The sequence below is a fragment of the Phocoena phocoena genome, chromosome 16 (genome assembly GCF_963924675.1).
Source record: "Phocoena phocoena chromosome 16, mPhoPho1.1, whole genome shotgun sequence".
Classification (NCBI taxonomy): Eukaryota; Metazoa; Chordata; class Mammalia; order Artiodactyla; family Phocoenidae; genus Phocoena; species Phocoena phocoena.
Genome location: NC_089234.1, coordinates 19,623,963 through 19,883,962, shown reverse-complemented (window position 1 = coordinate 19,883,962; position 260,000 = coordinate 19,623,963). Strand labels below are relative to the sequence as shown.

Here is a 260,000-nt window from a genome sequence, read left to right as displayed (position 1 = left end):
CCCTGCCTCTTTTACACCCCACGTCCAGTCTGTCAGAAAATCGTGTCGGCCGTGTCTTCAAAACAGATCCCTAATCCAACCGCTCCTCACTACCCACAGCTGTCCCCCGTCTAGGTCAGCGTCACTACCTTCTCACCCTTGGGATTGATTACTCAGGCTTCCCTAATGCCACGGGCACCTGCACAGTCTAGTCTAAACACAGCAGCCAGCTCAGTCCTTTGAAGTCTAAGGCCCTGCTCTGCTTAGCACTTTCTAATGGTTCCTCATTTCACTCAGGCTAAAATCTCTGCTTGATTTGCCCCTAACCATTTCCTGCTGTTCTCACACTGATCGCTCTGCTCCAGTGAATCTGACCTCCTTGCTTTCCTTGAAAAAGCCAGGCACACTCATGCCCCAGGGCCCTTGGACTTGCTCTTCCCCCCAAATCCAGGGTCCCTTCCTCACCTTTCCCTCCCCTTGCCTTCTAATCTTTGCTCAAGTATCACCTTCTCAACAGATCTACCCTGACCACCCTATTTAAAATTGTAAACCACCCCCAACATTCCTAATCCCCCTTAACCTGCTCAGTTTTTTTCTGTAACACTTATTATCATTTAACATGATTTAAAAAATGTATTTATATGTATTGTATTCTGCCCCCTACTTTACACACACACACACACACACACACACTTCACACACACACACACACACACACACACACACACACCATAGCCATCAGTGCAGGAATGGTATCTGTGTTGTTTAATGATGAACAATACCTGACATGCAGTAAGTTCTCATTACATATTTTCTGCATCAGTGAATGTCCCCAGAATGTGCAGTACTCAAGGGTAGGGATGGTCGCTCTCTTGTTCATTGTTATGACCTGGTGCTTAGAACAGCTCCCAGAACAGAGTCAGCACTTCAGAAATATTTGCTAAATGAAAGTGACCACATTCTTATTTATTTATTTTTTGCTGTATGCAGGCCTCTCACTGTTGTGGCCTCTCCCGTTGCGGAGCACAGGCTCCGGACGCGCAGGCTCAGCGGCCATGGCTCACGGGCCCAGCCGCTCCACGGCATGTGGGCTCTTCCCGGACTGGGGCACGAACCCGTGTCCCCTGCATCGGCAGGCAGACTCTCAACCACTACGCCACCAGGGAAGCCCCGAAAGTGACCACATTTTTAAAAGTGATCTGCACCTCTTGCTTTGACCTTGGTGAACCCCTGGTACACCTGTATCACAAGTAAGTTATGCTGCCTGCAAGAGCTTAGAGTTCTAGCTGTTATTCAGTCAGCATTTAGACAAGCTAAATTAGACCCTGTAGAAAAAGTATAAAAGAACTAAAAGATGTGGCGCCTTGTAAAGCAGCAGACCGTCTGCTTCATTTCCCCAAATTTATGGAGCCAAAAAAAAAAAAAAAGAATGTAAATATAATGACTGGTTCCAGCCCACATCTAAAAGATGGTGGGCAAGATCAAGTTGTACGAAAAAAAAAAGGAGATGTCTGAGAGACAGATAAGTGGGACCTAAAGGGAACAGGTATTTCGTAATCACATCGCCTAGGAGGAGGCTGCTCAAGATTTATCGCATCTGGCTTTAGGCGAGAAAGAGAAATACTTTGTGTTCTCTGAACTGGATTTGAATTTCTGTTTGCAGGATAACAAAGCATCCCTCCCCTTCTTGAATTTCTTTCAGGAGAACCTCAGGGAGAAATTATTGAGCCGAATTATCAGCAGAGGGTGAGAACACTGAGGTTATGTCAGGCTCTTCTCCTATCTCTGCAGTCCTCACATGTTTGAAGAGGTGGAACAGTTACACTAACATTTACTGAGTGCTGTTTGCCTAGCCCACAACAACCCAATGAGCAAACGACTGTAATCCTCATTTTACTGGTTGAGGAGACAGATTTACAGTGGTTGAGTCACTTGCCCAAAGTCCGCAAGCTAGTAAGTGGTTGGAGTGTTGTATACATTCAGGCAGCAGGATGGATTCCTAGCCCCCAAACACTTAATCATCACTAAGTTATATAGAAGGGACCCTAGAGGTCACCTCATCCAACCTCCTAGTTTACACAGTGGAAAGCGGGAGGCAACTGGATTCATCATTCAAACTCAGACTGGATGGGTTTTAAATGTAGCCAGAAACATTGTGTGGAAACATGTTATGGGTTGAACTGTGTCCTCCCAAAATTCATATGTTGAAGCCTCAACCCCCTATACCTCAAAATGTGACACTATTTGGAAATAGGGTTGTTGTAGATGTAATTAGTAAAGATAAGGTTGTACTGGGGCAGAGTGGACCCCTAATCCAAATTACTGATGTCCTTATAAAAAGAGGGAATTTGGACACAGAGAAAATGCCATGTGAAAATGAAAACAAAAATCAGGGCAATGCATCTACAAGCCAAAGAACTCCAAAGACTGCCAGCAAACCACCAGAAGCTAGGAGAGAGACATGAAACAGATTTTCCATCCTGGCCCTCAGAAGGAACCAACACTGAGGATACCCTGATCTTGGACTTCCAGCCTCCAGAGCTGTGAGACAATAAATTTCTGTTTGAGCCACCTAGTTTGTGGTAGTTTTTTACAAAAGCCCTAGGAAACAATACAAGATGACTTCGAAATGTCCAAGAGTATGCATTGCAGAACTGTTATGTTGGCCACACAACATTCATCCATTATTCTTCTGGTAAGCCTCCTCCTATTTCCCTCTAAGGACCCATCTTTTCTTCCATCCCTCCCTCTCTCATTCTCAGTCTGTGTTATTTGGTGAAACACTTGGATTCCAGGCACAAGCCACAGTGATAGGCTCAGAAATTGCTTTGGGACCAGTGCAACAAAATTTCCATGGTGAGTGCTGGAAGAGAGCCTTGTTCACCTTTGCCAGGCAAAAACCTGGATGTATCCACTCTGGAACTGCTGCCTCTATGTGCAGCGTGTGGATGGCACCAAAGCAGCAGAAGGCAGAGCAAAGAGAAAGAGAAGCGGAAACCTCATAACATCATTTGATCCCTGAATCCTGCCATGCCTTAAACCAGATCTCCCACTAGACTTTTCAGATGTCAGCCAAAAAATTTCCTTTTGTGTTTAAGTCAGTTTGATATGGATTTTCTGTCACTTGCAATCAAAAGACTCCTTGCTGAATCATTTAAGTAAATTATGTTTCATCTATACAACTGGATTTTATGCATGAAGTAGATATAATTGTATTAATATTGATAATCTTAAACTAAGAAATGGAACAAGTATTGATAGATTGTAAAACAATGTAATATCCCATTTTTATAATCTTATATAAATATGTCTACACTGATATAGATTTATTTTTTAGAATAAAAAGAAAACGATCCACAAAATATTAATAATGCTTATCTCAAGTTGGCAGAATTTGGGATGATCTTAATTTTGCTCTGCTTCTTTGTGTTTTTTGAGATTTATTTTTTAATTTAAAATAAATTCAAAGTACTAATCATTTCTCTGAGCCTTTCACCTTTGAAGAGAGAATGGGGAGCCTGTTCCATCCTTCAAATCTGAGCACCACAAGCAATAGTAGTCCTTCAATATTCAACTTGATAACTGGTTGATGCCCGGACCAAGGATTGCGGCGAAGGGCGACATCCTTTTTCGTAAACACCCAGGTGAGAGAACTGAGAAAAGAGAGATTCCTGTAAGCTCTCAAACAAAATTACAAACTTCAGAGGATGGTTTTAACCTTTTCAAACATTTCAATTTGTTCTAATAAAATTGATAGTTATAGGAACAGTGATGAGTGAGGCTCTCATAAATTGTTATAATATGGTCTTATTGTCTGTAAAGTTAACTGAAAGATAGGCTTGTGGTTACACCCTAGAAAGGAATCAGAGAAGAAAAGCCAACTTTCAGGATTGTAGAGTCTGCCAAAACAATGTACTGTAAATTAAGGGTGGGAGAATGCATTTGGCTCAGTTCAGAATCCACTCACCCTTTGTATTCAATGAAAACTGAACTCAGACCTTTGATATCTGAGTTCCATTTACTCTTGGCAAAGTTCAGTTCTCTGGTTCAAAAAAAAAAAAAACCTCAGGAGGCCCAGAGGTTTTCTTGGACATCAAAAGTTTCTTGCACAAACAACATATTGATGAGCTAAGTGTAAATGAATCAGAAACATACAGAGTAAGTGAATCTAAAACACACACACCCTCCCATGCTATACAAACAAACTTAGCACTCAAGGAAGCACTATGTTTGTCTCTTCCCTTAAAGAGGATTCCTTTTTACCATATTTTATCCCTTTCTCAAGAAGTCTTCGAGGGACCTTTGTAAAATGTAGCAAAAGAAAGAGAGTATATCCAGCTGTTCCTGATGTTGACTTCTCACAGTCCCTTCCTGGCTATGCCCTGAAACCTAGGCTTTGGATAGAGGTAGCATGGCCTAGAGGTCAAGGTCAAGAGACAAGTTCTGGCCCTGGCTCAGCCACTGAAAAGTCATGTGACTTTAGAACTAGCAGAGCACCCTCTTCTCTGGTTTCCTAAGAAGTTGGGCTGGACCAGCCCCTTCCAGACCTGCTATGCATTTGATCAAGCCTTAATAAGAGGACTTGAAGGTGGCAGCCTGGCAGATAAGTTTTGTGTGGCCCTCACTGTATCCTTTTCTCATAATAGCTTTATGGGTATATATTCACATACCATACAATTCACCTATTTAAAGTATGCAGTTCTTTAGTGTATTCAGACTTGTGTATCCATCACCACAATCAATTTTAGACCATTTTCATCACACCAAAAAGAAACCTACACCCTTTAGCATCACTCCCCAATTCCCTTCATCCTCTCCATTCTAGGCAAGCACTAATCCACTTTCTGTCTCTCTAGATTTGACTCTTCTGGACATGTCATATAAATGGAATCATAATATATGGTCTTTTGTGATTGGCCCCTTTCACTTAGCATATTGTTTTCAAGGTTTATCTATGGTGTAGTATGTATCAACTTGATTCCTTTTTATTGCCAAATGATATTCCCTATGATGTTTACCCATTCTTTAGTTGATGCACACATGGGTTGCTTCCACTTTGGGGACATTTTGAATAATGCTGCTATGAACATTCATGTATAAGTTTTTTTGTAGACATATGTTTTCATTTCTCATGATTATATACCTATGGAAATATTGAGTCATATGATCAGTCTATGTTCAACCTTTTGAGAAACTGCTGAACTGTTTTCCAATGGGGCTATGCATTTTACATTCCCAACAGCAGTGTATGAGGATTTCAGTTTCTCCAAATCCCCATGCGTTATTATTTTTCTTATTGATTCTGGCCATCTTAGTGGATATGAAATGGTTTTGATTTGCATTTCCCTGGTAGCTAATGATGTTGAGCTGCATTTCATGTGCTTTTTTGGCCATTTGTATATCTTTGATGGAGAAATATCTATTCAGATGCTTTCCCCATTTTTAAGTTGGATTATTATTATTGAGTTGTAAGCATTCTTTATATATTCTAGATGGAAGTCCCTCATCAGATATATGACTTGGAAATATTTTCTCCCATTCTGTGGGTCGTTGCTTTTTTTATTCTAATGAGACAGCAACATTTAAAAAGGAGATGTTCGCTATTTAAAAACCCACATCTTGGGAATTCCCTGGTGGTCCAGTGGTTAGGACTCCATGCTTTCACTGCCAAGGGCCGGGTTTGATCCCTGGTGGGGGAACTAAGATCCCACAAGCCATGTGGCGCAGCAGCCAAAAACAAAAGGTTGTAAATTCATTAAAAAATAAATAAAAATAAGAATCCACATCTTCAGCTTCTTCTGGAAGATCAGAAGTTTGGCTTTAGCAACACTGGTCCTTCCTTCTTGTTGCTGGTTGTTTCAGCAACACCAGCATGAATGGAGCAGGGGCTACTCCCTTGAGATGGGACAGGGAGCCCTCCATTTGACCACGTTGTCTTTTCTGTTTTACCTGCTAGGCCTCTGTACACATCCCAGTTTGTGACTCCTTCTCCTAGAGAATTTGACAAAGCACGGACTGAATTTCCACTCCGCTGAAATTGCCCTGGCAATTGAGTTGAATCAACTACTTCTTGATAGAATGTTTTCACCTTTGGCACTTAAACACAGACTCCCCCAAACTTAGCACAAACAAGCAAGTCCCCCACTCTTCCTGTTTTGTGATTTGGATTTTGTAAGGTGTGAGGCAACTCACTGGGGCTTGGCAAGGCCTCCAGGGTTTTGGCAGCCCTGTCGGTGCTGATGTTATGAGTGTCCCTTTTGCCATAATGCATCCTCATTACTAACTCAAACCAGTTAAACTCAAACAAATGGAGTTGAAAAATACAGTAACAGGCTGCCTGAGCTTCAAAACACTGCCTAAAAATACCAGAAAAACAATTTTGTGCTTAAGACCATAGCCAGGAGTGAAAATCACAATTTCTGACTGCTGACCATCCCTTTCCCTAATCATAATTTGCCTTCCAAAAGCAGCCCCTCTTAGAATAAAATGAGAATCTCTAAAGAGATATATTAGTAACTTAACCTAGTCATATAACATTCTTTTCCCCTGTTTCTCATCAACCTTTGTTTAACTATTTACTCATCCATTCCTTCACTTAAATATGTTTATCCTTACTATTCTTTTTTGAAACAGTTTTACTGAGATATAATTCACATACCATACAATTCACCCATTTAATGTGTACAAATAAGTGGTTTTTAGTATATTCACAGAGCTGTGCAGCCATCAACACTACCTAATTCCAGAACATTTTCATCACCCCAAAAATAAACCTCTTATCTTTTAGTGTCAGTCCTCATTTCTCCCATTTTCCCCAGCCCTGGGCGACCACTAATCTGCTTTCTGTCTTAGTAGAGTTGCCTCTGCTGAGCATTTCATGTAAATGAAATCACACAATATGACATCTTTTGTGTCTGGCTTCTTTCATTCAGCATAATGCTTTCAATGTTCGTCCACTTTGTAGCACTTATCAGTGCTTCATTCCTTTTTATTGCAGAATAATATTCCATTGTGTGGATATGCCACATTTTATTTATCCATTCAAAGGGACATTTGGGATATACAAGAAACTCATACAAACCAATAGCAGCAGCAGCAGGAACATCACCATCATCATCATCATCATCACCATAATCCAATTAAAAAATGGGCAAAGGACCTGAGTAGAGATTTTTCCAAAGAAGACGTACAAATAGCCAACAGATATATGAAAAGTTATTCAATATTACCAATCATCAGGAAAATACAAAACAAAACTACAATGAGATATCACCTCACACCTGTTATGATGGCTATGATTTTTAAAAAAATTAAAAAGATAACAAATATTGGCAAGGATGTAGAGAAAAGGGAACCTTTGTACCCTGTCGGTAGGAATGTAAATTGTTACAGCCGTCTTGGAAAATAGTGTGGAGGTTCCTCAAAAAGTTAAACATAGAACTACTGTGTGATCCAGCAATCTCCCTTCTGGATGTACAGCCAAAAGAAATAAAATCACAATCTCAAAGAAAAATCTGCACTCCCATGTTTATTATAGCATTGTTCATAATAGCCAAGATACGGAAACAACCTAAGCATCCATTGACGAATGAATGGATCAAGAAAATGTGGTATATACACACAATAGAATATTATTCAGTCTTCAAAAAAAAAGAAAGTGCTCCCGCTTGAGACATGGATGAATCTGAAAGACATTATGTTAAGTGAAATAAACCAGACACAGAAAAATAAATATCACATGATCTCACTAATACGGGGAATTTTTTTTGAAGTCAAGTTCGTAGTAACAGAGTAGAATAGTGGTTACCAGAGGCTGGTGGGTAGGGAAAAGAGGATATATTGATCAAAGGGTATCCTAGTTATAAGATAAATAAGTTCTAGAGGCCTAATATACAGCATGATGAATATAGCTAATAATAATGTATTATACAGCTGAAATTTGCTGAGAAGGTAGATCTCAAGTGTTATTACCACCAAGAAAGGTAACTATGGGTGGTGATAGATATGTTAGTTTGATTGTTGTAATCATTTCACAATGTATACATATATCAAAGCATCACATTGTACATCTTAAGTATATATAATTTTTATTTGTCAAAGATTAATTAATTAATTAAATTTTTAATCAATATGTGGGTTGTTTCCACTCTGGGGCTATTATGAATAATGCTGCTATGAACATTCATGTACAAGTTTTTTTTGGTAGATATAAGTTTTCCTTTCTCTTAGTTATATATATAGGAGTGGATTACTGGGTCCCACGGTTTAATATTTTGAGGAACAGCCAAACTGTTTTCTACAGTGGCTGTGCCATTTTATATGCCCACCTGTGATGAATAAGAGCTGCAATTCCTCTACATCCTTGTCTATTCTTACTATTCTTGATTGATATGTTTGTCCTCCTTCCTCCATCAACTCTCCCCAGATTTCAGTGAAATTCTAAATGACTTTTGCTACTGGGGAAGTGAAGTGGCACTTCATTTTAGAGAGAAGCCTTACTTAGCCTCTCTTTTCAGGGAAGCCATTGGAAAAAGTATACTTCAAAGGTCCCCATTACTCTAGTAAATCAGATTTATTTCTACAGTGTGCCATAAACCTGAGTCTCTAAGCACCTAGTCTACATATTTTAGATACAAACAAAAGAAAGTAATTCAATCACGTAAATTACAGCCATAGATTTATGGAATTTCGGAACTGGAAGGAACCTCCTACCGAAGATTTCGTTTTATACAAATGAGGATGCTCAAACCAGGAGGTTCATGTGAGCGATGCCACATAGTCGGTTTCTTGCAGAATAAGACTGGAACCCAGCTCTGAGGATTCTCTACTATTGGTCTTGTCAGTGCAACCCAGTCACTCAGCGATCTGAGCAAACCCAGCTCAGCAAACGCTGGGGCAGTTATAATTTCAAGAGCAAGGGCTGCATCCATACACACACCAAGCAAAGTGAAGAATTAGGTGATTCCCTGGATAATTCCTCGACAAAAGCCACTCAAGTCAAAACATAGATCAAAGATTGTGAATCGGGTACTTGAGGGCTGAGTCTAGCCCATTGGTATGTTTAGCTTAGACTACATGGTATTTTAAGATTTAAAAACAAAATAGTTGCCAACTCATAAAAATGAAGAGATTTCACCCCCACCCCCAGCCCCCGCAAAAGAGCTATTAACGTTGGGCCTGTGGTTCCTGCTTAATTTTTGCAACAAACAGGCTGGAGCTGAGCGGCACCACTAAGGGCCCACCTAGTGGGCCCCACTCATCAGGCCACATGCCATGTTCCTGAATGTATTTGAATTTAGGGCTCTTGATCCAGATGACTGAGACGTGGGTGAGGGGTTGGTACGTTTGCTCTCTGCAGGAGTATCCCCACTCTGTATGGCCCTGGTTAAAGAGAGAAGACAGACACCAGACACACGGCCGAGTACTGGTGGGCAACTGAGATCTCTGCAAGGCTTATCAGGGCAGCAGATGACCAAAACAGGAACACCAGAGTGCTGGGAGAAGCTGTCGGGCCTCTGCGGGGCCTCCTTTCGGCCACAGTTCACAAAATAAGCAGCAGATGCTGCAAGGCCACCACAGATTTCAAAGAGAAATCAAGACAGCATGTAGCCTCAGAGCACAAGGCCCCACAAGAGAAAGTCTGGGAACAGCATGCCGCCTTGTGAGCTGGGGCCCTTCACCTCTCCAGGTATGAGGCGCTGGGCTTTGCTTGTTTCCAGGAAGTGCCATCTAGTTTGCTCTGCCATGCAGCATGGCAGCTCTTCTAATCAATTGCTAATTGGTGACCCGGTGGGGGAAAAAGAACACCTGAGACCCTAAAGGCGATTCTGAAGACTAAACAAAAGAACACAAGACAAGCACTTTGCACTGTGTCTGGAGCCCAGAAAGAACACAAGAAATGTTAGTTCTATTATTACTGGTGAACTCCCACAGGGCATTTTAAAAATCTGATACCTATACAACTTCATAGAATCATGACTGTCAAAACCGCAGGAGTTGTGGAGACCATCTAGTTCACTGGACTTAGGAGAAAAGCAGTCTCCTCCTCCCTCAGATGAGGTGGTGGCCCTGACCAGTGTGTGGTCCCATCAGTCTTGGGTTTTGTCAGTGCCTCTATTGTGTAAAGCAAGGCACACCTGTAGACTCCAGGTCCCATTTGCCCATGGGGTAGGCCTCGCTGTTATGCTAAAGAGTCACCTTTCCTGGCAGTTTTGGCTCACTACTTAATAGTCAGGACTTAAGAGGCCCTTGGGTGAGGCTCAGAGACAAATGAGCTCGGAACACATGTGGGAGGGCATGATTTACGTCCTTTCCCTCTTTGCTGGAGTTGCCCGAGTGTGTGAGGAGTGGGATAGAGGGCTCTCAGGTTGGAGTTCAGCACAGCTGTAAAAACAGCCTGTCCCACTGGCCTCCCCCAGCTCTTTGGCACAAAGAAGCCATGGAGTGGCTTCAGGAAGTAGGAGCAAAGGAGGAACTGCTCTTCAATGGAGAGAGAGTAAAACAAAAAGTTTCTATTGTATGACCTCATCACCAACCAAGTCTTTCTTCCTTTCTTTGAAGTTAGGTGGAATTGGAATCATGTGGGTGTTAAGTAATAAAAAATAAATGTAATAGATTAAAGCTCTCTAAAGAAGATTTTGTTGTATGACATGATCGCCTGTCAACTGCAAATGGGCTTTAAAAGTCTAAAAACCTGGGCTTCCCTGGTGGCGCAGTGGTTGAGAGTCCGCCTGCCGATGCAGGGGACTCGGGTTCGTGCCCCGGTCTGGGAGGATCCCACGTGCCGCGGAGCGGCTGGGCCCGTGAGCCATGGCCGCTGAGCCTGCGCGTCCGGAGCCTGTGCTCCGCAAGCGGGAGAGGCCACAACAGTGAGAGGGCTGTGTACCGCAAAAAAAAAAAAAAAAAAAAAAAGTCTAAAAACCTTAAGCTGCTATGCTGGGCAAGGCTCTGTCCAACCCTCCACCTCACCAATGCCCCTCTCTCTGGGTTCCAACCTCACCATCCAGTTCCTCAGAGGGACATTCCCTTGTGTCTCAGGACCTTTGCACACTGTGAATGCCCTAAGAGGCTGCAGGTTCCCTGGAACAGCAACTGTGCTCCCAGGAGTGTGTGTGCGTTAAGGGGCAGGGGAGACTGGCATGGAGCTTAAAGAAAAGAGGATCCAGCTGATCTCTCAAGAGAAGCAACAGGATGAACTGGAAGGAGAAAGGGTCTTAGGAGACCTGCTTCTGCCAATTGCTGAAATGTGTGACCTCAGGGGTCATTGTTCCCATTGGGCCATAATCCCCTTATCTGTAATATGGAAGAATGGATGCCCTCCAAGCCCTGTCCCTGCTCTAGCATTTGGTGACTCTAATATCAAGTGAAGAATGACCAAGATATTCTTCTCCTATGTCTGCACAGTCAACAGACAGACAGACAGTCATAGGTTCACCAAAAGGCAAATACAATTGCTGCACTATTCATTGCAGCCCCAAATCAGAAACTACCCAAATGTCCATAAACAGTAGAATTGATAAATTGTGGTATATCCATACAACTGAATAGAATAAAGCCATGGGAAACTACTGCTCATGCACAACGTGAATGAATCTTACAAACAGGACCCAGACACCTAAGAGGTAGATGTTGTATGAATCCGCCTTTATAAAGTTCAATAACAGGAAAAACCTATTTGTAACATTCGAAGTCAGGTTAGTGGTTACCCTAGCAGGAGAGTAGTGACTAAGGGAGATGAAATGGGGCTTCCAGGGAACTGATGATGTTCTTTCTTGATCTAGGTTCTGGTTCATGGATATGCTGACTTTGTGAAAATTCATGGAGCTGCACTATTACAACTTACACACTTTCCTGTATTATTCTTCAATTAAAATTTTACTTAAAGACAATTTTAGAATAAAATACAGGAGACTATCTTTAAGATTTGGGGGTAGGGAAAATTTTTTAAATAAGACACAAAGAATACAAATCATTAAGGAAAAATTGATTAATCTACTACATAATTTTTTTTAATTAAGAGGGAAACAGAAACAACAGCAGTGAACCTGTAAATAGCTTCAGTCTAAGGAATAACATCATGAATAGGTAACATTTATTTTGCCATGAACTATGCCACACCCTTTGCAAACATTATCCATTGAACTCTCATGACTACCCTGTGAGGTCAACGCTATTATCACCCCTATTGTGTAGATGGGTAAACTGAGGCTTGGAGATAAATTGCTTGGCTACAGGCACTTGGCTAGTGAGCCAGTACTTGAATTCAGGTGGGCCTGACGTCTAAGCTTCCTCACTCCCTACTCAGCCAAAGAGGTTTAGAGGTCAGGTCATCAGATATCCAGGCTGTAGGGAGAGGGAGGTCACAGGTCACAGGTCCAGATTCCCATCCCAGTCCATTCCCAACTGTTTTTTCGAAAAGAGCAGATGAGTTATGATACCAAGATGCCTCTCTCCAGAGATCAGGAGCTGCAGTCCCATCAGAACCCTCTCCTCCTGAGGGAGTAGAGTGAGTGTGAAGGATGGGATATGGGGTTGAGAATTGAGAGGAGGAGGGCAGCCTCCTCCCTTTCATTCCCTGCGCTGTTTTCATCAGTGGTGATGGCTTCCATGGTTCCTCAAAAGGAAGTCTCTGCTCCAGCTAGGCCTCTTCCCCTGGGTGTTGCCCGAAACTGCCAGGTTCATTCCAATCTCTGAGCACAGTTTCATAGTTTCTCCCACCTGGAAGACCCTACCCCTCCTCTTCTACCTAATTCTGCTATTGTCCAGGCCCAGCCCGAGCCATACCTATTCTATGAAGTTAACCTCTATTACTCTAGGCCAGCACTGCCCAATAGAACATTCTGGAGAGGAATAATATTCATTTGCTCTGTCCAATAGGGTGGCCACTAGCCACATGTGGTTACAGAGCACCTACTATGGCTAGTATGACTTAGAAACTGAGTTTTTCATTTTATTTAATTTTACTTTACATTTAAATAGCTACAAGTGGTTAGTGGCTACCATATTGGATAGTACAGCTCTGACTCCCTGTAATGCCTTGATTTTATTCCTCAAAGAAGAGAATACAAAGTTGATTGGTTCTCTAAATATTTTATTTGCCTTTGGAGCTGAACCATTAGCATAAAGAGGGAGTTAAAGGTAGGAAAAATCTACTTTAATGGCCCTACTATGCTCGTGCTGAGCACAGAGCAGGTTGGTCTCTTGCTAAAAGCAATTGTCGCCCAGAACAGGCAGAGGTAGAATGCAAGGCCTGGAGTACTTGGAACCACAAGTAACCTGATGCTCCACTACAGAGGGGAGGTGCAGGGTGGTGGTGACTCCAGGGAAGAAGCAAATGTTCCCCTGTTACAGAAGCAGCGCCCAGTGTCCCGATGAGGGCAGCTTTAGTCCCAGCCAAGTATTTCAACCCCCTCTGAGGCCTCATGCATTTCCTGGAATTCTCTTCTTGCACCTCGGAAGTGGCTCACGCTTCCAGAAACTGCCCAGGTCTGAGGCCCAGTGCAGAGCTGATTGCAATGCAGCAGGACAGCGAGTGCAGGAGCGCCTCTGGGCGCTAACTAGAGGCGTTAATCTTAGCATTCCTGTGAAGCATTCCTCTGAACTCTCCCTTCCCTTCTCCAAGTCCCAGAAACACCCTGCTTAAGATTTTCTCTCTGAGGTGCTGACTGACCAGCAAGGGCCCTGTCCCCGTAGCTTGAACTCAGGCACCGCCCACTGGCCTAGGGTGATTTCCATGGGGACAGGCAGCGAAGAAGGGGGTCACAGGGGTACTACCAGCAACAGCTAGAAAGGAGAAGGGCCTGTGAGTCCCTTGAGACAGGAGGATGAAAGACGCGCAGGGGCTAAAGCCTATTAAAGATGTTCATCAGATGCTGCGTCCCAAGGCCCAGGTGCTCCCACAGCTCAAATAGGGATTTTTGAAACCAATGAAGGTTGAGCAGTGAGATGAAGATAGGCATGAAAGGGAGAGGATTGGGAAGGCACGGACATCGTGGGAAGTAGTCTACACACTAGACAATCTGAGAGGTCCTCGTATGGAGTTGGAGGAACCTCAGTACTTCCTTTAGGGGAAGGTGGGAGTGGAGAGGAGTGCAGACACCCGCTACCACCCAGGATGCCCAAGCTGCCACTCACTCAAAGATGCCCTGGGGCTGGTCTGAGTGGAGAGGAAGAGCAGGAATTCAGCTGGGTTCCTGGGCGCTTAACGGATGGTCACCCTGGGGCACCACCAGTCCTTACCTAGTCTAGGAAAAAGAAGGATTTAGGCTCTGCCGGCTGTAATCGACCCCAGCCTCCACCTCCTATGCCCACACTTGCCCTCCTTGTCCAGAGAGAGGAGCATCAAAAGGTTAAATGGCCCAATACAAAAAGCACTAACCCATTTAAGACCCTGTCAGGAAGAAGATCGTCTTCTCCCTCTTCTCTGAGTTCTGCCCTAGCTCGCCCTGACCTTCAGAGACAGGCTTACAGGATGAGGAAGCCCTGTCACTGCCTGCACCACCTCTCTTCCCCGTCTCTCCCCACTGACTCTCTTCCACCCGCCGCATCCCTCCGCAGACCTCCCAGCTGCCAAACTGAGCACACACCGCTGAGGGCTAATCTAACGTGGCCTCTGAGATGATGCCTCCCTCCTCCATGAACTGCTCTCCCCTAGGCCTTCCTGATACAGCGTTCTCCTCCAGCCCCCAGGGTCCCCCTTCCTTTTCCCACTTCTGTAGGTGTCAGGGTTCCTTCTCACTCACCCTGCAGTGCCCCTGGGCACGGGTCCTGCACTGCCCCTAGATGCTCAACCTGAACTTACTTGTCTCCACTGTCATGTCCTTAACCACCTTATCTAAATCTCCAGCCCAAACCTGACTTTCTGAGTAATGAATGGGTCCTTATTCCTAACTCCCTACTCAACAGTATTGCCCAAGTAATTCTGTGGGCACTTGAAACTCAATATGTCCAAAATTAAAATTACCTTCTCTTTTCTCCTTGAAATTTGATTCTTTTGTAGTAGTTACAAATATTCAATACCATTCTTTTCATTAATAAAAAGACAACCCCTAATGAGATGAATTTTTGCATGTATTCCCCTTCCTTCTGTTGACAGTATGTAGATTTACGTTCAGCCAAGACCCTTATCCACCCCCACCCCACAGCCCAGCCATCTTATCTTCCCCAGGGTCTGGGGAAGAGAGTGCCAGGCATGGTCCTTGTTTACCAGCATATTCCATCCTCCAGGCCACAAAGTTTGGTTTAGGAATAGGCAGTACATGTCCCAGTTTGAACAAGTGAGATGGGAGGAGATTCTCTGGGGAAAAAAAATGCCTCACCCTTATAAATTCCTTGGACAACTGCTTTTCTCCTGGTGGAAGTAAATAAGGAAGCATGTAGCTCTCAGAACATTCTGGCAGTCATCCTGTGTTCCTAAGACAGCCAGGCTTAGGGTGAAGCAGACAGCCCGGAAGTCTGAGAAGAAAGAAGAAACTGGGTCTTTGGTGAAGTTCTGGATCAAACCTCACCTGAAGGCCACCTTACCACTGGGCTTATCAATAAATTTTTATTATATTTTAAGACTGTTGGAAATGGATATTCTCTCCCTTGCAACCAAAATCACCCTAAGTGATACAACTAGTAATAAGTCCCCAATAACTATTTGTTGAATTGAACTGATCCCTGAAAAACATTAATTATACATTGGCCTCTAGGTGACGTAATGCCTTGATCCAGTTAAACTACACACGTCTCATTAAGAAAGCACTTCAGTGGCACAAACTGCTTGTTTTTGAGGTTTCCAGAAATAGCAGGCCTTGAGAAGTGCCTCAGTCATATTATGGAGGTAGTTAGCCATGCTGCCTACACATAAGCCTGGTTTTCTCTCTCTGTTTCAGTTTCCTTGTCTCTAAATCCAGGTGATAGAACTTGCACTTCCTTCTACTGTTCCTGCATATGAAAAAGTTGGGAAATCAGAGGCATTAAATTTTGGTAAGGTTTTCTTCACATAGCAAGAAGTACAGATTGCAATCTATATAAAGGAGGCCTTAGCAATCTTCTCACCTTTGGAAGGACAGTTTATTTCTTGGAAAACTTGCACGAAGAGCCTTTAGGTTGGCTCCGTATGTTGAGAAAACCTTTAATGAGGTGTCAAAATCACAAATAAAACTTCAACTCATTATGCCCAAAAACAAACTTACCAAGCTACAAGAATATCTGGAAAAAGAGAGGATCAAACTAGATCAGAGGTTTTCAGTCAGACTATTCTAACACCCTGGTAAATCGCAACCCATCTGTAACGTACGTTTTAAGTAATTTCTTAAAAATAATTGCCTAAGTATCATGTTTACTGTACAGAACATCGTTGGTTTTGCCCACCCAGCTTCCATTCTCCTAGTTTCTTATAACAGCCCCTCAATTTTCCTTTAGGGAATACCCCACACCCACTCAGTCTATGTGGTTCAGACAAGACTGAGCCCACCTCCATCCCCCATCCCCCCATGACGGAAAGAGTGGGAGACAATATAGTCCCAGCCAACCAGCACATCCCATTGGCTTGAACCCTGTGGCTGATTCAGGATGCGGGCAGTGCTTCCAGGTCAACCCAATGAGTCTTAATCCTAGGATTTATGCTAGAATTACAGTATTGAGAAAATAAAGCTCTCTTTTCACAGAGGGTGCTAAGCTTTGAGAATACAAACCTAAGGCTCAGCAGCCATTTGTCACTCATGAAGCGATTCTGCCTGAAAATGTCAACACAAACTAAAGTAGAACCTAAAGATGGATAAATAGTCTAAGTCCCGATAAAACCGTTTGTGCCTCTGGATCCAGCCATGACAGAAGCATCTGCCCCTGCATATTCTTATATGACACAGTCAGTGCATTTTATCTTTTGCTTAAGTCAGTTTGGGTTGGGGTTCTGTTACTTATAAGAATCCCGGGTTTGCATTTTTGGAAAATAAATTGAATGAAAATGAATTGAGTGAAATCAAGGTTACCCTTATAATAACATCTCACTTGCTTGCATTCTGATACACTTTCTTGAGTGAAAGGGAATGAGGTGGAGAAAGAGCCAACACAGGCAAAGGCATTTGACCTACAGTTTAGGCACCCCTCGAAGTGAGAGAGCAAACATCTGAACCGACAAAAGAAATGTGTTCTGTTCACGACCACCATTCATCTGTTGTCTTCACAAGAGAAAGCTTGAAAACCTCTTAACTGTTTTATTTCTTAAATTCTTACAAGAGTGTGTAAATGACTTTTATCATCACAGCACATTTCTGTCTGTAAGCCTACCTCAGAGATATTTCAAGTTCGGTTCTAGACCACGGCAATAAAGTGAATATCACAGTAAATCGAGTCACGAGTTTTTGGTTTCCCAGTGCATATAAAAGTGACCTTTAGGGGCTTCCCTGGTGGCGCAGTGGTTGAGAGTCCGCCTGCCGATGCAGGGGACACGGGTTCGTGCCCTGGTCCGGGAAGATCCCACATGCCGCGGAGCGGCTGGGCCCGTGAGCCATGGCCGCTGAGCCTGCGCGTCTGGAGCCTGTGCTCCGCAACGGGAGAGACCACAACACTGAGAGGCCCGCGTACCACAAAAAAAAAAGTTACCTTTACACTATGCTGTAGTCCATTAAGTGTGCAATACCATTATATCTAAAAAAATGCACACACCTTAATTAAAAAATATTCTATTACTAAAAAAATGCTAACCGTCATCTGAAAACGCAGGGTTGCCACAAATCTTCAATTTGTAAACAACACAGCCTCTGCGAAGTGCAATAACGTGAAGCACAATAAAATGAGGTACGCCTGCATAGCCTTTTGGATTTCCCAAAGCACTTCCGCGCTTTGGGATACACAGGCACGTTTGTACGTATCCAACCCTAAGCACCCAATAGCAATTCTGATACCACTTGACAGATGGAGAAACTAAACCTGAGAAGCGACTTGCAGAGACCCAGAGAAGGAGAAACTCAGGTTTGCTCATCACAAGCAGCTCCCTTTCCTCCTCCTGTGAGGGCAAAATGAGATCATAAGTAGGAAAGCACTTGGAAAGAAGGAAACTCTATCGATGCCAGATGTATCATTATAAAGCCAAACCTAAGTACAGAATGACCTTGTTATCACCCCTGCAGTGGGAATGCTTACAGATCAGGCCTGCTTAATATCCTGGTACCCTGGGGAGAGCATCTGGGGCCTCTTCTCCAGCAGGGTTAAGTCTTGCATGTTCCTGACATCACTTTCTCCAGAGGGGACCCATCAGGAAGAAAAGAGTGACATCCCCTTCATTCCTTAAAAACATCACCCCCAAATTATGCCCAAGTCAGGCCAATCCAAATGTCAGAGGATAATAACATCGATGTCAGGATTCAAAATTTATAGACACTGTGGACATGTGTGATGTTTTGTTTGGGGAAATGGATTCTTCATGTGCATGATATATGGCACCAGATAAAACATGCTGACAAGATTACACACTTGGGGAAGTGGGGGGATACACAAGCATATTATTTTGAAAGTACACTGTTATGACATTTAAAAAATTCCAGAGTGAAGGCTGAGCAGATCCAGAGGTTAATGCGATGCGGGAACATGCAGCTGTGCGGGACCGTGAAGAACCATTCATTTTGCATTTTTCATTTTTCATTTTTCATTTTTCATTTTCTTCTCTCTCAAATCATAGAGCTCAGTGTATTTTAAGCAAATTTGATTGGGGGTATATTTAAAAGTGCATAATGTGAAGGTAATCATAAAGACATTTTTTTTGAAATTTTGAAAATACTCTAAAATTCAAAATCTGTTCAAAATTGCAAAATTTTTCACCCGAGAGCCCCAGCGAATTGGAAATTCTGCTGATTCTCTTGCCAGCTGGCCAACATGATGGCTGCTATCCTTTGCCAGGAAGAGTCTTGCTTCATGAAATTTGTTTGTTTTTTACTTACCATGAGGTCTTACAGAGTGCAACCCTCATATAACATGTAACTTCCTTATACTCAGGTGCACTAAATGCTTTTAGAGGGCTCATTAAGTACAGGCTTTCACACATCTGCTATTTTAAACTTCACAACAGCCTAAGAGGTAAATAATACCACGCTCACCTTACGGAGGAGAAAATGGAGGCTTAGAGGATTCCAGTAACTTGTCCAAGGTTACATAGATAGGAGGATGCAGAGCCAGGACTCACAGTCAGGATGTCTAACTGCTCATACCACAGACACCGCAACCCAAAAGAGGTGGAGGACATTCATATGTGCATCCATTGACCTCTAGCTTGATCCAGGTGCTGGGCTAAGTGTTAGGTCAATGGGGACAGGATGATGCCAGGACCAAGATTTCCAAGGGTCAGGCAGAGGCACAAGATACAGGGTCCAAAGTTCCAGGCTGGTCCCAGCACGCTTCAGTATCTAGAGATTCCCCTGCCAGTAAGATCTGAGGGGTTGTGGGGTGAGGGTTGTTCCTCCTACCAACTGACTCTCTCACTTTCTCTTATTGAGTTCAAAGCTCTGAAAGAGAACATCTGGTTGGTTTACTTAATCACTATTAATCCTCTTGTGCAAAACTTTTGTGCCAGGCTACCTTATAGGCTGCTTTGGGGAGCTTGTAGACTAGCTGCCCTCATGACAAGTGTTCATCTGTGATCTAATCAGCTATGACTTTGGGGTAGGAGATGTTAGGGATATTGTCCAGTTCCAAGGATAACTCGGTTTACAAGATCTAGGCACCAGGCAGCACCCCAGCACAGAGAGTACAGCAAAAAGTTTAAGCAAAAGCCCAGTCGTTTCAGTTAGGCAAAGGTAGCAATAGGCTGCAGTTCAGGGAACAAGTGAGTCTCTGAGACACACCTACTGCCATTGGGATATGGGACCCTGATGAGCACAACCAACTTGAAACCCTACTTTTACAGGCTAGAGACTCTGACTTACCATCTGCCAAGATAACGGTGGGCTCAGGAACCAGAGAAAAGTGGACAAGAGAGGGCTGGGCTTCAAGACTCTGACTGCTGTCTTTTGTCCAACTTTCCCTTTCTGGGGATGCTGGCGAGTCTAACCAGCCTGGACTCCCCAGAGCTGGAGCTGGGCATGGAGCTGAGAGGAAGACAGTCTGAGACATGGGTGACTGGGAAGCAAGAACCAGATACAAAATAAAGGGTCAGCTCAGCAGATCAGGTGAGATGGCAGGAGCAGTGGGGGAGACAAGGTCCAGAGACACGCTCTGAGATAAATGTCCCAGGGCACCTGCATCAAACCTGTCGGTTGGCAAGTAAGATTGAGGATCACCATCTGGTTTGGATTTTGGTTTGGCGTTTTGAATTTTTTGCACCATAATCCACACTTTATATACTGATCCAGTATACAAATAACTAAAACATAATTTCACAAAACAATGTTTACCATTATTAGAGGTGGCTTCTCTGCTTCTAATCTTTTCAATTTCATTTTTATGTTTTTAAAAGTGTGACTCACTAAATTGATTTCACAGCTCATTAATGGATCATAGCTCACGGTTTAAAAACATTGGCTTGACAATATTTATATGCCTTTTGGCTATTCATTTTTCCTGTCACTTGCCCTTGGCAATGCCAATGCCAAATTCTTTCAGTAGGTGCCATGTTTTGAGACATCTATCCTTCCCATCTAATACCTTCTCTCCCGTATAACCTCAGTGCCCCCACATAGGCTCCCTAAAAGGACTGAAACTCTGGATCCATGTGTCTATAACATGATGTTTCTAACTTGGGCATATCTGATTGGACAGGAATGAACTGACACACAATGGATGACCATTTTGAAATTAGACCATTGAGATGACAGTTGGATGGTGGATGGTCCTTGAGATAGGTCTGTAACATATGGTTGTACAGGTTGTGGACTACACAACTCTAGGGATTACCAAGCACACAGATCATAGTGTAAAAGGTGCCCCCTAGAGTCACTTGGTGTACAACCTGTACAACTGTACATGACAACCCTTCTGGAGCTCGAAGTTAATTACATTCCAGGGCTAAAAGGGCCATATTCCATCATGTCCATGTAAAATAAAGTGAAAAACATATTTATGCTATTACCAGAAATCATTTTAGGGAAAAAAAATTATCTCTGTATGGGAAAGTACCTCGACAAGCTACTTAGGGAATCCTTCAATGACAAAGTTGGGGCCGAGACATCAGAAGAGGAAGAAAACCACACTGCTTGAGACAAAGGGAAATATTTCTTGGTTTTTCTCCTAAGATGGAGACAGTTGAGCAATGCTGTCTTAGGAGGTAGTTGGTAGGCCACAGCCTGGAATGCCAACCTATAAACAGCAGTGAAGCCACACTATAAAAATGCCACTGGAAATGTGAAGGAAATGGGAAGTTTGAGGTTCCCAAAACTTCTCTCAAATACAAAAGTGTAAGTTTGCAACAGATACTCTGATAAGCCACATAGGTTGGGATGAGCCACCAGGAACATGATTGTATGAAAACGGAGAATTGGTTTTAAAACAACTTTTTAGGATAGTGGGTCAAGCTAAACACAATACTTTTATTTTACTCAGTGAGCTGTGCATGTTTGGGGCCAGAGTGGAATTGCTCAGGAAGACAAAGTAGAGGCTGAGTGTGATGCTCCTCTTTTGTTCTCCCCCCGTGCACCCCATGCAAGGCATTGCCTCCCCTCCAAAGATGGATTTGAAAAGTCATCCAATTATCAGTCTTCCCAGGGTGACAAATTGTTAAACTGTCCACTGTATCCAAGAGCTTTTGTCTGGTTCTTGGTATAAGTAAAGGGGAAAGAGAAAGAGGAAGGGAGAAGAGTAAAAACTAAGGAGATAAGGTGAAGGGCTAGTGAAACTCACCAGGGGTGGGTGGTTTAAGAATGGTGACACCTATTCTTTCATTGAAGTTTTACAGTTCGTGGTTATAAGCTCTTCCTCCATTTCTTCCTCACCAATTTCTCTGTACAGCCTCTCATGCTCATAAGGAATTTGTGTGAATGAGAGGTGTGTGTGATGTGTATGTGTGTGTATAAGTCAGAAAAGGGTTGAGTTTCTTGTCTGGTCACTATGGAACAGAAGAGAACTGAGGAACTCAAGAGGGAAAGGAATCCGTAAGAACAGAAGCTCCACTGGGAATTCAGAGATATCTTAGAAAAGTCTTTGGATAACCACAGGACAAGGAATCGAGAGTTCATTCCAGTTTCACCTAGAACTCAAGGAGGAGGGAAGCTCCAGCTAACATCTGAGTTACACACAGAGGAGCAACGAAAGCCAGTCTTCAGAGAGAGAAAGGGTTAAGCAGACACAGAGACTATTTTGTTTCTTGTATTAATTAAGCAGGCTAAGCTGGGGTGACAGAATTTTATAAACGCTCACAAACAGTAGGAGTTTATTTTTCGCTTACTCAACAATCTGAAGACAGCTCTTTTCCATGTGCTGATTTAGAAACCCAGGCTCCTTCTAGCTTGTGGCTGCACCATTCTCCAGAGTCTAAGATCTCATCGTTATCTATATCCAGCCAACAGAAAGGGAATGAAGCAAGGATGTGACATATAACCTTCTTGGCCTGGAAATGGCTTACATCACTTTCACTCACATTCTTTTGGCTAGAACTCACTCATGTAGCTGTGTCCTACTGCATATGTAACCCAGGAAGTGTGGTCTAGCTATGCATTCAAGAAGAAGAAATAGATTTTTAGTAATCTAGTAATTACTAGTAATTTAGTAATCTAGTAATCTAGTAATTACTAGTAATTTAGTCTATCACAGTCCACCCTTCCAGACACTAACTGACCATCTGCACCCTTCTTCCCACATAAAGAGCCTGCACTCATGTCCTTCTCAAGGAAGACAACCTAAAGCTCCATTTAGTCACTACATGCACCTCAGAGTCTGGGATTCTTGAGGATGCAATGTTTTCTTAATCAGGTCTGTATGTGGTTCCTCACAGCCCAGTGATTTATTAACTAAAAGACCAGTTATCTGGCCTCTAACACACATCCACTCTAACATGATGGAATAGGACTTGATAACTGCAATAAGACTCCAGTTCAGAAAAAGGAAGAATGGGAAAAACAGAGTCCTTGGTTAATAGCATGATGGAGCCCTGCTAGGTGGACAGTATGAAGACACTCTGCCTGGTAAGAAAGGGTAAGTTCCCTGTTTAGTCCTTTAATCCCCTCTTTGGGAGGATTTCACTGTCTAGTTTTGTCTAGGCCCCTTTACTCCACCCTCCTGATATCCTTCCTTGCCCACTATTCTTTTTGGCCACTTCTGACATGCCCTCCTTGAAGGCTCCACAGCCTTCATAGTCTACTTTCTACTCATGCAAATTTAGGACCAAAGGGTAAGGCTTGACCAATTTAAGATTATTTCACCCAGGTTTGTGACTCCAGTAGTAATACAATCCCCTCAAAAAATTTGGTAAGCTTCTCATTTATTTGCTTCTAGTAAATTCCAAATGCCAATAACCACACCCAAAATTCTTTCCTGGATGTAGTTCTGAGTCTCTGTAGCTTTCTCACAACTTAATGGCAGCTACCTTGAGGCCATCTGAACAATAGACCCAAGTGGAAAGGCTACACCCTTAATCTGATCTTTGCTGCAGGGGTTGAACTGCTATATTTAACTGAGAATTCTTAATAGGCTTTTGTCCTTTCCAAGTCTGGGGTTTTAGTTTTTTTCTTCTGGTCTTATTTCTTACTGTTTGAGACCCAGAATCAGGTTTTTCAAATTCAGAGGCTTTCTTCAGTCCCTTTTATTTCTGTTTATAAACTGGCCAATTATTGCCAGGGCTCATATTTTTCTAGTAGTAACTTGTTATAAGTAGCAAGGAACTCAACTCTAACACACGCTAACGTTCTGTCTCTTTTTAATGGCTTCCCCTAGAGCTACAGGTTCATCTTGGTCTGCATTCCAAATGACTGCTGACAACAGCTGAACAAATATTCTGCCACTGCATGACCTGGGTCACCATTTTTGCAGCCCACTCTATTTTCTTGTCTCTCATTGCACAACTGCTAAAAGAGTGCCACATACCGTAGGTGTTTCTTACTTAGCAGTCCCTTTCTAACACCAATTTCTGTATTATTTAAGGTAGGTAAACTGCTGTTAAAAATAGACGTGAAGTGTATAATGATTTGAGCAACATAGAAATTTATTTCCCACTCGCCTCGTAGTCTAAGGCAGTTGTTCCTGGTCAGTTGAGTGACTTCCCTCCACACGGTGATTCAGGAATCAGATTCCTGTATCCTGTGGCTCTGCCACCCCTAGAACTTCCTCATCGTCTGTGTCCAGTCTCAGAGTGAGACAGGCTGGGACCTGGGACCCTCTACCGGAGTGCTTTGCACCTGAACAAGCCTCTCCCTGAGCAGTAGGATACAAAGAAACTATAAGAGACTAAAAATAACTGCATGTTTGCGCAGTTGGGGCAATTCTGAGCAATAAGATACAAAAAGGCCACAAACAAACTGCCCTTTCTGAGGTGCCGGGAGAAAAAGCAGGGTGCTTCGCGTGATCCCTGCACACAGCACCACCAGGAGGGTGGACAGACCGCCTGCCTAACCCATGGATTCACCCTTGTTGTTATCCCATTTGAGGACCCAAGCACCTCCTCTCGGGAAGCAGGCAAGGGTACCTGCTTCTTGCTTTCGCTCCCTTGTGCTGTAGCATGAGCCCCATTAAAGCCTTGCCTGAAATTCTCATTTGGTCTCATCAATTTCTGTTGATTAAAGAGTCCAAGGACAAGAATCAGTAACAAGAGGGTAAAGAGAGTGTGAAGGGGCATTGCGGCTTATTAAAAGATTTGACCCAGAAGTGGTCCACGTAACTTCCACGTGTGTTGTGTTGGCTAGAACTCAGTCATGTGGCCACACCCAATTATAAGGGAAGCTGGGAGATTAGCCCCTGGCTGGGCAGATATGTTTCCAATAGCAACTCTCTAGTTCCAGGGATCTGCCAACTGTAGCCCACAGACCAAATCCAGCCCACTGCATGTTTTTTAAATAAAGTTTTATTGGAACACAGCCATACTCATTCACTTACGTATTATCTATGGCTGCTTGTGCACTTTAAAAGAAGAGCTGGAAGCTGCAACAGAAACTGTGTGGCCCACAATGCCTAAAATATTCCCCATCTGTCACCTTTACAGAAACGTTTTGCTGACCCCGGATTTATACTATGGAGGCTAGAACTATCACAGCCACCTTCCTACCACAAGGGGGCGTCTGGAACTGCTGGGGCCCACCACATGACTGCTGAAAATGAAGCCAGTCAAACAGAAGGCGGAGCCTAGAGATGGATAGAAACCAAGTCCTGATGACCTCATTCGAGCCGTGAAGCCAGCCATCCCAGAAGCCAGCTTAGCCTTGGGCTTTCTAGTTACTCGATCTAATACATTTCCTGTTTCGTTTAAACCAGTTTGAATTGGGTCTCTATCTCAACAGAAAGGGCCCTATCTGATAACCTCTCCCACCTTAGGGTGGCAGACCACGGGGGAGAGAGTGATGCTTACCTTATAACTAAGAACAGTGACGAAAGTTCAGTCTGACTTAGCACACCAATGGGTCAGACCTGAACTGTGGACAAATGCTACTGAGGTGTAACCAACATGTGACACGTCCCCAATTTAAACACTGCAAGTTGTTGAGACACTGGTCGCTGGGAGCTTCCTTTGAATATTTCATGTCTCTCTCTGAGTCGATCAAATTTCTAAAAGCAGGTGAAGTGAAAGGCAAGGGTTCAGCGAGGCAGCTGCTTAATGATCCCTCAGCCCTAGGAGACCTTGCGTAAAACCTGGCCAAGAAACAAAGCAGAGATTTTTTTCCGTCTGGCTTGTCCTGGAAAGGCCCTGTGTCATCTACACAATGAAACATAATAAGCAGCCTCTCTTCCAGGCCGAGCCCTTGGAGTTCTCTGCAGGTGCACTGGCAGAGCACGGAGGGGTTGGCAAAGGGCAGGTGGCTTTGTTCCCCCTGCCGCCTCCTCCTCAGAAGTTACTCATTACAGAGTGAGACGGCGGTGTTATATAACACAAACTCGGCCTGATTCCACTGCAATACAAGGGAGAACAAAATGTATAATGTCTTCTAGACACAGCAGACTGAGAGGCCATATATAGGCCCCTTTAGATTCCAACAGGCAACGCATTGAAGTCAGAATATTCCCAAGTGTATGTATAGCTGATTCACTTTGTTATACAACAGAAACCAGCACACCATTGTAAAGCAATTATACTCCAATAAAGATGTTAAAAAAAAAAAAAGAATATGCCCTAGACTTACTGTGAGGTGCCCCTTATGAAGGCAAACTCTTGTTGTATGATAAGAGTCTTCTAGAGTAGAGTCAACAATAGCAAAGCCTGTGTTTCTAATAATTCTTGGCATTGGCCAAGCAACCTCCCTTTGTGGATCTCCAGGAGCTTTGCAAACACTTGCTGTCAAATAACTTTACACACAGGCATACAACTATACTTAAAAATCTCCCTTGCGAATAAGCGAAAACTAATTATACATACTCCCTTTGAATTAATAAATATGTTCTTCTATAACCACATATATCCTGTGACATGAACAAGAAATACAATACCCAGGAGATGGAAATGAGTCCAGCTGCTTTTTAACCCTTTGTAAAAGTATGGGGACATTGTGTAAAGACTGTGGTTTCTAAGCAGAAACACGTAGGGCAAGAACGCCATAAAGCTGCCGAAGCACAAAAAGGCAGGAGCCCTGGAGGTTGTGAGCATGTGGACAGCTGTGCGTGTACCTAGCTGCGTTCAGTCATACCTGTTCAGGTCTCTTGGGGTCACTCAGTAAGGTCTCAGAACTGGAGGCAGATCAGAGGAAGTTTTATTCAAGGAAATAAACAGTAGCTGGGCCAAAAGGAAAGTTTAAATCTTGGTCATCTAGGAGGAAAACACAAGGTTGGAACTAGAAATGTAGAGGTGAGAAGTGAAGCAAGTTCATGTGTAGAAAAATAAGCCAGATACTGAGAAGGTCACATAGGGAGGTCAAGTGCAAGGTGAGTCAGGGCAAATGGTCCAGTAGGAAATATATATATATATCTAGAGAAAGAGGAGAAAGATTTATTTTCAGAAATTGACTCATGCATTTGTAGAGGCTGGCAACTCTGAAATCCATAGGGAAGCCAGCTAGCTGGAAATCCAAGTAAAAGCTGGTGTTGCAGGCTTGAATACTAAATATGCGGGGCAGGCCAATAGGATTTCAATTCAGGCAAGATTTCTAGATTATAGTCGCGAGGCAGAATTCCTTCTTATATCACAAGAAATCTCAGTCTTTGCTCTTAAGATCTTCAGCTGATTAGATGAGGCCCACCCGCATTAGAAAGTGTAATCCGCTTTACTTAAAATCAACTGACTGTAAATGTTAACCATGAGTGCAAAGTGCCTTCACAGCAACATCTAGACTAGTGTTGACCAAACACCTGGACACAAAATTAACTGTCATGTGTTGTTTAAAGGTACCCAGCAGAAACAAGTTCCTTACATCATAAAGATTCGGGGCTAGGAGAGACTCTATAGATGAGGAATTTAAGAAGCAGAGAATGGTGAAGAGTGACCCTGGGGCCAAAAAGAGAGTCTAGGATTTATGTCTCCTAGCCCAGTCAATGCTTTTTCTCAAACTCTGGAGCTAGGCATCCTAAGCCCTAGTGCCAACTCCCACACCATTTCTTTTTTTGATCAAACTTGGTTGGGTATAAAAACAGACATGTGCCTTTAAATTAGTGCCAGCTAGATCACATTCTATTCATCCAAATATCTATTTCTTCAATAACTTGAGGAGGAAGTTAGGGATAGCAGAAGGCTAAGGACAACAACAAAATGCAAGAGTTTCCAAGAGTCTGGAAAACATATGTGGACTTGGAGCCTTGCCCTTACGGGTTTTAATTTTGAGTCAAATGCATCTAAGCAGTATTTACTTTGGGAATTCTCATTTGCACTCATGTTCATCTATTTGCAAAAGTGAGTTGCCTCAACATGGGCCTGCTTATCAAGATAGGGCTGTTCACGTTTCCATTTATTAGGGCTATAGTGGAAATATCAGCTTATTTCTGACTTTTGTCAATGAAATAACGGTGCTTGCTGTGTAGAACCATCTGGCCCACGCAGAGCATGGATCGTTTGCATCAAAACCTGCCTGGCATCCCTCTGAGTTCAGAACCCTCCTGTGACTGGGGTGCCTCCAGGAAGTGCTTAGAGCAACAAAAAATTGGCAAAAATAATCCACAAGAGCATCCGGAATACAAAAACTCTCCCCACAACAGAACAATTACCAGACAAGCCAAGTACTTTTCTGTGGGAACCAGGGTGTACTTGAAGAAATCACCCAGAGACTAAGGCAGAGAGAAACGATCTGTTACCATTCTTCTAATTTGGCCTGCTTTCATTTCTCTAAAATCACAATGTGCAATGTGTGGGTGTTACCATGCTGTTTTTTCCCCCTAGCAGAAATGACAATCATGAGAACCTCCACCCTGCATGGGAGCGAGTATCTGTCAATTAGAGTGTATATTGACAATTGAGTGTATCTGTCAATTGAGTGTATATTGAATATAATAATAGCAGCTTCAGTGCTTATTATGTGTCAAGGAATGGCCTGAGCATTTTAAGTGAACCAACTCACTGAATCCTCACAACCCTATGAGGTAGGTACCATTATTATTTTTATCTTTTAAGTGGGAAGGTGAAACAGAGAGAGGTTAAGTTAGAAAGATTAAATTTGCTAAACAAGTGCCATTGTTCATCAATTCTAAGACAAATTTTTGTCATATTTTAACATCACTGAAATTAGGATAGTTCCTGCAATCGACGGCATGTTAGCATTGTGTCATAATTTGGTTGGCAGCTCTTTTTCTTAGTGAGGCTTAAAATAATGATTGTTTTACAGTCAATGGCATCTTAAATGTGATGAGATACAGAAGGTGAGAGAGCCAGGGTACAGTCCAAACAGTTTGGTTCTGGAGTCTGTGTTCTCAGGCCATACAGTGAGAAGTTCCTGCTGCCCCAGGGAGGGGGTAGGGGAAAAATACACTTTGATTTCAACCAGGAGTTCAGAAAGTGCTGTGAATAGGATTTCCAGGAAGACCACACCACTTACCTAGTTCTTGAATTGGCCATTAAAAAGCAAAACTTTACTTACTTGGTTTTGAAATGGGAAAAAAAAAAAAAAGCCAAGACCGTCTAAGCCAGTTTCTCAGTCTTTTTTCAATCCTCAACACTTTTTGACAAATCTCATACCAGTTCCCTCCCTCTGACACCTCCCAGGAATTCTGATATGCTGACCCTGCCATCACCCCACTCAGAGTGAGAGTCTTCGGCCTGAAGATTACCCCAAAATGTTCTTGTTCTGTGTACAGCTATGCATGGGATTGGATCCCTTTCTCTTTCCCTATCTTCTCGAGCACAGTAATATTCACACAGCACTAAACTTAAATTTTTTTTAAAGAGTGAGGCTGAGCCACAGGGTGTGAGGAAGAGTTAAGTTTATGTGCGTGTGCGAGCGCACGCGTGTGCGTGTGTGTGTGTGCTGTGTGTGTTTATATGCTGTGTGTGTGGTTTGAATTTTTTGTTTGCTTTTTGTTTTGTTTTATATTTTGGGTTGTTGAGCAAGAAATCCCTATTTTAGAAAAAGAAGAAAATCTGTAATGTAAACCAATTTATTGTTCCCAGTTTTTCTATCAACAACACATTGATTTTGTTGCCCAGGAAACTAGAGGGAGTTTCTGGAGAATTAATTACCTCATTCCAAACCAAGGGGTCATGAAACACTCTCTTTTCAACTCTGTTTTCATAGGAAACAAAGGCCATTCCTTGTAGCTCACCTGAGTCTCTCTTGAGTCTGAAACCTGAGCCTCTACTCATAACTGGGATTTCGTACTTCCTGCTGCAAACCATATGTTAGGTTATAATGGGAAAATCCTATAGTTACAGTTCGGGGGAGGTGGAGTGGGGGAAAGAAAGGATGAGGTCACAAACCCCTGCAGGAGGCAATCACAGCTCTAACCCAAAGTTGCTAGAAAAACATGTTCCAATAAATTAGATAGATTGTTTTCATAGCCCTTCAACTTCAACATTTGGCTTTTTATGGTTGGAAGTGTCTTTCCCTCTACTCCTTGTCATAATTAGGCTCTTTCTAGACATCTGCAAAAGCAGCTAGCCTGCCCTTGGCCTGTAATCAGCCTGGATTTTGTTCCCTTCACCTGGAAAGTTACTTTAATTAGATGCATTTCTGTTCCTCTTCTTCCTTTGGTGGAGGCACCATATACAGAGGATCTGGGGGCAGGTGGGGTCTTCAGAGTCACTAAACCAGACGGAGGCCTCTTAGGGGGCTTCCGTTGTGCCGAGGACCCCCCAGGACTCTAGAAAAAGATGCCTGAGGGATCCAGATGAAAGCACTATGGAAGAATTTGCCCTCCCAAAGGCACAAGGATGGGAGTGAAGACTCACAGACGTGCCCCACTGTCAAAAAGGAAGTCTTGAGTACCCAGGAGTAATCCAGTTACCAATCTGAGCCAAAGACGACATTCACCAGGAGTGAGAACATAGTCATTGTCACATACGTGGAGACCGACAGACAACAGGAGTGTTTCCTTAAAGATGACTGGCAGAGAACTGACTCACATGCCGATGGTGGAGGAGAAAGGGAACAGGATTGGAAAGCTGGCAGACTTAAATCTGCAACCTGGCTCTGCCACTTGCTAGCTGAGTGATGTGCAGTGAAATATCTGAGCTCTCTGAACCTCTGTTTCTTCTTCTATAAAGTGAGGATTACAATAGAAAATAGGATTCTTATGAGAATTAAATTATGCCTTGTATTCCGCAGGCACTAAATAAATGCTCTGCCCTATGCAATGCATCATGGGATCTTTAAGCAGAAGGTCCTCACTCTCCACAGGAGAGGGTTAAGGCAGCACCTTTGCCTATGAGGGAGCATCTTTCCAAGACGGCAGTTATGCTATCCGTACCCCCTCACTCCCAGCAAAGGTCACACTGCTCCTACTCTTCAGCGCATCTGAACTCCTTTACTCTGGGGCCTAGTGAGCCTCAGAGGTTAGAGCTGTGCTTATTCCACTTCTCCTAACAAGAGACCAGGAATGTGGACACCTCTGGCCTTGCAAGAACCGTGTTGTTTGAATACATCTGGATCAATGTCATGGACAGCTTACCATCTTGTGCACTTTCAAAAACAACGTAAAGGGACATCTCCCTTTCTTTCAGCTCTGCTCTGTGAACTTATTTCCATAATAAGCACATTTTAGAAGGCACTTGGTCTATTGCTGTTTAATCCTTTCTTTGGCCTATAAGCCTTTAAAATGCCCATTCTGCCTGCTTTGGGAGCCCCACCTCCTCTGTGAGGCCCCCTCTGGTTGCCCAGCACCCAGTCTGCCCTCCCTTCTCAGGACTCCTGCAGCACTTCTAATAGGCATCGTATGGTTGAGCAGGGAACGTTCCTCCTTCCCTCCCCCCTCCTCCTCCTCCCCCTCCTCCCTAGTGCCGTGGTCACCTCTTTGACTGATGTTAAGTCCCTCGACTAAGGCTGCCAGATAGAATACAGGATGCCACTTAAATTTGAATTTCCAAGAAGCAACAAATACCTTCCCAGTATAAGTGTGCCCCATATATTGCATCCCATATTTTTATCTGCTACATCTGGCAACAATAAGGCCAGACTATGATGCTTCTGCCTCTACCACTGCACCCAGCACGGAAGTGAGACTATTCTGCGCCAGGCAAAAATAATTGCTGGTAACAGCAACAATAATAATAGCTAACATTTATAGAGCATCAACCACCTGTATTTGCCAGATGCTGCACTAATTAATTTTATATAGCCTATGTTAAGGAGAGGGCACGTGTACATACACATGTTGTTGATACACAGGGTAGGATACGATTTTTTTTAAGGCAATACAGCTTAAAGATGGAGGGGAGGTCCTCTAAGCCATGTGACCCAGCTCTGTCACTTACTGTCCCTGTGCCCTTGGCTGTTTACCTACTCTTTCCTTATTCCCCTCATCTGTAAAGTGATGTGTTTTTCTCCTGGAGCTGTGTAATGGAGAAAATACACTAAAGATAAGTGAGATAATACACTAAGGATGAAGAACAGTGCCCAGCACATAGTAAGTTCTCAGAAACTGTCAAAGACATCTGGTGATGGAGATGGTGTCACTCTTGTTGGAAGTGAGGAGGGAAGCTCTTTAGCCTGAGTAATCAATAGAACCCTCAAGGATAGGTAAGTTTGACAAGTCAGGGGTGATTCCCAAGACAGCAGGAAAGAGGGAAGCAATTTTAGAAAATGTCGAATAGACTTTTTGGCCAGAAATCAGCACCCCTGCTGCTTCGGTTTGCATGGGATTGATTAAAAATTTTCTTTACCATCTAAAGTGCTCTGTTAAACCTGAAGTCCTCAGAGCTAAAAAATTTGCTATCTTGACTAGAGCAGTTTATAGGTCTAAAGATGCAAGTTGAATATCCAGTTATATGGTGGATTTTTTTTTAAAGAGGAACCACCAGGTACACTTCTACACTTGATTCCTAAGCTTATCACAATGAGCTAATATTCACCAAGGCACTGAGATATTTAATGACTATAAATCTATCAACTGATAGTCTTTTGGTAATGAACCTTGGGAATCCTCTCCAAAATATCTTTTTGCCCCCATCTTTTCTACAGGAAAACTAGGGTACCAAAGCACGGACCCAGCACTCGGGACCTTTGCAAGATCTGGGCTTCCGCTGAGGTTTCTACTCAGATCTGGGGCTGTGGGAACGAAACCAGAGAGGGTGCCAGATGGCAGAGTGTGGGAAGTCTTGGGCTGGAAAGGGATGGCCAAGATAAACAAGCGACTGGAGGTCTGAAAAATGAATGGATAAACATCCAGACCAAAGTCAACAGTGCTGGAGAATCCAACCCGGTCTCCGTAGCCAGCGAGGTTTGGACACATGAATTCAGCTTCAAGTCCTTGAAAGAACTTTTGTGCATCTGATTCTTAAGCAGCCTTGCCTTGGGACGTTGCGGGTGAGGGCAATCACACAGTTCCAGTAGCAGCGCAGGAACTGTTAGATTTTCATTAGCATGACTTTCTGTAAGATTTCTGCTTAAAAATCAATAGATGACTGGATACTGGTTGATATTAAAGAGAGAACGTTAATTTTTATAGTATGATAATGGCATTGCATTTATGTTTTTAAAAGAATCTTTATCTCTTAGAACTACCTACTGAACATTTACAGATGAATGATATGATGTGGATTTGCTTCAAAATAAGCTAGGGGTGGAGGCTGGGCATCGGCCATAAACTTAGAGAGCGTTATATGAGTCTCTCTACCTTTATATATGATCCTTGAAATTTTCCATAATACAAAGGTTTAAATTAAAGTTATCACAGACATATTTATTTTGTATCATAGAAAAAGATACAAACAAGGATCTAATAGAATATATGTCTGTGTTTTTAAAAATTTATTCATCATAAGGGACATTGGTTTCAGGTATACATAGAACAAAATGAAATGGCACACTGGCAAAATTAAGCCATTTGGAGCTATGGATTAAACCTCTTGTATATCAGAATATTTCATGACAGAATGCCTATGCTTTCCTGTAAATTCCCTGATAAAGTGTTTATAGCACTGCTTGTATTCTCTTTCTGGGATAATTGGATTGTGTAGATTTAATTTTGGGGAACAGTAAATTCAGGCAGTAGGATTTATGGTGTGGACCTAAGAGATGCTTCAGACTAGCCGTTATTCCTTGGTTGGCTGCTGTCCTGTTTGCCATTCAGTGGGGTCTTGACACAGACTGGGGCAAAAAGAGGAAACAACTGCTTGAAAGTAAGAAGTCTAACACACTGACCAAAAAGTCCCTGCTGGAATTCTTCTCTGACTCAATTCATTTCCTCCCAGGCTTCTGGTACGATGGGGTTTTTTTTTGTTTATTTGGTTTGTCTTTTCAATCTCCGATAAATTTGAATTATAGTCACTCTATGATGTGTGTTATGGAAAAAAACAAAAAGGCAAACTCTTTAGAATCCTTGTTTAAACTGGAATAACGGATTCAACTTTGAAAGTAATACATGTTCATTTCCTGACCAGCAAAAGACCCCAAATCCTGTGTGACCAGAGTTAGTATTCATGCAACTACAATGCCTCGAGTTCGTTTGCTGTTGTTGGGGGCTGGGTAGAAATGCCCTGCTGTTTCTCTAAAGTACGGTTGGCACAGTCATTGACTATATAATCTTACTTAGGTTGCAAATGTTGTTAGAAAACCAGCACATGTCATATCACATTGTTTTTAATGCAGTAAAGAGTCAGAGGATCCTGCACAGCTTGCGCTGTGCGGGAAGGCCGTGTGCAGGACGGCCTGCTCTGCTCACTGAGTCCGAATCAATTATGCTCTAATCAGGACTGTTTCCGGAACTGCTCGGATGGAGGTTCAGAATGAAAAGGAAAAATTGCTGTTTCTCTCCAGACCCTGTTTGCATCAGTGGACTCCATCTGAGACACATCCTGTTTGACCTTTGGCATAGAGGGGGAGGGGAACTGTTCTCTTTGACTTTTGACTGTCACTGATCCCAGGGCCTCCACTTTCTATTGTGGTTTTCTTTTTTCTTTTTCTTCCTTTTTTTTTTTAGGAAAAGCTTGAATTAGTACTAAAACTCAGTCATCATCCTCAGTCCATGAGGATACACAGTCTGAGCTCTTCGTGCTCCTCAAATAGTGGTGCCTCAGAATCCCCAGGATGCTTGTTTAAAATTCAGACTTCCAGCCCTACCTTGAGACACAGTCTCTAAGAGGATGTTACTCTAACAAACTACCCAGTTGATTCTGAAGTGTGGTCAAGTTCAAGAATTTGCAGCAGGATGAGAACTGCTCAAATCCAGGTTCCTAATCTCAGACCACTGAACCCAGTGAGGCCTAACTCCCCTATTTACGTTCTAATGCTGGGAAAATTGTTTTGAATTTGGGGTGCCTAGAAGGGACAGTCAAAAGAGATGACTTCACTTGTGGGTCAGGCAGACTTAAGGACATCACATCTATACATTCCCGGGGAGTAATCAGTGAGAACTAGAGGGTCAGCTAGAAGGCTACTGTCAGACCTTAACCAAGTTTTCACCAAGCCATGTCAAAAAGAGAAAAATAAGGGTAAAGTTAAATTTATTCAAAGTATTTTCTGATTGTGTTAGCCATATATTTCTGGAAATGTTAAAATACCTGTCTTAGTCTGTTTGGGCTGCTGTAACAAAATACTACAGACTGCGTAGCTTATAAACAACAGAAATGTATTGTTCACAGTTCTGGAGGCTGGCAAGTCCAAGATCAAGGCGCCAGCATGGTTGGTTTCAGGTAAGAGCTCCCTTCCTGATTCATAGCCTGCACCTTCTCGCTATGTCCTCACATGGTAAAAGGAGCTAGGGATCTCAAGTGAATCTCTTTTATAAAGCCCTAGTCCCATTTATGACAGTTCTACTCTCATGACCTAAGCACCTCCCAAAGGCCCCACCTTGTAATCACCTTTGGGGGTTAGGATTTCAATAAACAAATTTTTGGGAGACACAAACATTCAGACCACAGCAATATCTTTTCTTTTAGAGATTTATTTTGCATTTACTTACTTATTTTTGGAGTAGCTAATACATGAGGCCCCTAGCACAAAATTCAAAATGTGAGAAAACCTCCAATATTGATGATGTAGGCCACCTCGCTCCTACCCCAGAGTTCTAGTTCCCAAACCCAGAAGCAGACACTGTTACTGATTTCTTATTCTTCAAGAAATGTTTTGGCTTCCCTGGTGGCGCAGTGGTTGAGAGTCCGCCTGCCGATGCAGGGGACACAGGTTCGTGCCCCGGTCTGGGAAGATCCCACATGCTGCGGAGCGGCTAGGCCCATGAGCCATGGCTGCTGAGCCTGCGCATCCGGAGCCTGTGCTCCGCAACGGGAGAGGCCACAGCAGTGAGAGGCCCGTGTACTGAAAAAAAAAAAAAAAAAAAAAAATGCTCTATGCATATACAAGCAGATGTGTTTATAGAAACTCATTTTTAATACAGCAGGCAGCATCCTGCATCTTGCTTTTTCACTTAATAATAGATTGTAAAGATATTTCCATATCAATACATTTGGGAAATCTGTTTTTAATTAAATGATAGTGATAATATATTGTAATTGAGTATTTTTTAAATGTTCTGATGACTATACACGCATACACACACACACACACTCACACACGGCAGTCTCACGTTAGAGACCCAAAAAAGTTGAAAATTTTTTTCTAGTCCAAGAAATCTGAAAGCTGAAGCCACTGGCATGATAATAATAAATATGTAATATATATAATACTAATAAATTAATTATAGTATTATAACATTTATAATAAAATATTTTATAGTAATCGTTTGCTAAACTATTAAATAATAATAGTAAACATTTCAGAATCAAATAGTTCTAGGCTTAAGCCTTACTTCTGTCATTTTCTAGCTCTAAGAACTTAGACAAGTTACTAATTTCTCTGAGCCAGTTTCCTTATTTAGCAAAACTAAATAAGGGTGAGGTGGGAAATAAAACCTCCTTCCTAAAGTTGTGAGGATTAATTAAGTAAATAATGAATAGAAAGCACCTGGAGCCTTGAACCTGAAGATTGTCAGTATGTGGGACAGCTATCGAGAGTTGGCAGCAGAGAAATGCAGAGAGGTGACATTAAGTAAAAGCTGAAAGTATGCATTGACTTCAGCGGTTAGAAGATCAGTTAGAAGATTCAGGCAGAGCTCAGCAGTGTTGCGGGCAAAAAAGCAGAGCTGGCAGGAGGGGAGGGGCGGCTGGTGGTGAGAGGAAGAGATTGGTGGTAAGTACATCCATTGTTGCTAAAGTTGGATGCTTTGTGGTCCAGGAGAGGTAGGGTCCTGGCCAAAGAAATACTGTCTGACAAATAAAAAGAAAATTCAGGAATTCCCTGGCTAGCCAGTGGTTAGGACTCCATGGTTCCACTGCACGGGTTCAATCTCTGGTCAGGGAACTAAGATCCCACGTCTCGCATGCCATGCCATGTGGCCAAAAAATTAAAAAAAAAAAAAAAAAATCAACCCTCTGGTCCTTTACCTGCATTTCCCGAACACCTAAAAGGGAAAAACAGTGTAGAGTAGTATTTCTTTCCCTTTTTTTCCCCACCCAAATCCTATCTGTAAATGGGAAGAAATGGAGAGTGGGTCTCTTCTGCAACTACACTGGGAAAAGATAAAAGTGGTATAAGTGTTATTGAATAAGTGCTGTTGAAATAAGTTTTAAGAAGTGACTTATACCATCTTGAAAATTGAGACATCGTAAGATTTTTTTTTTAAACAGTGATGGCAAAACTGATACATCATGTTCTCCTGTTTTTTCACTTTCTGTTTTGTTGAATTTTTTTAAAGAATTTCAAACATATACTAAAGTAGAAAGACAGCATAATGAACCTTATGATCATCTTCAACAATTATCAACTCATGGCCAATTTCCCAGTACACTCCCTTCACCTCTCCTCAGTATTATTTAAAGCAAGTACCAGTAACCATATCATTTCATCTCCAAGTATTTCAGGATGTATCTCTAAAAGATAAAGATTCTTTTTAAAACAAAACTGCAATACTACTACCATCCCTAAAAAATTAACAATAATCCCTCAACATCATTAAATGTCCAATAAGTGTTCCAATGCCGATGGTCTCATGAATGTCTACTTTCTTTTAACAGATGATTTGAATCAGGATACAGATAAGATCCACATTGCAATGGCCTTTTCAAAAAATCAGTAGGATCTCTTTTCATTTCTCTTCCCCTGTTCCCCCTTGCAACTTATTTATTGAAGTGTCTTTCTTTCCTTCAGTCTGGATTTTGCTAATTGCCTCCCTGTGACATAGTTAACATATTCCTCACACTCCTTCCTAACCCCTATATTTCCTAAAAATTGAAAACTACAGACTTTTCCTTTTTTTTTTTTTTTACAGTTCAGTGGATGTAAAATAGTATTTCAGGTTTTCCCTGGTGGCGTGATGGTTAAGAATCCGCCTGCCAAGGCAGGGGATGGGTTAGAGCCCTGGTTCGGGAAGATCCCACATGCTGCAGAGCAACTAACCCCGTGCGCCACAGCTACTGAGCCTGAACTCTAAAGCCCACGAGTCACAACTACTGAGCCCATATGCCACAACTACTGAAGCCTGTGCGCCTAGAGCCCATGCTCCACAACAAGAGAAGTCACTGCAATGAGAAGCCCGTGCACCTCAACGAAGAGTAGCCCCCACTCGCCGCAACTAGAGAAAGCCCACGCGCAGCAACGAAGACCCAACGTAGCCATAAATAAATTTTTAAAAATAGTATTTCATTATAGTCTTAGTTTGCTTTTTCCTGTTTATTGATAAAGTTGAACATCTTGTCATGAAAAAAAACTGAAAATTACATCTGAAGCCTTGATTAGATTCAGGTTTGATTTTTTTTTTAAAGACTATTTCATAGTGTTTATTTTCATCAGAAGGGACTTAATGTCTAAGTCTTTCCTTTCTGTGCTGTTAGCAGCCACTGATGTTTGATGCCAAGTCTCTTAATGTTTTTGGTTTTTCCATCTCTTTTGTTCACTGTCTTTTGGTAAGCTGTTGCTTCTGGGCAAGGTTGAGTCACAAGATAAGTTCTCCCAGCTTTGGACCACTAACAATTTTCAGAGACCCATTACCCCAAAGTTATGCTTTTCCGGAATGATTTTTTTTCAGTTATACTGAGATATAATTGACATAAAACATTGTATTCGTTTGAGGTACAACCCAGTTATTTGATACATGTAAATATTACAGAATGATCACCACAATAAGTTTAGTTAACATCCGTCACCTAGCATAGTTACAATTTTTTTCCTTGTGATGAGAATTTTTAAGATCTACTCTCTTAGCAATTTTCATATATATAATACAGTATTGTTAACTATAATCACCATGCTGTACACTGCATCCCCAGAGCTTATTTATCCTCTAATTGGAAATTTGTACCTTTTGACCACCTTCACTCATTTCCCCCACCACCTCTCCCTGCCTCTGGCAACCACCAATCTGTTCTGTTTCTTTTTTTTTTTTTAATAAATTTATTTATTTATTTATTTTTGGCTGCACTGGGTCTTCATTGCTGTGCGTGGGCTTCCTCTAGTTACAGTGAGCGGGGGCTACTCTTCACTGTGGTGCACAGGCTTCTCATTGTGGTGGCTTTTCTTGTTGCAGAGCATTGGCTCTAGGCACGCAGGCTTCAGTAGCTGTGGCTCACAGGCTCAGTAGTTGTGGCTAGCGGGCTCTAGAGCACAGGATCAGTAGTTGTGGTGCAGGGGCTTAGTTGCTCCACGGCATGTGGGATCTTCCCAGACCAGGGCTCAAAGCAGTGTTCCCTTAATTGGCAGGTGGATTCTTAACCACTGCACCACCAGGGCAGTCCCTGTTCTGTTTCTGAGTTCAGTTTTTTTTAGATTCCACATGTAAGTGAGATCATACTGTTTTTGTCTTTCTCTCTTTGACTTATCTCACTCAGCATAATGCCCTAAAGGTCCATCCATGTTGTCACAAAGGGCAGGATTTCCTTCCTTTTTTATGGCCAAATAATATATATAATTATCTATTATATACATAATAGATATATCCCACGTTTTCTTTATTCATTCATCTGTCGATGGACACTTAGGTTGTTTGTCTTGGCTATTGTAAATAATGCTGCAATCAACATAGGGGTGCAGATATCTTTTCTAGTGATTTCATTTCCTTCAGATATATACCCAGAAGTAGAATTGCTGAGTCATATGGTAGTTCTGTTTTTAATTTTTTGAGGAACCTCCATACTGTTTTCCATAGTGGCTACACCAATTTACATTCCTATCAACAGTGCACAAGGGTTCCCTTATCTCCAAGGGAACCCTTGGAGATAAGCTGGAGTTTGGCCTGCTTTAATCCAACATTCATTCATTTGTGAGGAGACAAGAATTATTACACAGCAGAGTGTAATGCCCTTTCCCCCCTCTTTACAGCCAAAAAGGATTGTGTAATTGTGAACGGTTCTGCCCTTGGAGAAGGATTCTGTCAAGAGATAACAAGCATTGGTGAGAAACATTTGTTATCTCTTGCTTTTTAGGACAGGTGTTCTGACAGGTGTGAAGTGATATCTCCTTGCAGTTTTGATTTGCATTTCCCTGATGATTAGTGATGTTGAGCATCTTTTCATGTACCTGTTGGTCATTTCTGTGGCATGCAGGATCTTTAGTTGCGGCATGCAGGATCTTTAGTTGCGGCATGCAGGATCTTTAGTTGCGGCATGCAGGATCCAGTTCCCTGACCAGGGATCGAACCCCGGCCCCCTGAATTGAAAGCACAGAGTCTTAACCACTGGAACACCAGGGAAGTCCCTGTGTGTCTTCTTTGGAAAAATGTCTAGTTCCTCTGCCCATTTTTTAATTAGTTTGTTTTTGCTATTGAGTTGTATGAGTACTTTATGTATTTTGTATATTAACCCCTTATCAGATATATGATTTGCAAATATTTTTCCTCCCATTCTATGAGTTGCCTTTTCGTTTTGTTGATGGTTTCCTTTATTGTGCAGAAACTTTTTAAAGTAGTCCCACTTGTTTATTTTTGCTTTTATTGCCTTTTCTTTTGGTGTCAAATCCAAAAAATCGTTGCCAAGATCAATGTCAAGGAGCTTACCACCTATGTTTTCTTCTAAGAGTGTTATGGTTTCAGGTCTTATATTCAAGTCTTTAATCCATTTAAGACTGGTCCTGGGTCTTCCCTGGTGGTGCAGTGGTTGGGAGTCTGCCTGCCAATGCAGGGGACACATGTTCGAGCCCTGGTCCGGGAAGATCCCACATGCCGTGGAGCAATTAAGCCCGTGCGCCACAACTGCTGAGCCTGCACTCTGGAGTCTGTGTGCCACAACTACTGAGCCCACGCACCACAACTACCGAGGCCTGCGTGCCTACAGCCTGTGCTCTGCAACAAGAGAAGCCACAGCAATGAGAAGCCCACGCACCGCAACAAAGAGTGGCCCCTGCTCGCTGCAGCTGGAGCAAGCCCGTGCACAGCAACAAAGACCCAATGCAGCCAAAAAGCAAAAAAAAAAAAAAAAAAAAAAAAAAAAGACTGGTCCTAAATCTGTATTATTCTGAACACCAAGAACGGAAAAATAGTACAGAGCGATATTTCTTTAAGCCCCAATTCTTTCTTATGGGCCTTAAAGACTGTTGTGTTTCATTCACTAAAACTGCCCCCACCCTGCAATCTTCTTCAAAAACTTTCTTGCTGGTTAATATGACTCTTCCTACTCTTCCCCTTCCTTTCTGATTCTGTATCTAGAAAGCCCAAAGAACAATTCAGCTGGCGGTGACAGGATTCTTCTCAAAGGGCAGAGCAATTCACAATTACACAATCATCTTTGGCTGTCAAGAGCAGGGAAAGGGTGGGAACTCTACTGTGTAATAATTTTTGTCCCTTCACAAATGAATGAATGATGGATTAAAGCGGGCTAAACTCCAGCTGGGACGCACAGACCCAAGGAATGTGTGAAGAGGTGTACCTAAGCAAAACCATGAGGGACTGTGAGAAGAATGTGTGCCGTGACAGACGGTGCACTGCATTTAACATGAATTAGTTGATCACAGGCACTTTGCTGGACCTGTGGGAGTGATATTTGGGAACAAAGACCATTCTAGGGCCTCTCCAGTAACTGTATTAAGGGAACCAGTTACTCTCTCTCTCTCTCTCTGCATATAGAGCTGCATTCTTGACCCTAGACCATGTATCATGCCATGGCATGCTACCTTTTTCCATTTCTGAGTAAACAATCCATGGCCAAAGTCTGACTAAAAAGTGCTCGGAGAATCCTGGGCATCAAGCCCAGCGTCCCAAGGTGAGCATATTATGGGCAAAAGAAGACAGAAGCCAAGGGGAAGGGGCCAGTTACTTAGCTCTGCAAGCATCCTAAGCTCCTTGGAATAGATGCATCTCTCAGCCTCTCCTCCCAGCCCCCTCCTCCAGAAAAATTAGAGCCCAATTTAACAAAGCAGAAAGGTGGACAACTTGACCGTGTGTGTTAAGTTTGGTTACTTTCAAAGTGATACTCTGGTTTACTTAAAGATACAGTGTAAATAATTGGGTTCATGTTTCACCAACTCAAATGAAAGATGGGTGTCAATGTGAATAAGTGATAATTCTCTTTTACCCAGAGAAACTCAAACTAAGAGAGACAAAACCGTGGAGTGGTGGAGCTGCTGAGAGCCCAGACTTTGGGATTAGACAGAGCTCGTTACATCCTGTCTCCATCAATTTGTATCTGTGTGTCTTTGGGTAAGTTTCTAGAAAATGAAGATAACTAACCACACCTACTTCATAACAGTTCGTGAGCACATGAGTAAGACATTTTGCAATATGCCAACCAGTGTATGGGTTCAATAAACAGTTTCTGTTGTTGCTACTAGGAGTTCTTGGAGAATCAAACTTCATGAATGTGCAAGATTCTTTTTAATAAACTTAAACTTTTTTGGATAATTTTATATTTATGGAAAAGTTGCAAAGATAGTCTAGAGAATTCCCACATATGCCTCACCCAGATTTTTTTTTACATTAACATCTTATATTACTACGGCACATTTGCCAGAACTAAGAAGCCAACCTTGGCATATTACCATTACTATTAACATATCTATTACTATTAAACTCGACACTTTATTCAGATTTGACAGTTTCCTATTCCAAGATATAATCTAGGATATCACATAGCATTTAGCAGAATGCTTTTAATTGGCACAACAATCGACATTATTAATGTATCAATTAGTGACTCCATGGTCAAAACCTAAATATGCCTTCCTAAAACACTTGAGAAGTTCAGTAAGTGGTGCTGGGAAAACTGAACAGCTACACGTAAATGGATGAAATTAGAACATTTTCTCACACCGTACACACAAAAAAACCTCAGAATGGATTAAAGACCTAAACGTAAGACCGGAAACCATGAAACTCCTAGAAGAAAACATAGGCAGAACACTCTTTGACATAAATCGTAGCAATATTTTTTTGGATTTGTCTCCTAAAGCAAAGGAAATAAAAGTAAAAATAAATAAATGGGACCTAATTAGACTTGAAAGCTTTTGCACAGCAGAGGAAACCGTTGACAAAACAAAAAGACAACCTACTGAATGGGAGAAAATATTTGCTAATGATACTATGGATAAGGGGTTAAAATCCAAAATATACAAACAGTTCAACATGAAAAAAGCAAACAACTCAATTAAGAAGTCTTGAAAATCATTTATTCTCTTAAGCAGTATTTTTGCCAACTTATTGACCTATTATTGGCAAAGTAAATCCTTTCACATTGTTAGTTAATCAAATGCAGGTTAGCATCTGCCTGAATTATTACAATAGTCAATTTATTCACATTTGAAATTAGTAAGATTTTACTGTGTACATAATCATGGCCTGCAAAGCACCTGGCACTTAGTAGGTGTTCAAAAAGTGTGTGTTGCTAAGCTACATGTAAAAGGGAACTCAGATCTCCTGAAAGCTTGATTCGCTTACAGGCACAGTTAGGGGTGTTTGGCCCTGAGCTGGGTCTTGTTTTGAATAATTTCTTAGAGCGTGACCTTACCTTTGCCCATAGAACTTGTTTGTACAAGACTGTACAGAAACTGAGCAAATAAGAATTACTGTTTGGCAAACCATTAACTTCTTTACCATCTTTCACTCAGCAAGGATTGTCCCTTGGGGGGATCAATTCTGATGTTGAAAATATATATTTTACTTTTATCTGTGAAGAAAAAAAATTCATGGTGTGTGAATTCAATTTCTTGGAGGTTGGTTGTGGTAGTTGCTATTTTTCATAAACAGTATTAACCAGGGGTGATGAGAATCACCAGGATAGCTCTGGCAATGAGAAGGACAAAGATAAGGATGTCCAGCCAGCCATGAGCTTCCTGGTGTGACCAGGTGGGTCTGCTGTAACCACACTGGGACCTCAGGGGTAAGTTATTCCATGACAGGTGTGGCAAGGGCATGGCTTCCTCCACCAGTGTTAACAAATGCAGCATTGCGTCTAAGTTGTTCATTTAATCATTCTTTTATCCAACTTAAAATACCTATCGAATGACAACTATAGACCATCTACTAGATTTCTACCGAAAGTAGATTGCTACTGAAAGTGTGGCCTGTGGAGCATCCATTTACTTGAGGGCTTGTTAGAGATGCAGAATTTCAAGGTCCACCCCAGTCCTCTGAAAAAGAATCTGCATTTTAAAATGATTTGTGGGTGATCCTCATGTGAGAAGCACTGGACCAGATGACAGGGTTAAGAGCCAAGATCCTGTCAGGAGATAAATGATGTATTTATTGGAGGGACTATTAATAAAATCTCAGTCAGAAGACTTAAATAGATATTTCTCCAAAGAAGACACACAGATGGCCGACAGACACACGAAAAGATGCTCACTATTGCTAATTATTAGAGAGATTCAAATCAAAACTACAATGAAGTATCATTTAAAAGTCTACGAATAACAAATGCTGGAGATGGTGTGGAGAAAAAGGAACCCTCCTACACTGTTGGTGGTAATGTAATAAACTGGTGCTGCCACTATGGGAAACAATATGGAGGCTCCTTAAAAATCTAAATACAGAGTTACCATCTGATCCTGCGATCCCACCCCTGGGCATACGTCTGAAGAAAACTAATTCGAAAAGATTCATGCACCCCAATGTTCATTTCAGCACCTATTTACAACAGCCAAGACATGGAAGCAACCTAAATATCCATCAATAGATGAATGGATAAAGAAGAAGTAGTATATATATATATATATATATATATATATATATATATATATATATGGAATATTACTCAGCCATAAAAAGAATGAAATAATGCCATTTGCAGCAACCCAGATAAACCTAGAGATTATCATATAAAGTGAAGTAAGTCAGACAAAGACAAATATCATATATCACTTATGTGTGGAATCTAAAAAAATGATACGAATGAACTTGTTTACAAAACAGAAATAGACTCACAGACAGAGAAAACAAACTTATGGTTACCAAAGGGGATAGTTGGGTGGGGAGGCATGGGGGTATAAATTAGGAGTTTGGGATTAACATATACACACTACTATACATAAAATAAGTAAACAACAAGGACCTACTGTATAGCACAAGGAACTATACTCAATATCTTGTAATGACCTATAATGGAAAAGAATCTGAAAAAGAATACATATATAGGGACTTCCCTGGTGGTCCAGTGGGTAAGACTCCACGCTCCCAATGCAGGGGGACCATGTTTGATCCCTAGTTGGGGAACTAGATCCCACATGCATGCCACAACAAGAGTCCGCATGCTGCAACTAAGAAGTCTGCATGCTGCAACTAAAACATCCCACGTGCCACAACGAAGATCCTGCATTCCGCAACTAAGACCCGGTGCAGCCAAAATAAATAAATAAATTTTTTTTTAAAAAAAAGAATATAATATACATATGTATACGTATAACTGAATCACTTTGCTATACACTTGAAACTAACACAGGATTGTAAATGAACTATACTTCAGTTTAAAAAACATGAAAAAAAACTCACTCCGTTACAGGACACCAATAAAGAATGGTGAAGCATCGTGGAACTAATACTAGCAGAAAGCTATTACATCCCAGCAAGAGCTATAGCATTGGGACAGAGCTGCTCAGTAGAACCAATGGTCTTCGTTAGAGGGAAGCAAATATTACCAAACTGTGCCTTGGCAAGGAGCATGCTATGGAATAAATACCCCAACCTTTCTCTCATTTTCTTTCAGCCCGGTGCAAAGCCAGAGGGCAACAGACCCCAGTTGCTATAGTCTATAAAAGTCCCATGTCCTGGGCAGAGAACACAGAGGGAAAAGGTAGAAAGTGTCTCTGGTGAGGCCAAAAAAAATATCCATCACACCATGAAACACGGGTTCTGTTCTCAGTTGAGTTTTGTCTCTAGAAGGCTATGGGTTGGAGGTGATGGTAGCCCCTATTGTTACAACTTAAACTTATTTTCAAAATGGCCTTGAATTTGGTACTCTAGGATTCTCCTAGATCAATCTTTACCAAGCTAACCATATTTCTGAATAACTATTATGTGAAAGGCACTCAACTAGAAACTAAGAAAGACATAGAAGTGTTAGATTTGGTCTCTGCTTTCAAGGAGTTTGTGATTTTAGATAATCGATGTTTCTTACATAAAACTCTGCAAAGAAGCTCAAACAGTCAACCAGAATCCAATGAAGCAGTATACAAAGTTCAGACTCTGGAACCACACTGCTGGGTTTGAACCTCAGTCCTGATACTTACTAGCCGTGGGGCTGTGGACATGCTGCCTAACTTCTCTGTGTCTCCATTCCTTACTCTGTGAGGTTAAAATGATAAAAACAGTTGCCTGCCTGAAGAGACTTTCTAAGGGGACAGCTTCCTACGAAGCTTTCTGGTTTAGAGGAAAATAAAATGTAAGTATAAAAATAAGAGTGCTTTTAAGGAATTGAAGTTGGTTTGTACTCAAAATTAATCAAAGGCAAGAGGGAGGGGACATGGAGATATATGTATACATGTAGCTGATTCACTTTGTTATACAGCAGAAACTAACACGACGTTGTAAAGCAATTATACTCCAATAAAGTTGGTAAAAAAAACTAATCAAAGGAGTTCTAAATACATATGGGGGTGCAGCTACCCTGGGTATCGAATGTGTTATGCAGCAGTGCCGATGGAGTCCCATACATACTAAGGGCAGAAGTCAGTTCTTAAGATTTTGTATAGTTACCTCTGTGTCAGAATTTCCAAAATTGCAGGCTCCTTTTGTTAGATCCAGCACTGATTATTCTTTGCTTTTTTGATGAACTTTTCGTCCTAAATTGTATTTCCAATCTCCAATCATTTAGTGGAAGACCATTCGTGACTGGTTAAACGCACACGTGCCTGCACACACACACACATTCATATATTACATTTCAGGCCAATTGAATTACAAAAGGAACCAATTTGAAAAGTTATTGAATTAAAACCCTAGAAGAGAGAGATGGATTTTATTGTTTGGGGTTGGCATGACAACTTGATATGCTGGAGAGTAATATGTGCTGAGTTCACATCCTTGGAGACTATGACAAGTTCAAGGCCAGGACTGTGCCTCTAAATCTTGTTGCCACGGTAATGCTGCATAATGCCAGAGTCCACTGAAATGAATACCTCTGACAGCTCATGCCAGCAGGAGCTATCTGATTAAAAGGGATCTTTTAAAAAAAAAAAAACCAACAACAGTATTTTAACAAGAGCAGGAGCAGAATGCAAAGGCGGGATATTGAAATATGGGCAACAGAAAATGGAAAAGGAAAGCAGCCAATGGATGCCAAGAAGTAACTAATAAAGGATCTGTTTTATTCTCAAGGGGTTGGTGATGTGTGAAGGTCTGCAGGCAGGGAGTCCAGCCTGCTGGGCCATTTTGCAAGTGAAATGATACTGCCCCAGTTTGGTGCCCTGGCTCAAGTTCAGCAGAACGATTTCACTTGACTGGTGGCCACCTCCCTTCCCACCCAGACTGACAGATTTTCTTCTCTGATAATGCATGAAAGAAAATGATTTCTGAGGGACTTTATAGGTCACACATATGTCCCAAGATGAAAAAGAGGCCCACAAAACCTCAGCCCAGAGTAGAGGCCACCAAAATGCCACGGCCTTTAACCACTAGAATGGCCTTTGGGATATTCTCCTGATTCATGTCCCAGTAACTTGTCAGTTGATGATTTACAGGATAATGGTCTTAGGATCATGATCTTAGGGGACCCTCGTTTCCTAACTTTGTGTGCCAGTTTATCTTGGATTTGTCCATGAAGAAACCGTAGTCTTCGAGTTTCTTATGCTCTAAGAGTGGAGAGGAAGAAAGGATCCTCAAGTTCATGAGCATATGTCCCATTGGGATTTGACCCAGGCTCCACAGGAGCCGACTCTCTTTTACACTTCCAGGGATTTAATGGGGGTAATCGGTGAATGGGGACATGCAGGTAAGAGGGTGAAAGGCGGAATTTAAAAGGAATTCAGAATCCCAGATCAGCAGCTCTAATTTAAAATTCAGATCAGAGTATTATGTCATAAGCAGATAAAATTTTACTATGCTTATCCCTCCCTATACAAGTGGCTTCTACAGTATAAACTGTAGTGGAGAGAATATTGACCTTAGAACTACAGACCAAAATCCAACTCCCGCCTCCACAAATAATTCACTGAGTGACCTTGGCAAAGTATTTGACATGTTTGGTCTTTTTCTTAAGATATAAAATAAGGTAGATTATCCTAGCCTTCACCTGTTGTAACAGTAGTTTGGAATGTACAGCCAAACTACGGAGAGAACTTTTTAGAAATTCAGATTCCCTAGGCTCCACCCCAATTTCTACTGAGTCAAATTTTGTAATTTTCAAGAGCTCTACACATGATTCTGATTTGCATCTCTGTTTAAGAATCAACAAAGAGGGCTTCCCTGGTGGCACAGTGCTTGGGAGTCCGCCTGCCGATGCAGGGGACACAGGTTCGTGCCCCGGTCCGGGAGGGTCCCACATGCCGCAGAGCGGCTGGGCCCGTGGGCCGTGGCCGCTGAGCCTGTGCGTCCGGAGCCTGTGCTCTGCAATGGGAGAGGCCACAACAGTGAGAGGCCCGCATAACGCAAGAAAAAAAAAAAAAAAAGAATCACCAAAGATTACATACAACTTATACTTACATATATTATGTAAGCTAATATATGAGATGTCTTAAGCTATCAATCAAAGAAGTGTACTGCTAAAGTCAGCTTTTTTTTTCAGCTTATATGTTTAATATTTAAAACAGGGCAAAGAAATTAAGAATGCAGGAAAGTTGGCATACATAAAGTGGTTATAGTTCTATCATTTGAAGTATTTGGAGATGTCCAGGCTTTAAATGAAAAGCTCCTTGAAGTAACTCTCTTTGTTCACAGTTTGCAGTATTCCCCTCAGTCTTTATTGATCCAGACTGAATGATAATTGATGTTTATCTAATGCTTTCTGGCACTGTTCTGAGTGCTTTGCAAGTGTCAGCTTATTTGATCTTACCCCCTATTACACACATGTTGTAGAGAGATTAAGTAAGCTGTCTGAGGCCTCACGGGTAAAAATAGGTGGAGGTGGGCTTTGAAGTCAGGAACTCCACTCCAGAGCCCCACTCTTAATCACGGTGCTGTTCAACCACTTTGTAGATCATATATTTCCAAAGGAAATTGTTCAAATTTCTGAAGTAAAAACAAAAGCCTAAAAATAAAAGTTTTCTTGGTCTATATCATCTCTTAAAGTGTGGTTCTTAGACTTCCTACATCTGAATCATCTGAGGTGCTTATTAAAAATGCAGTTTCTGAGGATGTGGAGTAAAGGGAACACTAGTATGCTGTTGGTGGGGATGTAAGTTGGGGCAGCCACTATGGAAAACTATATGTAGGTTCCTCAGAAAACTAAAAATGGAACTACCATATGATCCAGCAATTCTGCTCCTGAGTATATATCTGAAGAAAACAAAAACACTAATTTGGAAAGATACATGCACCCGTGTTCATAGCAGCACTGTTTACAATAGCCAAGATATGGAAGCAACCTAAGGGTCCACAGACAGATGAATGAATGATGAAAATGTGATTGATACACGTGTGTGCACACACAAACACACACACACACACACACGAATATTACTCAGCCATAAACAAGAATGAAATTCTGCCATTTGCAAGAACATGGATAGATCTAAAGGGTAGTATGCTTAGTGAAATAAATCAGACAGAAAAAGACAAATGCTCTGCACTATCACTTACATGTGGAACCTGAAAAATAAAACAAATGACTATAACAAAACAGAAACAGACTCACAGATATGGAGAACAAATTAGTTGTTACCAGTGGGCAAGATAAGGGAAGGGATTAGGAGATAAATAGTACTTTGTAACACATGAAAGGATGCTCAACATCACTAATCATTAGAGAAATGCAAATCAAAACTACAATGAGCTATCACCTCACACCGGTCAGAATGGCCATCATCAAAAAATCTAGAAACAATAAATGCTAGAGAGGGTGTGGAGAAGAGGGAACCCTCCTGCACTGCTGGTGGGAATGTAAACTGATAAAACTACTATGGAGAACAGTATGGAGTTTCCTTAAAAAAACTACAAATAGAACTACCATACGACCCAGCAATCCCACTACTGGGCATATACCCTGAGAAAACCATAACTCAAAAAGAGTCATGTACCACAATGTTCATTGCAGCACTATTTACAATAGCCAGGACATGGAAGCAACCTAAGTGTCCATCAACAGATGAATGGTTAAAGAAGATGTGGCTCATATATACAATGGAATATTACTCAGCCATGAAAAGAAACAAAATTGAGTCATTTGTAGTGAGGTAGATGGACCTAGAGTCTGTCATACAGAGTGAAGTAAGTCAGAGAGAGAAAAACAAATACCATATGCTAACACATATATATGGAATCTTAAAAAATAGAAGAAGAACCTAGGGGCAGGACAGGAATAAAGACGCAGACGTAGAGGGTGGACTTAAGGACATGGGAGGGGGAAGGGTAAGCTGGGACAAAGTGAGAGAGTGGCGTGGACATATATACACTACCAAATGTAAAATAGATAGCTAGTGGGAAGCAGCTGCAAAGCACAGGGAGATCAGCTCAGTGCTTTGTGACCACCTAGAGGGGTGGGATAGGGAGGGTGGGAGGGAGATGCAAGAGGGAGGACATATGGGGATATATGTATACGTATAGCTGATTCACTTTTTTATGCAGCAGAAATGAACACAAAAATGTAAAGCAATTATACTCCAATAGTTTAAAAAAATTACTTTGTATAAAATAAATAATCAACAAGGATATATTATTGTACAGCACAGGGAAATATAGCCATTATTTCATAATAACTTTAAATGGAGTATAAGCTATAAAAATATTGAATCACTATGTTGTACACCTGAACCTTATGTAATATTCAATTTTTAAAAATACATTTTTCAGAGACCACTCCCAGACCTATTGCACTAGAATCTCAGGTATGAGTGGAAACTGTTATTTAGAAAATATACTCCTTAGGTGATTCTTCTTTTTTTGAGCTTAATTGAGGTATGATGGACAAATAAAAAGTGGTTATATTTAGGCTGTGATTTTTAAAAGGTATGCAACATGATTTAATGTAACTGTATACACTGTGAAATGATTACTAATCAAATTACTAATTGATCAAATTACTAATTGATTACTAATCAGTTTTATTAATGCATCCATCACCTCACATAGTTACTTTCGTGTGTGTGGGTGTGGTGAGAGCATATATGATTTAGTGTCTTAGCAAGGTAGATGATTCTCGAGCCCAGTGACGTTTAAGAACCACTGGCCTGGATCAACGTTTGTGGGTCATCACTGTTGGGGGTGAGGGTGGGTAGAACACTTGGGAGCCACTGAACCAAAGCTGTTTGCTTTAGAATCAGATGTTGGGTGCTGCCTGGGGTGGAATGTTCAGTCTTGTGACTAATGGGTGGTCTGAACAAGGCACAGCTTCTGCCCAGGAACAACTGGCTGTTGTCTGTCAGGGAGGGAAGCCAGCAAACTGACAGTACAAGTTTGCCCTCAGGGCCCAGATCTCAGTTTCCCTCGGTGGGTTCCCGCTTGTTGCTAGCAGGGCTAGCACTGGCCTGGAACTTTGAAGTTTTCCTTTTCAATATCCAAATACCAGGGAGGCTTCGTGTCACTGCACACACCGTCTCCGGCACGATGGCAGAATCAGGGAGCAGACTGTTTGGAATGCAGTCTGGCCCCACTGGGGATTTGCATTGGGCTAGAACTTGCAGACTCATAAGAGTTCATCCTGGTGTCTTTTACAGATGGGCAAAGAAAAGGAGGCCAAGAGGCTAACCCAGAAGCGTTGGGGATTTGTAGATTGGAAGAAGTCCGTGGTGATTCTTTAAGGAATTGAAAAAATTTTAGTGAGGCTTATTGAAGTATAATTTATATGCAGTAAATTTCACTTTTCTTGAGTGTATGGTTCGATGAGTTTTAGAAGCTATACTCAACATCATACCACCAATGCCAGTTCTGAGTTTTGACTAATGTATACAATCAGGTAACCAACATCAAATAAGATATAGAACATTTCCATCTCTCCCAAAAGTGCCCTTGTAACCCTTTGCAGCCAATCCCACCCCCTTTCCCCCAGCCCCTGACTACCGCTGATTTGATATGTCTGTATTCCAGAGTATCACATAAATTGAATCTTACAATATGCACTATTTTGTTGTTGTATATGTCAGTAGTTCTTTCCTATTTATTACTAAGTAGCATCCCATGGTATGGGTTACCACAATTTATTCATCCATTCACCAGATGATGGGCATTGGGATTATTTTCACTTTGGGGTAGAAACTGAGATTTAAATGAGCACTAATTCAGCAAGTATTTATTGAACATGCATATAAGTAGACTCTGAAAACTGAAATTGTTTATGTTTGCAGCCTCTGGTAAAAAAAAAATCATCATCACACTGGAAATTCTAACACCTAAAGAAGAAGGAGCTTCATTTGTGGCCCTGGAAACAAATGGGAAGGAAGAGAATGCCATTCAATGGTGTTGGCATGACTAGAAGAGCATTTTATGCCCTTTGAAAACCCTGAAATGATATTACCACTCTGAGACACATGAGGGCGCTCTAACCAACAAACACTTTTTTTTCATTCTAACAAAGGTTGTTTGTTTTTTAATTTATTGGAACGCTTTGTTGAAAACCCTGGTGAATTCCCACTCCCACCCTTGGTCTCGTTGGCCACTCTTGGGTGATAGAAAAGAATTTGGCATCAAGTGAATCTGTCTTTGACTAGTCCTCAGGGGTTTATTGTACTCCACCACCGTTTAATGGTGAGGCTCCAGTCGGCTTCCCTACTTAAACTCGCAAGAAGAGGCTTCCAAAGAAACCCTAGTGTAGAGTACCTCGTGAATCACAAAGGGAACCGAGATCGGCCCTAAAGTTCTCTTTTAAACTATTGTTGTTTTCGGACCTTCCCGGAACAGAGCGCACAAGTGTTAAAGATAATTCCTGGGCAATATTTTACAGAGACTTGTGAGGTGCTTCTTTCACCTGGTCAACAGTTTGGCTGGTTGAGAGTTGCTCATTCCTGTCAGAGGAACCATGATGATCCGCACAGAGGAAAGCTGTCTTTACAGCAAAGCAGTGGGGAGACAGGACAGGGTTACTGGTTTTGGCTTCTGAGTGGCTGTTCAAAACAAAGACCAAAATGGTTCTGGATACATTTAAAATTTTTTGAAAATCACTGACTCATTTGTTACAGGGGAACCAAGTACAAAATAAAAGACACTTTATAAAAATTGCATTAGAATGCTCTGATGGAACTCTAAATGAATTTGGTGCTGGGGATGCATGATTTTCTTGCAAGGTCTGGGAATTCTTAGGGATCGCTCTCTTAGGGGAAGAGCTGGATTCCATCATTTGCAAAAATGTCTCGACAAGGACTTTCTACAAAGAACAGCATAAAATGCTCACTTGAAGAAAGAAGTCTTTTACCCAGTCAAACCTACCTAACATAAAATATGATTGTCTCAAGCAGAAAATTACCTCTGGCTGTTATATCCAAATTATATAACAGCATGGCCTTAAAACCGGGAAGATAGTAAAGAGATGATTCTAGGGACAGGGTGTGGCCCTGGCCTGAATTCATGGATGCTTGGCGCCAGTCAGGAGGGCCGCCCCAGGGTCCTCTGTCTCCACATATGGGTAAAATCCTGAACCACTCAAGGTGCCCAGACCTGGGCACCTTTATATGGTCCCACTGTAGATCTTCTCAATCACCCCCTTCAAAAGGCATTCTCCCATTCTATCTTTACCTTAAACCTTGGATCCAAAGCTCATCATCATCATTGTCGTTAATATTTGTCGTTGGGCTCCTCTCAACTATGATCTGACCTCCCCACCCTGGTAATCCATCTTCAGACTACTGTGGGAAGAATCTTCCTAATCAACAAAGCCCTTGGCCTCTTCTGCCCCTGCATCTCCCTCAGGAACGTCCTCCCCTCCCACGAGGGCTCGCAAAGAAAATGCAACCTACCCCAAAAATCTGGTACCTTCTCATATCAGAGTTGTGTTAAGAATGCCAGGAATGTCAAGTGGCCATCACATTAGCTAACCATCAATTTGGGGTGGATTTACCTAACAGGTGACGTGCACTCCATTCTATTATAAATCCCTACACTCTTCATCCAGGGGAGAAAGGTGACTTCAAGAGCATGTTCTGTACATCAGCAATCATCTTCTTACAAGTGACATGCAGAAAGAGAACAATGTGAGAGGAAAGGTGTTCTGTTTATGGAGAGAAAATGCTATCTTTTAGCATTTCAGTTATGTCCCCAGCAAGCAACAGAGTCAAGGGCCAAGCTGACCATCATAACTCCAAGTTTCTCAAGAGAAATGGAAAGGAGGAAGAGGAAATCCAAAGAGTTGGTGACTTGAGTTGGTGATCAAGTTCTGCAAAAGATGAATGAGGAAAAGCAAAGTGCCTCAAAATAGATCCGTTAACATTTTCTTTGAAGAATGGAAGGGGGAGTTTCCTACATGCAGTTCAGAATAACTTAGAGACAAATTGTATTTTAAACAAGTTTTCTGATTAGATGGTGTAGTGTTTAGAAGTGTAGATTCTGGATCTGTCTATCTGGATGAAATTCTTCCCCTGCCCTTTAATCTCCATAAGCCTTAGTTTCCCCATATGTAAGATGGGGGTACCACCATTGTCTACCTTAAAGCATTGCCATTAGAATTAAATACAATAGTCCATTTATACCATCAAGCACTGTGCTGGAAATGAGAAGGGGGATAGGAGATGAAGGAGAAGAAAATAATAGAGTAAGATAAACAGAGAAGGGCCTTGTCCAGACTAAGGAAGAAAGACTGCGTGAACCCATGAGTGTGATCAACACAACCCTGTGCACCTGAGGTCCCAGGAAAGCAATAACGTGAGGGAGCTTTAGTACATGGACTTTGATGTTGTGCTTGTCCATTCAGCATCTTTTGGCTTATTTCTTCATTTTCCACTGTGTCTGATTGAGTTTGCCTAACAGCCAAGTTCCAGAGAAAGTAAGCAGCGAACAAAAAACAATTATAGGGCTTCCCTTGTGGCACAGTGGTTGAGAATCTGCCTGCCAATGCAGGGGACACTGGTTCGAGCCCTGGTCTGGGAAGATCCCACATGCCGCGGAGCAACTAGGCCCGTGAGCCACAACTACTGAGCCTGCGCGTCTGGAGCCTGTGCTCCACAACAAGAGAGGCCGCGATAGTGCGAGGCCGCAATGAAGAGTGGCCCCCGCTTGCCACAGCTAGAGAAAGCCCTCACACAGAAACGAAAGACGCAACACAGCAAAAGTAAATAAATTAATTAATAAACTCCTACCCCCAACATTTTAAAAAAAGCAATTGTAAATATGCATAGAAGTAAATCCACAAACTAAAGGGATGTTAGCAGTACTTTAGGTCAACCCTCTGAGGTTGGAGAGTTTAAGTGGTCTGCTCAACTCACTGGCAGCCACGGAGTAGCCAAGCCAGGACTAGATGCTGAAGGATCTCCCTAGTACATTAGACTGCAAGAGAGATGGAGATAATAATAATAATGTTACCTTATTTCATATCGTTTGTCCAACGAAAAATGAAACAGAGACTTTTGTACAGACATCTTTTGAAGTTCAATTCACAATAGGCCTTACACTTTAAATGGGTCACTCTCCATCACCATGGCGATTCTTCCAAGTTTTCCTGGAATCATCACTGTTTTCTAATGAGAGCACTCCCCAGAACTTGCAGCTCTACCAAATGGATAAATATTTCCTAGTAGAAAATACTTAGATCCTTAAGCAACTTAGTCAGCAACTGCTTTTCCTTCTCCACTTCTCAGGGAAACAGTCTAGAGAATACTCCTACATTTGCTTTAGGTGTCATAGAGTTCTTTAAAAAAAAAAATGTCTTGATTCTACTGATGGCAAGGCTACTTTCCTGGGTGTTGTGTGGTTTATATATTGAAAAAACAGCCACCTTCTCGCCTTCTATCTTTCTAACCAAGCAGTAAGTATATAACAATTTAAAAGCCTTGTGACAGTATGGCAGCTCCTCAAAAAGAGAATTACATGTGATTCAGCAGTTCCATTTCTGGGTATATATCCAAAAGAATTGAAAGCAGGATCTTGAAGAGATATCTGTACACACATGATCACAGTAGTATGCTTTACAACAGCCAAAAACTGGAAGCACCCCAAGTGTCTATCAATGGATGAATGGATAAATAAAATGTGATATATATAATGGAATATTACTCATCCTTAAAAAGGAAGGAAATTCTGACACAGGCTACAACATGGAGAAATCTTAAAGACGCTATGCCAGGCACAAAACGACAAATACTGTATGAGTCCACTTATATGAGGTATATAAGGAAGCCAAATTAATAAAGATGGAAGGTAGAATGGTGGTTGCCAGGGGTTGGGGGCACTAGGAAATGGGGTAGTATAGAGTTTCAGTTTTGCAAGGTGAAAAAGTTCTGGAGATTGGCTGCAGACAAAGTGAAGATACTGAATAATACTGAACTGTACACTTAAAAATGGTTAAGATGGTTATTGTTATGTGTATTTACCACAGTTAAGTTTCTTTTAATTAAAAAAAAATAATAGGAAAGAAGAGAGGGGAGAGAGAGAGAGAGAGGGAGGGAGGGAGAGAGAGAGATGGGAAGTGTCTAAGTTCTGTACAGTTTGTTACAAGCATACATACAGTTATTATAGTCTCATTATACTTCAGTAAAATTGTGAAGGTTCACTGGCAAAATCTCAGAGCATTAAGGCAGCGAAAAGCATTAGCTTGCTTTAAAGCAGGGTAAGTAGACAGCAAATGAAGGAAAACCAGAACCAAGTGTTTACGTATTGTTCTTCTCAGTATCTCAAGTTTCCACTCAGCTCATATTGATCTCCAGTCAACTTGAGATATCTGTTCTTCCAGTTTTTTCAATATTCCCAGAGTTCCTTTGCATAAAATATGATTTTGACCAAAACTTTAAAACTAGTGTGTTGATTATTTCACAGGAAAAAATTGGTTTATCTCTAAAGTGGAGAAATCCGAAATCCTAAAGTTCAAATCTTTGCACATGACACAGATAACAATTTTTTTTTTAGCAGTACGCAGACCTCTCACTGTTGTGGCCTCTCCCGTTGCGGAGCACAGGCTCCGGACGCCCAGGCTCAGCGGCCATGGCTCACGGGCCCAGCCGCTCTGCGGCACGTGGGATCCTCCCGGACCGGGCCACGAACCCGTGTCCTCTGCATCGGCAGGCGGACTTTCAACCACTGAGCCACCAGGGAAGCCCCTGATCACAAAAATTTTTATATCTGCTTTTATGGGTTGAATTTTATGTCCTCCTTCCTGGTTGAAATATGTACATGTTGAAGTCCTAATTAACCTCCAGTACTTCAGAAAGTAACCTTATTCAGGAGTAGGGTCCTTGCAGATGTAATTAGTTAAGGTGAGGTCATACTAGAGTAAGGTGGGTGCCAATATGACTAGTGTTTTTATAAAAAGAGGAAATCTGGAAACAGGCACACACCCAGGGAGAATACCATGTGAACATGAAGGCAGAGATCTACAAGCCAAGGAATACCAGAGATTGCCAGAAGCTAGCGGAAAGGCAGAGAACAGCTTCTTCCTCAAAGCCCCAAGAAGGAACTAACCCTGCCGATACCTTGATCTTGGACTTGTAGTTCCCAGAACCATGAGACATTAGATTTCCATTGTTTAAATAGAAACCAATAAGAAGTAAAAAATAAAAATAAAAGCCTTGGCATGAGCTTCCCTAATGCTAACATTACCCCTTTCCTTGATTCTTTGGCCTCTTAGCTCCTTCTGCTTTTTTTCAACTCTCTTCTCTCCTGTGTCCCTGTCCTTGGGAATTTTACTTACTCCATGCATCATGGAGTGTTAAAAAAAGGCTTTATCTTTATGCAATTTATTAACTTGTTTCCTGTTATTATGAAAGTAATACATAGTCACGTTTTAAAATTTACTTTCACATAATTTATAAAGAAAATAAAGTGGAAAAAAAGAGACCTCTCTCTCTTTGAGCAGAGTGTCACATCACTTCCCCAGAGGAATCTTTGTTAAAGTTGGGTAGTCCTCCAGAATTTTTGGTGCCTATACATGCATGCATATATGATTTATGCATTTGTTTTTTAAAAGAGAAAATATAATCAAATAATGTATGCTGTTCTACACTTGTTTTTCTTCAACTAACAATGTATCCTGAATACCCTTCTGTATCAGTATATATAACTATGCCTCTTTCTGTACGGATATTCCGTAAGTTATTCAACCAATTCACCAATAAAGAATATTTCGATTATTTTCAGTTTAGTGTTATTGTAGTCAGCACTGAAATGAACATTCTTGTGTTTGTATCTTTGAGCACCTATTTCAGTATATCTACAGGATTATCGATTCTGCACCCAATTTACAATGTGGAGGCGGGGTGTGGTATTCCCCACACCACCAAGCAATTCTTTGACACCAATTGAGTGTCCCACAATTCAACTCAATTCTGACACCATCTACCCTAGAGATAGCATCAAATTCTACAGGTTAAGGGCTCAGACTTCCACTTCAGACACAATTCCAGATGCTTCTGACCTGTGCTTCTGACCGACCACTATAGATTCAGAGTTCCAAGGACTCCCTCCTTGGGTTCAATTCATTTGCTAAAGCAGCTCACAGAACTCAAAGAAACATTTTACTTACTAGATTACTGGTTTATTATAAAAGGTACAACTCAGGGACAGTCAGACAGAAGAGATTCACAGGGCAAGGTATGGGGAAAGGGCACAGAGCTTCCGTGCTCTCTGAGAGTGCCACTCTCCGCGAAACTGCACATATTCACCAAACAGGAAGCCCTCTGAACCCCATCCTTTTTGAGTTTTTAGGGAGGCTTCATTACAGAGGAATGAAGATTATTGTCCATTGGTGATTAAGCTCAAGGTGGGGAAAGGGAAGGGGCTCTGACTCAAAGTTCCAACCCTCTAATCACGTGGTTTGCTCCTCTGGCAACCAGACTCCATCCTTAGATGTGATACACAAGTCACCTCATTAACAGAACAAAAGACATCTTTATCTCTCTCATCACTTAGGAAATTCCAAGAGTTTTAGGAGCTGTGTGCCAGAAATGGGACGTAGACCAAATATATGTTTCTTATTATAAATCACAAGATCACGAGGATAAATTCCTACAAGTAGAATTACTGGGTCAAAGGGGATATGCATTTTACACTTCCATAAATGTTCTCCATGGACTTTAGCATCAGACAAAGCTGGGATTGAATCTGTGCTCTGTCACTAACTGTGTTGCTTCAAACAAGTTACTTTATTCATTCTCAAACTCAACTTCCATGACTATAAAATGGATATAATTTAAAGTCTATCTCAGAGTTGTTCATGGATGAAACAATATGTTTGGTTCATATGGTTAGCAGTTAGTTCACATATACGCATCCCATTCTCTCTCCTTTATTGTCTCTCTCCTAACTCCTCCATGGGCTTTTGCAAAGATCTCATTTCATTTCATGTCAACAAATAGCACATCTGATATATGCAAGATTTGACAAATGCTAAGGGGACTCTAAGTTTTGTTTGTTTGTTTGTTTTAAGGCACAGTCCTTTTTGGAGCTTACAATATTATACGAGAAAAACAACTCTCAGCTGCTAGTATGTGGTAAGTTCTTACTTAATATTGTTGGAATGAATGAGTAAAGGAAGAGAGGAATGTTACTGGATGAGTAACAACACCCAATCTGGAACTGAGTTCAGTGGAGGTCCTAGTATCCTGGAGTGCAGTGTGGAGTTGGGAGTGATGGAGATGAGGCTTCTTAAAACTTTTCCTCTGAATTCCATGTAATGAATGCAAAGGGGAGCATTGGGCCTGAAGGTCAAAGCATTTTTTTTTTTTAAAGCAGAGGCAATGTTTTATTTACTTTCTTTTTGGCTGTGTCGGGTCTTAGTTGCAGCGCACCGGCTTCTCTCTAGCTGTGGCACGCAGGCTCCAGAGTGTGTGGGCTCTCTAGTTGTGGCGCGTGGGCTTGGTTGCCCAGAGGCATGTGAGATCTTAGTTCCCTGACCAGGGATCGAACCAGTGTCCCCTGCATTGCAAGACAGGTACTCAACCACTGGACCACCAGGGAAGTCCTCGGTCAAAGCAATTTGGCTAGAAAATTATTTGAAGTCTTGTGTTTTATCTTGACACTTCACATAAAATTTGTATTCTACTCCATAACCTATTGTTTGCTTTCATATACATGGCATCCTTCTCCTCAACCCTGGAGACACTCCAGCAAGATGTACCATATTTATCAGATGACTCAGGTTCCCCCTGACATGTTGTCAGGGGTGTGCATACCTGAGTTTGAGAAGCATAACAATAAGATAGATGCTCTCACTTCATCAACTATCTCCCCATCTCTCTACCCTACATACCCATCTCATACCCTCATCAGCCTCATTTCTCCCAAATTTCAGCTGAAATTCTCCCCTATCCCTGCTGTCTCTTCAATCCTGATTTTGTTTTTCTAAGTAATCTAAATTTTATGTTGAAACTCCACTACTCAAAAAATATTTAAGAAAAATAGCTCAACTGCAAAAGTCCTCCAATATCATTTGAGGTCATTAAAGTCTCGCGGGACAGGCTTCATTTATCCACATTGCTTTGGCTTTTGGTCTGTCTCATCCTTGTCATCTATGACAATAGACTCTTAGAGGAATGTAGCTTGTTTCATTTAAATCTTGACAAACACTCAAACTAATGTTGTAGTCAATTAATGTTGATCTCTCCTCTGTGTTTGAAGGACACTGTAAATGGCACATATGTTTTGAATTGCTTCTCCAGAGCTCAGGGTGACTCTGATCTGTCCGCCTCTTCTCCATTCCCACTGCCTGCGCCCTGGGTCAAGCCCTCATCATCTCTCACCTCGATTATTGCTCTAGCTCCCGCATGGAACTTCTTTCTTATCTTTCCACCCCACCCTCCTCCAAGCTGCTAGAGTGATTTTTCTAACACAGAGGTCAGCCCAAGCCATTCTCCTGCTTAAAACTTAGGTGGCAATGATCCATAACTACATACAATGACATCATGTTTCACTTAACATGAGTGAAAGAGCCAGACACAAAAGAGTACATATGTTAAATAAAGCACAAAACCCAGCAAAACCAATCTATGGTGTCAGAGGTCACAGTAGTGGGCAACAGGTATGTGAAAAGGTGTTCAACATCACTAATCTTGAGGGAAATGAAAATCAAAAGCATAATGAGATATCACCTCACACCTGTTAGGATGGTTATTTCTTTAAAAAGCCCCAAAAGATAAGTATTGGTGAGGATGTGGAGATAAGAGAACCTTCATACACTATTGGTGGGAATGTAAGTTGGTGCAGCCGCTATGGAAAACAGTATGGCGCTTCCTCAGAACATCAAAAATAGAATTATTGTATGACACTGCAATCCCACTTTTGGGTATTTATCCAAAGGAATTGAAATCAGGATCCCAAAGAGTTCCTGCACTCCCATGTTCATTTTGTAGCATTATTCTCTATAGCTAAGATAGGGAAACAACCTAAGTGTCTGTCGACAGATGAATGGATAAAGAAAGTGTGATATATACACACAATGGAATATTACCAACTAAAAAAAAAGGAAATCTTGCCTCTTGTGACAGCATGGATAGACCTGGAGAACATTAGCTAAACTAAATAAGCCAGACACAGAAAGACAAATACTGCATGACCTCACTTATACGTGGAAGCTAAAATCGTGAAGCTCATAGAAGCATAAAGTAGAATGGTGATTGCTAGAGAAAGGTGAAATGGGGAGGTGATAGTCAAAGGGTACAAAGTTTCAGTTCTGCAAGATTAAATAAGTTCTAGATATCTACTATATAATATCGTTCTTATAGCTAACAATACTGTATTGTACACTTGAAATTTGCTAAGAGAGTATGTCTTATGTTAAACTTTCTTACAACACACACAATGATAATTATAATAAAGGGGGTGGGAGGAAGATTTGGGAGGTGATGGATATGCTTATGGCTTTGATGGTGGTGATGGATTCATAGTGTATATTTATCTCCAAACTCATTGAGTTGTAACATTAAATATGCATAGCTTTTTACATGTCATCATACCTCAATAAAGTGAGGAGCAATTGTTGGGATTGGTAGGGATCATGAAAGGGGCTTTTAGGATGTTGTTAATGTCCTATCTCATGATTGGGGTGCTAGTAAAATAGATGTGTTCACTTTGTGAAAATCTATCAAGCTGTATACTTATGTTTTAGGCACACTTCTCTATGTCTTTTCCTTCAACAAAAAGTAAAAACAAACAGCCAGCATTGGTTGCTTCCCCTTAGCATGACACACAGTCTTTCATGTATCTCCCACTTGTCCCCCTCCTCCCCCATCCCCAACTATCTTCCCCGGGATCCAGCCACACCAGACGACTCAATGTTCTCCAAACAGCATGCTTCCTATATTTTTCCTGATGCTGCTCCCTCTGACAGGAAACCCTTTAGTTGAAAGCCGACTTATCCTTTGAGGTTCCACTCAAATATCACCTCCTCCATGAGATTCGTTTCTGACCACCCTTGGCAAAACTAATGGTTCCCTTCTCTGTGTTTTCACAGTACTTTGTAATTCCTTTCCTACAGCTGCAGTGACCATACTTTCAATGTACAAATACAGGATTCTTGGTTTCAAAAGTATGAATTATACTTAAGAGATCAATAGAACACTGGGATCAGGAAAGGCTTAGAACGTCTAGGGTGTGTATGAAACTTGTATTATAGTAATTTCTCTGGATTTGTGTCTCCACCTAGACCAGAGGTTCTTAATCTTTTCTGTGCCATGAATCCCTTTGGCAGACTGGTGAAGCCTATGGACCCCTCTTTTTAAAAGTAAATGTTTACCAAAGTACAACAACTATAAATAAGTGCTATAGATGGATAGCTCAATTCATTTGTGTAAAGTGAACACATTGACATTGCTAACATCTGGATCAATAAATAATACAAAAGTCCCATACCCATTCCAGCCACCACCCCACAAAAGGGTAAACACTATATTGATGTCTAACTCCAGAGATTAGTTAGCCTGTTTTTAAACTTCTTATGAATTGAATCACACAGTGTGCTCCGTTTTACATCTGGCTTCTTTTTCTCAATCTATGTGAGATTCACCCATGTTTCTGAATGTAGCAATTGTTCATTCAGTCTCATTGCTGGGTGGTATTTCATTGTATGATATACCACCACTGATTTATCCATTCTTCTATTGATGAAGATGTAGTTTTGTTCTGCTTTTCATTGTGATTAATAGTGCTTTTATGGACAGCCTCATACATTTACCATGTCCTCATATATGGTAAATGTACGTTATGTATGCATTTCAAAACAATGTTTTTAAATGCATAAAATACAATACATAGGACCACAAAACAAATAAACTAATATATAGTTTTCAAATTATAAAGTTTTAGATATAGCTATGTTATGTTTCTTTATTAACACAATTCCCAGAGGCAGCAATGGGTCTAATAACTATTCTAATTTTGAAGTAATGATGCACTAAATAAAATTTCTGCAAAACTACAATGTGCTATGACAATGTCTGTGATTTCTGTGGGTGACAAAGTCACACATATTGTGAATTCCTCTGTGATTTGTTCTATAAATTCATAATTAAAAGAATGTTAAATTTCAGTTAAGAGGTTAGTGAAAAATAGATACGTGATTTTTTTTTCCCATCCAAGTTCCGGAAGTCCCTGAATTCACCTCTGATCTAAACTTAACCCTCTTAAAAGCAAGGATCATATCCTAATCATATTAAAAATTCAGAATCTGACACAAAACTTGGCACACCCTAGGTGCTTAATAAATATTTTTTTAAATGACAGTAGTAAATTTTGATTGTGTGTATAATATGTGCCAGGTACTGTGCTAGGCCCTTTAAATGCTCTTCTAAACATCCTCACAACAACATTTTGATAACTACCCCTATTTTATAGATGAGGAATGGAGGCTTGGATAGTTATGTAATTTGACAAGATTCTATAACCAGTGTCAGGCCAGGAATTCAATCCCAAGTATTTCTGACTCCAAAGCCGCCAGCTGACTGCTAACTACAATATTTTACTGCTGACAATTGAATGAAGAGATATATGAATAACTGAATGAACAAATTGATGACTAACCAATCACACACACCCTCTAGTTCCCTAACCGTTACAGCTAGTGGAATAGTTTCAAGATGCAACCAGCTGGACTTAGTGATGAAGTCTGATTTAGTGAAGAGTATTTTTTGTGTGTGAGGCAATTTGGTCCCTTGGGAAAAAACTCAAACCTAAGTGTTCATTAACATCGTTCTTTAATCAACTGAACTCTCATCTAGCAAATGGTAGTTGACGGATGTTTCCAGTGCTGAACTTGAGAAGGCGAGCTCCTGGGCCACAGAGCTTTATTCATAGTAACCAGCACTTAACCCCAAGTGTACACATCAGGTTGTGGAAAGTTATCTGATGACCAAATCTCACTTCCTTTCAAGGAAAACACTTGCACTCTAGTTAAAATTTTGGCCGTCTCTGAGGTCCAAAGAAAGCAGTGGAAAAGTGTGAAGAAATCCTGGGATGTCAGGGGTTCCAGATTCCCCCCTTGACTTGAGGATTTGGATAGGAGGGTATATTTCTAGGGAGTTAAACAGTATGATTTTTCAATTCTGAGACTCTTTTCATCCAAAAGAAACAGATTAACTTTATCCATTTCCCTTGAAAAGGTATTCTCCGAGTGAGGACTCCTGAAACTTAGGAAAAGGTAACTAAGAGCTTAAATATGTGTTTCTGAATTCAGCTATTCTCATGTCATTGTTTTTCAAAATGATACAAATAATATTTACATATGTAAAAACATTCAAATATATAACATTTAAATTAAAAAACCAAAGTGTCCCTCACCCTCCTAATCCCACTTCTCAGAAGTAAATACCTACTGTTAACATTAACCGTTTCATGTACACATTCTAAACCTTTTTCTAAAACATATATTTATACCTATTTGCACGTGCAAATATATGTGCATTCACATATGTATGTATGTATGTATACAAATATGACATTACTCTCAGCATGTTATTCTACAACCTACTTTTTTCCTTTAACAATATATCATGGGCACCATGCCAGGTTAGTGTATCAAGGTCAACACCATGCTTCACCAGGGCTGCATAGTATTGTTTTATGGATCCATTAAAATTGTTTTTACTGTTCTCCTATGTAAAGATTTAGATTGTTGTTTCTTTTGTTTGCTATTGGAAACCACATGGCAGTGAATAATCTTGTAATGATCTCATTCAAATGCTCATACAAGGATCTCTGTAGGGTAGTGTCTTTTAAGTGGATTTACTTAATCAAAGAGTCATATGTTTTAATTGTTGACAGTTATGACCAAATTTAAGAGGACACTTTGAAGCTTCTACTCCTAAGGAAACTCTCTATGAGGTTTTGACTGACTGTGAGATCCACAGCTCTGGGTTAACTCACAGAGTTCCTTTCACCCCAGTAAAGTGAACATGCTCTCTATATTGCCACAATCCCTCCTCCCCGTGCACATTTAAGCAGCTATGCTTTGTTTCAGAAGCAAATGATTTCTTTACAGCAAAACTCAGAAGCCGCTCATGTTTCAGAGTGAAGATTAAACTCCGCCTCTACTGTGGATTTTTTCCCTAAATGGTTAGCATACACTCACCTGCAATTTCACTAAGTCTGCATTCAAGCTCCTTTCTCCTTTTCTAATTGTACAAGGAACAGAAGATTTATTGGGAAGGGAAATGCATTGAAATATATAGGAAGTAGTTATTTATTTAGGAGTGGAACAAGAGGAAAAGCTAACAAATCTCAGAACAAACCATTGTAACAAGGACATGCCATAAACTCCTCAGGCCTCAGTAGATATTGATTTTATTATATTCTAAGAAGAAGAATCCTCTTAATGGTCTTTTTATTAAGCACTCTCTATGTGAAGGCCTTTTACATAAATTATTTCTAATTGTCCCAACGAATTTGCAGGGTGGGTTGCAGTTTCTCCATTAGACACATAAGGAAACTGAGCCTCATAGAACTGATGCAATGGTCAAGATTTCACAGCTAGGTAAGTGCTTGAGTTGGGATCCAGACTCAGGCTCATCCGATTCTCTTTCCACTGTATTGTATTATCTCTGTTGCCATCCAAGTTGCCAACTCAGAACTTCATAGGAAAGAACCATGGCCAAGGAATGGAGGTCCTGACCTACCTCCTGAGGTACACAGAACTTAGCTCAGTTTAAGGAGAATAAAGAGATTATGAGTGCCCTTTCATGGGAGGTTGGGTGATTGGTTTTCTGTCAAAAATACTGTAGACAAAATTCTTGCAGTGGATCAGAGCCTGGATCAAATGACCTCTGAGTCCGTTTCCAAGTCTACAAATGTATAATTTGATTCCCACACCCATTTCACAGATCAGAAAACAGAAGCTGAGAATCCTTAAGTAACCTGCTCAAGTTGACAACTAACTAGTGTGGAACCCAAGCATCATGGTGACTCTTCCACTGACCTTTCCATTGAACACACATACTTCCATGACTGTAGCTTTTCTAGCACTCAGCTACATAATTTTGAATCCCTTTTACAGACAAATTTTGTTGTATTGCATTTTGCTGATACTGCAATTTTTTTTTTTTTTTTTACAAATAGCAGGTTTGTGACAACCCTGTGTCGAGCAAGCCTATTGATGACATCTTTCCAACAATATTTGTTCATTTATGTCTCTGTGTCACATTTTGGTAATTCTCACAATATTTCAAGCATTTTCATTATTATTATATATGTTATAGTGACATGTGATCAGTGATCTTTGATGTTACTATTGCAAAAAAATTACTACTGACAAGGCTCAGATGATGGTTGGCATCTTTTTAGCAATAAAGTATTTTTAAATTAAGGTATGTACCTTTTTTTAGACATAATGGACTGCGGTATAATGTAAACACACTTTTATATGCACTGGGAAACCAAAAAATTCACGTGACTTTCTTTATTGTGATATTAGCTTTATCTTGGTGGTCTGGAACAGAAGTCATGATATCTCCGAGATATGTCTGCACTCCTTTGTTTGTGCCTTTAGCTCACCTAGGTTCCACCTTGATACCCCACAAGAAATACATGATTAGAGGCAGGGAGTCATGCCTTTGTTTCGCCCTCCCATCTCTTCCTTTCTTTCCCTCCTCCTGTCTCTTCTAAGAGCAAAGTCACCAAGGGCAGGACCATTTGGTGTCACCCTACATTCTCTCTCTCTTTTTTTTAACGCCTTGGATTCCTAATCCAGTAATAAGAGTATTAATGTTGTATGTAAAGAAAGTAATGGCATGAGAGAAGAGGAGCTGGCATACTCCCAGAAAAAACAAAAGCCAAGCCCAACTAGAGGTACATCCTGTAAAAACTCTGTCAGTCTTTTAGACAGCAGTCAGGATTGGATCAATTCTACAACTCATTTCAAGGAAAAGAAAAAAGAGTAAGAAGAGTCTTCAAGAAACTACTCACCTTCTGGGCTGAAGCACGCTGTGCCATGGCCAGACTGCAGGGAGACCGGCTCAGAAAATCTACGCTGTATCTGCAGAGCCTCTGAATGTTTGAGAATAAGTTGTTTAATGTATGTGTCACCCTCACTCTGTATCCAGGTGAGTACAGATGCAAGTTCCAGGCTGGTCTCTCAATTATCTCTCTGGCAAAGAAGTAAAACCCACCTATCAGAAAAAGAACCCACTTTTCTGTGAGAGATCACCACCCATTCCTCCATCCCAAATCCACTGTAACAGCTTATAAACCCTTCAACAGAATCTGAAAATCAAAGGCCTTGCTCATGCATTTGGAGACTTGACTTGGTTTAGATCTCTAAATTCTTACTATTTTATTTACTGTAAAATCTGGGTAAGTAAATTTCTGTCAAGGCTGCTGGAAAGGCTCACCATTTAGTTAACAATTAATATCCAAGTAATTTGGCATCTGGAAAGCCTAATTATTTTGGTTACCTAGTTCACATAGTTTTCAAAATGTAGTTTTAAACATTCAAAGTGAGGGTTAGAAGGGCCTCAAGTACAGGTGGAAGGAAAGACCAGGTGTTATTTCACTAATTGGCTAAGCAGTGTTGGGAGGCGGTAAGAGAAGGGGCTGAGAACCCAGATTTTGTAGTCATTTTACGGCCTGGATTTAAAACCCAACCTCTGCCATTTACCAGCTCTTTGATCTTGGACAAATTACTTAATTTCACAGTGCTTCAGTTCCCTTGTTTGTAACAGGAATAATAGGATAATACCTTATGGGGCTGTTGTAAAGATTACATGAGATACCTATATTATAAAGTACTTTGAATAGTACCTGGAATATAGTAACTGTTCAGCAAATGCTTGTAACACTATTTTATGCTTTAATAATAAGAGTGGTGATCCACCCCTCTCATCTGAAAGGAAAATGACCATGCAGACTCTGCACAGATTTATAGCCAAATATTGTTATGGCTAGTTTCCACAAATAGCAACCACTGTTAAAAATTAAAATGTTTAGGGCTTCCCTGGTGGCACAGTGGTTGAGAGTCCGCCTGCCGATGCAGGGAACACGGGCTCGTGTCCCGGTCCGGGAAGATCCCACATGCCGCAGAGCGGCTGGGCCCGTGAGCCATGGCCGCTGAGCCTGCGCGTCCGGAGCCTCTGCTCCGCAGCGGGAGAGGCCACAACAGTGAGAGGCCCGCGTACCGCAAAAAAAAAAAAAAAAAAAAAAATTAAATGTTTAAATTAATGAGACTGTTTTTTACATTTGACCTCCACTAACACTGCGTATAATCTGCAAGTGATTAGATGTCATTTTTATCACTCCTGTTAAACTATAACGTGTTCCTTATCCTCCGCGGATGTGGTTCACACTCAGCACGCTCTTGGCTTTGTTCAGCATCCTGTCTGCTGTGGCTTAATCCCAGCAATCACTAAGAATGAGGGTGTGAGAAACTTGTTTAAGAAAATATTGCTTACAACACATGAATTATTAATTTCTTAAGAGTCTTAAAGAGTTACAGGTCTTTTTTTAAATGGGGGGGAGGGGAGAGGTCAACGAATGACTAGGATTTAACAGAAATGATTAAAAGGACAGGATGTTCTTTTTTCCCCCTAGGGGCCACAGAAGGAAATGAGAACTAAATTTAATATTATGAGTTCTCATGTTCATAAATTGATGTGTTAGGTTTATGTGTCCCAGTAATTATGCCCTGCTTTGGAAAGGCTTACTCTGAAAGTTTAGTCTGAAGATAGAAATTCAGAAGCTGGGAGAGCTGAGTAGGAACTATGAAATAAAAGTGTTGAGAGTTTCCAGCAAGCTATTTATCTCATGTGTAAATTCAGGGCAAATTTGTAAAGTGGGATTTACGTGTCATGTCCCAGCCATCCTTTTCTTTCGTACCTCAGTGGTGGAACCAATGTCAAGCCACGGAGCCCTTTCCCTCTCATCTGCCTGTTCAGTCTCTGCTATAAGACGTTTACACTTTAATGAAAACTTAGGTCAATGTATTACTGCTTTCAGGAAGGGTTTGTTTTAAAAGTTTTACCTCGAATGACAGATTGCAAGGTTTGTAATTGCTGTGTCATAGATTATATTGCAAGCAACTGAGACCAGTCTAATTAACTTAGGCAAAAGGAATTTATTGGAAGAATAAAGCTCATGGCTCATAAAATTGAAGGTAAAGCTGAAGAACCAGGTCTTGGAAAGGACAGGAGCCAAGTCAAGCCATATCTTTGCAGCAGCATCTAATCACATTCTCCTCAGGGACCTCATTCAAAATGAACTCATCTCCTTAAGTTTTTGTGTCATTCTATTCGTTATTTAAATGCTAGGGAGAGAACATTTGGTTGGTCCAGCTTGAGGCCAACCCCTCGCTCAGGGAAAGGGAAGGGTCCCACTGCAAGAATGGGATGAAAGAAGGTTCCACAAAGGAATACTGAGGCACTCTTAGCGGAAAAGGGAACAGATGCTGTGCAGACAAAAACATACATTTACTATAATCACCAAGTAAAGGCATTTCACATACCTGTCAGTGGGTGTGGGACACACTCTGGAGATGTGGAAGAAGAGGAGGATTGTCTCCACACTCAGGTAGCCATTTTACTTCACATGAAGGAGCATCCTACGAGACCCTTTCCAATTAGAGCATATAAGTCAAATGAGATGGGAGGGACCCCAGCATTCTTTCAATGGTTTTCTCTCAAAAGCTTTAAAATGAACACCTTATGATTTAACTGCACTTGAGAATACCATTGAATTCTTAAAGCCACACTTTTCAGTCTTTTGGGATGGTGCTGAAATGTGGTTTCTAAAGTAAATATTTGAATGAATACTAATATACCTCAACCACTGGTTTAGATTGTATCTCACTGCCCATCTCCTGTCCTAACTAAATATGCAGTTTCCTGAGTACAATCCCAGACCCACTAAAGCCGAGTTCTGGTGGGGAGGGCTTCAGGCAGGGGCTGATACTGAACGTTTAATAAGCTTCCCAGGTGGTTCTGATGTATGTTTGAGAACCACTGAATGGGACTCAACAAATTCCAATAGCTGTTGAGCACATATTCTGCACTGGTCAGTGTTCTGGCCTCTAGGGATCCAACAATGAACAAGATAACCAAAGTTCCTGCTCTTTCAAAGATTCTTACAGGGAGGAAATTAATGATGAACAAATAGAAAAAATAAACAAGATAATGTTAGAGTGGAACAAGCATTCTGAAGAAACAGGGTGATCTTAAGCCGAACATGACCAAACAGAAGTGTTCACTTTTACCTGTCATGTTCTTTCTTCTCGAGTCTTCTCTGTCTTAGATAATGGTGCCCTCTGCACCCAGATGCTCAGGCCAAAGGCCTAGAGGTTATTCTGGGTTGATTTCTCTCTTTCCTTCCCTTTCCTTACCCACCACATGAATCCATTCTCAAGTCATGTCAGCTCTACTCCCAAAACGTGCCCCAAGTCCATTCACTTCTCCTCATCTCCACAGCCACCCCTGCAAAGAGACCCCATTTCCTATTGCATGGATGGCTTTGATAACTTCCTAACTGGCCTCCCAGCCCCTGACCACTTCCCTCTTGAGCCCATTCTCCACACAGCAACCAGAGCAAAATTCCAAAAATGTAAATGAGACCCTATCCCTCCTTAGCTTAAAACTTCCCAAAAGTCAAACTCTCACCCTGATCTCCCAGAACTGCATGATCCAGCCCAGCACCACCCCCCACCCCAGCACCCTGGCCACCTCTGGGGTGCTTTGTCCCTTGCACACAGTGTTCAACCACCATTCCCTTCTCTCAGTCTCCCAGACATACCAAGATTATTCTGCCTCATGACCTTTGAACTTGCTTTTCTCTCCAGCTGACAACTTCAGGTCATTTGGGTCTCAGCTCAAGTGTCACCTCCTCAAAGAGGCCTTCTTCATCCTTCCTAACTAGTCATTGTCAATGGTATGTTTTCTTTTCTTTATAGTCCTTAGCATCTGAAATAACCTGACTTGTCAACTTGTTTACATGTTAACATCTGTGTTTTCTCAGTACAATAAAACTTCATGAGTACAAGGATTTTTGTCTGCTTTATTCACTGTTCTATCCCTAGCACCTGGTGGCTGGCACATAATAGGAGTTCAAAAAATGCTATTGCCTCAATGAGTCAAAAGAAGTGAGTGTATTAATGGAAAGTAACTCGAGATGGGGCTACTTAAACAGGCTATCCATAAATGAAGGTTGAGTTTTCAGGGTCATGTTTGGGGACTACATGTATTCTAACTTTGCCCCACACAAACTTTTCATTCCAGGCAGACAGGTTTACTTGCTGTTCTGCCAACATTCTTTACACTTTCCTCTCTGCTCAGTGAAGAGACCCAAGTCATGCTTCACCATGAGCATGGCCTGAGCAAAGTGCTGGGGGACCTGTCTCAGGAAACTCACACACATACCTTTGCTCCTGCCACCTCTGTCATCAAAGGCCCTTCTCCTCATCTTTTCCCTGTCACAGTTCTGCCCTTCATACTCCCTGTTTTCTCCAGCAGGAATTGATCTCTCTCTTCCCTGACTCCTTTTGGATTCTTTGAGTACACTATTTACCTTGACTCTGGAATACGTATCAAATATGTGCCTTGGGCAAGTTATTTAACCTCTCTGAGCCTCAGTTTCCTCATTTAAAAAGTATGGTTAATGGTACTAATTTAGCAGGATAGATAAGATGATTAAATATATATATACATATAAAACACCAAGCACAATACTTGGCATATGATCGCTCATTAAATGGTAGCTATAACAATTATGATTTCTTCTTATTTTTAATAAAACTATAATAATTATGGCAATGATTATTAAAATATAAAATAATATTATGGATAATAATTGACAATAATATAATATTGGTAATAATATTTTTGATAAAATTTATTGCTTGTTTACTCTTTGCTAGGAGTTTCACATTTATTAGCTCATATGTAGTGATTTTGCAGTCTGATTGCTTCATGCATTTGTATTTTATTTTCCAGCTGGGTGTTTAGGGTATAGGCTAGCTATGTCTCAAGGTTTTGTTGCTGTGTTTTTTTTTTAATAATCCTCTAAGTGCCAAACTGTGCATAGTTCATTGCAAGTGCTCAAGAACTATTTGTTGCAAATGATAAGATTATCCATAGCTCTGAAATTTAGTGACTTGCATTATGTCAGAATATAAGCTGATCTAGAAAATCTGGAAATTTTAAAACTTGGGCTTAGATATGTCACCTGCTTAAACAGTATGCTGGTGAAAGGTCTGCCGTACATCTATTCAATACTTTTGAACACCTACTATGTGCCATCCTCTGTTATAGGCAACTGGCAAAGGCTTCTAAGATAGGCAAATGATGGCATTCATTTGTCTGTATTTCTGGCAGGTTTATAAACTCCATTTCTGCAGTTGCTTTTTCCTTCTAAGAGACTGGCTCATATGCTGGAATCTAAGCCACTTAGAGACTATTCAAAACATACGGCATTATAAACAGGCTCTGGAGCCAGAATGCCTGGGTTTGAATCCCTGCTCTGCTAATTCTTTGCTCTGAGATTCTGGGCATGTTACTTATCCTCTACAATCCTCAGTTTCTTTAACCAAAAACAATAATAGTCCCTATGTTTAAGGATTATTCTTGGTATGAAATGAAATAATGAGTATAAAGTATTTAGCACTGGCATACCATAAGTGCTCAGAATATTAGCTCTCATTAAACTACTAGTTTGTATTCCTCTACCAAGCATACTAAAACACTGGACAAGAAGAAACCACCTGGAAACCCGTTTTTGAACAAGGAGAGAAGGAATGAACATATACTTAAGTTCCATTATGGGCCAGGCTCTAGAGTAGAAGCTCTCCATATGTTATGATTGACATGTTGTGTGACATAATCCTCACAACAACATGGTTGAACAGGAATTATTTTATGGATGAGGAAACTAGGACCGAGACAGATTAAAAATTTTGCCCAAGTTTACACTATAGAAAGGGTGGAGGCAGTGTTAGTCCTTCTCTAAACCCTTCTCACATAATAAACAAGGAGCCACCTATGTTTCTCTCATCCTGTCTCTGAGATTCTACACACAGTACATTGTTTCTGTAGGATAGCAGTACTCAAATTTGGTGCACATAAGAATCACCTGGAATGCTTGGAAAAAACCCTCAATCTACGGCCACATCCTAAAAGATTCTAATTCAAGGATAGGGTCCAGGAACCAGAATTTCAGGAAACACGCCAAGTGATTTTGTTGCAGGTAGCTCCTGATCACATTCTAGAAATAGTATCATAAGGATTAAAACACCCAGTTTTAGATCATGTCATATATATTAAAGACTAGCAGCTGAAATTTTAAGGCATGAGATGATAAGATATATAGGTAAATGATGTATTTTAGGTTTAACATAGCAATTGCATACTTTGTATTCATTTTACATTTCTCTCCACAGAAACTGGTAAGTTGATTTTTTGTGAGTTTTTATCTTACCTATGTGTGGGCCTCTAATTTGGAGTATCTTATTTATACCAATTGTTTATTAGTTGTTTGTGTATTAGCAGTTATTTATTTAGCCATGATGATTTTAAAAGACTCACCAAATGGAAAATGAATAAATGACAAGAAATACTTTTAGGAAAAAAAGGAGGACTCTGAGGGTGATAGTTTATAAACGTTACAGAAATTTATCAGGTCTGATTACTTAAACAGTTGTATAAGGACCTGTCAGGCATTTAACTGAGGTAATTCCTTTAAAATAAACCATATAGGTCACATAGTGCTAATAAAATATGTTGATGAATCCTTGAGTATCGCGCCCCGATTAGATCTCCTTGGGGAGCGGAGAACTCATTAGCGAGAGTTCCATGTCAGTCCTTCCTGCTCTGTTCCCCAACTACTTTCCAGACTCGCTCGACACAAAAGGGTGATCAAAATGTATGTAGCATGGCCAAGTTACAGCATGAATGGTTCATCTAACCCCACTGATTGAATACATGACATTAGGAAGTATTAAAAGGCTGTTGTGCTTCACTGAGTTTACTTTTCGGTCGAGAGCTTTAAAAAGGTACATTTGGGGGGAAAGGATGGAAGAGGGATCTCTATATAAATTCTTAGCTCTTCATATTGCTGATGTCATTCCCGACCCAAGGGGAAAGCCTCAAAGCTGGTAAGTTGTTAAATTGGGAGCAGCAGGGTGCATGCGTGTGTGCGCGAGCGCGCGCGCGCGCGCGCGTGTGTGTGTGTGTGTGTGTGTATGTGTGCACGCACGCACACAGGGAGCGAGATTAACCTGTTTGCTTTCCGAACCAGTAAGTAGTAAAACAGGTTGTTTAGGGTAAAGTCCCTTGAACTAGATAGTTGATTTTAAATACATCTGCCTATAATAATACCTTCTATTTACAAAGTACTTTGAAAAGTTCAAAGCATTTTTTTCCTTTATTATCATTTGAACTTCATAACCACCCTATGAAGTAGGGACAGCAGGTATTATAAGACACCACAGCCACTTAAAAGATGGCTAAACTGAGGCACAAGCATGTCGAGAAACTTGTTCGAGGTCACATAACCAGTTGGTTTCCAAACTAGAACTAGAGCACCGGAATTTTGAAATTTAATCCAGTGCTTTCTTGGCAGAGAGACTGTCCCACTACTGCTTGATCTACCCAGAGTTCACGTGGAGATTTGTGGCTACAATTTAATTGGAGGATACAAATCAGGCATGCCTAAAGAGCTCTCCAGAAAGGAATTTGTTTCTCTTAGGTCATGACTGTGTTAGAAAAAGGAAGTAGAGGATGGAGTCAGTTGTTTTAGACAATCCAAATTACAAGCAAACCAAAACATTTTGTAATCAGTTTCTGGATATTTTGGGAGCTATTCATTTCATTAATTTGTGTATTCGTTTTTTAAAGTATCTATTAAGTGCATTTATATAAGAGACTGTGCTCAGTACTTTGGGGAAGATACAAAGAAATGCATTTAATTTTGAGGGGTTGCTTTGAATTATAGAAACAACAGCCATTTTATTCATTGTCCATTACCACCTGGGAGATGAAATGAAATGCCTTCCTTGCAGAAGAGCAAGATAAAAACAGATGAAGAAACTGGGCAACTAATTCCCTTCAATTCTCTCCCTATAGGAGGCCTTTTTATTTATTTATTTACTTAATAATTTTATTTATTTTTTGGCTGCATTGGCTCTTTGCTGTTGCTCGCGGGCTTTCTCTAGCTGCGGCCAGCAGGCGCTACTCTTCGCTGCGGTGCATGTGTTTCCCATTGCAGCGGCTTCTCTTGTTGCGGAGCACGGGCTCTAGGCGCACGGGCTTCAGTAGTTGTGGCACATGGGCTCAGTAGTTGTGGCTCTCTGGCTCTAGAGCGCAGGCTCAGTAGTAGTGGCTCACGGGCTTAGTTGCTCCGTGGCACGTGGGATCTTCCCAGACCAGGGGTCGAACCCGTGTCCCCTGCATTGGCAGGTGGATTCTTAACCACTGCACCACCAGGGAAGTCCCTAGGAGGCTTTTTTAAAGAAAAAATGTTGATGACAAATTGTCTTGCCAGGTATACAAAACACTAATTTTGCTATGTCATTTAATCTAAGGTAATGCCCCTTTGAAACTAGGGAGGATGGGTTTAGGTTAGTGCCAGGTTCCTTATCAGGAATACCAAACCAGGATTTAAGGAAAAATGTTAGAATCTAGCCCCAAAAGCAACTTCCAAAAAGCATCTCTGAAGGCCAGAATTAAATCTCTACAGTACTTTCCCCTGCGTGGCTCCAAAATGAACTTTTCCTCTTGGCAGGTATGCTTGAGGATGTAGACTAAAGGGAACAGAGGCACCAATGGGTGCAAGGAAACAAGCGCAAGGCCCTGTCATTTGTGTGGAAGGTAAGTAAGAGTTTGCAAATAATTGTTGTGAGTTTCCTTAGAGGTCACTTAAAAAAAAATTCCCCTGGACAAATTTCTTTACTTTCTAGCATAAAGATCTCCAAGCCTGAAGGCAAAACTTGTGTTAATATTTACACACATTATAAGCACTTGTTTGATATATCTCTTTAGTTTATACTACATGTACACAAATAGTGTCACTGAGTGAAACTACTTTTTTGTTGCTGTGACAGGTCTTGCTCAGCCCCCAGTGTGGGTGTGTGAAACAGTGTATATGGTCATACGTGCTGTTTATTTGACTTGTGTGTATGGGAAGAGTGGAGACTGAGTTAACTTCCATGTGTCCCCATTTTGCTTCTCTGGGTTTCCATTTTTTCCACTCGTGAAATTACAGGGCTGGAGTCGGTGAGCTCTAAATTCTGTTCCAACTCTACCTCCAATGATACATCAGTTTTTTAAACTATGTCCTCATCACTATTAAACATACATTTTGTGCTCCAGCCAAGTCAGTATCCTTAGCAATACTGTAGGGTCCTGCTTCATGAAAACTTGTCATAGTTGGGTACAAAATCATAAGTCAGATGAAACTGTTTTTTCACTTTACAAAAACGATACTTGATTTGCAAAATAATTTTGGAATGGTGGTAAATAACAAACTCTGGCAGCACATTTTAAATAAAAATTTATTTTTAATCCAAGTTTTCAGGAAAAGTAGTGTAGACCGAAACATACATGCATTAAATCACACACAAAAAAGTTTAAATCTCATAAAATCATAGTCTATTGGATGCTAAAGGAAAATTTCAATCCAACATCCTCAATTCACAAAATAGGGAACTATGGAACAAAAGAGTTTACTTACTTGCTCAAGATCACACAGGTAGTTAACAAAGGCTGTGCAAAAACATCAATTGCAGAATATTTTCCATATTTTTCTCTATTCATATTTTGGGACCACACCTCCTCATTTACCTATGAAGAAAAAAATCACAGATGTTGAATGCTTAAATTGAGGAATATTGTCTAAAATAAAATTTTAAGTTATAATGCAGACTCAATTTCCTCATATGTGGACACATCACATTCTAATAGTGTAAACAGTAAATTTGCATGCATTTAAAGTTATCGACTTATGAGCTCCTTAATTTTGCTGAACTTTGAATTGTCACTGAAATAGTACCCTGCTATTATTTTCTTAAATTATTTTAGATTTTTTGGTTTTTTCTATAAATAATATTGTGATTTTTATAAGTACCAAGTGGTATCTGTCAATAATATATTTTCTTTTTTTAAAAAATTGAAGTATAGTTGATTTACAATAATATATTTTCCAATACTGACATTTATTGAAATTCCAGATATGCTTATAAGTATTAGTAAGACTGGACTCTGTTGTTCCCAATCATGTAAATCAGTTTTATTTTATGTATTATTCCTTTCACATTCTTGTATTAAATACTAAATAACCTCCCTTTATGTAGTTATCATTGTAGTGCAATGATTGGAAATTAAATATTAACACAAAATACTATTCAGTTTCAAGGCACATGGCTTTATTTTTGCCATGGACCCCAGTGTTTGAAGTTAGCAGGGCTCTTTAAAACTAATGCTTCTAGCATTTCATTGACTCACACTAAATTGGTCCCTCGATCACCCAGTTAATTTTAACCTTGACCTCCTACAGCTGTACTGCCTTACTCAGTCCAAAAAAACTCCCTCCTTCCACCCTTTCTGCCTTTTATGAAGCAATAGTGGAGAGGAAAAACAAAACCCATTCCTTTAAGAAAGATTCCACCTCCTCTCTCATAAGCAAGTGCCTAATGGTAATTGTGGAGTCTCTACCAAAGTCACTCACTTTACTACTCAGCGTTGGGAGAAGCTGCTGCCGCCACTGCTGCTGCTGCTGCTGCCGCCGCCGCTGCTGCTGTTGCCGCTGCCACCGCCGGTCTGAGGCTGCAGTGGGTTTCCGTGCAGCACTGCAGAATCCATACCTAGAAGATACACACGTCTACTACCCTGGACACAAGAAAGCCTTGGATCCTCAGTGGGTAAGCAAATCTTTTATCCTTTTTGTCCAGAAACTGTGGGAAAGGGAGTGATCATGGAAAGGATTGCTCATCAGACATGCTTAAAATGGACTATGTTAATTTGTCTTCCTTTGAGGGGGGTCTAGATTTGTGACTGGCAAATGTCCTGTACAGTGGAGACTATTGTCTGATATGTACCCCTAACACATTTTTTGGGGGCTATTCATAAAAAGGCTAACCTTGATGTGTGCCAAGCTTTTTTCGTTTTTTGCTTTTTAAATGCAAGAAAACATCTAGCCACTCCCAGTATCTCTCTCAAATACTGCAGATATTTTAAAACGCCACATAAAATGACAGGCCGAGCGTTTTCTAAATATTTTCTTCCCAAAGCCAGGAAGCCTTACCCACGATCCTTTAGGGGTATTTAAAAACCATAAGGCATGGTTAGATTTTGAGCATATGGGAGATGGTGGTAGACTAAAATTTCTGTAGCTTTAGTCCAGTGGGGAGAGAGAACGAGGATAAATGAATCACAGTTTGTGTCAAGCCAAGATTCATTTCCCACACTTCGTATGTGGGAAGAGGAAACTACATTTTAATTAGCACATTTTTAGGGAAGAGGGAGGGAATGAAGATGAGGGGGATGGCATGAAGTATTTGAGGGGGAAGAAGAGAGTCTGCAGAAGAGGAAGGAAATGAAGGGGACTGTCGCCAGTACCTTGGAAACGCAGGGAGATAAGCGTGGGGAGTGAAGTTTGTTGTTGTGTGTTAGGGTGGGGTTGACCCAAGGGACCATGAATAACCGGAATGCCGCTCGGAGGGTGTGCTTGGTAGTGGATTCGTGACTGTGGAGGACATGTATGCGGGAGGGATGTGCAAGTTGTGGGTAGTAGAGAAAGGTGTGCGTTGCTGGGAGGTCTATTTTTAGAGCAGGTCGTGTCTGGGCGGCCGGGGTGGGCGGCCCAGCGTCACCTGTGGATGGATCCACAACCCTGCCACTGAGTGCAAAGTTTACCCGGCCCCGAATTCAGTTTGAAGGCTGTCGGTGCCTTGACTTTTCACCTCCAAGAGATCAGCTCTCATAAGGTCTCAAGGCCGGGGGCCAACGTCGGGGTGAAAACCCTCGACGGATGCAAGTGGAGCTCATGGAGAGGGCCCTTGCCCGGCCTCTCAGTGGAGGTGAGCAGGGGAAAGAGGCGCCCCCAAAGGCAACTGTGCTGAGAATACCCAGGCCCCTCCTACGGGGGGCGTGAGGAGGTGGAACCTTAGCAGTGGCCTCCCGCTGAAGACCCAGCAGGCCGTGTGGGCGGCTGAAGCTGACTCTGAAAGCTGTGTCTCAGCCTCGGGAGCTGGGGTTGCTGGGGGGTGGGGGGGTGGGGGGGTGGTTCGCTCAGGTTAGGGAGGGCGGCATCGCCGAGGCTCCCCTCCTCCCGCTTGTAGTCTGGTTTCCGTCGGGGTCTTTTACTCCTCCGACCCTCAGGGGACGCCGCTAATCGAAGCTGCCTAGCGGGGAGGACGTTGAAGAGATAGATGCTAGGCAGCTGCCCCACACCAGGCCCTCCCAGAGGCCAGGCCAGTAGGGGCCCGGGGCCGCGGCTTCAGAGACAGGGTGAGGGAGGTAAGGAGGGGCCCGCACCAAAGCTTTGGAGGGGCCGAGGGGCCCAGGGGCCGAGGGGCCGAGGGGCCGAGGGGCCGCGCGGGGCGGGGCCTTGAGGAGGCGGGGCCAGGAACGTACTGTGATTCCGAGGGGCGGGGCCATGAGCATTTGGGGGCTGCGAGGGGCGGGCCTGTGGGGGTGGAGCCAGGGGAGCCGGGGGCCTAAGGGCGGGGCCTTAGGGGCGGGGCCAGGGGCGCTCGGTGGGCTCTCGGCCAGTCCCGCCAGAGCGCCAGCCGCCTGCCGGTAACGGTCGCGGGGCCGCTGGGCGGGAGGGGGAAGAAGGAGGTTTAAATTATATTTTTTAAAAACAGAGAGCGAGAGCTAGAGGCATAGCGACCCAGGTGTCGCCGCTTCCTGCTACACAGGGCTCGGCGCCCAGGTCCCTCCCTTCTCACGCCCCCTCCCCTTCTGCCCTTCCCTCTGGAGCCGTGCGGCGCTTAAGAGGCGGCAGTGGAGGATCGCGCTGCCGCTGCAGCCCCGGCGGCCGCGGAGAAGGAGGGAGGGAAGCACAAAGCCGGCTTCGCGCTGCGAGGTAATCCTGAGGGGAGAGAAGGCGCGGCCTTCCCGCCGCTCCTCCCAGCGGGGACGGCGGGCGCCCGCGCGGGCTGGGCTGCGGAGACCCTTCCAGGGGGTCGCGCGGGGGTGGGGAACGCGAAGGCTCGCGGGGTGGAGGGGACTGCCTATTGGTTGCCCCTGCGGCCTCAGGTGGACCCCTCTTCCTCCGGGACTGGAATGGGAGCCTCGGGTTGGTTCGAAGAGGGTGGACCTGCAGGGGAGGATCTCGGGACGCCGCGGGGTGGGCCCGAGTCTTTCGGGCGTCCTCTGGTTTCTCCCGGAGAACTGGGAGTTCTAAAAATCAAGAGCTGGCTGAAGCGTCAGTGACCCGGGGTACTTTAAGCACTGAAGGTGCGCTCCAGGAAGGTGGTAGGTTCCCGCGGTTGGAAAGGGTGGAGGTAAGGGAGGGAGTGTTGGTTAGTTTTGTTTTCCTCATTTAAACAACTTCTGTTACAAGTTGAAAGTATTCAACCAAACCTTTCTCCTGTAATTTGCGTTCCCATCCCCCCCGACCCACACCCACCCCACCCCTACAAACGTATACATGTTAGGTTGCGCTTCCTGCCCGGGGTGACAGGCAGAGTTGGCAGCAGGTCCGCTTTGCTGGTGTCCAGCCTCTTTGGGGGTATGCTATTATAGCTGAGGCAAGACCACAGAGACAGGTAGAATAAGCTAGGCCTCTATTAGAATGGCAAGAATGGCCTCAGGTAAACTTTTTTGTTGCAGAGATTTAATTGCAAGTAGGTGCCCGTTTAAAATGGGAGCGTGAGTAAAACCACTCATTGGCACATGTGCTGTTGCAATTGACCTGCTAGAGGGGTATGGAGAGAAATGGAATTTAACTCAACCAAGAGGCATTTTTAAAAATTTTATTTATTTTATTCATTTTATTTTTGGCTGCATTCGGTCTTCATTGCTGCGTGCAGGCTTTCCGTAGTTGCAGTGAGCAGGGTCTATTCTTGGTTGCAGTGCGCGGGCTTCTCATTGCAGTGGCTTCTCTTGCTGCAGAGCACGGGCTCTAGGTGCATAGGCTTCAGTAGTTGTGGCGCGCGGGCTCAGTAGTTGTGGCTCGCAGGTTCTAGAGCGCAGGCTCAGTAGTTGTGGTGCACGGGCTTAGCTGCTCCGCGGCATGTGGGATCTTCCCGGACCAGGAAGGTCAAACTCATGTCCCCTGCATTGGCCGGCGAATTCTTAACCACTGTGCCCGCCAGGGAAGCCCAACCAAGAGGCTTTGAGTGAGGATTATATGCAAGTTTGGTGAAGGAGTTGATAAAGTTTGGGGGAGGGGGTAGGAATCAGCTACATAAACGTGCAGGCACGTTTATGTTAAATTGTACGACATGTTAGATTTAGCAGTATGAAATGGTTGCTTTTCTTGGAATGGAGTGCAACTGCATCATACGGGGTACATCCTAATTTTGACTTTAGAAGACTTCTAATGAGACTGTTAAAGAGAGTAAACTAAGAATACAGCGTAATTTGTCGTTTTAAAATAAGATGCTGGACTGTTTTTGAAAATGTGTAATTAAGATATGGGACTTATTCATTTATAGGGTTAAGTTACTTTTTAGCTATGTATAAAGTTTTTATATCTGAGTCTCCATTGCATTGTAATTACACTGTAACTCACTCATTTTCTTCTGCTTAAATTGAGCAGATTAACTTTGCAGAGGGAAGACCAGGAAAAAAAATGGCCACTTTTGCTATATTTAAGTGTTCATTTTTCCAAAAAGTTCAGCCTGTGCTCTTAAAACTCTTTAAATTGACCGCAAATGTTGGCATGTTGGTAATAGTTGCTTTTAAGGAAAAAAAATGGTGTATCTGTTTTGAATGTTAAACATAATTTAAGAGTTCTTGAGGTAGTTGGGCATGAGGCATTCAACATGTTGCAGCTTTTTACAGGTATGATAGAAGGAAATGTTTGTTGGTAAACATTTGACATATTACATATGTGATCATATGACATCTAGGAACTATTTTGCATAATAGAAGGATTGTATTTTCAGAATATAAGTTTTACATTCCGAAAATGAATGAGAAAATTATACTGTACTCTGCTATTTCTAACCCCCTTTTTCAATAATGTTACACTGGGATGAATGTGGGTTTTGCTCAATGATGTTTGAAGTGTGGATCTGGTCTTTGTAAAACCAGAACGTCTTTTGAGACTAAGAGGACACAGCATCAGCCGACCTCCTACACACAATCCTAAAACTTAAATACAGGGTGGGGCCCAACCTCTGGGGTTGTGAGGCCTCCTGAAGTAGGTCTGTCGTGTCTGAGTGTTTTCGTCACACTCAAGCCTATACAGGTTGTTAGCTGTTTAATCTCTCCTATCTCAAAGTAGTTGGTTAGCAGTACAGGGCAGCACTCAGGTATGTCGTCAGAGTATAAGAAGCATTTCTGTTGAAGGAAGAAGTCACATAAAAGCATAAAAACCCAACTCTGAACAAATTGGGTTTGTAAAATGTTGGGGAATGATAATATCGAAATCTTAACTGAGTTGTTATATGGGAAGTGCTTAGAATATAGTCTGGTACTCAGTGTTTTATGTGTTTATCATCGTCAGTATAAGACGACATTTTTTCTGAAGGTGGCTATATCATGCAACCCAGCAAGTGAAGACTTAGCAGATATTTGTAACAGCCAATATTTATTTGCTCTACCTCTGTGCCAGGCACAGTTTTATATGATTTAATTTACTTAATCCTCATGACAACCCAGTGCCTAAACAGACATAGAGAGGTTAAGTATTTTGTACGGCTACTGGGCACAGACGGACTGGTTTTGAACCCAGAGCCTGGCTTGAGAGTGAACCCGCATAACTAGTAGCCCCTGCTGCTATTACACTTGTGGTAATTCTAGCAAATCAATGAAGTACCTTCACAGTATCTCCAAGACTACAGGTGTGCATATGCCTTGTTTAGTAACACCCTCCTGTGTTAGTACCACCAAGTTGTGTTTAAATGTGAATGGTGGTAATCTGCGTTAAGTAGAATCACCTTTTGACTTTGGAAGAGGATTCTCTTTTCACACAACATATGTTTAGCTAGGATGCTAGAATTTGGGCTGTAGTATGTTATCTTTTTAATTACTAAAGATTAAAGTCTTTTTTGTTTTTCAAGCTTGCCAGATGTGTAGGGCTCCAGGTGGTCCAGCAGGGCCCTTGGAGGCATTCTTGTTCTGCACTAAATCGGTAGGCCTTGTCTACTGATTACCAACACCACCATATTAACCTGAGGTGAATTTTAACTTAAGTTTGTTCGAAATTCCACCCGAGTTGCCTCTTAAAATTAGCCTGACATGGAAAGATGTCACTTGTGGCTTTTACTTTGTCACTCACATTCCTCAAGGAACTGTGTGTTGCTGCTTCACCAGTGTAGTGGATACGTCAAGCAAATTAATTATAACCTGAATTAGTAGCTGTTTTACGTAATGTTTAGAATAACTATTGTAGAGAGTTAATGTGTCCTTTGTTGGCAATTTAGTGAAAGGTAATATTAGGAAAAAATGCTTAAAAACAAGTATACGTTGAATTAAGAAAACTCATATGGTACTGAAGACACAGGTTACTAATTTGTTTCTCATACTAAAAATGCTAATATGCTTTTGCTATAATTAAAATTCAGTGCTGTTTCAGATTCCGTTGGAAATATTAAACTTGTAGAGTTTGAATAGAAAACATTTTAAATGTTTAATCAAGAGTACTATTCTTTCTTTTAAACATGGACACCCTATTTGAAATTGAGCAGTCATAGACTGTGTCTTGTCATTGAGATTCAAAATGGGTGCCCTGATACTTTATTTCATGTCTTCTATGTTAATGCTTTGTCATTTGATCTTGGGGTCCATGCCCCAGTATTTCTAGATGCGATTGTTATGAGGTCTTTCAGGTCCTGCTAGTGACTAAATTGTCTTGGCCGAAAGCCAAGACAATCTCAGTTTTTTACTGCAATGGGTTGTGTATATTAAGAATCTTCTCTAAGTTATGTAAGTTATCAGCCTTTCATTGACTATGGCTTGAAAGAAAAAAAGTCTATTACCCCTTGTATATCCCTTATGTATAATAGTTAGATGAATTTATTTTTTTCTTCTAGCAGTAGCTAGTTATGGACGCACATGAGTGTAAGCGTACTACTTGGGGTGTGCTCTTCCCTTCAGGTTAGTTAGAAATGACTCACTTGGCATTCATGCAGTGAATATTTGAATACCAACAGCATGCATAGAACAGCAGCTTTAACTGAAAATTAACTGAAAGTGTTGGAGAAAAAAAGGTGTGTGGGTTTTTTGTTTATTTCATGTGTATTTTAATGTTGGTCTGTTATATGTGGACTAATCGCAAAATCAAGTTCAAAAGTAAGTTAATTGCACAGTTGACAACATACTTGAATGTTAAGAAAGTACTGTTTAACTTACCCTAAAGACTTAGACGATAGCATAGATAATGAGAATCAGTCTCTTGTTTCTTTAAACTATTTTTTGTTGGGTATCTTTGAAAAGCTGCGTTAATAATCTCTTTTAGGTTTCTAGGACATGACTTACTACACTGAAGGAACAATTTAATAAAGAACATCCTAGAAACCTTAAAGAATGAATGTGGCTTTCAGAGTTGTCTAGCATAACTCAAAAAGTAGTTGCATGGTCACCAAAAGGTATAAAATGGATGAAACCCATCCCTGATATTAAAAGGCTTTTTGTTTTTGTAAATGTCCCTCTTAGGAAGATTGTATAGCTGAAATGTTATTATGAAAGATGTTTAGGCTTTGACATGTAGTTATATCTTTATAATGAGGTTAGATCTAAGTTGAGCTTTTTACCTGATGTCAAGCTGATCTGTTTCACCACCATATACTTTACAATTACTTGTTTAAAAGTTGGCTTTAGTTAAAGCTTGATTGGAAATGGTAAGGCTCCCTGATATAAGATGAACTTTGAAACCTCTTGTTTTAAATTGCCTGAAACTGGGCCTAAGGATATTGGTGTATAGCAGTACATTAACTAGCAGTTAAGATTGCTACCTCCTCAAACAAGACTACAGTTTGAATCTTGGGTTATGCAGCTCACTTTTTCTGCCATAGGCATACTGACGTCCATAAGATAAAAAAGTTTCCCACAACCAGCCAGCCAGGGGGTAAAAACACTTTTTATAAACTTAAGGGCAATAACAACAACATATGTTCTTAAAATCAATGTCTCAAGAAGCACACCGTATATATTAATAAAACAATTTGAAAAAACTTGTTGCTCACAATGTGCATTAAGGCAAGTAATATGAAAACTTAATTCTAAGTAACGTACATGAAATTGTTACTTTATTCTTTTTGCTAGCTCTTATACCCTTTTGAATTTGTTCTTGTAATTTTTCACTCCCCCACCAAGGAAGTGCTTACTTTGGATGGAAGAGGAAAGGACAGTGCATGTGTGAGTTCAGGAGCCTGTTTAATTCAGCTCTCATGGCTATTGTTGGTTGCCTGCTAGGGGAGCTGGAATTCCAACAATGTAGAAAGCAGTCAGGTTGGAGAAGTGCTGAGTTTTATCAGTGTCTTGGGGACTTAGTATATGCCTTTAATTTGTCACCATCAGCAATGTTTCTGTGAAGTTCTTCCACAATGGCTCAGCTCATCCTGTGCAAGGACAGCATTTCCTTTTCCCTTTTCCATACAGTATTCTTATCCTGTCATCTTTTGATCTGCTGGAATGACTAAATGCCATAGCAAAAAGATAGGTTTACTCAGTATCCTCATGGAGAAGGTAGTTAGGCTTATTTGGTATGTCTAAAGAAGTATATTTTGGGATCAAGGCCTCCCCAGGGACTCTTCTTTAAGAACACTCTACTTATAATCCTACATAAATTAGAGCCAGCAACTGTAAGCTGCGTTGTTACTTCTAATCTCATTTGTCTTATTAGTACATAAGAAAAAGATTCTGTAAGTTCAGCCTTTTAATATCTAAGGAAGTGGTTGGGGAAGGGTGATAGAGCTCAAGTGGAGTTGTGAATGGGCTTAAGTGCATAGGGTGAGAGTGTACAGAGGAAAGAGATTGGCAATGAAATCGATATATTTTTATTTCTTGTCCCTACTCCCAATGCTTTTTTTTTTCTTTTTTAAATTTTAAAACAGTGTTCCTTTTACCTTGCCTTTCTCCTTTGACTTTTATTGCTAGGACTGAGTTTTATCTCTCCTAGAGAAAGGTGGAATTTTTAAGGTGATTCCTGTGTGACTGCTGAAAAGTTTGGCTTTCACCTGGAGGTTGCACTAAAAAGAATTTCCTTCCATCTCTCTCCACAACTGTCTGCTTTTTAAATTAAAAAAAAAAAAAAAGATCTCTGAAACAAGTGTAAGAAACCTTGTCATGTAATAGTTGGGAGCCATTGTGTATTAAAGTAAAAGACATATCATTAATGAATCAGAAATCCATATTATTTAAACCCGTTTTTTTTGCAAAACTAGATGTACAGTAATTTTGTATTAGGATGTTTGGTTCTTTTTAAGTGGGTATCAAAGATTACATGAATTTTTTCAACCAAAAATGTTGAAAGTAATACAAAAGTAATATATCCTTCATTGATCTTAGTGAATGTTAATAATGACAAAATCATAGTTCTCTAAACACTTTGCTATTGTTAAATACCTTAATGAGATATTTGATAGACAAGATTTGGTCACTAGCCACTGAAAGACTGTCGCCTCTGTAGCAGAATGTAATAGGAAAGGAAAATTTTATGCCTGAATAAAAAGTGTATCTGCTTGACATAGAAAAGGCTCTGAGAAGCTGATTACTTGGTAATCACTTGAGTTAGGTGATTTTATATTGTAGTTGATGTTTTATAATCTGAACTTCCTTGGGCTCTTTAAAAGTGTCTGGTTGGACCATCAGCTTTTGATGAATGGGTTTCTGGAGGGATTGTGACGACCAGTTAAGTGCTTTGAAGAGGGAATCCCTGTTTTGTATCACACCTGAATGTCACAGAACATGCTTCTTGGTGCTTTTGTAATTTGGGCCCAAAGGAAAGAGTGCCATCTACTGAATGGCCAGCATCGAGTTGAGCAGCCCCAAGTTTTTGTTGCAGAACTTTCAGCTGGCTCCTGGAGAAACCAGACTCAACTTCATTGAAGGATTTGACAGGATCTTAGCACCAAGTGGAATTGTTGCTTGCTTAATTTTAATTGTGCTTCCCAGCAGGAGGCCTAAACACATGATGAAGAACTAATTCATTGCTTGTTGGAATGCATGGGAAAGGAGAAACTTGAAGAAGTTGTTGAGACTTAATATTAAAAAATAGTCTAGCAATGGTTAAATCATTGTTAAATTAAAAGTTTTAAAGAAAGGTATTTTAATGAGGCATGTTTCATTAGTAGTGCTGGTTATTGATGGTCCTGCAGACAATAATAATGTTTAAAATTTGTTTGGGCTTCAAATCATCAATCATTTGTTTAACTGGAGGTAAGGGTTTTAAAAGTATTTGAATAATTTGGTTTGTTTTTTTCTTTTGCCTTTTTCTTTGTCTCAGGTTCTAAGGCAGTGATTCCTACTTGAGTGAATTCACTGTTTCAAAGTGGATTTTGTTCTTGTTTTGGCTTGCTCAAGTGGCCTCCCGTTTTGGTTTTTGTTATGTTTTCCCTAACTTCCAGAAACTGCTTATGGTAGTAGCCATGGGTAGAATTGGATGTTGTAGAACCAGTTATAGGTCAAGAGTGGAGGTTTATGATACCTGGAATAGACCCGTCAGAGCCAGACAAGAAGGAATTGAAAGGAAACTTTGAAATTGTTATGATAAGAAGAATATCTTTGTTATATATCTATTATATATAATTACTTAATTAATCAGTAACCACTTTTTTCAGCCCCTTAAACCTGCCAACGGTCATGTTAAGCACTTTACGTAAATTACCTGAAGTTTAGTTAAGTAACTTGCCCAAGATCAGACAGTTAATAAATGACAGAGCCAAGACTTGAGCCCAGGGCTAATTCCTTTAAACGCTGTGCTCTACTGCTGTTTATTTAAGCTCATTCTTGTTGGTGACTGCACAAAGGACTTGAACTGAGGTTAGAATGATATTTCTACCTCTGCTGGAAAATATTGGTGGTTTTTGTTTGTTTGTTTTAAGAGGGTGATGAAATGGGTAAATGGGATTGAGATTTTACTAGAATCAGGAAATATATGAGAGATTGACTTTCAATATTTGCTATTTGGTTTGTCTATAATGTTATTTTGTTGTTGTTGTTCCTTTTGCTATATTATTTATTAACTTGAAACCACAAGAAAAGTTTATTATTGAAACATTGAATTGTTTCACATTGCTTAAAATCTGCTACTTCTTGGGAGGAAGGGTTAAGTTACTGAAGGAATTTATTCTGGATTTGGGGGTAGGAGCAGGATTGGGGGTAGGGAGGGATTTGTTAGTATTTCTGTATTTTACTTGCTCCTAAATACTTTTAGGTAGTAGTACTTTTTGATGTGGCAGTAATATTCCATGTCCACAGCACAGTAACATTCAACCATGTGCCAGTCTGGTCCTGGAGGAACCTCAGCTTCTTGTGCACATCAGGTATGCTCTGTAGACCAGATGAGTACCATACCTGACATTGTGTACTTATACTTTTGAATGCATGTATTCTCAGTTAAAAAAAATTTAACACCTGAATAATATTGAATATGTTTTTGGTTTTTTAAAACATATTTTGTTTTTAAAAGGCATCCTTATTACTTTAAAAGGTTGGAAATCATTATTTTGGTATAACCCAAAGCTTTTAAAATTATAGTTCATTGATGGTTGTGCTGTGTATTCTAAAACCCAGTTACTCTTTTGGGACTTCTGACTCTTTCCCTTCTTATGTAAGAGCATAAAGCGTTATTGTCCAGAAAATCCCCATAGGAATATCAATTATGTAACTCTTCGGGATTCTGTCTCCAGTCAAACATAAAAATAGCCAGCAACAACTAAGACGACTGTACAAAAGATGTTACTTGCCAGTGTGTGATGAATGCTAAATGACAGGTACAGATGACAAATGCCATAGGTCATCTGGTCAAGAAAAGAGCACCACGGATGGAATGGTCAGAAAAAGGTCCCAGGAAAGAGGAATAAGGGTGGACCTTTAAAGACACAGTAGGATTTCACTAGATGCAGACCATGGAAAGGGTTTTGGCAAGAAATTACTGTCCATGAAAATAGTAATCCTTTTTGTGTAGCATGACAGGAGATAGTTTAAAATCGTGGTTCACAATCTCGTCTCACTGTAAGGCACTTGAAGGCTGCAACATACTCGTATCAGAAACAGTGCTGAGGACACACTTCCCTAGGAGGTGTGTTAGAATATTGCCGGGGAAGGGGGAGAGAGTGGTATGTGTGGTGAAAATCATGTACCTTTTAACAGATTTTCTCTCTGAACTCCATGTGGAAATGATTGGTTCATAGAAACATCCTTCTACTGCTATTTTGAAGCCAGTAATGCTTAGGAAAGTTGTTACTTGAAAAAGAATTTAGAAATCCTCATCATTCCCAACACTGGACAAGGAAAGCCTCCTTTGGGGAAGAGGTGTACATTTTTTTAAAATCCGAATTTATCCATCATTTACTGTTTGCTGAATGCCAAAGTTTCATTGATGGTTCTGTTATAACTTTTAACTTTAATGTGTGGATAGATAGAGTTGTTGATACTATGAGGTATAATTTCAACTTAGCTTTTATAAATAACATTGTCTGGTTTTGGATTTTAGAGAATTTGTTCCAAGTGTCTGAATTCTCTTAGATTTAATAGTATTTATCACTTACTATTTGAAAAATACTTAGTGTAACTATTCAAATTATTTTGAGCAAGTCACTATTTCTTTTTCACTGTAGTTTTTTAAATATATAAAATATGTAAGGGGTTGAGATCATTTTAAGATCCATTTTAGTTTGAAGATGCTGTGATTGTAGTTCTAAGGAAGGTGAGTTTACCAATTAGTGGCTTTAGCTGGAAGGTGGCCAAGAAACCTATGATTATACTATATGATGGTCCTGGGAATAGATCTAATAGAAAGCCAAGACCATGAAAGTCCTTGGCTCCGTGTATATGTGGCAGTTTAGAAAAGGACATCATCATTCTAGGAACTTGTCAACTCCCAGAGTTTTTTTCAGTTCTTCAGAAGCTAAGGGCCCTTGGCAATGGACAATGGATGGACCCTTTTTGAAAACAATGAAATAGTCAAGGATAGCAATTTTTCTTAAAGCCAACTATAGAAACATTGTAGCATATTTTTCTAGAAATGGTGCTTTCCATTCCCATCACAACTTTATTATGTTTAGTATATTAGTTCCTCATAAATATTTCTCTGGCCTCTTTTTAGCTCTTCTGAGCAGCTTTATGCTTCCTTTTACTTGTTCATTTAGTCAATCAACAAATATTTATTGAGCACTTATTATGTGCCAGGCCCTGTTCTAAGTGCTGGGAATACAGCAGTGAGCAAAACAGACAAACCCTCCTGCCTTAATGGAGTTTATATTCTTGGAGGTAAAGAGAAATAAATAAGTGAAGTATATATTTTGTTAATATAAATATTATGGAGAAATATAGAGCAGGGGAGGAAGATAAAGGGAGTGTTAGGGGGCAATGGCAAATTTAAATAGAGTGGCTAGGTGAAGTCCTCACTAAGAAGGTGACATGTATGCAAAGACTTGAAGAAGGTAAGAGAACGCGTACAATTGGTATTCTGTATCTGTGGCTTCTGCATCTGCAGATTAAATCAACCACAGATCAAAAATATTTGGGAAAAACAATTCCAGAAAGTTCTAAAAAGCAAAACTTGAATTTGTTGTGTGCCAGAGCCTATTTACATAGTATTTATAACTATTTACATAGCATTTACATTGGATTAGGTATTATAAGTGATCTAGAGATGATTTAAAGTATATGGGAGGATGTGTGTAGGTTATATGCAAATATTAGGCCATTTTATATTGTATAAAGGACTTGAGTAGCCACAGATTTTGGTATCGCCAGGGTCCTGGAACAAATCCCCCTCGAGTACTGAGATGACTGTGTAATATCAAGGGGACTATCATGGCAGGCAGAGGGAGTACCAAGCATGTGGTACTTGGTGTTGGGAAGCCACTGGATGACCCTTAGAAGTGGGACACGATCTGACCTATGTTTTAAAAGGATTATTTTGGCTGTGTTTTGACACTAGACCATAGTGGTACAATAATCTTGGTGAAAGATTGTGTATCTGATAGAGGTGGTGAGATTTGAGTGGATTCTGAATGTATTTGGATGATAGAATCAATAGAATTTACTGACTGGGATGTGGGGTATAGGTGAGTGGAAGAAGTCAAACTTGACACCAAGGTTTGGGATGTAGGCAAAAGTTTTCAGGGGGAACAGTTTTGGGGAGTAGTAGAGAACAGAAGTTCAGTTTGAGACATAAGGTTTTTTTGTTGTTATCTTTTTAAAAAAATTATTTATTTATTTATCTTTTGGCTGTGTCGGGTCTTAGTTGTGGCATGCATGATCTATCGTTGTAGCACACGAGCTCTTTGTTGTGGCATGCAGGCTCAGTAGTTGTGGTGCATGGGCTTAGTTGCCCTGTGGCATGTGGGATCTTAGTTCACTGACCAGGGATCGAACTGATATACCCTGCATAGCAAGACGGAGTCTTAACCACTGGACCACTGGGAAAGTCCCATGAGACGTATTAAGTTTGAAATGTCTATGAGTCATGTTGGAGTAGATGTTTCTGTGAGTGGAAGATCAGTACATAGTTATTGGCTGACTGTATAAAACTGGGAGTTGTCATTATTTTTCCTCTTCATTTAAAAATATTTGCATATTTAATGCCTTTGATGACTAGAATAAACTTTGCTGTAGTAAGGGTTTGATGTATTGCTGTATACATCTTTATTCTTTGGAGGGATTTAATCTGTCTTGTAAAATCTAGAATTTACTTTGACTTCTAAGGACACTTAGTCCCAAAGGAAATCTTTTCCTCTAGGGACAGAACAATTTACTTTTAAGCAAAATGTGAAAATAAAAAGTGTTGTTACTGCCCTTAAAAATGTGTATGTGAGGGCTTCCCTGGTGGCGCAGTGGTTGAGAGTCTGCCTGCTGATGCAGGGGACACGGGTTCATGCCCCGGTCGGGGAAGATCCCACATGCCGCGGAGCGGCTGGGCCTGTGAGCCATGGCCGCTGAGCCTGCGCGTCCGGAGCTTGTGCTCTGCAACAGGAGAGGCCACAACAGTGAGAGGCCCACGTACCGCAAAAAAAAAAAAAAAAAAAATATGTATGTGAATGTAAAATGGAACAGTTTGGCTGATCCTCCAAAAGTTAATGTGGTTTAATGGTTAAAAATAGTTACATATTGATAGTTTCCATTATGACCCAGCAATTCTATTCCTACATTATACACTCAAGAGAAGTGAAAACATGTTCACACAAAAACTTGTACACCACTGTTCATGGCAGCATTACTCATAATAGCCAAAAAGTGGAAACGGCCTAAATGTCTATCAGCTGATTAATGGATAAATAAATGTGGTATATCCATGCAATGGAATATTATTCAATCATAAAAAGGAATGAAATGCTGATACATTTTACTACGTGGTTGAACCTTGAAAACATTATGCTAAGTGAAAGAAGCAAGACACAAAACACCACAAATTGTATGGTTCCAGTTGTGTGAAATGCACAGAATAGGCATATCCATAGTGACTGAAAGCAGATTGATTAGTGGTTGCCAGGGGCAGGGGATAAGGGAAATAGGAAGTGTCTGCTTAATGTGTACTGGGTTTCCCTTTGGGGTGATGAAAAAGTTCTAGAACTAGGTAATGTTGATGGTTGCACAACATTGTGAATATACTAAAAACCACTGAATTGTACAGTTTAAAAGAGTGAATTTTATGGTGTGTGAATTATATCTCAATTTTTAAAGGAAGACACCAGGAAAAAAAGTGTATGTGCGCACCCATATGTACACAAGAACAACTGAAACAACTTACATGGATCTTATTCCTAAAATCAAACTGTTTTCCCAGTAGAAAGTTGATGAAGCAAGAATTACCGCACTAAACTTGGTTTAGCTTGGTTTGCTTAAAGAGGCAGCGTTAAGATACTTAGATCATTCAGGTAGAAATCAGGAAGCAGTTTGTGATCCTATTTGGTGGCAAGTCATGGGTGAATCTAAATGTTTTTAAATACCCAATTTTATGGAGATGACCTAGATAAGCAAAAGAAGGCTCTATTATTATCATTTATGTGGGTTTCAGAGAGCAGGAACCAGTTTATAAATAAGTTTATTAGGTCTTAAGTCATTAAAGATGACTTAATTTTTTTCTCCATGCCTGTAATTTAAAAATATGGAGAACTCAATTCCCAACAATTTTTTTAGACAACCCAAGATGATATTTACCTTCTTAAAAACATTATTACCATCAAAGAGTTGCCTGTTGAGGAAGTACAGGAAAGGATTGTCTTGAACTTTCATGTACCGCTTACCCTAATGTTATTTTTTTATTAAGACATAATTTGCATACCATAAAATTTACCCCCAATTTTATTATGAATATATATATATATTCCTTTATTAGAATAAAAATGTCTGGAGAACAGAGGTCCATATTATTTGAGTGGCTTGATAAGTTTTCAGCATTTTAAGGGAAGCATATGAGAACCAGACCAGAACCATAGTGGGAAAAAGAGACACTTATGTAACTGACTCCAGCACCAACCTGAGAGCAATGCTATAGCAACAATTTAAAGGAAGTGCAGGTGGGCACAGAAAAGGGAAATGTTTATTCCAATAGGAAGAAATAATTCATGGAGGAGGATGAAATTTGAGTTGAGCTTTAGAGGATCTCTTAAATGTTGAAGAGGAGAGTAAATTACTGACCGAAATAATAGGCTATGCAAAGGCATGTGGATCTGTGGATGGATGTGGTGGGAGAGAAAACAGGAAGGTAAGGTTGAGAGCACCAGATCATGAAGGCCTTGGGTGCTATTTTAAGAAATTTAGATTTTATTCTGTGGCACTTATTTTAGCTAAAGAGAGGCATAATCAGATGTGTCTGAGATTTGTTGTTGTGAAGAATGTGGTGATAGAGAGTGTTGGCAGAGAGGCAAGTTAGGAAGCATTTAGAGATAAGCAAATGAACTAAGACAATGGCTTTGAGGTTAGAAAGGGAGGAATGGGACATTTTGGAGACAGAAATCCATACAACTTGCTGAACAGTTCAGATGTTGAGAGAACATTTGATCACCAGGGATAGAAATTTAAATATTGTGTTTTACTCCATTTCGAATACTCTGATTTATGACAGAAGCAAGATACACCTGTAAAACTAGAAATTAGGTAGATTCAGCAAGTCTTGAATGTATCTTTTCCTTACTATACATAAAAGACTTTAGAAATGTGACTATTTCGTAATCTTCTTTAATTTTTACTGCTTGTCAGCTATTACTCAATTTTCCAATCTTTGGATATGTTTTCATTTGTGCATTTGGAAATGGTTGAATAGTCATCATTTTGGCAAAAGAATAGTATTTTTGTTTCCAAATGAAACTGCCTCCCTATGCTGTGCTTTTGTGTTTCATTTTAAACTTTTGTGTAGTGGAATAATAAAAAAGAGCTGAAGGTAGTATTGGGCATTGCAATATTAAGTATTGTACGCTGTCATTACAGGAAGTCATTGTGCCATCTTGAAGTTTCCCCTTTATTACATTTAGTGGTTTATCTTGTAAATTCTAAAGTGACACATGGTAAGCACCTGTAAGAAACAATTAGAAATGTCAAAAGAAGTACGTGCAAAGTCATTTGTTTTTTTCTGTGTAAATTTAGTGGAGAATCCAATCCAATAAGACTTTTTTGCACATTTGTTTAATGAAACAACTGATATAAGATTTGGCTCCTCTGATGTTTCTCATCGCTTATTTACAGGCATGATTGGCCATTTTTGTTTGTTTGTAATTCCCTTTAATAAAACATGTACAAAGAGGGTGTTATATTAGGACACAGTGATTTTATAAATGGCTGAAAGAAAATACCAGATTTGACAGAACTGACTTCTAAAATATCGCAGTATAAAACTTGCTTTCGTGCTTAAAAATTCTAAGTATTAAGTAATGTTTAAAATAACCTATTCAAAAGCAACTCAATAAAATTAAAAAATATTTTATAGACATTACAATATAATGAAAGTTTAAAAATCAGAAATAAGAACACTCGCTGATTTTTTTTTAAAGCAAGAATGATTTTATTAACTTGATTTCTAAGGTAAACTTACTATTTGAGTCACATTTTTACAAAATCAATTTCATTTTAAAATATCTGAAATTAACTTTTGAGTATGAAATATGAGGACATGAAACAAAATCCAAAAGGCACAAAAGAGTATAAAGTAAAAGTAAGTTGTCACTCCATCCCTGAACTACTACACTTTCTTTCTTCCTTGTATATTATTCTAGAGATATTTTTCATTCTTTATTTTTAAAATCCTGAATCAAGGCTTTGCCTGCCTACACCTGGTGGATGAATTGCTGCAAAAGAAATAAATAATAGCTGTAAGCTCAAAACAACCTGGCAAAATAGCCAGCCCTGTTCTTCTCATAAGTGTGGTTTCTCGATTCATTGTCTCTTTTTATTAAAGAGTTTGCTTTCCTAGCTTCCCCTCCACTTAAGGCAAAGGTATGGAAAGCGGGAGGTGGTAATTGTAATCGTCTTTCACTCATATTTTACCCTAGGCAATGACAAGTAACTTTTATGGAATGATATGTGCTAACAAAGCAAATTCCAGCTGAGAAGTGCTCCCATGCAAAAACATTCTCTAGTACCTAAGGAAAAGAATGGTCAGCCTTTCCCATCTTTGTGCATCTACCCTGTTATGCCAGCTGGACTGGACTGCTTCTAAAACTTTACTTTTAGTTTTTTAGTACTTGGCATTATTTTGTTGACTCTGCCTTTGGCTGTCCACCAGTCATAAGATTTTCTCCCAAGCCTTGGGATTACCTGACTCTAAACTTTCTGATACTGGACTTGGTTTCTTTTCGTCTTTAGATGGTATTTAATAGAATGTCATTCCTATGCAGATACTGTAAATAATAGTTTCATATTTGTGCTGTGTGTGGAAGGGTCCTTTTAAAAAGTTTTCCAATGTATTTTTAAATTTTTGTACTGGTTATCTTTTATTGGTCATTGTTCTCAATTAGGGTATGAAAAGATTCAGCAGTGATCAGGTTCCTCAAGGAGGAGTGTTGGGCAAAGGTCATGGTCAGTGTGTCCTCTGCAGTGGGCCTTCTTCAGTGGTATTTGCAGAGTTGCTCATGTTTGAGTCCCTTCTAAGAAAGGCAGTAGTTGAAAAGCACCTAAGCTGCCAGTACTGTAGAAACCCCAGCAGTGTTAACTTTCTTCACGTTGACATACCTGTTGTCATACCACTGGTAACCTCTTTGGAACACTCCAGCAATGCCCTTAGGGGCAAAATCCTGCCTCAGCATCCAACTTGGCAGCTCCCCTATTTTAACATCCATGAGTTTCTTTTTCACTGGTGCAACTGATGCCATCTTTTTTTTTTTTTTTTTTGCGGTACACGGGCCTGTCACTGTTGTGGCCTCTCCCGTTGCGGAGCACAGGCTCCAGACGCACAGGCTCAGCGGCCATGGCTCACGGGCCTAGCTGCTCTGCAGCATGTGGGATCTTCCCAGACCAGGGCACGAACCCGTGTCCCCTGCATCGGCAGGTGGCCTCTCAACCACTGCGCCACCAGGGAAGCCCCTGATGCCATCTTGGAATTCTGGGTGTCTGCCAATACTTTTTATTGTGCTAAAATACACATAATATAAAAGTTACCATTTTAACCATTTTTAAGTGTACAGTTCAGTGTATTAAATACTTTCATAATGTTGGGTAAACATCACCAACATCAATTTCCAGAACTCTTTTCATCTTGTAACACTGAAATTTTATACCCATTCAACAATAACTTCCCATTCCCCCCCTATATTCCTGGATCAGAAAAATTAAGATCAAGATTTTGGGTGATACAAAATCTGTTATTCCTGTTCCTAATCAAGATTGTAATTTGAAACCCTCTATACAGGTCTGTATTATGCAGCAAAGATTATGATTGACATTCAAGACCCAGGAATTGAGACAAGGGACACAGAACCTATGGCCTTTGATACATATTTCAAAGTGAAGAATTTAGCTGCATTATAATTGGAAGAGACCTCACCCTTCAGCTGTGCCAATTATATGTTGGTGAATGGGTGAGGGGTGATAATTATGGGAGAGGCAGGGATCAGCAAACTGGTGCTAGCTGACCTCTGCCCCCATGACCCAATAAAAAGGAATTTTCCCCAGTAATAGAAATTGGGGTTCCACAGGTTTGCAGGTTTCATTGGATGCTAAAATTCTGCCTTTGTTGAATCATTCAGACTTTCTATTATGAGCAGAAGTGGGAATTCTCTGTAAACTTTATCATTTGGAGAGGCAAAATTTGGGAGAGTAAAGAGGAGGATGAAATCTAGACTCATAGAATTTTGGAAATCCTCACCTCATTTTTATGGGTGATGGACTTCGTTTGATTGAGTGAAATGACATGTTCAGAGTGGCTGATGTAGACTCACAACTGTGATTCCTGACTCTCAGTCTAGTGCTTTTTCTACTTTATCACATTACCAGCCATCTTAACCCATTCATGCAATTCTGGGGTGAGGGAGTTCACCAGAATTCCACTTGACCTTCCTTAGAGCAGGGTTTAGGCAGGATAGGAGACCTTTATCTCTTAGGGATTTGAAGCTGCTTTTCAAGAAATAGTTGGTACCTTTCTTTGTTTTAATCTTTCATTGAATTAGGGATTGTATTGTAAAGAAGTTTTTCTTCTAAAAATCTGGACCATGTCGTGAACTTTCTTGTTATCTTGACAAAAAGCTATGCTGATCTTCTATATATTGTTCCAGTTTAAGCATACTCACCACTGAAGCAAGTCATGTACATGGTAAGTGTTACTGACATGTTTAGGAACATTATATTGAAAATTCAAACTAGATGTATTTGGCTGCCTTGATTTTTTTTTCTTTCTTTCTGGAAAAGAACATATTTAAATGAGAAACAGTTCTACCCTCTGATGAAAAGAAAAAGTTTTAGGTCATTTGTTTCAGTAAAATAGATGATAGAATTTATGGCCCCAATTTTCCATTATTTTCAACTAAGTGTCCCATTACATAAGGCACAGCAAAGGAAGAAATTGGTCATAGAAATGTTAATGTTTTAGTATAATTTTGTGATCAAACTCAGTTATCAAATAAGATTTTTAGCCATCATATGTTGCATCATACCAAGGACTTTGAATGGAATCTATCAGATTTTTTTTTCAGTGTTTTGCTATAGCATTTGGTTTCATGACAACAGTTTCAGTAGGCAGTGTTCAAGATAACCTGGTCTTTTCAAAATATTTACTACATATGGCCTTATGTAATACATCCTTCTCAGGAACTGAAAAGACTCATTATTATGGTGGGTGTGTAAATAAAATATAATTGCTTTTGATTTTACTATGGGTATAAAAGATGTGTTTTGCTCTGATTTTAAACCAATGTTAATAGGAGTAGGTACAAGGTCAGAGTACTTACTGGAGAACTTTGAGTTCAGTGTTTAAGTTGATTTAAACTACTTGGAGGCTAGCTGTGTTTCATGATGACAGTATTTGTATTTAAAACCTTATAGGTCAATTTTATGAAAACCATGTCATATTTCTTTTAAGTTAATTATTGATTTTTTAAAAGCTTCTGTTAGTGTTTCTCCCTGAGATTTTGGTCTATAGAGAAAAAAATGTCTTTTAAATAGATGCTTCAATTACCTGAAATTCCGTGGGTCCTTTAATGGAAGAGAACCAAATGATTAAGCACACAAGGGAGTTTCAGGGATGTATTGGAAGCAATGACTTTTACGTGGGTGCTAAAGTCAGCGCACTTTGACTCAAGTATCTTCTTTGGTCTAGTGTACTTACAATCAGCATTCAGAGGGAAAACTGTAATATTTTGCACAAGTCTTAAGCAATAAGATAAATGTATTCACGAATGTATATGAAGCCAGAAGTTGGAATGATGGCTTTTAGATTTTGGAGGAACATAAGTGAGAAGGCCACATGTTTGGCTGGTTACTATAAGAATTGACATTTATTTACCATTTATGATCAGAGTAATTAATTATGGGTTTCTCCAAAGTGTTTTGATAACCCACTACATTTTCTTTTAAGAGGTTTAGTCATAAGGGTTTGGGCTTTCTGTTCAGGGATGGTTTTTGTACACAGTTTTATTTGAAGTCTCATATGAAGGCCCTAGACTACTGCTGTCCCCTTCCCCAAAATACAAGTGTAATTTAAAATTTTCTAGTAGGCATGTTGAAAAAAAAAGAAACGTGAATTTTATTGAACACAATTTAAAAATATCCAACATGTAGTCAATATTAATGAAGTGTTGATTCATTGAAATATTGATTCAGTGAAAGATTAATGAAATATTTTGCTCTTTTTTTAATATACCAAGTCTTTGAAATCCTGTACATATTTTACATTTTAGTACATCTCAGTTCATACTGGCTGCATTTCAAGTACTCAGTGGTCACATGTGGCTGGTGGCTACCAAATCGGACAGCACAGCTCTAGAACATCTTTCTCTTTTGTCCCACATCAGTGTTGAGGATTCTTCCACTAGAAATTTATTTTGGGGGGACTACAGTCTTGCCATCTATCTCTATCTCTGCTCTTCTATAATTGAGTGGAAAATGAAAAACTCCATAGAGGAAAAAACAATTCTCAATCATATTTGTTTTATCAATTTTTCGCCTTTACAGAAACTAGTGCTGCTGAAGAAATGCCAGTATTACTGAATGAGAACTTTAGAGGGCAGCTTCAGTTGGTGTGCGTAGGTGAAGAGAGCTGGGGTAGAAAAGGAAGAGTCAGCACTGGGTTGTGGAAATAAGACAGATCTCACTTTGAATCCTGCTGGCCTTGAGCAAGTTACTTCACTTCTCTGAGCCTTTTTACTTTATTCATGTGTAAACTTGGGATAAAATTACCTATCTCTTGAGTTGCTATGAAGATTAAATAAGATGATGTATGTGAAGTATGTCCTATGTATCTGGTACCTATGAGGTGCTCAATAAGTTTGTGTTGAGTAAATGATTGTTGCTTGCTTATGTCCCCCACTCCCAAATCCCTGCTTGTGATAGGAATAAGGAAGGAGGTAGGTATGCCTAAAATAAATGTCGAAATAGAGTAAAGAAACCTATCCTGTTTTCTAAACTGATTGGGATTCAATGTTTGTCCAGAACAAACTAGTCCCTAAGCATTGTGTTTAATTGAGATTTTAATTCAGGACCATTATCTGAAAGGTTCACAAAGTAATGATGTGAAATAGTTCATACTCTACGTTGTTGAAATAGAAATGAATTTTGTCAATTTTATTTCAGTATACTTATTTCAATAATCAGTAAAAATAGAACCTGCAAATGTTTCTAAAATTTGTTTCAATTATTTAAGAGAAAAATCTCAATTATTAAGATTTAATAAATTAAATTTAATAAATTAAAAGATTAATCTTTATCTTTTTACCACAAGGGAATTTATGTTTTGCATCTACTTCAGAAGACTTGTCTTCAGAGTGATAGTATACTGATGATTGTAAACTTGTGTAGTAATTGGAACTGAGGAAAACTTTTCTAAATGGAAGCAAAGCTGCCACTTGGTGACTGAGCTTTATGTTACAATGCAAGTGACCTTTTCTTCTTGCTCAGGCATTAACATCAATTTGTATTTTTAGATAGAACGGGGACTTTCTGTGTCATTAGCTGTATAGCATGTTCTGAATCTATTTAGGAGGGAGTTTTCAGTCACATATATTTCTGATTTGCTATGCATTTTGAGAAATTTATAATTCACTGAAATGTGGGAAAGCGTGGAGTGTTCTGAACAGATGATTAGATTAGATATGAACTTTTCAAAGCTTTGTGTGCACCCAACGTGTAGCCCACATCTGTGGTAATGTTCTTGGAAATCGGTCACATTTGAAGATTCAGTTCTTTGCCAATAGCATCTGGTTGCACTTTGCATTACAGACTTTGAAAGTAGTTTTTGAATTGCAAAAGAGCAAACCACATGACACATTTTCTTACCTGACTGAAAGTTGTTTACAGTTATAGGTGAACTTTAACAAACAAGGTAACTAAAGGCATAATTGTCCAAATGCATGGATTGTTATCACTGACACCTGAGATAGAGGATTCTTATAGTTACCAGCTTTTCAAGTTGTCCAGACTTTTTCATTATTCTAATGACCCCTGACAGAGGTCTTATTTACTAAAAGTTCTTTAAGGTTTGTGGAATTTTGAAGGCACTGACCTGGTTGGAATACACTGTGCTGATTGGCAATCATGAAATGGTGTTAATTGACGTGATTGGCATTCCTTTACCAATTTCTTACAGCTCCCTACAGGTGTTAGTAGTTACATTCTTGTGTAGATCTTTGTCATAACTGATTGTGTGAGCTTTTGATATAATAATAGAAATCTAGGGCTAGGCAACCTAGAGAAGGTTTGTGCCATGTATTAAGTGGCATGAATCTAGGCTAACCTGTGAACTAGGCAAAATATGTCCTTGGTTTCCTTAAGATTCCCTTCTCAGCACCCCCTGTTTTTGCTTTCTTTTGCTTTCTTCCTCTTGACTTTCCAGGTGGCTAACCTGTATCAGAAAATCTCTGTTGAAATGTTAATTAGTTCACTGCTTTTCCTGAGATGTTTACATTTTAAAAGTGAGATCTTCTAATAACAAGGCTTTCAAGGTCCCTAGTGGGATAGTGAGTAACAAGTATTGGGGTAGATTCTGTGGACTGGGCCCAGGCTTGGTGTCAGGATTGTAGGGCCCCACTGTCCAATACAGCAAGCACTAGCTGTGTGTAGCTACTGACCACCTGAAATGTAGCTAGAATTAATTGAGATGTACTGTTAAGTGTAAAATACACACTAGATTTCTAAGACTGAGTACAAGAAAAAGACTGTAAAATAACTCAATTTTTAATATTTATTACATGTTGAAATGATATTTTGCTATATTGGGTTACATAAAATATATTATTAAAATTAATTTACCCTGTTTCTTTTTACGTTTTTAATGTGACTACTAGAAAATTTAAAAGCAGTTATGGGGACTTCCCTGGTGGTGCAGTGGTTAAGAATCTGCCTGCCCATGCAGGGGACAAGGGTTTGAACCCTGGTCTGGGAAGATCCCACATGCCACGGAGCAACTAAGCCCGTGCACCACAACTACTGAGCCCGTGCGCCACAACTACTGAGCCCGTGTGCCACAACTACTGAACCCACGTGCCACAACTACTGAAGCCCGCACACCTAGAGCCCGTGCTCCACAACAAGAGAAGCCACCGCAGTGAGAAGCGTGCACACTGCAACGAAGAGTAGCCCCCACTCGCTGCAACTAGAGAAAGCCCACGTGCAGCAACAAAGACCCAACACAGCCAAAATAAATAAGTATATAAATTTATTTTAAAAAAATAGATAAAATAAAAGCAGTTATGGCTCACATTTTATTTCTGTTGGACAATGCTATTATAAGGACAGGGAAGTTTATGTTGTGTTCTTACTGTTGGGAGCTTGCAGAGGTTCAGGGAAATGCTCCCTCAGGATGCCTTAGCTGCAGCTATTCCAGCTGACTTGGCTGGGCCACTTTGTATTACAGTGCTGTTTTGAGAGCTGTTGCCTACAAGCAGCCACTGTCTCTCCTTGTTCTCTAACTCTCCCAATTCATGAAGTATGTATGTATGTATTTATTTATTTTCATGAGGAATTAAAAAAAAATTACTCTGCCCACAACCTCTAATGGTTGTTATCTCCGGACTAGCTTCTTCTTGAAGGAAGGTGATTAAAAAGATTAATTTATAGCTACTATTTATTGGGCACTGGCCATGTACCAGATACTGTGCTAGGTGCTTTACATAAAATCTTGAATCCTAACATCACTTCTTCAAGATTGATAATTATAAATGACAAAAGAGATTCAGATACATTGTGACTTTGCCCTGGGTCAGCTAGTGGCAGCTATGTGGCAAAATCAGGATCCCATCCCAAATCTCTCTGATTCCAGAGCCATTGTTCTTTCTGCTTTATTATGCTCTACTCATGTTTTCCATTAACTATGTGTGTACTTTAGTCTGAAACAGAGTGCTCTCTATAAAGGGGTCTCTTGCCAAATGGTGTTGACTGATCTTTAAGTTGATTTCCTTTGTCTTGGTGAATGACTTCAGTGCTCCTCACTCCAGGTCACTTTCCTCCCCTGTCTAGTACCTAGTGAGTGGCCCAGACATTAATGGAGAGACTTAGGCTTATTGACAGCCTGTTGAGCAGGACAGATAATCTAAAAGCCTCTTGTGAAAGAGCATCCCTTCTAAAGTCAATCAACAAAGAATGTTTCAGATGTCTTCAGGAAGAGATACAAGAAGAGAACTCTGAATGCCAGGAATATCAAATCTTAGACTTCAGAGACTGGCCATATAAGGAAGGGGCTTTTTATAGACAAAGGGGGTGAAGTAAAATAATGGGATAGAATAAGCGTATTGAGCTGGATAAGTCTTGTATAATCCTAGGCCATCGTTTAATGGCTGTGTCCTTGACATTGTTGCATTAAGAATGAGAGCAAGGGAAGTAGTCCATGTGTTGGCATGCTTGTCTATAAATTAGAGTAGATATAGTCATAACTCATGAGTGCTCTGGAAGGCTGGATGCTGCATTTACTCTGCTGCCTTCACTTAGGCTCAAGCAAGTGATATTGACTTTGAAAATAAAAATAAGGGGAGAAAAGGAAGATCGAAGAGGTTCAAGGAGTGAAACTAGACTGGAGGTGGGCCACAGAGAGGTTTGGGCAAATTCAAAAATGCAAAGCCCTTTTATACATGTACACACATTATATTGATAATACTAAAAGCTGTGTAAACTGTAAAATACTGTTATTTCAGGAAAGGAACTGTGATATACTAGAAAGAAAATAACATTTCTAACTAGGTGGTGTAGATTCAATTTTCCCAGCTCTACCATCCCTAACTGTGTAACCCTAGGAAATTATAGAATCTGAGATACTCATTGTCTTTCTACCTCTCCGACTTTCCTTCATGGTTTAATAAGATTGTGATGAGTTTGAAAACGCTTTGGGTATGCTCATGTGCTGTATGCATGTTTTTAGTGTTTTTATACTGTTATTTACTCTTCATCTGAAGTGTTGCTTACCTGTGAAACTTCATTGAGAGGAGAAAATGGGTACCCAAGAACACACATGATTAAGGAAAGTTAGAGTTAAACGGCCAACAAGTAGGACTAATTTGGCTCACATCCCTAGGCTTTATAAAAGGGACAGTGGTAGCCTTGTGGGTGAAGGGAATGTGGACCTAATTGCTTATTTAATTCACTCATCCTTTTAACCCCTTTTAAAACTTGACTTTTGTAGGTCGATTATATAATGCATGAGTGTGAAAGCACACACGATGTTTCTCTTTAAGTGAAAAGCGCTATTCCATGACTATTTTTAAAAAGATTTTGATATATTCATAGTAATAAACCTGGTTTGCATTTCTTTGAGGCTCATGGTCTTCAACTTCCGACCAAGTCAGTAAAGGGTTGCTATAACTACCAGATGGCAGTCTTTCTTAATCCAGTGTTAGACACCAACAGACTTACACAGAATGAATGTAAGCAGAATTGAAGCACAGAATTTGAAGTATTCTTTAAACTGCTTATCTTGTAAATTTAGCATAAAGAGGATAAGTTGTATATATTCATCTTACCATGCAATTGTTTGGTTCTCAGGGCAATCCCGGAATGCATCTTTAGTTTGTATTCCATGTAAAATGCTGGCTACAGGGATATTTTGCCAAATGCCAGTTTGAAATTTACTTGGGATCCATCCAGCTGGCAGATCAGTTGTGCTAATCAGATGAGCCCATTTCTGGGGAATGGAATTTCATAGCAGGAGCAGTATTCTTGAAGTATAGTTATTTTTAAAATAAATTAAAATTTAATTTTAAAATTCTCATGTGCTATATTGAAATGTATGTAGTATAAACATTGTAATATATGTAGTGCAGATACTTCATGCATTTTTATAAGTAATAAACAGCAGGAACAGTAGGTTCATTGTATTGTATTCATTTGTTTTTCATTTCTATTTTGAGTTCCTGGGATCATAACTTGCTTCCCCTTAATCTCTATGAACAAGAATGATACTGAAGTGCAGATGGGTTAAACCTAGTAAAGGTAGGCAACTCACTTTCTGTGTAGAATTAGCTTTAAACTAATACTCTGTTTAAGGTGAGGTGGTAGATAGGCTTAGTGAAAGACAACTTGGCACAAATGAAAAAGAATTCAAACAACATACATGGGGATTAGACCTGAAGAACTAATATGACTCCTTTTTATCCTCAAAGTTAACCTGTATAAGTGTTAATATACACTTTCATGTTCACATTAGAAACCTCATGCCCCAGAGCAGCATTTCCCACAGTATGTTCTGTAGATCATTAGTTTTAAAAGATTTCCCAGGAAAAATAGTTCCAAATGTTTGGGAAACTATTTTCTGCACTTTTTCTCTTAAAGGCTCATAATGAATATTAGCATAGCAAAGACTGAGAAGTATTGCTAAGTACTGGGTTGACCTTAAAAAAAAAAACAAAAACCTCAGTGTATTGCAAATTAAATATGTCACATAGACCAGGGAAATCAATCAGTCTCTCTAATAAAATGTATTAATATCCCATGGAACTCTTGTTTCTTAGAATATACTGGGGGGAAATAATGCCCTTAAGTAGTAATGTGTTAGCAGATCTCAGAGCTTATTTTTGTGATTACTCTTTTTTTAAAAAAAATCACAATTAAAATTATATTTGGCAGTTATAGATATCTTAGCCTGGGGGATAGAATGCTTGTGTTTAAAACTTTTGTTTTAAAATTATAAGACAACTTTACATAGAAATTTTATAATTTTACATAGAAATGTTCATTTCTATGAGGTATGTCTTTACATTGATATTCATATCTTTTGGGGGCATTTTGATGTTTTTTGTAAATGTAATTTTTCTTATACCTTAAAATTTACATTTACTTTTGATAGGCCAGATAATTTCTTTAGCAAGCTATTTTCTAATTATATATTGTTTCAAGAATAAAATAAAATGTAATTGTTTTAAATTCAACTCTCAGGTAAAGAGACATTTTAGTAGCAATTAAACTAGTCTGTAATTGTTTTTACCTGAACTGGAAGGAAAATCAAAGATTTCAGTAACCCAAGATACTGCTATGAAATTTGTTCTATGAAATGAGGTTTTGAGACTGTCAACTTAGACAATGACACTCTACAGATGAACAAATTACTTATCTATATCAAAGCCTCCTATTTATATTCTCTAACCTGAATATGCATCATGGATTTTAAGCATTTCTTGCTTTTCATGAATTCCTTAAAAATGACATCTGAGAATTTTTTAAAATGTTACAGCTAAATATGGATTTTGAATCATCCCCAGGTTGGAAAACTGGAAAGTTGTGTCGTATTGTGAGTAATAAAAAATACTAAATATATTCAAGCTTAGTGTGAGCCAGTGCATACATTAAGTTAAACCAAAAAAGCTTAACCAGCCATGTTTCAGGTTTGGGGATATGTAATGTATAAATATAACCTCCTACAAGAAAAGAAATAGCTGGGCTTCCCTGGTGGCGCAGTGGTTGAGAGTCCGCCTGCCGATGCAGGGGACGCGGGTTTGTGCCCTGGTCTGGGAAGATCCCACATGCCGCGGAGCGGCTGGGCCCGTGAGCCATGGCCGCTGAGCCTGCGCGTCCGGAGCCTGTGCTCCGCAAAGGGAGAGGCCACAACAGTGAGAGGCCCGTGTACAGAAAGAAAAAAAGAAAAAAAAAAGAAATAGCTGTCTTACCCATTAACCACCAAACTAAACCATATTTTATTTTCAGTTGTATTTGGAAGACCATGTTTCTGTTAGCTTTGGCTTGCCATTTGCTGAATAACTAAAAATGGCATGTTTAAAACTAAGTAGTATTTAATGACTAGACCATCAAACCCCAAATGGAATTGAGGGAGAGATTCTTTTACTGAAATATAAAAATTTTTTTCCCTTTAGTATTATGTTAGACAGTACAAGATCCGTAAACTTGCTCTCTTATGGATCATAAAGTAAATATCTTATCCACACAGTTTCCTTTCATCCATAGGATTGCTTAGTGAGGAAGCCTAAAGATTATAGTGATAACTAACTCCACCAGAAAGGAGCTGCTCAGCAACAGAAACAGGATCAAAAATTTTACAGCCAAGTTAGATGAGCTGACGAAAGAGAAACTGCACGTGTGGAACTAACTTTCCCAGTTACCTGTAGAGGGACCGGCTCTTACTGCCAGTGATAGTGTGAAGCCTTTTCGACTGGTGGTTCTCAGACATCAGCCTGCATCAGAAGCAGCCGGTGGGCTTGTTAAGCCATAGATTGCTGGACTGCACCCCACACTTCCTGGTTCAGCAGTTTGGAGTAAGGCCCAATAATTTGAATTTCTAATAAATTTTCAGGTGATGTTGCTGTTCAGAGACCAAATTTGAGAACCACTGTTTTTTTCCTAGACTAGGAAATCTTTCTGAATCTTCTCTTTTCCTTTCGTTCCTTTTCCTCCCTTATGCCACCCGCTGTCCCCAACAAAGCCAGCTGTCTTCTGTTATGGAACTGTTCCAGAAGCCCTCTTTTCTTATTAGCTTTTTTTTTACATTGGTTTCCTTTATGTTTTTTAACCATCTACAGTGAGACAGCATTGTACAGTGGAGTCAATTTATAACTGTACAATATTTTTACCAGTCTTGGAATTCTTTATACTTTCTCCAAGCCTTGATATTTCTCATGTAAACATACCCTTTCATAGTTTAGAAAATACATCTTCCTTTTAAAGTTTAAAGTCTTGTTGCATTTTTGAGGGGAGGTGGTGGATGTGTTTATTACCTGGACAGTGGTGTTGGTAAAATGAGTATATACATACATCCAAATTCATCTAATTGTACTCATTAATTATGTTCAATTTTTTTTTCACATCTTTATTGGAGTACCTATCTTTCTTTGAGGGGGAAAAAAATATCACCATTGGAAGCCACATTGTTTTTTCACATCTTTATTGGAGTATAATTGCTTTTACAATGCTGTGTTAGTTTCTGCTTTACAACCAAGTGAGTCAGCTATACATATACATATATCCCCATATCTCCTCCCTCTTGCATCTCCCTCCCACCCTCCCCTCTAGGTGGTCACAAAGCACCAAGCTGATCTCCCTGTGCTTTGCGGCTGATTCCCACTAGCTATCTATTTTACATTTGGCAGTGTATTTATGTCCATGCCACTCTCTCACTTCGTCCCAGCTTACCCTTCCCCATCCCTGTGTCCTCAAGTCCATTCTCTACGTCTGCATCTTTATTCCTGTCCTGCCCCTAGGTTCATCAGAACCTTTTTTTTTTAGATTCCATATATATGTGTTAGCATACAGTATTTGTTTTTCTCTTTCTGACTTACTTCACTCTGTATGACAGACTCTATGTCCATCCACCTCACTACAAATAATTCAGTTTCGTTCCTTTTTATGGCTGAGTAATATTCCATTGTATATATGTGCCACATCTTCTTTATCCATTCATCTGTTGATGGACACTTAGGTTGCTTCCATGTCCTGGCTATTGTAAATAGTGCTGCAGTGAATATTGTAGTACATGTCTCTTTCTGAATTATGGTTTTCTCAGGGTATATGCCCAGTAGTGGGATTGTTGGGTCATATGGTAGTTCTATTTTTAGTTTTTTAAGGAACCTCCATACTCTTCTCCCTAGTGGCTGTATCAGTTTACATTCCCACCAACAGTGCAGGAGGGTTCCCTTTTCTCCACACCCTCTCCAGCATTCATCGTTTCTAGATTTTTTGATGATGGCCATTCTGACTGGTGTGAGGTATTACCTCATTGTGGTTTTGATTAGCATTTCTCTGATTAGTGATGTTGAGCATCTTTTCATGTATTTGTTGGCCATCTCTGTGTCTTCTTTAGAGAAATGTCTATTTAGGTCTTCCGCCCATTTTTTGATTGGGTTGTTTGTTTTTGTGATATTGCACTGCATGAGCTCCTTTTATATTTTGGAGATTGATCCTTTGTCAGTTGCTTCGTTTGCAAATATTTTCTCCCATTCTGAGGTTTATCTTTTCGTCTTGTTTATGGTTTCCTTTGCTGTGCAAAAGCTTTTAAGCTTCATTAGGTCCCATTTGTTTACTTTTGTTTTTATTTCCCTGGGTCAAAAAAGATCTTGCTGTGATTTATGTCATAGAGTGTTCTGCCTAGGTTTTCCTCCAAGAGTTTTATAGTATCTGACCTTACATTTAGGTCTTAATCCATTTTGAATTTATTTTTGTGTATTGTGTTAGGAAGTGTTCTAATTTCATTCTTTTGATGTATCTATCCATTTTTCCCAGCACCACTTATAGAAGAGGCTGCCTTTTCTCCATTTTATATTCCTGCCTCCTTTGTCACAGATAAAGTGACCATATGTGTGTGGATTTTTCTCTGGGCTTTCTATCCTGCCCCATTGATCTATATTTCTGTTTTTGTGCCGGTAACATATTGTTTTGATTACCGTAGCTTTGTAGTATAGTATGAAGTCAGGGAGACTGATTCCTCCAGCTCCAGTTTTCTTTCTTAAGATTGCTTTGGCTATTCAGGGTCTTTTGTGTTAACATACAAATTGTAAAATTTCTTGTTCTAGTTCTGTGAAAAATGCCATTGGTAATTTGATAGGGATTGCATTGAACCTGTAGATTGCTTTGGGTAGTATAGTCATTTTCACAATATTGATTCTTCCAATCCAGGAGCATGGTATATCTCTTCATCTGTTTATGTTATGTTTGATTTCTTTCATCAGTGTTTTATAGTTTTCAGAGTACAGGTCTTTTGCCTCCTTAGGTAGGTTTGTTCCTAGGTATTTTATTCTTTTTGTTGCAATGGTAAATGGTATTGTTTCCTTAATTTCTCTTTCTGATCTCTCGTTGTTAGTGTATAGGAATGCAAGAGATTTCTGTGTATTAATTTTGTATCCTGTAACCTTACCAAATTCATTGATTAGTTCTAGTAGTTTTCTGGTGGCATCTTTAGGATTTTCTATGTATAGTATCATGTCATCGGCAAACAGTGACAGTTCTACTTCTTCTTTTCCAATTTGTATTCTTTTTATTTCTTTTTCTTCTCTGATGGCCGTGGCTAGGACTTGCAGTACTGTGTTGAATAATAGTGGTGAGAGTGGACATCCTTGTTTTGTTCCTGATCTTAGAGGAAATGCTTTCAGTTTTTTACTATTGAGAATGATGTTTGCTGTGGGTTTGTCATATATGGCTTTTATTATGTTGAGGTAGGTTCCCTCTGTGCCCACTTTCTGGAGAGTTTTTATCATAAATAGGTGTTGAATTTTGTCAAAAGCTTTTTCTGCATCTATTGAGATGATCATGTGGTTTTTATTCTTCAGTTGGTTAATATGGTGTATCACATTGATTGATTTGCATATATTGAAGAATCCTTGTATCCCTGGGATAAATCCCACTTGATCATGGTGTATGATCCTTTTAATGTGTTGTTGGATTCTGGTTGCTAGTATTTTGTTGAGGATTTTTGCATCTATGTTCATCAGTGATATTGGTCTATGATTTTCTTTTTTTGTGATATCTTTGTCTGGTTTTGGTATCAGGGTGATGGTGGCCTCATAGAATGAGTTTGGGAGTGTTCCTCCCGCCGCAATTTTTTGGAAGAGTTTGAGAAGGATAGGTGTTAACTCTTCTGTAAATGTTTGAAAGAATTCACCTGTGAAGCCATCTGGTCCTGGACTCTTGTTTGTTGGAAGATTTTTGATTACCGTTTCAATTTCATTACTGTGAGTGATCTGTTTATATTTTCTAATTCCTGGTTCAGTCTTGCAAAGTTGTACTTTTCCAAGAATTTGCCCATTTCTTCCAGGTTGTCCATTTTATTGATGTCTAGTTGCTTATAGTAGTCTCTTAGGATCTTTTGTATTTCTGCGATGCCAGTTGTAATCTCTCCTTTTTCGCTTCTAATTTTATTGATTTGAGTCCTCTCCCTTTTTTTCTTGATGAGTCTAGCTAAAGGTTTATCAGTTTTGTTTATCTTCTCAAAGAACCAACTTTTAGTTTTATTGATCTTTGCTATTGTTTTGTTCATTTCTATTTCATTTATCTCTGCTCTGATCTTTATGATTTCTTTCCTTCTACTAACTTTGAGGTTTCTTTGTTCTTCTTTTTATAGTTGCTTTAGGTGTAAGGTTAGATTGTTTATTTGAGATTTTTCTTGTTTCTTGAGGTGAGCTTGAATTGCTATGAACTTCCCTCTTAGAACTGCTTTTGCTGCGTCCCATAGATTTTGGATTGTCGTATTTTCGTTGTCATTTGTTTCTAAGTATTTTTTGAGTTCTTCTTTGATTTCTTCAGTGATCTCTTGGTTATTTAGCAGCGCACTGTTTAGCCTCCATGTATTTGTGTTTTTTACTGTTTTTTTTCCTGTAATTGATTTCTAATCTCATAGTGTTGTGGTCAGAAAAGATGCTTGATATGATTTCAGTTTTCTTAAATTTTCCAAGGCTTGATTTGTGACCCAAGATGTGATCTATTCTGGAGAACGTTTCATGAAGGAAATTGTATTCTTCCGCTTTCAGGTGGACTGTCCTAAAAATATCAATTAAGTCTATCTGGTCTATTGTGCCATTTAAAGCTTGTGTTTCCTTATTCCTTTTCTGTCTGGTTGATCTGTCTGTTGGTGTCAGTGGGGTGTTAAAGTCCCCCACTATTATTGTCTTACTGTCGATTTCTCCTTTTATGGCTGTTAGCACTTGCCTTATGTATTGAGGTGCTCCTATTTTCGGGGCATAAATATTTATAATTGTTATGTTTTCTCCTTGGATTGATTGATCCCTTGATAATTATGTAGTGTCCTTCCTTATCTCTTGTAACTATCTTTATTTTAAAGTCTATTTTATCTGATATGAGTATTGCTACTCCAGCTTTCTTTTGATTTCCATTTCCATGGAATATCTTTTTCCATCCCCTCACTTTCAGTCTGTATGTGTCCCTGGGTCTGAAGTGGGTTTCTTGTAGAAAGTGGGTTTCTCTGTGTTTCCTGCTCAGAGAAGTTCCTTTAGCATTTGTTGTAAAGCTGGTGCTGAATTCTCATAGCTTTTGCTTGTCTGTAAAGCTTTTGATTTCTCCGTCGAATCTGAACGAGATCCTTGCCAGGTAGACTAATCTTGGTTGTAGGTTTTTCCCTTTCATCACTTTGAATATGTCCTGCCACTCCCTTCTGGCTTGCAGAGTTTCTGCTGAAAGATCAGCTGTTAACCTTATGGGAATTCCCTTGTATGTTATTTGTTGCTTTTCCCTTGCTGCTTTTAATAATTTTTCTTTGTATTTAATTTTTGATAGTTTGATTAATGTGTGTCTCGGCATGTTTCTCTTTGGGTTTATCCTGTATGGGACTCTCTGCGCTTCCTGGACTTGATTGACTATTTCCTTTCCCACATTAAGGAAGTTTTCAACTATGATCTCTTCAAATATTTTCTCAGATCCTTTCCTTTTCTCTTCTTCTGGGACCGCTTATAATTAAAATGTTGGTGCGTCTAATGTTGTCCCAGAGGTCTCTGAGATTTTCCTCAATCCTTTTTATTCTTTTTTCTTTATTCTGCTCTCCGGCACTCATTTCCACCATTTTATCTTCCAGCTCACTTATCCGTTCTTCTGCCTCAGTTATTCTGATACTGATTCCTTCTAGAGTATTTTTAATTTCAGTTATTGTTTTGTTCACCACTGTTTCTTTGCTTGCTAGTTCTTCTAGATCCTTGTTAAATGTTTCTTGTATTTTCTCCATTCTGTTTCCGAGATTTTGGATCACCTTTACTATCATTATTCTGAATTCTTTTTCAGGTAGGTTGCCTATTTCGTCTTCATGTATTTGGTCTTGTAGGTTTTTACCTTGCTCCTTCGTCTGTAACATACTTTTTGTCATTTCATTTTTTTTTTTTTTTTTTTTGGTAGGTGGGGCTGTATTCCTGTCTTACTGGTTGTTTGGCCTGAGGCATCCAGCACTGGAGTTTGCAGACAGTTGGGTAGAGGCGGGTCTTGGTGCTGTGATGAGGACCTCCAGGAGGTCTCACTGATTAATATTCCCTGGGGTCTGAGGTTCTCTGTTAGTCCAGCAGTTTGGACTCGACTCTCTCACCACAGGAGCTCGGGCCCAACCTCCAGCCTGGGAACCAAGATCCTGCAAGCTGTGTGGCACAGCAAAAAAAAAAAAAAGAAAGAAAAGGAAAAAAAGGAGCAGTACAATAACAAAGAATAAAAGATAAAATAGAGAGATAAAAAAATATATTAGGGGGCTTCCCTGGTGGCACAGTGGTTGAGAGTCCACCTGCCGATGCAGGGGACACGGGTTCGTGCCCTGGTCTGGGAGGATCCCACATGCCGCGGAGCAGCTGGGCCCATGAGCCATGGCCGCTGAGCCTGCGTATCCGGAGCCTGTGCTCCACAACGGGAGAGGCCACAACAGTGAGAGGCCTGCATACCGCAAAAAAAAAAAAAAAAAAAAAAAATATATATATATATATATATATATATTAGGAAAAATAAAAATATAATTGAAACAACTGCAACAAGGTAAAACAAAACCACAACAGAAAAAAGAAAAAAAGGGGGGGGGGGACGGGAACAAGTCAAAAGGAGCAGACCAATAACAAAGTATAAAGAATAAAATAAAATTAGAAAAATAAAAGATTTATTAGAAAAAAATAAAAATATAGGGGGTAGTGTTAGTGGGATGAATTAGGAGATTGGGATTGACATATACACTAATATGTATAAAATAGATAATAAGAGGGCTTCCCTGGTGGCGCAGTGGTGGAGAGTCCGCCTGCCAATGCAGGAGACATGGGTTTGTGCCCCAGTCTGGGAAGATCCAACATGCCGCAGAGCGACTAGGCCCGTGAGCCATGGCCGCTGAGCCTGCGCGTCCGGAGCCTGTGCTCTGCAACAGGAGAGGCTGCAACAGTGAGAGGCCCACGTACCAAAAAAATAAGAAGAAGAAGAAGAAGAAGAAGAACCTGCTGTATAAAAAAAAAGAATTCAAAAATATAAATGAATCAACAACAGCAAGGTAAAACAGAACCCCAACCTAAAAGAAGGAAAAGGAAAAAAGAAAGAATAAGGCCTTGGCTATGGGGAAAATGAGTATATACATACATCCACATTCATCTAATTGTATTCATTAGTTATGTGCAGGTTTTTAAAATAAGAATTATAACTCAATAAAACTGGGAGGAAAAATTAGTCAAACATCAAAAATGGGGTCAGACTCTTTATTTCAGGGGAACGTTAAAACCCCCTGGCTAGAGAAGGCTTACCCCAGAGAAGGCTCCACCCATAGAAAGCTCGCACTGCTCCTCAGTATAGGCTCTACCAGAAAGTCTTTAGGCAAAGTCATGTAAGTAGCCTTCCTGAGTCATGTATATGCAGCATCAACAGGGTCCTTTATGGTTTAGAGAGATTAATAAGAAAGGTGCTTTGCCCCTGCTTGAGAAAAGGCAAAAAAGTTCGTCGTTGAGAGGTGGGATTGAGCTTCTGGGTCTATGAGCTGGTTGCCGGGAGTGGATCCTGCCCAGCCTCCAGGGTTGGGCCATGCTGGGAAGCGTGACTGTGTGTGCAACAAAAGGTAATTCCATAGAGGTGTAGTAATAGCTGTAGGAATGACTTGTTAGGCAATTGCCACTGGGTGTGTCCAAGGAGATTGGTGTTACTTTCACTGCTAGGGAAGGGCTCTGTAGCACTGGCACAGGGGCCTCAGCTTGCACTGCCATGTCCAGGCTTCAAGCTTCAGGGACAGCCTTGTCATTCTTAACTTCTACCATAGACTTCACGAAATTCGTGAGCAGCTTCAGATCACCTGTGCTGCTTCAACTCCATACTCCTTGTCCTTTCCAGAAAGACCTATATTTCTTTTTTTATATGTTTCAGGTGTACAGCATTATAATTTGACATCTGAATATACTACAAGGTGATCACCATAAGTGTAGTTACCATTCATTTCAGCTTTTAAATAGATGATTCCCACTCTCTGCGGTACTGTCATATATGTGATCTTCTAAATTCATTTTGGCATTTTAAGGCAGGAGGATAGTGTTTCATAGAGGGGTGTGCAGGTCATTGCCCAGCAATCAAAAGTAGTGTCACGACTAGCCTGCTGGAGTGAGAATTTAGGTAAGGAGAATCAGATTATCCCTCTTCAAGCAACTGTTGCTTTAGCTGTGAACAAGACAGATTCTTTTGTTATCTCAGTCCCTTCCTGGCCCATGGTTAATTGGACTAGTGCTTTTTGCTTTCCAGAAATGGCCAGGTACTGAGTTCTGAGAACGAGCAGGTGGGTTTCTGGGGGACGGAGAGTTATAGGAGCACTAGGTGCATCATAAGAAAGTAAGAAAATGCTACGTGCAAGGAACTGTTCGTAGATGTTAAAGGTCATCTAGTTCAGCTTTCTCACTTGACATGGTAGGAAGTGGAATGTTTCCCAGACTTGCCCAAGGTCATAGTCATATAGCCAGCCATTTACAAATCACTTGACCACTGTTTCCGTCTTGCTGCAGGGCTTCTGCTGCTCTTTGACACTGGCATGAAGGGAAATTTTGTGGCATACTGAGATAGTAACTAGCCACATAGTTCAGCTTCTTAAGAAATTAATGGCATATAATATTTATTTTTAAAATCATAATGTTTTTGGTGATTTAAAAGTTATGTAAATCCAGAGAAATTGCTGCCATATCATAGCATATATTGTGTGCATGTGTGTATTTTATTTTTTTAAATAATGTTTTTTCTGACTGTAAAAATAATACAAGCCCATTGTAAAATGTTTAGGAACTACAGATACAAGTTAGTAAATAAAAACCAGGAATAAATCATCCCACAGAAAGAGCCTAATATATTACAGTAGGCTATCGGTGCTTATAAACATCTCCAAAATTCAGTGACTTAATGCAGTGGTTTACTTTTCACTATGTGTAGTTCAATGTAAATGGGGAGAGGGGTGGTTCTGAGATCCAGGCCCATCCAAACAGTGGCTCCATCCCTCAGGGCCTTTGGATCCCACACTGGATCTTGGATCTTTTGCAACTGACCAGTAAGTGAGGGAAGAGAGAGACAATGAAGGAACCCATAGTAGCTTTTAAGAACTAGTGTTCAAACCTGGGACAGCAGTGTAAAAACAATTTTGTATCTTGTTTATTAAAACATTTGCTTATCATTTGCCCCTAGTCATTAAGTACTACTGGAATATTATGCAGCCCTTACAAACTGTCCCATTATTAAGTGTTGTTTTAAAACAGATGTGAAAGATAGCTGCTGTACTCTAGATGCTCTTTAAAAGCACATGGTCTTGATGTACCCTTTCTGAAGGTTTGTGTGTGTGTTAAAATGTTTTATGCTCTTTGACTAAATCCTACTCCAAAGAATTCAGGAGCAGACGAAACATGTAAAAAGTTGTATGCATATGGATGAAAATTATATCTGTAAAATAGTGAAAAATTGGAAAAAAACCTGAATTTATTTGAAAAGAACTGATCAAATAACTTTTTTTTTTTCTTTTGCGGTACGTGGGCCTCTCACTGTTGTGGCCTCTCCCCTTGCGGAGCACAGGCTCTGGACGCGAAGGCTCAGCGGCCATGGCTCACGGGCCTAGCTGCTCTGCGGCATGAGGGATCTTCCCAGACCGGGGCACGAAGCCGTGTCCCCTGCATCGGCAGGCGGCCTCTCAACCACTGCGCCACCAGGGAAGCCCTCAAATAACTTTTGATAAGTACATATGACATTGGAATACAGTGCTGCTGTTAACAATGATGAGCTTTATTTGCTTAGAAAAATGTCACAACAAATGAGACTGCTAGGTTTCAGGGTAGCATATATAGTATGTAAAACTGAATATATGAATGTGTATGTGTATAAGAAGAGATAGATGTCCTTATGTGTGCTTGAAGGCTGTTTACCAAAATGTTAACAGTAATTTATCTCTGAGTTGTTAGATTTGTGATTTTTATCAACTTTTCAGAAATGTTTTAGTAGTTTTTAATTTTAACATTGTGCATGAATCATTTTTATAAAATCAATAAAATTAGTAAAGTTATTATTAGAAGATAAAATATGGCCAGAGTTATTTATATATTGATTTACTCAATGTTCCCTATTGTATGTTTTGAGGCTGAAAGTTATACATTCTTCTAATCATTATGGGACAAAATCATAAGGTCACATGTTTGGTTCTGTTTTTTTAGTGTTTGGGTTTTTTCCTTTAAAAGTTGGTGTAGGGCTTCCCTGGTGGCGCAGTGGTTGAGAGTCCGCCTGCCGATGCAGGGGACACGGGTTCGTGCCCCGGTCCGGGAGGATCCCATATGCCGCGGAGCGGCTGGGCCGGTGAGCCATGGGCACTGAACCTGCGCGTCCGGAGCCTGTGCTCCACGACGGGAGAGGCTACAACAGTGAGAGGCCCGCGTACCGCAAAAAAAAAAAAAAAAAAAAAAAAGTTGGTGTATTATTCAAGTTTGACAAATGCTGCTTTAAGGAATTTCTGGTAAAATATTAGAGATGGGTAAAGAATTTGTGTGCCTCATTGCTTCCAAGAGGAAAGCATACATGAGCACTCTCTGATGTTAAAATAAGCAAAACCCAAAATACTATATATTAGTTACCTACTGCCATGTAACAAATCGCCTCAAAACTTAGCAGTTCAAGACAACATTTATTATTGCATGGTTTCTGTGGGTCAGGAATTCAAGAACAGCTTAGCTGGGTGGTTCTGTCTCAGGCTTCTTGAGGTTGCGGTCAGGCTGCTGGCTGGGACTTCAGCCATCTCAAGGCTTGTCTGGGGCTGGAGAATCTCTTTCCAGCCTCATGCACTTGGTTGTTGGCACACCTGAGTTCCTCAAGCCTGGAGCCTCAGTTCCTTGCCACATGAGTCTTGCCACAGGGCTGTCTGAGTGTCCTTAAGACATGGCAGCTGGCTTCCCCCAGAATGAATGGGTGGGGTGTAAGTGGGGGCAGGGAGGATCTAAGATAGAAGCCACAGTCTTTTTATAACCTAATCTTGCAGGCATACCATCACTTGTCATATGCTATTATTGCTTTCTCAGGCCAATCATAATACAGTGTGAGAGTGGACTATACTACACACCAGGAGGGTGAACTCATTGGGGGCCATTTTAGAGGCTGCCCACCACAAATACTAATGGTGGTTTTAGGTAAATCACTAGGGAAGTTAATATTTTCACAGATTTCCAACCTTTATCTTATAAAGAGATGTTAGACATTGCCAGCGATGCTTGTTTGAGTGAGCTTTGGATGAGAATACACTCAGTGGAAAAATGTGATATAGCTTTTTTCTCTACCTAGTGAAGATAGATCATGTAACACTTTTGCCAAGATTGAGAGGTGATTAATGGGCCAGCTTACCTGAAACATGATTGAACAAATTCACACTGGCAGCATTATATAGCACACATCTATAACCAATTAATATATGTATACTTCTACAGTAATTTTTTAATGGTTATCCATAATTAGGAGTTAATTGCAAATTTAAGTACTCATTATTTCATTGCAGTATAAAGCAGATAGTAATTTATAGCAAAGATTATATCATGGAGAAATTTACTTACCATGTTAAGGAATTTAGACTTTATTCTTTGGAAAATGGGGAGCCATTGAAGAATTTATGGGAAAAGGAGTGATGTGGTCAGATTGGTTAAAAAATCTCATGTTGGCAGCAATATTGAAAGTAGATTGAGGAATGAAAGTTTGAAGGCAAAGAAATTATTACAGTATTCCAGGAGAGAGAGAACGAGTGCCTGAAATAAATCAGCAGTCTCAGGGATAGAGAAGGAGAGAGAGGAAAAGCCTTGAGAGGAAAAATGGTAAAATCAAAAGGAGTTGGTTATTACCCAGAGGTAGGAGGTAAAGGTCCAGTTAAAGAAACTCTGGGGTTTCTGGCATAGAGAAAGAAAACTGTGGCAAAGATCTCTTCTGTCTCTGTAGAAGGATGTGTGGGAAATAGGAGTTTGATTTTTCAACATGTGAAGGTTGAGAGTTGGACAGCAGTAGGAGATATAAAGTGAGCAGTTAGACATATAGATCTGGAACGCAAGCAAGGAGTTTGACAGGACTGGGAATAGAGATTTGTGAGTGAGAGAGGAGAGTGATAGTTGAAGTCATGGGAGGCAGATGAGGTTGTCCAAGATGAAGGTGAGAGTGAAAGAAGTATGCCCAGGATGGAACTTTGTCAGATACCAAGGTCTAAAGTCATTCTTTTTATAGCTACAATCCAGACTAAAAAGTACCATTGTGGGGATCCGTTCTAATCCCAGCCCTACTTGAGGTTACATAGGTACAAGTACCAGGACTCCTCTGTGACTTTGAATAAATCACTTAAAATCTCTGAGCCTAAGTTTCTTCATCTATAAAATGAGGACATTGCTTCAAATCAGATATTCTCAAGCTTTTTTCTGCAGGATTATGTGTAACGTAGGATGTTCACATGCACAGCACATTTCTACGAGTGTGTTCAGAATTATGGGCAAATTCATTGCTCTGAGTCTCTCTATCATATAAGAAATGCAAGTAAATGAGAGTTATGTTAATATAAAGATAATTTTAGGTCTGCTCCATTATATATTTCAAAAAGCAAATATTTCACAAACTTGAGTACTTAAATCAGCAAGAAGTTACTCGTGATAGATAACCTCACAGCTGATAGGCATGTACCAAAGAAACCATACTTAAAACTCCCAATCTAGTTAGATCACTTCCTAAACTCTTCAGAGGTCACAGGCTACTTTGAGAATCTGATGAAAGCTATGGACTCTCCCCAGAAAAGTACACATATAATTTTGTATTTAATTTGAGAGAATCCAAATTAATTTTTCTGAAGTTTATCCATGGAAGCTCTTGGGATCCATGAGCCCTGTATTAAATTCCTTATCTTAGAAAAATCTTCTTGAAGATTTTATGACTTTATATGTTGCAAAAGGAGGCCTCATTCTTTTTGAAAATATACTTTGTGATTAGATAATTGTAGGTAAGGAATTCTGTCGTAGTTTTCGAACAACGTTGTTTCTTAAAGGCATTATTGTTTGTATCAGAGCTTGTCATAATTAGAAAACAGTTGCCTATTCTGTGGGCAAACTAGAAACCACATTAACATTAAGAAGAATAAGGTGATTAAAAACACAACTATATTAAAATAACTATTAGTTAGTTTATACTAACATTCTATATTATCATCTCGGGAGGCAGGCAGAGCCAGAAGGTTACAAAGAGCCCAGGCATTCAGGAGGTTTGACTAGTACAAAAGTGTTTTGCTTGTTCATGGCAATGTGTTCGTCAAATTCGGTTTTGCCCAAGTGACTTGGAGGTGTTTAGGAATATATGTTAGGTGAACTAGAAAAAAATCCTATAAATAAAATAATCCTATAAGAGAAATCCTATGTGAGAAATAATCCTACAAATATTTTTACAGAAAAACCTCATGTTTTAAAAGGAGAAAAAATAATTCATTTCAATTAAAATAATGCTATTATTAGTCAGGGAATATTCTGGAATTACATGTAATGTGGATTTTAATTTAGATTTAACACAGTAATACAATATTAATAATAATCTTACTCATAACTTATTTTGTCTGGTAATTTTTTCCATCAATTTTTTCATGTCTTAAACTCAGGAAAATCTAATTATCCTGGTAATTACAAATAAGTACTTCTTCAACAATTTCCATCATCCGGTTATTTCATAAGAAGGTTTCCACTAATGGTAAAACAACTTGATTTTGTTCTTTGTCTAAAATTATATACCTACCAAAGAAAATTTAAATTAATTTTGATCTAAACTAGTTATTAAAACTTTGAGAAAAAAAAGTAGAATGCATTTTTTTTTTACTTCAGAGTTTTAATGGGTCACTTTTTATTTTGTTTTTCATGAATTATTATGTATTTAAGCTTTTCGGCAAATTACATGCACTGGGCCAGTAATGATTAATCCTGGTTCAGTGGTCAAGAATGTTGATTTTAAAAACTTATTTCCAGGCTGTGGAATAGCCTAGGGAGGACATAGTAATTTTGTTTGCACTTCAGTTGTGTGCTAGAGACCTTGGTCTGTATGATTGTTGGGCCAGTTCAGTTTTTAGTCAATCTGCTTGCTCTTTACAGGTGGACATCACTTTCTGCTCTTGTAGTAACTGTAACTTTACTTGAGGTTGTCTTAGCCTTTAAATCCAGATGAATTTTTTTTCCTGAAATAACTTTAAGCACTAAAAAAAATAAGATTAATATATTCATCAAGTTTTTTGATATTTTAAAATCATGCAATAGAAACTTTTCAAATCTGTGCATGTATATTTTTGAAAAAGGAGGATTTATTTTCAACTGTATCTGAATTAATGTTTTCAGAGAAAGCTATAACATTATCATGTAAAGGAATTGATCCCCCACCTTAGTATTTTCTAACAACCCTATTATTAAAGTATAGCTAGTCTTTCCTTATGACTTTCTACCTTTACTGTGTAAGTTATATTTGAGTGTGTTTAGATATTTTACTTACCCATTTGCTGTTACTCTTTTTATGGTTAAATTAGTCCGATTTTTTATTTTTTTGTTTCAACCAAGGATGAATAGCCTGGGAAGAATGACAGGGTGAAAAGAACCTACCTTTTTTTGAGGGGGGGAAAAATATCACCGTTGGAAGTCACATTTTTCCCCTGAATAAATTCTCTCAAGAGTAGACTAGGGGAAATTTTAAAAGCTACATTAATCCCTTGAAACTAAGATTTTTTTTCAAATTATTTCATGGGGTTCTGAATTCTTCATTCAATAAATATTTTAATTCTTTAAAATATTTTAAACAGGATACAAAGATAAATCAGAAATAGATCCTTTCCTCAAGGAATATCAAGTCGCTTGGAGAGGACATGCTGTGTACTTAAGTAATTATGGTATAAAGTACAAAGTGGTGAGAAGGTACAGCTCAACAGCTGTGGTAGTTCAAAGGAAGGATTGATTTTTCTGGTTTGGAAGGAATGAGAATTAGAGAACATATTCTTATGTATCTTTTATAAGAAAATTTGCTAAATACTTAGTAGAAAAAGGAAACTTATGGTTATAGAAATTAGACTTCATAGTTTGAGTATATCCTATGGGAGACCTTATGTGGGAATTTATCATTTTGTATTATTGTGTCTTCTGGCCTATTAGACCATTGGCTTCTTGACAGTAAGAATCATATATTTTTATGTTTGTGCTTCCAGAACTTCATACATATAATGCTTGATGAAGCATTATAAAATACTCATTTGAAAATATTGGTTTAAAATTGGAGAAGAGTAAAACCTGAAATACTGTCATAATCCAGGATAATGTGTCCCTTTTTTCATCTGTTTTATGGAGTTTGTATCCAAGCACTGCTGAGATCCGGTATGATTCTGAAGTAATATTTACCATATGCCATAACGCTTGTCCATAGGTCACAAATTATGACCACTGAGATGAAGTATTTGTCATCCTAAAGACAGTGGAATCCTGGGTAAAGACCCAAAGAAAATGAAAACACTAATTCCAAAATATATATACAGCCCTATGTTCATTGCAGCATTATTTACAATAGCCAATATGGAAGAAGCCTAAGTGCCCATCAATAGATGAATGGATAAAGAAGATGTGATTGGTATATTGATATATATATATATATATATACACACACACACACACACACACACACACACACATACACACACACACATATATATAATGTTTATATAATGGAATATTACTCAGCCATAAAAATGAATGAAATCTTGCCTTTGTAGCAACATGGTTGGACCTAGAGGGTATTATGCTAAGTGAAATAAGTCAAACAGAAAGACAAATACCAATGATTTCACTTATATGTGGACTCTAAAAAACAAAACAAATGAACAAAGATAAAACAGGAACAGAGTCATAAATACAGAGAACAGACAGAGGGGTGTTGGGGAATGGAATTTTATGGCAGGAGCAGTGTTCTTGAAGTATAGTTATTTTAAAAATAAGTTAATTTTTAATTTTAAAATTCTCAGGGTAGCCCATGCTGTAAATCTCAGTCTGAGAGCAGGAGGTGAGATGAGATGTCCCAGCTCAAACAGTAAGGCAGAAAGAGAAGCGAGTTCCTCCTTCCTCCACCTTTTGTTCTATTCAGGCCTTCACAGGATTGGATGATGCCCATCCACATTGGGGAGGGCAGTCTACTAAATCCACCGATTAAAATACTAATCTCATCCAGAAACACCCTCACAGGCACACCCAGAAATAACATTTAATCTGGACATCTGTGGCCAGTCAAGCTGACACATAAAATTAACTATCACAGGCACTAAGGCCCTTACAGTGACAGGGTTGCTGGAGAAGGTGGAGTAGGACAAAGGAATTTCCTTACAGCTTAGAGAAACTGTTGTTCAACTGTAGTGCAGAAACAACAATATTGTAAGGAAGTATAGCATATTCTGTTGCATTAATAAATAATCATGAGGCCTTAAAGAATCCATTCTGAGGTGGGCAGAATACCTGGCCTGGCATATGGGAATAACTGTGCAAACACAATAGGAAAGATAGAGCTTTTACTTTTGTTAGTGAGCAAATATAGCTTCCCAATAGGACAGTAAATACAATCCAGATGGCTGAGAGCATAAGATCATAGCAGAAGGGGGAAAACTAAACTCAACAATTTACCATTAGTCATCTTTCTACATTTTCCCATTTATTTCAATAGTAATAAAAAGGATGCTTTTAGATTCCCTTTAAGGTAGGTGAATTTAAATAATGCCAGTTTCTGTTTGGACTTAATGTGAATATTTCTTTTTTATGGCAAATAATATGGTATATGAAAGCTTTTCACTTTTCAGTGAGCACTCCTTCATATATTATCTTTTTGGTTATTACTTTTAGAAAATGTCTATCTGGATTTTATAAGGTCACTGTTGGGTGTTTAGATGTATTTTATGTCAGCATTTCTAGTAATACTCTTAGAATCAAGTGCTATGCTCTAATACCAAGACTATTCTTTTTCTATAAATTTAAAGTAGCAAAGTTTATATCACAGAATGTACTTGAATTATTTGTTTTTTTAGCTTGATTTTTTTTTAACTTAAAAACAGTAAATGGAGCCTTCACTGATAATTAGTAGTCTAATCTTGCAGGAAAGTTAATAGAACCACTGATTCCTTTTCCTTGAGCATTAATGTTTTCACTGAGTAAAGAAATGAGTAAGAGTCCCCTGGAACAGAAATTATAAGTGAAACTTTAATTCTAATGTATACAGTGGTGATGAGACTGTTAATAAGTCCAAATTTCATGAAAGGTTATTTGTCAATATTTATCAGAGGTTAAATGTCCCTAACCCTTGACCCATCAATGACATTTCTAGGAATTTACCTTACATTTTACTTCCAAAACGTGTGCAAAGTTATATGTACAAGGATGTCTGTTACTGCAGAGTTGGTTATGATTAAAAAAACAAAAACAAAAAACCTGAAAATGGGGGATGACGATGGCATAATCATTCACCGTAACTATTAAAGAATGGCATCATTCTGTTTATACTGATTTAGAATATAATGTCCATTACATATTTATTCATTTAAAAACTAAGGTGTAGAACAGAATATACAATATAATATGAGGTTTTCTTTACAAAAAGTGTGAACAAGAATGTTTCTGTTTCTATATGCTGAGAAAACGTATGAAAGGAAACCTCAGAAACTGTGATTAAATTTATTTCTGGGGAATGGTATGTAAATATGAGTATGGTTTTTATAATAATACATTTTCAGAACTCAAGAATGTAGTATAAAATGTAAGAGCTGTAACTCTTAGTCACAAAATATTTTAGTACTATCAGATAATGCTAATATTATTTGTCTGTAATGGATGGAGCACTGGATTTAGAGTTAGAGGTCCTAGATTCATATTCTGGAACTGCCACCCAACTTGTGACAAAACTTTGAAGAAAGCCAGTCTTTAGGAGCTAATTTTCTCATTCTTTAATGAAATTCAAGTAAAGTGCTTAGCATCTAGTGAGTTCCCAATAGTATTAATTGTTAAAATGCTGCTGAAATCTTCCTTGATTGACATGATGTCAAACTGGAAAAAATACCAGAAAGACAAGAAACAGGAGAAAGCTGTAGTGATAAAAACATCCAGGCAGATGTATTCACAGTATTTGATTGAACTGTTGAACTTCTTGCCCAAGTGTTCTGAATTATTTTGGCATTGTGTGGGTGTAGAAAATAGTGATAAGTCAGTGTCTTTACATAGACCACTCAGCTGCTTATCACCCTTACCCTTAATTTCAGAGATACTACATGTGGTACTTCCTGAACGTTACTTTGCTTTAAAATACATGCTTCTTGGGCTAAGTGCTGAGTACAGTGTTCCATATTTGGCAGAGTCAATCAAAAATCTGGTTTGCCCCTAAGTGTCCATCAGTGGATGAATGGATAAACATAATATGGCATATTCTTACAATAGAATATTATTCACCCTTTAAAAGGAAGAAAATTCTGACATATGTTATAACATGGATGAACCTTAAGGACATTATGCTAAGTGAAATAAGCCAGTCAAAAAAAGGCCAGTACTCTATGACGCCACTTATATGAGATTCTACAATTTTCACTTGAAGTGACAGAAAATAGAATGGTGGTTACCAGGGGTTGGGGAGGGGAAATGAGAAGTTTTTTTTTTTTGTTTGTTTTGTTTTTGTGGTACGCGGGCCTCTCACTGTTGTGGCCTCTCCCGTTGCGGAGCACAGGCTCCGGACGCGCAGCCCCAGCGGCCATGGCTCTCGGGCCCAGCCGCTCCGCGGCATGTGAGATCTTCCCGGACCGGGGCACGAACCTGTGTCCCCTGCATCGGCAGGCGGACTCTCAACCACTGCGTCACCAGGGAAGCTCGAGAAGTTATTTCTTAATTGGGATAGAGTTTCAGTTTTATAAGACAAAAAGAGCTATGGAGATGGATGGTAGTGATGGTTGCATAACATTATGAATGTATTTAATACCAGTGAACTGTACACTTAAAAATGGTTAGGAGGATTAATTATATGTTACGTGTATTTTATCACAATAAAACAAAACTGAAAAAATTTCACAATATAAATTATTGGGGTGATGGGATTATCTAAGGTTCAAGTCTTTATAAATATTTACAATGTTAATAACTTATTATTTTTACTTGATTTTTCATATTGTAAGTCTAAGGAAACCTTAATTTAAAAAACTGATATGCTGAAAGTTTAAGTTTCTAAAGTATGCCTAAGAATAAAGAGGCAGGCATCAGAAGACTTGGATTCCAGTCCTAATCATGCAATTTATTAACTCTGTGTCCTTGATAGATTTTCATCTGTGTAATGGAGGTATAATTTTAGAGTTGTTTTGAGCATAAAATGAAACCATAGATATGAAAGTGTATTGTAAACTAGAAGGCACTATACATAAAAGGGGCTATGTAATCTTTTTGCAATCTAGACTTTCTTTGCACAGTATGTTTTATTAGATGACATAAAAGCTCATCATACCAATTTTCTTAATGGAATTAGACAGTAATGGTAAAATGGAACACTTATTGTAAATCCAAGCCAACCACTAAGAAATCTTTTGGCCTAGCTAAACATGCAGACTATTATAGTGCCTGTGGTAGCATACGAGCTTATGACCGGAAGGCTGTTGAATTGCAAACAGGTTTTTATACATCAACAAAGACATTAATCCAAAAATCACATCACAACCCCAAATGTTCTTAATGAGATGACTAGCTGCATAACTGTCACCCTCCCTCTGTTCCAAGGCTTAGACCTGGAGGGAAAGCCTTAATCCTTGAGCTGACATAATTCAAAAGGGTTCTGATGAGCCTCAGATAATTAGTTCCATGAATAAATTGCATACCAGAGTGGCTTCCATTTTGCATTTCCAAACTTTCTGTTCCTGGATTGAATGGTATGTTTTCTAATCAGCTGTTTCCTTTAATGATCAATTTCAGGCACAAACAGTAATACTTATAAAAAGCAGGAAAGTACAGGTGAGACCTAGCAAGGTTTAAAAAAATTAGTCTTGGGGGCTTCCCTGGTGGCGCAGTGGTTGAGAGCCCGCCTACCGATGCGGGGGACGCGGGTTCGTGTCCTGGTCCAGGAGGATCCCGCATGCCGCGGAGCAGCTGGGCCCGTGGGCCATGGCCGCTGGGCCTGCGCGCCCGGAGCCTGTGCTCCGCAACGGGAGAGGCAACAACAGTGAGAGGCCCGCGTACCGAAAAAAAAAAAAAAAAAATTAGTCTTGACCTCCTTTTATATTGGGAATTAAAATTATTTTGAAGGTTACAGCCCAGCTGAAGTTGAGGATTTTTCCCCCCTTCACAAACAATAGTAGATACAATTTTTAGAAGTAGGAGAATATCTTTCCTTATGCTTTGGGAAGAAATATAATTTTTTGCAAAATAATTCCAGGATTTGGTACAGAAAGTGAAAAATGCACTTTGTGGTTTATGGTGTTAATTTGTTCTGACCAAGGGTTAACAGAGGCAATGGGAAATGGACAAATCAGATTTTTCATCCAGTCAACACTGAATAGATTCACAAAAGTATTGAATTTAAAACACTGGCATAAATTTAAAATCTAACCCTCCAACCCCTCCCAAGTGAAACTTGATGAAGTTACTTTATAGCTCACCTTCCTCAGAGGTACCCTTATCATGTATCTAAAACAAATGGAGAACTCTTGATTGGTTTTCTTCAGCTTCCAAAAGGACTGTTTGGACAGTGGCGATACTAATGGGAAGATAGAATTATAATCAGATTATTTTGGTTCTTTCCAGACCCATGTCTTTATTAGAAAGTTGTTTGGATTCCTGTGGTCAGTGTTATAAGGAAACATTAGGTTATTAACAGTGGTTAATAGGTTATTTCCAATGATTTCCTCAAGAGTTTCTTTGGTGGCAAAATCCTTTGATGCCTTTATTGATAAGAGGTGGGGTGAGGGTAGACACTCAGTGACACAGACTCTTAAGAAATCTGTGATACTTGCATATTCTTCCCTTACACCCCTAGCTCTCCCCTTCACTACCCCATCCCACCCAACACTTTTCTAATTGGTTATTATGTGACAACTAACCTTTCTCTGTGTATTACATTGTTGTTATGTAGCCAAAAATAATTGCCAGTAATTTTCCCTAATAGCTTGCTCTGGAAACTTCTTCCTTTGAAAAGATGTGGGAAAGCATTTTTACTTAACCAAAAGGTGTCTTTGTTTTTTGCCACTAGATCTCTTTATCTCTCTACTCACAGATTAAAGAAAGATGTCTTCAACTTTGAATGTATTCTCTGTAATGTCGGTTGAACTTTGTACATAAACATGTCAAAAGAGATTAAATGTATTGTTTGGTTAACAGGCAATATACTATAATGAATGGTTCTACCATCTTAGAAATGGTGATTTTTGTGGTGTCTGTGTATGATGTTACTTTTCCAATAGCTATTTTTAAATCATGGACTATTACCAGGTACATTCTTGGGACATACTAATGGGACATGCTTAAAGCATTTAGAATATTTACTTCGAAGAGAAAAGATGTATACTAAAAACTGAGTGTGGTGGATATTACAACACATGGTAAAAATATTGAGAAATGCTTGTGACTCACACGTGAAATGAAAACAACCAGGAAGGGATCAGTGACATGCCTGAAGGATTTGGCTGTAAAGTCTGATGGATATAGTGAACTGGAGGAGCACAAGGGTTTGTAAACTAGGTAATGACAGACTTTCTAGATGGAACTTTTAAGATATCATCAAGTATATTCTCTAGAAAGATCTGTGCAGGTCTAGAATGGGAACTCTTCAGAATTTTATAAATCAGCTTTTATGAGATATTTAAGTGCAGGGAATGACCTTTCATGGTGAAAAATTTAGTTCCATTTTGCTCTTACTAGTTAATTTAAATTGCTTTTTAAATAAACATATAGAAATATGAAAAAGGGACTATATTTTGCTCTATAAAGGACTTTAATTTTGTCTGTCTTTTGTTCCCTTTAGTTCCACAACATTATTAATAATACCTACCTTTGGATTTGGGCATTTCCTAATGATTTTACCTGTATTCTTCCCATTGAGAACCAAAACATCTTGATTTTGGATTATTTTGTTTTATCAAACATATACTTGAGTTAATGGTGCCTAACCCCTTCTTGCTAATTTGAACCTCAGTGTGACTTTTTGATCCTAAGATTTAAGACAATGATCCAATAAGCAGAATTTTTTAAACAATTAAGTTCTTATACTATGATTGTCATATTATAGAAGCACCTCTATATGCTTCATGTGTGTCAGCATATTCCAAGATGACTCTTTTGTCCCCACTTATCCCAGATGTCCTAGCAGAAGGCAGAAAAGGCAAGCTTGGTAGCCCCCCCCACAGGAATTGTATTTTGACTAGGGTGAGGGGTGGGGGAGTTGCTGATGTGGATAGCAAGTAAATCTCACCTCCCCACTAAGAAAATTGTCCTGTACGCCCAATGAATCTTCTTACTTTGAGTTGGTAGGATTGGGAGAAGAACATAGAGGAATCTATTTCTAGGGATTCTTTATTTTTATCTTCATTTCTTCAATGAGAACTGATGTGCCAGTTCACTGGTACTCAAATATGACTTTTCTTTGAAGTCATCTAGGAAGCTTAAAAAAATACTGATGTTTGGGTCTCATCCCCAAGATTCTGATTTAAATGGAATGGGATGCAGCCTGGGATTCTTAAAATCTCCTCATGTGATTCTGTTTTGCAGTAAAGTTTTAAAATCACTGCTACTATTCAGTACAACAAAACTAGACAAAGCAATTTTTAAAATATATCCTTCACAGTTGTGACTAGTTTAAGTTCAGAGAGGGCAGGAAGCTTGTACTCCACTGTGTCTCAAACATGTAAACTGGTATCTAGTGCAGGGTAGGCACTCAGAGAATACTTTTTGCTGAATGAAAGAATATGCTTAAGAATTAGTGTAATTTATTTAAAGAACAAACCATTTAAGCATCAATTCTTTGAAATAATCTGAACTATAAGAACTTGTGATAAGTTAGTGATAAAACATGGATCCTTTTTGTGTGTGTGTGTGGAAGAAAAACTGAAACTAGACATTTATTTTTTTTAATATATATAAAAATCCCTGCATGAATATAAAGTGCAAATAGGTTCTTATCATTCCCCTTAAGCCTATTTGCACTTGAGATAACCCACTGGGGCAAAATGATTATCCCACTAAGGCTAACTCCTACCATGTGAAACATTTCCATGGTTTAGTTGTTTTCTCCTTTATCTCTTGAAAAAGATTTTTTTCTGCTTGCTGTATTCATGTATTTTGCTTCTCGTGTGTGTGTGTGTGTGTGTGTGTGTGTGTGCATGCGTGTGTGTGTTTTAATAAAGGCTGTGCTCTGTCTCCTTTCTTCAGGAAACACCTTTTTTTCTGTGTGATACAGTCAGTGTTTGTCATTTCCACTTTAATGTGAACTAAGAAGTCATCCTTTTCCTGTGAAAAGGAAATTTCCCAGCTGTTCATAAATTGTGGAGCCTGTGGTGGCAGAGGGCAAAATCTCAGAAAGAGTTCCTTCTCTCCATTCCACATGTTTTTTTTATTGCTTTTTCCATACAGCTGATCTTTTCATTTCTAATGTGTACCATCTAATTGACAAGGTGGTGACTTCCTGTTTGACTTCCTGTTTGAGAGTGAGCTCTGTTTTTGTGTGTCAGACCCATGGTGATAACACTTTGTAAGGATTGTGGCAACACTGGTGTGCTCTCCTCCTGTTGATTTAAAAGGTAAGCTGGGAAAATCAAGCAACTAAAAGGGGTATTCTTTTGAAAGTAATTCTATAGTGTTTTCTTGGTTAAAATGCTCACCGCTTCCTCCCTTCTCTAAGCACACCCATTTGAGCATATCCCTGTTTCCTTTGTTTTGAGCCTGTCTTATTTATATACACAGAATTACCATTTGGAATATGATCTCCTGTTGATTCACCTGAGCACCTCTAATCAGCATCCAAGTATCCAGCTAACTGACTTTTTCAGCATCAAACCCATTCTAAAGTGCAGCTATGTATAAAATAGATAACTAATGAGAGCATACTGTATAGCACAGGGAACTCTACTTAATGCACTGTGGTGACCTGAATGGGAAGGAAGTCCAAAAGGGAGGGGATATATGTATATGTATGGCTATTTCATTTTGCTGTACAGTAGAAACTAACACAACATTGTAAAGCAACTATACTCCAATAAAAATTAACTAAAAAAAAATCAAGTGGAGCTATAGGAAGGATTTGCTGTACTACTGCTAAATTATCATTGGTCCCAGATATACCGTTGCTTTTGCTCTTGCTGCTGCTAGTGCCTAGAACACTCTCTCACTGCTTCTTTGCTTGGCTAATGCTTATCCTTTTAAATTATAATTTATAAATCAAATATATATAATTTGTAAGTCTCATAAACATTGTATATATTATAATCACATGTTAGCTCCACTATGAAATGCTCCCTTTCCACCTCTGTTGCCCTGGACCTGGGTTAGGTGTCTTGTTTGTGAGCTTACATAGTGTCCTGCAAAGGATATGAAAGGAAATTCTATTTTTTTAAGTTATATTTTGATGCCATGGAAACAACTTTCAGAAATGGGAAACTAAAGATCATTCATACAAATATGAATTTCTTAAGAGCCAAGGCTGGTTTTGTCATTCTTACTACAACCTCTTTCCTCAGAGGAGTACAACCAACATAGGTTTTTTATTTGGGGACGTCATGGTTAAAGGTTATTCTTGTGGACTCTCAAAAATACTTGTCATCCATAGACTACTGACACTTCATCAAGGCTATTTGAATGGATGTGTTCAACACAGGCCTGGTCAAAGGGTGAGTGTGTGCTGAATATGTGAAGGGAAGGGAATAGAATTGGGGCTTGGGAATATTTATACTTTTTAGATTGCTACTTCCTGTTCAGCTAAGGAGAGTCCTATAACTTTACTGTTAGCTAAGGAGATAGTCCCGTAAGCTTGACAGATCACAGCTGTATCCTGTACTTTGTGTGAAAATATATTTGCTTTCCCTCCCGTTCATTTTTCTAATTTCCTAATATATTAAAGTTTATTCCAGTGTTGCATGGAGCAAGGGGTTGGATATATGCCCAGATTAGAATGTGAACATTAGTAAAATACTGGGTTAGAGGCAGAGAGTGAATTAAATATGGAATATGTGTGCTGCAAAGACTGAATGACAAGGAGAAACCCCTTCTGAATAAATTTTTTAAAGAAGGTCCCAAGAACATTTAGAAGTTTTCATGCTATAATTGAAGCCATTCTATTTCTTTTATAAACCAGATAATTCCTTTACAAAGAACTAAATACTTGCTCTGTATTGTAACTATTCTACCACTTTATTCTCTCTTAAAGCCTCAGAACAACCTCAGGATATTACACCTTTCATCTTACCGTCCTAAAAATCTTTGATTGCCACTGGAACAATGCTAATTACCCAGAGCCCCTTCCTTCTTTGGGATTCATATTCTAATGTCTGTTACACTGATAAGTTGCTCTCAACAGTACAAATTCATTTTTTGACATTAAACAGATAGCTTGGAAATGTTTTTCAGTATCTCATCTCAGTTGGGATGGAATGGTTCATTGATGATTCAGCAGAATGACAATCAACAAGTTCCATAGGAAAGAGGATTCCAATTTGAGCATTCTTTCCTTAATGGCAACTTTAACTTTTATGGTAAGAGTGGAAAGAGTACTGGCCTGAAGTCAGGAGATGAGTACTCTGTGTGACCTTATGTAGCAGCCTTAGGGCCCTGAATTCTCACAGGTGAAAAGAGAGAATTGGACTAGATGACCTTAAAGGTCCCTTCAGGTGTATTTTACATTTTTGGAGCATGAGTTCTCTGCTAGAACAAAGTGCAGCTGTCTCTCTCATTATGTTAACGGCTATTTCTCCAAACACCCACTATATCATATGAAAGATGAAAAGAAGGTAAGCCAGTTGAGCTTTTTGATTTAGAAGGAGGAAGCCACAGTGTTCCAGATGGTTAGGCCCATCCAGCAGAGCCACAAACTACAGCCAAAGTAGACACAGGTAAGGCTGATGGCCTCCTGACAGTGTAGGTAGTGGACTGGCGGTAGGGGCTAATGGATTGACTTATTCAGTGACACTCACTTTTATTGGAGTAGGACATTGCAGAAAAGGATTGTCTTCTTTTTCTCTTACTGCTAGTTGGCCTTGGGGAAGTCTAAGTGAGAGAATTGACTGGAGTTAAGCCTTCCTTTGGGAACACAGAATGAGAGCATCTTCAAGAAGTATTTTTATAAGGAATGAAGCAAATTGGTGCTATACTTCACACAGAGTAAACTTCCTGTGATGCACATAGTTGCTGTAATACACAGATGAAATCCAGGTGCTTGTAGAGAAATGAGGAATATCCATTTGTATGGAGATCTACCATAGCAAATAGACTGGATTAATGAAGGATTAACTGTTTGCTTTTTTAAAATATATATATTTATTTATTTTATTGAGATATAATTGAGATATTCTATAATTGAGATATATTTTATTGAGATATAATTAAACTGTGTTTTAGGTATACAGCATAATGATTCAATATTTGTATATGCTTTTTTTGCTACAGAGAAGAGGCTTTTCTCTCTTTTAAACTGTTTTAATTTTTTCAAGTATAAGTTAAACATAACATAGAAAAATGCACAAATCATAAGATACTACAGCTTGGTGAATATACACAGAGTGAACCCTGTGTAACCTCACTTAGATCAAGAAACGGAACACCAGGAACAAACACCCTGATATGCCTTCTCAGGCGTTTCCTCCTCCCTGCAAGGTAGCTGTAATCCTGACGTACCATAGCTTAGCGTTGCTTCCTTCTGAGTTTTGTATAAATGGAATCACTCACTGTCTACTCTTTTGTATCTGGCTTCTTTTGCTCAACATTTTTTTCCCCATGTTGTTGCATGTAACAATAGTTCATTCTCATTGTGTGTATTCCATTACATGAACATACAATAATCTACCCATTTTGTTGATGGCCATTCAGACTGCTTCCAGTTTTTAGCTATTAAAAACAATTCTGCCATGAACATTTTTGTGTTGTTTTTGGTGTTTCTATGTATGTTTTTCTGTTGAATCTGTTCCTGGGAGAGGAGTGGCTGGATTACAGGGCAGGTGTGTGTCCAGCTTTTGTAGATAATGCCAAACAATTTTCTAAAATATCTGTACTAATTGCACAAGGACTTGTAGTGTTCAGGAGTCCCAGATGCTCCACATCCTTGCCAATACTTGATATTAACAGCCTATTGTGTTTGTTTTCATTTTAACCTTATTGGTAGATAGCAGTAATCTCATTATGATTCTAATTTGTATTTCCCTGATGACTAATGATGTTGGGCACTTCTTTATGTATTTATTGGTCATTTAGATACTCTCTTTTGTGAAGTGCCTGTTCAGATCTTTTACTAATAGGCAGAATTAGGGTGTCATGTTTTATTAGTACTGGTTTTAGTGGTTTTGAAAATATTCTAGACAAAGGTAATAGCTCTCCCCTTCTGACCAATATAAGGATCTTAAAACAGTTTAACTCTTATTCTCCATTCCAATCTTATGTGATGGGGTTTTAGTTCTTGTTTTTAACCCCCTACATTTGTTGTTGGAATTGTTTTATATAACATTTTTGAAATTACTCACTTGTTTACCAGTTTCTTCCCTCACTCCTTCTTCCATCTCAGCTCTTCCTTCCAGTTTTAATTTCTTTCTGAAATTAATCCTTTGAAAGTTCCTTTAATGAGCTTATCGAACACTTTAGTGAGACAGTGTTTTATTTTACTTACTCTTGATAGTTTTGTTCGATATGCAGTTCTAGACTGACAGTTATCTTCTCTCAGCGCTTTGTAAATATTATTTCTGTCTCATGACATATATTTATTTTTTCTTTTGACATCCACTGCAAATCTAATTGTCAGTCCTTCAGATGATTTGTCTCTGGACAGCTGTGGAAAACGTCTAGGCATGATCTCCTCGAACATGACCTCTGTCCTATTTCCTCTTTAGGAATTCCAGTACGTTGGACTTCTTTATTTTCTATGTTTCTTAGCCTCTCTTTTACATATTCCGTTTCTCTGTGCTTCAGTCTGGCTAGTTTTTTCAAATCTGTATTCCAGCTTATTCTCTTTCCACTTGGGTCTAGTCTACTGTTTATTCCATTCATTACGTTTTTTTCAATTATTCAGTAGTTTTTCAAATCTATTGGTCTTTATAACAACTTGTTTCTTTCTCATGCTTCTAATTCTATCTTTAAGGATTTTGAACATGGTAAAAATACTCATTTTACAGTCTATGTCTCAGTATTCTATTGTCTGCAGTTCTGGGCATGGGGGAGGTGTCAAATTCTATTCTGTTTCTGCTGACTTTTGTTTAATGTGGTTCGTTTACGCATGTGCTTTGTAATTCTGAATTTTGAACTTGGCAGGATTTTATCTGTGGGAATCCTTAGGTGGCCCACTTTTGAGAGCACCTTTCTCCAAATATATCTGTTTCCTTTTCGCCAGGTGTCTGGTTGGGGTGTAAGACCATTTCAGGTTATTCTCTTGGCGTGGGGTTTTGTGGCCCGTGATGGTGTGTAAATTCAAATCCCGAGTTCTTGGGAGGATAGATCTGTTGTTACAGATTCTCAGGAGAGGTTTTTCTTTTCCCACTCAGTGCTCTGGAGAAGACAGATAAGGCTTTTTGGTGGTTTTGTGTGTGTGTGTGTGTGTGTGTGTGTGTGTGTGTGTGTTTGTGTTTTAAATTCCCTCTGTTTGTGGACAGATTGTTTTTTGTTGCTGTTGTTGTTATTTTGGTCTACCTTTTAACTGAGGGTATTACCCTTCAGGATTCTGACTTCTGAGGGGAGGGTGGTGGCAGGGCGGTCTAATAACAACTCCCTACTTTCTGGAAAGAACTCTCTTTCTGTCTACCCCTGTAAGTTGTGACTTGAAGAAAACCTGATTTCTAATTTAGCAGTTTTTTCTTCATAACACCATTTTCAGAAGACTAGGCAACTTCTACTTTTTCCCTTTGATCCAATTTACCCTGGTAAATTGATTGACTATGATTAGGAATTCTTTCATAAGTTTTAAGCTGTTTGTATTGCTTTGTGATGTAATTAAATGTCTAGTTTTTTTGAAATTATTGAAATAAAAGTATATTTCCATGAGTATTTCTTAATAGTGGTGGTATGATCTATGTAATGACTTTATATTGAGAGAGGTTTGCTCCTTTGAGCCCTATCTACAAATTTTTGTTGTTCAACCGAGTCAGAATGCTAAAGCTGCAGCTGGTAGCTCTGTTCTGACTGTACTAAAAACACTGGTCTAGGTGCACTGATGGCTTAACTGGTTTATCAGGTACATCTTTTGTGTCATGACAAAGGCAAACACTTGACTATACAGTATCCCTTTTCCGATTCCTGTAGGAAGGTATTCATTAATGCCTAGACGAATGAAGAGATGTGATTAATGGAGTAAATCATCTGCAAATAGCTTGAAATATCTCTTATGGGGGGGTTGTTTTCAGCTTTCATTTCTGAGAGTGTAGCAAATGTAATAAATAGCTGTTAAACTTTAAATTGAAGAAAGTAATTTGCTTGTGGTAGAAGGCCTATCCAAAATCCGTTCTGTAATTTGTAGCCACATGATTGAAAAATATAGTAGTAAATGTGTATTATCTTATTGCTTCCCACTTCGAGGTTTTTTTTTTTTTAACTTAACAGCAACTCCAAAGGTACTGTTTGAACCTTCTTTTTCCCCTCCCTCTCCCCTTTTTATTTAAAACATCATGTCATTTATTATATTGGACCAGCAGGAATCAGTTTAAAGGACTTGAGAGCTGTTTTAGATTAATGGCTTGGCAACTTGGAAATAGCCCACTGGAGTCACAGTCCTGCTTATCTTGGAGTAAGTTTTTAAAACTCAGCCATTGAGAATTGTTTCTGTAAGCTGCCAAATCAAAAGTTGGATTGAAGAAAAACTACACTGATCCACATCCCCCCAAATTCTCATCAGTATACTTTGCTGGCATCTTGTTGTCTGAAGGATGGTGTAGTCCACAGGATAAAAAGCTTTATCGTGACAATCAATAAATGACGTGGCCCTGGATTTACATGGACTTTATAGTGTTTTTCCTCAAAGGTCTCAATTTTTCATTTTCATATATAAGGTAGTTACTTCTCTTTTTCTTTTAATAGTTTTGAAAATGATAACCATTTATTATATCCTACCTTTTTCTATATTAGAAAAACACCCCTTTTTCCTTCTCCCATTTGTAGGATTGCTCAACCTTTCAGTTAAACAAAACCAAAATTGTTCACTTGCTCAGTGTTCCACCCCCTTGAAATAAGCCGCATAGCTCCATGTGGGTGTGCCGGCCTCAGACTGCTGCGACAGTTACATGATCCTCCTTATCTCTTGGCTCCGTAGTTGTCTCTTCATCTACTGTCTTAGCTCCTCCTTTTTCCTCTTCCACCCAGTTTTTATACTGCTCCAGTCACCTCCCTTCTCAAAGGCTCAAGAGCAGTTCTCATAAGGTTTTGTTTTTCCCTTTTCTCTCAATATTTTGAGGAAGTTACTTACACACTGTCCAAAGATACATGTTTCATTGCGAAACTCCTACACTAGGATTAAACCTCTTAGTTCAAACATTTTGCAGGAGGTCTTTATTTTCTTTTTTGTCAGAGCTTAGGTATCATATGTGTGAATTCATGAATATAAAGTACAGATAGTGCTTGCTTTATGTAAAATATGTGCTCTAAAAAATTGGCTGTATCATAATATATTAAATGCGGGGGAGATTACTATTTAAAAGAACCTGGCAAAGGAATCTTTAGAATAAAGAAGTCACATAATATAAGTAATCCTACTTTAATTTTTCTGTTTTAGATTTTTTTCACTCAGGCTGTCATATAGTGTGCGTTGTAAATGATCTTCATAATACTCTCCATAAAAATGGGAGATTTGTTACTTATGTGTACTTTGATATGGAAACATATCTTAAATTTTAACTTTACGGCATTTTCACATCAATAGTAACTTGATCAAAATGGGTGGTCTATTCTCAGCAATTTAACATGGCATTCTTTTCACCTTTCATCAGATTAGCCAAATTTTCCAACCACGTATGTATCAGCATCTTTCTGGGCCAGCGAACTTGAGCATTTAGGTGCCTTACAAACACAATGCTTGTGATCAGTTGTGTTTTTCTTTTTTTTCCTAGCCCCTCCCATTGAATCAACCATGCTTTATGCTTGATACCATTAAGGCTTTGAGCTCATAGGGTGTGGTATATCTGTGCCAGGTTGACCAAGTCTTTGTTTACTGACCTTTGTGTTAACCTAGGGCATTCTTAAGCCTCCTTTCATGATGATACGGTGGCAGATTGCAGTTGGACTGGCTTCAAGATAATTGGTCTTAATTATTTCTAAGTCATTGGTTAGTGCAGTGTAAGAACAAGCATTGTTCCAAGAAAGGATATAAATGGCTTTTGAGTTTCTTTTATTAGCAGGCAAATCAAAAGATTAGAGTGAAAGCAAAAGCACATGGTACAAAACTGTATGGTTTGCTAGTAGATTGTAGGGTTCCTCTAGCTTAAATTATACGAACCACTGTTAAGCTGTTAACTAGTGACAATTTTGATTTCCTTTTTGTATTAATGGATCTGTAATACTTTTATTTAAAGTAAAACCATGTGATAAAGGACAGGTTTATTAAGTATGCTGCTTTGCATACCTGTCTGCCCCCTACCCCTCATACCTACTCATCCTTTTAAGACCAGACTCCAGTGTAACTTCTCAGGAATCTTCCATATTGGCTCCTTTCTGAGTTTGTAATACATCTATAATCATACAGTGTACTATATAAATTTTTAAGAAACCGTCTCTCCCTTCTTCCTCCCCGAACCCACTAAGTTGCTAGTATTTTAGAATCAGGGATCATGTCTCATTCATGTCTTGCATTCTCCAACTGTACCACCTCCTCAGTTGTAGCACATGATAGGTGTTGAATGAGTTGTTGTTCAAAGAATAAATGAATTTAAGCAGAAAAGTAGAGAAATTAGTTGATGAATTGACTAACCAACTTAGAATTTAAAGATAATTTTTTAAAATCTAAAATCAGAGTAGATTAAAATCAGTATAGTATAGATTTGGCACAGAACAAGTTGATATTCTCCACCTTTAGTAATATTTGGGGGCAGGAAGTATGATGCAGTAAACTGAAGTGTCTCCAGATGCAAAGAAGAGATGTGTTTATAGGCTACTTTTGGTTTTGTGTTTGTTTTTATTTTAATTAAACCTCCTATCATGCTGTCAGTTTGCCTGAGGAAATAGAAATTTGGCAAATCCACCAACCATCCATGGATACTTTCACTGAGGCATTGAGGAATGGGAGTGAAGATGGGGAGAAAATTCCTAAACCTGTCTCTTGCCCTGTCTTGGAAAGAGCTTATGATGGGATTTGGTGACTCAAAGCTGTTTTAGTTTTAGAGGATGGGATGTGGTTCTTGTCATGGATGGGCAGCACGTGCTCTAGAGCAGCAGTCCCCAATCTTTGTGGCACCAAGGGCTGGTTTCCTGGAAGACAATTTTTCCACGGACCTTGGGGTTGGGGGAGGGAGATGATTCAGGCAGTAATGCCAGAGATGGGGAGCAGCAGATGAAGCTTTGCTCACTTGCCCACCGCTCACCCCCTGCTGTGAGGCCCAGTTCCTAACAGGCCACGGATGCTAGACCCCTGCTCCAGAGCTTGATCTTGGAGAAGTAAGATTGTTAGTCCTGTAAATCTTGTGATTTGTCAGCTTGGCCTCCTGCCTATCTTATTAGCAGTCTTTGAAGCTAAGAACTTGAATCTGGAAGGAAGAGAATACTTAAATGCCCCAAGATTAAAAAAAAAAATTTGGTATGTCTTTTTTTACTGGGTAAGTTATTTGAAATATGACGCATATTTTTCCAACTAAAGAGTTTTTCCCTCATATTTAGAAAAAGCAACAATTAAAAAATGGCTGCATAGTCCCGTACCCTTAGATGGTGCAGATCAAAACAAAAGTAATACTTTTAACAAGAAATTGCATGTGTCATGAATGTTTCGTATGTTGCATGGCCATATTACATTTTATTTTTGCTTGTTTTCTGTTCTGTTTTTGGACTTTTTCTCAAAGCAAAAATTATTTGTGAACGCTAGTTTTTTAATAGCACGTAAATATTTATTCTTCACTTTTTTCTGTGGCTGTTTTTTTTTTTCTTTTCGTGTAGTCTTTGCCATCTTTTAAGAGGTGGTTAATGAAATGCATTGTTTTTGGAAGTATTATGCCATAGTTGAGTCAAAGTCACATTTTTTTCCACTTGGAGTTTGGCAACCTTCAGATACAATATAAGCTCACTAGTTCGGTTAATTTTTGTTTTAAATTGGGATCATGCCTAATCTTTAGACCCAATGTTTTACTGAATTTCAGCCTCAGCTCCATTAGACTTAACTCGCCAATCATTGTATGTTATGTTGAATACATTTCTTTTTAATCCAGAAAAAAAAGACCTGTTTTGAACATTAACCAAGTCTCAGTTATCCCCAACCTTTTCTATAATATGACTTTTTTATAATTGCTTCCTCTTTAAATCCTGTATTACCTCTTTTGACAGATAACCATCTATCAAATATTAAATAGGCAAAGGACATTATTCATTTACCATCCATAATATTTTTTGAACTTGCCCTGTGCTAGGTCCTGAGGGACCCTGCCTTGCAGGTTCTCACAGCACATGTGAGAACTATATCCATGAACAGCCAATTGTGAGCCAGTGTAATGAGTGCTATGTTGGAGGTAAGCCAGAGGGCTGTGGGACTTGAGGCTTTAAACTTCAAGGTGGAGGCTTCTAGGAAGCTTTCCTTCATAAATCCATCTTTGCAAGGGAGGCAAAACCAGGGTATTCCTCAAGGAGAAACTACAGAATGTAGCCAGAGATGCCTGCAGACAAGAGTTCATTTCATCAACTTGGTGAGGCTCTCATCATCTTCTGAAGCATGAACACCATGGTCAGCATTTTTATCCATGTTGTATTATCACTTCTGAGAACAATTAGTTTGAGGGAAAAAAAACCATGCCGAGAGTAAGAGCTACTCTTTCGCACTCCTACGTGTTCTAGGGCCATCTCTGGCTTATGTTTCATGACTCCAGGCGGCGAACTGTTCTGTGAAGATAACTCCTACGTAGAAGTCACACGCCTCTTATCACCACAGCTTTGGTTTGTTTTTTGTCTACGCCTTTTTTTCTGCCATTGATTTTTGCTCCCTCTGTTGAATCTCTTGTACTATTTGGTTGCCCCTCAACTGTTTGGGTCTTCTTTAATGCAGAGCCTCCCCACGCGGTGTGTGAAGTAGGCCTAATATGAAAATGACTTGTAATGAAACATCACTACTCTGCTTTTTATCTCCATTGCCACTAGCTGTGTGACCTTATTTGCTTAACCTCCTTGAGTCTCAGTATTCTCATCTATAAAAGGAACGTAATAGTACTGCCTGATAGGGTTGTCGTGGGTGGTGCATGGGATAAGTATATAAAACACACAGCACACTGAATTATTCCAGTGGCACTTCAGCTGCTTAGTGGCAGTCACTTCTTTGAGAACACAAAAGTTTACACACAATTGGCTTTTAATCTTTTCTAAATTTCATGCCTTTTAATATGCCCTGTGATCATCTCCCTGCCCCCCATTTTTCTGGCACTTTGCTTTCCTTTTTTGGTGAGTGTTCAGACTTAGTTGTTTTGCTACTTTGACCATAACCAGGCATATCCATTCAGCAAATACTTATGGATGGTTTCAGTGTGCTAAGCTCTGTGCTAGGCTTTGGGATGCAGAGGCGCTGCCATTCAAGTAGGGGAAACACATGGAAGCAGCCAGCTGGGATGAGGAGCTCTGTAATGCTGTTATTTAAAGCATTATGGAAACACAGATGAAGGAGCTTTAAATTTGTTCTGAGTAGATTAGGAAAGCACGTTAGATTTTAACTGGACCTTCTCATTTGGTGGATAAAAGGAAGATCAGTCCAGGAAAAGGGAGCTGTTTATACAAAGACAGATAAGGATATAAGGTACATATGGTCACTATGAAGTCAAAAGTCTGTGCTTTTCTCCCCCCACCACTCCAGTTCTGTCATAAACGCAAACAGAAAAGGAGTAGCCTTTGTTTTTTTTTTTTAGATGTGAAAAACGGCTTGCCTCAGTGCTGTTATTTTCTTTGCATGTATATGCAAAATGAGAGCAAATGTCGGGGTAGCACAAGGACTTAGAAGCAATATGTGAAAGTGCATATTCTTGAACTGTGCTTCGTACTGTCAATTTTCCCTCCACTTCCTGTGTTTCCTTCCTTTGATCACTTAACAATATGCCTGGCACTTTACAAATGTTATCTCTTTTAATCCATAAAACTTTATGAATTAAGCTTTTCCTTGTTTTGCAGATGAGAAAACTTGAGACTCAAAGGAGTTTAAAAAAAACAAAACCAAAAAACTTGTTTAAGATGTATAGCCTGTAAGTGGTTGAGCTCTTCCTCTGAACCAGCATTATCTCCAAAGTTTGTTCTCTTCACCCTAAAATGAAGTGTAGAGCTGCTGCCTAAAAGCCTTAGACTAGGCCCACCCAGTAAATTACTGAGTAGTTGGATGACTGGTACAGGCAGCCAAAGCTTTCTAAGTTTTGTTTCCTTCACCTAAGAAATTGAGTAATTGGAGCAGATGAGTCTACACTTCCTTTTAACTTTATGATTTCTTCTTTGGCTCCTTCCATCTATTTGGTTCATATCTGATCATTTTGTTCAGCCAAGTGTAAGTTATGTGATGTAGTGGAGAATGTTCTGATGCACAAGTTGCGAAGGCATGACTACTTGGAGTTGTTTAAAATCACTTTTAAAATCAAAATAGTGATTGCCTCTGGGAATGTGGGAGAAGGGGATTGCCTGGGAAGAGGCATGAGAGAACTTTTCTGGGGTGAAGGTAACGTTCTGTATTTTGACATCAGTTGGCGTTATACAAGTGTACACTTACATTTCTGTATTTCATTGTATGTACGTTTTACATAAAAGAAAAAAGCGATAAGCAAATACTGAACTCTAGGTAATGATATGTATGCTGAAGTATTTGGGGGAAGTATACTAATGCTTGTAATTTACTCTAAATGCACGAAAGGTGAGATAGATTAATGGATGGAAAGAGGAATGGGTAGTTGAAGAGATATGTGATAAAATAAGTATAGAACAGTGTTAATGATAGAATCTAGCTAGTGCATGCATGGTGCTTACTGTAAAATTCTTTCAAATTTGCTGTATATGTAAAATTTTTAAGACTAAAATAGTAAATCCATATATATTAGTATTAAATATTATCATAATAAATTGTTGAGGGAAAAAAATCACTTTAAATATGAGCTGACAATTTCGTATCTCCAGCCTCCTCTCCTGAATGGTCTTTGTTAATGCTACCCAAGGCTCTAGTTAGACTATCATGAGTTTAAGTGACCTGATTTCAACAGCTCAGAGAGACCTTTTCTTTCCTCAGCCAGCCTTGTAGGTGGGGAAGTTCCTTCCCTTAGACATTTCAAACTAGTCTGTGTCCCACAGAGCTGAAGTTTGCCAAGCAAAACTCGTCTCTGTGGCTGTTTGAGTCACTAATAGTTATACCATATTTCTATAAGTTAGTGTCACCATCAGCCAAAGGTTAAACTTTTCTTCTCCTCCCCTTTCCTACCCCAGATATATCCTCGATCAGATGGTGTTTGTTAAGGAAAAAACCCTTTTTTTGGTTTTGTGCTTTGTTTTCAGTCTACCACTTGTTTGAGATGCCTTCTATTTCTTTAACAAATCACACTTCGTGCTTTCACAGCACTTTAGTTGGAGACAGCTTCTCATTGTGCTGGTTTGAGTTCTGGCACTTGAGAGCATCTTCATTCTGAAGATTACAGAATGTCTCTCTCATACTTGGAGCAGAGAGCTTTTCTTCTTTTCACTGGTTAAGCCCTATCCCCTAGTGGTACCCAAATTGAGTGTGCCATCCAAGTTGTGCTTGAAAATATACTGGCATTAGGAGTACATGAACTCTTGTGCAGCAAAAGGGGAGAGGGGAGGTGCTTAGAACAATGAATTCCATCATGGGATACCTAGTTTCATATTTAAAAAACCCAGTAAAATAGCTTAAATATGTTTTGAATTATTTTGTTCTAAAAATGTCATCTTTTTCTTTTCTCTAACTTTCATGACAATAATTAACCACAAGTCATTTTACATACTGAAAACACAAGTTATTTGACTCACTGTATATTTGAAAATGCAATGTAACAAAATGACATTTTACAAGACTTACGTGAAACAGACATTTTGAGATAAAATTGGAGTTGGAGTGCAGGGAGAGAAGGGGATAGAATACTTCTTGAGTTGCACATGAGTCTCTGGCACTCAGTAGAGAGTATTTTTATTTAAAACCCACAAAACTGAATGGGAGAGGAAAGGAGAAATTTGATTACTTGACTGTTACACTAGAAGATTGGATCTGTAAATTTACCTGAATCCCTGAAACGGGCAGGTATTTGTAAGTGCCAAATAATGTCTGAACTAACCAAGAAAAACTTGCTTTTCTGCATGACTGGTGAAAGCATTGGTTCCCAACAACTTTCACGTTTATAAGGATTTTGTTTTGAGGACTAACTACGCATTGGGCAAGCAGCTGTGTAGTCCAGAAAGTATTGGCTGGATTTAGTGTACTACGGGCATGTGGATTCCGAGCAATGTCACACCTTGTCTATGCCAATAAATCAGTGTCTATTCTTGTTACTAAATCTGATGTCATTGGCAGATTTTCCTCCTTATTGGTAGGGTGATATTCAGACAGGATAATTTTTTTGTGTGTATTTTCCTCTCTCTGTGATGGAGGTGTTTTTATGGTTTCTTTTTCTTTTCTTTCTTAGCTATGAAATAATACTGGCAAGTCCCAAGAAAACTAGATCTGGATTTCATTTTGTCTCTTCAACTCTGTGTGATCTTGCGCACATTCCTGACATGTTACAAACAGCTTGTGTCTCTGAATATGCAGTATCAATTTTCAGTGGTGAAAGCCCCAAAAGGAAACAGACTGATTCTTCCATGCACAAACAGCTGGGCAGTTGTGGATGGAATTAATTGCTGATATGTATTGGCTGTGTTTTTCTTCTCTTGTCATTTCCTTTGCAGCTGTGAAAGTGAAGTTTGACTTGAAAACAGACATTTCCAGCAGTGCAAATCCAGAAAGTATCAAGACGGGACTCTTCAAATGTAATATCCAACTGCTACCTTTGAGTTGTTCAGTTTGGGGGTTAGGTGGGGAAGAGCAAGGGATAGCAGCAGGCAATTCATAATTATGTATATGGATGAAAAACATAATTATATCAGGCACTTGGACTATGAAAGGAGGATTTTGGAATGGGTTAACTTATCATGGCAAGAGTGACCTCATAATCCAACAACAGACGAAATCAGTCAGCACCTACCCGCAGGATCCTGAAAGAGGGTGTTCTAGGCCATCTCTCAAAATATTGAAATATTCAATACTCCAGACTGATTTATTGTTCCAGTGTGAGGGAGTAGCAGTTGGAGAGGGTAATGTGACAACATGTATCATTAAAAATATTTTCCTAGTCTTCTCCCAAAGCTATTTCCATTATTTGTTTTAAATTCTATGTAAATGATTATATAGCTTATTTTTTACATGCTTGGGTATTCTACTGAGAAACCTATTTTTTTATTTCATGGGTTATAGGAGTTCCGTTAAAAGTAACTGTTGGTGCGTCTCTGAATGTGCATACAGAAAGTAGTATTGATTAAAATCATTTTGAACAATAATCGGATGTTTAATAATAGTTTCAATAACTGAAATTTTAAACGCTATTAAAGATTTTTAGACAATACGTATACATCCTCCTGAATATCTTATTTGGAAATAAATCAGAAAAAAATTAAAAATCAAAACTTATGGAATTATTTGCAAAAGTGGGTGATTGCAAATTTTTTAAAGCATAGTACTCATATTAATGATTTTCATCAAAATAATTTCCCCTTGTGTTTATTTCAATATTAAAGCATCAGTCAAATCCCTTATTTTTGAAGGCAATTCTTGCTAATTAGTTGATAAGAAAATGCTTTTATTGTTTCTGTATTGCCAGGAGAACTAGAGCATTGGTAGAGAAGGATAACTAATGCTTGATAATGTTCAGGTCCCCTGTCTTGGCCACCTAGGCCAAAGTCAAGTTCTAGAGCAGTGCTGCTGACACCTTGAGATATGCAGAAGCTGCTGTTGCTAAACTTAGCAGTTGGCATGGTTGGACTTCCTTTACAGTAGTCCACTTCCACCTAACATTCTGTTGGCTGAGCTGCGTGACCTACCTTGCATTTTGTCTTTACTTTCCTCACGAAATAGAAATGTCTATATTTCATTCCATGGCAGGAAAGCTGAACTTTCCCCCCATTTCTCTGAAGAGGGTTTAACCCAATTAATTTTGACTCTGAGGCACTGAAAAACGTTGTGGCAGCATTAACGTGCCGTTTGCTCTCACTGAAGTCGGTCTGGGTGTGTTGTTTCCCCCAGAGTGGGCTCCACCCCTGCTCTAACCGCACTGTGTGGATATCTCACTGTTTAAAACAAAGTTCATTTTTAGGGCAGCATTGCATCAGAATTGCTACACAAAAACCAGCTTAAGATATGTGCAGCAGCTTCCATTCTTTTTAATAAGTAAGTACAAAATTGTCTATTGTAATACCGATAGCTCACAGCTTAGGGGGAAGCATAGATAAGATAGATGGTTAATTTTGTGCCAGCTGCTAGCAATGTGATATTCTTCTTGGGGAGGAGCTTGTGGCTTTATCACTCAATTAAATTTTTTCCTGTTAGTTTGCTTTTTACCCCTCTTGAACTGTTTACTGAATTGTTCTTAATTGTTTGGGGGATGACATTGACTAAGGAAAATACTGGTAGTCTCTCAAATGTGCTAATTATTTAAGATAAAAATGCTTAAAAATATTGCACTGAATTTATTGGAATCATTGATAGCATAATCTGGCAATACTGTATTTCGAGACATCGTGGCATGAACTCTGTGTGTAAGAGTGGGTTCATTGAATTAAAAAAAGGCAGCATCTAAAGAGCCTTTATTTCTGTCATAATGATGCTTTGTCCTTCTGCTGTTGGGTATTTGTCAGAGGAGTTGGGGAAGGCTGCAGCCCAGAGTTCTGCTCTGTGCCTTGTCTGTGCCTCTGTGTTCTTTCTAGAGTTTGTGACGTGAACGGTAAGTTGAACTATAGGAGATTGATTGTTATTCAGTGAGGTCCACATTCAGCAATATTTCTTTGCAAGTGGGGTCTAACCTTCTCGCATATTGGAGTTCTTTTTGTAGTTGGGTTTTAAATGCCTGTGAAGTGTTTGATTATGCACTGATCAAAGTGGGCACGTTGAGAGAGAGGTTGTGCTTTGTGATGTCTGTACTGTTGTCTTCCTCTCTTGCATGTTCATTGTGTCCCCTTATGGGGCAGACACACCCATTCAGAACAAGCAAGTTGAATCATTTGCCTTAGTTGAAATCTAAAGCTGCGGGTTGAAAACGGCAGATTTCTGTAAAGCTTGCAGGGGTGGCATTGTGTCATCCTTTCTGGACTTAAACATCCTATCATTTCCTTGCTTCAGCTTCCTCTTGGCTGAACTACTACTCTTTGGTAGTAGTAATGTGTTTAGCTATTTTCTAACATCACAAGGATATAAGAATAAAGTAAAAGCCTGATATAATAGAAAAAAGCACTAGCCTGGGAATTAAGAGGCTTTTACTTTGGACACTAGTTTCTACATCTGTAAAATTAGGAATTTGGGTTAGCTCTCTAAGACCTTTTCCAGCTTAGAATACCCTAATTTTCTTGGTAAAAGACTCATGCCTATTCCAGAGATGCTAAAGGGAATGTATTAGATTTGAGAAAAAAATGTTTAGATGTTAACCCAGAATCATTCTTACAAATGACATGAAAACTAAAGCTTTGCTTCAAATAAATTGTGTATATCAGAAATTTTGGAAATTTACTGTTTAATATCTGAGCAGTAGAATTAGTATGTAAGTGATGTCCTCAACAAGAAAATAAATTTTCAAGCAGGAACTAGGTGAACCTCTTGCCACAGGTGTTGTGTAGACATTTATTAAACATTGCCTATTATACTCAGTGTACAATTATTAGTTGTATAGCCTTGGGTAAGTGGCTTTCAATCTTTTTTTTTTTTTAATATATTTTGCGTCACAACCCAATACATGTACCACATACACACCACTTAATCTCTAAAATAAATTTCTCTTAACAGTGCAAAAAACATACTGCTATATTTTCTGTTCTGGTTTATTTTTTTAAAATGTGTTTCAATCCACTGAGCTAGATGACCTCTACTGTCCCTTTGAACTCTAGGAGAATATAGTTACTCCTAGACTTTTATAGTTGCTCCAGAGCAAAGCTTGCCAACTAGTTTGCTGTTAAATACTGAAATTAGAAGATTTTCTAGATAGATTTTTATTGGGAAATTTTGTAGAAAGTCAATAGCCAATATCTAATAATACTCTATCTTATTTTTTTCTTGTAATAATTATGTAATACAGAGAAAATGGAGTGGGTTTTTTTTTTACTTAGCCCTATCATATGGCTGCCCCCAAACCCCCTCCTCTTTACTCCAGTATGCTATACAAATTTTATTTATGCACACTGTATTAGTGAAAACTAAAGTGACATGAAAAGGGTTAGGAAGTCTTTTCTAGAGAAATAAACTGTGTGTCACATAGATTAGATACAGAGTATCAAATTACCCTTGTTAGACCCCATCTTTGTCTTCCTCAGGGTTTTCCCAGGGCTCTAGAGAAGTTCCCTTCTCTGCTTTAATGTACTTCTAAAAAGTATTAATTTTATAACTTAAAGAATGCACATGGTAAAAAGATGAAACAATATAAAGGGCATATGACAAAATGTCTCTTTCTTACCCTAATCTTTGAACGCTGTGCCCCAGTGGGGAGTTTCTTCTCTATTTTTCCAGAAAATTTCTGTGAATATGAGTGGACATCTTTTTTAAAAATCCAAATAAAATTATACTACACACACCATTATGTATCTGCCTCATTCTTTTTAATGGTTGTATGGTACTTCAGTGTATGGATGGGTATACTATAATTTTTTTAATCATTCATCTTTTGATAGGTATCTGGATTATTTCCAAGTTGTTCCCTTTCTCCCCATCAGATATACTTAGGCTATCAGCCTTCCCTCCTACCTCCATTTTGGGACAGAACCCAGAACCTAGGTGCTACTGGAAAGGGGTGATAGTGCTGTGTGGAAATGGAAAAACCCCTCACCAACTTCTCTTCCTCTGGCTAGAACACCAAAAGTAGGCCCCACTGTCCCAGCCATTCATGAGTGGGTAAGACTGCCCTAGGAGTCATTTTTCAGCAGATTAATGAAATAACATTGGGTTCAAAGTCTGGTAACTGGAGTGTGAGATTGTGAGCCTGTCACTTAACCCCCTTGATCCTCAGTTTTACCATCTATTGAGTATAAAATGAAAGATTGGAATAGATGAGTTTTAATGTCCCTTCCAGCTGTAATAGTTACATAGTATTATTTTTAATATTGACTTAAGCTATATAACCCAAATTGTATGAAGTTTCTGTTATTTAAATTAAAAACATCTTTTGTGTATATTGTGTGGTCTGTAATTTGTTTGACCTGCCATATGGCCTAAGCTATTTGAAAGTTTAAGAATGTGGAAAAAAAAAAGAGAGAGAGAGAAGTTAAATATTATACTATATTTTACATAAACTCTCCTTTTCTAAAAATTTACTTTCAAAAGTATAAAATCCATTCCAGAAGTAAAAGCAAATCTTTTTATCAAGCTTGAATACTTGAGGAGAAGATTCTGAGGTGATGTTTGTTTTTAAAATGGATCTTTGTAATTTTCAATGAATCCAGCCATTCAGAGTTAATCCTGAGGGCTTTGAAACTTGGCTTCAGTCCCCTTGTTTAAATTGTTTTCACATTCTAGCCCTCTAATCCATCTCTCTGTTTCACTGAATGCTAAAATTGATGTTGCTTGACATAGCTAAAGTTTTCTGACTTGGTGCTGAGGAAGCAGCCTTAGAGGTGAACTGTGCGCTACCATCCTGCCAGCAAAGTTATCAAGTTACACAGCAAAGTTATAAAGTAACCGAAGCAGGAATTTTTGCTGCATCACATGTAGGTTGTTTAACATTACCTGTTTCACAATTTTATTGTTATAATTCCATCAAACGACAACTATCCTGAAAGCAACATGGAATAAGAATTCATCGTTTGATTTATATAATTACAACAGGAAGATAAAAAGACATTTTCTTGGCCTGGAGGTAGGGGAGTCTGTGTGTTTTCATGCTGGTGACCGTAGCTTCTTAGCAGAAGGCTTGACATACCTTGAATAAGTATACTTCCCTAAAACCCGAGAGATTATTTGTTATCCAAATAATGCTAGAATTCTGTGTTAATTTTCGTATCAATTGTTTGACATAGTTCAGTTTAGCAAAATGTGTTGAGGACCTTCTAAGAGGCAAGCACTGCATTAAAGGGTGGGAGTACCTAGATGACAGAGACAGTCTCACTGGAATGTACCAAAATGACAACTGTTCTTAGTTCTTCTATTGTTGGAGTTTTCCAGTATCCACTGGTAAGTGGAACTGGGCAGAGAAAGTTCTCCAAGTTTGAGTCTGTGAAAATAGATGGAAAAAAAAAGTACATTTTCAGTATTTAAAAAGGGGTACTAATGCCTTGTTAGGGCAGTATCAGTTACTCTTCTGTGTGTGGCTCTGCTAGTGACATCAGTTTCTCACTAATCAAATTCTAAATGAAATAAACACATTTGTGATGTGTGGATTAATTGAGCCCCAATTTTTGCGTACCGTTGCAATTATTGTACCTCGTATATTATAATGGCTTAAACAATTGCTTGTATGAAACTAACCTTGAAAATGGTCACACTGTGTCTTTATGACACATCCCAATATCTTCTTTGTCATGTTACCTTATCCATTGTGGCATTTACAACTAAGGAAATTCTCTAGAGTCAGAAATATGCAGGATACTGCTGCCTACAGGATGTTGAACAAACTTTGTCTAAAATATTTGAAACCATTTTAGAAAAACAGTCCTATGATAGCAAAATCAGTCAAATAGACTGTAGTTTGAGCTGAAGCAGAAAGCCTTTTTAAACAAGAGGGAAGAAAAAGTCTAATCGTTACTCTGGTCTGCTATGTATGCAATCTCAGAAGGGACTGCTTTTTCTCCTTTAGAGCCCAGCTTTTGGCTAGGGTCCTGTGACACACAGTGGGAATTCACTTCCTATCAGGAAACGCTGTTTTTCAATGTATTATCTTGTTGAGACAACCACAGTGGACAATAGGCTATTAATGTATTAGAACAACAAGTGTCATAACTAAGCCAATATTTGCTTTGTTTTGAGTGTTGCCCTAAAAAAAAAAAAGAAAAAAAAAAAAACTTTGGCTGAACTTCAGAATACATTTGATCATCAGTAACTGCTGGGTACAAAAGCCATGACAGTCAAAAAGAACAAAGAAAAAAGTGCTTTAATAGTGGTGATGAACTTTTGCAGGTTTACTCTATTCACTTCCTATCCACAGAGAGACAAGAATAATTTAAATGATTTCAAATACAACTTTTGGGTATGAAAAAGTGTGCACTTAAAAGCCTGTTTTGAATTTTGGAAGCCACACCAAAACTGGTATAAAGAAAAAAAGCCTCCAACTCAAGTTCTCTTACAAAATACCAAACCTTCTTGTGAGATATATCACATTCAGTTTTGGATATTTATATTTAAATTAAAATGATTCGATAAAACTGCTTACTTGAGGACTGACAGCTTTTTAAAAGCTGTTACTTTCATAATGATTAAGAAGAAAACTCTATTCAGGGGGTTGTTAGTTAATATCAAGTCACTATTATTGATATAATTATGTGATAAGACTACAATAAAATTTCAGATTTGGAAGGTAAGCCCAGAGGTCATCTATTTCAAACCACCTCATTTTATACGTCGTGAAACTCAGACCTTACCTCTTCATTGAAATCTTCCCTTACTATCTTAATCCATAATTCTGTTTATCAGCAATCCTCAACAGCTCTTGGATATCTTATATTTATCTTTCATTTAGCATTTATCATAAACTGTTTTTAATAAATTTGTTTATTTATTTATGGCTGTGTTGGGTCTTGGTTGCTGTGCACGGGCTTTCCCTAGTTGCGGTGAGCGGGGGCTACTCTTTGTTGTCGGGCATGGGTTTCTCATTGCAGTGGCCTCTCTTGTTGAGCAGCATGGGCTCTAGGTGCGCGGGCTTCAGTAGTTGTGGCATGTGGGCTCAGTAGTTGTGGCTTGCGGGCTCTAGAGCGCAGGCTCAGTAGTTGTAGTGCACGGGCTTAGTTGCTCTGTGGAATGTGGATCTTCCCAGACCAGGGCTTGAACCTGTGGCCCCTGCACTTGCAGGCAGATTCTTAACCACTGTGCCACCAGGGAAGTCCCATAAACTGTTTTTTATTATCAGTTTTCTTTCCATGAGGTCAATAGAGAATTTTAGTAGAGAATTTTAGTTCTTAATAGTTAAAACTGGGAAGTCTTTAAGGGCAGAACCTAGATCTGTGCTTTATATCTCTTTATATTCTTTACCTAACAGCTGTATTAGTGTTTACTGATTGACTGGATAAGTAGTTTTTTGTTTATTTTAAAATGACATTTTGTAGCACCATTTGTATCTGGTCTCAGAACACAGCAGTAGGTATAGATTTTTTTTAATTGCTCTTTTTATACCTTCATACTATTTTGTGATTACTTTTTCATTACCTCAACCATCTTGGGTAGCTCGCCATTCTGATCAAACCATGATTAGCCCACTTTTCAAGAGTTGCTGTAGATTCTCTGCCCTAGTTTACTCTAAGACTAGAGAATGGGATATTATGAGTCAATAGCCCTACTCACCTCACTCAGTTTAATAAACCCTTATTGAGTATTACTGTTAGTAGACAGTGAAGAAAGGAAAAAGATGTTGGCCCAGATACTGGGGCAGAAAGACATACTCAGATAATTCAAAAGCAACACAGACTATGACAAAGTGCTTTGGGAACACTAAGGGGGGTGGGGGGGGGCTAATTCTGATAGAGGAGATTGGGAAGCCATCGTGGAAGGAGTTGGGTTTTGAACACACCACAAAGTGTGGAAGACTTGAATGGATGGAGGTGAGCAGGGAAAACAGTCCAAGTGTGTGAGAAATAAGGTGAGCAAAGCATTAGTTAGAGAAATGGCTTTTGTTTGGGAGGGTCATCATTTTCCTCTCAGTCTGTGGGGTATACTTAAAAGCCTTTTCCATGCTATTTTCAGAGCCTGAATTTTAAAAACCCCAGACTGATTAAGATGGGACTCCAGGATGCTTAAAAAACAAACAGAAAACCTTGGGAATGACTAAGAAAATTGTGTGTTTGGAAAATTATGGTAGGTGGCTTTGTGCTTCTCAGTTGTAACCATGAACCTGAAGGATTGTAGTATCCATAGTACCTTTTAGATGTGTAAAATAATACTTCACCACTCTATAGAACACTTCCTTGACAATAGAGATAAAAAGTAGACACAAAATATTTACCAAACTCTGGAGAGCTACTTAAGTTACTAAGCTCCATGAAGATTGCTTTTTATTTTGACAATAAACTACTTGATGTAGGCTTTAAGTCCAGCTAAATAGGCACTGTAGAACTAAGCTGTGAGTCTAGTCTTTGTGAGCCTCAGAGAAACAAGAATCCTACTCCAGGCCTGAATTTAAAATATAGCAAGCAATTTAAGTGGACCATTCAGGCATGTGTAAGTGAGCACAAAAAGCTGAGTCATAAAATTTACTCTCTCTAGTGAATTACCATGAAAGCTTAACAGAGAAGTGTTCTCATTATTTTAAAATGGTATAAATGACTAAATTCTTATGAAAGCACACATCAAGAAAATTTGTTTTGTGTGTTTTAACTCTGAATGCATACCTACAAACCCCTTAAAATCAAGAAACCGGTACTTGAGGCATTAGGTGATTTTCCTTTTTCATGAAAGTTAACATTTTATTTAACATACAGTAGCTTTTGAAATTAGTTTATTGCCAAAACCTTTAGTTAAAGGAATTTTTTTAATGTAGTTCATATTTAAATCTTTTCTTACATTGATAGATCATATGATCTACATTCTATGTATCATATGCTGCTCTAGATAATATGAAAAATCTTGAGTAAGATAAAGTGAGGGACTTGGACAAGTCAGATTCTCTCCTGGGACCTGTTTCTTCATATGGAGAAATGAGGGGTAGTACTAGATGTAATAATACCTTATATCCTATTAAGCTCTAACACCTTTAAATTCTAAAGATGCTATTCCTCTTTTGGCTGTAATTAGATAATATTAAGGAAGGCAGTATTTATTTCTTGGAAGAGTTGTTATATGGACTTATAAATGTTTTGTTTCTCTGTTATTCTTACAAAGGTATTTTTCAGCCTGCTGTTTTTGATAAACTTTCCTCCATAAATTAAACAATGAGTTCTTTTAATGCTTTCTCTTTTCCCGTGAATTGGACAGTTAGCCTTTTTAGGTCTTCTTTCAGATTTTTTTTTACTTTTTATTAAGACCAGTTTCCAGCTGTGGATTAGAGGCTTGGGTGGTTGTCTCTTTATTATCTTCAGTCTCCTCACTATTCATGTCAGAAAAGAATCTCGATCTCGTTTCTCTTATACGAATTGTCATAAAATATCAAAATGTCTGCTCACATTTTCAGGATTGTTATTTATATTGACTAGGCCTACTTTGCAAGGCTAAATCTTATTTTATACCAGGTCAGAGCCTAGACCTCTTTAAATGAATCGACAAACCTGTATGGCAGTAAATGTCCAACACAATTCTAGATGAAATAATGGGGCATATATAATCCAGAGGACTCCCCTCACCTCTTTCTAAAGCTCACAATTATAGTTGTAATTTAGATTACACTTTGTAGAAGATGAAATTTGATGAATGACCAGGGGATTTTACTTATTTATTACTGATTTAATCATCAAATTCCTGAGTGTCACACCCTGTACTTCATGCTTTTACATTCAGGTAAACTTCATCGTAAGAAAATACAGCCTATGAAAACATATATCATTTCAAAGAGTTCACATTAGAGTTGGGGACTTAGATTTGGGGCTGGGTAGGGGAGGAGTTGGAAACATTTACTGGAGGATCTTAACAGGTATAAATTTGAAATGACTTAAAATTTGAAAACATCATTGGAGTTTAGGGATGGGGATAGGGTAGCAGAAGGTAGAGATGCAATATAGTATAGTGGTTAAGAACACAGGTTCTGGAGCCCATCTACTTGAATTTATATCATAGCTGCACACATATTGGTATGTGACCTTGTACACGTAACTTCTGTAATGCTGTTTCTTTGTCTGTAAAATGAGTATGGTAATAGCACCTACCTGTCTAAGGTTATTACAAGGATTAAATGAGTTAAAACATGCTGCCTTCTTAAAACAATGTTAGGTAATAGTAGATGCTCAGGAAATGTTGACTACTGGCCATTAATCCTCTCTCCCCATAAAAACATACTTTCATCAAAAATTGTGTTTTTAAAAATTCTGATGTAATTTGTTTAATAGAAAAACACAAAAGCTAAATTACTTCGATGGTGTCAGTAACAGTCAGAGTGGCTGAATGGCTGACAAAGATTTGGAATCCAGGCAGACCCTTGAGGACAGGGCAGATTCCTAGCAACAGGCAGTAGGAAAAAGCCCAGGTGTGTGAACTGTCAGGGAGGTTGGGCAGTAGGTTTCAAACCCCGGCCTGTAGGCAGTGCATAGGAACAGGGTGTTTTGGCAAAGGGTGGTAGTTGGTAGAAGCCTAGATAGGGAATTAATACCAGGGAAGTTTGCATGGCATCAGAAATCCCCTACTGTAAGCCAGGGTGTGAGCCATCAGGTTACCTTAGGGAATGGTAGAAACGGATAGAAGGGTCTAAGACTGAGACCTGGGAAAGAGGGTTCAGGCATAGATCTTCAGTTTTGAAAGTATTTGAAGTTACCTGATAGAAAAACAAGAAAAGGATTTAGGCTGCTTTAGAGTGAGTGGAGTGGCTAAGAGGTTAACAGAGTTTGATTATTAACAATCAGATAAAAGTATTGCTAAAGTGAAAGTCAGACATCAGAATGGGAGCAACAGCAGCAAGACTAACTTGATGCGGAGCTGATAAACTAGTTTCTTAAGGTTTCTCGTAATCCTGGGGGCCCAGAGCCTGGCATGATGCTGAATCTGCAGGTTAGGGTTTAGTGGTCCCTAACGTGGGGAGAAGGGCAGAAATGCAGCTTGTATGTACACATGGCAAGAAATCTGATAAACAGAGTGAATGGCTTTTTAAATCCACTCTTGCTTAATGAAAAGACATTCCATCAGACTGGAATATTTTAAAATTTGATAACTGCTTTAAGTGTTTCAACTATGATAGAACCAGTAGAGCCCACTGCATCTAATTTGTGGTTGATGTTCATTGTGAATCTTCATGGAGTTTTACAAAGAAATTTCTGTTCAGAATCTGATGTGACAAGAACATTCATATCATCTTCATATTTTCTTGGAAACATTGTTCTTGATCTAACATGGTAATAGTTTGCAAAAGTCATACCATTGTGCAAGACATCTATGTTGCGTTGCCCTTACGTATATCAAATGGTATATCAAGTGTCATTCGGGAGTCTTCCCTGGTGGCGCAGTGGTTAAGAATCTGCCTGCCAATGCAGGGGACACAGGTTCGAGCCCTGGTCCGGTAGGATCCCACATGCTGCAGAGCAACTAAGCCCGTGCGCCACAACTACTGAGCCTGTGCTCTAGAGCCCGCAAGCCACAACTACTGAAGTCCGCCGGCTTAGAGCCTGTGCTCGGGAACAAGATAAGCCACTGCAGTGAGAAGCTCGTGCACCGCAACAAAGAGTAGCCCCCACTCACTGCAACTAGGGAAAGCCCGTGCACAGCAAAGAAGACTCAATGCAGCCAAAAATAAATAAATTTATTTTTTAATGTCATTTGGGTTGCTATTTTGATTTCTGTTATTCCCAAAGAGCTGACTTTGATTTTGCAAAGGTGTGCTATCTATCTACACTGCTGTGATGGTGAAATGCCTCCTAAAATAGGTATTATTAAGATGGAAATTCCATTGGAACAGTATGTATATTAGTTTTCTAGGGCTACCATAACAAAGTACCATAAAATGAGTGACTGAAGGCAACAGAAATTTATTCTCGTACAGTTCTTGAGTCCAGAAGTCCAAAATTAGGGTGTCAGCAGGGTTGGTTTCTTTTGGCTGCCCTGAGGAAAATCTGTTTTGTGTCTCTCTCCCAGCTTCTGGTAGTTGGTAGCAATCCTTGGTGTTCCTAGGCTTGTGGCTGCATCAGGTCAGTCTGTGCCTCTGTCCATCATCACATGGCTTTTTCCCTTGTGTGTCTCTGTATCCACATCTCTCTTACTTTTCTCTTATAAAGACACTAGTCATCAGATTTAGGGCCTACCATAATCCAATATGACCTCATCTTAATTTAATTACAAATTAAGACACTATTTTCTTCTTTATTTTTAAATTTATTTATTTATTTATTTATTTCTGGCTGCATTGGGTCTTCGTTGCTGCGCACAGGCTTTACTCTAGTTGTGGCGAGCAGGGGCTACTCTTCATTGCAGTGTGTGGGCTTCTCATTGCGGTGGCTTCTCTTGTTGCAGAGCACAGACCCCAGGCACGTGGGCTTCAGTAGTTGTGGCTCGTGGGCTCTAGAGTGCAGCCTCAGTAGTTGTGGCACATGGGTTTAGTTGCTCTGCGGCATGTGGGATCTTCCCCGACCAGGGCTCGAACCCATGTCCCCTGCATTGGCAGGCAGATTCTTAACCGCTGTGCCGCCAAGGAAGTCCCAAGGGCCTATTTTCAAATAAGGTCATATTCTGAGGTAATGATATGAATTTTAGGGGACACTATTCAACCCCAGTACAGGATGTAATATCAAACTTTAGATTTAAAGGATAATTCATTTGAAAAAGCTAGTTTCCCAAAAATAGTTTTTTTATTATAAAAACAGATTTTCAAGGTTGATAAACATCTCTTTGCATGGATTTCCACTTAAAACTGTTATCAGAGTTTTAAATGGTGGGTTATGACCAGTATTTTTGGAAATAATTTTCAAGTACTATTACCTATGTTTAATAAATTGCATTTTCATGACTCAGTATTAGACTCTCCATAGAAAGAAAACAGATGCGGTTGTGATGATCTTGAAATCCTCCTTACCAGCCAAATCTAGAGGTAGGAACTCCTTCAAATGACTTCTTTGCAGTAACGAGTTACCTACAGCTTTTGGATTGGCTTTTGCAGCTGTATTTTATAAGTTATAATCATGAAAGCCAGAAGTCTTTAGTTGGGATACCTGATAGTAGATCCAAATGAACTCTTGGAACGTACTCATACCTTGTGTTCTTTAAGATTTTTTTGTATATTTTCCTCCAATTTTTAACATAAGGAGCTTTGCCTCATATTTTTCGTGCCAGCCTCCCTACTGTCCCTCACTGGTCACAACAATCACGTTAGGAATGGACCATTAGAAGTACCATCCACTATAACAAATCAGTTTTCTAGACCAGCCTTTTGGGTGAATGTTTTGATTTGAAAACTCAAGTCATTTTTAATAATGAGCTTTTGTAGGATCATTTGCATTTCTTCAGAATGAGGAACTAGAATTTCTTGAGTTCAGAAATTTTGAAAAATAGGTATATGTAAGATTGGAATTTGAGGGAGTTAAGTTTTCTATATTACTTGTATTCTGATACTCACTTTGGAAAAAGTTTCCTGAGGTTTCAGAGTAGATATGCAGTAATAGGTAAGAGTGATTTTTCCTCAAACATTGCTCTCAAGAAAATGTCAAAAGCAATGGCTTTAAATTTTTCAAGCTCAGTGCTGCACATGTAATTTTTTTTTTAAAAAAAAGCTTTTTTCCAGGACTACTAAATAGTAAAGAGCCAACGATTTAAGGTATCTCCAGAAATTGAGAGCAATGAATCTTTCTTTAAAAATCGTAATCTCCACTAATTCCACTTGTTTAAACCTCTCATTTATCATGAGCTGTCAAGTTCTGGATAGTTTCCTGGATTTCAATTTAAAATTTTTCACTGATACCAGGGGACATAATAACAGAAACTAAATGTCTTGGAGGCATATCTGAGTAATCAATCCACTGGTCTCTGTCAACCTTCTCTTAGGGGGGGAAAAAAACAAAAAACCCCACCTTTTGGTTTTTTCCCAACCATTTCCAATACACTCCATGTTGAAGACAAATGATGACTAAGGGAATATATACAGAACGTTCATCATGTTTTGTAGAAAGGAGGGTAAAGGCACTGAGGCCATGTGTTTTTGGATTCTACAGGATACTTGAGAGATTGCCTCTCTCTCTGGTTGATTGTTTTACTCATCATTTTATAAGATATATATATATATATAAAATCAGTCTTTGCTTTTCCGAATGATTCACGTTGGGAACAATTTGAGCTAAGTCTAAAAAGTGATTGAGTTTAGGCTTCAAGAAAATACACTTCTTCTGAACTTCTTGTACATGTTTTCAAGTTTATAACTCTGTCCCTCGCATGGCCATTACAACTGGTAAATTTGACCTATTTATAATGAAAGTTTTTTCCAAGTTACCGGTGAACATTATTTCCATTCCTACCAATGTCTAAGCAAGTGACTGACTCTGTTCTCCCCAGCCCCTACTCTTCACGTACAGAAGTCCAGCTCTCTGTTCCTTGCAACAGGTAGTGTTGATCAATAAAATATTCTTCATCAACTACTGATACCTTAGTGAGAAAGAAGTTAGATTCATTTTCTGCCTTATCCAGCAGTGAATGCCTTTGGTCTTTGGATCACCCTGCTCAGTGTGACCTAGCAAGCACCTACTTAAACAACGTGTATTATGGTTATACTGAACTACTACTATGTTCCAATTATACTAGCACAGGATGTATTTTTCATGTTTGCTAAAGTAGTTTATGTTAATTAGCAGCATTGCTTTTATTCTTAAAACAGTTTGAGACCAAAATACTCTCATAGCTGTGCCCTCCAGTTGATACTTTTCTTATATCTGTTTTTTTAGTAAATGCTGAGCCAGCTATCAACTTCCATTAAAAGTACAAGACCCTTAGAAACATAAAGGGTTGCTGTTACTGTTACTAGTTTGTTTTATTATTGTTGGCATTTTTTCCTTGACTTTGTCAGATTTTTTTTTATTGAAGTATAGTTGATTTACAATATTATATTAATTTCAGGTGTAGAACATAGTGATTCCCTATTTTTACAGATTATACTCCATTAAAAGTTATTAGAAGATAATGGCTATAATTCCCTGTGCTGTACAATACATCCTTGTTGTTTATTTTATACATAGCAGTTTATATCTCTTAATCCCATTCCCCTAATTTGCTCCTCTCCTCTTCCCTCTCCCCTTTGGTAAGCACTAGTTTGTTTTCTATATCTGAGTATGTTTCTGTTTTGCATATACATTTGTATTTTTTTAGATTCCACATACAAGTGATATCACACAGTATTTGTCTTTCTCTGTCTGACTTATTTCACTAAGCATAATATTCTCTAGGTCTATCCACATTGCTGCGAATGGCAGAATTTCATTTTTTCTTATGGCTGAGTAATATTTCATTGTATATATATATATACACCACATCTTCTTTATTCATTTTTCTGTTGCTGGGCACTTGGGTTGCTTCCATATCATGGCTATTATAAATAGTGCTGCTATGAACATTGGGGTGCATGTGTCTTTTCAAGTTAGTGTTTTCATTTTTCTGGATATATACCTAGGAGTGGAATTGCTGGATCACATGGTATTCTACCTTTTTTTTTTTTTGGCTGCATTGGGTCTTCATTGCTGCACGCAGGCTTTCTCTAGTTGTGGCAAGCGGGGGCTACTCTTCGTTGCAGTGCGTGGGCTTCTCAATGCGGTGGATTCTCTTGTTGCGGAGTACGGCGCATGGGCTTCAGTAGTTGTGGCACATGGGCTCAGTAGTTGTGGCTCACCGGCTTTAGAGCACAGGCTCAGTAGTTGTGGCACCCGGGCCTAGTTGCTCCGTGGCATGAGGGATCCTCCCGGACCAGGGCTCAAACCCATGTCCCCTGCATTGGCAGGCAGACTCTCAACCACTGCATCAGCAGGGAAGCCCTGTTATTCCACTTTTAGTTTTTTGAGTTAAGTTGCATTTTTGACTCAGGCCCAGATTAATGGTATCTTTTGCTAATCAACTATAGATTCATTTTTTCCTAGACTTTTGTATTGAAGCTTAGAGTTTATAGTTTTATTTTAAAGATATACTCAACAGAAGTCATTTCAGAAGAGAAAAAAAAGTATTCAGAAATTTAAGGACCATTTGGATCAATTTTAGGATTCTGGCAATAGACCACAGAGAGTTAAATTTTCACATTTATACCAGTTTGGCAGCCATACAAGATTTTTTTATTTTACTACTTTGATAATATTTACCATTTCTGTTTTGGTGCTGAATATTGTGATCCTATAATATATTTTCAGGTGCCCCAGTAAAGAAAGACGGTAATTAAGTTTGTAATAGCTGTGTATACTTCTAGGAAATAACAGTCCTTTGAGCCGTTCCATCTTTTTTGGTCAACTCTTCCACACCTAATTAAGATCTATAACCATGAATAATTCCTTGTTTGGTGAAGAATATTTGGTAGTCCGAGGCAAATGATTAAATCTCAGTTTTTTTAATCTGTACAGTGGAATTATTGCCAACATAATCTTTTTCCGAGGGTTGATTTGTTTCATTATAAATAGTTAAAGGCCCTCAACTCTTTTCAAAATGATGCTAAATTAACTTTAGAGATAAAAATGTAAACTTGAACATAATTTACTGTTACCCAGGGCACAGTCAATGTCATTCTGATAACTTCTAATTAAGACATAGCAGTTATCTGCTAGATTAACAGTTACAACTTCCAACATACTGATCATTGCCCATGTGGTGGTGTTTTCAGATGGACTTGAACCAGTTTAAGGGCCCTTACCCTGCATGTATTTAGTTCCTCTTTGTTTGGAACTCAAAATTTTGTGGAATGTTCCATGATGTTTTATGATACTACTCATCTTTGCCTACTTCATTAAGCTTCTTGGTCTGCCCATGTCCTAATACTCCTTGTCCTTATGTATCTTATTTATCTGGTTTGCTAAGTACTGATAGAAAAGAAGGCCAATTATGAGGAGGCAATATCGTGTTGCATAAAGAGCTAGGAGAACTTAGATCACCCTGATGATGTTAGGTGTATGATATTGGGCATGTCTCTGTATGAAGACCTCTTTCATTAGTTATCTAATCCAGAAAACAAGAGATTTGGACTGGTTGTTCTCTTAATTTTTGCTTCAAAGCCTTCAAAGAATTTAAGTGAAAGGACAGATCCTTAATTTACTGGTAATGTGTTAGTAGATACTTCTTAATCTTTAAAAATCTAGTTACTTAAAGAAAGTGTATTCCTTAGGTATTTAAGTCATGCAAACCACCACTATACAACTACCTCATTTGTACATCTACTTTTCTGTGCATGCTAGACAGAAAGACAATCATAACATTAAGTCTATCTAGAAGCACTAGGATTTTTAGGCTTTCCTTATAGCCTATTCTTCTCAGTCAATACTATTTATAAATTACCTGCATAAATTGTGTGTGGTGGGCCTTGTTTTTTTCTTATATTTCATTTGAGGGTAAATTATGGCCATGGGGCAGTCTGTGAATGATATGGTAATACTAATAAATGTCATTATTATGATTTTATAGCAATATCTGATACTTGAGCTTTAGAAAAATTGTAGCTTTAGAAAAATTACTCAACACCTCTGATTATAGTTTCCTCTCATCAGTAAAACGTGTTCCTTGAATCTAGTCTGAAAAATTCCAAGAGACCTCTCATAGAATCAGTAGCCGTTATAGCAATGAGATCCTAGTGCTTTGTGGGATAATTAAATCTTCTTCTGTTTGGGCGCTTAGAAAGTGCCATCTGTATTACTCATTGCCACTCAATGCCTGTTTTTCTTTTTTCATTTTTCTTGACTTTTATCTACTTCTGTTCAATTTTCCATATCTATCAATTTCTATGTCAGCTGTATATAAAATTTTGGCTAGCAGTTGAAAGTAGTTCATGTATTTTGCAGTTTAAAATGAATAAAATTTCAGTGGTCTATCTGATGTGGCTTGTCATCGTTTATGCAGAGTGCAAGTTGTTTTCTAGAACTTTAAATACCTTCACAATTTTATAGTAACTTTCATCAAGAAAAACTAAATAAACTAGCATTTGTTGTTGTTGTTTTTAACCAAATATGCTGCTTTGAAGTCTCGGCATATCTTTGATTATTGTTTCAAATATCAAACAATGGGCCTGGTACTTGAAAGTACAGCCATCTTTTTGCTTATGTTCTAGAGAAAGCTGTTAAAACTACCAAGAATTTCAAGTTTGGAAAGACTTTTTATAAGTAATAACTTTTCATAGGATTGTTTTTACCATTCCCAGTCTAGAAGTAACACAAACAAGGTTGTTTTGGAAAGAGTTGTGATATAGTAAAATAATTCAATTCAGCCGCTGCTGTGGAGTATTCTGCTGTTGTGGGGACTACAAACATAAGCAAAGAGGTCTTGACAATTGAGCTAGAAGTAGATATGAGTCAAGAAAAATGAAGGAAAAAAAAAAAAAAACCTGACGTCGGGTAGTACAGATGGTACTTTCTAAGTGCCCAGATGGAGGAAAATCTAGTTATCCCACAAAGCACTAGGATCTTATTGCTATAATCTGCCATAAATATTTTTAAAAAAAGAATCATTTCTTATTCCCTTCCATCTCTCTAGCACATGTTCATTCCCCCATCTCTCTCTCTTTCTTTCACACACACACACACACACACACACGTACACGCACATGCACGCACACATTCTTCTTTTCCTTTCTATTTCCCATCTGACCATGACTTAGAGTTCCTAGGGCAGTGTTCTTCAAACTGTAGATTATAACAGCTTATTAATAGATCATAAATCAATTTGATGAGCATTTTTTTAAAAAAGGAAGAGATTAAAATAGAAAATACCAGAATATACTACATAGTAAGGGAAAGTATCATGTCCTGAATTTGTTTCAGTTATACATCTCATGTATTTGTATGTGATTACAATATAAAAGGTATTTCTTACTGTGGATTACCATTTTTAAAAAGTTCAAAAGCCATCATTCTAAAGTGTTTTATCTAATTTTGTCTTGAACCTAATGTTCTTTAAACATGCATATTTTATAGTTACTGCATAAATATTTGGATAATGTTTTTAAAGCTAGAATTTTGTTTATGCTTAGTATCTTGTTTCTAATCTGCATGGCCAGAGGAAAACCCATAGTATTAACAAGTTTTATAACATTATTTTTTTAAAGAATCTGTCTTCTGCATCATTTTCAATTTAGAGAACATTGTTGAAAGACTAATTTTTTTCCCCTGCTGTAGTTCATACTGGTTTGCACTGGTGTTTATATTGTTCTGAAGTAGTAGAAAGCATGACTCTGTATATGTGGTATTAAAAAATAGGGTTGGTTAATTTTAAAGAGAAGGAGTCCTGGAACTGAGTTGTTCCAAATATCACCTGGAAGCAGGAATATTTATGCTTAGAATTAGTTGTTCAGGGTTAAGAGGAACTAGAATCTACCACTTACTTCCCTTAAAACATCCTTCCTTAGGGGGCAGTAGTGAAGATGCCTGACTCCCTTCTAAGCCATGGTAATTCTGGTACTTTTTCTTCTGGGGCCTGAGTAAAACCTTTTCAACCCCTCAGTGCCACCGAATAGCTGGAATTGGCATTTGAAAAGAAACTACTAGTTACCCCTGCCTGGGTCTGAGTTGTGATTAAGTCCATGAGCTTTAGAGATCAACAGACTAGATTTAAATCCCTGGTCCACCACTTGCTAGCTCTTGGACCTGAAACAAGTTACTTCTCAGTGACTTTATTTCCTCATCAGTAAAATGGAGATAATAATACCTACCTCATAGAATTATGTGGAGCAAATGAGCTAATGCATTTAAATTCCAGCCGCTAGCACATAGCAAGAGCTCAGCACTGACAGTTGTTTCTAAATGCTGTGATGACCCATCTCTAAAGTAAGGAATTTCTAGTTATTGTTGGGAAATCTCTAGCTGTTATGAATATCAAGCTATATCAAGGTTCCTTATCTGCCTCATTATGGGACTAGATCAGGGGATACCAGTAGGACCATAGGATGTTAGAACTAGGAAAATCTAAAGGGTCTTTTGAGATAGCCCTTTTATTTTACAGTTAATCTCGGGAACTTTATGATGTAATTGCTTACTTACTTCTTCGTATTCCTCACTAGACTGCAAACCTCAGGAAGAACCTTGTCTTATTTGCCATTTTTATCTCCACATAGTAGGACCTTGGCACGTAGTAGATGCTCAGACACTTATTGATTGAATGTGCTATGGCTACTCTAAAGTCACACAGTACTTGGTGGACGTGCAGAGACTTGAGTCCTGGTCTTTTTGTCCTCAGTCCAGTACTCTGCACCATTCTGCTTTCTTCTTGACAGGATTAGATACAAGGAAATTTTTAGAATATAATTAGAAGTTTTTTAGTCTGATAATCAGCTAAGGCTCCTAGAACATTTTAACTATTTTCAACTAAGTGAAAATTTCTGATAGAAAACAATCATATTTAAATTGATCTGACCACAGCAAGATTTTTTAAAGTTCCTTTACAAAGCCAACAGATGAGTTAATGTTTCCCCTTGCTGTGTGCCCTGGCTTATAAAGCCTAGTACTGAAATCTGAACAGTATCCGTTAAATGCTTTTTTACAGTATTTTATTTTTTCTCCCGGGGGCTTCATATTCTAATTGTCCTTAACTTGAGTAAACTGCTATGTAAGCAGATGTTAAGTTCCAGAGTTGCTCTAGACTAATCATCATGAGAAGTATTTTGCAGTGACCAGTTGACACTAATAGAATATGCATTTTTATTCAGATGCAATTTAGTTGTATTGACGGAACTGCTTTTAAAATACATTCTGGTACAAAAGATATGTAAAAATAACTACAGTATAAGCTTTATTCTGCTCTATAGTTGATCACATTCTTATGGAATGGCCTTTTTTAAAATTAAACTTTTAAAGTTTGAGATTATTGTAGATTTGCATGCAATTATAAGAATTAATACAGAGAGATCCTGTACCCTTCAGCCACTTTCCCCCAATGGTAACATCTTGTAAAACCATAGTGTAATGTCACAGTCAGGATACTGACATTGTGGTAATCCACTGGTCTTATTCACATTTTCCCAGTTTTGCTTGTAAGTCACTTGTATGGATGTATGTTTGTGTGTTAGTTCTGTGCAATTCTATCACATGTGTATGTTCATGTATCCACTACCATAGTCAAGACATAGAAGAATTCCATCACCACAAGGATAGCCATACCTCCTTTTATAACCATACCTGCCTCCCTCCTTCCCTCCCTCCCTCCCTCCAGAGCATACTCCTTCCCAACCCCTGGGAACCACTAATCTATCCCCCACTTCTATAATTTTGTCACTTGAAGAATATTATATAAATGGAATCATGCTGTACATGATCTTTTGGTATTGGCTTTTTTACTCAGTGTAATTCACTGGAGATTTATTCAGGCTGTTGTGTATCAGTAATTCATTCCATTTTATTATATTTATAATGTTCCATAGGATGGGTATACCACAGTTTGTTTCATCGTTCACCTGTTGAAGGACATCTAGATTATTTCCAGTGTTTGACTGTTACAAATGTCCATAGTAGCTTTATTTGTGTACAGATTGTGTGAACATATGTTTTCTTTTTTCTGGATTAAATGACCAGGAGAGCAATTGTTGGGTCATTTCATAGTTGCATATTTCGTTTTATAAAATGCCAAACTATTTACTGGAGTTGCTGTACCATTTTACATTCCCAGTAGCAAGGTATGAGGGATCCAGTTTCTCTGCATCCTCTCCAGCGTCTGAGATTATCATTATTTTTTGTTTGTTTTAGCCATCCTGGGACCTGTGTAGTAGTATCTCGTGATTTTAATTTGTGTTTCCCTAATGACTAATGATGTTAAACATCTTTTCATATGCTTTTCTACCATGTATCCTTTTCAGTGAAATGGCTGTTCATGTCTTTTGCCCATTTTCTAATTGAATTGTTTGGGTTTTTTTTACTGTTGAGTTTTCAGAGTTTGTTATATATTATACATACTAGTCCTTTGTCAGATGTACGCTTTGCAAATGTTTTCTCATGGTCTGTGGCTTGTCTTTTCATCCTCTTAACAGGGTCTTTTGCAGATAAACATTTAAATTTTAGGGGAAGTTCAATTTATCAGTTTTCCTTTTATGGACCATGTTTTGGTGTCAAATCTATAAACACTGCCTGGGACTTAATCCTGAAGATTTTCTTTTTTTTTCTGGAAGCTTTATAGTTTCTATTTTGAGTTAATTTGATCTAGTTTGAGTTAATTTTTTTATCATGGTAAAATACATATAACGTAAAATTTACCATTTTGAAGTGTATGATTCAGTGGCCTTAAGTACATTCACAATGCTGTACAGCCATCACCACTATCTAGATCCAGAACTTTTTCATCATCTCAGACAGAAACCCAGTACCCATTAAGCAGTCATTCCCCCATTTCTGCCCCACCCCGCACAACCCAGTCCCTGGCAACCATCAGTCTGCTTTCTGTACCATGGATTTGCCTGTTCTGGATATTTCATATAAATGAAATCGTATAATATGTGTGGCCTTTTGTGTCTGGCTTCTTTCACTTAGCTAACGTTTTTGAGGTTCATTCATGTTGTAGATGTATCTGTGCTTCACTTCTTTTATGGATATATATTCCGTTATGTGGCAACACCATATTTATTGTTTATCCGTTCATCAGTTGATGGACACTTGGGTTGTTTCCACCTTTTGGCTCTTGTGAATAGTGCAGCTATGAACATTTCACGTACAAGTTTTTGTTTGAATACCTGTCTTCAGTTCTTTTGGGTTAATATTTAGAAGTGAGTTAATTTTTTAATAAGGTATAAGACTTAGGTTGAGGTTCTGTTTCTCTTTTTTTCTTTACCTATGGATGTACACTTTCTTCACCATTTTTTTTTGAGAAGGCTCTCTTGCAAGGGCCATTTTAAAGAATATTGTAAAGCTTTTGGAGAATCACTAGAATTTCTGTATGTATACAGTAATTTTGAAGAAAAGCAAAAGAATTTGAAATGGAGCATTGTAAAGATAGTTTGGTGGGTTTTACTGGGGTTTTCTTTATATGATATTTGTGAAAGTTTAAGCTTGGATGTTTCTATTACAGACAAAGCAATTGTATTTTCTATGTATTGAGGTGATGAGGGAAAGAGAAAACAAGTGAGCCACGAATAGTTTTATCCCATAGATGACAGGAAGCCATTTAAGGTTATAAGAAAGACAGACATAATCAGATCAAATTAAAAGATGGAATTTAAGAACGACAACTCTTGGTAGGACGGAATAAGGGCTCTGGTCAGGCAAGACTGACACAAATGTGTAGAAAGGTTTTCACACCTGGTTTAAGTGAACTCACATGCATTTTCTGTGGCATTTCTGACTTAGAAGCTTGAAAAACAACTTGAGAAAAATCAGCCTCAGACTAATAAAGCTGGCACTATTTTACATATACTGCTTATGACTTGTTAGTTTTTGTTGAATTTTTTTAAGCTCAAGGACCTAAAATCTTACTCCTGAAACTAGCTTGAGGAGAAAACTTCTATTTAAAGAAGTCTACTTAGCTGCTATCTTTAGGGGCCTATTAATATTGTTATTTTCCTTAGACTACTTTATTCCCCTGCTCCCAGAAAAGAATATTTTAACATTAGTGGGTGAAATAGGCTTGATTTCCTAGTCTTAGTAAAACCACTGAACTTTATTACAAAGTACTATGAAAAAACTTCTGGGTCAACTTTTTTTTTTTTTTTTTTTTTGCTGTGCGCGGACCTCTCACTGTTGTGGCCTCTCCCGTTGTGGAGCACAGGCTCCGGACGCACAAGCCCAGCGGCCATGGCTCACGGGCCCAGCCGCTCCGCGGCATGTGGGATCCTTCTGGACCGGGGCACGAACCTGTGTCCCCTGCATCGGCAGGCGGACTCTCAACCACTGCGCCACCAGGGAAGCCCTGGGTCAACTTTCTAGTGAAGGAGAATAGAGTGTATGCATTAATAAGTAGTGATTACTAGAGTAATCATTAAGTGTAAAGTTTTCACTTTGACAACCCAATTTTTCACTTGATATTGTACAAAATTCTGAGAAATGGTAGGAAATTACTACTTGGCTTGCATTATCAGTCTGTTAGTAAGTTTGCATTGCCTTCTAAGCAAGTGTGAAATTCACCTGTTTCTTTAAAACTCATATAACTTTTTATTATAACAATAATGTATTTAAATGCTTTAAGTTACCTGTAGGACTGATTTTTAACCAAATCTTTAAGCAATTGCTTCTGTAAGATGTGCTGTTTAACCCGTTGCTAACTTTATTCCCTGGCACATTGCTGTTTCCCTGGACCTGTACCTTCCTTAGTGTAAGAAAATGTTATGTTCTCTAGGAAGCTTCCCCTTATGATGGGTAGAGTCCTTTTCACTGGGTTATAGAAACCTCTGAACTACTCTAGGAGCTCCCAGAAGGATTTGATTCAACATTCCGGCCATACCTTTAGTACAAAGCCTGGCACATAGTAGATGCCCAATAAATATTTTGGAAGGAAGGAAGGAGGACCTCTGACATATATTTATATACAGCACGTTAGTTAACTGTGGCCCATTTATCATTATTTCAGACTAATTTAGGAGTTCTCTCTAAGCATAGAAACCACTTATTTTTATATTGTATAAGCAAATTTATTAGGTCGAGTAAAAAGTCTTTTCCTTTTGGTATGCTAATCTTCCAGAATGGTATTTGGTGATATGTGTCTTATGGGTAACTATATAATTGAGATATAATTGACATAACATTGTATATGTTTAAGGTATACAATGTGATGATTTGATACATGTATAGTGAAATACCATAATAAGGTTAGTTAGCACAGCCTTACATCACATACTTATTTTGTTGTTGTTATGGTGAGAACATTAAAGTTCTACTTTCATAACAGCTTTCAAATATATAATACAGTATTGTTACTATAGTCATCCTGCTGTACCTTAGGTCCCTGGAACTTATAACTGAAAGTTTGTACCCTTTGACCTACATCTCCCCATTACCCCCACCCCTCAGCCCTTGGCAACCACCGTTCTACTCTGTTTCTATAAGTCTGATGTTTTTAAATTCTACATATAAGTGATATCATATGGTATTTCTCTTTGTTTTATATGACTTACTTGACTTAGCATAATGCCATCAAGGTCCATCCATGTTGTTGCAAGTGGCAGAATCGCCTTCTTTTTTATGGCTGAGTAATATTTCATTGTGTGTGTGTATCACATTTTCTTTACCCATCTGTCTGTGGATGGACACTTAGGTTTGCATGTCTTGGTTGTTGTAAATAATGCTTAAAGCTTCCCTTATTTTTTTTCTGAATTCTGTTTATTTCAGATAATCTTGTGGATCCTAAGTTTTTTCTAGGCTTGAAATAACACTTCGGTCTATAGTATTTGATATGTAAAATTGCAAATAATCAGTTGTTGCTTATGATTGGCTTAAAAATCTGTGTAAAGCTCTTAGTGTTGAGTATCTAGGTATAGAAGAGCACCAAAATGGCAAACTAGTGTTCTTATTCTTTATTTCTATATCCTTCTTATAAATTCCCAATTCTTATTCCAAGTACATAAAACTTTGAAACTTCTTGTATTAAAAAGCCATGCTAAATAATGAGCTTTTTTAAAAAAAAATTTATTGAAGTATAGTTGATTTACAATGTTGTATTAATTTCTATTGTACAGCAAAGTGATTCAGTTATACATATATATACATTCTTTCTCATATTCTTTTCCATTATGGTTTATCACAGGACATTGAATACAGTTCCCTGTGCTATACAGTAGGACCTTGTTGTTTATCCATTTTATATATAATAGTTTGCATCTGCTAATCCCAAATTCCTGATCCATCCCTCCCCCACCCCTCTCCCCCTTGGCAACCACAAGTCTGCTCAATAATGAGCTTTTGAAGTTTTAAAAAGGTCTGAGTGTTTTGAGTCATTTCTAATCCTATTTCCCCTTTTTGGTGTCATTTCCTCAATTTTGACAGATTCTGTAAACTCTGAATTGTTTAATATTTAGGACAGAATGTCGACTAAAAGTCTCAAAATTTTGTAGCCCTCTTATGTTTTATGATATGTTTCATTGTAAGTGGACTAGGAGACAGAAATTGTGACTTTGAATATTGCCTGTGACACAAGCCGTGTGATTTTTGGCGGGATGTTTAACCCCCTGAACCTCCAGATTATTAACCTCTATCTCATTGTGTAGTTGCAAAGGTAAAATAAGATAGAAAGGTGTAAGAGCATGGTATAAACCACATAAAGTGTTACACGTATATAATATGTTCTTTTATTATTAAAATGGGTGGTTATATATATTTTCCTCTTTACCTTACTCATCTAAAAATGCATTCATCAAGAGTTCTTTAAACTCTAAGCTTTTACTTATCAATGTTTCTATTATCGGTTTCTTAAACCAGTGCAGAGACAACAAAATGAATCTACTACAACAGTTCCTTGCTTTTTGCTGTGTTTTAATAAAATTAGTTTATGAGCATCAGCAAATTCAGTTAGACATAAGCTTATTATCTAACTCTGTTCCTCCATTAGGCTAAACAGAGCTTTTTGCGGCTGAGGAATAGGTTAAAATCCAACTGAAGGCAATATTTGTGGAATTTCTTTTTTAAAAATGACTTATTCATAGCCAGTGACCTAGTGTGGTAAACTAAACAGAATTGATTTCTTTATTAATTGATGTCCCATTTATTGAGTACCCACTTAGTCTGTACTTGGCCAGAGCAGCATGACATTTACTAATATACGTGAGTTTGTTTGTTTGCTTTTTAAAAAACTTTCATTCTCCTTGAAATTTTTATCTGCTAGCAGTAAACTATTTTAAGGAGTTCAAATGACCTATTATAAAAAGCTTCTAAGAAAACTACGTTCCAAAGATTGATTAGACCTTTAGACTGCTGATAACCCAGCTGGATATGAAAAAAAGCCTCTTACAGTTGGTGCTCTGTGCACCACATTTTTGGTTAATAGCAAGATGATGATAAATACCATAGGCTAGGGTTTCCTTGGTGGTGCAGTGGTTAAGAATCCACTTGCCAATGCAGGAGACACGGGTTCGAGCCTTGGTCCAGGAAGATCCCACATGCCGCTGAGCAACTAAGCCCGTGCACCGCAACTACTGAGCCTGTGCTCTAGAGCCTTTGAGCCACAGCTACTGAAACCCCTGCACCTAGAGCCCGTGCACCACAACGAAGAGTAGCCCCCGCTTGCCACAACTAGAGAAAGCCCCGTGCACAGCAACAAAGACCCAAGGCAGCCATAAATACATACATACATACATACATAAAATACCATAGGCTAGTGCCAGTCTAATAACAGTGTAGCAAAACCTAATTTTTGGAAGAATATAATATGTCCAGGATCATTCCTTAATAGTGGATGTTATACAAAAAGAAGAAAAAATGGCCATTTATCCTGTGGAGAACACATATAATGATCAGATATTCATTCTTTAGTTGAGTGTTTTCTCCCAAGTTTTAAATTAATGAATTAAGATGTGGAAGACTCAGTTATAGAAAAGTTCATTTTTCACATTTCCTTCACTGATAAGTTGCTTTCTAGTCATAAAATCAGAATTTCATTAAAGCCATATGATATAAAGTGTTTTTAACCATATTTCATGAATTTTTGGGGTAGTACACTAAAATAATTTAGGTAGCTTTTAGAATGTTCTGCATGAGATTGTTGTTGGCAAGTAAAAGAAAACAGTTTTAACATTGTTTTGCAAAAATTATTTAACAGAATAAGTTTACATTTCCAGGACCAGAATTAATGCAAGAATGTTTAATGTCTTGCAATGAGTTTGCTTGGGCTGAGTCAAGGCAGCTTTAGAAATGAATTCTATCAGAGAAGACTATTATTAGAGACAAATATAGTAACCTCACTGGTTGTTATTGTGTTTAAAAGATGAGATCAGGTATCTCTGGTCTTTATCAGGGATTTAGATCCCTAAGAAAAAAGGTGGCCCTTGCCTTTTCCCTTCTGGATCTACCTAGAAACTATTCTGCTGAGAAGGAATCCAAGGCTGTGAAGAATCTTCAGAGTTTCAGGTCCACAGATATTTCTCTCCCCTTAGTTTTCTATGTAAATAGAAAAAGAATACTTGGAATTTTTCACATTTAATTTCCCTTATTATGAAGTGATTCTTCTTACTAGGCAAATAATCAGTTGAATAAATACCATTTTGTAATGAGAATGTTTTTTTCTGTTACCCAGTCATTTATATTGAGCAGGTTGCATTTGTTACCACCTGTAGAGAAAATTCTGTTAAGCAAAGCCGTCTTTACAATTTCTTATTTAAAATTTGTTTCCTTTTATTCTTCCTTGTTGCACATTTTTTGCACTTTCTACATTCAGTTCAAAAGAGCAACTATGTAAAGGGATACACTAATCAGTGGTGTCCTGTTCTCTTGATTTAGGCTCTTGCCAAATCACATCTAAAAGTTAGAGGAAGCATTCCTTCAGTGTGCAATGACTGTTACTCTCTGCTAGGTCAGTGATACTCTAAGTGTGGTCCAGGATCCGGTGCCAGTCTGCAGACTGCAGTCTGTGACAAGTACAGAATATAATATTAAGCATTTAGAAACTTCATGCAGTTTGACATTGCCATGACACCTAAATGCATTATTTTGTATTTTACAAAACTACTGGTTTACGGCAAATTGGAGAAAGTCCTTCACCACAGACAATCTGAGAAGCACAGGGTTAGATGACTTCATCAACTTCTAGCACAAGCCATCACAGCCTGGGGCTGGGGATGGATGTTAAGTAACTGTCCTGTTGATCTAGCTACAGTTGGTTGATTAGGTGCTCAGCTGTAGCAAAGCCCAAATGAATTTGTTTCCCTGGCATAAAGTCAAGGGTTATCCTAAGTGTCAGTAATAATTAAATGAATCAGCTGTTCCTGTGCTTTCTGAACGGCTTTTTATTTTTTCTTACTTGGATTTGAAGCACTATCTGCTAAAGTTATATAGTTTGGCAACCTTAATAATTCCTACATTTCCCCTGGAACTGGAAAAGCTTACAACTGTGTTTCTCTCACGTGTTAATAAACTAAAACTACATTCGCTATAAAATAATGATCATTAAATATGGCCAGAGTTTGGTCTAATGTAAAAGCATGAGTAAGAGAGGAAAGAGAATCTCCACTAACAGTAATCACTAATTGTGAAAATTTGCTGTCGTAGGTGTGGCATTTTACTTTTGGACATTTTGATCATTGCTTCTTTTAAAAATTCATATAGCAGTTGATGACATTATTATAATTGAACCACAAGTTGCCACTAGCTCTGAAAATATCAATTTCCAATTTAGCATTGTAATCTAAGATATTTTTACCTTAATAAAAAATTGTTCTAATATTTTTTGAAAAGCTACTTTTTAAAGAAGGTTGCAACTGTTACTCTGAGGGCAAAAAAAAAAAAAGTGCTGCATGACCTGTGTAAAATATGAATTTATTATGAATGTCCTACTTTGTGGTTATTAATGCAGATAGCAAGGAGAATTGGCAGACTTGAAGCATGAGTTCAGATGCTAGCCAAGGCGTAGTCACTACTTCTCCTCCTCCCAGCGTGCCTCACAAAGAGAGGTATTTTGACCGCATCAATGAAAATGACCCAGAATACATAAGGGAGAGGAACATGTCTCCTGATCTACGGCAAGACTTCAATATGATGGAGCAGAGGAAACGAGTTACTCAGATCTTGCAAAGTCCGGTGAGTCAAAATAATTTGAAGGCTATAATTTTTCTTCCTCTTTGGAAACCTTGATACAGTGATGCTCTCAGGTTAGAAGAGGGGTGGAGGAAGAGTGACTAGTTGTCCCCAGTCTTTCAGAGGCAAAATAAGCACCTAATTTATAAATTTAATTTGCGAGGCTTTAATAATAAACTGGTATCGTCTTGGTAGGATAAATTTTCTTGAGTGATTTCTGAGTGTAATATTTCATTAAAGGAGGACAAAAGATGCTACTGAACTCAGGGATCCCCACTGCAGACTGAATATCTGTGAAGAAAATAAAGGTATGAGTGAAGTGTTAGGAACCAAGAAATAGATACACCCCATGAACATACTTTCTTCTTCCTTTGGGTATCTTGACACTCAGAGCAGCATAGGAAGACTTAAGGTTCATGAGGATGTCTGTGATTTGGCAGCCTAATGTTACATACACCTAATGTAGGCACACATATATGCATACGCACCAAACTAACTAGATTAAACATGGATTCTAACCTTAACTCAAGCTGAAAATTCTGTCTGCACAGTAATATCCAGACTTTGTAAATCATATTCAAGTGATTTGTTAAGTTTCTTACAAACCTTTAGTGGAATTGTAAAGGTCACATATAAGTTTTAGAAAATGAGTGAACAGCTTGATTTAACATGCAAAATGAATTCATAGCTTTATGTATAATGAAGATCATGGGCCCCTTAAGACAGAGTTCAGCATACGTAGACACACGATGCCCAGGTTGGGGTTCTATTAGATTTCCAACTTAGGTACTAAAATAAACACCAAGACATAGAACTGCCTGAGGTGGCCCTGGTGCATCATTTTTGTTGTGCCCTTGTGGATTTAATCACAGAGGCTGAGTCCAAAGCCAAAGGGGAATTCCACTTCTGAGTAATTCTTATATATCAGTGGCCTAGATAAAAGCAAGTACAAGTTATAAAAGCAAGGCAAGCTTTGAGGAATTTAAGTATAGCTTAAATGTAAAGCTATCCTTTAAATAAACCCTTAAAGAAACCTTTTCCCAATGAAAAGGAGACTAACCAGAAAAGTCATCATGAGGGACTAAATGTTCAGTGCCTTCTTTTATGCAGACTAGTTTCTATGTTTATAAATACTTGAAGAGCATGCTAATTATATAGATATATTTCCTTCTATAAAGGAACTCCACTTTGAAGAACAAACTCATTAGCCAAAGGATTATGGTAATATATAGAATAAAGTAACTGAAAGAATGAGATGAAGTTCAGATTTTGTTCAAGATTATTAAATATTGAGATTTCTTTGGGAAGTGCTCCAAAGAGGATCATTCAATTCTAACTAAAATTTAAAAGGAAAAAGTACCAAACTACATTTCTATGCCAGGGTTTTTTTAAAATAATTTCTCCACTAAACTAATGACAGTATAACAGTGAGGAGATTACCTAATGTTTTTATTGTGTATTGCTACTTGTAGACTGGCTTAAAAGTATCAATTTTACTTATGCCCAGGGGAATTTAATGAAAGAATGGGAAAGGGCAGGTATGTAGATTGTCATTTCCATGTTCATATAGCAAGAGTGATAATTTTTAGCCCAGAGAGAAACAAAGAAAATTTAAAAGAATTGTGGATTGATCATTTTTTCCCTAGATCTTTGCTAGTGAATTTAAAATCTTGTTTGTGAGAGACTTGGAAAAGTGTATACATTTTGTCTTTCTGCCATGTTTTAGGACAATGGCTTTCAAATTTCTTTTAATACAACAAACTTTTCACCACAGGAAATGATACATGGTGGCCTGTATTGCTAAATAACAAAACCTAGCAGCTTAAAACAACAAGCTTTTATTAGCTTGTCATTTCTGTGGGTCAGGAATTCAGGAGCAGCTTAACTGAGTGGATCTGGCTTAAGGTCTCTCATAAAGTTGCAGTCAAGACATCAGTCAAGGATGCTGCATCTGAAGGCTTGACTGGGGTGGAAGTTTCTGATCTTAAGATGGGTCACTCACATGACTGTCAGCAAAAGGCTACAGTTCCTTGCCACATGGACCTTAACCTGAGGCTGTTTGAGTGTTCTCCCCCAGAGGAAGTATCTGAGAGCAAAGAGGAGCCTGCAGTGCCTTTTATGACCTAATCTCAGAAATTAAACACCATCACTTCCACCATATTTATTAGTTAGAAGTGAGTCACTAAGTTCAGCCCATACTCAAGGGGAGAGGAATTAAGCTCCACCTTTTGAGGGGAGGATTGTCGACTCTCTGATGACAATTTATTTTAAAAGTATCACAGTCTGCCACAATTTATTTACCTTCCTTCCACATGCAAAATACACTCACCATCTCCTCCTTCCACATGCAAAATACACTCACCATCTCCTAACACCCCTGCAAAAGTTTCATCCTATTACAACATTAGCCTGAATCCAGAATATCATCATCTAAATATGGTCCAGGTATAGATGATACTCCTCAAGTGTAATCTTAAGTACAGTTCCTCTCAATCTATAGACCGGAGAACTAAAGAGACAAGTTATCTGCCCCACACACACCCAGTGGTGGGACAGGCAAAGATAACTGCTATAGACTTTCCTGTTCAAAAAGGGAGAAAATTGGAGGTACAAAAAAGTCACTGGTCCATAGCAATTCTGAAATTCACCTGGGCAAATGTTTGGCAGTTCCCTTGATGAAGATTCAGTCCTTCTACTTAGTAGGAATGAGTCTCCCTAGTTCTTGGCTCTGCCCTCTGAGCTTTTGGTTCCACTTGTAGAGGTCTTAGAGTTCAAAGACCTCTTTCCTTTTTGTACTCTCTTTGTTTCTTTAAGTCCAAGCTTGTAATGTTTCTGTGAATATAATTTTCTTAAAACCTTTTTGTGTCTCCTGTGAATTTTGGGGTTCACTCTGTTGGACAAAACCCATAACCAATAAAGATCAAAATCAAAGGTATTACTAATTCATGTTCGTAAGAAGCAAATTTGTAATCCTTCTGTTTTAATTGCTGAGTTCATTTGGGAAGAAAGGAAATCAGGAGAAAAACTAATAAAAGCAAAGTATAATGCTTTTTTTAAAAGCACTTACTATGTACCAGGCACCTATTATGTACCAAATCCTATTTAATCCTCAAAACAACTCAATCAAAGAAGTATTACTATCCCTAGTTTACAGTGGAATAAACTGAAACTTAGAGGCGTTAAATAACTTGCAGAAGTTTTTACAAGCTTAGTTAAATGGTGGGGTCTGGATGTAAACTCCAAAGCTCACACCCTTACACTCTAGGCTGTACCACTTAAAGCATTCAATAACTATGAAAAAATTCCACTCATATATTATTGTTTCATTCTTCTTGAAATTCTCTTGCTCAAGTTAATTCAACCCAACTCAAGAAGAGTTTCGAATCATAAGACATTTTGGTGTCTGTAAATTTGGATAACAAACTTGACACCTTATTGCCTTGAGCTGAGAAAATAAGAGCAGTTTGTCTCATCCTAACTCCAAGTTATTACTTCTTTCTAGGAATTTCACATACTTTTGTCATTTTTTTTTTTTAATTTAAGAAAGTATTTGTCTTAGAAATTAAGAGCTGGCGAGTAAACTTGTTTAGCTAGAGATTTTGTTAATGCACTCGGGAGAATCCATAAGTTTTCTTTGACCAATATATTCCTCATATATATGTCTCTGATGGCATATATATGATTGCCCTTGTCTCGGAATGAAGTGTCCAGGGCAAACTGTTAGAATTAAATGATGGACCTCATCAAAGTTAAAGAATCATGTAAGTTGAAAACTAATAGCGCATTGTGCATAGTAGATATTTAGTAAATTCTGAATACATGGATGGATGGATATATGAATAGCTGAGTGGGCTTTGAGTCATTAAACACTTGAATGTTGTCCAACAAGCTCCTACTGAATTTGACTGCTTAAATGACAATCAGTTGGTGGGTTTCAGAAAAAGAATGAACGTTCTTAAGCCATATCACTGTAAGAAGCAATTCAGACTTGGTAACAGAAGTGTGCAATGTTACTCTGAAAGATAGGACAACAGGAGTGTAGGTGGTGATTGCTCAGGCACATGACACACTAACATTTCTTAATAAAAGGGCAGTGTGTAATGCTTCAAACTTATTTTAAAGATAGGAGAAACTTCAAAGCCATATACATGTTAGAATCTCACTGTAATCAAGGCCTAAAATGTTAACAGATCACCTCAGTTAGAATAGTTGGTCAAAATTACCATGATTTATCTGGTCACTTCAGAAGTTTCAGATACAAGTATTCTTCATTAACTTTGTTTGCATTTTTATTTTATACCAGCTTTAAGAAAAGATATTATTCTAACTTTTAGCTTTATATTAATTAAGACACATAGATACAGGAGAAAGATCATCCAGAAGAAGATTTGGTTGATTTGTGTTTTCTCCTTTCAACAGGACCAGTGGTAATCTATTTCCAAATGAATACATTTCTTAATGGAAAAATTCTAAGTAAGTTTGTTATGCTCCTAATCCCACTTTAGGAGAGATCTAATAGCATAATTGCAGGGTGCCTTGGGAGCAGCAAGTCTGTAATCTGTTTTTCTTTTTGCTCCAGTTTTTCTTTCTAGTAATTATTATGAGGTAGAACATCCAGATGTGGATATTTAAAATCCAGTTCTGATACTTACCAGTATTCTGTTAACTGATTTTCATTAAGTTAGACATTACTTATAGGTCAGTCTATGTAATTTTTTTTAGCCTTAACCAAAATAATCATATCAAGTCAGTTTCTTTTATCAAATTGGTTCTCTTTTCTGTGATTTAAAAATAAAAAATCTTTCATCTATTGCCACTTTCTCCTGAAAGTTCTGATCTTAGATGCAGAAGCCTTAAGATCTGATGTTTCAAATTACTCCTACTTTTGGTGTATAGTATACATGAATATGTATATACTTAAAGTATATACTTTAAGAGTATACTTAAAGTATACTCTGACCTTACATGAATCTCAAATCTCTGAATCTTTTGTGTTTTTACAAGTTTATTTTTATCCATACCTTTATGAATTCAAAGTTTACAGGATCACTCCTTCAACATTGACAGGAGAAGTATCAAATGAAACGGGGGAGATTCAGAGAAGGCTTTAAAGGCAGGCACCCTCTCTCTAACTTAAACATTTTGTTTTTCACCTAGTGATTTTTTTTTTTTTTAACCACACTTTTTTGGACATGTGTTTGATGAGAGAGCTGTCCAAACTATAATGTTCTGAGGACAAACCAAGTTTTCAAGTAGGATTTTGTTTGAGTTGAAGAATTAAATGACTTTTCAAAAATGTATAAACTTCAGGGCTTCCCTGGTGGCGCAGTGGTTGAGAGTCTGCCTGCCGATGCAGGGGACACAGGTTCGTGCCCCGGTCCGGGAGGATCCCACATGCCGCGGAGCGGCTGGGCCCGTGAGCCATGGCCGCTGGGCTTGTGCGTCCTGAGCCTGTGCTCCACAACAGGAGAGGCCACAACAGTGAGAGGCCCGCGCACAGCAAAAAAAAAAAAAAAAAAAAAAAAAAAAAATGTATAAACTTCTGTGAAGATTCATTTCTTACTTTAAAAAACTGAATTTCTCCCATTAGATGATGAACAAGCCTTAATACACAGGAGGAATTTCTCATTCAAGTGACAGACTGATAAGACTGTATTCTAGAACTTCAGATTCCAGTGCTAATAACCTATGAAATGGATCTTTGCTATCATTAACTCAAGAGGAGATCAGATTCTTTGCATTCTTTCCTTCTATCTAGGAAAATATAGAAAAGAAGCTCTAACTTACGATTATAATAATTGAGCACTGAATAATTGTGTCCAGGAGACTCTAGAAGTGTGAAAGACACAGTCCCAGCCATCAGATATTACTGTATAGTAAAGTATGAAAAATAAATCACAATCATGGTAGCTACCCTAAATGTAGTATAGGCAAATGTTAAAATAATTCAAAGTGGGGTGAGAAGAGAAGAAATATGGAGATCCCTCCTAACTGTGGTGATTACAGGACAGACTTCAAGGAGAAGGTGACATTTTAAGATGAGTGTTGAGTAAAGGGTAAGAATTCATCTGATAGAGGAAGAGTAGAAGCCAGCATTTCCATTTGACAAAATACAGTGAGCAAGGATAGAAAAGTACAAGTTGTGATCAGAGTATGCTCAGCAAACCTCATAGGCTACCAGAGCATGAGGTAGTAATGGGAGATAGAGCCAAAAATTGACCTAACAGATTGTAGAGATCCTGGAGTACCAGACTATTGTGACCTAAGTTAGAGGTCAGCCCATTTTCTCATCATTTCCAGTTTTAATCTGTTTATATAAATGTTTTATACATCATGTATGCATATAGTGTTTGTTTTGGATCTTGGCTCAGCACCACTTAATAGCTATGCGACATTAGGAAACTCACTTAACTTGAGCTTCACTTTTCCTTGTCGGTAAAAATGGACCTCACATGGTGGTTGTGACAGTTTAATGAAATAACATAAAAGCATGTAGTGCAGTGCCTAGCACATAGTAGACAACTGTTTCTGTGGAAATATATACATAGGGTTAAATACAATATCGCTAACTTAAAGCATTTTTATGCTTTTGTGACAACACTTTGAAGATTATAATCATAATTCATTGGACTGTATTTTGGTTTTTGAAGGCCTTAAGGAATCTATCACCCCGATGGCACTCTGCCTTATTCATGTTCATGTATTCATGTATTCAGGGACTGCCTTCTCTTCTCTGTTCTTCTCTATCTGAGAAGGAAGACAGTTTATGCTGTAAAACCACATATGTGTATGTGTTGTTTGATATTTTAACCTGACTCTTCTCTAGTACAGACCCTAGGGAATTGTTGGTTTAATCTGACTTCAGAAGCCCCAGCATGTGATCTTGCTGCCCTGCTTATAACTGAGTTTCTCATTCTGCTTTGGTAGGAGAATTCCTAGCTATAAGAGGGCAAGTTTTGGTACTCCAAGATCTGCTGAATAATTTTTTTTGCTTTATCTATCATTATAACCTAATGCTCTAATCTAGCCTAAGAGGTTTACTCATATTTCTGATCACAGCACACCTGCTGCCTTATTAGTTGTACAGGCATACCTAAGGGATATTTCAGGTTCAGTTGTAGACCACTGTAATAAGACAAACGTTGCAATAAAGTGAGTCACACGAATTTTTTGGTTTCCCAGTGCATGTTAAAGTTATATTTACACTATACTGTAGTCTATTAAGTGTGCAGTAGCATTGTGTCTAGAAAAACAATGTACATACCTTAATTTTAAAATAATGCTGTTGGAAAAATGGCACTGATAGACTTGCTCGGCAGAGTTGCCACAAACCTTCAATTTGTAAAAAACACAATATCTGCAAAGTGCAGTAAAACAAGGTACGCCTGTGTTTGGTTTCAGTGATACAACCCATCTCTGATAAAATTAGGCAAATACCTGTGCCCAACTGAGAGTTCGAGATTTGAATCTTTATTCCATTTACTTGTTAGCTGTGTAACCGTGAGCAAGTCATTGCCTATTTCAGGACTTGGTTGTGAGATTCAAATGAATCAACTGTAAAGGATTATTTTATCAACATTGAATTTTAGTAGGAATATGATTAACTATCCACCATAAAGACAAACAAAATTTTTATTATTTTAACGAAAGCTTAAGTTTACTGATAAATTTTAAAAACCAGCTGAAACAATTTTATATCATTAGTAAATTTTATACTGACTGTTTTATGGCTTAGGTAATTATCTGAACAATATTTCAGAAATATTTGGAACATAATAACTGAGTTATAAATGTTCATGACAAAAAATATTAAATCTTTTGGAATAGAAGAATTCATATCTGTTGAAGCACTGTCAACTATATAAAAAGGCTGGGGACATTTCATTTACTTTGAAAATTATTTTCTTCTTCTATACTGCATAGAAGCAATTCACTAGTCTTAAAGGGGAAATTCATTATTTTTTCTTAATTAATTACAGAAGGGCTTTCCTTCACATTCCTCTGTGACACCATGGATCATCTCAAAGCTTTAGGATGGTACTCATCATACTATGGGATAAATGGAAGTAAAAAAAGCATTTTCACTGATAAAAAAAGCATTTGACCCGAGTCCTTGCCTCTGACATTTACCAGCTCTGTGACCTCTGTGAACGAATTTTTCAACCTTTCTTATTTAGTTTTGTCAATTCACCCAGAAAAAATTTCTCATCAGGGTCATAAATAGTTGTGATTCTCTTGAGCAACTAGTTGGGGTTTTTTTTAATTTCTTAAAACCCTCGTAAACCAGCATATTGAGCGATTGTGTTGATTCATGTTGGCTGCTGGAGACTTTAGATAAAAGTTGGCCCATCTCTAGCAAATGATACAATTTTATAGTATGCTCTTTGTATCTTAACCTCATTCCTGGCTCTATCTTACCTTCATATGCCTATTTTCTCATTAGCTTGATTTTTCTTACCTATATTTATTTTTGTGTCATGTTAATCTATGGAATCTGCCTTAAATTCTTCCTGGAATAACATAAGGTGCATTCAATAAAATAAATTACATGACACTACTTCTCAGAGCTACTGTGATACATACAGTAGGTGTAAATTTTTTTTTTTTACACTAAATCACAGAATATTGGTTATAGCTGCTTTGAACTGTGGAAAGTTTAGAGTTTGATTTTGAAGGGAAGATAAAGTTTCAGAAGAGCATTTTGGCCCATTGTCAGGTATCTAGAAGTTTTCTGTAGTTTATGTAAAGATAAATGAGTATATCTGGAAGATTCTTTTCCTTTCAGCCTTAAATATGGTAAAGCACTCATGTTACTCATCAGTATGAATGCGTCCATCCATCTTATATGCAGCTCACAACCATTTTATGTTCACAAGGTCTTAGAAATGTACTAATGGAGTTTTCTGATAGATATAATGTGTCTTTGTAGAGAATATTTTATACGATAGTTTCTCCGGTTTAAATCATGTATTTAAATGAACTAGATAAAAGTCAACGGAATTAGATGTTTAGAATTTTTTTATAATTATGCTAAGGATTTATATTTAATAAGCCTTGAATTTGTAAAAGAAAAACCATGTTTAACTGGTATAAACTTCTCTATGAACGCAGAATTCAAATAAAGTCACAGCTAGTATTTTTAAAATTAATCATTCAAACATCCATTTGCTGTATGAGCAGAAAGTTTTCTAAAAGCAACACAAGCATGAGTCAGTACTGGTTCTAATATGTACTACCACCTCATAGCCTCACAACCACATTTCCACTTTCACCATGGGCTTCTCTGCCATTATTTAAATTTTTTTAAAAAGTTCTTCCTTCTGAAAACCTCAGAGGTGTTCAGCCATCCTCTAAGCAAAGCTACATCTAAGCAACTGCTCCAGGAGATCTTATTCCCAGCCTTCTGAGGAGGGCTATTCTCAGCGACTTGAAGGAGAGTCACTCTTCTAAGGAGGATTTCCCAATTATCTCCATGGTGTTTATATCTACCCCTCTTGGAGGTAATGTTTCCAAAGCAGTTTTCTGCCTTCTCCCTCTTAGGTGAGGTGGGAACAAACTGAACTTAATTTCCAGCAGTGCATTCTGCTATACATGTAACCAATCTCAAACAGAAGACTGAGGTCTAGATGGTTTATATTGCAAGAGCCTTCATGTTTAAGATGAATGAATATAAACATGAGCAAGAGAATAAATGATGAATTTAATAAAATAAGTGTTGGTTGAGTGTGATAGAAATACAAAACGAGCTATTTCAACTAACGTGAAGGATTGGGAGATGTTTCAAATGATGAATCATTAGCAACTCAGGGGTTACTGGAATAGAAAATTTTCTCTTAATGTTCAGTATTTTTATTTATATAAATACTGCTTCTGCCACACATAACCCCCCACCCCGCAAAAAAAAAAAAAAAAAGAAAAGAAAAGAAAGAAGAGCAGCACTCCAGGACAGGAACATACAGTACCCGAAGTTGGGGGGAAAAGTTCTTTCTTTAGCACAGTGTTGCATAAGGGGAGTAATCAACTCTCAGCTTTTATAAGTTTGCTTGCAGAGTTTATAGAGCTACGGAATTGCCATGGAAATCGTAAAATGGAAGCCATGATTTACTATGTCTTAGTGAAAACTTTTGCTGGGAGTTGCTATAGTCAGAGTCATGCCTCATTCAGATAAGAACTCTATCCTAACCTAGATAATGAGCTGCTAGGCAAGGAATGGGTCTCTTTTTACATCAGTCTGTACTTGGTGCTCTAGTTGCATATTATTAACAAAGTTGCTTTTACCTATACCTGTCTATTATAGATGTTGTAGTATAGCTCATTTGCTTTGAGATTAAGAATGCCTAATGATTTTCCCTCCCCTGAAAGCAAGCTTCTTGCTTCTTCTTCCAGTGTTTTAATTTTATTATTTTGTGTTTTATATTTGTTTTAAAATAATGTACATGAAAGCTATTCAAGAGAGGGATGGGGGGGGCTTCCCTGGTGGCGCAGTGGTTGAGAGTCCGCCTGCCGATGCAGGGGACACGGGTTCGTGCCCCGGTCTGGGAAGATCCCACATGCCGCGGAGCGGCTGGGCCCGTGAGCCATGGCCGCTGAGCCTGCGCGTCCGGAGCCTGTCCTCCGCAACGGGAGAGGCCACAACAGTGAGAGGCCCGCGTAACGCATAAAAAAAAAAAAAAAAAAAAAAGAGAGGGATGGGGGAAGAAGACTGATTACATCAGAGCAAGTTATGTTTGGGTCGTTCTGCTCCAAGCGAGAGGCATGTGCTCAGTGATTATTTTTGTGTATTACAGGCCTTTCGGGAAGACCTGGAATGCCTTATTCAAGAACAGATGAAGAAAGGCCACAATCCAACTGGATTACTAGCATTACAACAGATTGCAGATTACATCATGGCCAATTCTTTCTCGGGCTTTACTTCACCTCCCCTCAGTACGTCAGTTTCGTAAAGTTTAAAAGACAGTCATTTCATCTCTAATTTGTACACTGCACGTTTCTAGCAGCATATTCTGATCTGGTTCAGTCCTTAAGTTTATAACATCTAATAGTTAGAGTAACATAGTGTTAGGATCTCTTACTTTTTCATACCAACCAGACATTTATTACACTTTGTGAGGATTACAAAATAGTTATAAAATGTGGTCCCTGCCCCAGATAAATGCATATTTGAATTGAGGAGACATACAGTGAATGCACAAAAGATTAAAACTGCAAGGTAGGGCTTCCCTGGTGGCGCAGTGGTTGAGAGTCCGCCTGCCGATGCAGGGGACATGGGTTCGTGCCCTGGTCCGGGAGGATCCCACCTGCCGCGGAGCGGCTGGGCCTGTGAGCCATGGCCGCTGAGCCTGTGCGTCCGGAGCCTGTGCTCTGCAACAGGAGAGGCCGCAACAGTGAGAGGCCCGCGTACCGCAAAAAGAAAAAAAAAAAAAACTGCAAGGTAACTGTAGAGGAAAAAATTACAAAGCAGCTGGTAAGAAATTGTCTAATGACCTTTTCTAAGTCATCTAGCTATGAACTCAGAGTTGGAATTGATTATTGGCTGAAGTGGACTGAGAGAACTTTGTGGAAGAAGAGAGGCCTCAACTAACCAGACTTTAAAGGATGGAGCAGTTAGAGCTTGGTGTAAAAGGGTTTAGGACATTTTATTCATTCAACAGTTCTTTAGTGAGAGCACCAATTCGGTGGACTGAACACTAAGGATACCAAGAATCATAAGGCGTTGAGTCCAAGCACTTTACATCTCAGAGAGACGTGCAGAGAACTCACTGCTGTACCAGGGCAGGTACACAGAGTCCCAGACCATCAGGGACTTTTCTTTTCCTTCTCTTTCTTCCTTTGTTACTTCCTTTTATTTCTTTTTGGTTAAAGATTTACAAACAGGAGTTCAACGAATTCAAATACTTCCCAAATAGAGGAATGGTATGAAAAGAGACATGATGGTGGGAACGTGCAAGATGAGGGTAGAACTCCTAAGTGGATCAGTATGTTGGGACATGCATACTGGTTAAAGAATCTTTGAAAGAGTCCCAAAGTGAATTATAAGTGCTTGAACTAAAGTAGTGGTTGCGGGTAAAAGAAGGAAGAGATCAGTGAGAAAGGCATAGCCAAGGAAGAGGAGAGAAGACTTAGCAACAGGTTTGAATGTGGTGATGGTGGGGGTGGCAGATGGATGGTGAGAAGAATGATGAGTGCCAAAATCACGCACTCTTCCAGCTTGGGAGAAACATTCTATCAGAATCAACAGGAAAGTTAAAATGTTGAGCTAGTTTTCTTCACTTTTTCTATAACATTGATTATCTGTCGTGTGCCATGCATCCTAACAAGAGTCCATAAGGGCTAAGGCATAAGAGGTCCACGATAGTACCACACAGGCCTGGAAAAGAAGTCTAGGAAAGAGGTGGGAAATGGTGTCCAGGAGAATGAAGACTGAGTGAAAGTTGAATTCAGCAATTGGGTCATTAGAGATTAAGACTCGTTTTTGTTGCTTGGTGAGGGCAGAAACCAGACTGCTGTTTGACTGCATTCTTAAATATTTTTTGTTTGAATAAAAGTCAAAAGAGGTATTAGGTACAATAGCTTTCTGTTGAGATCTTTTCATCATAAAATTAGCAATAACCTCAGTGTTAATCACGCTTTTACCATTGGGATCCTGTGACCATTTTTCCCCAGTGGTGTGAGCCTGACTCCCTAACATCACTCTCGAACAAGTACTAGATGAAACAGCAAGGCGATAGCTGATACGTATTTTTACTCTCAGTGTACTTCTCTGAAGCAAGATAAGCTAATGCAACATTGTGTGGGCTGATAGGTTTCAGATCATCATTTACAGGCTGGGACACTCTCGAACTCAGGCTGCTTCCTGGCAACTAATTTTCAGGTAAGGAATTATTTGACCTGGTTCTTTCTCCACAATTTTTCCTCTTTTAGGTCTCGGCATGGTCACACCCATCAATGACCTTCCTGGGACAGATACGTCCTCGTACATGAAGGGAGAAAAGCTTACTCGTTGTAAACTTGCCAGCCTATACAGACTTGCAGATTTGTTTGGATGGGCCCACCTGGCAAATACATATATTTCAGTGAGTCCTTCGTCTTTCAGTTCCTTTTTTTAAAATCCCAACTTAAAGGCAACTGTACGCTCCTCACCTTTACTCAGAAGTCTGGTATTCTCTGAACCTAGCACGCTGGACCACAACCTCATCCTGATATAAACCTTATGTTTAAGGGAGAGGCTGCAGTTACCCCAACGTTCTTCTCCATTTGTTATCTGTGTCGTTTCCTTAATTCAGACCAGTCGCAGAACCTATCCAGGAAGAAATCCTCCTGGCAGAATTTCCTCTCTCTGTGTTAATTATATCTGAGAGTCAGTGATATTAAAAAATGCTTTAAAAAGCACTTGGGGCAGGGAAAATAGAGGGGGCCAGGGAAGTTTCCTCTCTCATCTTTATCTTTTTAATATATTTTTCCCATTCATCATCATCTTGTTTTCATGTTGCCCCACTTGGACACAAGACAATATTTGGAAGCAAAAAGTATGAAAATATTGTGTGATGAAAATGGCACAGATGTGAGGTGCAGTCTTCCTACAACTTTTCATCCCTTCCTCCAGCTATTCCTTGGTTTCCCCTTCCATTTCCACCTTAATTCGTTCCTAGGAAGAGAATCTATTCTCTTTCCTTTGCCCATTTCCCCTTAATTTCCATATTGTATTGGGTTGAACAATACTGGCATTCGTTTCTCCTGCATGTAGCTGACCCTAAATAACCTTAGAACCCCCAAAATAACACTTTTAGGTAAGTCCAGTAAATGAGAAACTAATGTCAGAATTTTTTAGCAAGTATTTGAGGGCTTGAGGGAAGAAAACTTTTCAAGGAAAGTTTCATGCTGCACAGCTTTAATTTCTGCTTTGTTTTTCCCCCCAGATATCTTACAGTTATTCATTGTAAATATATTCCTAGTCATGTTTACACTGCAAAATATGAACACCTCATAGTAAATCTGTATTGTTTTGGTTTTTTTTTTTCTTTCTCCCAGGTAAGAATAAGTAAGGAGCAAGACCACATAATAATAATTCCCAGAGGCCTGTCTTTTTCTGAAGCCACAGCCTCCAATTTGGTACAATTTTCATTCCTATGTTACTTTTTCTGTGCTTCCTTGTACTTTTCTGACAGATTTTAGCTTTTAATACAGGACAGAACAAGAAAAGGTATGGATGGAAGAACATTTACTAGTGAACAGGGAAGAATTTGGAAAGCTAATGTTGATTTTTAAGAAAAACTTTAGCATTCAAGAAAAACGGTAGTTGAAGAGCCTTGTAAATGAATTGGTCTAATCAGTTAACCTATTTATGTTTTGAAGAGAATCTTGATTTTTTTCACCCTGTACTCTGTAATTTGTTTTTTCAAAAAACAAACAAAAAACCCCACAAAGTCTGTATATTTTATAGCTAGATTTAAACAAAGTTCAGTTGGTGTGAGTATAGGGTCTGACATTCTAGCATTTTATTTTTCCATGATTGTACCCCGAGCCACTGTCATTGGCCTCTAGAAGAGTAGGAATTACGTTGGTTCTGGTACTATAGTGTTAATTAGCAAATGAACATTTTCCAGCCAGTTCAGTAAATGCCAGACTTACCCAGACCTTCAGTGAAGAGCTTAAGTTATTCAGTTTCTTGGAAACTGTGCTTCTTGCTAAATGCTAAGTTTTGTTGCAGACTACCTGTTTTTGTAAATAAAATTTTATGGGAACAAAGTCACACCCATTCTTTTACAGTAGTTTGTGGCTGCTTTTATACTACAGTGGCAGAGTTGAGTAGTTGCAGCAGAGGCCCACAAAATCTAAAATATTTGCTCTCTGGCTTTTGACAAAAAGTTTGCCACCCCCTGGTTTAGCTCATGAAACACAGGAAACTTTGATGCATGTGTGCCAGTTAACTGTGTCTTTCTGATTTTTCCAGGTGAAAGTCAATATAATAGGAGAAGTGGTTGATCAGGGAAGTACTAATTTGAAAATTGACCACACAGGCTTCAGTCCCCATGCCGCAATCTATTCAACACGTCCTGATGTTAAGTGTGTGATACACATCCATACCCTTGCAACGGCAGCTGTAAGTCACTGAAGGGCCAAAATCAACAATGACCCTGGGAAGTGTATTTTTTCATGGCTTTCCTTATATGATACTTTATAATCTTCATTCTTTCAGACCCCACCATTTGAAGTTATTTTCAAAGTATTAATCCTCTGCATATCCAGAAAGCAAAAGTCCCTTTGGAGTAAATGCTCTTGTTCTAGGAAACAACTGGAGAGATAGCATTTGCATTTTTGAACTCATCAGTTTAATAATGGGGTCATTGAGTTCTTTAGAGCAAGCCTTCTTTCCTAATATCTGGCACAGCATGTAAATTGAATAGTATCCCCAAAAGGTCTTTTTTTTTCTCTTGAAGAAGTGAAGAACTAAAGTGGGAGGTGGGCTGGAATGGTGAACACAGTGAATAGGCCAGCGCTCCCTGAGCTGACTGAAGAATCCAGTTCCTACAAAGGTGTAGTTAGTAACTAAGTGTGTTATCTTGGCATGAACCCAACCTAATAGGTATCCTCCATGAAGTGTGGGATCCTTCCAATTTCTCAAGAGTCCCTGATCCTGGGAGATGTCGCCTATTATGACTACCAAGGGTCACTTGATGAACAGGAGGAGAGAATTCAACTGCAGAAAGTTCTGGGGCCAAGTTGTAAGGTATGTAGTAGAGTTTCTATCTAAGGAGCTATTTTTGTCGCTGTTACTGTTGATGTGAGCTATGCCAGTTATTTAAAGTGATTGCTCTGGGATTCTATTTTAGGTGCTGGTACTCAGAAATCATGGTGTGGTAGCACTTGGAGAAACAATTGAGGAGGCTTTTCATTACATTTTTAATGTGCAGATAGCCTGTGAGATTCAGGTAAGAAAAATTGTTTACCCCCATCTTTTTTTTTTTTTTTTTGCTTTGTTATGTTGGGTATTGTGTTTACTTATTTCCAGAGTTCTATCAGTTGGTGGCTTCTTGTTTTGTTTTGTCTTTTAAGAGAAGTTCTGCTTCATTTGAGTAAAAAAGGGTCAACTGAGGTATCTCTTGAATTGAAAACAGGAGGAAAGAAAATTAAAATTCATATACAGACACACACACCAAATCTAAGTGCTTCATAAGCATCATTTTCCTCATAATCCTACTTTTTAAGATGGTATAATTGCACATTTCTCCATTTTCACCCTCTAGTGATATGGCGCTAATTGAGAAAGGTGACTAACAGTTATCAAAATAGACCAGCTGTGTTGTGGACACTTTCATAAAAAGTGTAAGAGCAGTGCCAGAAGTTTTATGAACTCATGCAGTTTCCAGTGATGCCATAGCCTCAGCCTCATTAATATAATGGATTACTTATTAACCACTTTTTCCCCAGAGAAGCTGAATGCATTTAATGGCCCTAATTTCCCCCTTTAAGAAAAATCAAGCAGATTCTCTTGAAGCAAATGGTAATAATCTGAATTTATTGGAAAGGCCGTAAAAAAGGGGGAAAAAACTTTTTCTACCAACTTGTCTTAACAACCACCTTTTTTTTTTTTCTTTTTTGCTTTAATGGTCGCTCTTCTTCTCACATGAGGCTATGAAAAGCTTAATTATATTGAGATAATGAGCTGACTTCTGCCTAAATATTCTTAAATTCACAGTATAGTGTTTATATTCCTTTAAAATTATAACTGTCAACAAAAGTATTAACTGGATTGCCATGGGAAAACTGCAAGGAAAGAACTTTAAAATTTGGCAAGAGAATTCAGTTTCTTGAAATATATTAAAAGGTATGGCTCTAAATGTGTTTTCCATCAGGGAGGGTCAGAGTCCTGGAAGGTATAGATAGATGGGAAAGATACTTCAGCTGCCTGCTTTCACAAGTGTATTTCTTTGTTGGCAGCCCGGCGGAAAGTGTTACAGATATTTGCTGAATCAACCTTATGCCTCTTTAAAAGTGAAATTACTCATTCTAGTCTTTACAGTCCTGTGCCTCTATATTTTGCCATTGATTACAGGTGCGGGCATTAGCAGGGGCAGGTGGAGTAGACAATCTGCTTGTACTGGATCTTCAGAAGTATAAAGCTTCCACTCACGCTGTGGCAGCATCTGGAGGAGGAGGAGTGAATATGGGTGCCCATCAAAAATGGAAGGTTGGCGAGATTGAGTTTGAAGGGCTGATGAGGACTCTGGACAATTTGGTAGGTGAAAAATTGAACATAACCTTGATTTCATGTTTCCAGATTCAAGAGCAGATGTTTCCATCTCCCTTTGGTTTTGGAACATGCTCCTTACTCCAGAGTGTGACCCTAGGAAGGAATTCAGTGTATTTTAAGAATCAGTGAAACATGCAACTGTCGTCTTATCTTAGTTATTAGCCTCTTGCACTAAGAGTCAGAAGGCAGATTGCCTTCAGACCCAGGAAAAAATACTTAAATGAGCACTGAGATTTGGCCTCCAGAAAACCAGTTTTTATCTAGGAACATGTTTCTGGTGAGCAGTTTTGAAATTACCTTTGTCAGGAACAGTTGTGTGAGTGGAAATTGCTTTGTCAGCCGAAATCAGTTTTAACCAGATCTTGAAATTTGCTTAATTTTCAACTCCAGTGTTATGTGGAGGTTATATGGAGTTTGGAAGGATCTTCCCTTTATTTGTTTTTCGGTAAAAGGGTCTTATTGAATCATTTGTTTAAAGAATTAGACTCTAAATGCTGTGCTTGGTACAAGTTTGATAGCTTCAAATGTGGTTTTTCCCTCCCCTAGGGGCATAGAACAGGCTATGCTTACAGGCATCCTCTCATTCGAGAAAAGCCTAGGCACAAGAGTGATGTGGAGATCCCAGCAACTGTGACTGCCTTTTCCTTTGAAGATGATACAGTGCCACTCTCTCCTCTCAAATACATGGCACAGAGGCAGCAGCGTGAAAAAACAAGATGGCTGAACTCACCAAATACCTACATGAAAGTGAATGTGCCTGAGGAGTCTCGGAATGGGGAGACCAGTCCCAGGACCAAAATCACAGTATGCCCCTACTTTACGTGGTTTGCCTTTACTAAATATTTTGCCTAGTTTACTGATGAATTGAATGGTCTATGTTGAAATATTGGGGAAGTAGAATATAACATTAACAATAACATCACTATAACTTCTCAGGTAACCTTTGTGCAAGGCACTTTGTTCTAAGTGCCGTACATGAATTATCTCATTTACTTCTCCTAATATGGAAAGGATGCTGTTTTCCTCCTCCATTTTATAGATGAGAAAACGGAGGCACAGAGGGATTAATTAATCATTTGTGAATGGTAGAATCAGGGTTTGAATGCAGGCAGTCTGACTCTGGAGCCCAGTGTTACCCATTGCATGATACTGCTTTGTAGTTTATATTGTACTTGTGAATCAGAACTAGAAAAGTTATCAACACCTAACGGTGCCAGATTTTGTGAATTACTGCACATAGGCAAGATCTTGTAGATAAAGAAACAGGTTATCTTAAATTTTTCAGCATTTTGTCTCAGATTTGGTTTAATTTTGGAGTGTTTATCACTAAATATTCTATAGATACTCAAAATTGGTTCATCCTATCGTATAAATCAGTAGTATTCAATATGGAAATACCTAGGCATCAAAGTTTTTTTTTTCCCCTAGTCTATATTGATTTCTTATCTCCTAGTAAAAGAACATAAGTTTCCCAGAATTAATCTTTTTGACAGAAACTAATGGCCAGTCATCATTAATCTTGATGAATATTAGCTTTCTTTAAGGGATATAATGGGTAAATGAGAAGAATTATTTAAGGCTCTTCCACCCCTGTGGTGCCATTATACTATAGATTACTACAAGCTTATCCCCTTTGTAAAATGCTGGTCAGGGGCTTGGCCCATTCTGCCAGCCAAAAATAAAAATGAAATCTGGAAAACTAAATCTTAAGAGATTTCTTGAGTCCTTTTTGATGACTTCTTAGCCATCATCACTTAAAACTTGAATGCAGGTATCAACTCTGAATGTGAGTTAACGTGAGATCAAGCTCTATATGCTTGAAATATTTTCACCAACATATTTAAAATGCCAAAAGGAAAAAATTTAAATAGGCATAATTTAATATTCATGTGAATAGTAATGACATTTGTTTGTTCTTTAAGTGAATGCTGATTCTAACTAGTATGGGAGATACACTAATTGACCACTAAAAACTACTCAGTGAAATTCTTTAACATATTAGCAGTGTATGCACCCACCCACTGGAGTCAATAAACAGTTGTCAAGAACCTACCATATTTCCTTAACACAAAGCTTCATTCTAGAAAATTTTTGATTCTTTAGTGGATGAAAGCAGAGGACTCTTCAAAAGTTAGTAGTGGAACACCTATCAAAATTGAAGATCCAAATCAGTTTGTTCCTTTAAACACAAACCCGAATGAGGTACTAGAAAAGAGAAATAAGGTAAGACATGGTCGATCTTCTATGACTAGAGGAGGCCTTTTTATGCTGTTTTATGTTTAAATCACTGGTGACTGAATCTGATTAATGCTACGCTTAGAGGTTTAAATACAGAAGAATTTGAAATTGAATTCTGTATAATTTTAGCTTGTATTGAGTAACTCCAGCTCTGTTCTAGTTTCTGGTGAGCGGGCTATACGGGGAAGAAGTATTAGACATATTTCTGCTGTATTAGTGAAAAATGTAGTCCTCTGATAATGTAAGGCAATAGGAAATCACACATCAAGAAGAGTGGAGATTAATGTGAGTTGTTATGATGGTAAAAGAGGGCTTTGTGGAGGTGGGAATTAAAGAGGCTCTTACCCTGGGGTGGTCAAATAGTAAGCCAAAGGTCACCTGCAGAGTTGCCCCCAAGAACTTGTTACTGTGTTTCAATTCAGATTCGAGAACAAAATCGATATGACTTGAAAACAGCAGGACCACAATCTCAGTTGCTTGCTGGAATTGTTGTGGATAAGCCTCCTTCTGTAAGTCCATAAAGCAATATGATCTTTGTTTTCACATTAATTTATTTGCTTTTTAAATATGAATATCTGTTTTTACTAAAGTTAATACAAACACAAGTTAAAAAGTCAAAGAATCCACAAGACTTAAAATGTCACCTTCAATTCCCAATTTCTAGGGGCATGGACTTTATTCTAGCATATACCTTTGTTTCCAAAGAGCATCTTTATCCTGCTTTTTCTTGGTTTATCAGTTTTAGATGTCAACTTTATTTCATCAAATCTATTTCATCAACTATTTCATCAACTATGAGAAGTACCATTATTTTATGTATCACTAAAAGAGAAAAAAACCTAATTATAAGATGAATGCCAATTTCAGGATCAGAAAATGTGGGAGAAAAGTGCATCTTAGAATTAATGAGAGACAGTAGTGACTTCTTTTATGGACTGTGAGGATCTAGCCTGTTTACACAAGGCTCTTCCCTTTTTCATTCTCCCAGTAAGGTTGTACCACAATGTTTTGTCTAGTCAGCTTTCAGTGTTTATATTTTTAAACGCTTACTGCTGAGCCAGGTCGTATTCCATGATGACATTTCCTTTCTTATACAACTTTTCTCCCCTTGGAGAAAAAGTTGCCTCCTTTTTTCATTGGCTTAGTACTTAAGATACATGGGGCTTAGTTCTTCCCGAACTTTTCTTAATATTATTTTCCATAGGGTCAGAAGTAACAGGTAATCTCTCAGTTCTAGCCCTTTGTCATTGTCCTTCTGGTCCAGATCTGGACTAGGTGCTCTTCAGGCCAGATGTACAGGCCCATCCTGAGGATCCCTGTGCTTCTCAATACGTAGTCCTGTTTCCTGCAGCGTATGTCTCCTACTGAAGAAAGGAGACTCCTTTCTTACTCCTTTATCATTGAGCGCATCCTCTAATAGCTTTCTCGGAAAGGATACATAGGAGGTAACAGTCTGAAAACCTGTATTCTACCTTCAAATGTGCATGTAATGGATACAGAATTCTAGTTTACAAATAAAATGAAAAGCATCACCGTATTATCCCCTAGCTCCACATCATTGTTAAGAAGTAGGACAGGGCTTCCCTGGTGGCGCAGTGGTTGAAAGTCCGCCTGCCGATGCAGGGGACACAGGTTCGTGCCCCGGTCCGGGAAGATCCCACATGCTGCGGAGCAGCTGGGCCCGTGAGCCATGGCCGCTGAGCCTGGCGTCCAGGGCCTGTTCTCCGCAACGGGAGAGGCCACAACAGTGAGAGGCCCGCGTACTGCAAAAAAAAAAAAAAAAAAAAAAAAAAAAAAAAAAAAAAAAAGAAGTAGGACAGTATTGTGATTCATGTACCTTTGTGTAGGCTTTTTTTTTAAAGACCTTTTCTACATTCCTGCTATTCTGAAATTTTATGATGGTGTGCTTTGTAGTAATTTCTATTTAGTCTCCACTTTTAGCATGTAGTAACCCTTTTTAATCTGCAAAGTCACGTCCTGGGAATTTTCTAAAGTATTTCTCCGGTAAGTAGTCCTTTTCCCTTCAATTTCTTTTTCTGTCAGGATATATATACTGTTAGTTGGATTTCTTTGACTAAGCCTCTGATTTTTTTCTTTCCTATTTTATATCTCTTTGTCTTTTAATCCTACTTTCTGGGAGATTTGCTTGACTTTATTTTCTAAGCCTTCTATTTAATTTTCTATTTTGATTTTTTTTTTTTTTTACTTTTTAAGACTTCTTATTCCCTGAATGTTCCTTTTTTTTTTTTTTTTTTTCTTTTTAAATAACATCCTGGTCTTTCTGGATACAGTATTTTCTCTTATTGCTGTAAGGGAATCAATTTTAAATTTTCTTTGGCTGCCTTTATTGTCTGTTTCTTCTGAGTTCCCTTTTTCTTTTTAATTCTGGTTTCCTCCATGTTGGAAACTTTCCTCAAGTGTCTGGAAATCCGTGGTAGTCTGTCTGTATTTAAGAATGAGACACTGAAAGCCAGTCAGAAGCTTCAGATGTGTGCAGAGCTTGGGAACTGGCGAGCTCCACTGTAGGGTGACTGGATGTGGACCAGGTTGATTCTTTCAGGAATGCCCAGATGTTAGTATCTGTAGTTGTTTTATCTGGGGTCATTTAATTTATCCAGAGAATTCTCTAGTCTCTTGCCAGTCTCCCACCATCATCCTGGGAACCCTCAGCTATGTTTTGTGTCCCCTAATCAGTTGTTCTGAAGAATAAGCCTCTGATCTTCTGCAGAGATGAGAGAGCGGTAAATGCTCAGCTGTGTGGAACAGGAAAGGGGACCTGAGAATCTATATGTTCCTTATTTACACTTCTAACTTGTCCCCACTTTTCAGCTTTTCTTCACAGCACCTTCTGTGATACCTGAGCCTTACCAGGCCTCCACAGGGCAAATGAGCAGGTTTCTCCTTTGCAAGGCTAAGGCTCCAACTTTCTCAGCTCTTCCACCCATTCTTCCACCTGCTTTCCATCTTCCAACAATGTGTTATGACTTCTCATCCTCTGTTGTCTCATCTTCCATTCTTTTGTCTTTAAAAGCTAATACTTTTTTGTTGTTGTTCTTTTACTACCATTTTAGTGGGGTTTGGGGAGGAATTTTTTTAAATGCATGGGTTCAATCTGCCAGGTTTAGCTGTAAGTCTCATTAATTTCTTTTCTAGAGCAAATAGGTACAAGTTTATTTTCGTAGCAAATTTAAAGTTCTTTTGGTACAGTTTCATTTTTCTAAGACTTTTTTCAAAGTCTTTTTTTTTAAGATATTTCTTAGTTATATGAAGCTTTCTAGAACTTGGCTTAGTTTTTTTTTTCAGAGTTATTAAAATTGACCTATGCAGGCTTATTGAGGAACCATCACTGGCAATTTTAGCCTATTGGATCAGTAGTCTAAAAGCATTAATCTGATATGAATATTTTAAACAAAGCATGTTACTTTATCATTTCTTATGATTGTTGTGAGGTGGGGTGTCACAAACATCATATATACATTTAAGTGTGTGTGTGAAATTGTGTATATATGTAAATATATATAAATAAATATATAGATATAAGTAAAGCTCTTGGTAACAAGTCAGTGCTTTTCTTTGCAAGACCATGCAGTTTGAAGATGACGATCATGCCCCACCAGCTCCTCCCAACCCCTTCAGTCATCTCACAGAAGGAGAACTTGAAGAGTATAAGAAGGCAATTGAACGTAAACAGCAAGGACTGGAAGGTCAGTTCATTTTGAGATAAAGCCCAGGATATAACAGAGCCTCTTGAGTTGGATGATAGAGGGCAGTCAGGGTTTTTTTTTTTTAATGTTCCTTTTACAATCAGTTGTTCCATATCCTCTCTCCTGGTCCTTACTTGAGTAATAAGTAGGACTGAAATGCAAATAGCTACCACACACCATCTATGTTAACATGTAGAGAAGACTGTTTTCCTCAGAAAGCAATCGGATTGCTAGCAAAAAGTCTTCTATAGTAAAGTGAAATCCCCGGATGAGTAAAGACTCACTAGCTAGAGTAAATGTAGATATATTAATAGATTTAAACATTCAGAATATGTGGCTTTTTTAAAAAAAACTTTCTACTTTGACATAATTATAGATTAACAAGTATGTGGCTTTAATGCTTTATAGAATCTCTATTGTTACTGGATGTCTCAAGATGTCAATATTTAATGTCAAAATCAAAATATAAAACAAACTGCTAGAATTTTTATGTGACTTTCCTTAAGTACATGGGCACTCTAGTGAGGTCGCTTTTATCTGACTTCAGAACCCTAAGCAAGGGTTGTATCTAAGAATTGTTCATGAAAATGCCAATTGAATATTAGCTCCCTTTTTCTCAAGAATAAGAGATTCTTTATAGCAAGGGTTCTCAATCTTGGGTCTTTGGATAAGCTTTAGACAGTCCATGAGTCATCTGAAAAATATATGCTTAATTTTGTGCAACACAGATTTGAGGAAGGCAAGGGTGCAAGGTGGAGGGCAAGAAGTCTGTAACCCCCAAAAGAGGGTAAGAGCCTCTGCTTTAGAGCGTCTTCAACATACAGTTGAAATTTTTATGCAAAACAGAACCAATAGTTAAAGAATCTTTGTCCCAGTTAGATATCATGTAGAAAGAACTAATGACATCTGGATCATCCAGGGAACAGTTTTTAAAAGTGTGTTCGTGTCTTTGTCACAAAAGCAAGTCAACCTGACTCATTAATGTAATTACACTAAATGTTAGGTGATACTATTCAACTTGTTTATTCTAACATAAGGTTGGAAACTTTCTCTGATTTTGTATTTTGTAAAATGTCCCTCTTTAATCTCTTATTTTTTGAAAGCCTAAAGATGCCAGGTAACAAATATTGCACAATAGAACCATCACCTTTTATATATAACTTTATAGTTTCTTCCACATTCATTACGACCTGAATTAGCTCACTAATATTGCTGACAGGAATCACTAATTGGATATTGATCAAAAATTCAGTGAGGCATTCTGCCTCATTAATGTAGCATCATTGGTGAAGCTTTCATATTTCTTTTCATTTGGCTGCTCAATGTGTTTTGATTTTCTAACACTCTAGCAAAAGTTAAATGCATACATATTATTTGCCTGGGCTTCCAGTAGCCATGCTTCCTTAAAGCATGTGTATAAAATTACCAGTAGCAGCCAGAAATGTTAACACATTAACCTCCTCTTACTGCATAGTTATCGATATGTGGGATAACTGTTAGCATGCTCAGCTCATTGCTGAAGAGTTTATCATCCCTGGGTATGCAGGTATTTGATGTATGCACTAACCTCCCTGAAATCTTATGCTTCTTTGTTTTGCATGGCTTTTAACTAAACTCTTATCCAACAGATGCTGAGCAGGAATTACTCTCAGATGACGCTTCATCTGTTTCACAAATTCAGTCTCAAACTCAGTCACCGCAAAATATCCCTGAAAAATTAGAAGGTATTCAATGTAATTTCCCATAGCCTTCACCGACTTAATCTTTAGAGTCTGTCCCTCTGTCATTTGTCTTCATATAAAGAAATTGAACACCTGATACAGTAAGTTTACCATGGATTTTACTTAAAGCTCCCAATAATTTAATACTTTTTATTAAATGGGGTGCTACTTTTGTTCAACATATCTATTGACTTACCTTAATCTGGATATTGGCAACCTATAGTTCTTAAGAATTTGTGAAATTAAATTTGGTTTGTCGTATGTCTTCCAAACAGAAGCATGAAATCTTTTTCAATTTTGATTGCCCAGTGACCCCAAAATTAAAGAAAAATATATGTATGTTGTCTTCCTCATTTATACTGACTTGCTTTACAATGAAACTGTCAAGTCATCCAACTGGACTTATCCAGCCTTCATTCTTTGGTCTAACAACTTTGTCCTCTTTATACCACTTAAGAGCATTAGCTTTATGTTAATAGGCCCATAGTCTATTAAAATAATGATCTATCTTTACTGGAATTAAAGTACATTGCTTGAACACTTCAGTTTTGTAAAATAAAGCAAGGATGTTGACTATATAAAATTTAAAAATCCTCCCCTTTTGTAGAAAACCATGAGCTGTTTTCCAAGAGCTTCATCTCCATGGACATGCCTGTCCTGATAGTGAATGGCAAGGATGACGTGCATGGTGTTGAAGACGAGCTTGCTGAGCGAGTGAGCAGGTTAACTACAAGCACCACCATAGAAAACATCGAGATTACCATTAAGTCTCCAGAAAAAACTGAAGAAGTCCTGTCACCTGAAGGCTCACCTTCAAAATCACCATCCAAGAAAAAGAAGAAATTCCGCACTCCTTCTTTTCTGAAAAAGAACAAAAAAAAGGAGAAAGTTGAAGCCTAAATAAAGTCTTTTTGCAATTATTATTATTACAATGTGACGTTGCACATTTGAAAACCACATTTAAGTTGATCATTAATATGCAGTGGTAGATCAGATTGGGGGTATGTAGCAAACTGGACTTTAAGAACTGGAAAGAGGTTTTACTAAAAGAAAAACATATTATGAAAAACACTTTCAAATTCATCTCTCATTTTGTATGTCCAAAAAAGGTTTTGAATTTTTAAACAATTGCTAGTTTTGATTAGCTCTGCCCTCATGAAGTATTATGATAATCACCACAAACAGATATCTGTCTGAATTACTTCAGGCCTTCTACATAATATCTGTTGGAAACAAATTACCAGTGAACAAGCGAGAGAATTTTTGTTTCTCAAAACCTGCTTCACTTGGTAAGCAGATTATAGTTTTTTATCGTTATTATTGACTGTCCCTTTTGGGTTCCCATTGTTAAAATGGGCATTAACAGAATGCTTTAAAAGCTTCTAAGATAAGAATCTATAGCATTAGTATACACTGGCACATAATTGTTTTTTTAAATTTAAGAAAAGATTCATTTGGAATTTTATTCATAGTATAAAAATTTCCTCACCTGAAGTAACTTTGTTTGCAAAAAAAAACATCATTTTAGTAAACTATAATTTTTGAAAAATTCCTTTTTTATTAGTTTAGAAAGCCCCTTATTTTTCAACAAAGGGGATTTTATACACATAACATGGGTTATTTAGTTTAACTCTGGCAAAAACGATTTTTGTATGTTGAGATGTTTGTATGCCATTCAGTATAAAAGTGTCTGAGCATATTAGCCAATCATTTAACAGTAGAGCACATTTGAGGCTGCTTGGTACTAAGTATACTTAAATATAATTAAAGAATCCAGGGACTTGGTATCAAAAGGGGATTAGAGCATTTAAAGGCATAACAGGATTCATATTTGAACCTTATAATGTATTTTTCTCTTAGTATCACTAATGAATGAAGAAGCCCTCATAAGGTAACCAAACGGAAAGGAAAAGAATGAGAGAGAAAGTGAAAAATGAAGGGAACAAGAGAGGTGTCATGAGAAGAAGAATTCTAGTTCGATAATGATTCATAGACATGATAGGATTTGAAGTGTCATTTATTTGACGCCTGTCCCAAATTTCTAAAATTCTGCTTCTCTGCCAAAATCATTCTATTTCTTAGTTGATATTTGGGTTTTAAAAAGGGTCAGATCCTCCTTTTAGCTTGCGTATCTTCAGAAGGCAGCACAAGAAGAAATCAGTGGGTCTAATCCCACCCCCACCGTGAGAAAACTACCACTTCTTAATTTTTACCAATTTTTCTTATCTTTTCAGTTAACTTTCTTTCTAATGTAAATACAAATTTAAACCTAGGCTTAATATAGTTTTATTTCCCTTTCACCCAAGTCATGTCACAAATCAATGTAAAATCAATGATCCAAAATAGTCAGTGGGTAAAAATAATCCAAAGTATCTCTGAAGGGTGAGTTGGCGTGTAAAAAAAATTACACTGATGATAGTGTGCTCTGGGGCTGGTTCTGTTTGACTGTGAGTGTATGATGATGCAAAGTTGAAACGGAGCCTGGAAAGTTCATTCTAGATCTCACTAACTACTGGAATCAGTGTTTTAATCTTAGTGGAAACTTTCAGTTGCTTAATTCTGTATTTGAGGATTCTTTTATGTTCTACATCATTTATGTTGTATTACAACGTATGTAGAAACAGTAACCTGTGAACTATGCTTTTCCATAACTTTTTAAAAATATATATAAAATGAATGCAATGTGCATAAATATTTTTTAAATGCAACAGTGAACTATTTGCACCTTTTGCTAATGCCTCTATTTACTTGCTTTGGCATAAAGAATGAGCCAGTGAACCTCTGTGTCATGTGGAAAGTGTATAAATGTTATCTGATATTGCTCTTAGATGTAATGCTAATTAATGTAAAATCACAAATAAACAGTATTTTAAATAGATGGACTTGGTATCAAGAGCTTTCAGTTCAAGGGTGGTTACTTATCCTGAATTACTTTGTGGACTGTTGAGTTTTGTACTGCGGTGAGACTTTGAGTAAGACTGACACTTCTGAATAAGGAATGTCCTAATACATTTATTTTCAAATTAGTTGAAAATCAACTATATAAAACCCTTCTTGTTTCAGCGCATTTTGGAGGAAATATTCCCCAGGTTACCCACTTTTGTTTCTTGATAGGCTATGGCAACCTTAACTATTTCTCTGACATCTAGAGGTCTTTGAAGGACTTAGGATTCTGATTCTCAGTCTCAGAATCTATGGATGTAGAATAGAAAATGTTGTAGAATATGTGTTGAGTTTATAGATTACTTCTCTTTGATTTTTATTTCTGTAACAATGTAACAATAAAGAAGATAGTAGAGAGAATAGAAAGGTTACAGTTCCACCACATTAACATTCCACAAAATATTTCACTCCCTTCTAGCTCTTGTTCAGCTATGTATGTATTTCCTGTGTATTGGTTATCATGGGGTGAGTGTAATTTTATTCAAGATTTTTCTTCTACTTAAACATAGCATAATCTGTCCTAGAAGATTTTCAAACCAAATCCCTCACATGAGTGATTTCTTGTGATTTTTTTCCACAACTTTGTCCTAAAAATAGAGTGCAAGAGGGGAAATCATGTTAATTGAGGGTTCTGGTTAATTGAAGTTTTTACTATAATTACCCGTTATAAAAATGAAGGGTTTGGGCAGAGGATAGATTCATAGTCTTGGACATATTTAAGTATTACCTTGGCTTGTAAATAATCCTTTGGTGAAAAACTGCTGTTTTAGAAAGATGCTCATTTCAAAATTCCCTTTCATAAAGCAACAAAGGCAATTATCTTCAGTTCTCACTTGAGAGTCCATATAGCATGAAAGGTAATGTTGCCTGTGTCTTTTCCTCTATTGATTAGTATTTTCATTCAGCAGGGAATAAAGAGAACCAAATGGATCAAATTGTGACAGCATTGGTTTTTCTTAACATCAGCATTTTTTCTTTTTTGACACAGGCAGAAAACACATAAAGGCAAGTGGGTTATTTTTTAAACTCCAGGATGAAGTATATACATCAAAGTTGCAATCTTGACCAAACTAGGATTTTAAAAAGAACAATCTTCTTTGTGGCCACTAGAGGGTGTAATAGACCTAACAATCCTGTTATGTTTCTAGTCCTTGAACTTAACTTCCCTTTTCTTAATTGCTAGGCACCACCATGTTTGTTGTGAAATACCCAGAACTTGGAAGACTTTGTTGCTTATCATTCTCCTCTCTAGACTGTTCTCAACCTAGTTGTCTCAGCAGGTCCCATTTCACCAATACCAATACCACCAGCAGGGACTCAGTGCCTCTGGAGAACACATTGAAAATTGTTGAGGTGTGGTCTCAGAAAGAAACCACGGTAGAATATAACTCCTCAGAGGAGTTTTCGTGCCTGTGAGTGGTAATATAATGCCTGCTACAATAACTGACATTTTGGGGGGAGATAACTGATAATATCTGTCATTTTTTGATACCTTCCGTTTATCAAAGATTATGCTAAATGCTTTTCATGTATTACCTCATTTGGCCTTCCCAACATCTTAAGAAAGTAGATGATATTATCCTCATTTTGTAGCTAGAGACTAAGGCTTGCAGAAAACTAAAAGGGGGTGCTAGTATTTCACTCAGAGATTCAGATTTCTAAAATTGCTAGTGCCAGACCCTATGTGCCTCCAGTGTACGTTTTCTGGGGGGAGAGGCAGTTTACTTAATGTGGACTATAAGTCCAGCCATGGTGAATTCATGTTTTGATATAAGGTGGGATATAGATTTGGGATAAAACATTAACTTTTGATTTGGAAGACTTTTTTTTAACAAATTACCCCAAGAATGAAGAAATTGATGAATATCTGGAAAGTGGGAACAACCTGCGGTAACATCATCCTTTAGGATAAAGAACCAGCTCTTGAACCTTCACCATAATACCCAGAAGATAAGATATCTATACTTTTGCTTAAGATGCAAAAAAGGCTTGGGTAGACGCTCTTTTGCTTTTTTTTTAATTTCCAATGTTGGGGGCAAGGAGAGACATTCTAAGGAAAGTTATTTTAAAAACCTGAAAAGCCTGCTTAATCTAGTTACAGAAGCAGTTTTTTGTGTTTTGTTTTTTTTTGCGGTACGCGGGCCTCTCACTGTTGTGGCTGTGGCCTCTCCCGTTGTAGAGCACAGGCTCCAGACGTGCAGGCTCAGCGGCCATGGCTCACGGGCCCAGCCGCTCTGCGGCATGTGGGATCTTCCCGGACTGGGGCACGAACCCGCGTCCCCTGCATCGGCAGGCGGACTCTCAACCACTGCGCCACCAGGGAAGACCCCCAAGAAGCAGTTTTAAAGATAAGAAGTATACTGTACCTACTTACAATTTTATTCAGATGAACATACTTGGAGATGACCTTTCTTGGAGAAAAATCTAGTGTACATGCTGGAGATCAGAACAAGGATAAGCAAGACTTTGGGAGAAATCTGGATAGAAAAAACTATTTGCAAATTCAGTAGTTTTCAAAGAGATTTCATTTCTAAGAGATGACCATTAGGGGGCAATCCTGGGTCTATATTTAGTTTTAGTTAATTGAGGGAAATTCCTTCAAAATATCTATGAGCTTGGATTTGCAACTTTTTTCTGATTATGCATTACTAGATGCAGAATAAGGTTGAGGAGAGTTTATACATACCAAATTACTTCATTCGTGCTCACAGCCTAGTTATCTTGCTCTGACTTAGGAAGAATCAGTCCTCCAGAGAAGTTGTGCTTGCCTGACACACAGTTCAGAGATGGCTTAGCCAGGATTCAAGCAAAGGTCTTCAAGTCTGCGTCTCACACTTGTCTGCTATGCTACAGTCTCTCTTGGAAGCCCATTGGATCGTAACCTAGGAACAGATACACAGTTATCTAAAATTCCCTGCAAATTAATGTTTAAAACTTTATTATGGGAATAGTTAAGAGAAACATTGTAGAATGGAGCCTGTATATTATTTATCAATAATTGTTTTTCCTAAAATTTCAAGTCTGTCAGATGCTCTGTTACAGTCTTCTATGTTTCCCCTCAAGATGATCTTTTCTTTAGCACTACAGCCTGTAATATTTTAAATGCCATTTATACCTTAAATGATAAACTGATACCTTTAGATATTCCTTCCATAGCAAAATGTTATATGTCTTAGGTAGCAGATAGATGGATATGTCTCCAGTCAACAATTATTTTTAAGGCCTATATAATTTCTGGTTGGTTAAGTCTTGATATTGAAGCAATGGTGAAGGTTATTGATTAAGCTAGCTTTTGTTTTACTCCTACACAAACTACTTTAGGTTTTGTCATTCGCAGGCCAGCATTGACCTTGCTTATAATAGTAAAAAAAAAAAAAAAATTCCTTATTTTCAGTCCCAGGTAACTCCTGTCACTAGACAAAATACTATTCCTCACTAAACTCTATACCTTAAAATTAATAGCATTGATTTTATTAATCCAATTTAGATGTTCACTGAAGAATATCAAATTTCTAAGAAATCATTCAGTCTCTTGCCTTCTGAGATGGACTGCATTCTGCTTGTGGAATGTGTATCTCTCTAAATAAACTTGCTTTCACACACACACACACACACACACACACACACACACGCAAATAATAAATTTCTAAGAAATTATTCTAAATTTTTTAATATGCTTTTGAAATAATTTGTAACACAAATTCTTATAGACAAGATTTTTCCTCATTATTTGTCTACTTATATTAGACTGTCCCTCGAAAGGCCAGTAAGTATGTGAGCCCTATGGAAGGACCAATCTGTTGTGTTAATTATTGGACTTCTTAGACCAAAGAATGTCCTATCAGGTTGATATTTAGACTTGAGATTTTTCGAGAAAAAACTTGGATTTCCCAAAGCAGTAATATCCTAACTGATGGGGATGGAAATGAGGAAGTGGTTTGGTTAGAAGAGGTAGACTGTTCTGTGGATTTCCCACTGGTCCCCTTGACTTAAATGATATTTCCTGGGTTGAAAAAAAAAGTGGTAGTGACAGTCCCAGCCTGGACCTGGAGCTGCAGTGCTGCTAGACGCCTTTCAACGATTTGCCAGACTAGCATGTGTCCTTCCTTAACGTAAGAGCACTTTCCTTCATGAGCAGGATCTAAACTAATTGTTTTTTCCAAAAGCAATAGCTTCTGAAGATTCTTACTGAGCAGGGGCTCTGGAGGAAGTCGTGGCTGCACTCTATAGCTCAGCCCTTTCCTGGTGAGTAATGCTCTAGGGGCTGGATTTCAGTGGGGACTGGTTCGGTAGACTTTGACTTCAGAGTAGATGACCTCCTCGGTTTTATGAGACAACATGGAGATACAGACAACTTGCTGGCAGGCACAGGCCTACTCTTCCAAAGGTGTTTACTGGACTAACAAGTTAAGGTTAAACATTACTTCCTACCTGATTTCTATTTTGGAAATGTTGGCTTCAATTGTTTCAGCTGAAATAAAGGTCATTTGAGGCTCTTCAGACAACTAAAAATGTATTCCAAATATTATCTACCGGGCCTCGGTGCTGAGAGGAAGAGGGGGAGAGGGAGGGGCGAGGCTCCCACTGCAACTGGATGTTTGGCTGTATTAAGCCCTTTAAAATATGTTGTGTGGTAATTAAGATGTTTCTTTTCTGTTTTGTTTTGGTTTTGTTTTTGTTTTTTGCGGTACGCAGGCCTCACTGTTGTGGCCTCTCCCGTTGCAGAGCACAGGCTCCGGACGCGCAGGCTCAGCGGCCATGGCTCACGGGCTCAGCCGCTCCGCGGCACGTGGGATCTTCCCCGACCGGGGCACAAACCCGTGTCCGCTGCATCGGCAGGCAGACTCTCAACCACTGCACCACCAGGGAAGCCCGAGATGTTTCTTTTTTAAAATATCTTTTAAGTAATTTTATATTGTAGAAGCATGGACGGGAAATGATTTTGTGTAAGTACGGTCTCATGTCTCCATTTTGACCTTTACGTGGGTATTGAGCAAGAGTCCATGCACATATACTTGCTAAAGTCAAGCTGAGCGTGGCTCGGTTAACTGCAGAACAGGGCAGACTGGGTGGGGCAAGCTCTGGAATTCTACCCAGTCACCCAGCCAAGTCAGGCGTTGGGGCAACAGCTTAAGCTGAAGCAGCTAGTAGGAAGTCCAGCCCAGCAGGTGAAGCATGGAATCTGGAGACCTGGCAGTTAACCAAGAGCACAATCCAGTAAAGTGGTCGCACCTGGGAAATGTAAGTCCCCGTCAGACACCGGAGCAGGAGAGCAGGACTGCAGAAGTCTTGTAGCACGTGTAGGAGCCCCAGCCCCAGCCTAAGCTTCAAGAGCAACGCTTCCTCCACTTCCTGTGGGGCAAGGGCAAGATCAAGGCAGGACCTCGGGCTTATGGGGCCTGAGTACAGTTCAGGCTTCAGGACAGAAACTCAGAAGGAAGGAGAATGACAGATGGGGATCCTGTTATCAGAGCTGAGGTACGTGATACTGCTCAGGATCCCAGGAGCAAAGCAGGGTTCGGAGCCAAGACACAAGGTCATGAGGGGCCTGGAGACAGCTGTGGCTTCTTGTGAGTGAGTCCCAGAGCCTGGAACTAGAGCCACCTTAGTTGCTCCTGCCTCATCAGGACTCGTCCTGGAGCCCACACCCACGTGAGGGGGTCAAGTGGCTCCGGCTGAAGCAGGGAGGGGAGTGCTGCAGAGACAGGCAGGGGCCTGGCCTGACTCTCACAATGGAGGCAGCCCCATGTGACAGCAAGACTCAGCAGGGCAGCCAGAATGGGTTATTAATATTTCACACCAGAACCTACCTGGGAGGACAAGGGCCAAGCGCTACTGAAACACTAGCTGTGAAAATGGCCCTGTGTTCCTTGGGAACTCCTGTTTTCTCTATCTGAAGGCACAGCTTCACCCCAGAAAAATGAGCTCTAGTGACGAGTCTGGCCCCTCTTCTGGGGGTCACTAGGAGATGCTCCTCAAGAGTACTACCTGGATAGAAGACGATCAGCGTGTGGTCTGCGTTTCCTCCTCCTGCCGCTGCTGCTGGAATAAGTGAGGCTCTGACTTTAGGCTGGCGAAACAGCTTTTTTTTTTTTTTTTTTGCGGTACGCGGGCCTCTCACTGTTGTGGCCTCTCCCATTGTGGAGCACAGGCTCCAGACATGCAGGCTCAGCGGCCATGGCTCATGGGCCCAGCCGCTCCGCAGCATGTGGGATCTTCCCAGACCGGGGCACAATCCCGTGTCCCCTGCATCGGCAGGCGGACTGCCAACCACTGCGACACCAGGGAAGCCCCGAAACAGCTTTGATTCCACGTGGCACGTCCTCCAGACCCTCCGGCTGTGGTTACAGCCTTTTGCCCCTGAGTCAGAAGGCCTCACTGATTTGTCTTGCCACACTTGCCCACATAATGACCCCTCAGTCCACTCCTCCAGCCTGCTACTAGAGAGGATAGCTTCCTCAGGCCCTTACCTGTCAAAGCTCAGATTGGTCATCATCCTCTCTTTGAATCATTCTGTCCTCTACTCCAGTAGTTGTCCACAGAGCACCTGTTCCCACTCCCTGACAAACAGAACCTCTTTACACCCATCTCCCTTAACCTACTTACCCCGCAGAGGGCTTGCAGCCTCTCAGGTAGCTTCCCAGCTCTCCAGGCATCCTCCACCTGGCCCCATTGATGAAAGATGTTACTCTCACCAAAATGACTTCCTTCTTTACCAAACTCCAATGGCACTTTAGGGTCAAACTTATCTCAGCCTGTCTTAAATTACCATTGTTGATTATCTGTCTCCCCTACAAGATTGTGAACTCTGGGAAGGCAGAGACTACACCTTGTTCATCCTTTTGTCTTCCACCATGCTTGGTCAAACATAGAGGCCACATTTTTGTTGCTTATGATGGACACTACTGTACAAGTTAACGATATGTACATAGCAAAAAGATGTTCTCATATACCTTAAATGGCCAAAGTCAGGAAGTGGCTTGAGGTGAAAATCCTGATTGGAGTTCCTAGTTTGATCTGCACAGCAAATAATAAGAATAATTGCTACAATTTATCAAGTGCCTACCACTCGTAGGCATTGTACTACATGTTTGAATTACATTATCTCATTTAATCCCCATTCCCGCAGTGACAGGAACCTGAGGTTAAGGGAGAAGCTAATAAATTGTCTCATACCGCTACATATTAAGTGGTAAATCCAGGATTCAAAGCCCAAGTCTGTTTCTTACTCTTTGCCAGGTTATTCACCAAATGCAACCCTCTTGTCAGTTGGTAGAAAATTCAGGCGTTAGAACTTGCAGCAATGTCAGAGGAGCCTTCCCCAACCTGTCTCTCTCATGGCTAGAGTGGCTTCTAAGTGACGAAGAGTTTACCCAAGGCAGACTGCCTGGGCAGCGCCACTGCAATCACTAATCTACAGTGGGGGAGGGAGAATCCTGTAGGTTCTAAGGTGTATTCGTGGAAGCAAGTAACTTTGGGGCTTTTGCTGGAAAGGATTACATTTCCTAGCTCTCTTTGTCCCTTGAAAGCCGAGTGCCATAACATAGGGGGTTGGTTATCTGCAGCCTTTGTGGCCCTAACTGTCTGATCTTGGAAATCCAAGAAAGTCCTCTATGAACAAGCTTAAATGATGCTTCACAATTTTCAGTTTTCAGCATCTTGGGGATGCTCTGGTGACAGAGGTTAGTCTGAACTGTTCTCAGAGCACCATGGAGAAATCCCAGAAAAGGCAGGTTCATATCAATCCTGGGCTGGGCAAAACATTAGTAAGAAAATTAAGATGCTTCATGAGAAAAACCTGCATATGCTCACAATATAATTGTTAACATGAGGGAGAGGGAAAGGGGTTATGTAAAAGTAAATGGGAAGGGAGCCCAGAATGTAAAATTCTTTCTACAGTTTGAATAATAAAACACATTATACACTTTCATATTCATAGGGGAAAGACAGGAAAGAATACACCCAAACAGAATATATTTAACAGTGGTGATATCTTTTTTTTTAATTTATCTTTATAGTTGATTTACAATGTTGTGTTAATTTCTGCTATACAGCAAAGTGATTCAGTTATACATATATATACATTCTTTTTCATATTCTTTTCCATTATGGTTTGTCACAGGATATTGAATATAGTTCCCTATGCTATACAGTAGGACCTTGTTGTTTATCCATTCTGTATATAATGGTTTGTATCTGCTAATCCCAAACTCCCAATCCATCCCTCCCCCACTCCCGCTCCCCCTTGGCAACCACAAATCTGTTCTCTATATCTGTGAGTCTAACAGTGGTGATAACTTGGTACTGGGATTACGTGTGCTTTTTATTTTTTTTTGACTCTTTTATATTTCCAAATTTTGACTAAAATATTAAAAACTCAGAAAATCAAAAATTACGATAATTAGGGTAAATGTTATTTTCAAGTCATATATCAATATTGAATGATAAGCGCAGAGCAGAACAGTGCCTATTGTATGCTACCAGTCATGTAATAAACGAAGCAAACAATATATATTATTTGTATGTATATAAAATATCCCAGGAAAATTAAGCCAGAAATCAGTCACAGAGGATTGACCATGGGAAGGGGAATTGCCCTGTAGGAGACAGGGATGGGAGACTTTTCACTATAAACACTTTTACATATTTTTTTTAAAAGTTTTTTAAATGCAGTATATTTTCCCCTATTTTTGTAATGTCAAGTGTTCCTGAAAACTGTCAGAAAACACATCATTATAAGTGAACTATATGCTCACCATTTCAAACATGCTCTGTGTGATCTACAGTAGGTAGAATGTCTGCAAGATACCACGATACCATCCACCACACTGTGTGGGGCTGTTTATCTAAAGGCCCACATGTCAAATGTGGATCCTCATTTAGAGCCAAAAGAAAAAAAAATTAGTCTTAATATGACCCATCAAATTTCCACTTTTGCCTTGGCTTCCAAGAAGGCTTGAGCTATGTTTTGTCTTCAACCAGATTGTCTGGTTAAAGGGGACAGTCAGACTCGTAACTAAACCCACCCCATTTATTACTCCACTCTCATCTTTCAAATCTTGTTCTAATAGCTTTCCATTTAGTTATAGCTATGCCTTGCCCTAGATGCAGTTTCAAAACCTCTTTGGAAGGCAATGGATATGTATTAGTTAGCTATTGCTAGGTAACAAGTTACTCTAAAATGTAGAGGCTTAAGACAACGATATGCATTTATTGTATCTCACAGATTATATTTCTTTGGGTCAGAAATTCAGGAGCATTCTGGCTTGGGATCTTTCAAGAGGTTGTAGCTAAGATGTCAGCCAGAGCTGCCGTCTTCTGAGGGCTCGACTGGGACTGGAGACCCTGCTTCCGGGAGGGTCGGCAAGCTGGTGCTGGCTATTGGTGGGAGGCCTTCGATCCTCCCCACATGGGCCTCTCCACAGGCTGCCTCAGGACAGGGTGGCCCATGGAGCAGACAATCCAAGAGAGAACAAGGCAGAAGGCACAATGCCTTTTATGACTTTGCCCAGGAAGTCATACACCTTCACTTCTGCCATAGCCTCTTCATTAGAAGTGAGTCACCAAGTCCAGCCAGTCTTCAGGGGGAGGGCTATTCAGCTTCACCTTTTGAAGAGAGGGGTGTCAAAGAATTTGTAGTCGTATTTAAAAACCACCACAGGGTATAATAAATAATCAGAATTAGTCAATTAATATCAAATTAGTTAAATGAGATGGTAAAGACAATGAGAAATAAGGGAAGGTCGCTTTTAGAAGAAGGACACACCCATTCAGCACCTGCTATGTCCTAGGTTCTGTCCTTCACATACATGATTGTGTTTAATTTCATCAAAACTTATTCTCCGTTTTACATATGATCAAAGTGAGACCCAAGGAGGATGTATAACTTGTCCAAGGTCACGTAGTAGCTAGTAAGTGTCAGAGGTGCATGTCAAGCACATGTCAGCCTGAGGTCACAGCTGTGCCATCTCCATGGGGAATGGAAAGCTTTCTCAACTATTTGCTACCTTGACTTATCTAAGCCATGGCTATTTTTTCACCAGAGAGAAATGTGATTAATACTCCAAGTTGAATGAATTCTTACAGAGCTGTTTAACTCACTTTTAAATCCCCTGGAATCAAATGTGTTAATTCTCCTGCAGAAGCACCTCCTCTGCCTTTTGCCATCGCCAGTATGTGCCCAGTCCGGGCAGGGCCATGCCTCTGCTCACCCCTGACTTTGAAAGCCAGCCAACTTCTCTTCCCATTGCAGCTGGCTGTGATACAGAGGCCAGTGGGGTCAATGGAGTAAGATGACACAGCACAGGGGTGTGTGAGGACAAGGCCCTCCTTCTTATGGGGACTGAACCGAGCCCAATCGGGTGGAGATCAGACAGCCCATCTGCCCTGGTGCCATGCTGGACTGTGGGGGCCTGATAAGCCAGGGAGTCACCCACCCAGTTCAGTGTCCTCTTCCAAATATAGATTTCTCCCGATGCTGCCCTCCCAGCCGTTGATTGTCACATGAGTACTTTTCTCCAAAGGTAGCTGGTGGCCTCCTCACTGCTGCGAGATGGGACCTGATCCAGGGCAGGACCAGCTCTTTGGCATGCCAGGTTTACCGGCTGGGGTTAGAGGAGAAAGCAATGAATCCCTACCTCTCCTACCCCACTTTCCGTTTCAGCCTTGGCCATTCCATTCCTCTTCGGAAACAAACTTCTGATGGATTCTCTGGTCAACACTGTCCTTTCTTCTGAGAATTCATGCCTGGGGAATCCCTGGAACTCTGCTCCACGGGTATCTCGTCTCCTAAGGCACATTTCCTTGCACAGAGAATTCTCCTTGGTTTGGAAGCTAAGGAACCAGTGCTGTCATCAGAGGCAGAGCTGGAGTGAGATGTAGGTCAGTTGGGCCATTAACCGGGCTCCAGTCCATAGGGGCACTCAAAACCGTCCTTTCAGGTAAAAAGGAAGAAGAATGTCAACTTCTTAGGAAGTATCTTTCAACCACTTGTGACTGACAGAATACTGTGAGGAAATACTTCGAGGTAGGGGAAGGCATTGAGACCTCTTGCATCAATTTATTGCCAAAGGTGAAGATCTGGTGAACAGCAGGGCTTTTTCGCTGGGTGTGGTCTGTGCATTTGAAGCCCAGCGCTGCCCTCACCCCACCCCACTTGGTTTTCCACCCTTCTCTCTGTGCTCAGCCTCCTCTCCAAGAAAAGGAGCAACAAATACTGAGAGGTTATTGGCAGGGTACCGTCACCAAGCTGTTGGCTCATGGACAAGGACCCAGGGCTTGTCTGCCCTGGTTGGAGCAGTGTGTGCCTGGGACACAGAGCAGGGCCTCTGCAGAGGACCAGAGCTGCCCTCGCTGGGATAGAGGGAGACTCTGGGAGGGACCGAACCCATAAACTAGCGCTGGCTGTCCACCTTGGTCAGCAATTAGGTTGAAGTTCCCCTTTCTTTATAGCTAAGGCTGATCCCTCACGTGGAAGCCCCCAGGACATCTGACACTGATGAATGAAGCAGGTGAACCCACAGCCCTGCCAGGAGGGCAGCTTCAGGTCAGTGCCAGACCATGCTGTGTGCAGGTGAACAAAACCCTGCCATGTTGTCCTGAGAGCCCACGAGTGTGTGGTGTGGCCCCGGGAGAGGTCAGTCTGGGGGTAGAAAGTACAGGAATGATAACCTCTGCTAGTATGCGTGGTGCCCCCACCATGTCCAAGGCAGCGCTCTGGGTGCTTTATAAAGACGGTTGTGTTCCCAACAATGCCCCTGGGGACAGGCTGCAATATTACCCTGTTCTGAGTAAGGAACCTCAGACCAGTGGAGGCTAAACTACTTGCCCAAGACAGTGGTAAGTGGGGATCAGGATTCAAAGGCTGGTGTCTCTGACTCCCGACCCTTTCGAGCTCCTAGGTCTCTCCTGAGAGAAGTCACCTCTTCCACGCGTGGGACCCCCAAGCCTTGCCTCTCTGAAGCCATCTGTTCTGCTCTAGCTTCCTCCGAGGACGGAGGCTGGGCCCTGTCACGCTGGGAAGCTCCTGTGATCCTTGCTGTGAGGCAGGCCTTTCCAGAACAGATCTGGGGCCTGAAACCGGGCCAAGTGCGTCCCTGGAGAAGGCAGGGCCCAGCCTGGTGAGGAGGCGCTGGGTCGTGGGTGTGCAGGGCCGTGATCGTGGACTCCACTCTGGGGGAGGGAACAAGGCGAGGCAGAGGCTGAGCGGCCGAGAAGGAAGCAAACGTGAACTCTGGAGCCGGAAGCTCTACCGAGGACCAGCTGAACGACCTTGGGCAGATTTCTTCTCCAAGCTTAGTTCTCTCAGCTCTAAAGTGAGTGTGAGCACGTTTGCGCGTAGGGTTGATGCTGGGGATTAAGCAAGTGCGAGCCCAGCGCCTGCAGTGGCGCTGGCGCGCTCCAGGCGTCCGCGTGTCACTGCAGGGCCTGTGAGGCTCCTCCCGGGACACGGCCACCCCGACTGTGCCTCTCCTACTCTGTCTCCTTCCTCTTCCTCCTTCTTCACTCTTTGCCGCCCCCTCCCTTCTTTGTGGCTGGGGGCCTCCATGTGGCCAGAGAGATGTGGCTGAGTGTCCAGTGACACTCTGGGAGGGGTCACTGGACACACCTGTTGGTGACCTAGAACACTTCCAAGCGGAAGGGTTAACTGAGCCAGGCCCGGAGTCAATCAGAGGACACGTGTCCCATGACAGCCGTACCCCGGGCCTCTCACCCACCACCCCGCCCCTCACTCACAGGCACCTGCTTGCCACCGACCGCCACCCCAGGAGTTCCAGCTGTGGTCCAGCAGAAACAGCTGACTGCAAAGAGACCACGGCCATGGTCACTTTTAGCTGGAGGGGAGACTGCAGACTGCCTTTCTCTCTCCCCCTGCCGTCCCAGTCCCTGAACCCAGAGGAAAAGAGAGGCAGGAGAGGGGGCCCTGGGATCGCCACGCTCGGCTGGCTGGCTTTCTGTGTGCAGAGTATTGAGGCCGCCTAGTTGAAAGATAGTAAACAGGGATAAAGACCCTGGGGCAGAGAAGCAGGGGGTGGTTTGGGGATGAGGCAGGTGAGGCACTGGGGGTGGGGGCTGAGGGTCTTGGGAGAAGACCAGATGGCTCCCTGCCATGTCCCCATCTGGGCCTCCACTAACTTTAGGCTGAGTGATCAGGGCCTCGTGGACAAAGGCTGATGCACACATGAAGGGGGCCATGGGGAGTAGGGCCTGGGGGAAAGAGGAAGCAAAGGGCTCCCCGTTCTGTGTGAGGCCTGGCAGCTTGGGACCCCCCCTCCAGGTGCCCCTCCCTCATTCCCGACTCAGTGAGCAGGGCATCTTGTGCCATGTCCACACGGCCCCTCAGCTCACCTGCTCCTGTGAGGCAGGCCTGGGACAGCTCCGCACGCTGGGAGTGTTCATTTTTCCTGCAAGGGAATGGGGTCTCTGCCCTCCTGCTGCTGGCAGCATTCAGGAAGAGGCCCCAGGCTATCTGGGAGAGCCTGGCCTCAGCCACCAGCCCTGTGACTTCCCAGCATGGCCCCAAGCCCAGAGGATCTAGGTCTCACTCCAGGATGGGGTTCTAAACGAGGGAGGAAGTAGGGGCTGCCTGCCCTCCTCCCGGGCCCACACGCCATCACCCTTACTCCAGACGTGGGCAGGCTGGGTCATGGTCTACCTTGAACACACTTCGTTTCCAAGGCTTCATGCTGTGCCCAGTCCCCAGGGGAAGAGAGAGGATCAGAAACATCTCAGTTCCTTTTGGGCAAATCCTCTTATTTCACCCTCTCTCTTGCTCCTCGGAGAGGCCTTCCAGCCCTCAGCCTGCCCCACCTGAGTTCTGAGATGCCAATCAAGCCAAGCCTCTCAAGGAGAAGAACTGTCCTCCCGCTGCTCTCCCAACCCTTCCACTGTGCACCAGGCTTTACCATACAGCTAAGTCCTGCCCAGAGAGACACAAAGACAAAGAGAGTAGGCCAAGCTGGGTTCAGATTTTATACCTGTGCTACAACTTTGAGCCAGTCACTTACTTTCTTCAAGCCTCAGTTTCCTAATCTGTAACTGGGAAAGTGGGTACCTCCTTGCAGACTTGTGAGGATTTAGTAAGGTGAGATCTGTAGAGCGCTCTGCCATAACAGAGGCCACATGGCCACCGTATCCATCGGTGCTACCTCCTAAATCTCTCCCCCTTTTGGCCCCTCTTTCTATTCCCATTGTCATGGCCCTAGTCTAGGCTCTTCATTTTTCACCTAAATTCATTTAAACAGTGTCCTTACTGGTTTCTCTGCTCCAGCCTCACACTCCTGGAGAGGGAGCAAATCGTGGTCCTGTCACACGTGGCCCAGAATCTATGACTTACGGCAAAGATGAAATCCAACTTCCTTTGCATTCCAGGAGCCCTTTGGGGAACCAGCCTGGCTTTATTTCCACACTTCAGCTGCTCACCTGGCTCTAGACACTTGCTTTCACACGCGTGTCATTGCAAGTGTTCTTTCCTCAGAGTGGCGTGTCCTTCCCCAGCTCCAACTGGAGAACCAGCTCCTCATCCTCCCAGACACTGTGCTGAGCATTTGATTTGCGTCATCTCGTGAGGTCGGTGCTACGATCATCCCCCACTTAACAGGTGATAGAACTAAAGCCCCAAGCGGTTGATCCTGTTCCCAAATCCACGCTCTTTGTTACAGCTGTCTTCCAGATTAAACTCTTCCTCCTCCACAAAGCCTTCCCCATCTCCAGGGATGGAGGCTGGATCTGGCTCAGTGTTTGGGGGACAAAGTGTGTAGATGAGTTTCGAAGAAGCAAAAATTGCTTCAGGAAAAGCACATGATCAGCCAAGCAAACATGGATTCGGCAGTTCCTATATTCAAGGAACAGGTCTGGGTGCTGTGTGGGGTTAAAAACCAATTGGTTTTAAAAAAAAAAAAGGTAAACAAAAACAAGTGCTGGCAAGGATGTGGAGAAATCTGAGTCTCCGTACATTGCTAATGGGAATGTAAAACGGTACAACCACTTTGGAAAACAGTCTGGAGTTTTTCAAAAAGTTAAACATAGAGTGAACCTGTGAGCCAGCAATTCTACTCCTCAATGTATCCCCCAGATAACTGAAAAATACTTTCCCATAAAACCTTGTACACCAATGTTCAGAGCAGCATTATTCATAATAGCCAAAAAGTATAACAACTCAAATGTCCATCAACTGATGAATGCATAAACAAAATGTGGTATTATACGTACAATGGGATATTACTCGGCAGCAGCAGAAAGGCAGTACTCATACACGACACAACACGGATGAACCTTGGTAACACCAGGCTGAATGAAGGAAGCCACATATTGTATGATTCCATTTACATGAAATGTCGAGAATAGTCAAATCCATAAAGACAGAATGTAAATTAGAGGTTTCCAGGGTCTAGGGGTCTAGTGACTGCTAATGGCTATGGAGTTTCTTTTGGGGGTGATGAGAATGTTCAAAACTAGTTAGTGGTAATGGTTGCAGAACCCTGTAAGTGTACTAAAAACCACTGAATTGTTCACCTTACAAGGGTGAATTTTATGGCATGTGGATTATATCTTAATAAAGCCGTTAAAAAAACTAGATACAACTTAAATGTCCAACAATATAAGACTGGTTGAGAAAACTGTGTTACAACTGTCAGATAGAATACTCTGCAGTGATTTCCAATAGTATAAAATGTTGATATGAAAATGTCTTAAGATTATTGAGCGGGCATAAAAGGAGTTACAGAACTCGAAATAGAATATATGATTCCACTCTAAGCTCTAAGTAAATGTGGTGTGTGTGTGTGTGTGTGTGTGTGTGTGTGTGTGTGTGTGTCTGCATAGGAAAATGGAAAGATCACCAAAAGGTTACAAGCCTTTGTGGATAAATTTTGTCTTTTTTTTTTTTTTTTTTTTTGGAGATGAAGTCTCTCTGGATTTTCTGATATTTCCACACAATAAACATTTACTAGTTGTGTAATTTCTAAAAACAGTGTTTAAGAGGTCACACATGCCCTTGCAAGTGCTCACAGATATGAACGTTGCGAAGGGGAGGCTGAGAGATTGGGAGAGGGCGGAGTTAGTCTTACTGAGGGGCCTCAGGGAGATCTCCTGGAAGGGACGAACTTTGAAATCATGGCTGGAAGAAGCATTTGGGGGGGCAAATCAGAAAACTCGGCCAATGGTCTGTGGTTTTCTAGGGGACAAATGGAGAGGGGCAAAGGGCATTTTTCATCAACTGTCCCCCAAATCCTATGTCTTGTAACCGAGTCCTCCCCGAAGCTTGTGGAATAATTTCACCTAGAGTTCATGCCTTCCATATCTCCACAACAACTGGTGGGACAGTGGGGACATTTGTGAAACCAGTAACCAAGATTCGTCCAGGTTGGCCCCGGCAGCCTTTGAGTTGGGTCTGGACCAGGGTTCCTGGGAGCAGCCACACTGGCAGGTCGGAGGGGGATTCCCACTTTCCCAGCAAAGTGGATGAACAGAGGCAGGACATCGACACTCATTACCCTGCTGTTTCCCACCTTTCACCTTCTCTCGGTCTTTTTTTTTTTAATGTTGTTTCTTCTCAAGCTGGGGGAGTGCCCAGTGGGCTGTGAACAGAAGTCAGAGGCTGTGAAATAAAACAACCTTCAAAATCAACAGGAAGCAAGGAGATAAATCACAAGGAGAATGACTTGGGGAGGGCGTGTGTAGGGTTCAGTCTTATTTTTAGTGGTCATGGTGGTAATTGTGGTGAGAAATTGAGGCCAGAAGCAGGAAGCCGGGTTTCCCAGCCTCAGCTTTTGATGGTTTCCGGGTCTCCTTGGGTCTGTGAAGAAGGGACTCAGCTCTGTGATGAACCAGCTCTTTTAAGTTGCCTTTGTCTTTGAGAGGTGTTAATATGTTCTTGTGAAACTGCTGCTCCTGGGAGGGGGTCCCTCAAAGCATGAGCAAAGCAGAGCATGTTAACCAGGGTCTGGGTATTGTCCTAGAACTGAAGCATTGTGAATGAGCCCCCAGTACACACACGCGTGCAGGACGATCACTCACAACTTTGGGAAGATAAGCTTTCTTCAGACTCTCCAAGGGACCCACAATCTGCCCCAAATTAAGAACCACTGCATAGTGACTATAGTTAATGATACTGTACTGCATATTTGAAAGTTGCTAAGAGAGTAGATCTTAAAAGTTCTCATCACAAGAAAAAACAATTGTAACTATATACGGTGACAGATGTTAACTAGACTTATTGTGGTGATCATTTTGCAGTGTGTACAAATATAGAATCATTATCCTGTACACCTGAAACTAACATAATGTAATACATCAACTATAACTCAATTAAAAAAAAATGATCACTACTAAAAGGAAGAGAGCATGAACTGGGAGTGGAAAACAAAGCCTGAACCTCTGCTTTGCAAACTTGCTTGCTGTGTAAGTTTAGGCAAATGATTTAATGTTTCTGAGGCTTGGTTTCCTCATCTAGAAATGATGTCTAAGTGAGCTATAGCATTTGAAAGCATCTGCTACTGATTCTTAGATGCTAAGGAATATGTGCTGTATCCGAGTCTCTCTGGAGAGGTGGGAGGGCATTCTGGGGCAAGGATGCAATGCTGTAGGAAGGAATGGGGTCAGTTGTAGGGCTCATAAACTGTACAGAGGCAGTGCCACCAAGAACCACTGCTTTTTCCTGTTTGTTACCACCCTGCCCTTCCTCACACCGACATGTCACCCAGAACCACTCCATGCACTCCCCCCAAGCATCTCGCTCCTTTCTTTGTTGGCCCGTCTAGCTACCACATGTTTGAATTTGTGTCCTGACTCCGCCAGAATGCTGGAGTGCATCCAGGGTAGAGAAACGGCCTGGGAGGGAAGCAGAGTGGAGTCAAACAGACCTTGCTGGCGGCCTGGCTCTACCGCGCTGTGAGACCTCAGGCAACTCAATCTCTCTGAGCCTCAGTTTGTTCATCTATAACGGAGGAATAATTAAGAGCACCTTCCTCCTAAGATCTTGGTTGGAAGATTAAATGAGGTGTTCCACGTCAAGACTTAGGCAGAACGAAGTAAGCTTTCAATGAGCCTTCGTTATTGTTTTTCTTTCTTCCTCTGGCATGTGCGATACAGCCCTGAGCAGGGCCTCAGCTCCCAAACCTCAGCCAGGTCAATTCCTGCCCTTCCCACAACCTTGCCTTTCTGAAAGGCACTCCAGAGACTGGCTTATTGCAAATGTAAACCCTATCCTCTAAATGGCCTCTTAGCTTACTGGGTCCCACCCAAACCTGGCTGCATTCAGAATCACCTGCAGAAGCTTTTTAAAAATACAGGTTCCCAGGGCCCTCCTCTTACCTACCAAATCAATCTGTGGGAATGGGGCCTGGGAATCGGCACATTTAAAACTCTCCTCGGGTGACTCAGATATAACCAGGAGATCACTATTTTAGAGGAAAACACTCTTCTCTTCTGTTAAAGCTCTTTTTTAGTGAGCTTTGAGCCATTTGTTCTATGATTCAGAACACATAACTGACAATGACAAGATGTGTTTATTTCTTCATTAATTTAAAAAATATTCATTGACTTTCTCCTGTGTAGAATAATTATTAAGAGTTTAGGCATTGGGCCACTTCACACCCATTAGGATGATTAGAAACAAAAAGATAATAACAAATATCGGTGAGGATATAGAGAAACTGGACCCCTCATACACTGCTGGTGGGAATGTAACATGGTGCAGTCACTTTGGCAGTTCCTCAAAAACTTAAATACAGAGTTACCGGGTTTCCCTGGTGGCACAGTGGTTGAAAGTCCGCCTGCCGATGCAGGGGACGCGGGTTCGTGCCCCGGTCTGGGAAGATCCCACATGCCGCGTAGCGGCTGGGCCCGTGAGCCATGGCCGCTGAGCCTGCGCGTTTGGAGCCTGTGCTCCGCAACGGGAGAGGCCACAGCAGTGAGAGGCCCGCGTACTGCAAAAAAAAAAAAAAAAAAAAAAAACAGAGTTACCATATGGTCCATTAATTCCACTCCTAGATATATGCCCAAGAGAAATGAAAACATATGTCCACACAAACACTTGCTCATGAATGGTCAGAGCAGCATTATCCGAAATACCCAAAAAGTGAAAACAACTCAAATGTCCATCAGCAGATGAAAGAGTAAATAAAATGTGGTATACATATGCAATGGAATATTATTTGGCAATAAAAGGAAATGAAGTACTGATACATATTACAACACCGATGAACCTTGAAAACATTATGCTAAATAAAAGAAACTAGTCACAGAGGACCACATATTGTATGATTCCAGTTATATGAAATGTCCATAGGCAAATCTATAGAGATAGAATGTAAATTGGTGGTTACCTAGGGAATGACTGCTAATGGGTATGGGCTTTCCTTCTGGGGTGACGAAATGCTCTAAAATTGATTGTGATGATTGCAGAACTCTGTGAATGTACTAAAAACCATCCAGTTTTACACTTTGAAGTGAGTGAATTATATAGTATGTGAATCAGACCATGGTAAATCTGATATAAAAAATAAAAAATCTAGCTCCCCAGGCCGGAATCCCATCTCTGTCATTCTCCAGCTAGGCAATTTGGGACAAGTAACATAAACTCTCTATGCCTTCATTAACTCACGTGGTTACTGTAAAGATAAATTGAGTTAATACATGAAATATCTCAGAAGAGTATCTGGCCTGTGGTGAGTAGTCAGTAACTATTAGCTATTATTGCTTTGAGCCAGGCATATTCCAGACCTGTGCTGCTCACTATGGTAGCTACTAGCACTTAAAATTTAGCCACTCTGAATTGAGAGGCGCTGAACGTACAAAATACATACCAAATTTCAAAGGCTTAGTATGCAAACAAAATAAAATATCTCATTAATAATTTTGATATTGATTCCATGTTGAAATAACATGTTGTTGTTTTTTGTCCATGTCACACAGCTTGCAGGATCTGTTCCCTGACCAGGGACTGAACCCAGGCCATGGCAGTGGAAGCCCGGAATCCCAAACACTAGGCCACCAGGGAACTCCTGAAATAGTATTTTTTATATATTGGGTTGAATGAAATAGATTAGTAAAATTAATTTTACCCTTTTCTTTTTTTAATGTGGCTACTAGACCACCAATTTTAAATTAGTGCACAACTCACATCATAATCGGTGATAAAAGACTGAATGCTTCCCCTAAGATCAAGAGTGAGACGAGGATGTCCATTCTTACCATTGTTCAACATTGTGTTGGAGGTTCTAGCCAGAGAAATTAGGAGGAACAAGAAATAAAAGACATCCAAACTGGAAAGGAAGAGGTAAAACTATCTCTATTGGCAGATGATCTTTTACACAGAAAGCTCTATGGAAGCTACAAAAAATTACTTTTAGAGCTAATAAACAAATCAAGTTTTCAGAATATAAGATCTGTATACAGGGACTTCCCTGGTGGCGCAGTGGTTGGGAATCTGCCTGCCCGTGCAGGGGACGCGGGTTCGAGCCCTGGTCCAGGAAGATCCCACATGCCGCAGAGAAACTGGGCCTGTGCGCCACATCTGCTGAGCCTGTGCTCTAGAGCTCGTGAGCCACGGCTTCTGAGCCCGCGTGCCGCAGCTACTGAAACCCACACGCCTGGAGCCCGTGTTCCGCAACAAGAGAGGCCACTGCAACGAGAGGCCTGCGCACCACAGCAAGGAGTGGCCCCTGCTCACCACTACTGGAGAAAGCCCACGTGCAGCGGCAAAGACCCAACACAGATAAAATATTAATTAATTAATTAAAAATGTAAAATATCTATATACAAAAATCAGTTGTATTTCTATACACTAGCAATGAACAGTCTGAAAATGAAATTTAGAAGCAGTTGCATTTACAATAGTGTCAAAAATAAAACACCCAGGAATAAGTTTAACAGAAGGAGTGCAAGATTTGAAACTGCAATACATTTTTTTAAACTTTTTTTAAAAATTGTTTATTTATTTATTTCTGGCTGCATTGGGTCTTTGTTGTGGTGTGCGGGCTTCTAATTGTAGTGGCTTCTCTTGTCGTGGAGCACGGGCTCTAGGCGTGTGGGCTTCAGTAGTTGTGGCACGCGGGCTTAATTCCTCCGCGGCATGTGGGATCTTCGCGGACAAGGGCTTGAACCTGTGTCCCCTGCATTGGCAGGTAGATTCCTAACCACTGCACCACCAGGGAAGTCCCTGCAATATATTGTTGAAAGAAATTAAAGAACACCTAAATAAATGGAAAGATAGCTTATATTTGTGAATTGGAAGACTTAATGTTGTGAAGACAGCAATATTTCCTAAATTGATCTGCAGATTCAGTGCATTCTCTATCAGAATTCCATATGGGTTCTTTGCAGGAGTTGGTAAGCTGATCCTAAAATTCATATGGAAATGCAAGTGATTCAGAATTGCCAAAACAATTTTAAAAAGAAAAACAAAGTTGGAGGACTCACACTCCCAGTTTCAAAACTTGTTACAAAGCTACAGAAATGAGGACAGTGTAGTACTGGCCTAAAGATAAGCATATAAATCAATGGAATAGAACTGAAAGTCCAGAAAGAAACCCTCACACGTATGGTCAATTGATTCAACAAGGGTGTCAAGACCATTCAGTGGGGAAATGAAGTCTTTTAAACAAGTAGTACTGATCCTGAAACTATCACAACATTGTTAATTGGCTATATTCCAATATAAAATAAAATTTTTTTTTAAAATGGTGCTGATGCAAATAGAGACTCACATGCAAAAGAATGAAATTGTCCTCTAACCTTGCACCATCTACAAAATTTGACTCAAATATGGACAAAAGATCTAAATGTAAGAGCTAAAACTCTAAAAACCCTCAAAAGAAAACATATGGATAAATCTTTGTGACCTTGAATTTGGTAGGGGTTTCTTAGATATGGCACCAAAAGAGCAAGCAACAAAACAAAAATAGGTAAACGGGACATCATCAAAATTAAAAACTGTTGTGCTGCAGAGGACATCATCAAGACAGTGAAAAGACAACCCACAAATGGGAGAAAGGTTTTTCAAATTATGTATCTTATCAATCAAGAACTTGTCTCTAAATACATATAAAGAACTATCACAACTCAATAATAAAAAGATAAGTAACCCATTTTTTTAAATGAGCAAAGGATCTGAACAGAAGTTATCCAAAGAAGATATACAAATGGCCAATGCACATGAAAAGTTGTTCAACATCATTAATCATCAGGGAAATACACAGCAAAACCACAATGAGATGCCACTTCACACTGGTAGGATGACTGCTAAAAACAAAACAAAACAAAAACTAAAACTAAAAGCAGGTGAGTGTTGGCAAGGATATGGAGAAGTTCATACACTGCTGGTAGAAATAATAACATGGTGCAGCCACTTTGGAAAACAGTATGGCAGTTCCTCAAAAAGTTATATATAGTTACCATCTGATCCAACGATGTCAGTTCTAGGTATACACCCAAGACAAATGAAAGCATATAAAATCTATGGAGACAGAAAGTAGTTTAGGGGCTTCTCTGGTGGCGCAGTGGTTAAGAATCCGCCTGCCAATGCAGGGGACACGGGTTCGAGCCCTGGTCCAGGAAGATCCCACATGCCGCGGAGCAACTAAGCCCGTGAGCCACTACTGAGCCCACGTGCTACAACCACGGAAGCCCACGAGCCTAGAGCCCGTGCTCCACAACAAGAGAAGCCACTGCAATGAGAAGCCCGCTCACCACAACAAAGAGTAGCCCCCGCTCACCGCAGCTAGAGAAAGCCTGCACGCAGCAATGAAAACCCAACGCAGCCAAAAATAAATAAATAAATTTTTTTAAAAAAAGAAAGAAAGTAGGTTAGAGGTTGTAAGGGCACTGGGGAGAGGGAGGAAAGAAGAGCAACTGCTCACAGATATAGGGTTTCAAACTTTTGGGGGATAATGAGAATGTTCTAGAATTAGATAGTGGTGATGGCTACACAACCATTTGAATATACTAAAAACCACTGAACTGTACCCACTAAAGCAAGTAATTTTCTGTTATGTGACTCATATCTTAACTTTTTGATGGAAAAAATACATACATGCCTCACATTTTTTAATGGACTTTACTTTTTAGAGTGTTTTAGGTTCAGAGTAAAATTGAATGGAAGGTGCAGAGGATTCCCATATACTCTGTGCCCCCCACAGCCTCCCCCGCTACAAATATCCCACAGCAGAATGGTGCATTTGTTAAAACTGATGAACCCACACTGACAAATCATTATCACCCCAAATCCATCGTTTACATTAGATTTCGTTCATTCTTGATGTGGTACATTCTATCAGCTTTGACAAACGCATAAGGACATGTATCCACCATTATGGTGTTACACAGAGTAGTTTCACTGAGCTAAAAATCCTCCGTGCTACACCTACTCATCCTTCCCATCCCCCTCACCCCTGGCAACCGCTGATCTTTTCACTACCTCCATGGTTTTGCCTTTTCCAGTATGTCATATAGTTGAAATAATACAGTATGTAGCCTTTTCAAATTGTCTTATTCCGCTTGGTAATGTGCATTTAAGGCTCCCCCATGTCTTTTCGTGGCTTGATAGGTCATTTCTTTTTAGTGTTGAATAATATTCCATTGTCTGAATGTACCACTGTTTATATCCATTTACCTACTGAAGGACAGCCTAGTTGGCTTCTTCCAAAGAATAAGGCCAAAAACCTGGTTCCAACCAGCTATTTTATAAATGAGAAATGTCTTCAGAACAGAGATAAGATAAGAAGGTAAGAACAGTTCGTGCTGCCCTTACCCATTCCTGGAAAACTCAGCAAGAACACCTACCAGAATCACAAAGAATAAGGAGCTGGTAGGCCCTTGTATCATGCGCTCCAACACCTTGATTTTACAAAGGAGGGGAAAAGACTTGGGTTAGGCATGTGACTGACCTAAGATCACACAGCTGGTCTGAGACAGGGCAGAACTACACCGCATGTTTCCTAAGCCCAGTGTCAATGTGTGAAGTTGGCCAGGATTAAACATTAAACATGAGAAAAGGAAACCCCAAGTCTCCTCCTGGGATCCCCCTGCCAGAGCAACGTCGCAAGGCAGCCTCCAACATCACCTAAAGAAGCCTCTGTATCTTGAGCCAGCAGTTCCACTTCTAGGACTTTATCCTACACACGCTCACACAGGTGTGCACAACTTATGTACACAAGTATCCACTGCAGCATCGCTTCTGATAGAAAGCACTGGAGTTGATCCATGTTCATCAGTGGGAGGCTAGTTAAATACATTATGATGCACCCATAAAGGGCCACAATATATACAGCAATAAAAAGAGTTAGAAACCTCTTTGTGTACTAATAGGGAACAATTTCCAAGATCCATCATTAAGTTAAAAAGTAAGTTGCAGACAGGGTGCAGAGTATGTTCATTTTGCCCTGAAGACAAGAAGGGGATGTGAGCCTTGTCATCGCCTCCCCTTCACCCCTGAACAGGGGTTAAGTAGCTCACACAGCAATTATGCAGACAAATTAGCCACCCACTCCCCTGACTTTTAGCTCCTGTTGTTCAGGGATGTGGAGCAGCTCAAGGTTCTTCAGGCTGAGCTTTGAACTCCTGGGACACTCGGCACCCTTCCACTGGCCCCGGATGCAGCTCAGGGTGGCCCTTTGGGAAAGTGGTCCTTCAGGAGCCCTAGGGCTGCCCCAGGGCTCCCCCATCTGATTGAGAGTCAGGAGGTCTGGCTCTGTCCCAGCTCTGGCCCCAACTTGATGTGGGAGAGCAGATAAGTAGGCAAACTGCCTGTTCCAACAGTATCCCATAATACCTATCTCCCCAGCTTCACAGGGACAGGGTAAGGATCACAAAGGAGAGTGTGAAGCAGCCAGACCCTGACTGGTTTCTGAGGACACCCGTGCTTCTTGAAGGAATAAAGGGCTCTGCGTGATTAAAAAAAAAAAAGTCTAGGAAAGCCTGGGTAAACAGAGTTAATCAGGTCCTTCACTGCAGACCTTCTCAGAGCCTTGAACATGCTAACTACATTGTGACACTCACATGTGGCTATAGTATGTATAATTTCCCAAACTTTTCTGACCACAGAACCACTTTGGAGGAAAATACCTATTAAAATCTCCTGGAATAAAGGTAATCCATGGAACACAGTTTGACAAATGCTGTTTAGATAAAAGTAGGGTAAACACAAAACACATAGGCACAATGGTAGAGATAATGACTCCAGTATAAATTCCTGTCATTAACACCCCCTATTCAGTTTCCCTGGCCCTGCTCACAATGCGAGGAGTTTTTTTTTTAACTGTGGATCATAAACAATTTGTGGGTAGTGAAATCAGTTTAGTGGGTTGCAACCAGCTTTCAAACAAATGAGTCTGGTTACAATGGAAAATAACAGAGCACACTGCATTTAACACGGTGAGTATTGTTTTTCTGAAACACATGTACACGTATGTACATGCTGGGTTATACCAGAAAATATATTTCTTACTGTGGGCTGTGGTCAGAAAGTTTGAAAAACACTGCTATAGAGTTCCTCCTCTTCCAGATAGAAGGAAACTGTCGTGTGAGGAGTAGCCTCCTCTCCTGACTCAACCTGTTCGACTATCTGGTGAGGACTCCTGGGACAGGGGCCTCTCCCTGGCTGTGCGATTGTGGGATAGATTTTAGGATTAGCAGTGTCACCTTGCCGGACCCAGAGAATGACAGAGGCCCCTTTTGTTATGCACCGTGCTCCAGAAATTCAACCGAAAGATCGTTCCTTTTCCAAACGCTGCTTATCCTCCCCAACCTTTCTGTCTAGAAAAACAGGTTTATTGAAGCTCTCGCTTCTCGCTTCAACTTAGCCATTCAGAATGCAGCCTAAACTCTGAAGACTCACTTTGATGTCTCTAGTTGTTAGAGTTTCCTTTTTTAAAAAAAATGCTGTTCCTTGACCTAAGTCATTTCTTCATGCTGGTGCTAATCCTCTGTGACAGGTGAGTATCGTTTAGAACGTTGGGGCGTTTCACGTTGACCAATTAGAGCAAATATCCTGTGGATCTTAATTTATTCCTCAGTTAAGTTGTGTTTGTCCGAGTCCCAGCTCAGCGACTGGCCAGCTGTGTGACTTTGGGCAGGTGACCTGCTCCCTTTGTGCCTCTTTCTTCTCATCTGTCCAATGGGGGTAATGAAATCTTCCTCACCAGGAAGTTATGGGGATTAGATGGGACAGCCCCTATTAGACACTTAAAACAGTCCTGACGCATAGTAAGAGCTCAATTAAGAACTAATTTAGTTGCCACTCCTCCTCCTGTTTCTTGGAGTGTAATTCATCTGTTTACTTGAAACTTGAGGTGAACTGGTCCAGCCTCTGTGTCTTTCAAGGGACCTTTCAAGGTTTGTAAAACAGTCTAGCATATTCAGAAGTGGGTCCCCAAATCTCCAGATACCCCAGCTTTCTTTCACCTCCTCCCTGGATGGAGAGTGCCGTGAAGAGTTCAGGTGGGCTCCCGTGTGTCTTGGGGGAACACTTGGGGCCTTCTGAAGGTGACCTCAACCTGCCTTCCCTGTAGAGTCTGCCCAGGACTTTCCACCGAAAGTTCTGCGTCCTGGGAAGCCCCTCCGTCCCCAGAAAAAAAGAGTCAGTTATTTACCCTACTTCCCAGGTTCCCCACCGTTCGCCTCTATGCCCCCAAACAGCGTTCACTGCAGCCTCTCACTGGGAATCACCTCCCTTCTCTAACACTCTGCTTTCCTGTCCCTGGGCTGGGCTCTGGCTCTCACAGTCCCCTGATTTCAAAAGCCCCAGGTTCACTGACATTTCTCGCTTGACTTATTCACCTTCTCTACCAGACTTTGGTCCCTTGAGGCCAGGAACTATGTCTCATCCTATCAGATTCAGTCTTGTATCCCTCAGCAGCTTTCACAGCTCAGAGCAGGGACTCAGGTGAAGGCCTGATAAAGGCCAGCGACTGGTGACGGGGAGAGAGGAAGAAAGGGAGAGTGACTGATGTTGGGCAAACTCTGGGAGGCAGAACCAGGAAGAAGTTCTAGGACCGCCCCTTCCTTCCCTCCCTGCTCAGTGTACAAACCCAGGAGCCCCCGCCCTGCCCCAAGCATGAGTAGAATTAACCAAGAGTCCTCCTCTTAAGTGCAACTGCCTACAGGGAGGGTAATGTGGACTCTGACCTTGATCAGAGGCTTGGTCACTGGGCCATCTCATCAGAAATACTTGAGGCCTTTATTAAAATCATCTCAAATGGACTCAATCAGAATCTTTGGCGGGTGGAGCCCAGGAATCTGCTTTTGAGCAGGTGATGCTGATATATACTAAAATTTAAGATACCTGTGATCTAGTTGTAGAACTTTCTTCACCTGCCCCACCTTTCTGGACTTGACCACTGGCTCATACCCTTGCAGGAAGGCAAATGTAGGCCCAGTCGTTTCAGGGCAAGGGGACAGGCGTGAGATGGAGTTGCCCAACAGCATGGCCTTTCAGAAAGAAAGGCGTGGCTAGAGCTGACCTTTTCACCAGGCTGGAGGTAGACTCCAGGATCTAGGATTGGTGAAAGGGGAAAGAGAGCTTCAGAGCAGCCGGGCCGAAGACTCCAGGCCTGTGCACCCCTCCTCCAGTACGTGGTCTTCCTGGACAGGTAACATTAATCCACAGTTATTGTTAATTGGACCCCAATTAATTGGACCCTCTAGAATTGGACCCCAATAGAGGATTTCAGAAGAGCCTTATATCCCTTGAAATTAAGTACACAGTAGTATGTGTATTGCATGGCGGGGGAGTAAAGCAGTATAGAATAATGATTAATGGTATAGACTTTGGGGTCAAACTCACCGAATTTGAAGCCTGGCTATGCCAGTTTACAACCGTTGACACAAGCTACTCAACCTCTCTGAGGCTCTGTTTTCTCATCTGTTAAATGGTGATACACTATAGGGTTGTTGCCAGGATGAAATGAATCAGTTCTGCCAAGCACCTAGCATAGTACTTGGGCCATGGCAAATATTACTGATCACTAGCTGCGATAACAAAATAATAGCTTTTGGCACTTCTTCAAAAGTCAGTGATCCAAAGGTAGGTTAAGAAACATTGAGGTTCTCTGGGGGCCTGAGAGGCTGCATGTGGTGTGGTTAGGAGTGCAGTGTCCCCACCAGTGAAATCTGAAGGCTCTGCCAGGTACTGGGGGCTGGGGACAAGTAATCTTACTTCTCTAAGCTTATTAACTCATCTGTAAAATGGGAGCAGTCGTGGTACTCACTTCCTGAGGTTTTCATGAGGGTTAACTGAGAGGCTGCCCTATAGGGGGATCAGCATTGTGTCTGGCACAAAACAGGCACTCAGGGAGGTTCAGCAACCATCCCCGCCCATCATTTTGGTGCTGCAGAAGTTCCTAGAAACAGGACTTCTCTACAATGTCCCTTCTACTCATTTCCCAAAAGCCATCTTCCATCCCACCAAAGCAGTCAGGAAAACGGTCCATGGAAACCTCCCTCCCTCCATCCAGGCTTTCTGATAAGGGATAACTTCTCTGCAAGGGAGGGTTACAGCAAGGACAGGCTCTCAGCTGTTGGCCTCAGTGTGGAAAGAACCAAGAATCCCCCTCAGAGCTGGAAATGAAAGGTCTTCTCCCTCTCACCTCCCCCACCCCCCTTCCACTCGGCAAATGTGGCTTCCCTCTGCTTTCTGCTGGCGCCCAGAGTCCCTCCCAGCCCGGCTCCTTGTATCTCTGGGGCATCAGGGCAGCTCTGAAGACAGCTCAGGTGCCCGAGAGCCATCACAAGGTGCCAGAAAGTCTGACACTTTGATTCAGGAAAGACCTGCCTAAAAATAGAATCACAAAATCTCAGCCCACACAGGAGTTGGGAGCCCTGAGGGGCATCTGGTCCAGCTTCCTCCGTGCTGGCTTAGTGCCTGTTAAAAACAAACTCTGGGGCCCTCCCGGGAGGTTCAGCTGTGGTTCCAGGGTGAGGCCTGGGCGGCTGTATGTTGAGGAACATCTAGGATGATTCCTGTGATCAGGCAAGTTACAGCATCTCTGGAATACCTCTGGGAACGGGAGCATACCATCACCTCTAGAGGGTGGGGAAGAGGATGGACTTAAAGGTTAAGAGTGTGGACTTGCGGGCTTCCCTGGTGGCGCAGTGGTTGAGAGTCCGCCTGCCGATACAGGGGACACGGGTTCGTGCCCCGGTCCGGGAAGATCCCACATGCCGCGGAGCAGCTGGGCCCGTGAGCCATGGCCGCTGGGCCTGCGCATCTGGAGCCTGTGCTCCGCAACGGGAGAGGCCACAACAGTGAGAGGCCCGCGTACCACACACACAAAAAAAGCGTGGACTTGCAGCCAGGTGTGGGTAGGGAGCTCAGCTTTCCCACTTGCTAACTCAGCCACATTCAACCAGTTACTGATCTTCACTGAGCTTAATTCCTCATCCATGATGCAGGGATACTAATTAATTGTAGGCGTCTACCTCCCAGGTGGTCAGGAGGTTTACTTAAGGCAGTGTAGATATAAGTGCTTAGCATAAAGCTTAACACTGTCTTCAATACACGGCAGCTGTAGTAATAACAACAGCAACAGGAAAGTAGTCTCACATTCTTTCTTATGTTAAGCTGACACTCGCCTGCCTAGGATGCACATCCACCGCACTCTTTGCGCCTTCTGAAGCCCTACTTCCTAATCTCTTTTCTGTCATAGGCTTTCAGGTATCTGGCAGTGGCTGATGCCACAATCCCCCCTTTTTTTTCCTTCCAGCCTTATTGAGGTATGATTGACAAACATAAATTGTATAAAGTGTACTACATGATGTTTTGATATACATGGACATGGTGAAATGATTACCACAATCAAGCTAATTACACAGTTACCTTGTGTGTGTGTATGAACACTTAAGATCTACTCTCTTAGCAAATTTCAAGTATACAGCCGTAGCATTAACCATAGGCACCAAGCTTTACATTAGGTCTCCAGAACTTATTCATCTTATAACTGAAAGATGGACCCTTTGACCAAAATCTCTCCCCTTCCCCCACCACCCAGCTCCTGGTAACTGTCATTCTACTCTCTGTTACTATGAGTTTGACTGTTTTTTAGATTCCATACACAAGATCGTGCAGTATTTGTCTTTCTATGTCTGGCTTATTTCACTTAGCATAATACCCTCCAGGTTCATGCATGTTGTCCCAAATGGCAGGATTTCCTTTTTTTTTAAGGCTGAATAATATTCCATTGTGTGTATATGTATGTGTATATATACATACATATATACACACATATACACAAGCCACCACATTTTTTTTATCCGTTCACCTGTTGCCAACACTTAGATTGCTTCCATATCTTGGCCACACCCCACTGAATTCCCCTCTCCCCGACAAGATTTTTTTCTGCCCTTGAATGGGAGGACCTCAAGGCTGGGTGGCAACCTCTCGGGTTCCATTTGAGGAAAAGATAGAGATCTCCCCCTCAGACCTGCTGTGGTGTCACAGATCCCTAACACTTCCCATTTTACTTCTAGAAGGCCTCTGGAGAAATGCTTGGGACCCAAAGGAGGGAACAGGTGACCCTGGCAGCCAATAGCCCATTCACACATCTAAGCTTTAGAACGTGTTGGAGGAGGAGAGCTAGGTGCTGAGGGGAAAGGGCCCCAGGGCCTAGGCTCTGCCTCGGATCAGCAGCTCAGGGGCCAGTAGCCCCTGGCAAGCCAAGGCCGCTGATCCCAAGGGTCCTGAACACGCGACCTCCCACCCATGCCCACACCCCCTCCTGACATGAACATGTGCCCCCCGACCTCTGAGATAACTGCTCCCTCTTTTCTCAGGAGGGAGAGGGGCCTCTATAAGCTTCCCATTAACTGGTCATCATGGAATGGAGGACATCGTGGATTTCTTCCACCTCTGAGAGGAACCCAGAGTTCCCTTTGGCGTAGTGGTTGAGGGCTTAGGCTCTGGAACCAGACTGCCTGCGTGCTTGTCTTGCTTCTACCTCTTAAAGTCTCGTAGCCTCAATTTGTTCATCTACAAAAAAAAAAAAAAAAAATAGGGATAGTAACTATTATCCACCTCACCTGGCTACTTTGAGAAATAAATAAGATTACCCATATGAATGTCTCTAGGAAGGCTTTGCTACTGTTACTAGTAGAAGAAGCTAAGGCTGCTCTCCAGCTGTGCCAGAATGGTCCAAATGTGAGGTGTCTTTTGCTTTGCTCCCCATGGTTTGATGAGCCACAGCCGGTCTGCTTGTTTCCACAGCTGGGAAATGTTTGGTCTAAGGTTCTGGGTGTCAAAGCATCATACGGGGTCCCCTAGAGCGCCTGTTTGTCCATGGAGAGAGAGGAATAATCTGGGCCAAGGGGAGGGGCTCTGCCACCAACTTCACCAACCCTGAGCAGCTGCTTGTGTGAGGTAGCTGAAGTGAGGAGGCCCGGGGCTGTTCCTGGAGCTGCCCTTGAGCCCTCTGTGACCTGGGCTGTGTCCATGGCTGCTGCCCCAGGAAGGGGAGGATCAGTCGCCATGTACTTTTCTCTGAGCTTGTGGTAGGCACTTTGCAGGCTCACGTGCAGGCCTTTTGCTGGGGCAGGAATGGGTGTGGCTTTGCAGCAGAAGAGTTGTTTTCTGGTGACCTAGGAGGTTTTTTTTGGGGGGGTGGCAGGCATAGAGGGTGGGGATCTCTTCTTTTCCTAACAGCCTTGAGCCAGAGGTGTGACACCATCCAGGGTTGATTTTCCTTCTGTTTGCATTTGAGCTATGGGAGGTTAAGCCTGATGTGTGGTCCTTCCCAGAGAGGATCCCCGCCTTTCTGCCTTCCTCCCAGCCCACTTATTGTGTAGCCACTGTGGGTTGCTGAGGCCACCAGTGGTCAAAAATATATATATATATTTTTTCTTTTTGCGGTACGCGGGCCTCTCACTGTTGTGGCCTCTCCCGTTGCGGAGCACAGGCTCCAGGCGCGCAGGCTCAGCAGCCATGGCTCACGGGACCAGCCGCTCCGCAGCATGTGGGATCTTCCCGGGTCAGGGCACGAACCCGCGTCCCCTGCATTGGCAGGCGGACTCTCAACCACTGCGCCACCAGGGAAGCCCCCAAAAATATATTTTTAAGGGCTAACAAAGAAGACTTCCTCTATCCCACACTGCACTGAGGATCAGTAAAGTTTCAAAAAGAGATGGGAGATCAGGATCAAAATGTGAAACAAGAAAAAACAAAATCTCATCCTGTTTCCCTGGTGGTTTTGCTGCAACTAGCTGAAATATTCCTGGCTTTGGACCATCCATGCTCACCTCTCACCCAGGTCTAAGAGTGGTTGCTCTGAAGCCTGGCAGTGGGGGTGGAGGTGGGGCAGGTGTCCAGTCTCATGATGACTCCTCTTTGGAAGGCAATGATCCCTCTTGGAGAGCAAGATCTTCCTTTCCTTTCAGGTCCAGTGATTCCCCACTTGAGGTCTTCGTAGGCTCCTCAAGGCTCTGAACTGGGAGGACATTGATGGCACACAGGGAGCCCAACCCTTTTTGTCATAGATGAGGAACCTGAGGGGAAATGACTCACCCAAGATCACAGCCAAATGAATCCTAGGGGAAGATCACACCTCATGTTTCAGAGTTAAACAGACTTGCGTCCAAATCACTACTGTACAATGTTGTATATACAACTGATTTTTCTGAGATACAACTGATCATCCACATAAAAGAATACCTCCTTTTGCAGAGTTGTTATGAGGATGAAATTACTGTCTTATATGGTGCCTGGCCCTTAATAGGCCATCAACTAATCATCCACGAGCCCCACCCTCCCCCTGCCCCCAAGCAGCTTTAGTCATTCCCTTTTCTGCCCCTGTTCCCGCAATACTTGTATTATTCCCTCTTGGGTTTGGGTTTTTTTTTTAATATAATAATTTATTTAAATCAGTCTCTCTCTTTCTATCTGTAAGCACCTTGAGAAAGAGGATCAAAGAGGCAACCAGAGCCCCATTCCATTCCTGTGCCTGCCCCAGCCTGAGCTCCAAAGCTCACACACCCCAATCCACTCATAACAAGATGGTAGACATCATACACTATTGGCCAATGGTGGCAAAGATGGCATCAGTAAAGTTGGGTGCGAGGGCCTTGGCTTCCTGGTCTCGGCCTCTCCTCTGGGGGAGGCAGACCTGCCCCCTTTTCCTCAGCATCCTATGCTCTTGGGTTCTTCCTTCCTTCTCCCTCCTGTTTCCTCATTAAAACATGAAAATGTCCCATATGGCTTCAAGGAGGCAAATGGGGCGGTAAGTCTGGGTTAGGATTTGCACTTTAAAATAAACTAAATCTTGGACTTCCCTGGTGGCGCAGGGGTTAAGGATCCGCCTGCCAATGCAGGGGACACGAGTTCGAGCCCTGGTCTGGGAAGATCCCACATGCCTTGGAAAAACTAAGCCTGTGCGCCACAGCTACTGAGCCCAGGTGCCACAACTAATGAAGCCCGCGCACCTAGAGCCCGTGCTCCGCAACAAGAGAAGCCACCACGGTGAGAAGCTGGCGCACCGCAACGAAGAGTAGCCCCCGCTCGCCGCAGCTAGAGAAAGCCCAACGAAGACCCAACGGAGCCAAAAAATAAAATAAATAAATTTATAAAGAAACAAATAAATAAAATACATATTTAAGCTCCATACTTCTCGGCGTATAGTACTAGGACCACATGCATTAGTGTTAGTCACCTGACAGGCTTGTTGACAAATAGTCTGTAGTCTGAATCAGGAGGTGGGGCCCTGAATCTGCTTATTTATCAAGTACCTGAAGTCCATCTCAGACTAAAGTTTGAGAACAGATGGGTTGAGTCTCAAGCTGTACAATTTGGGGTACTAACCATTGAGTTAGAAAGCTGCTTAGAGGGGATATATGCACTGACCTCCTTTTGACCCCCAGAAACATCCTACATTGATCATCCTGATAATAAAGCCTGGCTTCTTCAAAGGAAATTGGATGCACAGCTCACCTTCTCACTGCTCATCTTTGTTCTTTCTCATCTTTATGCAGTGCTTGCTATTTATATTAAAAATCAAAACAAAAAAACTTGAATGCAGGTTGAGGCCAGTCTTCCAAGTGATGGATGAGAAATATGTTACTGATGTGATTTGAAGGGCACTGAATAGACCTCCCTGAACTCCAAAACTCTTTCCTAATATGCTGGCCTTGTATCTGAAATCCCATCATAGGTACTGCTGTATGTTCAGTGGGTATGGCTTTGTATTTCAGGGGGTCTCCAGAAATATCCCTGGGGATGCCAACTCAGCAGTGATCTATCATTAAGTCACTCAAAGCCCACGATAATCTCCCACCACTGTCCACTTGTTTCCTTCTCATTTGCACTGTTGGTGTTTTGCACAGTGTTCTAAAAGCCAGACAGCATGTGTCTCTCTCTTGCTACTTTCTAGATTTCTCGCTGCATATTAAGCTTACATAATCAAAAAATTACAATCAGTCCCATTTACCTTAAAACAACTGCTATTTTTATTTTATGACATCTTCCTACAATCATTGTCACAAGTGTGACAGCTTAGAAACTGTTATGCACTTTTCTTCTAAGCAATATTATTTTATATGCACTTTTCCATGGATCTACTTAAACTTCATTATTATCCTGTTTAATGATGAAGTAATATTTCATCAATTTGATAAGGCAAAGTTTGCTTAACCAACTCTCTTTTATTGGGCATGTGGGCAATTTGTAGATTTTCGTCACTCTGAATCACTGCTATAAATATCTTTGTCCAAATAGCTTTTTAACTTTTGACCAATTTCCTGGAGATGGCTTCCCCAGAAGGGCATTTCCGAGGACCCATTTGGATTTCGAGCTCCTGGAAAGCAGAAACCGACCTTACTGTTTCGCTGACATTTCACATCCCCTATCCCTACCTCTCAACCCCTGATCTCACCAAGGACAGAAATCTACTCATGGGGAGGGCTCTGTATGTGCGCTGACTGACATTGCGGAGGGTAGTCCTGTCTTTCCTACTATCTTTTTAGAAAGGAGTTCATCTTTATTCAAGAAATACCCCAATCCTTGGAGAGTTCAGCTGCTGGGACACATTGTCCAGCAATGTGGCTAGAGGGGATGCTCCCAGTGAAGGTGGAGGAAGGGCCCTCAGCGCAATCGGCTGGCTGCCTGCATGTCAGCTGCAGAGTTTGACTTGGGTAGTTCTCCTTGCGAACTGTTGTGGGTCCTTTTTTTTTTCCTGGCAGTGAGTGATGAGGACAAGAGAGTTTCTTCGCCCCAGAAAGAAAAGGCTCCTGGACTGAAAAAGCCCAAGACCGTGGAGCCGAGCCAAGGTGAGATCTGAGTTGTGTTTCCAGGAGATGAGGAACGTTTCATTTTAAGCTATCTGTATTCAATAAACAGAAAAGCAGAGGTTAATGTACCATTAGCGGGACTCTTCATGGGCCCTCAGTGCTGCAACAGCTGGTTTACTAGGGGCAGTGTGGGCCCTTGGAGTCCCAGTCCTGCCACTTTGGAGCTATGTATCAAAGGGCAAAGCGCTGACCCCCAGTGATATCCTTGGAGGCTGTACAATGGGGGCAATGCTGACCCTCAGGGGCTCCACAGAGTGAATGTGAAATTCAACAATGTAATATATGTGAAAGTGCTTTGCAAGCACTAAGCAAATGCCATGGATTTCTGTTATTTTTGGTATTTGGATTATCATCATTAGCTAATTGGAGAAGACTCCCATTATGCTTTTGAATGGGGCTGTGACCTGTGCCTTCCCTTAGAGCATCAGGTAACTGAGCTTAACAGCTCAACCTAGTCAAGAAAGTTATGACTTCGGTCATCATGTATTGAATGTTATTTTATGTGCAAGACACTGAGCTTCCTGTGGAAAGAGAAGAAGAGTCCGGGCGCCAGATTCTTCCCTGTCCACTACTTGATTCAATCCCTAATACAATCTCATATGATAGATGTTATTACTCCCATGTAATAGAGCAAAATTTACTTGCTACAACTCCAAACTCTGTCCATGCCACAGCTGGAATTTGAACTCTGTCCAACTCCAGGACCTATGTTCCTGCCCTGGTACCTTACTCTCTTTCTGCCCCTGGGGACTCTAGTCTAAATGGGCAATAGATCACGGTATACAGACAGTGAGTATGCGAGGAGGGGGAAAGTACACTGATAGCTTACTATTTGCATTAGTTAGCTATGGCTGCATAACTAACCACCTCCAACTTCAGTGGCTTAATATAAGACACAAATAAATAGCACATGAGTCTATGTCTTGACTAGGTGGTTCTTCTGGTCTAAGATGGCCACACTTATGCTTCTGTGGTCTGCCGTGGGTCACCTGTGGGCTGCTCATGGCTGGGCTTTCTCCCATGCCTGGGGCCTCGGCTGGGAAAAGAAGGCTAACTCAGCTCTGAGTCTCATCGTCCAGCAGGCTGGACTGAGCTTGTTCTCATGGCAGAGGCAGGGTTCCAACAGAACAGAAGTGGGTAAGACCTCTTGGGGCCTAGAACTAGCCCACTGTTATTTCTCAAAGCCACTTTGCAAAGGGTTTAATTGAGGTCATCTGTGCAATAAATCTACAGTACAACAGTTCTGTTCTACATGCTTTATCTGTATTAAGGCATTTCATTCTCATAACACCTCTGTGAGATGGGCACTACTAGTAGCCCCACTTTACAGATGGAGACACTGAGGTACAGATGGATTAAGCAAATTTGTCCAAAGTGGTGTATCTGCTAAGGGACTGTGTGTCACAATGAGACGTGTTTGCAACACAGTGCCCCTCTGGGGAGGGGCAGACACCAAGGCCATGGAGGGAGATGGCACAGGCTACACAGCACTGAATGCCCAACTGTGCAGCTCTAGCAGGTGGTCATTTTAACCAACTTATGTGACGTCCTTTTCCTGAGAAGCTCCTGAGGGAAGAGAGGTCAGGGGCCCTGGAGGGTGGCAGAGTCCAGCCTGGACCATCAGCCCCCATGTCACTGAAGATGTTTGTTTTGTTGCATTCAATTTTTTTGAAAGGTTCCCTGTCTGGGACTTCCCGTGTCTGGCTCGGTCTGCAAGCTGTTTGTCTGGGAAGAGCTGGGAAGCCCTTGGACCTCGGAGGCCCCGACTGCCGCGTCAGCTCAGCATTGTCACAAAAATAGCCCTTCTTAGGGAAGGCAGGTACTTCCTCTGGCTGCGTTTCCCCTCTCAGCCGTGACTGGCCCTCAGAAAAAAAGAGACAAGAACCAACTGCACACAGGATCGGGATAAGGCTGGTAAGAGGGCTTTATGGGGACTCAACAGTAACAAAGGGAGGAAATGAATATGCAGTATTAGTAATTACACTGTACACATCCCAATTTGTATTTCAATATGTCATTTCCATAATAAAACTGCCAAAGCGAGTAACTAATGACACGGACTCATGTCAGGGAGTTGGGGGAGGACGGACGGGGGTGGGGTCAGAGGCTTTTTTTCTTCCTAATAGCAAAATTGCCTTCAGTGAGAAACTCATGGCCGCCGACTGGCTCCTTACAAGGCAAATGTATCCCAGGAGATGAAGCTGCAACCTAAGACTTCTATGGTAAAGGAGTCAAGGTTGATTGGCCAGCTGAGAGCTCCTTGAGTTCCATAACTGTGTGGAGTTGTTCCAGGGCAGAGATGCAGCCTACAAGATGGTCAGGCCAGATCAGAACAAAATGAGATGGACTTTGGGCTTTGGGAAGCCCGTAAGATAAAAGTATGAGCTGGCAACAACCTGTGGATTTGGCTGTCCCATCAAAGGCTCCTGAACATATTATGCTGCTGAAAGCCTCCATGCCTTTGCACATGCTGTTTCTTCCACTTGGAAGGCCCTTTCCCCTTCCTTTGTCTACCTGTTTGTTTGTCTAAACTCAGTATATGATCACCTCCCTATAAGCCACCCCTGGCCACCAGTCCCCAGCATCAGATTTCCTATTCTGGGAGAATCTGCTCTCCAAAGATTCAGATGACATCTGCAACACTTACCACAGCAGGTGGTTATTGTCACTTTGCTTCTCCACTCCGCCACTGGACTGTAAGCCCCCCGAGGGCAGAGAGCCCTGTGAGGTGAGCAGAGGCCTCTTCTGCAAAAGGGGAGCCAGATCAAAGGGCTCATCCCTCTCCATCTCCCCTATGGCCAGGTGAGACTTACCTGGCTTTGCCCAAAGCTCCTTTCCCTACTTTTAGATGGAATAGAATGTAATCTTCAGGAAAAATAACAGAAGAAGTCTGGGTATGAAGAAAATAACAATAGTGCCCCCAAATTATATGGTGCTTTATCAATTACAGTGCTCTTTGTGGACTGTTGCAACCAATTCTCTCATAACAACACCGTGAAGTGGGCAGGTATCATCATTATTCTCGTTTCACAGAGAGGAAGCAAGAATAAGTGACCTGTCCAAGGTCACATAGGTGCGTGTAGCTGAGACTCAAACCCGAGTCTTCAATTCCAATTCCAGAACTCTTCTCACTGATATGGAAAGTGTCAGAGGTGGTTTCATAAAGTAAAGTTGTCATAAGGCTCTGATGTCATCAAAGCACTGGAACTAGAGGGCTTAAGTTACCCCTACCTCAAAATTTTTGAAGAAGCCAATGCAAAAAGATTTAAAATAATATATCCAGGAAGAGCTTGCCTCTTCTGAAACTGATAGTGGGTGAATGATTTTTAGAAATATCCTCTGGTGAATTTTTATCTTAGAGCCAGAAGTTTTGGGCAGAATGAAAGAAAATGAAGGTGGTTCCCCAGCTGAGAGACCCGGCAAACACAAGTTTTCGAGTTAAAAAATTGCATAATGTTTATTTCAATCTTTAATTTCCCAAAATCTCCCTTCTCATTCATTGTCTCGTGCCCTCAGCCGAAAATCACACTTAGGCATTTTTTTCTATCTTAAAAGATAAAACAGTAGCAACCAACAAGCAAACACAAGAAACATCTTCCTTCAGCTCTACCTTCCCTTTCTGTCTTGACTTCTAGAAAGATCTTTCTCAAGTTATTCACATCTCCTCTCAAGTCCACTATCCCCTCCACTCACTTCATTTGGTCCCTTTCTTTCTCCTGGACCATCAAGTCAGCCTCCTGACAGGTCTCCCCTATTCAGCGTCTCAGGACTTAGGCCCATCCTCCCCACTGCCCACCAAGATGAGCTCTCCAAAACCCACATTGCAAACAGGGCTCCAACCACAACTCAGCCAGGTCCACGTCTCTGACATGGTTTAATTCAAAGGCCTGTGGTAGGCAGAATACAGGATACATCCTAAAATGTCTGCCTCCTAATTCCTGGGACCTGTGAATAATTACCTTATATGGCAAAAGGGACTTTGCAGACGTGATGAAGCTGGGGATCCTGAGATGGGAGGGTATCGTGGATTATCCAGCTGGACCCAGTATAACCACAGGGGTTCCTATATATGAAAAAGGGAGGCAAGAGAGAGAGTCAAAGAGAAAATGACTTGAAGACGCTATACTTCTGGCTTTGAAGATGGAGAAAGGGGCTACAGGCCAAGATTTCTGTAGGCAGCCTCTAGAAGCTGGAAGAGTCAAGGAAATGGATTGTCCCCTAGAGCCCCCAGAAGAAACATAGTCCTGTGGGCACCTTGATTTTAGCCCAGTAAGATCATTTTAGATTTCTGACCTCGAGATCTGTAAGATAATAAATTTGTATTGTTTTAAGCCACTAAGTGCTAAGTGCAATAGGAAACTAAAACAGGGCCCTTCATTGTTTTTCCTGACCTACTTTGCCAACCTCATCTCCTGGTGACGCCCCCTTCCCACACCTGCCCAGCCTCTCAGCTCTCCAGTCGCTCAGACTTCCCTCAAACATGCCGTTCTCTTTCACACCTCTGTGCCTTTGCAAAGGCTGTTCCCTCTGACTCAAATGCTCTTCCCCTTTTGGCTGCTTGTGAATTTCCCCTTGTCCTTCAAGACTGATCTCAAGTGTTGTCTCTATGTGCAGCTGTTCCCTGCCCCATCGGGCTGGGCTACCTGCACCCTCTCCCACCCACTGTGTGTCTATCTGCATTTGTTTGAGCCTCTGAGGTAGGTTCTATGCATTTTTGTCCATTTTGTTCACTGCCATATGCTTTATACCTATGGCATACCTATGGCAAAAAAAAAAAAGACTACATTTGAGGAATACAGCCTCAAGAAATACAGGCTAATGGCTAAGTCTTTCCTCCCTGATAGAACAGCAGATCCTGGCACCTAAACTTTTCCTTCTTGTATCTAGTACAATGCCCGGTACCTAGTAACTCCTCAAATGTAGTCCTTTTTTTTTTTTTTTTTTTTTGCGGTACACAGGCCTCTCACTGTTGTGGCCTCTCCCGTTGCGGAGCACAGGCTGCGGACGTGCAGGCTCAGCGGCCATGGCTCACGGGCCCAGCCGCTCCGCGGCATGTGGGATCTTCCCGGACCGGGGCACGAACCCGTGTCCCCTGCATCGGCAGGTGGACTCTCAACCACTGTGCCACCAGGGAAGCCCTCAAATATAGTCTTAACTGACAAATTAATGGCAGTAAACCATGGTTTAAAAACAGATTGCTCTAAAGGCTCATCTGATTTCAGAGAAGTAAAACTTTGACTTCTCCCCTACTTCCTGGAAAAAGTAGACTCCTCCACATCAGGGCAGTACACAGAGCAGCTTGCTCGGCATCCTGTCACCTGTTCCAACTGACTGTGTGCTTACCATGGGTCTGTTGCTTTCATACACATTCTCTCACAGCTTCTGCAGAACACCCCTGTGTGGCCCATGTGGTTGTCACCCACCTTTACCCGTGAAGCAACTGTGAAGTCAGCCTTGGAGGCTGAAGTCCAATCCACATCTACTAATGCCAAAGCCATGACTCCTTCCACCCAGTCTTATTGCTTGTGGGATGACCCGCACTCACATGAACTGTTATCTCTCCCTCAAAGCTCTGCCCCCTGCCAACTTGCATGGGGGTCAGAGGAGGGAATAAAGGAGGCGATGAGGGGCTGTATTTAAATCACAGACTGTATTGGCAGCTGTGCTTGTGTGTGTACGGGATATCTTCAGGATACACAGGAGACCAAGTGACCGTGGTGACTGTCCAGAAGCAGGAGGGAGGCACCATTTGTTTACTGGGTCGCCATGTGTCAAATACCATTTTAGGTACTGGGTATACATCAGTGGACAAGACAGACACCATATACACCCCTTTGAACTGTTTTAATTTATCCATGCATATATTTCCCTTTCAAACTAAAAATAACCATTTAAATAACATAGAGAGGGGGGAAATCACATTCATACCATCGAATACTATATACTTATTCAAAAAGATGGAAAGAACACCAAGATACATTTTTTATGTGAAAAATAATCACAATTTATACTATACTATTTTTGTGCATGAAAAGTATACATCTACAAAACAATATATTTATGTTTGCACAGATGAATGCAAATATATGAAGGAAAACCTGGAAGGATTGCGGTGAGCGACGGGCGGGTGTGATGAATGAGAATTGTACTTTTTACACTATTTGCTTCTGTGTCATTTCAAGTGTGTTTACGTGTAAAAATATAGAACCTTTTAGATTGAAAATGGACCCTGAGACTCTGAGGCCATAGCTGGTCTCAGAACACAGATCCCAGTGGAAGCAAGAGTCCATCGGCCCTTGAAGGCTGATTCAGCTGCAAGTTTGGACTAGCATCCCAAATGGAGCCAGGGCCCGAAAGCTCTCCCTTCTCTTCTCTGGAAATAGAGGAAGCCTGCTGGCTTTGGAAACTGATAGTGCTCTACCTGCAGATAAGACGGGAGCCCTCAGGAAGGCTGAAGGGGTAGGAGGGCCATGGGCCCTGCCACAGTCACATTGTTGATGGTGTCACCCAGGCCCCCACTCCAGGAACCGGCAACTTTGACATGGAGGAAATTGCTTTCTTCTGTAGGAAAGAGGAGTTCTGTTTCAAGGACAAAAAGCCACTTGCCCTGACAAAATGCTTAATTAGGAGATAAGCCAGGGAGCAGTGGGAGGGGTGTTGTTTGCCAGGGGTCCTGGGGAGCGAGTACACAGATGCTGTCCTGGCGTCCCATGGTCACTGCTTATCAGGGCTTTGCGGGCCACTGGAGAAGTGGTGTGTGAGCGATTGTGATCAGGGCTCTCCTGGCCCTGGGACAAGCCATCAGATCTATCCAGACCTCAGTTTATTCATCTGTAAACCAATGACTGTAATCCCCAGTTCATCAGGGGTAGAGGAGATTAAGTGAGACTCTGCATTTCAAGTTCTCAGCACCATGCCAGTCACCCAGTTTCTCTCTGTTCAGTGGCTGGTGGGTGATGGCACTGTGATTACTATACAGACAGTTTTGCATAGTGGCTAAGAATGTGGGCTCTGGGGTCAGACCACCTGGGTCAGACTTCCAGCTCCCTCACTTACCAGCTGTGGGATTTGGGCAATCTCTTGACCTCTACGGGCCTTAGTTTACTTACCAGTAAAATAGGGATAATGCTAGCACTTACCTCATAGAGTTTGTTAAGATTAAGTGAGCTAATACCTGTCAAGCAATACGTGACTGGCCCATGGTGGTCCGCACTTGGTACGTGTTAGGGACTATTAACAAGAACAATGATGATAAACACAAGGCAAGCATGTCCTGAGGGCTCAAAGTCTGCTCTCTCACCAGACATTTTCCCATTGTCCAATCCTGCTAGGTCGCAAGAGACATGGAACAGGGCATCCCTTCTGCCTGTTGCCAGGATAGATGACACAGAAGAAAGAGGTTTTACTCCACATCCCCGGCTGCCTCGCTGGAGAGTTGAGATCCAAGACCCCTACTTTCTTGGTTTCAGAACCAGTGCTCTTTTCTCTACATGTGGCTCAAAGGCAGCCTGGCCAATCAGGGACCTGGACCACATGTCTTCTTGGAGGTAGGATGGCAAGGTGCAGATCCTGTGCGGAATTTGAACAGATCCTGTGCCTTCTAGAGATGGCCTAGAAGGGAGTGTTGCCACCACTGAAGTTGGTGATCCTGGAAGTAGAGGTGGTATGTGTCTGTCCTGGTGGGTGGGCACCTTGAGAGAATTAGGCTCTGCTGTTTTTTATTTATTTTTTATTTTATTTTATTTTTTAAGTTTATTTATTTTGGGTCTTCGTTGCTGCACGTGGGCTTTCTCTAGTTGCAGTGAGCGGAGGCTACTCTTCATTGTGGTGTGCGGGCTTCTCATTACAGTGGCTTCTCTTCTTGCGGAGCACGGGCTCTAGGCGCACAGGCTTCAGTAGTTGTTGCGGGTGGGCTTCAGTAGTTGTGGCTTGCAGGCTCAGTAGTTGTGGCACGTGGGCTTAGTAGCTCCGCGGCATGAGGGATCTTCCCGGACCAGGGCTCGAACCTGTGTCCCCTGTACTGGCAGTCAGATTCTTAACCACTGTGCCACCAGGGAAGCCCTCTGCTGTTTTCTGGTTTTTTGGGGTTTTTTTAATTGCAGTACGCGGGCCTTTCACTGCCGTGGCCTCTCCCGTTGCGGAGCACAGGCTCCGGACGCACAGGCTCAGCGGCCATGGCTCACAGGCCCAGGAGCTCCGTGGCATGTGGGATCTTCCCGGACCGGGGCACGAACCCGTGTCCCCTGCATCGGCAGGCAGACTCTCAACTACTGCGCCACCAGGGAAGCCCTCTGCTGTTTTTTAATGGAATCACTCCTTCCTAAAAGTAGTGGAGACAGGGGTGCTCTCAGCAAACTGCCCTCCAACGTGGTGGGTAACAGTTGGGGACACCCCAAAAGTACCTCCTCTAATCTCTGAGTGCCAGCAGCAGATGTTACAGAGGCAGAGTCCATTAAAAGGGACACACCACCCTCCTAGACACCCACATCTAAAATGCAAATTGTCATGGAAGGATCCAAACTTTGTCATTAGCCTAAACCTTTAGCATCAGTTAAGAACCAATCAGGAATTAGTTGGCAGCTCCTTGAAAATTAGAATGGCACCCAACTCTGCTGCTCCATGTGTGTTGGGGAGAGGGGGTGGGATACAGAGAAAGGGAGCAAGTTAACTGCAGGACAATGTGACAAAACCTTTTTATAACCTTAAAAACGTGCAAACATATACCCAGCTATTCCCTTCCAGGAAGGTATCCTAAGGAAATAATTAAGGATGTGCTAAGATTTTGCTCCAGGATGTTTATTGTAACATTGTTTACAGCAGCAAAAAATATTTGGAAACAATTTAAATGCATACCTTTGGGACGCTGGTTAAATAAATTATGGTACAGTCATACAGTGGAATATTGTGTAGCCATTAAAATATTGTAAAAGCATATTTATTGACCTGGAAAGATGTTCATGATTCACTATTGAGTGAAAAAGAGGTTACAAAGCAGCCTGTACAGTATGATCTCATTTTTTATTAAAAAAAGTATATATATAAAATGTAGCTCAGGAGAATATTCTTTGCTAGAGGCACATGTAATATAGGACCTTATGCAGGAGGTTTCTGCATTATGATAATATACTTTTTCACTTGACGTGCTTTGACTTTACCCTAGAGGGGAGAGTGGTACAAATTAAGAGCCTGAAGTGGGTAGAGTCGGTATATTTGCGTATATATATCAACCAAGGTATTATAAGTAGCAGCTGGGATTTGGATGGTTTTTATTATTTTTTTTCTCCTCTGTATTTTGTGTTAATTATTTACTTATTTAAACTTTTTTAAGTTATTGGGGGAAAAAAAAGAATAAAAGAAATCCAAGCTAGATAGCTGGAGGACCACGAGAGCTGGGAGGGAGGAGAGGGGTGTTGAGAGAGCAACAGGCAAACTCCAGTTGCTTCCGAACCTCATCTGCAGTCTGGTCTCCCAAGGACAATGCCCATGACCTTACCTGGGCCCCTGGGACACATGCTACCAATTGCTGGGCCCTCTTTTCTGTAATCATGTTTCCTAAGGGCAATCGTGTAGACATGTGCTAGATTCTGTTTCTGGGCAGACATGGTCACCTCAGCCATACTGCCATGTGGCCCCCTTATTTGACATACATATATTCTGCAGTTATGAATGGGGAACACAGTTGTGTCTTCTAAGGGTAGCTCTGATTCCTTTCCCCCGACCTACTTTTTAAGTAAATATTTTATTTTAATATAATTATAGATCCTGTCTACCCTTTACCTGGTTTCTCCCAATGATAACATCTTACAAGAAACTTGCGGGTGTGTATATGTTTATACTTATTTTTTCCCAGCTTTATTGAGATATAATTGACATATAACACTGTAAATTTAAGGCATACAGTGTGATGATTTTATATACATGTGTATTGTGAAATGGTTGCCACAATCAGGTTAATTAACACATCATCACCTCACATAGTTACCTTTTTGTATGTATGTTTGGTAAGTACCTCTAAGATCAACTCTCAGCAACTTTAAAGTATGTAATACAGTATTATTAACTATAGTCACCATGCTGTACATTAGATCCCCAGAACTTATTCATTTTATAACTGGAAGTTTGCACTCTTTGACCACCTTCACCCATTTCCCCCAACCTTGCCTCTGGCAACCACCAATCTACTCTCTGTTTCTATGGGTTCAGGTGGTTGTTTTTTCTTTTTTTTTTTAGATTCCACATGTAGTGAGATCATACAGTATTTGTCTTTCTCTGACTGACTTATTTCACTTAGTGTAAAGCTCTCAAGGTTCACCCATGTTGTTGCAGATAGCAGGATTCCCTTCCTTTTATGGCTGAGTAATATTCCATTATATATCACATTGCTTGATCCATTCATCTGTTGATGAACACTTAGGTTGTTTTCATGTCTTGGCTATTGTAAATAATGCTGAAATGAACATGGGGTACAGATATCTCTTTGAGATAGTGATTTCATTTCCTTCAGATATGTACCAAGGAGTAGAATTGCTAGATTCTATGGTAGTTCTGTTTTTAATTTCTTAAGGAACTTAAGGAACCATTTTCTATAGTGGCTGTACCAATTTACATTTCCATCAACAGTGCACATGGATTCTCTTTTTTTCACATCCTCACCAGAACTTCTTATCTTTTTGATAATAGCTATTCTAAAAGGTGTGAGATGATATCTCATTGCAGCTTTGATTTGCATTTCCCTGATGATTAGTGATGTTGAGTACTTTTTAAGTACCTGTTGGTTATCTTCTTTGGAAAAATGTTTATTCAGGACATTTGCCCATTTTAAAATTAGATTAATTCTTTTTTTTTTATTGTTTAGATATATGAGTTCTTTATATATTTTGGATATTAATCCCTTACAGATATACCATTTGTAAATATATTCTCCTATTCTGTAGGTTGCCTTTTCATTTTGTTGATTTTTTCCTTTGTTATGCAGAAGTTTTTTAGTTTGATATAGTTCTACTTATTTATTTTTGCTTTTGTTGCTTGCACTTTTGGTGTCATATTCAAAAAAATCATTGCCAAGACCAAAGTCAAGGAGAATTTTCCCTACATTTTCTTCTAGGATTTTTGTGTTTTTGGCTCTCACATGTAAGTCCTTAATCCATTTCAAGTTAATTTTTGTGAGTAGTATAAGATAGAGTTCATGCTAAGTGTTGATATCAAGCAGATGGAGTCAAAATTGTTTTAGCTATTCTAATTCACTTGCCTTTCCATACAAATTCTAGAATAATCTTGTTTACATCTACACTTTTCTCTGGCTGCTTTCAAGACTTTTTCTTTGTTTTTAGTTGTCAGAAGTTTAATAATGGTGTGTCTTGTCAAAGATTTCTTCGGATTTATTGTCTTGGATTCACTCAGCTTCTTGAATCAGTAGTTTATGTCTTGACAAATTTGGGAAGTTCTCAAACATTATTTCTTCAAGTATTTTTTCAGCCTTGCCATCTTTTTCCCCTCCTTCTGGGATTTCAATGATTTTAACCTTAGACGATTTGCTATAGTCTCATGTCCTGAGGCTCTGTTCATTTTTTTTTTTAATTCTACTTTCTCTCAGTTGTTCAGACTGGATGGTCTCTAGTCTATCTTCTAGATCACTGATGATTTCTCCTGTCCCCTCCATTTTGCTGTTGAGCCCATCCACTGAGCTTTTTATTTTGGTTACTGTACTTTTTAGTTCTAAAACTTCCATTTGGTTCTTTTTTAGATCTTTGATTTCTGTGCAGAGGGTTTCCATTTTTTAATTTGTTCCAATCATGTTTGTAATTGTTCCTTGAAATACTTTCATCATGGCTATTTCTCTGTTATCTAGGTGTTGGCATCCTTTGATTGTCTTTTTCCATTTGGTTTGAGATCTTCCTGGTTCTTGGAATGACGAATGATTTTTCTATTGAAACCTGTTTTCATATTATAAGACTCTGCATCTTATTTAAACCTTCTGTTTCATGTGGCTTCCTCTGACACCGCTATGGCAGGAAAAGCGGGGGGGACTGCACTGCCTTGTTACTGCTCCATGGAGATAAGAGTCCAGGTTCCCCTCTCATCCCAATTGACACCTGACGAGGATGACCTTTTGTTAAGCTGTGCAGAGACAGGAGTTCCCCATGTGATCTGCACTAGCACTGTGGGAAAGGGCCCTCGTTACCAGCTGGTAGCTGTGAAAGTCCTGGCTCCCTGTTCTGCCTTCTCTGGGACCATTCTGGCAGGGGATGTTGGGGAGCCTTGTTACAGCCTGGCTAGGGTGGAAGTCTAATCTCCCCACTTGGCCTTTACTGGTGTTGGTGTGGGTGGGGTCACAATTTTTCTGCGGTGTTTGGCTGAAGCAGAGTGGTTATTATCTAAAAATTTTTTGCCTTCCTAGGCTGCCCCTTTCCTGATCATTTGGCTAGAGAGGACAGACTTTTGTTTGTCTTTTTTTTTTTTGTCTGCACTTGGCATTTCCAGGTTGCTGGCTTCTTCAATTCCAAGTCTGGGATAAATGAGGCAAAAATAAAACCCAGAGAATTCACCACTGTGTTGTTCCTTGGGTCCTGAGATCCCTAGCTGGTCTGTTTTTCTCTCTCTGCCTCTATATACATAATGTCCAAGGTTTTTAGTTGTGCTTAGTAGGAAGAATAGAGAAGATTATGTCTACCTCATCTTCCTAGAAGTGGAAGTTCTTTCCTCCCTGTGTTTACTTACACCTCTTAACAAAAGCAAAAACCCACTGAAATTTCAGTATCATGCTAACTTTTAGCATAACTTACCAACACTTTTAAGTGATCAAAGTCCTTTGCAAATAGACTATCTCCATAAGATATTTTGAGCCCATCTTTCCAAAGAGATGATCAGTCTTGAATTATGCAAGGATCCTCTCTGGGTAAATCTGTTATTAGAATAAAAATAACCCCATCGAAGGATGTTAACATTTTGATAGTTTTATACCAGAATGGCTACCTTAAAAACACCAACATGACCAACAATTTGGTCTTCCTTCACCATGCCAAAACTCCAAATGGTTGCTGACAAGTTTCCCCCAAATTAATTATCTGCAACCCCTTCCAAACTTTTGGGTTTGATTTCCCACAGATATTGCCCAAATTCCTATTTTGTTTCTTTCAGCACAGCAACTTACCAAAACCAAATCAGGAACAAATCTCTGAATATTATTAATAAAGGAGGAGTTTCCTTTGAACTAGAGTCTTTTAAACTGCGTTTCCCAGAGATTTCCTGTGCAGCTTCAAAAGGAGTTCATGACCACTTTGATTAGGACTTTATCTCCAGCGCTCATGGAGACAGGCGTGTTCTCAGACTATCCATCAGAGTGGATGTTAGCCAATTACGTCCCCTTGTAAAACAGTAACACAACCCCTCCTTGGGATCCACGCCAATAAAATGATCTTCTTCATCAGAGGTGAGAGTCGGTTGTTTCTTCAGCTCTGAGCCCTGTGGCAGGAAAACTTGGGGAAACCAAAGAGGACTTTTCTGTTGTTACTTGATTTATTTGTAGGTCCATCCTGATATTGAACACACAAGGACAAAATGCTGTCTGTTGCAGCCAGATTCTTCTATTGCATTATTATTTCAGTCATTTAGGGGTTTGGAGAAAGAGGATGTGTGGGGGACGGCTAAGAGAGACAGATGGCCAGTGCAATTATCACTTGAGAAACAGGTTTGTCCTTCAAAAATGGCAACAGCAGTGGACTCTCAGTGGCAGGTGAACTTTGAAAAAGGATTAGTAAGGGATTACCTAAGAGAAAAAGAACAGGTGTATCCAGGGTGCTCCAGTTGGAGGGGGCACTCTAGCTTTTGAATGACACCCTCAAAGTCGCCCCTTCACATTTCTGGTCCATTTGCACCCGTGGACTTTGGCAGTGGCCAGTGGTGATGAGTGTGGTATCATCTTTAAGAAGGGCTAAAGACAGAATAAACACTGAAGTTTCCCTCCATCCTTCGAAGGGAAAACATAAAGGGGAGGGTATGTTGAACTTTGTAGCAGAGTATATATGTACCTGAAGAGAAGGCAGGAAACCCACAACTCTCAGAGCTCTCTGCCCTGCATGAACCCTGAAGCTCCACTTCAGAACCCTGGGAATAAGCAGAAAAAGAACCTTAATTCTCTGAGGAGAGTGGCTAGGGGGTCAGGGCCAGAATTTCTACAAGCGAGCTGATCACAGAGAATTATGGCTAGATGTGACCATCTGGCCTATATCCATTTTATAGAGACAGAAACTAAGCCTTGAGAAGTGCAGTGACCTGCCCAAGATCATGACCAGTTAGTGACAAAGTCACAAGTGGAATTCAGGGAGTCAGGTCCCTTTTGTGCAATCTGCCCTTTCCCTTTTGCTATGAGTAATCCTATCTTACAAGGCTTGGTCAAGGGCTCAAAGCCAGAAGGCTGAGAACAAGAGGGTCTGAGCTCATGTTCTGGACTCCTTGGGGAGCTCTGGGTTGGACAGTACTGTAGTCACCTGAGCCTCTTTTGAGCCTTTTCTGCTGCCAAGCCTTGGGAGAGGAAGATCTGCAGGGGCATCTGGGAAAGGCAGCAGCGATGCAATAATAACAGCTGCATATTGAATGCTTCCTCTGCGCTAGGCACTGTGCTAAGCACTTTACAGGCACTATACCACTTGATCCTCACAATGACTTTGTGAGGTAAGTATAATTATCACTTCCATTTTGCAGATGAAAAACCGAGGTTCAGAGAGGTTATGTAACTTGCCCAAGCGTATATACCTGAGTAAATGACAGAAGCAGAATTTGAACCTATCTCTGCTTGGCTTTAAACCCCAGGCTTTTTATTTATTTAAAATTTTTTCTATTAAAAAATTTTTTTTAATTTAATTTATTTTGGGCTGCATTGGGTCTTCGTTGCTGTGCGGCCTTTCTCTAGTGTGCAGGCTTCTCATTGCGGTGGCTTCTCTTGTTGCAGAGCACGGGCTGTAGATGCGTGGGCTTCAGTAGTTATGGCTGGTGGGCTCCAGAGCACAGGCTCAGTAGTTGTGGCGCACGGGTTTAGTTGCTCCGCGGTATGTGGGATCTTCCTGGACCAGGGGTCGAACCCATGTCTCCTGCGTTGGCAGGCGGATCCTTAACCACTGCGCCACCAGGGAAGTCCCTCTCCACCACTTTCTGCTTGGGGGTTACCTACCCTGGGCCAAACCCCATTTCCCCTCCTTTACCCTCCACACCTTCTGTCAGTGATTCTCAAGCCCAGCTGCACATGAGAATCACCTAGGGAACCTTTTAAAAGTATTGGTATCTGAACCGCATTTCCAGAGATTCTAATTTTGATTTGTTTGTTTGTTTGTTTTTGGCTGCGCCGCATGGCATGCGAGATCTTAGTTTCCCAGCCAGGGATCCAACCCGCATCCCCTGAAGTGGAAGCGTGGAGTCCTAACCACTGTACCACCAGGGAATTCCCCAGAGATTCTAATTTAATTGATTAGGTTAACCTCCCCAATTAAGTTGCCAAATAAAATACAAGACACTTGGTTAAATCTGAATTTCAGGTGAACAATGAATAATTTTTAGCATAAGTATGCCCCCCAAATTGCATGGGCCATACTTATACTAAAATATTATTTGTTGTTTATCTGAAATTCAAATTAAAGTGGGCATCCTGTATTTTCATTTGATAAATCTGGTAATCCTATCTCCAGGTCATTCTAATGCACAGGCCCAGGCTGAGAACTTCTTCCCTATGTGGTCAACAATCCTTCTAAGAGCACTTATGTGTTGCACTCAGCTTCACAACCTCTGGCACAGGCAGCAAATACGTGTGTTTTCTTAGGGCCTTCTGTGGCACGGTGTCTGTCCTCTGGCTCAGCAGTGAGACTAATTGTGTAAAAGGGCAAATAGCTCATGAGAAGTTAGCTTGGGTGCCAAGGGGAGATTGGCAATGTTTGACAAATAACACTGAAGGTGCTGCCTACACCTTGAGTTGGTTCTGTGCAGAGTTCCTAGTAATTGAACAACATGTATTGCAGTTATTTTACACAGGGCACTTGTTAGGCACTGCAGGGGTTGCTGTGGAAGCTGTAGAAGAACTCACAGCCTGGGAAGGGAGAATCCAAGTTTCCTTTACTGGAGAAATTTTCGGTCTACAATCTAATGAGGATTTGCAACAAGTACCTTGTTATGTACATAGGTACGAAACTGCATAAACTTACACCCAACCCACATGGGCTGGACAGAGCTGGATGAACGTAAGTTGGTTATAAACAGGAAGAAGGAACATCCTGCTGTGCTCGACTGGAGACCAGGGAGCACCCCAGCACTGCCACTTGCTTGCTGTGCCACCTGGGACAAGGCACTTATTTTCCCTCAGTCTCCATTTCTTCATCTGTAAAATGGGGGTGATGATAATAGCTCATGGAGTGATTATGAGGATGAAATAGAATGTGCTTGGAGAACGGGGCCTGGAATATTATAAGCATTCCGTGAATACTAGCTCTTATACTTACAGTGTCACAATATGGGACCTCACTACACGTAAGTATAGTACACTCAAAAGCGCTCATGTCCAAAGGATGAAAAATTTAACAAGATGAGAAGACATTTCCTTAGCATCAGTTCAGACTAAGATTTGACAGAGTCCAGTTCTTCCAAGACTTTGAAAAGTGAACCAGGAAATGGAGAAGAATTTCCCAATTCTAGCCTCTGTGTTTGGTACTTTCTACTCAATTCTACTTTAACAATGATGCAATTAAGGATCAAAAGTCTAAAGCAGATTCTTGCAACTCTATGCCAACATGTTATTCTCATGTGCCTGCCTGTCTGGGATGGGTGTTTTTAGGGTGTAGTTATATGGAAATAGCCTCTGATTACATTTCTGACTTTTCCAGGTAAGTCATAATTTTAGACAGTTGTTTTGACGTGACTCTTTGGCAGGCCACACATACCTGTGAGATTTTCAGAACTCTGTGAATTAGAATAACATACGAAAATTTTTAAAAATTTAAGTATTCTGATACATAGTGTAGTATGCCTTACTATGTGAAAACACGCAAAAGGTCAGTGTATGCAAACAAAAGTCAATTTCCAAGGTCAGCAAGAAGAGAGAAAAGGTTTCCAGTGAGGGCAAACCCTTCTTTACTCTCCTTCATGACTGTTTCTGTGATACGTAAAAGGATGTAACAGTCCCTCTGTATGAATCCCTATTACTCTGCCTCCAACTTGGAGTTTACATTTCATTTTCTGAAAGATATGGGGGTAAAGGGTTTTGTGTGCATGTATATGCCTATGTGTATACCTGCATGCATCCCACTGGTCCTATGTCACATGTATACCTGGGTAAGAAATAAGTCCCGTGAGGGTGGGAGTTTTGGCTCTTTGCTCACTGCTGTGTCCCTACAGCTAGAAGAAGCTTGACACGTGGGAGACTATGTCTTCTGATGGAATGAATTAATCCATATGTTGAGTATGTGCTCATGCATCTATTATCCCTGATAAACATACCCACTTCAGTGCTCATTAACATTTTCACCCAGGAGAACTGAGCTCTGGGTCAGGAAAGGGAGAGGGCAACCTGCAGGCCTCAGTCAGGAGAGGTGGAAAAAGAAGAGAGAAAAAAGCCTTCAGAGGGGAGGAGAGCATGGGTGGTGGACAGGTGTCCAGGCAGAAGGTCAGGAACTAGAAGCAGCACCATTCTGGGCTGCTTCTTCCCCGTAGATTTTGTGTAGCCCCCAAAGTGGGCACTGATTCCCAGATTATTGAGTCTAATGGTTCACAGACAGGAGTCCTGGTCCCCCAGACCTCTTTGAAGACAGAGATGGGTCTCCTCCACCTGTTTTTTTGTTTGTTTTCCGAAAAGAATATCAAAGGGAAGCAGGTTTTTCTCCCAGAGATAAGGCAGGTAGGGTGACCTAAAATGCCAGTTTCTTCACTTTTGGCTAGAATTTTACCAGCTCAGTGCAGTCATCTGGTTTTCCCATGCTGACCCAAAACCCCCACAGGTAATGACATCCCTGTCTGTGATTAATGAACATGGGGAAGATGAATTAATGATGCTTTTCAGAAAGGGGGAAAGAGGTAGACTGTGTACCAGTGGAACTCTCCCATCTTGGGTGGGGACACTGACACTGCAGATGGTGAGATTATTTCTCCAAAATTACACAACAGTGCAGTTGAACAGCTGGCCTCAAACTCTGGGGTCCTAACTCTTGCTCCCATCCTTTTTCCATTCTTTTAGTTTTCCCCAAAAATCTTCCAAGACTCTCTTAGCCCAATACTATCCTGACATATGTACAACACAGTTTCCAAAGTTCCTTTATGTATACCCTTTCAGCAAGGCAAACATTGCTCTTCACTACTGAGGTTCTGAGCGACTCACACAATCAGCTCATCATCAGGTATGCCACCTGCATACTGCCTTTCCCTTCCATCTCCTGATGCCTAACATTTCACCATTAGAACGGTATTCCTTTAGCTTAAGGCATTGGCCATCTTTTTTCCAAATGCCCCTGGAAATGATCATATTTGAGCTAGTGTCAGACACTGGTACCTTAATGTACCTGAATTTAGAATCTTTGTTGAATTCATTTAAAAGAAATATGGAGATGTTAAAGAAAATAGAGGCCTGAAGGACTCCCCCAACCCCTCGCCCCAGGTTACACCTTAGAATAAGAAGACATGAAAAAGTAAGCTCTGTTTGATTCCCACTTTGGTCTCAGGCCACTGCCTTCACTGCCTGGTGATTTTGGAAGATTCTTCATTAGAGGCAATTTATTACCTTGGAGACCCATCTTGTCACCAGATATGTAGAACAATAAGAACATGGGAGAAGGTGGCTGGGTCTCTGCACTTTTGGGGAAGGGAACTTCAACCATCTGGCTCAACGGGTTTCTGGCTTCTCTACAGAGGCAGCATTTTGATATTTAAACTTTAAAGTGAGTGACTCAGGAATAATTTTGCAGACAGTGTCAAATGCCTCTTTTTGCCATGCTGGAGCAAGGACGCCATGAAGGGCCAGCACCAAGTTCTGGCCAGGCAAGGGAAGGTCATTCATCCCTTTGACCCTCCTGGCCTAAGCCTCTCTTCTGTGTCACACTTGTGCCATGCTAGGTGCCAGGGGCTGGGGATGCTGGGGAAGCGAGGCGTGCTCCCTGCCCTCGAGGAGCTCATAGTCCAATGAACCCTGTAAGTACTGGGCATTGCAATAGGAGAAGCCCAGGAGCTGGCTGAGACAGGAAGGGCCTGCCAACCTCAGAGGTCCAGGAGAAGGGCAGAGTCCAGAAGATCAGAGATAATGCCCAGGAGCAGGTGACGTCTGGGTGAGCTCCCATGTAGGGCAGAGGCTCTTTATCCTCTGCCCATGTCTGCACCCGCTAGTGAGTGTGGGGTTGGGGGTGGGGGCATGGGGAGTGGTTGAAGGAGACCTGGTCAGCACTTTTAAGCCTGTGCAGGAGCCAGCGGGAGAGGCAGAGTCCCGCAGTTCTCCTAGTTCCTGCCGTTCTGCTTGTGCCTCAACAGTCCCTAACCACCAACTCCTGGGTTTTCCTTGAAGCCACTTCTTTCTTCTAAAACATGAAGGCAAGATAATGGCTCCCAAGGAGAGAAGGAGCCCCAAGTCAGCTCCTCAGATCATTGCTGGACAATGCCTTTCCAAAGGGAAAGATGCCCAGGAAAATTTTGGCTAGGAAAACTCTGAGGATTAGGACTCAAGTGACAATGCAGGGGACAGAAGATGTCTTGATGATGTTTACCAAGCCTGAGTGCAAAGACCACAGGTCAAAGAGCGGAGGAGAACCTGACGGATTTGTGCTGACAAGGTCCGAGGAAAAGCGAGATGTTGGAGGGTAGACTTAGGCAGAAAGGGCTAGTGAGGGGAGCACAGGTAAGGAGGAAGGGCAAGGCTAAGGAGCCCAGGAGAGCCAAAGTGGTCCAGGAAGGGGAAGGGCATCCCATACAAATGCAGGATGGGGAGGTCTGGGGGCAACTCATATCATAGCCTTAGTAATTAACCAGCGTGTGTACCTGAAGACGTAATTACAGGCAAAACAACTCATTTGATGTAAGAGTGTAGTGTAGTCTGGGGGAAAAGAGGGGCAAAAGAAAGAAAGAGTGATTTTGCTTTAATATGGAAATAAGATTGATGGAAAAATATTACCAAACAGGCAAACAGGCCAAACAAAGAAACAGAAGGTTGAGAAAATGAGACCAGACTGAGTGGGCACCCAAGACACCTAGGGCCCTTGGGAGCATCATGGCTGGCCTGGCCAGGCACTGCAAAAATTCACTGCTTTCCTTTCAAAGAGTTCACATGTTCTTATCAGGCTGGTCGCCTTCTCATCCCCTACCTGTTCTCTGCAGCAAGGTTCCAAAGAGACCTGTTTATTTATGGAGTCAAAGCCCCAGAGAAAGAGGTGCAGAGGGTTTGAATGGCTCCTCCTGGGAAGCAAAGGTAATCAAGAACGGAGCTGAGCTTGTAACCCAGCATCTTGAATGCCTATCCCAGGATATAACTTCTGAAACACCACCCTTTCTGTTGGGGCCAACTTTATTAGAGAAATCTGTTAATTGGGGGTTGGTGAGGGAGGAGGGATGCTAACATGATTTAACACTTGATGGACTCTGAAAAAAATAAGGAAGGACCTTTGAGCTTTAGCACATTCATCGTTCCA

General features: G+C 40.1%; 1 protein-coding gene and 1 pseudogene across 4 annotated transcripts; one reads left to right on the top strand and one right to left on the bottom strand.

Annotated features, from left to right (window-relative positions):
• The first annotated feature begins 78,410 nt into the window (after positions 1–78,410).
• ADD3 (adducin 3) lies at positions 78,411–202,673 on the top strand. 4 transcript variants are annotated; one of them, XM_065894209.1, is made up of 17 exons: positions 80,451–80,772; positions 97,141–97,146; positions 132,888–132,892; positions 176,026–176,245; positions 187,030–187,168; positions 189,164–189,315; positions 190,271–190,351; positions 191,193–191,342; positions 191,826–191,969; positions 192,073–192,171; positions 193,296–193,478; positions 194,040–194,297; positions 195,597–195,716; positions 196,154–196,240; positions 199,312–199,435; positions 201,064–201,159; positions 201,764–202,056. In XM_065894209.1, the coding sequence occupies exons 4-17, from the start codon at positions 176,051–176,053 to the stop codon at positions 202,054–202,056; spliced, it is 2,121 nt and encodes a 706-aa protein (XP_065750281.1). In that variant the 5' UTR covers positions 80,451–80,772; positions 97,141–97,146; positions 132,888–132,892; positions 176,026–176,050. The 4 variants fall into 4 exon arrangements, with proteins under 4 accessions (XP_065750279.1, XP_065750282.1, XP_065750281.1 ...); XM_065894211.1 differs by lacking the exon at positions 201,064–201,159 and having other exon boundaries at positions 80,456–80,772; XM_065894207.1 differs by lacking the exons at positions 80,451–80,772; positions 97,141–97,146; positions 132,888–132,892 and adding an exon at positions 78,411–78,608.
• On the bottom strand, positions 97,070–97,333 carry LOC136136198 (ATP synthase subunit f, mitochondrial pseudogene; annotated as a pseudogene).
• Positions 202,674–260,000: the final 57,327 nt, after the last annotated feature.

Bases quoted from the DNA above. Each gene is read 5' to 3' on its own strand.
- ADD3 (XM_065894207.1), top strand. From the start codon at position 176,051: ATGAGTTCAGATGCTAGCCAAGGCGTAGTCACTACTTCTCCTCCTCCC. The intron at 191,343-191,825 runs GTAAGTCACTGA...CCAACCTAATAG, and splicing joins ATACCCTTGCAACGGCAGCT to GTATCCTCCATGAAGTGTGG. The intron at 199,436-201,063 runs GTCAGTTCATTT...CTTATCCAACAG, and splicing joins TAAACAGCAAGGACTGGAAG to ATGCTGAGCAGGAATTACTC.